At 41.4% G+C, this 238,565-nt stretch overlaps 1 protein-coding gene, 2 non-coding genes and 3 pseudogenes across 6 annotated transcripts; 4 read left to right on the top strand and 2 right to left on the bottom strand.

Moving 5' to 3' along the window:
* The first annotated feature begins 15,277 nt into the window (after window positions 1–15,277).
* On the top strand, window positions 15,278–41,068 carry LOC129535788 (protein FAM50A pseudogene; annotated as a pseudogene). Its single transcript, XR_016037542.1, has 2 exons — window positions 15,278–15,353; window positions 39,082–41,068. The product of XR_016037542.1 is annotated as a protein FAM50A pseudogene (transcript).
* A 316-nt stretch (window positions 41,069–41,384) lies between these two features.
* On the bottom strand, window positions 41,385–42,014 carry LOC129536618 (protein phosphatase 1 regulatory subunit 14B pseudogene; annotated as a pseudogene).
* Window positions 42,015–73,199: 31,185 nt separating this feature from the next.
* On the top strand, window positions 73,200–73,271 carry TRNAC-ACA (transfer RNA cysteine (anticodon ACA)). Its single transcript has one exon. It is a non-coding gene; the product is annotated as a tRNA-Cys (tRNA).
* Window positions 73,272–79,540: 6,269 nt separating this feature from the next.
* LGR5 (leucine rich repeat containing G protein-coupled receptor 5) lies at window positions 79,541–215,947 on the top strand. Of its 3 annotated transcripts, XM_055396308.2 has the most exons (18): window positions 79,541–79,752; window positions 137,919–137,990; window positions 158,163–158,234; window positions 167,745–167,816; window positions 184,062–184,277; window positions 186,012–186,083; window positions 189,131–189,199; window positions 193,007–193,078; window positions 196,462–196,533; window positions 196,682–196,750; window positions 196,892–196,963; window positions 200,364–200,429; window positions 201,607–201,678; window positions 209,178–209,249; window positions 210,166–210,291; window positions 211,333–211,478; window positions 213,142–213,225; window positions 214,458–215,947. In XM_055396308.2, exons 1-18 carry the CDS (start codon window positions 79,541–79,543, stop codon window positions 215,543–215,545), a joined length of 2,724 nt encoding a protein of 907 aa, XP_055252283.2. In that variant the 3' UTR covers window positions 215,546–215,947. The 3 variants fall into 3 exon arrangements, with proteins under 3 accessions (XP_055252283.2, XP_088692791.1, XP_088692792.1); XM_088836665.1 differs by lacking the exon at window positions 193,007–193,078; XM_088836666.1 differs by lacking the exon at window positions 184,062–184,277.
* LOC129537291 (U6 spliceosomal RNA) lies at window positions 167,442–167,548 on the top strand. Its single transcript, XR_008681965.1, has one exon. It is a non-coding gene; the product is annotated as a U6 spliceosomal RNA (small nuclear RNA).
* Window positions 208,193–208,994, bottom strand: LOC129537034 (adenosine 5'-monophosphoramidase HINT1 pseudogene; annotated as a pseudogene).
* Window positions 215,948–238,565: the final 22,618 nt, after the last annotated feature.

Raw genomic sequence — 238,565 nt, forward strand, 5'->3', positions numbered from 1 at the left:
ATGAGGTAACAATCCCATTTCAAAGATAAAAAGTTGATTCATACCCAGAAAGATTAAATGACTAATTTCTCCAATAATATATAACCATTCCACTGTAGAATCAAGACTCACAATCTAGTCATGCTCTATTTTATCATTCTCTCTAAAAAATACTAAAAGAGACAATAAATTAAAATGCTGAGAGTTAACAGTGTCGTATCAGGTTTTTAAATATGTGATTGTCTTGCCCATCTTCTCTCATGAGTTCGTCTCTAGAAATAGTCAGTTAGTTCAGTCACTCAGTCATGTCTGATTCTTTGAGATCCCATGGACTGCTGCACACCAGGCTTCCCTGTCCATCACCAACTCCCAGAGCTTGCTCAAACTCATGTCCATCGAGTCGGTGATGCCATTCAACCATCTCATCCTCTGTCATCCCCCTTCTCCTCCTGCCTTCAATCTTTCCCGAAATCAGGGTCTTTCCAATGAGTCAGTTCTTTTCATCAGGTGGCCGAAGTATTGGAGCTTCAGCTTTAGCATCAGTCCTTCAAGTGAATATTCAGGACTGATTTCCTTTAAGACTGACTGACTTGATCTCCTTGCAGTCCAAGGGACTTTCAAGAGTCTCTCCAATACCACAGTTCAAAAGCATCAATTCTTCAATGCTCAGCTTATCTTATTTTTTTAATTAATTTATTTAATTTATTTTAATTGGAGGCTAATTACATTATTGTATTGGTTTTGCCATACATTGACATGAATCTGCCCCGAGTGTACATGTGTTCCCCATCTTGAACCCCCCTCCCACCTCCCTCCCTATCCCATCTCTCTGGTTCATCCCAGTACACCAGCCCCGAGCATCCTGTAACATGCATCGAACTTGGACTGGCGATTCGTTTCACATATGATAATATACAAGTTTCAATGCCATTCTCCAAAATCAATCCACCCTCACCCTCTCCCAGAGTCCCAAAGACTGTTCTATACACCTATATCTCTTTTGCTGTCTCGTATACAGGTTTATCGTTATCATGTTTCTAAATTCCATATATATGCGTTAGTATACTGTATTGGTGTTTTTCTTTCTGGCTTACTTCACTCTGTATAATAGGCTCCAGTTTCATCTACCTCATTAGAACTGATTCAAATATATTCTTTTTAATGGCTGAGTAAAAACTCCATTGTGTAAATGTACCAAAGCTTTCTTATCCATTCGTCTGCAGATGGACATCGAGGTTGCTTCCATGTCCTGGTTATTATAAACAGTGCTGCGATGAACATTGGAGTACATGTGTCTCTTTCAATTCTGGTTTCCTTGGTGTGTATGCCCAGGAGTGTGATTGCTGGATCATATGACAGTTCTATTTCCAGTTTTTTAAGGAAGCTCCACACTGTTCTCCATAGTGGTTGTACTAGTTTGCATTCCCACCAACAGTGTAAGAGGGTTCCCTTTCTCTACACCCTCTCCAGCATTTCTTGCATGTAGATGTTTGGATAGCAGCCATTCTGACTGGTGTGAAATGGTACCTCATTGTGGTTTTGATTTGCATTTCTCTGATTATGAGTGATGTGGAGCATCTTTTCATGTGTTTGTTAGCCATCTGTATGTCTTCTTTAGAGAAATGTCTGTTTAGTTCTTTGGCCCATTTTTTGATTGGGTCATTTATTTTTCTGGAATTGAGCTGCAGGAGCTGCTTGTATATTTTTGAGATTAATCCTCTGTCAGTTGCTTCATTTGCTATTATTTTCTCCCATTCTGAAGGCTGTCTTTTCACCTTACTTATAGTTTCCTTTAGCTGTGCAGAAGCTTTTGATTTTAATTAGGTCCCATTTGTTTATTTTTGCTTTTATTTCCAATATTCTGGGAGGTGGGTCTTGGAGGATCCTGCTGTGATTTCTGTCGGAGAGTGTTTTGCCTATGTTCTCCTCCTGGAGTTTTATAGTTTCTGGTCTTACATTTAGATCTTTAATCCATTTTGAGTTTATTTTGGTGTATGGTGTTAGGGAGTGTTCTAGTTTCATTCTTTTGCAAGTGGCTGACCAGTTTTCCCAGCACTACTTGTTGAAGAGATTGTCTTTTCTCCATTGAATATTCTGGCCTCCCTTGTCAAAGACAAGGTGTCCATAGGTGCGTGGATTTCTCTCTGGGCTTTCTATTTTGTTCCACTGATCTATATTTCTGTCTTTATGCCAGTACCATACTGTCTTGATGACTGTGGCTTTGTAGTAGAGCCTGAAGTCCAGCAGGTTGATTCCCCCAGTTCCACTCTTCTTTCTCAAGATTGCTTTGGCTATTCAAGGTTTTTTGTATTTCCATACAAATTGTGAAATTATTTGTTCTAGCTCTGTGAAAAACACCGTTCCGTAGCTTGATAGGGATTGCATTGAATGTATAAATTACTTTGGGTAATATATTCATTTTCACAATATTTATTCTTCCAATCCATGAACACAGTATATTTCTCCATCTATTAGTGTCCTCTCTGATTTCTTTCACCAGTGTTTTATAGTTTTCTATTATATAGGTCTTTTGTTTCTTTAGGTTGATATATTCCTAAGTATTTTATTCTTTCCATTGCAATGGTGAATGGAATTGTTTCCTTAATTTCTCTATTTTCTCATTATTAGTGTATAGGAATGCAAGGGATTTCTGTGTATTGATTTCATATCCTGAAACTTTACTATATTCATTGATTAGCTCTAGTAATTTTCTGGTAGTCTTTAGGGTTTTCTGTGTAGAGGATCATGTCATCTGCAAACAGTGAGAGTTTTACTTCTTCTTTTCCAATTTGGATTCCTTTTATGTCTTTTTCTGCTCTGATTGCTGTGGCCAAAACTTCCAGAACTATGTTGAATAGTAGTGGTGAGAGTGGGCACCCTTGTCTTGTTCCTGACTTTAGGGGAAATGCTTTCAGTTTTTCACCACTGAGGATAATGTTTGCTGTGGGTTTGTCATATATAGCTTTTATTATGTTGAGGAACGTTCCTTCTATTCCCGCCTTCTGGAGGGTTTTGATCATAAATGGATGTTGAATTTTGTCAAAGGTTTTTCTGCATCTATTGAGATAATCATATGGTTTTTATCTTTCATTTTGTTAATGTGGTATATTACATTGATTGATTTGCAGATATGGAAGAATCCTTGCATCCCTGGGATAAAGCCCACTTGGTCATGATGGAATGTGTTGTTGGATTCTGATTGCTAGAATTTTGTTAAGGATTTTTGCATCTATGTTCATCAGTGATATTGGCCTGTAGTTCTCTTTTTTTGTGGCATCTTTGTCAGGTTTTGGTATTAGGGTGATGGTGGCCTCATAGAATGAGTTTGGGAGTCTACCTTCCTCTGCAATTTTCTGGAAGAGTTTGAGTAGGATAGGTGTTAGCTCTTCTCTAAATTTTTGGTAGAATTCAGCTGTGAAGCCATCTGGACCTGGGCTTTTGTTTGCTGGAAGATTTCTGATTACAGTTTCAATTTCCGTGCTTGTGATGGGTCTGTTAAGATTTTCTATTTCTTCCTGGTTCAGTTTTGGAAAGTCGTACTTTTCTAAGAATTTTGTCCATTTCTTCCACGTTGTCCATTTTATTGGCATATGATTGCTGATAGTAGTCTCTTATGATCCTTTGTATTTCTGTGTTGTCTGTTGTGATCTCTCCCTTTTCATTTCTAATTTTATTGATTTGGTTTTTCTCCCTTTGTTTCCTGATGAGTCTGGCTAGTGGTTTGTCAATTTTATTTACCTTCTCAAAGAACCAGCTTTTGGCTTTGTCAATTTTTGCTATGGTCTCTTGTTTCTTTTGCATTTATTTCTGCCCCAATTTTTAAGATTTCTTTCCTTCTACTAACCCTGGGGTTCTTCATTTCTTCCTTTTCTAGTTGCTTTAGGTGTAGAGTTAGGTTATTTAGTTGGCTTTTTTCTTGTTTCTTGAGGTATGCCTGTATTACTATGAACCTTCCCCTTAGCACTGCTTTTACAGTGTCCCACAGGTTCTGGGTTGTTGTGTTTTCATTTTCATTCATTTCTATGCATACTTTGATTTCTTTTTTGATTGCTTCTATGATTCGTTCGTTATTCAGCAGCGTGTTGTTCAGCCTCCATATGTTGGCATTTTTAATAGTTTTTCTCCTGTAATTGAGATCTAATCTTACTGCATTGTGGTCAGAAAAGATGCTTGGAATGATTTCAATTTTTTGAATTTACCAAAGCTAGATTTATGGCCCAGGATGTGATCTCTCCTGGAGAAGGTTCCGTGTGCGCTTGAGAAGAAGGTGAAATTCATTGTTTTGGGGTGAAATGTCCTATAGAGATCTATTAGGTCTAACTGGTCTATTGTATCATTTAACGTTTGTGTTTCCTTGTTAATTTTCTGTTTAGTTGATCTATCCATAGGTGTGAATGGGGTATTAAAGTCTCCCACTATTATTGTGTTATTGTTGATTTCCCCTTTCATACTTGTTAGCATTTGTCTTACGTATTGCGGTGCTCCTATGTTGGGTGCATATATATTTATAATTGTTATATCTTCTTCTTGGATTGATCCTTTGATCATTATGTAGTGTCCTTCTTTGTCTCTTTTCACAGCCTTTGTCCTAAAGTCTATTTTATCTGATATGAGTATTGTTACTCCTGCTTTCTTTTGGTCTCTATTTGCATGGAATATCTTTTTCCAGCCCTTCACTTTCAGTCTGTATGTGTCCCTCGTTTTGAGGTGGGTCTCTTGTAGACAACATATATAGGGGTCTTGTTTTTGTGTCCATTCAGCCAGTCTTTGCCTTTTGGTTGGGGCATTCAACCCATTTACATTTTAGATAATTATTGATAAATATGATCCTGTGGCCATTTACTTTATTGTTTTGGGTTCAAGTTTATACACTCATTCTGTCTTTCCTGTCTAAATAAGGTCCTTTAGCGTTTGTTGGAGAGCTGGTTTGGTGATGCTGAATTCTCTCAGCTTTTGATTGTCTGTAAAGCTTTTGATTTCTCCTTTATATTTCAATGAGATCCTTGCTGGGTACAGTAATCTGGGCTGTAGGTTATTTTCTTTCATCACTTTAAGTATGCCCTGCCATTCCCTCCTGGCCTGAAGAGTTTCTGTTGAAAGATCAGCTGTTATCCTTATGGGGATCCCCTTGTGTGTTATTTGTTGCTTTTCCCTTACTGCTTTTAATATTTGTTCTTTGTGTTTGATCTTTGTTAATTTGATTAATATGTGTCTTGGGGTATTTCGCCTTGGGTTTATCCTGTTTGGGACTCTCTGGGATTCTTGGATTTGGGTGATTATTTCCTTCCCCATTTTAGGGAAATTTTCAACTATTATCTCTTCAAGTATTTTCTCATGGTCTTTCTTCTTGTCTTCTTCTTCTGGGACTCCTATGATTCAGATGTTGGGGCATTTAAATTTGTCCCAGAGGTCTCTGAGATTGTCCTCATTTCTTTTAATTCGTTTTTCTTTTTTCCTCTCTGCTTCATTTATTTCTACCATGCTATCTTCTAACTCACTTATTCTATCTTCTGCCTCCATTATTCTACTGTTGGTTCCCTCCAGTGTTTTTTATCTCATCTATTGCATTATTCATTGTATATTGACTCTTTTTTAGTTCTTCTAGATCCTTGTTAAACCTTTCTTGCCTCTTCTCAATCCTTGTCTCCAGGTTATTTATCTGTAACTCCAATTTGTTTTCAAGATTTTGGATCAATTTCACTATTATTCAGAATTCTTTATCAGGTAGGTTCCCTATCTCTTCCTCTTTTGTTTGGGTTGGTGGGCATTTATCCTGTTCCTTTATTTGCTGGGTATTTCTCTGCCTCTTCCTCTTGCTTATATTGCTGTGTTTGGGGTGGCCTTTCCATCTTCTGGCAGTTTGTGGCGTTCTCTTTATTGTGGAGTTTCCTCGCTATGGGTGAGGTTGGACGGGTGGCTTGTCAAGGTTCCCTGGTTAGGGAAGTTTGTGTCAGTGTTTTGGTGGGTGGATCTGGATTTCTTCTCTCTGGAGTGCAATGAGGTGTTCAGGAATGAGTTATGAGATGTCAGTGGGTTTGGAGTGACTTTGGGCAGGCTGTATATTGAAGCTCAGGGCTATGTTCCTGTGTTGCTGGAGAATTTGCGTGGTATGTCTTGCTCTGGAACTTGTTGACCCTTGGGTGGTGCTTGGTTTCAGTGTAGGTATGGAGGCGTTTGATGAGCTCCTATCGATTAATGTTCCCTGGAGTCAGGAGTTCTCTGGTGTTCTCAGGATTTGGGCTTCAGTCTCTCGCCTCTGGTTTTCAGTCTTATTCTTGGAGTAGCCTCTAGGTTTCTCTGTCATTTCCAAGGTGATTCCCTCTGTTTTAGCTTCTGTTTGCTGGTCTCTTCAGTGTCTAATTTCCACCCTGACACTAGGGGGTGATGGTAGATACTTTTTAAGGCTCACTTGTTCAGTCCTGTTCTGGGAAGGGAGGAAAACTGCAGACAAATATCTCTGGTGCCTTTTTGGAATGCTCACAGTGTCTCAGCCACACTGGGTTTGCGCCCACTCATGGCGTGTGTGCTGTCCAGTCTACACTGCACAGGCTCAAGGTTGCTCTGGCAGGAACTGTCTGAGGCTGGTGCTGGGTTGCATGCACATCCCAGGTCTAAGCCACTCAGCTTCAGGTACTCGGGTACTCCACAAAGGCGCAGACTTGGTTGGGCCTGCGTTTTGTGCCCTTCCCTGGTCTGAGCAGCTCAGGTGACCAGGTGTTTGGCGAGCACAGTCACTGTGGCTTATCGCCTCCCCAGTCCCTCCTGCTCGGTTTTCTGGGTGTACAACCGGCGCACCTTCTCAGGCGGATGTTGACCAGCCAGAAACCCAAATAGTCTTGGTTAGCAACAAAGCCTGCCTGCAGTTTGGTATCACATGCCTCTCTGGGGCCATGATTGCCCACTTCCAGCTCTGGCTGCCCTCCCCTGCCTGTCTCAGTGGGGGATGGGCCATCCACAGCCGGCTAGCTCTGCTCAGTCCTTTTTTCTGTGTGCGGGGCTGGCGGAGTCTTAGATTAGGGCCTTTTCGCAGGGTAATTATCCCACAGTCTGCTTTTCTATCTCCAGTTAGCTGTCTAAGATTGCCCTCGCGGCATTCAGGCCCAGTCCTCACTCTAAGCAGTTCAGCCGGTTCCTCCCTGACCAGCCCCCGCTTGCTAATGGCGGATGCGGGTGTCTGCGCTGCTTCTCCACTGCAAGTTACCGTTGGGCACGTAAGCTGTGAGTTTTAATTATTTATTTATTTTTATCCTGGTTATATTGCCCTCTGAGGTTCCAAGGCTCTCCACAGACTCGCCTGTGAGAGTGTTTCCTGGTGTTCAGGAATTTCTCTCTTTTTTATGCCTCCCTTCCTGGGATGGAGCTCTGTCCCTACCTCTTTTGTCTCTCTTTTATGGTTTTTCCTACCTCCTTTTGAAGACAATGGGCTGCTTTTTTGGGTGCCTGATGTCCTCTGCAGGCATTCAGAAGTTGTTTTGCGGAATTTACTCAGTGTTCAAATGTTCTTTTGATGAATTTGTAGGGGAGAAAGTGGTCTCGCCATCCTATTCCTCCGCCACCTTGTTCCCTTCTCCTCAGCTTATCATAAAATGTTCTCACGTTTTAGGATTTGTATGTGGACAAGACAATATATTTTAATTTTTTTTATTTTACTAAGACAATATATTTTAATTTTTTTTATTTTACTAAGACAATATATTTTAAATTTTTTTATTTTACTATCTTGATCTCATTTCAGATATTTTTGCTTTTGATTAAAAAATCACAATTTTCTTCAGTCATGTTAGTTTAGGGGAAAAAAAGTAACAGAGAAAGCTAAGAACTGAAACATCTATTCCTTTCTCACTAGTAAGTGTATGGCAGTAAGCACCACAGAGCAAGTCTTGTCATTAGTGAATTTCTAGCCTATTGAATAAAAAGATGCATATGACATGGTGCCTGATTTCAAAGAAATTAGAGTAGATTAGAGACAGACAGATATACAAGCAACAAAGAGCAACACAGGCTTGTAGTTACTTATAAAGATGTCCATATAAGTTTAAAAGAGGAATTAATTATTTCTACCTTGGGGGATATGAAGTAACGTGGTCAGTAAGTGCTTTGTAAAGTTGACCTTGGGCTGAAAATGCCTCAAAAAAAATCCAAGTTATGAAAAAAAAAAAAAAAAACTAAAACTAGATTTGAAGACTTGACCAATTCAAATGACTATTCTATATATTAAGAAGATAGCAAAAGCTATTTCACAGAAAATGTGCATGCATACACAGTCACTTTAGTCATGTCCTACTCTTTGTGACCCCATGGACTGTAGCCCGCCAGGTTCCTCTGTCCATGGGATTCTCCAGGCAAGTATACTGGAGTGGGTTGCCAGGCCCTACTCCAGGGGATCTTCCCACCCAAGGATCAAACCCACGTCTCCTGCATTGCAGGCAGATTCCTTATCACCAGGTAAGTCCCTGCATAGAAGACAGTTTCCCTCAAATCAACATTTAATCATTCTATCTAATGTCCACAATTTTATAAACATATATACTTATGAACTGAAAAGTATGTGATCGGCTCTATGTTAAGTGTTATGGAAGGTACAAAAATTTACGAAACATACTGCCAACCTGTGAAGGGACAGGGAATATTGTTATAGAATCAATATATGAACACGTTTGAAGCAAGGTTCAATGCTGTAAAGAGCAATATTGCATAGGAACCTGGAATGTTAGGTCCATGAATCTAGGCAAATTGGAAGTGGTCAAACAGGAGATGACAAGAGTGAACATTGATGTTCTAGGAATCAGCAAACTAAGATGGACTGGAATGAGTGAATTTAACTCAGATGACCATTATATCTACTACTGTGGGCAGGAATCCCTTAGAAGAAATGGAGTAGCCATCATAGTCAACAAAAGAGTCCAAAATGCAATACTTGGATGCAATCTCAAAAACGACAGAATGATCTCTGTTGGTTTCCAAGGCAAACCATTCAATATCACAGTAATCCAAGTCTATGCCCCAATCAGTAACACTGAAGAAGTGGAAGTTGAACAGTTCTATGAAGACCTACAAGACCTTCTAAAACTAATACCCAAAAAAGATATTCTTTTCATTATGAGGGACTGGAATGCAAAAGTAGGAAGTCAAGAAACACCTGGAGTAACAGGCAAATTTGGCCTTGGAGTACAGAATGAAGCAGGGCAAAGGCTAATAGAGTTCTGCCAAGAGAACACACTGGTCATAGCAACACCCTCTTCCAACAACACAAGAGAAGACTCTACACATGGACATCACCAGATGGTCAACACCAAAATCAGATTGATTATATTCTTTGCAGCCGAAGAGGCAGAAGCTCTATTCAGTCAGCAAAAACAAGACTGGGAGCTGACTGTGGCTCAGATCATGAACTCCTTATTGCCCAGTTCAGACTGAAATTGAAGAAAGTGGAGAAAACCACTAGACCATTCAGGTATGATCTATATCAAATCCCTTATGAGTACACAGTGGAAGTGAGAAATAGATTTAAGGGACTAGATCTGATAAGAGAGAGTGCCTGATGAACTATGGATGGAGGTTCGTGACACTGTACAGGAGACAGGAATCAAGACCATCCCCAAGAAAAAGAAATGCAAAAAAGCAAAATGGCTGTCTGAGGAGGCCTTCCAAATATCTGTGAAAAGAAGGGAAGTGAAAAGCAAGGAGAAAAGGAAAGATATACCCATTTGAATGCAGAGTTCCAAAGAATAGCAAGGAGAGATAAGAAAGCCTTCCTCAGCAATCAATGCAAAGAAATAGAGGAAAACAATAGAATGGGAAAGACTAGAGAGCTCTTCAAGAAAATTAGAGATACCAAGGGTACATTTTATGCAAAGATGGGCACAATAAAGGACAGAAATGGTGTGGACTAAAGAGAAGAAGAAGATATTAAGAAAAGGTGGCAAGAATACACAGAAGAACTGTACAAAAAAGATCTTCACGACCCAGATAATCACGATGGTGTGATCACTCACCTAGAGCCAGACATTCTGGAATGTGAAGTCAAGTGGGCCTTAGGAAGCATCACTACGATCAAAGCTAAGGGAAGTGATGGAATTCCAGTTGAGCTATTTCAAATCCTGAGAGATGATGCTGTGAAAGTGCTGCACTCAAGATGCCAGAAAATTTGGAAAACTCAGCAGTGGCTACAGGACTGGAAAAGGTCAGTCTTCATTCCAATCCCAAAGAAAGGCAATGCCAAAGAATGCTCAAACTACCACACAATTGCACTCATCTCACACACTAGCAAAGTAATGCTTGAAATTCTCCAAGCCAGGCTTCAGCAATACATGACCCATGAACTTCCAGATGGTCAAGCTGGATTTAGAAAAGGCAGAGGAACCAGATATCAAATTGCTAACATCTGCTGGATCATTGAAAAAGCAAGAGAATTCCAGAAAAACATCTATTTCTGCTTTATTGACTCTGCCAAAGCCTTTGACTGTGTGGATCACAATAAACTGGAAAATTTAGTAAGAGATGGGAATACCAGACCACCTGACCTGCCTCTTGAGAAATCTGTATGCAGGTTAGGAAGCAACAGTTAGACTTGGACATGGAAAGTTCAGTTCAGTTCAGTCGCTCAGTCGTGTCCGGCTCTTTGTGACCCCATGAATCACAGCACGCCAGGCCTCCCTGTCCATCACCAACTCCCGGAGTTCACTCACTCATGTCCATCGAGTTGGTGATGCCATCCAGCCATCTCATTCTCTGTCGTCCCCGTCTCCTCCCACCCCCAATCCCTCCCAGCATCAGAGTCTTTTCCAGTAAGTCAATTCATCACATGAGGTGGCCAAAGTATTGGAGTTTCAGCTTTAGCATCAGTCCTTCCAATGAACACCCAGGATTGATCTCCTTTAGAATGAACTGGTTGGATCTCCTTGCAGTCAAAGGGACTCCCAAGAGTCTTCTCCAGCACCACAGTTCAAAAGCATCAATTCTTTGGCAATGAGGTTTCTTCACAGTCCAACTCTCACATCCATACATGACCACTGGAAAAACCATAGCCTTGACTAGATGGACCTTTGCTGGCAAAGTAATGTCTCTGCTTTTTAATATGCTGTCTAGGTTGGTCATAGCTTTCAAGGAGTAAGCGTCTTTTAATTTCATGGCTGCAATCAGCATCCACAGTGATTTTGGAGCCCCAAAAAATAAAGTCTGACACTGTTTTCACTGTTTCCCCATTTATTTCCCATGAAGTGATTGGACCAGATGCCATGATCTTTGGTTCCAAATAGGAAAAGGAGTACATCAAGGCTGTATATTGTCACCCTACTTATTTAACTTATATGCAGAGTACATCATGAGAAATGCTGGGCTGGAGGAAGCACAAGCTAGAATCAAGATTGCCAGGAGAAATATCAATAACCTCAGTTATGCAGATGACACCACCCTTATGGCAGAAAGTGAAGAAGAACTAAAGAGCCTCTTGATGAAAGTCAAAGAGGAGAGTGAAAAAGTTGGCTTAAAGTTCAACATTCAGAAAACTAAAATCATGGCATCTGGTCCCATCACTTCACATCAAATAGATGGGGAAACAGTGGCCTACTTTATTTTGAGGGGCTCCAAAATCACTGCAGATGGTGACTGCAGCTGTGAAATTAAAAAACGCTTGCTCCTTGGAAAGAAAGTTATGGCCAACCTAGGCAGCATATTAAAAAGCAGAGACATTACTTTGTCAACAAAGTTCCGTCTAGTCAAGGCTATGGTTTTTCCAGGGGTCATGTATGGATGTGAGAGTTGGACTACAAAGAAAGCTGATCGCCAAAGAACTGATGCTTTTGAACTGTGGTGCTGGAGAAGACTCTTGAGAGTCCCTTGGACTGCACGGAGGTCCAACCAGTCCATCCTAAAGGAGATCAGTACTGGATGTTCATTGGAAGGACTGATGCTAAAGCTGTAACTCCAATACTTTGGCCAACTCATGCCTAGAGTTGACTCATTGGAAAAGACCCTGATGCTGGGAAAGATTGAGGGCAGGAGGAAAAGGTGACGACAGAGGATGAGATGGTTGGATGGCATCACCAATTCAATGGACATGGGTTTGGGTGGACTCCGGGAGTTGGTGATGGCCAGGGAGGCCTGTCGCACTGCAGTTCATGGGGTCACAAAGAGTCGGACACCTTGAGCTACTGAACTGAACTGATATGAACACGTAGGAATTGGTGTATTAGAGAAATTTTAGCACATTTAATACACACAAAAGTCAGCAACATTATAACATACAATTCTGATGCCCTAACCTCATAAAAGTCTGTCTTGAGTTCATGTAAGAGTACATTGTTCACGTTCGTGGTTTGAAATTAACTTCCCTCCATTTGATGATTGTACAATATCGCTGCTTTGGCATATGTTTTGTGTGGCTCAGCAGACTGCAGGAGCCTTAAACTGACATTAGGCCCTCCCTCCAGCCCATGCCTGAGACAATAGCCCATAGAGTCACAAGTAGATGTGAGTTCCTGATATGCTCCCCAATCACTATGTGACAAGCAGTCTCACCACCTTATGTGAAATCATTTCAGCACGTGAGCAAATGACACTCTTTGGGGAGCTTATTAATTCATTTAACAAACATTCATGGAACACTATCATGTTCTAGGACACACAATACTTAGGGGACAAAGACAAGCTAAGATATCCAGGATCGCTAGAGTGAGAAGCTGAATTCTGTAATTAAACTGAGATTCTATGAAGTAACAAAAACAATATGTTAAAACAATCTGTTGCAAATTTTTAGATTTGAGGCCCCAAACCATGGAAGTACCTAGACTACCCAACATGGCAGAGCAAAACCTGTAGGACACAGAGGGGTAAGAGACTAAGTTAGCCCTAGGAAAGAAAAAGATAGTCTTCACAATTGTCCCAGATGCAGATTTAACAAGATGCTATGATCAAAACGCTGGTTCAAAGGGAGCAAGGTGGAAAACTGGCTGAGTGACTGTGCTCTTTGTGGAACTAGAGGAGTTCTACAAATGATAGCATTTTAAGAGAACGTAAGTTTTAACAGAGTATGTGAGTTTGAAATAGCTATGCATATCCATGTGAAAATATATCTGGATGTAAGGGAAGTTATCCATGCACAAGAAATTAAATGCAGTCTAAATTCCAGTCTTACTCTATTTTTCTTTTTTCTTTTTTGAAGTAAATAAAAACATTTATTATGAATTATTCATTCTTTCACTGTTCCCAGGCTCCCAATCATCTCTATCCAATGGGTGTTTCTATGGAGAGACAGGTCCTTGGGGTTTCTTACTTTGATAGTGACGCTGAAATCACCCAATTCAATGACTTTAATATATTTACAGAGCTGTACAACCATCATCACAACTAATTTTAGAATATTATCATCTCACCCCAAATACCTCATGCCCATTTACAGTCTCTCTGTAATACTATCCCCAGACAGACCCTGGTAAACACTGGTCTATTTTTGGTCTCTACACATCTGTCTTTTCAAGACATTTACTATAAATGGAAACATACAATATGCATTCTTTTCTGTTTGATTTCTTTCATTAGGCATAGTGTTTTTGAGGTTTATCTGTGTTATATATTGCTGCTGCTGCTGCTGCTGCTAAGTCGCTCCAGTCGTGTCCGACTCTGTGCGACCCCACAGACGGCAGCCCGCCAGGCTCCGCCGTCCCCGGGATTCTCCAGGCAAGAGTACTATATATTGCTACTTCATTCTTTTTTATTGCTGAATAATATTCTACTCCATAGATATGCTACTTCTGTTCATTCACCAGTTGGAAGACATTTGAGTTGTTTTACTTATAGGCTTTAGGCAATATTGCTACTGTGAACATTAATATACAAATTTAAAAAGAATGTTTTAACTACTGGCAAGATACTTTAGGACTGATATTGCAATGGCATATGGTAAACATATATTTACCTTCATGAGAAACTGCCAATCTAAATAAAAATAAAAGTAAACAAGTGGGACCTAGTCAAAACTAAAGGTTTTTTGCACAGCAAAGGAAATTATTAACAAAGTGAAAAGACATCCCTCAGAATGGGAGAAAATAACAGCCAATGAAACAACTGACAAAGGATTAATTTCCAAAATATACAAGCAGCTCATTCAACTCAGTGCCAGAAAACAATGCAACCAAAAAACAGGAAAAAGACCTAAACAGACATTTCTCCAAAGAAGACACACAGATGGATAAGAAACAGGTAAAAAGATACTCAACATCGCTCACCATCAGAGAAATGCAAATCAAAACCACAATTATGTATCACCCACACAGGTCAGAATGGCCATCATCAAAAAGTCTGCAAACAATAAATGCTGGAGAGGGTGTGGAGAAAAGGGAGCACTCTTGTACTACTAGTGGGAATGCAAATTGATACAGCCACTATGGAAAATGATATCAAGATGTCTTTAAAAACTAGGAATAAAACCACCACAAGACCCAGCAATCCCACGCTTAGGCATATACCCTGAGGAAAAGAAAGTGAAGTGAAGTCGCTCAGTCGTGTTCGACTCTTTGCGACCCCATGGACGGAGGAGCGTGGCAGGCTACAGTCCATGGGATTTTCCAGGCAAGAATATTGGAGGGGTTGCCATTTCCTTCTGCAGGGGATCTTCCCGACCCAGGGATCAAACCCAGGTCTCCCATATTGCAGGCATACTCTTTACCGTCTGAGCCACTAGGGAATTCCGACCCTGGGAAATTAGAAGTTTCCCAAAGGTCCCCACTGATGGTGCTGCTGCTGCTAAGTCACTTCAGTCGTGTCCGACTCTGTGTGACCCCATAGACGGAAGCCCACCAGGCTCCCCCGTCCCTGGGATTCTCCAGGCAAGAACACTGGATTGGGTCGCCATTTCCTTCTCCAGTCCGCACTGACGGTACTTCTTACGAAATCCAAAATCTTCTGGAAGTGGTTCTGTACTGTGTGAACTGACTGTACCTGTGTTGGCTCAGGAGGACTGGGCCTGGCGTGGGGTCGTAGCGGTGGAGAGCAGGGCCTGGCCGGGATGCAGGACTCCAGGCAGAAGCCTGAGAAAGGAGTGCGCCAGCTGGGCTGAGGTTTTGGAGTAAACGGAAGCAAGCGTCAGGCCTCTGAGTCCCAGAAGCTCAAAGAAACGGAGAGCATGCTGGAGGATCCCGGGTGTGGGCAGCCTCTTCCCCGTGGGGCTGCTTTTTGGCGTGCTTTCTCCCTAAACCAGGCTCGGCGCTCGTCCGCTGACTGAGTCAGTGGCGCTCGGCGACGTAGCGGCTTCGCGCCCAGGTTCACGCGCTGAATTCTGGCCCTTCTGCGCCTCCGTACCTCTGCGGTCCGAGCGAGAACTCTTTCAGCTGCGAAGACCAGACCGCCTTCGCCTGCGCAGAGTTTAAAGAGAGCAGGTAGGGGCCGTCGGCGATAATGGAAATGGAGGCAGCGGTGGAGGAAGCTTTCAGGCGCTGAGCTCAGGGGTAAAGGGTCACTTGTTCGGTCGTGTCGCACTCCTTGCCACCCCATGGACTACAGCACGCCAGGCTTCCTTGTCCTTTACCTTCTCCTGGGACTTGCTCAAACTCATGTCCATTGAGTCGGTGATGCCATCCAACCGTCTCATCCTCTGCCCTCCCCTTCTCCTCCTGCCTTCAATATTTCCCAGCATTGGGGTCTTTTCCAATGAGTTGGCTCGTCGCATAAGATGGCCAAAAGTATTAGAGCGTCAGCTTCAGCATCAGGAGGGTCACTTAAGAACGAGGGAATCCAGGCATCAGACCTGGGTTGCCAGTCCTGCTGGTAAAGCTAACGGCAGAGGAGACCTCCTTCTTAGGGCTACTGGCCGCCTCACCCTGCATGAATTTAAACTGCTACTGCTACTCTCCTCTTTCACCTAGCCTCATTAGTTAGTCGCAATGCCAGGGTCTCAGAAACAGAGAAGTCCTCCCCTGCAAACGCCGTCTCAGGTAGACCCGGGGTTAGCCGACGGAAGCCTTACTCTGTTTTTCAAGTTGCTCTCTTAAATTAGTGTGCTTGCGTGCTTAGTCGCTTCAGTTGTGTCCAACTCTCTACCACCCTATGGACCATGGCATGCCAGGCTCCTCTGTCCATGGGATTCTCCAAGCAAGAATACTGGAGGGGGTTGCCATTTCCCTCACCTAAATAAGTGTGCAGGGGAAGAAAAGAAAGAAAAGGGAAAAAGAAAAGCCCAACAAAGGTAGATAACATCATTGTGACTTTATAGTATTAGATTTGGCAAGATTTAGTCCTCTTTTTCGGGCTTCCCTGGTGGCTCAGGTTAAAGCGTCTGTCTGCAATGTGGGAGACCTGGGTTCGATTCCTGGGTCTGGAAGATCCCCTGGAGAAGGAAATGGCAACCCACTCCAGTATTCTTGCCTGGAGAATCCCATGGACAGAGGATCCTGGTGGGCTACAGTCCACGGGGTCGCAAAGAGTCGGACACGACTGAGCGACCTCACTTTCACTTTTTTCTTTCAGTCCTTTTTCAGAGGCTCTTGCATTTTGCAAATCAAGTCTATTTTTTAATAACAAAATCATCTGGCCTAGTCTTCATTCAAACTTTGACACTTCATCTGATATCTTGAAATAAGAAACTATATAGTGTTTTAGGGAGGGACCACCTAATTCGTTAAAACCAAACAAAAAAAAGGTGCCAATTTAAGGCAAACCTGTATTCATTTTAGGTTTGGTGTGAAAACTGTTAAGTGCACTGGTTCCGCTCTATTTTGTCTCCTGAACTTTACACTCTGATCACTGTGCATTGTTTTCAGTTTTTCAAACCTATAAATACCAGGATCAAAATTCAAGGTGGGAAAGGAAGTAGCCTATATTAATGACATTTTTTAATGAGTGTAATTTAAACTTTTCTTAACTTAGGCCTCACATTTGTACTGGTTTATTTTGTAATCATTCATAACAGCAATACAGAGTCATGTAATACTTAACAGTGTGGGATACTGTTCTAACTCTCAACATATATTAACTCCTGGAAACTTGACAACAACCCATGAGGAAAGGACTCTAATAATCACCATGTTAAAGATGAAGAAACTGAGGCACAGAAAGGCTAAGCAATTTACAAAGGGTTCCACAACTGGCAAGGGCAGAGGGAGAATGTAAACCCAGGTCATCTGGGACTTCCCTGGTGGTCCAGTGGCTAAGACTGTGCTCCCAATGCAGGGGGCCCAGACCCTGCATACCACAACTAAGATCCCGCACCGCCAAATAAATAAATAACAAAAACCTAGGCGGTCTAGCTTTGGAACCTGGTCTCACATCTCTTCTGCTCTATTGTTAGTCCACTTTTTATTGTCTTTCATTATTTGAAGATTTGTTCTGAGACCCCTGGGGCATAAGATACTAGACTGCTTCTTCACACCGTATGTTCATTCAAACTGTCCTTGCCAACTAAGCCAGATGCCAGCCAGTAGTCACCGTGATCCCTTTGCTTTTCCAATCGTCTCATTACAAAAGAGTGACTGCTGAGAGTTAATAGATCTCCTCCACTGGGAAGGCAGTAGCGATGGAAGAGCAGGGAAGACTCCACCTCACAGCTGCCTTCCTTCCTTCCACCCTGAAGCCTGTCAGAGAAGGTAAGAAGAAGGGTGATGAAGTCTGCGCAGTTACTGTGCTGGCAGCTTTGTGCTGAGAGGGAATAGCTATCACCTTTCACAGAGTGTAAATAACCTACCTGAGATAAAGGAGTCAGCTCAGTTTAACTTCACAGCCCAGACATGGTCCTTCCACACTGTGAAGTGCAAGCTCAGAGAGAGAAGACAAGTGCCCTTTGATACCTGTTCATTTCACTGCATCTTAACGGTTCTTCTGTAGAAACAGCATACTGAATGATTTTCAGCATTGGTTTCTGGTTGGTATTACTACTAAGTGCTTACTGTTCTTTATTGCAATTCATAACGTGCAAAACACTGAAGATGGCTTTATGAAGTAATCTCTAGGGAGCATCAAGCATAAAAACTAGGGTAGTGATATAGCAATAATAATCATGTGTCTTATTAACTGACTAAATTGACTTGGAATTTTTTAAAATTCTCTCTCAATGCGAATCTATGTACTTGACTGACAGATATTTTCATTTAAAATAATCACTTAAAATTTGAAATACCTATGCTTACTTTCTCCTAATTAAAATGTAATGGAAAAGAGTTGAAAACCTTTCCTTAAAAAAACAAGTAAATAAAAAGCATTAGTTTTTTAATTTAGCAAAAGGCCTACATAGGGTTGTTGCGAAAATAAATGAAATAATATGTTTAAAGGTGTTTAGTATGATGCCTTATGGGTCATAAATGACCAATAAGTGGTAGAGATTTTTATTAGGAAAGCACTATAAAATTAAAATATTTAAAACTTCAAAGCTCTACTGACCACCAAACTTATGACTTCATAAAATGTTTTCATAATATTTTAACCAATTTAAATTACAACTTTTAACTACTTTATGTAAATAACACACTAACCACACTTTTCCATTTATTTTTATACACAAATCCATGAAGTATTTTTCAAATATTCCTATTGCACATGTCTATAAAATAAGTGCTTTTTATTCAACATTGGTACACAAAACTGATAGCAGAGAATTCCAACTGGTCTTCTTCAGAATATATCCTCTCCTCCTTCATTTTTAAAAAAGTTTGCAGATTCCAAAAGAAATCTCTTTCTATCACTTTTTCCTGTTCTCCAAGGCTATTAATAACCAGAGAATGTTTGTTTTAAAAGTAAGGTTCTGGACACATTTGTAAGCAAACTTATTCTTGTAATGCAATCATTAGAATCACAAGAATTACAATGACCACACACATGCATCAAAACCATTGTGGTTTGTGGGCTGTCAAAAACACTTCTAAAGAGAAGAAAAGGAAATGAGATTCTGTTGCATTTGTGACCTCTAGAGGCCAACATGAATGTGATATATTTTATTCATTCAACAGGCCCTCAAAGTACAATCTTCAAGAGTTTAAGATTTATAGGCTTTAGAAAATAGAGCAAATTCAAGAGAGAGGTTCCATTTTAGGTTGATATGTTGCCTTGAACTAACAACCACAAACCACAAATTGAAGTTTTAAATGATAATTGGAAAAGTCCTCAGACTTGGAGAACCTTCATGGAAAATGAAAACCTTGCCTCCACTTCATGGTGGAGCTGCCCAGACTAATTGCTTATTGTGAGTAATCATTACACTGAGGATGAACATGGTGAAACGCACCCATTAGACCTTGGAGGAAAAACTGGATTCTAGTATTTGCTAGTTACATATCCTGGAAAAATCATTAACCTCTGAACCTCAATGTCATTATCTGTAAGTTCAGTATTCATAATAAAACCTACCTTCAGTGATGTTTATAGATTAAATGAGATAACATATATTCAAAGTATATCTTGAAAACTGCCAAATATGAAATCTGTAACACAGATTTCATTGTCATTTATTACTATTTGCTCAGATGTTTCCTTTTGTCTCTAAATGATAATACTTTTTTACCACAGTGATAAAACCAAAACAAAATATTAGTCTGATAAAGATTTCTTTATATTCAAAAAATTTTTGACGTACAACTTGCTATACTTTCTCACTATATTGTGTTATTTGCACAAAAAGTCCTAATAACTCTGAATAGAATAAAGCATGGAGCAGCAGTAAGTTACCTGCCCTATTATTTCCCTTTGTCCTAAATAATAATGGTACAACCTGTGATGTTGAGAAGTGGTATCTACCCACTTCCCCACACACACTGCCAGTGTGTTCAGGAACTTTCAAGGGCCAAATCTTCCAAGTTAGTCCCTTTTACAGTTGGAGTGAAGTCTGAATTGTTACATTTTGGCATGTTCATGTAGACCACCTATCATATAGGAAAGGTTGGATAGATGATAGCAAAAGCTAGTGGAGGTGATGGAATTCCAATTGAGCTATTTCAAATCCTGAAAGATGATGCTGTGAAAGTGCTGCACTCAATATGCCAGCAGATTTGGAAAACTCAGCAATGGCTACAGGACTGGAAAAGGTCAGCCTTCATTCCAATCCCAAAGAAAGGCAATGCCAAAGAATGCTCAAACTACCGCACAATTGCACTCATCTCACACGCTAGTAAAGTCATGCTCAAAATTCTCCAAGCCAGGCTTCAGCAATATGTGAACTGTGAACTTCCAGATGTTCAAGCAGGTTTTAGAAAAGGCAGAAGCACCAGAGATCAAATTGCCAACATCCGCTGGATCATGGAAAAAGCAAGAGAGTTCCAGAAAAACATCTATTTCTGCTTCATTGACTATGCCAAAGCCTTTGACTGTGTGGATCACAATAAACTGTGGAAAATTCTGAAAGAGATGGGAATACCAGACCACCTGACCTGCCTCTTGAGAAACCTGTATGCAGGTCAGGAAGCAACAGTTAGAACTGGACATGGAACAACAGACTGGTTCCAAATAGGAAAAGGAGTACGTCAAGGTTGTGTATTGTCACCCTGCTTATTTAACTTATATGCAGAGTACATCATGAGGAACGCTGGGCTGGAAGAAGCACAAGCTGGAATCAAGATTGCCGGGAGAAATATCAATAACCTCAGATATGCAGATGACACCACCCTTATGGCAGAAAGTGAAGAGGAACTAAACAGCCTCTTGATGAAAGTGAAAGAGGAGAGTGAAAAGGTTGGCTTGAAGCTCAACATTCAGAAAACAAAAATCATGGCATCTGGTCCCATCACTTCATGGGAAATAGATGGGGAAACAGTGGAAACAGTGTCAGACTTTATATTGGGGGGCTCCAAAATCACTGCAGATGGTGATTGCAGCCAGGAAATTAAAAGACGCTTACTCCTTGGAAGGAAAGTTATGACCAACCTAGATAGCATATTAAAAAGCAGAGACATTACTTTGCCAACAAAGGTTCGTCTAGTCAAGGCTATGGTTTTTCCCGTGGTCATGTATGGATGTGAGAGTTGGACTGTGAGGAAAGCTGATCACCGAAGAATTGATGCTTTTGAACTGTGGTGTTGGAGAAGACTCTTGGGAGTCCCTTGGGCTGCAAGGAGATCCAACCAGTCCATTCTAAAGGAGATCAATCCTGGGTGTTCATTGGAAGGACTGATGCTAAAGCTGAAACTCCAATACTTTGGCCACCTCATGCGACGAGTTGACTCACTGGGAAAGACTCAGATGCTGGGAGGGATTGGGGGTGGGAGGAGAAGGGGACAACAGAGAATGAGATGGCTGGATGGCATCACCGACTCAATGGACATGAGTTTGAGTGAACTCCAGGAGTTGGTGATGGACAGGGAGGCCTGGCGTGCTGTGATTCATGGGGTCACAAAGAGTTGGACACAACTGAGCAACTGAACTGAACTGAAATGTTGCTGTAAAGTTCCCTGGTTCCGTATTTATTCCCATAAAGCATAAGTCTAGTCACTGATCCTTTACTACAAACCTCCCATCCCACAGAACAGAAACTCATTTGACTATTACAATCACGGCATCTCTAATCTCAGTACCACTCCCAAACCCTCATTTATTAGCTCTCTCTCATGCCTTGCAGCTTTCTGTTAAACCTCCACTATCTACGTCAAACCTCAGATCTCTGCTAAAACCTGTCCTCCGTTGTTCTTAACAACTAATTTAACTTACAGATACCTTAAGATAGGAACTCCTAAACTTCCTACCATCTACTTACCGGTGAATTTTTACTCACAACCATTTTTCCATTCTTCCCTCCTATTTCAGTGAGTTAGCTAGTTTTCTGCCTGAACTGAGCTGAATCTTCACACCATACCCTAGATCTATCTATGTTCAGTCACAATTATGTTCAACCACAAGGGAAATACACAAAATGCATTTCTCTTCTGTAAAAGCTAAGACCTTACATAAGCAAATCGGACTAATTTAACAGCTCTCCAATTGTTGCAGGAAGGGGAACCCCTCTTCCAGGGCCTGAAACTGGGCTCTTGTCTAACACTCGGAAATGAATTGTCCGAGGAGACACATGTGCTGACAAAGCAAGAGATTTTATTGGGAAAGGGCACCCGGGTGGAGAACAGTAGGGTAAGGGAACCCAGGAGAACTGTTCTGCTGCGTGGCTCACAGTCTTGGGTTTTATGGTGATGGGGTTAGTTTCCAGGTTGTCTCTGGCAATCATTCTGACTCAGAGTCCTTCCTGGTGGTGCACGCCTTGTTCAGACAAGATGGATGCCAGAGAGAAGGATTCTGGGAGGTGGTCAGACATGTGGTGTCTCCTTTTGACCTTTCACAAACTCTTCTGGTTGGTGGAGGCTTATTAGTTCCCTGTTCCTTACCAGGACCTCCTGTCATAAAACAGCTTATGCAAATGGTTACTGTGGTGCCTGGCCAGGGTGGGTGGTTTCAATCAGTGTGCAATCATCAGAAATATGGCTCCTTTTGACATATGTGTCCATTCTCAAAATACAGCTTCCACGTCATGGTCCAAGATAACTACTGAACTCCAGCCAATGTGCATGCATTCCAGCCAATACACAAAGCATCAACTTCTCTCTCATTGGCCAGAACGTAACCACAAGGCCCACATAGCTACAAAAGAATCCAAGAAATGTATTCTTAATATGAACAATTACATGAACACAGCTAAAAATCAAGGGAAGCAGACAGTGGAAGAATGGATATTGAGGGAGAAGAAACAGTGTCAACCACAGTCCTCTCCTGTCTTCTCATATTCATTATGTTCACATTTTCTCTCTCCTATAACTTCTAATTTTCCCTCTAGTGAATCTTTCCTTTAACCCTTCAAACATATTCCTAAACCTTGTGTCTCTCTCTATTGCTTTATTTTCCTCCTCATCTCTACCAAGATTTTTGAAGACTTTACTCATTGTCTTCACTTGCAGCATTCACTTCTCAGCCCTGTGCTGTGCCCCCCAAACATATGTTGAAATCCTAACCCCTAGTACCTGTAAATGAGGCCTCACTTGGAAATAGGGATTTTGCAGATGAAGTTAAGAGGAGGTCATACTGGATTAGGGTGGGTCCTAAATACCCTGGTGCCTCAGGCAGTAAGGAATCTGCCAGTAATGCAGGTGACCTGGGTTCGATCCCTGGATTGGGAGGATCCCCTGGAGGAGGGCACAGCAACCCACTCCAATATTCTTGCCTGGAGAATCCCTGTGGACAGAAGAGCCTGGTGGGCTATAGTCCATGGGGTCACAAAGAGTCAGACACGACTAAGCATCAGTTCAGTTCAGTCACTCAGTCGTGTCTGACTCTCCGCGACCCCATGAATCACAGCACGCCAGGCCTCCCTGTCCATCACCAACTCTCGGAGTACACTCAAACTCATGTCCACAGAGTCGGTGATGCCATCCAGCCATCTCATTCTCAGTCGTCCCCTTCTCCTCCCGCCCCCAACCTTTCCCAGCATCAGAGTCTTTTCCAGTGAGTCAACTCGTCGCATGAGGTGGCCAAAGTATTGGAGTTTCAGCTTTAGCATCAGTCCTTCCAATGAACACCCAGGATCGATCTCCCTTAGAATGGACTGGTTGGATCTCCTTGCAGTACAAGGGACGACTAAGCGTAGCACAGCATAAATCCAGTAACTGTTATAAGAAGGCCATATGGAAACATAGCAACACTGAAGAATACCTAAAAAACACTAAGTGAGGATAGAAGAAGGGGTGTAGCAACAAGCCAGCGAGCACCAAGGATTGCTGGCCACCACCCATGGCTAGGAAGAAGGGAGGAGAGATCCTCCCCAGCAGTCTACAGGGCCCTGCTCTCACTCTGATTTCAGACCTGTAACGTCTAGACTTCTGATTTATTTTTTACAGTGAGACAATAAAGTTCTGTTATTTTAAGCCATTGAATTTGGGGCACTTTGTTATGGCAGCCCTAGCAAATTAACACAGCTCCCAGCCACTGCACCAAAACAACCTTTGACTGTGTCATAATTGGCTCTTTGTAATCCAGAGGGCAATTTTTAAGACTTTAAAATTCTATCTCTATATAGCGTTTGTATATACAAAATATATATATATATATATATATATATCTGCCATTGAAATCCTACTGGTTTCTTCATAGCTTTCAGGCTCTTCTACCTTTAGAAACTTTCCTTTCTGAATCTTCTTTTTTTCATACCCTAAGTATTCCCATTACCTACTTCCAACTTAATGTTAACTGAGCCAAGATATCCTTAACTCCCCTGATCCTGCTCCCAAATTCCTAGTGAAATGAGTAGAACAGTATGCTTAGTTGTTCAGTCATGTCTGACTCTTTGCGATCCCATGAACTCCTCAGTTCATGGGGATTCTCCAGGCAAGAAGACTGGACTGAGTTGCCAGGCCCTTCTCCAGGGAATTTTCCCAACCCAGGGATCGAAATGAGGTCTTCTGCATTGTGGGCAGATTCTTTATTGTCTGAGCCATCAGAGAAGCTCCCACATTTAAAAAAATCTATTTTTCAGCAAATATTTAGTTTCTATCACATTCCAAACACTTACCAGTATGGAAGGTACAGAGACAGATAGACAAGGTAGACTGGCCTCACTAGCTTTTATCCTTGCAGGGCTGGATAACAAACAACCAAAGAAATACATAAAGTAATTACAAGTGTCATACACAGCATAAAGGAAACAAATAGGACGATGAGATAGAGCAGGAGTCTATTGACGGTTTTCTGTTGACGGTTATATAGTAAATATTTTAGGGTTTGCAGGCCATGTGGCCCCTATTGCAATGACTCAAATATGCTATCTCATCACAAAAGAAGCTACAGGCAATATACACATGTATAGCTATGTCTGTGTTCCAATAAACTTTTATTTACAAAAACAAGCAATGTGCTAGAGTTAACCTGTGAACTGTAGTTTGCCAAACTTTAAGAGAGAGAGAAAAATTGGGATAGATCATTTTTGATAAAAGGGTCAACAATGGCCTCTCTGAAGAAGTGGCATTCATTTTGAACCTGAAAGGGAGAAGGAGCCACACCTCCTTGAGTCTGCTGACCAGCCTCTGGATTAGCAAGGACAACAAACAAGTGTTTCATTCTTTTGTTAGCATCTGAAAGATCTGAATGATAATCCATATAATCTACAAACTTCGTAACTTCAAATGATAGGGAAACATCAACTCCTGCATCTCCAGTGTAGGAATTTGCAAAGAAGAGAAAGATCACTCAACTTAAGACATTATTTAGTAGTTTTAAAGAGGGCTAGGGATCTGAAGCACTAGATAAATATTTTTCTTTAAACAGACCTTCTGAAATAAATGAGAGACAGCATTACAAATGTCTTACCTGTATTCCAAGCAAGAGTTGAAAATACAGTATATCTATAAAAGAGGAATAATCTAAAGTATGTAAATATAGTTTCATTCAAAATCATTATCACCACAAAGGTATCAAATTTCATAGGAAGTTAATATAGAAAATTGAATCTGTGATTTTGTTCTTTAAGATGCAAAAACAGCAGATATAGAGAGCAAGTCCACAAGATACAATTTGCTTGTAATAGGAATTCTGTGTAGAAATAGAACATATAAAGATACAATAAACATCCTTAGAAATTATGGAACAAGTTTTTCTCAGGAGGTTTGTTTCAATAGTCCAAATGGATTAATAAACACCAGGTCAAATTCATGTAGAAAGAAACAAATCTAGACCTTTACTGATAAAATCGATGAATTTGAGGTCTTTAGGAAAAAGGAAACTATACATACCCAGACCAGATAGGGCATGGGAGGTAGGGAAAAAAGAGAAAATGCACAAAGAAAAAAATGTTTAGAAACAGACGTCGCTACAACACTGCAAGCTTTCGATGCTTCTAAAGATAAAGGCTGTGATCCATGGATTCTGAATTCACTCAAATTGTCATTCACATCTAAGGGCAAAAAGGTTTTATAAAGATTCAGTAAGTATATCACTTCTGTGAAATACTTACAATATGAAGCATTCCAACCAACTGAGACTTGAATCAAAGTATTTTAAGGATGAAAAAAGCAAAACAAATAACTCAATGAACAACTATGATGTTTTGAAAGACGGTTGCAACATTACTTCCCTTCCCACAAACTCTTCAGTAATGTGGCCTTGAGGCTGTTCTCAGGTGATGAGGTAGAATCTATTTCTGCACAATCATGTATCTGAGTTAGACCTGTGATTATTGTGGCCAATAGAAACTACAAACTTGACATTATGCTAGTTCCACGCAAAGCCCTTAACTGATATGGCCACTTCTACTTCTTTCCTCTTGGAGCCCTGAGCTCCCTGTAGGAAGGATCAGGAGTTTCACCAGAGAGAGGGGCTACATGGAGGCGCATGCATCACCTCAGACACCGAGCCCCACTGAGCCTTCACACGACTTCAACCTCCAGCCTCTGGCTGCAAACACATAAGGGGCCCCAGTGAGAACCACCCAGATGAGCCACATCAACCTGGGAAACCATGGGATGGTAACAAATAGGTGACGTTTAAGACACTAACTTTCAAAGTGGTTGGTCACAGAGCATTAGATCCCGAAACAAGGAGTGAAACACAATGTATTACCTAACTGCTGTTAATATTGTCATAAAATGTTCAAATATATTTTTAAAAGTTTTGAAAGATATGATACAAGATGCTAAAAAATTAGTAATACTATTCTGAATCTAAAAATCCCACGTTCTCTTGATTAAAAACTCAAAAGTGGGAGGAGATGAGAGATGGAATTAAAAGTGTAATGCATTCTTCAACTTACATGGAGGATGAAAATAGTTACTTTTTCAGTCTTTACATTAATAGATAAATTAATAATTTATTTTAAAAAGGAGAAAAGTTTTATTGTGTTTCTGATTAAAACTCAGTAAATACTAGTTATAAAAGATTTACTTGATACAGAAAGGTATAAAGAAAAAAAATACTAACAATTTCATTTTCCAGGGATACTAGCAATATCCATTTGGTTCATAATCTTAATTTGTATTATGTATATTAAGAGTCTGTTTAACACGATGTTAAAGGACATATTTAAACATGATTCCACAAATACTCCATCTCTATTTAAAGAAATTTTCAACTAGCTAGCGTCTTTCTAAAGCATTCATTAGTAAGCACTTCCTGAGTGCTTATATAATCACTTATGTAATCACTCTTCACCTTATATAATCAGAGGGATGGCAAATTGTGTCATTAATACTATACTTAAGAGTTTAGCAAACTCTCAAACTATGACGAATTACATTTGGTATGGTTTAATTGCAGCACCACAGTTCAAAAGCATCGATTCTTTGGCACTCAGCTTTTAAACTGTGGTATTGGAGAAGACTTTTGAGAGTCCCTTGGACTGCAAGGAGATCCAACCAGTCCATCCTAAAGGAGATCAGTCCTGAATATTCATTGGAAGGACTGATGCTGAAGCTGAAACTGCAATACTTTGGCCACCTGATGCGAAGAACTGACCCTTTTGAAAGGACCCTGATGCTGGCACAGATTGAAAGTGGGAGGAGAAGGGGTCGACATAGGATGAGATGGTTGGATGGCATCACCGACTCAATGGACATGAGTCTGAGTAAACTCCAGGAGTTGGTGATGGACAGGGAGGCCTGGCGTGCTGCAGTCCATGGGGTCGCAAAGAGTCAGACACAGTTGAGCGACTGAACTGAACTGAACTGAATTGCAGCACAAGTCTTGAGCTTTTTTATTGAGTATAATACTACTTTGAAATAAATAGATCATTTTATGCCAAAAAAACCAATCTTGTTTGATAGTGATGTAGAAAGATACCTATGCTCATTAACGTTGCCATTTCCTTCTCCAGGGGATCGTCCCAACCCAGGCACTTAACCCTGCACTGCAAGCAAATTCTTGACCATCTGAGTTACCAGGAAAGCCCCATTCTAATTGGGCATCATTTTAAATTTAAGAAATACACTAAAATGACTATTTCCCTGTATTTGATACAGAATTCCAATCCAATTAGATGTTCTAAGAGTAAAAGAAGTCAGTATTCAGTAAGTTTAGAAAATTCTATCACAAACAGTACTGAAAAGATTACTCTCATTCATGTCTCCTTGTTCCTCTGTGCAAGACTGCCTCTGAGGGATATATCCAGCCACAGAATTGTTATGGCAGTGAGTTTGTACACATGCAGTGTTCCTAAATCCTTATGTCCCTTAATCTTTAGAATGGCTGCACCAGGCTATACCTCACCCAGCAGTGATGAAGGGTTATTGCTTCCTACAGCCTTGGCAGTACTTGACATTATCTAACCCTTTAATCATTGCCATTCTCATGGGTAAAGTTTTAATGTGCAGTTATCCAAGTTGATTTCTTTTCATATGCTTTATAGATATTTTAGCTTTCCCCTTCTGTGAATTGTCACTTTATATTATGTTTTAATCCTTTATTGATTGTTCATCCCAAACCTCTTCTTCTATTCTACTGATAGTGTCTTACATGAAACAGGAAATCATTAATTTTCGTGTCGTCTATTATTATAACAATTTTTTATGGTCTGTGCTTTTTTTTCACCTCATTTAAGGAATTCTTCCCTGCTGTTTTAATGAAGACGTTCTCCAACATCATTTTATAATAGTTTTATAGTTTTGCCTTTTGCCTTTAGATCTTTATTTCAACGAGAGATTATTTTTGCATTATGCCATAGAATGAGTTTGGGGGCTATTTTTCTCCAAATATTTTGTCAGTTTTCAAAATTCTGTTTACCATTTCCTCAGTGATCTACCAACAATTCAACAAGTCCCCATACACACATGGATTTGTCTTAGATTGTCTCCTATTCCTTGTCTATTTGGCATTTCTAAAACCAGTATCTGGAGGACGAAACAGCAACCAACTCCAGTATTCTTGCCTGGAGAATCCCATGGACAGAAGAGCCTAGCAGGCTACAGTCCATGGGATCGCAAAGAGTCAGACACGACTGAAGCAACTGAACACACACACACACACACACACACACAGAATCAGTATCACGCTGAATTACTATAGCTTGTTATTACTGTTGCTAAGTTGTGTCTGACTCTTTGAGAGCCCATGAAGCTTAATAACATATATTAACATCTGGCAAGATATTCCCCACATTGTTCTTCTTTCTAAGAATCGGTTTAGCTATGTGTAGATTTGCATGTACCCAAATCACTGCTGGGGCTTGCACGGTGGCTCAGCGCTAAAGAAATGCCTGCAATGTAGGAGATGCAGGAGATGAGGGTTCCTTCCCTAGGTCAGGAAGATCCCCTGGAAGAGGAAATGCCAACCCACTCCAGTATTCTTGCCTGGAAAATCCCATTGACAGAGGAGCCTGGTAGGCTATAGGCCATGGGGTCACAAAGAATCGGACACGACTGAGCAACTGAACATCACTGCTGATGGGTTTTTTTTAATTTTTATGTGTTTCTTGTTTTCATCTTTGTTTTACTGAGGTACAACTGACAAGCAACATTATCTAAGTTTTTTCCTACTCAGATCTACTTTTGTGTCCTTTAAAGTTTTAAAATATTATCCATAATAACTTGCATTTTCAGTCAGTTCCTAGACATTTTGTTTATTTCCTTTTGACTGTTGTAAATATCATATTATGGCCTACTACATTTTCTAACTGACTGTTGGTGTAAACAGATTCTATTGGCTTTTACTTACTGATTTGTGCTCAAGCAACCATGCCAAACTCTCTTTATAGCATTAATAGCTTGTCTGTTGATTCTCTTGGGTTTTCTATGTAAATAATCAATTCATCTACACACACCGACAGTTTAGTTTCTTCCCTTATCATCTTATCCCTTATTTCTCTTACTTCTCAGCTTCATTTCCCAAGACATAACAGAAAGGGTCATAGCAGGCATCCTTGTTTGTTACTAACCTTAAAGGGAAGGCTTCTAAGATTTCTCTGTTAAGTATGATGCTTGAACATTCTTACCAGATCTGCCACTTAGGCAATACAGTGTCTAATGGTATGTTTATTACTAAAGAAATCAGAAACTTTATTTTGGGAGATAGAATTTCTTGCCAATATAACAGTAAGCTCCAAACTCAACTAAAAGTTTGAGCACATTATCCAACTTAAAATAGTTTTAATTGTGCTTTTACCTCCAGGGTTTTCTCATTTCTCTTTGCCAAACTGTGATCAGGGGATAGAGAAACAATGTCAGCAGTCATCTGCAAAAAGGCTGAAATACTTTATGGTTTGAACTATAGACACAAGTTCTGCATCACTGTACATACAGTGTGTAACTAGTGGAACTATTTAATAGTATTAAATAGTGCAATTATTTAATAGTATATACAATGTACTATTATATATTATTAAGTTTTAATATTCACATTTTTGAGGAAGATCAGTATTTGAATACTATATGAACTAACTATGTGATTTTAAGCAAGTTTCTTAATCTCTCACTAAATTCACTTTCTCCTTCTGTAAAATGTATATTATATACAAGCCTGCTCGTAGGGTTGTTGTAATGAGATTAATAAATTTATCTCATAAAATGTTTGTGAAAATTGTATGTTTTTGTGATGACAGCATTTACAATGACACTTGACCTAATGCTATTATTATCTCACATACATTTTATTTGAATCTCATAAAAACTCTATGATGCCAGCAGAATCTGTATGAATGTATATTTTTTACTTATATTACAGATGAGAAAAGTCAAATTCATACACAGGACTAATATTCAGTAGGCATACAATGGCATATTCTTATCAGGTATTTAAATGTTGAGACAATTCCATATAGATTTACTGCCTAAGCACTCCAAGTACTACAAATCACCTCCCACCCCGATTCTCCACCTTCTCCCCAGGATCCATGGGCTTCTCCATTGATCTAGCAGTTAGTAAGTTATATGTGTCTAGCATAAGGGCTCAGAAAAGGCTGGTGATCATGAGTTCCAGATTATTGAAAATTTTTTAATATCATCTTTGTTTATCCTCTATGATTCAAACTCAGCTCTTCACAAAACCAAGTTCTAATTTACATAACAGACTATATAAGGAGGAAAAAATGGACCATAATTTCAATGTATAATCTTCTCATAAGTAAAAAAATAAGAGAATCCAGGAGAAGAAAGAGAATGTTAATTAGTTCAGTTCAGTTGCTCAGTCATGTCCAACTCCTTGCGACCCCATGGACTGCAGCATGCCAGGCTTCCCTGTCCATCACCAACTCTCAGAGCCTGTTCAGACTCATGTCCATTGAGTCGGTGATGCCATCAAACCATCTCATCCTCTGTCGTCCCCTTCTCCTCCTGCCTTCAGTCTTTCCCAGCATCAGGGTCTTTTCAAATGAGACAGTTCTTCGCATCAGGTGGCCAAAGTACTGGTGTTCCAGCTTCAGCATCAGTCCTTCCAATGAATATTAAGTACTGATTTCCTTTAGGATTGACTGGTTGGATCTCGCTGCTGTCCAAGGGACTCTTAAGAGTCTTCTCCAACATCACAGTTCAAAAGCATCAATTCTTTAGCACTCAGGTTTCTTTATGGTCCAACTCTCACATCCATACATGACTACTGGAAAAACCATAGCTTTGACTAGACAGACTAGAGAATGTCAAAAGTGCCTTTCTACTGATGGAATTAAATTAACCAAATCATGTTTTAAAGTTCGATTTAGTAAGGACTGAACATTAATAGAAATATGTATATGCCATATTATTATATTATCTCCCACTTGAAATTATAAACCCTTATAAATCAAACTGAAAGTGTAAGTGAAAGTCACTCAGTCATTTCCAACTCTTTGAGACCCCCTATACAGTCCATGGAATTCTCCAGGCCAGAATACTGGAGTAGGTAGCCATTCCCTTATCCAGGGGATCTTCCCAACCCAGGGATCGAACCCAGGTCTCCCACAATTGCAGGCAGATTCTTTACCAGCTGAGGCAGAAGGGAAGCCCAAGAATACTGGAGTGGGTAGCCTATCCCTTCTCCAGAGGATCTTCCCAACCCAGGAATCGAACCAGGGTCTCCTGCATTGCAGGCAGATTCTTTACCAACTGAGCTACCAGGGAAGCTTTATAGAAATCAAGGATCATATCATATTTCCTTATATTTTCTCATGAGACATAGCACACTCAACTATGTTTTACTATAAAATATGCTATATCTTTGCTGCTGCTGCTGCTGCTAAATCGCTTCAGATATAAGCTATATCTTTAGCTTATATCAAATGTCAAATATAAAAAAAATGAACAGGTGAATTAATTAATAAATAAACTAGCAAAAGAAGCTAATTAATGATGATGAGATTTCTGGGCCAGCCCGATTTAATTCCCCAGTTAAATTCAATAAGTATCTATTGATCAACTACTGTAAGTCAGACACTTAAACCAAACCAACAAGGAATTGTACCTAAGGTCACAACACCACACAATCAGATATCTGAAATGCTGCTGACAGCTCTTCCATTAAAATAGGCTACATTATCATCATTAACAAGTCATCAGTCAATCTGCTGAGAGTCATTTTCTATATCATTTCCTGTTTGAAGGCATGAGGGTCACATCAGTTCAGTTCAGTTCAGTTCAGTCGCTCAGTCGTGTCCGACTCTCCGCGACCCCATGAATCACAGCACGCCAGGCCTCCCTGTCCATCACCAACTCCCGGAGCTCACTCAAACTCATGTCCACAGAGTCGGTGATGCCATCCAGCCATCTCATTCTCCGTCGTCCCCTTCTTCTCCTGCCCCCAACCTTTCCCAGCATCAGAGTCTTTTCCAGTGAGTCAACTCGTCGCATGAGGTGGCCAAAGTATTGCAGTTTCAGCTTCAGCATCAGTCCCTCCAATGAACACCCAGGATCGATCTCCCTTAGAATGGACTGGTTGATCTCCTTGCAGTACAAGGGACTCTCAAGAGTCTTCTCCAGCACCACAGTTCAAAAGCATCAATTCTTCGGCGATCAGCTTTCTTCACAGTCCAACTCTCACATCCATACATGACCATGGGAAAAACCATAACCTTGACTAGACGGACCTTTGTTGGCAAAGTAATATCTCTGCTTTTTAATATATTATCAAGATTGGTCATAACTTTCCTTCCAAGGAGTAAGCGTCTTTAATTTCCTGGCTGCAATCAGCATCCGCAGTGATTTTGGAGCCCAAAAAAATAAAGTCTGACACTGTTTCCACTGTTTTTCCATCTATTTCCCATGAAGTGATGGGACCAGATGCCATGATCTTTGTTTTCTGAATGTTGAGCTTCAAGCCAACCTTTTCACTCTCCTCTTTCACTTTCATCAAGAGGCTTTTGAGTTCCTCTTCACTTTCTGCCATAAGGGTAGTGTCATCTGCATATCTGAGGTTATTGATATTTCTCCCAGCAATCTTGATTCCAGCTTGTGCTTCTTCCAGCCCAGCGTTCCTCATGATGTACTCTGCATATAAGTTAAATAAGCAAGGTGACAATATACAGCCTTGACGCACTCCTTTTCCTATTTGGAACCAGTCTGTTGTTCCATGTACAGTTCTGACTGTTGCTTCCTGACCTGCATACAGGTTTCTCAAGAGGCAGGTCAGGTGGTCTTGGATTCCCATCTCTTTCAGGATTTTCCACAGTTTATTGTGATCCACACAGTCAAAGGCTTTGGCATAGTCAATGAAGCAGAAATAGATGGTTTTCTGAAACTCTCTTGCTTTCTCCATAATCCAGCGGATGTTGGCAATTTGATCTCTGGTGCCTCTGCCTTTTCTAAAACCTGCTTGAACATCTGGGAGTTCACAGTTCACATATTGCTGAAGCCTGGCTTGGAGAATTTTGAGCATGACTTTACTAGCATGTGAGATGAGTGCAATTTTCGGTAGTTTGAGCATTCTTTGGCATTCCCTTTCTTTAGGAGGGTCACATAGCACCATTGTATTAAACAGCTTTGGGAAATCTGAAAAATGTTTAAGATAGAAAGTACGACTTGGTGTATAGCTTCCCACTTACAGTTTTATCTATCAGACTAGCATACCTGGTATTCTCATTGTTAGCATCAGAAGTTCCATAAACATATCATAAGTAATATAAGGTTCTGTGTTTGCAGTTTGCTTACAGTCACATCAGAAAGAAATTTCATGGTAGCTGCCTAGTTCCAGGAGTCATTTATTCTCATTAGAAAACTGAAGCGAGCCATGATATGAACAGAGTTGACAATCACTACTTGAGAGAAACTCAGAACAATTGGGATGTCATTTGGCTAACTCAGTGGATATTGGGGTGGAAATTAGCCTAGACTTAGCTTATCCAGGTGCATCATTTAATTTTATTCCAGCTAAATCTTAATTTGTAGTGAGATTTAAAGAAAAACTGCCTACTCCCTCAGAAAGTTGAGGGATATGTAAACACACAGCTTGTTCATTCATGTGTGGAACTGCAAGACTTTTTTAAAACGTCTATTTGGTGCTGTAAGGGTATGAGATATTTTTCTTGGGTCTCTAGTTCTATAATCTGTTTCCTGAGAATCTTACCACAGTCAATTTTTTCATGAGAGAAGCTCAGTTTCAGGGACTAACAAAGTCCAAGCATCAAACTGAAGTCCAATGTAAGCAGTCATCATAAAAGAATATTGATTAATAGATCCTTACTCATTTTAAAATTACTAGCAATACAATTCGGTAATCACTTTTGTGATAGCCACCAGTTCCTTAGTTGTATTTCTGGAAAAACAGTGCAGTTGTTCATAAACTTTTTAATAAACATTAAAATTACTTTTATGCTGCTACTGCTGCTAAGTCACTTCAGTCGTGTCCGACTCTGTGTGACCCCATAGACGGAAGCCCACCAGGCTCCCCCGTCCCTGGGATTCTCCAGGCAAGAACACTGGAGTGGGTTGCCATTTCCTTCTCCAATGTGTGAAAGTGAAAAGTGAAAGTGAAGTCGCTCAGTCGTGTCCAACCCTTAGCGACCCCACGGACTGCAGCCCACCAGGCTCCTCCATCCATTGGATTTTCTAGGCAAGAGTACTGGAGTGGCTTGCCATTGCCTTCTCCGACTTTTATGCTAAATTAAATGCAAAATAAATATTGAGCGTTGTCACAGTGGCTCACAGGACTCCAACATCGCTTTCGGTGCAGCAATGCTATTTTTCCTCTTGGTCACAGACTCCTCCTTCACCGTCAGCTTGGCTGACTCCTTCTCAGCGTCCTGATCTCTCAACACTTAACAGGAGCAGTGCAGCATTCCACTTTCTTTCATCTTTATACACATCAATCACTTCAACTTTCAGGGCTTTAAAGACCATCAAAAGGCCAGGGATGCCGAAATTTACTAGTTCTAAGCTCCAGACTCATACAACCAAATGTTTTCTCATCACCTCCATCAGACCCAGTGCCTGACAGTCTAAACTGCCTGCCTCCCAACCCACTCCCCTCAGAGTCTTCCTTATCTTGTGAACAGCAACTTCTAGGTGCTCAGGCCAGAAGCCTTGCAGTCATTCTCATTCTCCTCTTCCCTCACACCCAACATCTAATCCATCAGAGATGTTTCTTGGCTTCACTTTCAAATACAACCAGTGGAGAAATACTTGGCAGTGAAAAGGGGCATGCACACGCGTGTGCACAAACATGCACACACATAGCACAAGGGCACAGGGATGGATTTCACAAACATTAATCCAAAGTCAGACACAGAAGAACACAGTGCGGTTCATTCATGTGAAATTCAAGAACTGGCCGGCCTCAGCCATGGTGACAGAGATCAGAGTAATCACTACCTCTGGAAGGCTACTCAATGAGTCGACTGAAAAGGCACAAAAGAAGGTTAGAGAAGTTGAAATGTTCTATAGTGTGATCTAGGCGGTAGTTACAAGGATGCATATACATGCTAAAAGCGACAACACTGTTCACTTAAAATTTATAAATTTTATTTATAACCATCACAATATTGTGAAGTAATTATCCTCCAATTAAAATAAACTAAATAATTTTTCAATACATTGACCATTTAAAAAATTTATAAATTTTATTGTATATTAATCATACCTCAGGTAAGTATTCGTATGTGTGTAATATGTATTACACCTTCTAGTGCCTTAGAAGGGTTAAAAAGTTGAAAAAAGTTTGAAAAAATTAAATATGCAGTTCACAGATCCTCCCCAGCCAGCTCAACAAAAGCTGGAAATAAAAATGGGATTATCTAGCAAAGACCTGTGGAAGAATCTCCTGCCTCATGGAATAAATTCCAAGACATACATGAGAAGACCCACAAGATTCTTAAGAATTTTATACAAACAGAACCAATTTGGACAAGCAGAACCAGTTCAAACAGAGACCGGACAAAAAAGGAAGTTTTCCACAAGCAGAAAACAGACTGAGAAAACGATTCAGTTCCAGGTGCATGCTACCCTTCATGAAAAAATAAAGACAACTTCAAAGGTGGAGCCACAAACCTAGAAGGCAGAACCAGATACCACATGGATCGTTCTGAGGTCTTCAAACACAATGTCACCCATGCTCCTGGATTCAAAATTGCTTGGGGCTGGTGATTCTTTTTTCAACTTTTCTCAGAGTGACAAGCTCTGTAACTTCTGCAGTGTCTGCCTCCCAACAGTATTTTGGCACCAGCTCATTGTTACTTGAGTTTCACAATTTCATACATAGAGAGAAATTGTGCCTCAGAATGGATTACAGATGAACATCTCACAGATTTGGTTAGATTATGAGATCTGGGACTTTAATGAAGTTAGATGAGATTACATTACTTGGACTTCACTTGCCACTGTAATACATTGAGATGCTGGGGAATGTTGGGATTGGGTGAATGCATTTTGAATGTAGGTTAGATGTTATTCTTCAGGGAGCAGTGGGTAGACTGTGGTAATGCCGCCCCCAAAGATGTCCACGTCCTAATCCCTAAAACCTATGACTATGTTAAAAGTGTGTTACATGTAATGACAAAGGGAACTTGCCAATGTGATTAAGTTAAAAGACTTTCAGATAGAGAGGTTATCTTGGATTATCCAGATGTAGCCAATGTAAATATGAGAGGCCTTATAAGTGAAAGAAATAGATGAGAAAGATTTAAAGATGAAGGAAGGAGCCAAGGAATACAGACAGCCTCCAGTAACTAGAAAAGGCAAGGAAATAGATTATCCCCCAGAGTCCCCAAAGAGAGGGTGAAGTCGCTCAGTCATGTAGGACTCTGTGACCCCATGGCCTATACAGCCCATGGAATTCTCCAGACCAGAATATTGGAGTGGGTAGCCTTTCCCTTCTCCAGGGGATCGTCCCAATCCAGGGATTGAACCCAGTTCTCCCACATTGCAGGAAGATTCTTTACCAGCTGGGCCATAAGAGAAGCCCAAGAATTGGAATGGGTAGCCTATCCCTTCTCCAGGGGATCTTTCCGGCCCAGGAATGGAACTGGGGTCTGCTGCATTGCAGGCAGATTCTTTACCAGCTGAGCAACCTGGGAATCCAAAATGAATGCATTTTAGTCCTGTTGACACCTTGATTTTAGCCCAGTGGGACTTCTTACAGAACTGTAAGACAATCAGTTCCTATTGTTTTAAGCTAGTAAGTTTGTGCTCATTTCTTACAGCACCAGAGAAGGCAATGGCAACCCACTCCAGTACTCTTGCCTGGAAAATCCCAGGGACCGCGGAACCTGATGGGCTGCCATCCATGGGGTCGCATCGAGTCGGACACGACTGAAGCAACTTAGCAGTAGCAGCAGCTTACAACACCAGTAGAAAACCAATATACCCACCTAGAGTTTATTTTCAATCTGACAGCCAGAGGGACCCTACCAAAACAGAAATCAGATCATACCACTTTCTCATACAGAACAAAAAGCCAAAGACCATACGATCCATCCCTCCCCCACTCACAGGACAAAGTCTCCTCTCTCCCTTTCCTCACTACACACTCACAGTGTTCTCACGGCTCCTTCTCCCCTCCAGGCCTATTGGAGCACATTTGTTTAAAATGTCTTTCCCCCAGATTTTCCCTGTCTTTCTTTGTCAACTCTTCAGGTCTTTGCTCAAGTGTCACCTGCTAAGTAACACTTTTCCTTGCTATCTTATTTAGAACTAGACCTTCCCCCCGCCCCAGCCAGCAGCACTGTCTACTCTCTTTTCTTCCATTTATCATTCCAATCACCTCCAAATATACTATAGTTTACTCATTTTGCTCATTGTCTCTCTTCTTCCACAAGATTAAAGTTCCCTGGGAACCAAATACCACCCTGCATACAGAACTCAACAAATGATTGTGACATACCTGAAGTCACTATATTATCTTTAGCGTTTATGACATGGAAATTTTACAGGAACTTTCGGAGCTCCTTGTGGGCAAAAGACAAGTCTTGTACTGCTTATGGAAATATCTTTTCCCTCAGTTTAAGACTAGGTACTAAATGTGTACTTGCAGCAATTTTTATGTTTTTACTTGTGATAAAATACATATAACATGAAATCACCATCTTGGCCATTTCTGAGTGTGCAGTTCCATGGCACTGGCACACCCACATCATTGTACAACTTTCACCAGTGTCCAGGCTCACAGTTTTTTATCTCCATCAGCTGAATAAACACTAACTCCTCTGTTCACCCCAGCAGTTCATGGTAATCATCCTTTTACTGTTTACCTCTATGGATTTAACTACTCTAGATGCCTCATATAAGTGGAGTCATACAGTCTGTCCGTCCATAACTAGCTTATTTCACTTAGTATAATGTCCTCAAGTTTCAGCTGTGGTGCACACGTATCAGAATTTCCCTCCTTTTTAAGACTGAATGATGTTCCACCTCATGTGTCGTATTTTGTTTCTCCTTTTGCCCATCGGGCTCTCTTAGGTTGCTGCCACTTTTTGGCTACTGTGAATAATTCTGCTGTGAACACGGGTGTAGGGACGTCTGTTACAGTCCCTGCTTTCATTGGTTTCAGGTGTACACCCAGAAGTGGAATTCTAGATAATGCAGAAATGTTTAATTTTTTGAGGCACTGCATACTGTTTTCTACAGCAACTGTACCATTTTATATTCCCACTCCTAAAGCATAAAGGTTCTAATTTTTCCACAGCCTTGTCAACACTTATTTCTGTATGGTCGGGGCTTTTTTAAATAACAGTCATGTGTGTAAAATGGCATTTCATTGGAGTTTTGATTTGCATTTCCCTACTGATTAGTTGAACATCTTTTCATGTATTTATTGGCCATTTGTATATCCTTCTTGCAGAAATGTCTACATAAGTCTTTTGGAGTCCCTCGTCGCCGCCGCTGCCGCCATGGCTCAGTACAAGGGTGCCGCCAGTGAGGCAGGCCGCGCCATGCACCTCATGAAGAAGCGGGAAAAGCAGCGCGAGCAGATGGAGCAGATGAAGCAGAGGATTGCTGAGGAGAACATAATGAAGTCCAACATTGACAAGAAGTTCTCAGCGCACTACGACGCCGTGGAGGCAGAGCTCAAGTCCAGCACTGTGGGTCTTGTGACCCTGAACGACATGAAGGCTAAGCAGGAGGCACTGGTGAAGGAGCGGGAGAAGCAACTCGCCAAGAAGGAGCAGTCGAAGGAGCTCCAGTTGAAGCTGGAGAAGCTGCGAGAAAAGGAACGCAAGAAGGAGGCCAAGCGGAAGATCTCCAGCTTGTCCTTCACCCTGGAGGAAGAAGAGGAGGCAGGCGAGGAGGAGGAGGAGGTGGCCGTGGACGAGGAGGAGCTGGAAAGGGAAGAGATCACCACAAAGAAGAGAAAAATGGGGAAGAACCCAGATGTGGACACAAGCTTCTTGCCTGACCGAGACCGGGAGGAGGAGGAAAATCGGCTCCGGGAGGAGCTACGGCAGGAGTGGGAAGCCAAGCAGGAGAAGATTAAGAGTGAGGAGATTGAGATCACCTTCAGTTACTGGGATGGCTCTGGGCACCGGCGCACAGTCAAGATGAAGAAGGGCAACACGATGCAGCAATTCCTGCAGAAGGCACTCGAGATCCTACGCAAAGACTTCAGTGAACTCAGATCGGCAGGGGTGGAGCAGCTCATGTACATCAAGGAGGACTTAATCATACCCCACCACCACAGCTTCTATGACTTCATCGTCACCAAGGCTCGAGGGAAAAGTGGGCCCCTCTTCAATTTTGATGTTCACGATGATGTGCGGCTGCTCAGTGACGCCACCGTGGAGAAGGATGAGTCGCATGCAGGCAAGGTGGTGCTGCGGAGCTGGTATGAGAAAAATAAGCATATCTTCCCCGCCAGCCGCTGGGAGCCCTACGACCCCGAGAAGAAGTGGGACAAGTACACGATCCGATGACTTGGTGGCAGTATGGCCCCTGCTCCCTGCCGTCCTCTCCTCTTGTCCCCAGGACTCCGGGCACCCGGCTCCCCACTCCTGAGATGGGATCGGACCTGCTCAGCCCCTGCCCTGGCGCTGTTGGTTCCTGCCTGTTTCCTTCATGACCCTTGGAGCACCCAATGTGTGTTTTGTCTAAAAACTTTTTTTGATCAAGCTAAAATTCACATACAATGAAATTCACCATTGTGACCATGTGAAAGTACACACACGGGGGTATTGCGTACATTCATGGTGTTGGAATCACCCCTAAAGGAGACCCCACGTCCATTAGCAGCCTGCCCCTCACACCCCTTAGTCTCTTTCCTGTCTGTTTCGATTTGCTTATTCTGGAAGTTTCGATAAACAGAATCATGCAGTAAAAAAAAAAAAAAAATCTTTTGATCACTTTTTAATTGGGTTGTTCTATTGTTGAAGTGTAGAAAGATCTTCACAAATTCAAGATATTAACTTCTTATCACATATATGTTTTGCAAATATTTCTCCCATTCAATGGGTTGCCTTTTCACTCTGTTGATAATTTCTTTGGATGCACAAAAGTTTTTAATTTTGATGAAGTCCAACTTATTACTTTTTATTTTGTCTCCCGTGGCTTTGATGTTACATCCAAGAAATCATTGCCAAACCCAAAGTCATGCAAATCCAATGGCATTTGCCTTGTGCCTTCCTCTAAGTGATTAAAGTTTTAGCTCTTAAATTTAGGTCTTTGATCCATTTCAAGTTATTTTTATATATGGCGTAAGGTAAGGGTTCAACTTCATTATTTCCCATGTGAATATCCATTTTTCCCCAACATATTTTTGTTGAAAAGACTGTCCTTTTACCTTTGGATAGTCTCAGCATGCTATTTATGTCATCTTAATTAATCCACTTTACAATCAATTCTGCTGTAAGTATTGAATAATAAAACTACAGACTGGTATAATAAATTTGTTTTTACTTTTGAATGGATACAAGCAGCAACTTGCATGAACAGAGTGGAAAGTCACTCTACGATGCTGCTTCGTGGACTAACTTCTATAATTATTTGACTTTAAAAAGTGTAGCACATTTTATTACGTACCACTTGTACCTAATTAATACAGAAAACTTTTTTTTTTGCACCAAAGGCGTATCCTAGCTTTATTAAAGGGCCCGCGCCGCAGTCAATATAAAAACACAAAAAGTCCCATCAGTTTAGTAATAATAAAAAAAAACCCAAAAATGGAAAACTGAGGGGGCAGGGAAGAGGCTCCTGGGCCAGGGGCACGGGGAGCCCTGCTTGTGGCACCAGGCCTGGCCGCAGGACCCCCTGGTATTGCTGTTGCTACGAGGTTGTGGGGCAGCGATTGTCCTGTAGAGCCACCGTTTAGCTGGGTCGAGGACCTTACTTCTTCTGGGGTGTGCTCAGCTTCTGCATGCCCCGGATCTTGTCCAGCAGGCCAGAGATGAAGACCTCAGTGGGTTTGTAACAGTCAACCAGCAGCTCCTTGACCCTGGCAGCCTGGGTATCATCGCTCTCCATGTCCAGGAGTTCATCCACGTCGATTTCCAGCTCTGGGATCTCCTCTTCCTGGCAGTCGTAGAGGCGAGTGAGCTGCTCCAGGATCCACTCTTCCAGGTTGAGGCGCTTCCGTAACTCCTTGCGGTCGTACTTGACCGTGACCTTCCCTTGGCGCCTCACTGGGCCCTCGTCGTTCCAGCCGCCCGGGCCCTCGCCTGCAGCCCCAGGGGGGCTCTGAAAGTAGACGCGGAGCCCTGGGCCGCCACTCCCCGGTCCGGGGGCCGGGGCCGCCAACGCCGCGCCCCACGCCGGGCCGCTGTCCCCCATGGCGGCCGCCGGGGCCACGTGCGCGCGTCGGGCCCCTCCCTGCACCGCCGCCTCCCGGACGCCCGCCGGCTGGCTCCGGGCCGCTGGCTCGGGTTAGCTCGTGAGCTCCGCTCCGCGCGGCTCCGCTGCGAGGGCGGCGGCGGAGGTGCCCGGGGGCAGCTGCAGCATGCGGAGCCCCGGGCCTGGCCTGGCCGCGCCCCGCCCCCTCCCCACCGATCCGCCCGCCCTTTGTCCCCCGCGGCCACCCAATACAGAAAACTTTTAAAGATTATAATAACATAGAACTTAAAGAAATGTCCTTAAATTTAATACAGGAGAAATAAATCTACTTAACATAAGGAGAATAAAAAAGTCAGTTGTCTGAATTCCTGGAGGAGTTAGACTTTTACTTCCTCAAGGTCAGCCTAAGAGTTATCCTGATTTTGTGTTTTCCTTCTTAAATTTCTCTTGTTCTACCACTTACCCCATACTTAACCCTTCCTATCCTCAGAGATCTCATTAAACTTACCAATCATAATTCAATGCATTCTAGTCACTAAGTTATCTAAAGAGAAGTAGAGGGCCTTATTGTGCTCATAAAAGTAAAGCTACAATGATAAGCCTAAATCATTGTTATTTGTAATTTTTCTTTCTGCTCAATATTTATATATGATTTGGTCAAAAATACAGATAAAAGTAATGGTGATAATATAAATAGTAGTATAAGTGTTCACAGAAACTTCACCAAGTTATTTGGCTGTAGTGCCTCATGTCTGTCACCCAGTCATTTTTGATCCTTTGTGACCCCATGGACTGTAGCCCACCAGGCTTCTCTGTCCGTGGAATTCTCCAGGCAAGAATACTGGAGTGAGTAGCCATTCTCTTCTCCAGGGGATCTTCATGATCCAGGGATCAAACTTGCATCTCTGGCATTGCAGACAGACTCTTTATCATCTGAGCCACGAGGGAAGCCTCAGTAGTATAAGCAAAGGAAGCTCACCTTCACTGAATGCTCATAATGTGCTAAGAACTTAATACTAAATGTCATTTAATCCTCAAATTAACCATATGAGATAGGTAAAATTATCAACCCATTCTAGAGTTGAGAAGACTGAGTTTTAGAGAGAATTTCATGCCCACATACCTTATGGACTAAATAGAAGAGACAGTCTTCAAGTCCAAAGCATGTGCCCTTACCAATTACATCAATATTTCACAAACTTTAATCAGTCAGGGATAACTTTCACATGTTTAAAATATCTATGCATTCTGTATTTCTACATTATTATTTACTTATATTTTCATTTAAAAATCAACTCTTTTTTAAAAAAAAAAAAAAAGTACCTTTAAAGATTTTAAAAAGAACAGGAAAAAATTCTTTAATGCTACATAAATGCCTGCAAAGACTTAGTATGAGAACTCCCCCTTTTAAATGAGAGATTCAAAGTGTTAGGTGTTATAAGTGTAATTAATGCTAAACTAAGTCTTTCTTTTGAACTAATCAGAAGAATCAAAAGAAAATTCAAAAAAAAATGATTTACTGTCTTAAAGTTCTTTAAAGCTTACCATCATATCAAACAGAAGGAGGAGTCCTGCACGAGAACCTTCTGCTGGAACCTGCCGCTCACCTCGAGAGACAATTCATTACACTTGGTTGTATCTAGATATGCTGTGATATCTATCAACAACAAGTTCACTTGGTTACAAAACAACTACATAAGTGAGGTCTTTGCAACAGGAAGCTTCTCCAAACCCCGGTGTCTGCTAGAAACAACAACAGTTCAGGGAAGAGTCTGATGGAGGGAAGAGACAAGCTGACTTCCAAAGTTACGTAATAGGGGTGGTAAACTAGTCTAATACAAGACCCAAGCCTTTTCTTTTAAAACAAATGGAATTAAGAATTAAGGTAGAGAATTCCCTGGTGGTTCACTGAAGAATCCGCCATGCGATGCAGGGGACAGGGCGTGATCTTTGGACAGGGAACTAAGTTCCCACACGCCACAGGGCAACTAAGTCCACGTGCTGTAACAAAAGACAGAAGGAAGACCCCACATGCCCCCTGCCACAGCCTAAATAAATAACTACTGCTTTTAAAAAGCATTAAGGTATAATAAGGTCCCAATTAACACCAGAATTTAGAAGAAAAATTTGTGAACTCTATCATAATAGGTTCCTGCAGATTTCATAAATTATAAATATATTTTAAAATCTATACTTTTATCTTCATAAAAGTTCCAGTTAATAATTTTGTAGATGCCATATCTTCAAGCACCCTAGGTACAAAGCTATGCTACAATTTTAACAAGAGGAAGGTCTGATTCATTTAAAAACCTGAGTCAGTCCTGGCATTAATAGTTGAGAATTTCTCTCCTGCAGGCCGACCCAGCGGCAGGTTTGGAAAAGCATGACTGTTCTCCATCCTGACTTCAGGGATCCTCACACCAGCACTCACTGAAGTACGTGTGTGCCAAGACGCTTCAGGAGTGTCCAACTCTCTGTGACCCTGTGGACTGTAGCCCACCAGGCGCCTCTGTCCAGGCAAGCATACTGGAGTGGGTTGCCATGCCCTCCTTCGGGGGATCTTCCTGATCCAGACAGGAATCAAACCCATGTCTCCTGCAGCTCTTGCATTGCAGGCAGATTCTTTACCTCTGAGCCACAGGGGAAGCCCCACCCACTGAGGTCTGGAAGACAACGCCCACATGGTGGTGGCCCTGAGATGAAGACAGGACTCATGACACAGAACTGAAGCAGTGGCCAGTTGTAAAGGGAGCCTCTTTTCTGAGTCCACAAAACATGGAGCTCCCTGACCACTTAACCTCAGTGAAAGCAGTTGCTGTCTTAAGGATGCACACAGTCTGCAGAGTGTCCTCTAGCGTCCAAAAGCTGTCATTGCATGTCAAACAGAGATCCTTCAGTCACCACCAGATCAGCAGTCCCTGCCCACAGCCCGATACTTGGTAGTCCACGTGGTGACTAGTCTTCAAGTTTCCACATGGTTTTCCACTCAGTCTTGATATCAGTAAACAAGTCAATCAAAGGAATTGAAAGCATCCCGATTTAGTGACCAAAAGGAGGCAACAGAGCAACCAAGAGTATGATCTGGAGACTGACAGCCTGGGAGGGTAAACCTTGCAGGTAAAACTTGCTCACTCTGCAGTCATGCACGAATGAAATCATCTTCCTGCTTCTCAGTGGACACATCTACAAAGTAGGGATAGCAACTTTATCACCTCATGGAATAATAATCCTGCATCAGTGCTAAGTCGCTTCAGTTGCGTCTGACTCTTTGCTACCCTATGGACGACAGCCCACCAGGCTCCTCTGACCATGGGATTCTCCAAGCAAGAATACTGGAGTGGGTTGCCGTGCCCTCCTCCAGGGGATATTCCCTGGAGATCAAACCTGCATCTCTTATGTCTCCTACATGGACAGATGACTTCTTTACCTTTAGCACCACTGGGAAACCCATAATAATCCTGCTACTGCTAAGTCACTTCAGTTGTGTCCGACTCTGTGTGACTCCATAGACGGAAGCCCACCAGGCTCCCCCGTCCCTGGGATTCTCCAGGCAAGAACACTGGAGTGGGTTGCCATTTCCTTCTCCAATGTTTGAAAGTGAAAAGTGAAAGTGAAGTCGCTCAGTCGTGTCCGACCCTTAGCGACCCCACGGACTGCAGCCTACCAGGCTCCTCCATCCATGGGATTTTCCAGGCAAGAGTACTGGAGTGGCTTGCCATTGCCTTCTCCTAGGAAGCAATAAATGTTATTAATCAAACCTGAGCCACTCTACCTCAGAATGTTTTTCTTATATTATTTTTTCCATTCTTAAAGCCACTTTCAGCATGTGCTTGCCACTATTATTTGCAGCCATTATCCTTCTGATAACACTGTTATAAAGCAGTGTTTCAATTATAATCCACAGTCTTCCAATGGGCTAGATTTTAGCGTGCTACAGACTGTTCAGTTACATAAATCATCCAACTCACTAGTTATACAAAGGAGAAAATCAAGGCCCAAAGAGATTAAGTGTCTTATCCCAGGTCACACAGCTGGCAGAGCTGGGACTGTCTAAAACTCAATGTGCCTGGCTTCCAGTCCAGTGCCCTTTTTATCACATAATTCATCTCATTCTTATTCTCCATCCATAAAAGTCAGCACAGATCACAGTCCAAATCAGAGGGAGCAGAGATACCAACTATTTCTGAAACACATCTTCCAGATGTGACAGCAACTAACCACTTTTTAAAGGCAGGTAGTGTTAGCCACAAGGTTACAAAGAAAAGACATTGGAAGAACTACTATGGAAGCAAAACGACAGTCAGCTCATGGACAGCTATACAGTCCATGGAATTCTCCAGGCCAGAATACTGGAGTGGGTAGCCTTTCCCTTCTCCTGGGGATCTTCCCAACCCAGAGATCAAACCCAAGTCTCCCGCATTGCAGGCAGATTCTTTACCAACTGTGCCACAGGGAAGCCCAAGAATACTGAAGTGGGTAGCTTATCCCTTCTTCAGCGGATCTTCCCAACCCAGGAATCAAATTGGGGTCTGCTGCTTTGCAGGCGGATTCTTAACCAACTGATCTATCAGGGAAGCCCCAGCTCAATAATGTCTGAAATTCATTGATCAGACCTTGATACACAGAAAAATATAAACAAACAGAGGAACCATTTTAATGTGCTTTACTTATTAACCAACCCATGATGCTTCTTCTGCTTCCCTGTCCTCAGTCCAGCCCTGGGGTTTAACGCCATGGCCCTACTAACACTAGTTCTTTCATTAGAACCAGGCTATCGTCCTGCCTTCCCTCCAGTTTACATCCTGCTCTCTCTCCTTCTTGAGTCCGGAGAGTGAGGAATAGAAAGATGACATTTAGTATTGCTCTGGAACTATCTTTACATAGATCTTCAGATGGAAAATTCATTGTCATTCAGGTCTCAACTGGATGTCACCTCCCCTCAGATGAATCTTTTCTCATGATAACCTAAAGCAGCCCATTATCATCTTATCACATTATCCAATGTTATTTTATTCTAGTACTAGTTACTACCTTCTGGGATCTTTTTCATTAATTTTTGTATTTACTTCTTCCCCAGAATGCATACTGTTAGATACGTTGACTGTCGGCATGTAAAGGATGTAAAGCAGTACCTGAGAATAAGTACTCAGTTCATGTTAGCTGAGCATTGCCTATGTTTACATTGTTAATTCCAAAGCCAAGATTAAAATTCAGATGTCTATCCACCAATTCTTTTCACTGCATTATGATTTCTAAATGACTTTATCTTGGAATATAATAAATTTGAAAATGTGCTACTTACTTTATCCATATTGATCTCTACCTACCTCTTCCTTTAAATTGAAATTATATTCATCTTTTAAGGCCGGTTTTATTTTCACCATGGTGCTTTTTTTAAATCACACAATCAAATTCACTCAATCCTTTCTCAGTAATACTTTAACGTCTTCATTACATTTCACTTCTGAAACTTATCTTGTTTTTTATCTGGTTCTACTGATAAAGGACAGAAATGGTATGGACCTAACAGAAGCAGAAGATATTAAGAAGAGGTGGCAAGAATACACAGAAGAACTGTACAAAAAAGATCTTCACGACCAAGATAGTCACGATAATGTGATCACTGACCTAGAGCCAGACATCTTGGAATGTGAAGTCAAGTGGGCCTTAGAAAGCATCACTACTAACAAAGTTAGTGGAGGTGATGGAATTCCAGTTGAGCTATTTCAAGTCTTGAAAGATGATGCTGTGAAAGTGCTGCACTCAATATGCCAGCAGATTTGGAAAACTCAGCAGTGGCCACAGGACTGGAAGAGGTCAGTCTTCATTCCAATCCCAAAGAAAGGCAATGCCAAAGAATGCTCAACTACTGCACAGTTGCACTCATCTCACACGCTAGTAAAGTCATGCTTAAAATTCTCTAAGCCAGGCTTCAGCAGTATGTAAACCGTGAACTCCCAGATGTTCAAGCAGGTTTTAGAAAAGGCAGAGGCACCAGAGATCAAATTGCCAACATCCACTGGATCATGGAGAAAGCAAGAGAGTTTCAGAAAAACATCTATTTCTGCTTCATTGACTATGCCAAAGCCTTTGACTGTGTAGATCACGATAAACTGTGGAACATTCTGAAAGAGATGGGAATCCCAGACCACCTGACCTGCCTCTTGAGAAACCTGTATGCAGGTCAGGAAGCAACAGTTAGAACTGTACATGGAACAACAGACTGGTTCCAAATAGGAAAAAGTGTATGTCAAGGTTGTATATTGTCACCTTGCTTATTTAACTTATATGCAGAGTGCATCATGAGGAACACTGGGCTGGAAGAAGCACAAGCTGGAATCAAGATTGCTGGGAGAAATATCAATAACCTCAGATATGCAGATGACACTACCCTTATGGCAGAAAGTGAAGAGGAACTCAAAAGCCTCTTGATGAAAGTGAAAGAGGAGAGTGAAAAGGTTGGCTTGAAGCTCAACATTCAGAAAACAAAGATCATGGCATCTGGTCCCATCACTTCATGGGAAATAGATGGAAAAACAGTGGAAACAGTGTCAGACTTTATTTTTGGGGGCTCCAAAATCACTGCAGATGCTGATTGCAGCCATGAAATTAAAAGATGCTTGCTCCTTGGAAGGAAAGTTATGACCAACCTTGATAGTATATTAAAAAGCAGAGACATTACTTTACCAACCAAGGTCCGTCTAGTCAAGGCAATGGTTTTTCCCGTGGTCGTGTATGGATGTGAGAGTTGGACTGTGAAGAAAGCTGATCGCCGAAGGATCAATGCTTTTGAACTGTGGTGTTGGAGAAGACTCTTGAGAGTCAGTCCCTTATACTGCAAGAAGATCCAACCAGTCCATTCTAAAGGAGATCAATCCTGGATGTTCATTGGAGGGACTGATGCTAAAGCTGAAACTGCAATACTTTGGCCACCTCATGAGACGAGTTGACTCACTGGAAAAGACTCTGATGCTGGGAAAGGTTGGGGGCGGGAGGAGAAGGGGACGACAGAGAATGAGATGGCTGGATGGCATCACCGACTCTGTGGACATGAGTTTGAGTGTACTCCGGGAGTTGGTGATGGACAGGGAGGCCTGGCGTGCTGTGATTCATGGGGTCGCGGAGAGTCGGACACGACTGAGCGACTGAACTGAACTGAACTGACTCTTAGCTTCTTTTTTTATCTAGACTATAAATTGTCTGAAGACAGTGATGCTGTCTAAGTTTTTTCCATTTCTCCCTATGCCTATCAGACTGCTTTGAATATAGAAAGTGAAAGTCACTCAGTCTTGTCTGACTCCTTGCAACCCCATGGACTACACAGTCCATTGTATTCTCCAGGCTAGAATACTGAAGTGGGTGGCCTTTCCCTTCTCCAGGGGAACTTCCCAACCCAGGGATCAAACTGGGGTCTCCAGAATCTTGCAGACAGATTCTTTACCAACTAAGCTATCAGGGAAGGTATTCAATAAATTCTTGCTAAATTAAATTATTTTTTCTCCATACAAAGATCTTGTTGATTTCCATAGATGTAGAGTGGTCATAAAACCATAAAAATCAAGGAGGCAGAACAACCTGTTTATTGACCCTAAATAAACACTAAAAAAAAAAAAAAAACCCTGATATTTCCAGGGAATATATTGGAACAACTAAGGTCCAAGGCAATATTCCATACATTCTAGAGTGATTTTCATGGAGGAATAAACTGTATCTCACTGACTCAGAACCTATAAACATTTTTCAAGTAATATCTACACAGGACGTTGAATTCCGAACAACTTTTGAAAACCACTAATCATTCACATTCTTCTCCAAATGTCACACAGTGTAAAACTGATGGATCTTTTGTGACCTGATGACATTTGTCTCCATTTCTGAAGGTATTATAATGGAAATGCAGTCTTATATCATCCTGCTACAGTTGGTATAAACCCACTAGATACTTCTTCAAAATATTTTGGGAATACACAGTGATGCAAACCAATGTCTGCCTGTCCCAGCAGGAGATAGTAAAAGACTTTACAAAGACCAGATGGGATTTAACAGCTTTAGTAAAACACAAAATGCTCCAAGAATGCTAAGTCACTTCACCAACAACTCAAAATAAATATATTTGATTTCCATTATATTTTTCTTTCTTAAGAAATTCTAAAATTTTCCAATAAAGGTTTTATCATAATCCTTTGACATTTAATTCCTCTTAAAATTAAATTAAAATTACTTACCCTTCATTTGCCCTTTGTATACTTTGTATACAGATTATTATTTGTGGACATAGCAACAACTTTCTAATTTTACCACAAGTCTAGAACATATGGAGTTCAAAATAAGCATATTCTTGATTTTAACATTGAAATGCTTCCTTAACCAGAAATCCAACAGTCTAATGTGGCTTTTTATTTGTGTTATATCCAACCTTGTAACTATGCAGGAGTTGATATTTTGGCAAATATTTTTAAAAACAGTAATTGCCATTCACTTAATAAAATATGACCTAGAAAGACAATACTACCTAATTTTATTTTAAAAGATGACTTGCGTGGATTTTTCAAGGAATATAAGATTGTGATCATAAAATGGAGTCAATTTTCTATTCACGGCAAGCAGAAGCACAGATAACCCTCCCCACTCCAAAAACACTCACTCATGCAATTGGATTTTATTGTGTGTTTTACTCAAATAACAAACACCCAGGTTGAGGGTAAGAAGAGACAGGATGTCTACAAATGTTCTCTACTATTGTTTTACTTAGATTAACATGAGAAAATGAATTGCTCTGCCCAACCACCTCTTAGAAATGGTTGCAGTCTGGAAGAAAGCTGAATGTCAACCTGAGATGAAAGTTTAGCTGTATATAATATACTGAGTACATAAACCGCAAATAAACCATAAGACAACTCAAGAAAAAAATGTATTCAGGTTGCCCAGCCCATGGACCATGCCTCATCCAAGAGCAGAGATGCTGCTTTCCACCCTCTGAACCACCCCACTCATCTCAGATAAGGAGACAATTCAAAGCAACAAGAGGCTACAACAGAAATCAGAGCAGCAGGAGTCAAACACCTGTCAGCTTACTTGATGACGGTTCCCAAACCAAAGAGGTCAAAGTCATGAATTTGCTCAAACAGGGGGTCAAGAAAGGGTCTCTGTTCACAGAGAGTGTCTTTAATCGCAAAGAGAATGAATGTCAGCAAAAAACAAATCTAATTATGTCACTCTCCTACTTAAAACTCTTCACTGGCTACCTCTGACCTCAGGAGAAAGTTCAAACTCCCTAGAATGCCATCCAAAACCTCCAGGACTTGGGTGAACTTATTTCTCTGGCTAGTCTCTCAACCTTCCCCCTTGACCTGTCAAGGTTGCTCAGCAACAGGCAATTCCTCACGAACACGCTAATCTTCCAACCTAGCACACCCTTCCCTCACCTCCTGACACTTCCATCCACAACCCAGGGCTCCACTTAGAGGGCAGCTCCTCCAGGAGTCCTGCATCCCTGAGTCTTTGGAGAGCAGAAAACCCTCCCACCAGCTGCTCCCAGTGCTCTGGTCCACATCCCATGGAGCTCACTGTATTCAAACTGTAGGGCAGTCTGTCTGTCTGCTGCCCTGCATTATTTAATCCTGAAAACTAATGAGGTAGGCCTTATGGTGCCATTTTACAGATAAAGAAATCAAGACCCAGAGATAACTTACTCAAGGTCACTTAGCTCATGAGGGGAGAAGAACTAAAACCCTATGTGAATTGTTACTTGCCCAATCATGTGTGACTCTTTGCAACCCCATGGGCGGTAGCCCACCAGGCTCCTCTGTCCATGGAATTCTCCAGGCAAGAATACTGGAGTGGGTTGCCATTCTCTTCTCCAGGGGGTCTTCCCAACCCAGGGATCAAACCCAGGTGTCTTGCATTGCGGGCAGATTCTTTAACATCTGGGCCACCAGGGAGCCCAGAACACTGTACCTTTCCTTAACTATCATACTATCCATTCATCCAGGATAGTTCATCCAAACATTATGAACTGTTATTATATTAACTGAGATCATAGAGAAAATGCTTGGACCTGTGACATGCGTATTTTCTCAATAAATATTAGCACATCATCATTATTATTAGCTTTAGCATTAGCATTATTACTGCTTGGTCAAAGTTCATCTCTTTCAAGGCAAAACTCCAGAAACCCTGCCAAACTCAGAATCTTTCTAAACAATGGAATCAATCATTAAGTGGCAGTTTTCTCAAACTACTTCCCCTCCTTTCATTCCTTGCTGCTGCTGCTGCTAAGTCGCTTCAGTCGTGTATGACTCTGTGCGATCCCGTAGACAGCAGCCCACCAGGTTCCCCCGTCCCTGGGATTCTCCAGGCAAGAACACTGGAGTGGGTTGCCATTTCCTTCTCCAATGCGTGAAAGGGGAAAGGGAAAGTGAAGTTGCTCAGTTGTGGCCGACTCTTCACGACCCCATGGACTGCAGCCTACTAGACTCCTCCGTCCATGGGATTTTCCAGGCAAGAGTACTGGAGTGGGTCGCCAGTGCCTTCTCCTTTCTTTCCTTAGAAATCTTCAAAACCAACCTGTAAAAAAAACACAAAATGAGGTTGCTCTAAATGAAATCTCCTTCCACTTCCTTCCACCAGCAATCATTCCTTGGTTATCGAGGGCTATGTTAAAAAGTCTTAAACAGTATGAGTTTCACATCTTTGGTGTCATTATTCTATTGCTGTTTTAGTGTGATAACATCTTGATCCTTTCGGCTTGACCTAAGCCCATTATATGTGAGGCCAAGGTAGAGTGCATTTTTACAAAATTCTTTATTTCTTTAGGGATGTGAAACTGAACCTTGTCCCAATGGCAGCAGCATCTATTTAAAGACAATCTGATTTTGTAGGAACTTAGATGGAAAACAATGAAAACAGGAACTGTCTGCTATTAAATATGTTTCCTGTAACCCAAGCTTGGTAAATTGAGTCTCTTGGTTTTGCTGCTGTTCCACCTCTGGGAGTCCTGTTTAAATCAACAGGGTTTTGTGAGTACAGATCAATGGCAGGATTTTCAGTTTCACAGAAAAACAAAACTTTCCAGGAGAAAGAATTGGCCAATACACAGCAAGCACAGTGTCTTAATTGCAAATGTTCTTTAGAGCTCTGAAAAACTGCGTTAGTTCACTGACTCTCGGATTCATTTCTCTGCATTGAGAACTAAGTGCACAATTTAACATACTTGGCATTTTCTTTTTGAGGGTGATCCAAACTTTGAAATGTCTCTTGCATTACAGGTCCAAAGAGCCCTTGTGAAAAATAAAATAAAACCTTTGGTTATCATCCTATTCACAGTAGACTGGAGTTGCAGTTTGTAGCTTTCAATTTCCTGAGAGTAAATGTAACATATTTAGCCATAAAAAATTCCAGTTAATAAATGATCATACAACTTTTTCTATGAGCGCCCATATATTCGAGACTTAGTTTCTCGATTTAGAATTCAGAGTTTTATTTTAGATTTATGGGTAAAAGAGTGAAGAGCAAAACCTTGGCCACATTCGCTGAAGACTAGACATTAGACATCAGCTCCAGTGAGAGCTCCTGGGTGTAGCAAGGGTTAAGTCTTTTATGGTGCAGGCAGGAGAACTGGACAGGAGGAAAGCAAGCAAAGAACTGAGGAAGTAATAGAACGGTAGTTTAAGAAGAGGGCGGAACACAGGAAAAACACTGAGGCACCCTCTTCCTCTATTAGTGTCTATGTAAAGATACCGCATTCCGTATCTAATCTCATCCCCATTCTGCAACTTCTAGAGATGAAGTGGGAACTCCTCAGCCATCAAGGAGTGAACCCTAAAGCACTAGGCTTTCTCCACCTCTTCTGTCTTCACAGTCTCCAAGAATCTGATAGAACAACAAGATCTGGGAGATGATCTTGGGCTGTTCACGGATCTCTAGGCTCCTGGAAACCTCAGAAGGGACCACAGGGTTCCATTCAGTGCTGCCTCCCTGTCCCTCCCAGCACGGAGAAGATGCATCACCTTCTCCATCCTACTCTCTTACTTCCAGGTACAAAATGCTCAAGGCTCTCATAACATAGGCCTATATCCTCACAGTTCAGTTCAGTTCAGTTCAGTCGCTCAGTCGTGTCCGACTCTCCGTGACCCCATGAATCACAGCACGCCAGGCCTCCCTGTCCATCAGCAACTCCCAGAGTTCACTCAAACTCATGTCCACAGAGTCGGTGATGCCATCCAGCCATCTCATTCTCTGTCGTCCCCTTCTCCTCCCGCCCCCAACCTTTCCCAGCATCAGAGTCTTTTCCAGTGAGTCAACTCATCGCATGAGGTGGCCAAAGTATTGCAGCTTCAGCTTTAGCATCAGTCCCTCCAATGAGCATCTAGGATTGATCTCCTCTAGAATGGACTGGTTGGATCTCCTTGCAGTATAAGGGACTCTCAAGAGTCTTCTCCAACACCACAGTTTAAAAGCATCGATTCTTCGGCGATCAGCTTTCTTCACAGTCCAACTCTCACATCCATACATGACCACGGGAAAAACCATTGCCTTGACTAGACGGACCTTGGTTGGCAAACTAATGTCTCTGCTTTTTAATATATTATCAAGATTGGTCATAAATTTCCTTCCAAGGAGCAAGCGTCTTTTAATTTCATGGCTGCAATCAGCATCTGCAGTGATTTTGGAGCCCAAAAAAATAAAGTCTGACACTGTTTCCACTGTTTTTCCATCTATTTCCCATGAAGTGATGGGACCAGATGCCATGATCTTTGTTTTCTGAATGTTGAGCTTCAAGCCAACCTTTTCACTCTCCTCTTTCACTTTCATCAAGAGGCTTTTGAGTTCCTCTTCACTTTCTGCCATAAGGGTAGTGTCATCTGCATATCTGAGGTTATTGATATTTCTCCCAGCAATCTTGATTCCAGCTTGTGCTTCTTCCAGCCCAGCGTTCCTCATGATGTACTCTGCATATAAGTTAAATAAGCAAGGTGACAATATACAACCTTGACGTACACCTTTTCCTATTTGGAACCAGTCTGCTGTTCACAGTTAAGCTCAAAAACCTTTACATACATGGAAACCATGCATTTTTCTCTGAGTATTATTTTCGTCTCTATTATGCCAAGAACTTGAAATTCATACTGTCTTTCTCTAAATTTCATGAATATAACTCTTTTAAAGTACAGAGAAAAACAATAGATTGACCATTTTAATGGTGCAAGCATGGTGATTTACATGCATCTTTCCAGGTTTTCTGAGAGGAATGGGAATAACCATTTTAAAGTAAAAAAGAATCTCGAAATGCCTAAAGGAAGCTACATAATTAATCTTTCATATCTAAGGTGTTGACAGTTAACATGGACTGCTATGGCTTTCAGTGCCTCACGACACAACTACCTTGAAAATTTATGCAAATTTGGGGTATATACACATTTTAGTATTTTATGTAGACAGGACTCATTGCTTTTATAAAATTTTAAATATGGTAGATGGCCCCCAAAAACAAGTTTTAGAGGAGTTACATTAATAAGAAGTGCAAATTTTTATTTCATACTATATTTCAGTCCTTCAATGCCACAAAATATTTGCCGTGGTTGAGCACTGTGCCTCTGACGATAAAGACACAGACTGAAGATTCTGCTGATGTAGATACCGACACAATAACAGCCATCTTGATTGTTTATCCTAGTCTCTTCCTGCTTTCTAAAGGAGCCCCTGTTTAATGAAGTGCCCATTCCAGGAGCAATCTCTACACCTACAGACCTACTTGTAGTTCCAGTACCAGTTACAAGGAATACTTAGACTCAACGATTGCCAGTATTTACTGAGAGATCCTGATGTATGTACTGGGCACCCTACGAAGAATTTTCTTCTCACTTGGTCTCCATAACAATCCCACCAGATTTCTATTGTTAGTATCCCCATTTCATATGTGAGAATTAGAAACGTATTAGTAAATCATTGCCCAAGGTTATGCAATGAGAAAGTGGTAAGACCGAAATCTAAACCCTGGAGACTTCCCTGGTGACTCAGTGGTAAAGAACCTGCCCACCAATGCAGGGACACGAATTCGATCCCTGTTCTGTGAGGATACCACACACAGCGGGGCGACCAAGCCCACGTGCCGCAACTACGGAAGCCTGTGTGACCCATGACCTGTTCTCTGCAGAGAAAGGAGCCACCGCAGTGAGAAGCGCACACCCCGCAACCGGAGAGGAGCCCTCACTAGCTGAAACTAGAGCAACGCCGTGCAGCAGCGAAGACCCAGCACAACCATAAATAAATAAAATTATATTTCAAAATAAATCTAAATCCAGATGATCTGACTCGAGAGTCAACACTCTAAACCACGGTGATATGCTTCTCCAGAAGTTTTACAGTAATTTCATTGAGGAAGCGAGCAGTCAAGATGGTACTTGGGTTTCTCATCTTGGCGTAATATTTCTGAACTGAACGAGAACTTTGACATTATCTCACTCATTTTTACAGGGGGAAAATCTAGAGACCCTTCACAGCACTAACGGAGAAGAAGAAAGAGATGGAGCAATATATTATCATATGTGAAATGAATCACCGGTCCAGGTTCGACGCATTATACAGGATGCTTGGGGCTCGTGCATGGGGATGACCCAGAGGGAGGATATGGGGAAGAGGGAGGTGGGAGGGGGGTTCAAGAAAGGGAACACATGTACACCCGGGGCAGGTTTGTGTCAATGTATGGCAAAACCAACCAATATATTAATGTAAAGTAATTTGCCTCAAATAAAAATTAAAAAAATAAACTGTATTCAAAGAAAAATTAAAAAAACAGAAAAATGTTGAACCATATAGACAGCTTATCTGAAAAATAGAAATTAACTAGAACTGTTCATGTCAAACCAGGCTACTTGACTGATAAGTTTCTCATATGAGTCAGTAAATTCTTAAGTCTTATGCTGGCATTTCTTTAATTTCTATTTATTTATTCAATTTGATTGTTGTCTGGCAGGGCTTTTTTTTTTTAATAAATTGCTTCTAAAGTTATCTTGTAATGATTAAATTGTTTCTGTGTTTTCCACTGTGAAAAAAAAAAAAGCAAATGGGGACAATGTAAAAGCACATAAGTACAATAGAAAAGTGTGTAATTGATAAAGGGCATTTGTCAAACTTTTCAAATCTATGGAAAAGCACCTGTATGTGAGAAAGTAAAACAGTGCACCCATTTTGGAAAACAATTTGACAGTTCCCCAAAATGTTAAACAGATATGACCCAGGATTCTATTCTTAAGTATATAGCCAAGAGAATTGAAAGTACATGTCCACATAAAGACGTGTACACTAATTCCTAATGTTCCCATCAGCACTGTTCATATGCCCAAAAGCAGAAATAACAATCCAAATGTCCATCAATTAATGAAGAGGTAAATGAAGTGTGGTATGTCTATAAAATGGAATACTATTTTCCAATAAAAAGCAGTGAAATATTGGTATGTGCCACAATGTGGGTGAACCTCAAAAACACTATGCTAAGTGAAATAAAGCAGTCACCAAAGACTACATATTGTATGATCCATCCATTTGAAAAAAAAATGCCCAAAATTGTTGACAGAGACAGAAGGATCAGTTAGTGATTGCCAGGTGCTAAAGGCAAGGGAGAGTTGAGTGAGGAATAAGGAATAATAACTAGTGGGCAGAAGTCTTGTTTGGAGGGTGATGAAAATGTTCTATAGTTAGACTGTGGTGATGGGCGTGCAGCTCTGTAAATTACTAAAAACTACTGAACTGTACGTTTTAAGCAAGAGAACTTTATGGCATATAAATCTCAACATTTGTGCCTCCTACCTTCAGCGGCACTGCCTGCACTCTCTTCCTCTGGTGTGTTAGTCGCTCAGTCGTGTCCGACTCTCTGCGATCCCGTGCACTGCAGCCCGCAAGGATCCTCTGACCATGGGGTTCTCCAGGCAAGGATACTGGAGTGGGCAGCCTATCCCTTCTCCAGGGGATCTTCTCGACCCAGGGACTGAACCGGGGTCTCCTGCATTGCAGGCAGACGCTTCACCGTCTGAGCTACTAGGGACTCCTCCCTCTGTTTTCTGCTAAAAACATCACTCACTACCAGCAGGGGGAGCTCAAACGATAGATTTACCCAGTCTCTGCTCTCATTCACAAGTCGCTGTGAGAACAGATTTTCAAATTTAGAGAAGATAAAAGATAGTTGAGGTTGATCCCTATGTATCCCCACCAAAAGGTGTGAAAAGTTGAACATTCACCTGTTTAAAGCAATCCCACATCGATCCTTTTACACATCAGCTTTTCAATTACAGAGTTTTCTTCATAACCCAAGAATATCTAGATTATAATAGGAGAGAATGTGATGTTTGATCCAATACATCTGTTTTCTTCCCCTGTAATTTGCTTTCGAGGCAGTCAATGAAATCCAACAGAAGAACAAAGAGTCAGCATCATATCCGTAAAGTCTCTTCACCATCACACATCACCCAGATGCACATCTTGTCTTTGTTCCAGACCTGGAATCCAGTCATCTGTAACATTACCACAGTGCTTAGAGTTTTAGTGCAAATTAGACACCAGCTATTTTTGTTGTATTCTAGGCTACAAAAACAGCTTTTGAGAGGGCATTTATTTATTCAAGAAATCTTATTGAGTATCTATTATTAGCCAGGCAGTGGTGGGGGAAAAGCAGGTACAGAAACTATCCTCATGGCTTATGTTCAGGTGGGGGTAAAGGTAATATTAAACAAACATATAAGTAATATTTTGCCAACAAAGGTCTGTAGAGTCAAAGCTATGGTTTTTCCAGTAGTCGGTGAGAGCTGGACCATAAAAAAGGCTGAGTGCAAAAGAATTGGTGCTTTTGAACTGTGGTGCTGGATAAGACTCTTAAGAGTTCCTTAGACTGCAAGGAGATCAAACCAGTCAATCCAAAAGGAAATCAACCCTGAATATTCATTGGAAGGACTGATGATAAAGCTAAAGTTCCAGTACTTTGTCCACCTAATGCGAACAGCCAACTCATTGGAAAAGACCCTGATGCTGGGAAAGAGTGAAGGCAGGAGGAGAAGGGAACCACATAGGATGAGATGGTTGGATGGCATCACCAACTCAATGAGCAGGAGTTTGAGCAAGCTCCAGAAGATGGTGAAGGATAGGGAAGCCTGGCGTGCTGCAGTCAATGGAGTCGCAAAGAGCTGGACACCACTGAGCAACTGAACAACAAAAGTAATATTTAATCCAAAATTATAATAAGTATTTTGAAGAAAAAGCACAAGATAATTAGAAAAATGATACCAGGAGTGTCTAATTTAGATTGGGTGGTCAGAGGTCTCTGAGGAGCTAGTACTTCTACTGATGATGAAAGAATGTTCTAGACAGAGGAAATAGTATCATGTTCATCTTGAGTCAGGAAAAGACTCAGAGGAGTTTCAAAAAGGCCTGAACTGGAGCCTAAAGAGCAAAGGGAACATGGTGCTAGAAGAGGTTAGAGAGGAGGGCAGGGGCCAGGCCATGTAAGAGGCTGTGGGCTATAGGAAGGAGGTTGTATTTTACTTTAAATATAACGGGAGCCATTGAAGAATCGTAACCACACAAGTGGGTTGTCAGAGTTGTATTTTTATTAGACTATTCTGGTCATAGAGTGGAAACTTGATTAAAGAGTCTCAAAAGTAAAAGCAGGTGATGCATGCTAGTTGAAAGAAACCACCCATTTTGTTGCGAATGGAATGTGACATTCAGGGCTGGTGGGAAGTTGTTAGAGGCATTCTAGAAAAACAATGGCAGACCCTCAGGCCCATTTCATGGCAAGTTCCAGAACCCATGGCATAATCTCTGTACCCTAGTTCTCTGCCAACACCAATCCTAGCCACACCTTCAATGAGAATCAGCAACTATAAAAAGCACACCCAAGCAAACAGCAATGCTGCTTTTCCCTCTCTGAAATGATGCAGAGCCAATCTTAAGAAAGGAGAAGAATCGATGTACTCACGTTTCCCAGAGAAAACACATCAAATTTAAACATGTATACGTACTTCCTAAAATCGCGAGCCCTTGTTGCACCAGCTGTTAGAATTACAATGGTGCATCAAATGAGGGTAATCAATTTTACACAGATGAAGAAAGATATAATATTTCAAGCCAAGCTTTGGAATTAACTAAATTTACATGCATGTTGTAGTGGAAAGAGCATGGAGTGTAGTTTCAGAGGACATGGGGTCAATCCTTACTCCACCACTTACAAGCTGTTTCTTTGAGCAATTCACTCAACTTCCCCAAACCTCTGGCTCCCTGAGTATAAAATGTAGATAATAATGATATCCATCTCACAGAGAGGTCATAACAGGAAATGAGCAAATTCAAGGCTCAGTTACTTTCCATATCATTACTTTAAGAGTATATAAACTACTAGGTATATAATAAGCTACAAGGAAATATTGTACAGCACAGGGAATATAGTAAATATTTGATAATAGCTATAGGTTGAACATGACCTTTAGAATGTGAATTACTATACTATATAACTGTAACTTATATAATATTGTATATAGCTATCCTTCAATTTAAAAAAAAAAGTGTATTTCCAAAAATTTAATCAAGTTCCTCAAAATAAAACTTTTGCAGAAAAAAGGGCATTATTCTAGAAAATTACATTCTGTTCAACAACATTTTTGAGTTTATTTTATTTTTAATTTTTATGGGAGTATAGTTGATTTACAATATTGTCTGTTTCATATGTACAGTAAAGTGAATCGGTTATACATATATTCATTCTTTTATAGATTCTTTTCCCATATAGGCTTTCAACAGTATTTTAACATGATTGACCATATCAATCAAATTCAATAAACAGAGATGGTTTGGGTAATTCTCTGCATCAAGAAAAAAATCAAACAATTATCAAAGCAACTGGTTATAAATTTTCAGTATTGCAGAAGTGCTAGATATTGGAAAAATAAAGACATAAAATAAATGGAATAAACAAAATGAAAAAAATAGTTTGTAAAGAATGAGGCTATTAATTTTTGAAAGAAATAGATACAACTTAGAAGCAAAATCTATTGCAGCCATGAAATTAAAAGACGCTTACTCCCTGGAAGGAAAGTTATGACCAACCTTGATAGTATATTAAAAAGCAGAAACATTACTTTGCCAACAAAGGTCCATCAAGTCAAGGCTATGGTTTTTCCCGTGGTCATGTATGGATGTGAGAGTTGGACTGTGAAGAAAGCTGATCGCCAAAGGATCGATGCTTTTGAACTGTGGTGTTGGAGAAGACTCTTGAGAGTCCCTTGGACTGCAAGGAGATCCAACCAGTCCATTCTAAAGGAGATCAATCCTGGGTGTTCATTGGAAGGACTGATGCTAAAGCTGAAACTCCAATACTTTGGCCACCTCATGAGATGAGTTGACTCACTGGAAAAGACTGATGCTGAGAAAGGTTGGGGGCGGGAGGAGAAGGGGACGACGGAGAATGAGATGGCTGGATGGCATCACCGATTCTGTGGACATGAGTTTGAGTGAACTCCGGGAGTTGGTGATGGACAGGGAGGCCTGGCGTGCTGTGATTCATGGGGTCGCAGAGAGTCGGACATGACTGAATGACTGAACTGAACTGAACTGAAGTGAGAAGCAAAATCGTTGGTCAGTTTAAGGGCATTATGAAAATACTTCTAATACCTGAGCTCTATCATTTACTTGTTACATGACTTTTAGGAACGTCCCTTAAACTTGGCAAACTTGAATTTCCTCACTCATGGAATGGAGATAATAGCATCTAATTCATAGATTTATTGTGAAAGTCAGATAAAATCATTCCTCCAAAGCACTTTGGCACAGTACCTGGCACAAGAAGGTGCTGAATAAATGTTAGTTGCTATTTTTTGTCTCCATATCTGAAAGCCTGTTTTAGGTCTTTTGCACAAAAAATAGTTTTGAGTGTTTTATCTCAGATATTCTTGCATAGATAACTTCTTTTTCTGTTTCAAATAGGATAAATGAATGCAGCCCAAGTAGACTATTCCTATTTACTTCATCAAAACTGCTCTTGCTAAGATTTACAAATGATCTGAGCAATGCCAAACCCAACAGACAAATTCTCCCTCTTCATCTTAAATCTATAAGGAGCATATTCACTGTTGATCACTCATTCCCACTTGAAATATCTTCTTCCTGTGACCTCCAGAACACTGTTTTCTCCTGATTTTCCTCTTCCCATGCTGGCCATTCTTTTTCCTAACCTTTGCTGGTAATGCTTCAGTACCCCAACCTCTATAGTAGAGCTTTTATAAGGTTGTTTCAGAGTATGTCAAGCTCACTCTTTGGATCTCTTACCTGTTCTATCTGCACTCACTCCCTTAATGATCTATCTCAAAACATCTTGTGGCTTTTAATGCCTCCGACGGTCTGACAAGTATCAGCTTTAAATGTCCAGTCTAGAATTCTTCTCTGAATGCCAGACATATATATTCAACTACAAACTCAATGTTTCATTTAGACATGCAATATACTCTCAAAAAGAACATGTCCAATTCCAACCTTCTTTTCTTTCCCACAGCGTTCCCCACCTCAATTAATGGCAACTTCAATCCTTCCAATTGCTCAGGTCAAAAACCTTGAATTCACAAACCCCACATCTAATCTATCAGCAGATCCTGTCAGCTCTGTTTTCAGAACACCTCCAGCATCCAGCCCCTAATCCAGCACTTGTCCTCACTTCCCAAACCATCACTCAGATTACAGCAGCCTTGCTTCTGCCTCAGGCCACTTGAGCCACGCTGGGCTTCTCTCTGTCCCTCAGACCTGGCGGGCCTGCCTCTGCTCACTCAGAGGCCTTGCATATGCTGTTTCTTCTTCCCAGAAAGGTCCTTCTTCCCAGAAAGTACCGATGCCTGCATGACTCACTCTGCTACCTCCTTCAGGTCTTCTCCAGATGACCCCTCTCTGTAAGCCCTCCGCTGGCCATTCTACTTAAAACTGCGATTCACCTTCCCTTCCCTTACGCTCCCTGCTTCTTTCGTCCTGCCTTATTTTTGAAAATTACCACCTGACATTCTATGTATCTTTTTGCTTTTCCCTGGTGGCTCAGCTGGTAAAGAATCCGCCTGCCAATGCAGGAGAAGTAAGAGAAACAGGTTTGACCCCTGGGTCAGGAAAATCCCCTAGAGAAGAAAATGGCAACCCACTCCAGTATTCTTGCCTGGAAAATTCCAGGGACAGAGGAGCCTGGAGGGCTATAGTCACAAAAAGTCAGACACAACTGAGCATGCATGCACAGTCTATATATATTGATTCTCTATATGTCGATTTGCTCACTGCCTGCTTCTCCAGAATGTAAACTCACTCTGGGATGTAAGTTGCAAGAATCTGTGTCTATTTTGTTTGTTTGGTGTGCCTCCAGAACCAAGAACACCATCTTGCCATAGCAAGCACTCAATAACTATTCATTGAATACATGAAAATAATGAAGGGATGGTTTTCCAAGGCCAAGGATAGAATGTGCAAATTAGCCTCTTAAATATAATTGAAGTCTTCAGGCTTTTGGTATTTAAGTTGATCAATTTTAAATTTTAAAAGCTTGTTTATGAAACAAAATCTATGATGTAGCACATAAAGTAGTTGGCCCCTTAATATCCTCTGTTTGTGTATACTCTATATGAAGTTATATATGTACCCATGTATATATACACACATATATGTATATTCATACACAGATAAATATAATCCACCAGGCAAACACATTCCTTTCACAGCATCTTACTAAGTTTAGTTTACACAACGTACCAGTACTTAAATCTTGGTAATATGCTGCTCTTTTTCTTTTAACAATTTCCGTCCTTGTTTCTCTTTGCCATAACAACATAATATGTGTTTTGCCAAACAGCACTTTTGGGGAATTATAGTTAATGTACACAAGAATTTAAATTAGAAGTCAGAGAGCAGTTCCCCTTTTTCCTAAGAGTTTTTAATAAAATGAAAACAATCCAGTCTTCATCTTAGAATCTAGAACCTAAGTGAATCAACCAAGAGAAGAAGAAATCACAGGACATGTGAAATTCCTTCACAATTTTTTTGTTAATCACACTATAGGGGCTTCAGCGTCTGATTTTGATTTTTACTACCCTCTAGAATGTCAAGAAATCCTGATTCTTATAAAAAGTCATCTTAGAGCAATAGCCAGTCAATTGACAAAAGGACTGATGGTCTACCAGTCAGAGACAGTAACTAAATATTATTACTACAATAAATGTTTTCCTTTACTATTCTAAATTTACCACTTAAAGAACTACTCTTTTTAATATTTTTCCACCACAGACTTTTTATAACTTTTTTAAAATTTCCTTTGCTTTACCCACATTATGTAAAATAAACAAAAACTTTACATTTTAAATGACTTTTAGTGAAAAAAGTTGCCTATCTTGATAGTTTCTAAGGAAAGACAAGTTAATTTTAAAAATCATATTATATTTTCCATTTATATGTCAGAATAAGCTAGGTACTTTTTTTTTTTCTTTTCAAAATGATCTCTTCTCTTAGTTTTTCTCCATTTCCAAAGTCCATGATATTCACTTTTTCTTTCTTTGTAACTAAGACACCTCTTCCTCTGAAAAAGATTTGCCAGATTTTTGCCACATGTTCTGTTCTGGGCTATGAACGCAAGCTCAGTGGGAAGGTTGAAAAGCATTTGGAAATAAAATGAAAAGCGCATTTGGAAATAAAATGAAAAGCACATTCTCACAGGTTTGAGTTTCACGGAAAAGCACAACCTCTTCTGACGTTTCTTATGTAGACAAATAAAGAGCACCAGCCAACATTAAATGTCAGCATTAATGTCGATCAACAATTGACTGTCCCCGGGGACTTGGCAATGAAGCAGCCACTCAAGACGTTTTTTAACACTGTAGAAAACATTGATCTTGCTTCTAAGAGACTTCAACTGAAGTCTTCGTCAGTAAATATCTGAGGAAGTCCAGCTACTTAGCATAGCCACCTGTCTCCATGACACACCCAGTTTTACAACATTCAAAGCATCCGCAAAATTGAGGTGCTAAAGCCCTTACTAATATGACCCCCTCCTCCACTGTTTTTGTTTGCCACTAGAGTGAATGAACCTTCAGCCAACAAGTCACCGCAATTATACAGCTTTACAAGCAAAGGAAAATAAAGAGAGAAAAAATGCCTAAAGGAAAAAGGTGAATGAAAGTAAAACTGTCCTCTTAAATGAGAAGGATAATAATGTTATCAGTGTTTGGAATAGTGTTTACTTCATCTGTCTATGAAAAGAGAGATTACTAAATAAATTAATAGCATAAAAATCATTCCGGACAAGGTTGCTCATTTTTGCTTGTCATTTTAACTTATTCTCTCATTGGTAAATCCTGTTTCCCAAAAAGATCATTCATGGCTCTCAGGTCAGTTTGTAAACAAAATTTTATTTGTGGTGTGTCTGTTTTTAATCAATGTCTGTCATTCCCACTAGACCATACGCTCCAAGAGGTCAGGGATCGTTTCCACGTTACTCACCATTCTCATCTCAGCACCAAATACAGTGCCAGACCCAGTAACTTCTCAGTAAATGTTTATTCAATAAATAAGTAAATATCCCTTTTATAGCACGCTTGGTGCCTGGCACAGCTTAAATCTGTAATAGTAGTCAATAAATTCTTATTGAATTAGATTAAGAGGATAGCCTTAAGGAAAGTGGTTTTGGAATTGCAAATTTACTCATAAAACCACTGAAATAATAATTATAAGTCATTTGTAACCTTCCTTCAGGCATGTGCTTAATTCAATGCAATTTTGTTAAACCCAATTCCAGTTGTAGCTTTCTTTTTTGTCCATACTCTAAATTAGCAAACGTAGTTCTTTTCAACAAAAAGCGTATGAGTCGGACTTTTCTCTCCTGCAAATGAGTTACTCCCCGAGCTATTCAAAATTTTTGGACAGTGAGGTTATGTCAGATTCCCATTGATAAGTGATTAGTCTTAGTGTTGAAAACGAAGACTAAGTAAATGGAGACACAGACCACGATTAACCAGCCAGGTAGCAATCGCTCAGCAGCCATATTTCTCCTGAATAGTCTTTCTGGCTAAGCCACTGAACCAAACAATGCTTCTGATCACAGAGATGCAGCCTCGGTGTTTCCCTGGCATCTGCTCCATACCCACAATGATGTCAACAGAGGTGCCTACTGTTCGACTCTGTGCCTACCCAGTCTGCTGGTAGCAGCCTCTCTGGGCTTTCTTTCAATGCCCCTTTTCTTTTTTTCTAAGACTGTTTATTTATGGAGGCCCTGGGTCTCCGTTGCTGTGTGCAGGCTTTCTCCAGTTACAGCACGTGGCGGCTTTGGTCCAGTTGCGGGGCGCAGGAGGCTCACGGACACGGCGTCTCTCCACCTGCTGGGTGCGGGCGGCTCACTGAGACGGCTTCGCTCCAGGTGTTGCGCGCGGGCTTCTAACTGAGACGGCTTCTCTCCAGCGGCAGGGCGCAGGCGTCTCACTGAGATGGCTTCTCCTGTTGCAAAGCACAGGCTCTGGGACCTGCAGGCTTCACTAGTTGTGGCGCTTAGTTGCTCCACAACACATGGAATCTTCCCAGGCCAGGGCTGAAGGAGAGCTTAACTACAAAAGCTCGGGGTCAGCTTGCTAGACGTCAATCCCAGATCGAACATGCGCCAGCTGTGTGATCTTGAGACCCAGCCTCCCCATCTACACAGGCATATCTCCTTTTATTACACTTTGCAGATATTGCTTTTTTTTTTTTTTTTACAACTGAAGGTTTGTGGCAACTCTATGTCAAGCCAGTCGATCAGCACTGTTTCTCCTACAGCATTTGTTCACTTCATGTCTCTGTGTCACATTTTGGTAATTCTTGCAATATTTCAAACTTTTTCATTATTGTTATGTTTGTTATGATGATCTTTAATTAGAGATCTTTGATGTTACTATTGTAGTTGTTTTGGGTGTATCAACCATGCCCATTTGAGAAGGTGAACGTGATTGTTAAACAGCATAGGATTTAGAATATTACATAAATTTAGTTGGCAAAGCAACAACAGGATCTGAGAGGATTTATCCCGGTTTTTGAAAGAGTTTTACTTGTGGGTAAATGCTATAAGCAAACAATACATGCTACAGAGAAATTGTTCATGAAAGGAGAAGACAATTGACACTTCAAACTTCACTGTTGTCTTATTTTAAGAAATTTCCACTGCCATGCCAACCTTCAACAAAACCATCCTTATCAGTCAGAAGCCATCAACACTGAGACAAGATCCTCCACCAGCAAAAAGATTATGAATCACTGAAGATTCAGATGATGGTTACCATCTTTAAGCAATAAAGTATTTTTTAATTAAGGTATGTACATCAGCTTTTTAGCCATAATGTTATTGCACACTTCCTAGACTACAGTATGGTATAAACATCATTTTTATATACTGGGAAACCAAAAAATTTGTGTGACTTGTTTTATTGCAATCATCTGTAACTTAACCCACATCTCCAAGTAATATGGGATATCTCCAAAGTGGAGAAGCAAACAGCATCTATCTCACAGGGTTGTTTTGAGGATTAAATGAGATAAAGCTTATAAAATGCTTAGAACATTGCCTGATGGATAGTCAGTAAATTTAAGATATTTATCTACCATTACTTCCTCCACAATTTCACTAATTACCATATCCTTATGGCAGAAAGTGAAGAGGAACTAAAAAGCCTCTTGATGAAAGTGAAAGAAGAGAGTGAAAAAGTTGGCTTGAAGCTCAACATTCAGAAAACAAAGATCGTGGCATCTGGTCCCATCACTTCATGGGAAATAGATGGAAAAACAGTGAAAACAGTGTCAGACTTTATTTTTTTGGGCTCCAAAATCACTGAGGATGCTGACTGCAGCCACAAAATTAAAAGACACTTACTCCTTGGAAGGAAAGTTATGATCAACCTAGATAGCATATTAAAAAGCAGAGACATTACTTTGCCAACAAAGATCCGTCTAGTCAAGGCTATGGTTTTTCCAGTGGTCATGTATGGATGTGAGAGTTGGACTGTGAAGAAAGCTGAGAGCAGAAGAATTGATGCTTTTGAACTGTGGTGTTGGAGAACTCTTGAGAGTCCCTTGGACTGCAAGGAGATCCAACCAGTCCAGTCTAAAGGAGATCAGTCCTGGGTGTTCATTGGAAGGACTGATGCTAAAGCTGAAACTCCAGTACTTTGGCTACCTCATGCGACGAGTTGACTCACTGGAAAAAGACTCTGATGCTGGGAGGGATTGGGGGTGGGAGGAGACGGGGACGACAGAGAATTAGATGGCTGGATGGCATCACCAACTCGATGGACATGAGTTTGAGTGAACTCTGGGAGTTGGTGATGGACAGGGAGGCCTGGGGTGCTGTGATTCATGGGGTCGCAGAGAGTCAGACACGACTGAGTGACTGAACTGAACTGAACTGAACTGAACCATACCGATATGCATCACCTCTCAATATCAGTATCAGCTGTGACCATCCCATCACCTAGAATTCTCAGATATAAGGACCAGCCCTTCCCTCTCTGAAGTACCAATCTGAATACCCAGTTAAGTCCTGGGCCACCCAAACTCAAAAAACACAAATCTGGACTCTTCTTTCCTAAATCTGCTCATTTTTCTACAGCACCACCTTTCTCCCAACCAATCAGCTTGGATACTTGGTCTGTTGTATTCTTCTAGCTGGAATACCCAGCATGTAATAGAGCCCAGTAAGTATACATTGAATTGGTAGTCTTTCTGCCACCTTCTCCCTTCAATTGGCCCCAGGCCCTGAAGCCAAAGTTAGCTTCCTAAGGCATAATTCCTTTCCTACCCATCCATCTTTACAAAGCATCTGAACTTCAGTCTTCTTCTAACTTTCAGTTTTATAGCTTTGCACAAAGAACTTTCTAAAGCGCAAAACTAAAACAAATTGAATTAATCACAATTTCCTAAATAGGTGCTAAGATTTTGTGCCCCATCCCTTTGTTTATACTGTTCCCTGCTGTAGAATGTCTTTCTCCAATGTCAAATTTCTACCTTTCCTCTAAGATCCACCTCAGATGCAGTCTGCTCCATAAAGCCTTCCCTGATTCCATGAATAGCAGGACATGTCCTTTCTGCCTCCAAACTGCTATCACCTCTGAACTCCCAACAGACTTCCCATACACTGCATTCTATTATGGTCCTTTGTCTAAATCTTGAATTCTCCTTGCCAAATTGAGAGGTCAAAAGTGTATATTGAACAGGGTCATACTTAGGGAAGTTTTTCAAGTTATTCGAGTATCAATTTCCTCACCTGTGGGATGGAGAGAATTAACTATCATGAAGACAAAAAAAGCTAGTGTTAACAAATAGTATTAATGGAGGATAATATTTTCCCATTATAAGTGGAAAACTACCACAATTTGGTAAAAAGTATATATGAAGTTAGAACACTGAAATGAAATAGATAAAATGTTAACAACTCGTGTCTTCAAGTGACATGTTTTAATTTTGTTCTATAATTGTTTATTTTCAATATTTCTACAACTATTTTGTATTCCTCTTGTAACTGACCAGCAGAGAAACATTTATAGAATGTCTTGTTCTTGCTCAGTTGCTTCAGTTGTGTCTGACTTTGCAACCTTATGGACTGTAGCCCACCAAGCTCCTCTGTCCACAGGATTTTCCCTGCAAGAATACTGGAGTCTGTTGCCATTCTCTCCTCCAGGGATTGAACCCTGACCCAGGGATTGAACTCGTGTCTCCTGTGTCTCCTGCATTGCAGGCAGATTCTCTACCACTGAGCCACCAGAGAAGCCCATAGAATGCTTTAGGATAATACATGATACAAAAAGGATCAAGAAAAATGACAGTTTACAAAAGGAAATTTTAAAAAATTACCTAGATAACATCATTCACAGAAGGGGGAAAAGGCATCTACGTCTTCAAAATGCATCGAATTTCAGCCATAACGTGACTGGGAAAGGTTCACGTAGAACAGAGAACCTTTGAAATCACTTGCCAAAAATATTTGCTATCACAATTGATTAGGATATTATCACAGCTCCTAAGTCTGGGGTTTTTGAGCCTTGCATCTGATCTATCAATGAAAGACAGCAACACAAACACAGAGGCCGTTGCATTAAGCCTGTGATCAAGAATGAATCTATGCCTGGCTCAAATCAAAGACTCTACATCAAGAAAGATTTGAATCTGCGAAAGTTCATGTTATAGTCAACACCCTTCTGAAATTTTTTCTCAACTGCAAACCTGATATGCCCCCAAAATAATTTACTCTCTTCTTTTCAAAACCTGATCCTCTTCCAGGGCTTAAAAGTGTAGTTTTGGAGTCCAATAAGCCATAGATACAATGTCAACTTTGTCACTTACTTGCAAAGAGATTTTGGAAAGCTATTTAATTTCTCTGAACCTCACTTTCCTTATTTGTTTAAAAGAGGATCCTTATATTTACCTTATTAGTTGTTGAGAGGAATAAATTTTACGAGATGCATCTAAGTAACTTAGCACAGCACTTGGCACAAATAAGGACTCAAAAACGGTAAAAATATTTTTTGTTTTTTACCTAGTCTCCGAGGCTAAAGGCAACAAAGACATTACAAGCATTCCATTCCGTCTAGGTACCACAGACACTAAGTTCTGCTGATTCTGCCCCTGAAATATCTCAGGAATCTGACAGCTACTACTTTGCCACATCCAGAGCTCCATGCTGATCGTGGCGTTTTTCACCTCTTGCTCAAATCTGCAAATACTCAAATCAGTTGTAGCTTCCGACTCCTGCTCCCACAGTGCTCTGTGCTGACTTTAAAGTTCCTCTCTTTCCAAGATAAAATGTGACAGCATCGTTCCCCTGCTTAAAGATGCCCTGGTCCCCTGTTGTACCCAGGATTAAGCCCAAGCATAATAAGATGGCACATCACACCTTTTCCACAATCTCTCTGTCTTAGTGTGACTCTCCAGCCTCTCCTTCCAGATTCCCAAGCCTACACATCTTCACCCTAAACTGCTGCTAAGTCGCTTCAGCCGTGTCCGACTCTGTGCGACCCCATAGACGGCAGCCCACCAGGCTCCCCTGTCCCTGGGATTCTCCAGGCAAGAACACTGGAGTGGTTTGCCATTTCCTTTTCCAATGCATGAAAGTGAAAAGGGAAAGTGACGTTGCTCAGTCGTGTCTGACCCTCAGCAACCCCATGGACTGCAGCCTACCAGGCTCCTCCATCCATGGGATTTTCCAGGCAAGAGTACTGGAGTGGGGTGTCAGTGCCTTCTCCCTCACCCTAAACTAGAACCAGGCTCATCACCATCTAAGAATTACCTTTTGTCCTCATCAAACTCCCAGGGACAGCCTTTCACTCTTCTTCCCTAACAAACTCCTGGTGAACCTTCAAGAGCTTGCTTCAAACATCACCTTTTCTATGAAGCCTTTTTGTGAGGCAGAGTTAGCTCCTCCCTCCTTATTACCCTAACAACATTTTTTTTATCCCTGTTATTATTCTGCATTTTACTTCTCTGTTTTCCATGTCTGTCTTCTCAACTCAGCAGTGAATTACTTAAAAGCAGGCACCATATGCATTTATCCCCATGTTTCCAGTGCTTGGCATCTAAAGAACGTGCAGTAGATGTCTGCAGATAAATATATTCTAGTTAAGACTAATAATTTTCCAGTAGTCATGTAACAGTGTGAGAGTTGCACCATAAGGAAGGCTGAGTGCTGAAGAACTGATGCTTTTGATCGTGGTGTTGGAGAAGACTCTTGAGGGTTCCTTGGACAGCAAGGAGATCCAACCAGTCCATCCTAAAGAAAATTAACCCTGAATATTCATTGGAAGGACTGATGCTGAAGCTCCAATACTTTGGCCACCTGATGAGAAGGGCCAACTCATTGGAAAAGACCCTGATGCTGGGAAAGATTGAAAGCAAGAGGAGAAGGGGATGGCAGAGGTTGAGATGGTTAGATAGCACCACCAACTCAATGGACATGAGTCTGGGCAAACCATGGGAGATAGTGAAGGACAGGGAAGCCAGGTGTGCTGCAGTCCATGGGGCTGCAAAGAGTTGGGCACTACTTAGCAACTGAACAACAGCTACAATTAAAACTGGGAATTGAGGAGTTATTAAAACTAGAACCTGAGGCCTAATAAATGTAACTCAGACTGTTTGACTAGCAAATGTCCCTAACCAAGGTAATCGCAAAATGTTATGAAACTCTCTACTTTCCTGTGAAACCACAGTAAATGTTCAAAGTACCATGTCATTAGCAAAAGAAAAAAGTGACAAGTCTATTTGCCTATTTCAGTCCTCTTAGCTCCATAGAGTTTAACAAATTTTCTCAAGGAAAACTTCAAGAAAAGAATGGAAAGCTCCTTATTATTACCATATATTAAGTGTTTACTGCATGGAAGGCCCTGTAATACATTAGGTCTCATTTGCTAGCAAGCTCTGCAGACATGGTACAACTGTCCTCATCTTGCAGATGAAGAAACTAGGCCTCACAGGTGAAGTTGCTCCAAATCCCACAACTTGTAAATGACAGAGCAGAGATCTGAACCCTGGACTGTGAGAACTCAAAACCTGTGCTGTGCTGCTCTGTCATGTTGCCCTTCTCATTGGTGACCTAGCCAATGACCTTCACACCATTTCATCTGCTCCCAGAAATCCTGATGCGAAGTTAGAGAAGATGGGAGGAGGAAACTACAGAAAGAATGTGAACAAAGGAAAGTGAGGGATGGTACTGAAAGGACAGGGATCACCTCTTAGAAAATGTATTTAGTATATTAATATATTTTTAAAGCTGCAAGGAGATTTTTTTCTGCCAAGTACAATCTAAAATCTATGCAAATGGAGAAAAGTCAATGAAACTTACAATCAAAATCTTAGTCCTTGTTAAAGAAAAATTAAAATAAATAGGCTCTTTTATTAATCCACAAACCTAGCAACACTCAACAAAAAGTTTCTGTAAATTTTAATTGCAGCAATCCGGGCAGTGTTTTATTATGACTCATTGACTTGAGCCACAACGTCTGTGTGATATATTTTGCCCTGCTTTATGAGACTGTAACTGCGGTGAAATGCTACTCTGTGTACTCAATTAAAATGCACTAGACTTATCAAAATAAAGTATTTGGGGAAATAGCGTGCTCTGTATTTGTTTGCTTTCCTTTATAAATACTGCATGTCCATGAAATAAAACCCATAAATTTGTTCTTCTAAGTGACTTCCCTGGTGGCTCAGGCGGTAAAGCATCTGCCTACAATGCAGGAGATCCAGGTTCAATCCCTGGGTTGGGAAGATCTCCTGGAGAAGGAAATGGCAACCCACTCCAGTATTCTTGCCTGGAAAATCCCACTGATGCAGGAGCCTGGTGGGCTACAGTCCATGGGGACAAAGAGTCGGACACGACTGAGCGACTTCACTTTCAAGTGAGCTGAACAATTCCTTCTTCTTACTTTTACTATTACTATTTATTCAACACCTCTGGTTTTTCTTTCCCGAAATGTGTTTCCCAATCGTTATTAATTCTCTAGTGTTTGAGAGAGAGAGCTCCTAATATATAGAATGGTCTCTACTAGCTACTCTACAGATAGATGTGTACCCAGAGGAAGAGACAGGAAGCTGTGCCCTGTACTCTGCAAAGGGGGGACGTATCCAGCAACAAGTGCTCACTCACCTGAGCTGATCACTTCACTTTGCTTTTTACTTGCAATGGAACTTCCTACCTTTGCCTCATCCAATGCTCCTTTTTTTCTGTCTTTCTAAATGATTTCATAAAAATCATTTATGAGATGACTATTGCAAAGTTTATTGATGATCTATTTATAGGTGTATAATCCCTTTGCCAAAAATCTCAAGGTCACAGATGCTGTAAATGCAGAATATGGGGTGATTTTAAAGTTGAGACTAATAGCCCATACATTGTCTAAAATATTTAGAACAATGGCCCCATGTACTATATAAAAACCCACTTGAGTCTGAGGAAGCAGCCTGTAATCAACCACATCAACATTCTGCAACAAACTGAGCAAATAATAACATGAAATGGGGAGAAAAAATATAAACAAATTCATGTCCGTTCCATTCACACTGTGCTACCAAATTTGTTTCGGAAAACCTTTCCGTTTTCAGAGCTCATTGGTTTTCAGAATTACAGTTGAGAGACCAGAGATCTGAATATACTCTAGCAAAAGGCTTTGGGAGAGGCATCTCTGCCAGTGGAAACCTGCCAGGCTCTCAGCATTTGGGAGCAAGGTGCGGGCTCTGTCTGAGCATGTGGACATGACAGATGGTTAAAATTCTAACAGTGTAGTTCTAAAGAAATCATGAAGAGTCATCACAATGGGTACAGGAAGAGTCTGTCTGTATACTAAGGGGACATTCGGCAGAATCTGACAAGCATAGGAATAAACAAGAAAATCATTTAATTGTGTTTTATTATTTTTTCCTCATTAATCTTATTCTTAGTTTGAAAAGAAAACCTCCTCCTGGTTTACATTGAGTTTGGACACATGTTCCCAGAAAGTAGGTGGCCCACCAGCAGACTATGTTCACTGTCACACTCGAAATAAAACAAGGAAATCAAAATGAGCTACAGAATTATAATATCATGTACCACTGTCCTTTCTTTTAGCATGTTGTGAACATGTGGATATATTTAAAGGTTTCCTTTATGTTGGATAATATCAAAGACAGATCCGATTGATATTATATAATAGGCTGCTTCAAAGTAATGAATTAGCTGAATGAATGCTTTCTTGCTAAATAAAGAATTCTGAAAGAAAATAGATCTTTATTCTTAAATCCCCCTCCTTTCTCAATAATTAGACTTTGTTGGTAAAAGGAAGTGAAGAAATTCAGCATAAGCCTGATTATATCATGAATGTAAAATGAGCAGGACAAATAATGGGCTCTATACCCTTTCAAGCAAGTTAAATAAGTCCATAATAGCCCACCAGTTGTGTAAACACAATTTCACTATACTTGTAAAAGAAATATTGACTTACCTGTTAACTTAAATTATCCTGGCATGCTTCAACTAAGCTTATTAGTAATTCATGTGGTGTACACGAATGTTTTTAGTTGTGGACTTTTATCAAAGATTAAAGAATTAGGAAATCATCCGTTTAGCAAGCCCAGAAACACGTACCAGACTGTACTTTACCAGAACTGACTTTAGGAACTTAGTCTAAGAAGTACAAAGGGATTACAGTCCTGGCTTGAGATAGTCCCATTACACACCAACTCATTAACAGTCAGATACCCTCCAAAATCATGAATAATACAAACATCTCACCCAGAAAAAACAACAAATGGACCTACTTTACCCTACTGACATTATTACATGTAAGGGGTGGAGTTATTTTCCTCTGATGTATCACCAGTATGTATGGTTGTTAAGAGAAACTAGAAATATGTATATATATTAAGGAGGAAAAGTTGGATATATACTTGTCCCTGCTGCTAAGCTACTGCTGCTAAGTCACTTCAGTCATGTCCAACTCTGTGCAACCCCATAGACAGCAGCCCACCAGGCTCCCCCGTCCCTGGGATTCTCCAGGCAAGAACATTGGAGTGGGTTGCCATTTCCTTCTCCAAAGCATGAAAGTGAAAAGTGAAAGTGAAGTCGCTCAGTCGTGTCTGACTCTTCGCGATCCCACAGACTGCAGCCCACCAGGCTCCTCTGTCCATGGGTTTCTCTAGGCAAGAGGACTGGAGTGGGGTACCATCGCTGTCTCCGATACTTGTCCCTACTGTTCACATAAAAACACACCATTCTCTGCTCCAACTGGTTTTAAAAGACAGTTCTAAAAGACTATAGTTGTTTTCTTTACCAAAATATGTGAATTTTTTTCTCAATAAAACAATAACAAGTCTAAGATTCTATGCAGCGTAAGTCTCTGTATGTTTAGAATTTCCAAGGGATTTGGGAAAGGGTACAGGGGCTTCCCCGGTGGCGCTAGTAGTAAAGAATCTACCTGCCACTGCAGGAGATGTAAGAGACTCGAGTTTGAGTTTGATCCCTGGGTAGGGAAGACTCCCCTGGAGAAGGGCATGGCAACCCATTCTAGTATTCCTGTCCAATACTAGAAACTACTACTCGGAGGCCTTACTGGAACTTTCTATGTTCTTTGTAGTACACAGAAATCTGCTTTGCTGTATTTTCATTTTATTAGCTAAGGTAAAGTAATTAACATGTGTATTCAGACAACAAAATTACTATTAGAAGAACTATTCTTATTTTCAACTCATATGTTTTACGATCTGCAAGACCTTGAATTTCATCAGGTCACACTCAAGTATTCATGCTCCCTGGACTTTTACGTTTTTACTAAGCATCTCTGATTGCAAGTGATCACAGAAAAATCCTTACTCATTTCCTTAACCAACAAGACAAAACAAAATTGACTGGTTCATCCAGTTGGGAGGTGATGGTGTAGTAACAGCTTTAAAATCAGACATTTAAAAGAGGACCTTAGGATTTTGCTTCTCTCCTCGCTAAAGCTGATGTTCACTTTGTGGTAGGCTCTCTCCACAAGGCAGAATGATGGCTCCCTTGAGCTCCAGCCTTCCTTGTCCTGAACTCATGAAGCCAGAAAAGAGCCTCTCAACCCAAGGTTCATGACAAGCCCTCAGATGGATTCAGATTGCTCTGCTGGGGTCATATACTTACCCCAGGGGCAGAAAACTGGGACACATGATCGACAGTTCTACCAGAGTCACCTAAGGTTTGGGAATTGTTTCCCAAAGGACAAGTTTGGCATGCATTAACCAAAAAGAAAGAGGAGAAACGTTGGGCATGTGGGAAAAAAGAAAAAAGTGTTCATTACACCTGGCTTCATCCAGCATAGCTGTCTTTCCCCCTTGTAACTGAGTCAGAAATCCCTTTGCTTTACATAAATTTGTTAACAAGCTTCAATCCCTGAACAGAAGAGGAAAGGCACAAACACAGGTGGGAAATTTACTCTGCTCTAGGCCAAGTTTCAGGCATTTCCATGTTTAGAACTATGTAGGGGAATAACAATCCTTCTTTACAGAGACTTATACAGGCTCATTCTGTGCTTCCGGTCATACACCTGAAACTGTCAGAATCTAGATTCAAATCTAGTTCTACCCGATTCATTCGATGACCAAAGTGCTGTACTCTTTTTGGAACCCTAAAGTCATAGAAACTATTGACAAAAGCCCTTAGTAAGATGGTGGACACGATCATATTTGGATGCCTCTGTTGATAAATCAGTCAGTCAGTAAAAATCGGTTAAGTTTTCACTAAACGTGCCTCCATTGTAGGAGTCCGCCACAGAAAGACAAGTGGCCTAGGCCCTGTCTCCAAAGCTATCACAATAAAGCCGGGAAAGCAAAACACATATGCATTCAAGAAAATTTTAGGGCTCAGTTGTGTGATATTTAGAACATACACTTTCAATGAGATTCCTAGAATTTCTGTGCAGCCTGTGATCTTCCTTAGACTGCAAGCTCCATGAAAGAGAGGTAACTGGGCCACTGTTGTATCACGACTGTAGCCGTTCTACAAAGATTTGCTGCTTGATGACTAATATAGACTATGGTTACAGAAGGCTTTACAGAAAGAGTAAGTCTTGAATTGCTTTCTTACAAAATAAGTAATCTGGGGCTAAGATTTTCTAAAGGGAAAGAAAATGAGTAATTAGTAGGCGTTCTATAAATGTGGAAGGAATGGCTCAGAGAAGCAAGGATAAAAAAATTAGCAAAAGCAGACTGGATAAAGAAGATCTATCACAGCATTGTTAATCAGCTGTACTCCAATATAAAATTAAAAATTAAAAAAAAAATAAGCACAGGTACGGTAGTGGACATGGTGTGCAAAGAAAAAAGTGAAGGACCAGGAAAGAAGTAGGCCCTGCACTGATATCCAGAAACCAGGGTTCACTCCCAGTTCTCAGCAGCCACTGTCAAATGTTCCCAAATCTCTGGGCTGCAATACCTTTATTTGCAAAATGAAGAGGATGGGGTATATATAAAGCTTAGCTACTCTCTCCTTCCGTCCAATCCAGGGACTCAAGAACTTGCTAATGATGGGATTCATGCTAGAAAAGAGCATGTTCGGAATACTGACTTAGGTCCAGGAATCTATATATTTTTTTAAAGTTCCACAGGACATCAGCCAGGTTTGCGGACCACTTCTTAAACAAAGAAGAGTAAATACACACAACGACAAAAATCTTTCCAGCTGTAAAATTCAGAAGTTTATATGGGAAACTCAGCAGGATGGACTAAGTGGAAGAAGGCTGAGAGGCCTTAAAAGCCATAAGCGTTCTCCCCTTTCATGAAACCAGCAGGCATTGTGCCCAGAGTGAAAACTGTGCATTTTTGTGAGTTGAAGTGGCAGGCTTGGGCCGTGACTGTTTTCAGCCACTCGCTGGGTCTGCAGCCGTCGACGGGCTCAGAGCTGAGGCCTTCTCCCGGGAAAGCCCTGCGTCCTTGTCCGCCTTTCTCCTGCGAGTTCACTGCAGGTCGCTTTTGAAGAGTATGAGAGCTCGCAATTTGCACTGACAATGGTTCTCACGTCTGGGTGGGACCGCACTTATTTAGAAAACCCTGGGACACTTTTAGGATGAAAAGGCAGCCGAACAAAAGCAAACATCTGTCCCGCATTGCTTCACTAAAGGTGACTTCCAGAGGATCCTAAATCACTTTTTTTTTTAAAGTCACTTGGACATCTAACCCCATGGGTTAGACAACATTGGAGTGCTTGCTCACGAGCTGTATTTATTTAGCGATTAGCCCAGCGTTTCGATTTTAGGGCAAAAAGCGAGCCAGATCGGGCGGCTTGAGGTAAGGATCAAAAAGGTCACCCATCTTTTGCCTGGGCACGCTTGCCTCCTTACCCCGTCAGTGTGACTCGTTTTCTGGATTGGATTTATTTTTTTTCCTTTTCCCCCTGAGGTACTCCATGCAGCCCCTCCACTCTGGGAAGTGGGCTTTGGGGAAGCGTGCAGCATCCTTCGGCCCCTGCGTGTCCGTCTGTGCCCGTCTGCAGCAGGTCCCTTTCGGCTCTCGGCTCCCGGCGGCGCGGACGCGGAGAGAATGGAGGCAGCCGGGGGCGCGGGAGAGCGGGTCCCGGGCCCCTCACGCGGCGCGAGCGCCGGGATCCGCGCGGGGGAGGCAGAGCCGCAGCGCGGAGGACTCGCCCGCACCTCGCGCCGCCGAGCCGGGAGGCTGGGAGGGGGCCGAGCGGGGCCGCGGGCCGGGCGGGGCCGCCGGGCGGCCGGCGGCGCTGACGTCACCGCGCGCGGCTCGGGCCGGAGCGCTTAAAGCAGGGGCGTGCGAGCGGAGATGCTGCTCCGCGCCGAGCAGGCCGCCGGCGGCAGCAGCGCTCACGGGCCCTGCAGCGGCTGCAGCCAGGGCAGCTCCCGCACCCCGCGCGACGGCAGGGACCTGGCCGCGCCCCACGGCGCTTCTCCTCGGCAGCCCCGCGCTGCCCGCGCCCGCGGAGCCGCAGAAGCCCGCCGAGCTGCGCCTGGCGCGCCGCGGTCTGCAGCCCGGCCGACCCTGCCCGCTCGCCGCCGCCCCGCTGCCCGGGCACCATGGACACCTCCTCGGTCGGCGTTCTCCTGTCCTTGCCGGTCCTGCTGCAGCTGGCGGCCGCGGGCGGCTCGCCCAGGCCCGGCGCGCTGCTGCGCGGGTGTCCCGCGCACTGTCAGTGCGAGCCGGACGGCAGGATGCTGCTCAGGGTGGACTGCTCCGACCTGGGGCTTTCGGAGCTGCCCTCCAACCTCAGTGTCTTCACCTCCTACCTGTAAGTGCGCCCCGGCTCTGCTTCGGGAAGCGGGCAGAGGGAGGGAGGCAGGCGGGCCCTCCACCCGTCTTGGGGGCGCTTCGGCTCCCGCGTGCTCTGGAGGGGGCGGACGAGGTTGCCAGGGGCGCCTTGGTCAGGCGTGTTTGGGCCCCTGGGAAACGCACGTGTTTGGGGTAGCGCGCCGACACTTTCTGGGCCCCGCGGAGAAACGGCGGCTCCAAGTGCAGCCCCGGGGAAAGCGCTGGTGCAGCTTTGCGGTCCAGCTCTAGGCAGGTCGCCGCGCGAATTCCTCCCAGTGCAGGCATTTGTCTGCAATGTGGACGTCTGTGCCCCAGAACCTGGAACCCAAGGGCAGGCTGCCCAATTGGTCCCTGACCCAACCTCCGCCTCCTTGTCCCGTCACGTTCCGCGAAGAGATGGGCTGGAAAAAGTTTCCCCAAAGGAGAACTCCAACTTTTCCAGCTCCAAAGGAACTTACTCTTCATCCCTTGCGCGGTCGCGTGATGTAACCTTTTTCTGTTCTGTTCTTTCTACCCCCCCCCCGCGCCTTTTTTTTTAATGAAGTGATTAAATTGTGGCAACCACAAACCCCGATTAGAGCTGCCAGAACGTTATCTTTACCTTTGGCTGCCCGAGCCGCCCTTTGAAGTGCCCGCGGCCACTGTGTAATCTTTAACCATCTCCTCCTCCCGCGGAGGAAAGGGAAGTGGGTTTAAGGCGGCGGAGCGGATCAACAGCGGCGCCCACACCCAAGTGGAGACTTGAAGGTCTCTGTCATCCCTCAGGGATCCTACCACCCCGTCTCCGCGCCCCCCACCCCCATCACAGCCTCCAAAGCCCCAGTTGCGGAGCCGTGGCAGCGGCGCTCGTTTCTTAATTTTGTCTCCGGAAAATCCAGGCCTGGAGGGTAACAGGTGGCTGGGTGGATGAGGTGACCTAAGGGGACCCCGATTCTTGGGAACCGAGGCGACAAGTGTCCATCTCCCTATCTGAGGCTCGCTTCCTTCGGGCAGAGAGATCAGGGGTCGGGACCACTCTGGAAAAGAGGCACTCGTGACCGCAAGGTTACACGTCTGGGTTTTAACTCCAGGCACGCCGGTGAACCCCACCCCAAACCCTGGCAGTCCCAGTTTCGGCTTCTCTGATGTACCTTGGCAGGAGCAAACTGGAATGTTTGTGAACTCGGTCTTTCCTCTGTTTAGTTGTTTTCTGGAGGGAAGAAACATGAAGAGGCTTGCACAACGCTTTACACTAGATAGTGATTCTTTTTCTAGAGACAGAGTGAGGAAGAAAAAAATTCTTTTTTGCTTGCTTTGATTTTGTGTTGAAAGGGAGGGATTATCCTGCTAGATTTTAGTGTTAGTAGATGGCAGTTCCCCTCCTCACCTCCCATAAAACTATTTTGGCTGCTTTCCTTATCTGAAAAGATTATAGAATTAATCTATTTCCCCACAAGGTTTCCCTTCAGTGGCACTTATTGCATGATGCAGTGATGTTTTTACAGCAATGGAAATCCACTCCCCTAAGTGATCATTCTCTTAAGAACTCACATTTCCTCCTCCTAAACAGCTCTCTGTACTACCAAGCTGTTTGTACTACTTACCTCCAGTCTCTGGATTTAACTGCTAAGTTTAGTGTTTCAAGAATCACGTATTCTTCTGCATGGTGCATTTCTGCTGCTACTGCTAAGTCACTTCAGTCGTGTCCGACTCTGTGTGACCCCATAGACGGCAGCCCACCAGGCTCCCCCGTCCCTGGGATTCTCCAGGCAAGAACACTGGAGTGGGTTGCCATTTCCTTCTCCAATGTGTGAAAGTGAAAAGTGAAAGTGAAGTCGCTCAGTCATGTCTGACTCGTAGCGACCCCATGGACTGCAGCCTACCAGGATCCTCCGTCCATGGGATTTTCTAGGCAAGAGTACTGTAGTGGCTTGCCATTCCCTCTCATTTCTGCTAGTGGTTGGCAATTGCATTCAAGAGCCTAGAACTGCTCTTGCCCGTCACCCTGAAGAAATTGGTTATGTACAAGGGAGGTGTGCAGTCCCCCAAAACTCTTAACTATTTAAATCATACAGTTGTTAGAAAACTCCTTAAGCATACAGAAAATAAATGTCAGGGCTTCTTTTTTCCCTCTCACTCATTTGTTAGGCTTCTGTTACTAAAAGTTGGCATAAAATACTGCTTCCAGTCATTTCCCACATACCTCGAATGCATTTAACTGCTTCCTACGTGTGCTGTGGAGATCTGAGTGCCACTGTTTCCTATCTGGCTATCATTATAGATAATCCCTCAGAGTTAAGATACCATTAGGAAGTTAATTGCCAGCTTTTTCTTGTACTGTTTGATGACAGCCTATATCTGGCCTAAAGTGAAATTTCTCAGTGTTCTATATAATATTAAAACCCAACATGTCTGTGAAAAGTGTCACAGTGAATGTCATATACTTGTATATAATGGTTAACTTTTCAGGGAATGTGAGGGCTGAATGTAGAAATCAACCCTGAAGGAAATAACCAGACTGATGTTGGCCATTATGAGCAATTTTAAAATCTGGTCTCCGTATCTAAGACAAAATGCCAGAGGCCTTAGTGGCTTGAGGGGTTTGGGGATTTGGGGGCTTTGTTTGGACAGCCTCAGGAACTCTGCTGGCATGAAGGGCAGCCGGTGCCCTCTTTTGGTTACACCTGGAATTAAGTGACCATTGCTCCTTCGCTTGTGCACTCACACCCTGAAAGAGAAATCTTTATTTATTCATATCCGAATAAATCAGCTTGTGTTTTACTGGTTATATTATTTTAAGCGATAACTTCTTTTTGCTCTTGAAAAGGAACTTGAAGTTATAGCCCGGCTCCACGGGAGGCCCAGTGGTAATGAAGCTTTGATGAGAAAGTTTCTGTGTGCAAAGACTAATGTGAGTGAGAGGCCATACTACTATCTCTTATTGTTTGTACTAAGTTATCACCATTTCTTTGAGTCAAAATGTTATCTCTTAATCTTCCTCCCCACCCCAGAAGAGAACAAGCATTCCATTTTCTTCAAACAGCTTGATGATGGCAAGTTGCAGCTGTACACATTTGGCAAATAGATTTGCCACAATCTGATAACCGGTTGATCCAACCCGTAGGTAAGGAAAGTTTCCTAAACCTCTTTCTAGGAGGTTAAAGTTATTTTTGTACAGTTTTATAATCTTTCTTCCCTAGAAAAGCTAAACGTTAAACCAGTCCAAACATTAATATTAACTCTCTTTTCTTACTGAACTGCATTCTCCTGTGGATCTGTAATTGGACCAGTGAACATGCGCGGTAGAAGCACTGGAAATTTTCAACCTTAACCTCTCTCTTATTCTCTCTTCCACTAATTATGTCCAGCAGAAAATAAGGAACACACCAAGATTAAGACATAAAAACAGACAATAACTGTTTCCAGTGTTTAATACATCTCAACCTACCAGTAGTGATCTGTCAGAAATGAAGTAGTTCTAGCATCTAATCTTATAGATAAGTTGTTATAATGCATCAAATTGGACATTTTTGCTAATAGGGTCTTAGAAGTAAGCTCCGTGTACTACTTCAATGTATCTTTCATCCAGTTAGTGTAGTATCCAAATAGAAAACTAAATCCTAATGAACTTCCTAATATAGAAAATATACTTTTCTTTATTCATCTAGAACAGTCATTTTATTTTTAAATGAAAACTGAGTTTTTTCCTGCAATTGCTTAAAAACATGAACATTTCAGCCACAGGCAAATTCATGTCACATGAAACAAAGTTATCAGGAGAAAGAATTTTTTTTTAAATTTTATCAACTTGGTTACTTTTCTATATGTAACTTTCTAACAAAATTTAATTTTACACACAATTGGTAAAACTAGTTTTAATTAAAAACAATCAAAAACCTCGGTTATAACTAATTAGTGACGGCCCTGGTGTCATACATGTATTCAAAGCATTTAAGATACACTTTCAAATTTAAAGAACCTTTTCAGAATCTTCGTGAAAATTGTTTAATATGTTTCTACTTCCCTTCAAGCAAAGAAAACTATTTTAAATGAAGGAAATTTTAATACTTTAGAGATGGTTGCAAAAGCCTTAATTGTTACAACAGTCTTAAAATTTAGGTCAGTTGCAAACTATAGTGTGCTCTACAACCTAGTTGCAAAATTCGTTTAAAATATAATGATATCAGTGACTTTTCTGCATTTTAATATTCTTTCTTTTTCTCCAGGATGACTGGGTTTTCCTAGTAGTGTTTTTTTTATGGGGGATAATTATTGAAACTAATTGACTGAGTGAGTGATTTTTTTTTTTTGAGATAGTATTTCTAATTCAAGCAATCTTAATTTTATAGATTTCCAAAAAATATTTTACTGACTGTGTTCAACACATACATGACAAAGTTTCTGTGACAATAATGAATTTTTACATATAATTAGCATTATCTTCTATCAGATCTTCAATCTTTTCTCTCTTTAATGTTTTCTTCAAAGTAAAGGTGGAGTTCTGATCAGCAACAAAAGTGGCAATCACAAATGAGTTATTAATAGAAGACTGGAATCAAAAACTAACCTTTGTAATTAAATAAAAGCATATTTTAATAATGAAACCGTTCCTACTTGGATGTGCTTGAAAAAGCTCGAAACACAAAACTAGTCTGAAATTTCTCAAAGTCAAGTTTAGAACTGAACTGTTTGATAGTTTTTAATTTCCAAAGCATGTACTGTCAAAGGTATAGACATAATATCCAAGTAAACAATTAACTGTCATAAAATTAAAGACATTGCAGAATACTTAAGTTTTACAACTGGCAACTAATATCTATTTACTTTAATAAAACATTTTTATATTTCTTCTATTGAATTTATACATGGAAATAATTTTGGCTATAAATTTAAGTATGTTTCCCATTAAACCAAATCATATACCATAAGTTAGAAATGAAAAACAGTAGTGAGCACTGCATTGAGCAATTTTGTGAAGTAATTCTTTTAGTTTTATTCACTTATTTATATAAATTTAGAAGAATGCTAAATGGGACATTTCCTTGTGAACACCCCACAAATGGATATTGCTGGTAAATTGAATTCTTCATGAGAAGGCAAATTCCTCCCTGTGAGACTCAACGTCCTCACTCCTGTTGCAATGTCTCCCTGTATACAGCCTCATTTTGTAGTAGAAAGATGAATCAGCCTGGCATTAGAGTCACCGCTGATAGATTACTTACCAAAAATAACAAGCTGGTAATTTAGTCCCATTGCTCTTTTTTATGTATCTTAGAATTTCATTTGTTAAATTACCCATGAATTCCAACCTACTACAACTCTTTGATTCCCAGATTCTATCAGCTTCAATCCACAGTTTTATTCAGTCATCATAGATACCAACTACATGTTCAGTTTCACCCATGGAATTCCTTAGCTATGGGAAAAGGAGACACTGCATAGGCTATAAGGTGGAGTGTTTCATAAATGTCTTCATAATGCAAAATTATTCAGTTTCTCCATAGATGACATAGTAGGAAGCAGGTTCATTCTTGAAATCTCTGGCATTTTTTCCCCCTTCTTCAAATTAATTTTGTTTTTTTGGCACTGACTCCAGTGGAAATGCCTTATTTAAAAGTAGTAGGCAGAAGAATGGTAATCATTGATTTCAAACACATGGAATAATGTTATCTAGTAGCAACACTAAAAGATGGCTCACAGGCATTCGAATTGGAAGGTTAAATTAATTAAAAAATCATTAATTTTAATTGAGATCTATAATGTTAGTGTCAGGTGTCCTCTGATTCACTATTTGCATCAGATCGTGATATGATAGCCATAGTAAGTCTAGCTAGCACCCATTAACTGCACACTGGGTTAACTAAATATTTTTAAGATGCTTTGAAAGCAGGAGTCCTTTCTCATATCCTCATTCTCAATATTTAAGATGAATTTACACATCATTTATTTGATAAGATGGATTGACACATTATTTGATTCACAATGGAGAATTATTTCAAGGTTTTATCTATTCAATATTTAAATCTCAATATTTAATATGGGTCAGGGAAGCTGGAATTTACTTTGAACGTATGCAAAAGAACCATCCATTGTCCATGAAACCATCTTCCTTAAAATCAGGATTAATTCTCCAGGAGGTAATGATGGGCTCTCTTTCCTTCAGGATTTATCTTCCTCCCTAGACTGTGAGCTCCTCCAGGCTAGGAATTTTTCACTTTATTTCCCAAGTGCTCAGACCAGTACCTGGCAATTAAGGGATGTTCAGTAAATACTTGTAATGTTGAATTGAATAGAAGTGGCTGAACCAGGTGTTGAAATCCTAATGGCTAAAAGGGCTCAGAGAAAGATGACAATTACTTGTCTGCAAGTAACAAAACAACACAAATCTGCTGGTATCCCACAATTACAGCTCAGCCCCGTTGGAAATATAGTTAAATTGCGCTTGTCTTAAATGATGCTATGAGTTGTTTAACAGACCAGAATTTACATGTCTAAATTACTTTATTATTGTAATAGCAATAATTATAACAGCTGACATTTCTATTATTCTTTCTGAGTGCCCGGCATTATGGGGCTACTTTATTCAATCCCATGCCCCACAGCAACCTTTTGACACAGGTACTATTCTCATACCTGTCTTGAGTGGCCTGTTAGCTTATTGCAAGAATATCTCCAAGGCTCAAAATGTTTTAGGGTCTCTATCTTTAGGACTAGTTTATCAGAAAACAAGGAAACCAGCCTTCTAATGTTTAGTTATGCCTAATTGTAATTAGTGCTGAAATAATTCAGCACATTTTTCTTCTTAGGAACATAACTTATGAAGCCCTCATATGAGAAATATTTCTTCAAGGAATCCTAGGAAATGTAGTCTTTGGTTTTTCATAAGATGAAAATAATAGCTTAGAGCCAATATATTAAGTTTAGTAGCTACCTTTTCCTATATCCACAGAAACTATGTCTCTGGTCTCCAAGTCAAAGATAAATTATGGTGGTGCCCAATTATAAAGAGTGATCAACTGACTAATAATTTCCAAGTTGAAAATGAAACTCTTTTTTTCTGTGACCAGATCTATGCATCAAATAAAGTAGCTAACTTCTTTGAAACTATTTCTCAATTCCGAGAGATGTGAGAGAGGTGTATCCATATAGCTGATTCACTTTGCTGTACGGTAGGAACTAACACAATATTGCAAAGCAACTGTACTCCAATAAAAATTAATTTTATAAAAAGAGACATGAACTTTCTTAATAGGTCAATTTTATCTAAGTTTGTGTTTACCTTCAAAAGTGGTGAGATAAGATGAATTGACACATCATTTATTTGATTCAGAATAGAGAATTATTTCAAGGTTTTACCTACTTATCGATCACTGTGTAAGTTCTGCATGGTTTAACAATTAAGCCAGTGAGACAGACTTCTGTGTAAATTAGAAATCTGGATAAGACAGAGAAAAGTCCCTTCCTTCAAACAAAGAAGAACTGAACTATCCATTTAGTTTCTTCAGTCCTTCAATTCATTTGCTGCTATAAACCTATGTGTTAATCATTTATTATATTACAAAGTCGACATGAAAAACCAATAGTTGACCAATTATTTATAAAGCATATTCAGCATAAAGAACTCCTCCTCAAGTAAGAACTGATGTTTCAAAAATTTAGGTTACTTTGGGATACAATCTCTAAAAACTCTTACAACAGTGTGCTTGACTTCAGTTTTCTATGAACAATAATAATTTTAAAATTATAGCAGATACTAACTACTGTATATAAATAGGTAAGCAACAAGGTCCTACTGAATAGCATATTCAGTATCTTGTAATAAACCATAATGGAAAAGAATATGAAAAAGAATGTATATGTAAATTTATTCAGCAATCCGTAATTGTCAAGTGTCTCACTTTTAACATATGCACATTTTTCCATGTTCATTTTGCCCTTCTTTGCCACAGGACTTTGACTTCACCTTCTAACAGAGACTGTGATGGTCCAGGAGAAAGAAAGCCATCTCACATGCATGTCACACACACACAGCAACTCCAGTAAGAAACCGTTTCCTTTGTGCCACTTGCTCGGTGGCATGGGTGGAAATGACACACATTGACATGGCACGGCAGTGGAGGGCCAGCCGTTTTCAGGGGAGAGACGAGGAGCTGCCTGTGAAGGCACCTTCAGTTCGCTTCAGAAGCTGAAATGCAGAAGACAATTGTCCTGGCAACGGGAGCCTGGCTCCAGCTGAGAACGCGTGCACCGAGCTGGCCTTGCTCATCAGCCCGCCAGCTGAGATTAAGCTTTCCTCAAGGGTCCCTTGTTAGTCCAGCCTCCTCCCCAGTGTTGCTCATCTTTCACCACTGGAAGCCAAGTGTTTCAGACTGTTACTCTGTTTCGCAGCCAAATTCCTTTATTTTCTCCTCCAGCTCCTCTTCTGCCCTCTCGCTGTCTGCCTCTCTCGCGCGCACACATCCACAGCAAATGATGACTAACCTTACATGCATGCTTTCCTTTCCAAAGTCCACATTAAGAAGAGAACCTAAGAATTTTTGTTTCACTAAAAGAAAAACTAGTAAACATTCTTGTGCTCCTTTTTTTTTTTTGAAACCTTGATTAAGTAGAACAGGGACCTCTACAAAAGATGTCTCTGCAAAAATAACCTTCCTTTGATCAAAAAAGCCACAAAAGTGTACTTCCCAGGAAAGTACAAAACCACACATGATCTCAAGTGGAAAAAATATAAAGAATTTGCTGAATTTTTAGCCTTAGCACATAACAAAGATATTATTTTAAAGTTCGTTGGTTAATGTGGGCTGTGTTAGAACTTTCATTGTGTTGTGTTTGGGTTTACCCAATGTTATTTTAATGAGTTTATTGGTTTGACACACAAAACACCACATGGCACTTAAAGGTTTTAGGTTATAAATTTTCTTGTGAGGCACTTACTTGAAGGAACTCTGTTACATAATCCATTGGTCTTTAAATCTATCAGCATAAAAATAACCTTTCACTTTTTACATACCTAAAAGATTATTTAGCTATAAAAGCTAAATAAAAATTTCCATGGAAGGAGCTACATTCCTTAATCATCTGTTATGTGTCTAAATTAAGGTTTTCACAATAAGCATTTATTTCTCTGTGAGTGTTGAATGACTCTACAGGATGAGTTTGGAGTCTTCTAGTAAAGACTGAAAGAAGAAATCTCCCTCTTTATTTTCTCTTATTTCCTGTCCTGAAGGGACCCTTAGACCTGCCTGCATTTGGCCATAGATGTACTCTATAATTAGTGGTGTTAACTGCCCAATAGAGTAAAACCTAGGGAAAAAAAGGTGGAAAGAATAAGTGGGGAAATGGGCCACTGGAAGAAACAACCCAGACAGAACAGAGAGAGGCAGCAAGCCCTGAACAGACATTCAGTCTGAGATGGTACCCTTCCCTTGGGTTTCTCTTGGGTTTCTGCATAGGGATGCAGAAACAGCATCAGAGGAGGACTGAAGGACACATCTCCCTTAACGCAGACACTCTCCCCGCCAGGACTGCAATCTACAAGAGGAAGGGAAGTTTAGAAAGAAGAATCTCGGGGATTAAAATTATCAACCCTAAGCGCACCAAAATTGGGGTCTTTGATTTTAAATTGAGGAAGCCACATGACTGTCGCTTTGGTGGGAGACCTGAACTCGCTGAAGCCCCCATGCCCCAGCAGCTGTTGTTCTCTGGGGCTCTGTGCAGTGGAGTCCAGGAGGAAGTTCAAGATCTTTTTTTCATTGAGTCTTCAAGCTCAAGTAACAAAAGGAAATCCCAGTTAAACCAGATTCTCCCAGGGTGTAAGCCAATCTCATTTGAAGATCTCAGAAGTTTTAGCAACATGATTAACTGACAGTGAAGATCCACCTTCCACCCTGAAGCTGCCGGCCTTGAGCATAAAGTCCACTGCCCCAGGGTCTTGTAACAGTGAGAAGTGTCAGATGGATACAGTCTGCTCCCGAATAACTATTACATAGTAATTTGAAGCCCCCTTTGCCTTAGCAGTAGGAACTCCTCAGAACACAGTTAACTGTATAAAGGGAAAAGAAAGGCTGATTTTGGGGAGATTTATGTTAAATACAGTAAAATTAATTCAGAGGTTGAGCAAATAGCTAACTACATCTAGAGTAAGTTCTACTGTAAAGAACTAAAAGGATTAATCTTTTATCCACAAATTACCAGAATTACTAAGCTGTATACATTACATAGTGCAAAATTGAAATTTAATCATGATTGCTAGAGCATTACTCTAATTGCCCAAATAAACAGAATTAAAATCACTTGGATGGATTGCAGAGGTTTTTGAGGAGTCAAAAGTTATATCTAACTATAGGCTTTAGAATAGAAAACACCTTAGAGTTGCCCTAATCCAACACCTTCATTTTCACAGATGATGAAATTCATGTTTATAAGAGGTATACTGCTGCTGCTGCTAAGTCACTTCAGTCGTGTCCGACTCTGTGTGACCCCACAGACGGAAGCCCACCAGGCTCCCCCGTCCCTGGGATTCTCCAGGCAAGAACACTGGAGTGGGTTGCCATTTCCTTCTCCATACAACATGCCCCAAATCACATAGCTGGTGAAGACGGGATTGGAACCCGTCTCCCAGAAACTTCAGTTGAATAATTCTTTTACTCTTGTTTTTGCTCCAACCCTAGATGCCCAGGTGAATTCTAAGTACTCCATTAGTTCTCTAGATGTTGCCAGGTATCCTGTTGTTTATGCATGATATATGTTCGTTTCTAGGTGTGTTCTTGAATCTTAACCCAGTAAGATTTTGTTCCATTGCAGACACAGATAAAGTTGCCTCTCTCGCATCTAAAAATCTGTATGGCAGAGAGTAACAATCAGGTTTAGTTTGAGGAATAAACAATGTCCCGGTTTTCAGCTCATGGTCAGTAAACATGTCTTTATTGTCGTTTAAACTTTACTTGGGATTTTAATTTGACCAAATTCAGGTTGCCTTCGTATCTGTTGTGCCTGTCCCCTTTCTCCTCTAGCCCTGAAATTCAGGTTCTCCTGATTCTTGGGGTGGATAACTGTTGCCGTCGCCTGTCTTGGTTTGCACAGAGCCCCACGACACGCACGCACTCCCTGCCACCCCATGAGTTTGTCCAGGAGGCAAGTCTGTTCAGGTCCCCCCTCCATTCGGTCCTTTAGTGGTTTCCCGTGGCTTTCACAGCACACTTTCACGCCTTAGCTTAACCCACAGAATCGCCGCGTCGCGCCCCGCCCCGACAGACGCTGTGGCCAGCCCTCCCCGCCCCGCCCCAGTCCCCGCGTCCGCGGGTCTCCAGGCATATCCAGCTACATCCTGTCGTTTCCGTTTCAGGCCTCCAGCTGCTCAGGTGTGTCTGTCTCTCCCTCTTCATCTTCGCAGCTTCTGTGAGTCTCCCCATATTCAGTTCGAGCATCACCTCCTCCAGAGAGTTCTCCGCGGCCGCCAGTCTCCGGTGCCTCGGCATCAGGCTGAGCCCAGCCGTCCCAGCACGCATCTCTCGTGATTACCGTGCTCGCTCTGCTCTCACTACTGGACTTCGTATACCCCTTGATTCTCTTACAACAAAGAAGAAAGGAGTCTCCCTGGATTAGAACACAGAATCTCTATGTACCAACCATGGTTTTCATTTTCTGTATTTTATGATGCTTTGTTATCTTGGGCCCTTGCATACCCAGGAGAGACAGAAGGGCTATCTAATCCTGGAGATAGCAGCAGCAACTCCCCTGTAAGTGTGCCTTTCATGTGCAAGCCAAGCAACACAAGCCCACACCCTACCACCTTCTTTATCAGGCTCTTGCAGGGATTTTACCCTCTAGGTCAATATTTCCTGCCCTAATCCCCCCTGGGCCAGGTACCAGATACCTGTAACTGGGCAACAGCTACACTTTGAGCCTGATGATATTATTCAAACTAGCCGATTTCAAATCTGCTTATCCTGCTCGTTCTTCCCATAGGAACCACAATAAAGGCTCTGCTGCTGCTAAGTCACTTCAGTCGTGTCCGACTCTGTGTGACCCCATAGACGGAAGCCCACCAGGCTCCCCCGTCCCTGGGATTCTCCAGGCAAGAACACTGGAGTGGGTTGCCATTTCCTTCTCCAATGTGTGGAAGTGGAAAGTGAAAAGTGAAAGTGAAGTCGCTCAGTCGTGTCCGACCCTTAGCGACCCCACGGACTGCAGCCTACCAGGCTCCTCCATCCATGGGATTTTCTAGGCAATAGTACTGGAGTGGCTTGCCATTGCCTTCTCCGAATAAAGGCTCTAGCCCCTGCTTTCTTCCCTCTCCTTCTATCACCCATGTGGTCCTGCGTGACCCAATATGTCCGCCTGCTCTTGGCAATGTGCATGCTAAGTTGCTTCAGTCTGTCTGACTCTTTGTGACTGCAGCCCGCCAGGCTCCTCTGTCCATGGGGTTCTCCAGGCAAGAATTGGAGTGGGTTGCCATGTCCTCCTCCAGGGTATCTTCCCCACCCAGGGATCGAACACACATCTCCTGTGTCTCCTAGACTGCAGGCGGATTCTTTGCCCCTGAGCCTCGGGGGGAAGCCTGGCAACCGTGAATGACAGGCTGTCTTTTGCTAAGCAGTCATCTTGAGTTCTAAGGGTGACACCATACCTGAATAACATAAAAACCTACATCTCCAAACCCCTTTGCCCCTGCACGCCTGTGCCTGGTCAGATTCAGAAGCAGCTGGGGCTGGGGCGCACTTGAGGGAGAGTCAGCCCAGTTTTCTCTCTGTACGGGACCCGCCCTGTTCCCTTAAACACAGCATAAGTCTTGTCTGTCATCCATACCTAAGATATAAGGTGCCGCCAAATGTGTAACAGGCAGATGAGCTGATAGAATCTCCGGTATAATCTTATAATGTGGTGACCAAGAAATCCTTCCCTCTAAACTTGGCAGACTGCATTGTTTGTAAATTCCGAAGACAGAAAAAAAAAAATATATATATATATATGTATCAGAACGTGCTCTTTAGGGGAGACTTCCCTGGTGACCCAGTGGCTGGGACTCCAAGCCCCCAGTGCAGAGAACCTGGGTTCGGTCCCCAGTCAGGATCCCACGTGTCGCAGTGAAGATGGAGGACCCCAAGTGCTGCAGCTAAGACCTGGCGCAGCTGAATAACTAAAATATTTATGCAGTGCTTTTCAACACTCTGACCGCCAGTGTTTTCATATGAGTCTCATAAAAGCTACGAATACCCCCATTTTAGAAATGAGAATGTCTTTTGACAAAGCTCAGAGCCTCATCTTGAATAACCTGGAATTAGGCCCAGTGATCCCCAGCAGAGAGGAGAGATGGGCGATGGGTGGGAGGTTACTGGGCCAGAGAGTCTTTAACTCTGCTGGATGAGCCCATGTCTCCATCTCTCCAGATGCTTGGCACCCCTCTGCAGAAGGAGAAAGCAGCTTTCTCCAGATCTTAGTTTTCTCATCTGCAAAATGACAACAATAATGGCATTTGCCTCACTGGATCGTTGTGACAGCTGGTAAGCTCATGCATGTGAGAATTCTCCATAATGCCTCACGTGTGGCGCAGGCACAAAACATTAAGTGCTGCTGGTTTTGTTGGTCATGGTGGTGCAGCTGGTGTAACACCAAACCCACGTTTTTCAAATATGCAGTGTCTCCTCTTATTGTTATCCACCCCCCAAAAATAGCTGTCCATGGGCCTAAAATGTTACAAGTGTAACTGCAGTTTTCATTAAACAATATTTTTTAATGTTAAAGAGAAGAACAAAGGTGCCTACTAGGTATAAGAGTAGGGGAAGCTTGAAATGAGTAAGACATCACCCTCTACCTGTTCAGGTAAAAAGATTTCTATGTATGTATGTATTTATGTATTTGGCTATGCCAAGTCTTAGTTGCAGTATTCGGGATCTTCACTTGGCAGCATGTGAGATCTAGTTCCCCGACCATGGATTGAACCCGGCCCCTGCATTGGGAGCTTTGAGTCTTAGCCACTGGACCACCAGAAAAGTCCCCAAGTAAAAAGATACTAACTTTCAGCTCCGATTTTTAGTATCAGATAGATAAAAGATTCCGTGTATTGCACGGCGTTCCGTGTTTTCACAGGTGTGTAAGTGTTGTAGACCCTGCACGAGCCTCCAGGTGGGCCGCTGAGTGCAGGCTTCATCACAGACTGTGAGCACATGGCCCAGTGTGAGGGGTGCCCTCCTCCAACGTGATGTCATGGATGGCTCACAATTTGTGGTCCTGGGTTTGAGCTGCTTTTATCCTCTTTTCCTTCTTGTCACCCATCCTCACAATTTTCCCTGAGTGTGTGGGGAAAATTGAGTTTGATAGCTTCTTGGACATTGAGAAGCTCACATCCCAGAAGTGGTCTTGCTGTGGCAGAAAGGGAGAGATGATGGATGCAGGGGACTTGAGGACAGGGGGAGCCCAGCCTTTCCTCAGAGCCAAAGATGCACTCAGGGAAAAAACAAATTGTCAACACAACGGATGTGGAGTTGTTTAATATTAACAACTGAAAAAATAATTCTACTCTAAGGAGATAAAAGCTGATTTAAGGAATATGCTTATGTCTACCTGAAATTATCCTCAAAGGAGTTGAATTTTCATGAGGAATTTCAGTAGCTGTCTTTAGTGAAGAAGCAGCTGGTTCAGTGCAATTAATTCCAGGAAGGATCTTTGCAGTCAGTGATGACAATGAGCCTAAAATTATTTCCTGGGGAATCTTGGATACCAGTGACGTGAATCTGGGAGTGGGGGAGGGACTCAAGGTTAAATAGGGGGTCAGAGCACCACCAAGATTGTATTTAAGCAGGAGGCCTCTGGAATTAGGCCCAGTGATCCCCAGCAGAGAGGAGAGATGGGCGATGGGTGGGAGGTTACTGGGCCAGAGAATCTTTAACTCTGCTGGATGAGCCCATGTCTCCATCTCTCCAGATGCTTAGCACCCCTCTGCAGAAGGAGAAAGCTGCTTTACCCCGACCAGTGAAATCAAGAGAGCAGCTCTGAAAAGAAAAAGGGAAATCTCCCCTGTAGGAATACTTTTCTCTCTTAAAATATGTGAAAAGTCGATTCTGGAATTCTCAAGTGTCTACTGAATCACTAAAGTAAGAAACTGATGTATTTTGCAGCCCCAAAGCTAAAACGAGAGGAAATTTCAGACAGACATTATGTGTTATCCAGCAGCACAGATTGAAGAAGTGGGATCCATCAGCCCAGCTTCATTAAGCAGTTCAAATAATCACTAAACCAAGGGGGATTAGAAGGCAGCAAAAGTCGAACAATTTCAAATGAAATGTCAGAAGGGTCTATCTCTTAGGTAAAGCAAAGTTCTTTAGGTGGAGGGGGAATAAAAAGAAAGTGACAGTCCAGAGGAAACTGTGGCAAATAAGAAAAGAGTTTTTAAAGTGGTGAGGTTCCCAAATGGTTCAGTGGTAAAGAATCTGCCTGCCAATGCAGGAGCCGCAAGAGACACAGGTTTGATCCTGGGTCAGGAAGATACCCTGGAGAAGGAAATGGCAACCCACTCCAGTATTCTCGCCAGGAAAATCTCATGCACAAAGCAGCCTGGCGGGCTACAGTCCATGGGATCACAAAGAGTCGGACATGACTGAAGTCCCAAACATGCACACGCAAGAGAGACTCAAAGGTGAGGTGAACGGCAGGATCAGAAGGAGAGTGAAACCAGAGGATGAGCTGCCCAATGTTGCAGAGACCCTGGCTACTGTCTCTGCTGTGAGGTCGACTCAGCCAAAGGGAGCGTTCAGGCCTTCAAGGGGCTACACACACACACATACACGGGCACACCTCTACGTGTGTACAGCGGACACTCATTTTGAAAACAACCTCCAAATCTCAAAATACATGTGTCTACTCTATCTGGAAGACAACTGACACACTGCTAGGAGCTGGGAAATCATTAACATCACAGTGCAGCAAAACCTAAGAAAGCCAACCATAATTGGAAGAAACACATGTACTCCAGTGTTCACTGCAGCACTATTTAAAATAGCTAGGGCATGGAAGCAACCTAGATATCCATCAACACATGAACGGATAAAGAGGCTATGGTACATATATACAGCGGAATATTACTCAGCCATAAAAAGGAACTCATTTGAGTCAGGGCTAATGAGGTTCATTTCAGTTTAGTTCAGTCGCTCAGTCGTATCTGACTCTGCGACCCCATGAATCACAGCACGCCAGGCCTCCCTGTCCATCACCAACTCCCGGAGTTCACTCAAACTCATGTCCATCGAGTCGGTGATGCCATCCAGCCATCTCATTCTCTGTCGTCCCCGTCTCCTCCCACCCCCAATCCCTCCTAGCATCAGACTCTTTTCCAGTGAGTCAACTCGTCGCATGAGGTGGCCAAAGTATGCTAATGAGGTAGATGAACTTAAATCCTATTATACAGAGGGAAGTAAGTCAGAAAGAAGAAAACAAATATCACATATTAATGCATACAGATGGAATCTCGAAAGGTGGTACTGATGAACCTATTTGTAGGGCAGCGGTGAAGACACAAACAGGGAACAGACTCATGGACATGGGGTGGGAAGGGCAGGAAGGAGAGGGTAGGACGAATGCAGAGAGTAGCGCAGACACAGGCACACTGACATGTGTGAAATGGAGAGCCGACGGGCATCTGCTGTGTGACTCAGGGAGCTCAACCAGGCTCTGGAACAACCTAGAGGGGTTGGATGGCTTGGGAGCTGGGAGGGAGGCTCTAGAGGGAGGGGACATAAGTATACCTATGGCTCACCCATGATGATGTATGGCAGAAACCAACACGATATTATAATTATCCTTCAATTAAAGATAAGGGAAAAAACCTGAAACATGCAGAGGAGCAGTACTCTAGATTAGAAGTCTAGATCCATGGTTCTCAAGCTTGTCAGCAGCTCAGCTTCACATGAGACCTCATGGAAACTCCAGGCCCAGATAATACACCAAGCTAAACTAAATCAGAATCTCTGAGGGAAGAAGCTAGGCATCAGAATGATTTTTCACTCCCCAAGGCAAATGGAAGGTTTCTATACACCCACAGTCAAAGCCATTTTGTGCAGCAGATCTGGGCTTACCTCATAGCTCAGTCCATAAAGAATCTACCTGCAATGCAGGAGACAAGGGTTCGATTCCTGGGTTGGGAAGATCCCCCAGTGAAGGAAATGGCAACCCACTCCAGTAATCTTGCCTGGAGAATCCCATGGACAGGGGAGCCTGTACAGTTCAGTCCATGTACAATCATGAGGTCAGTCACAAGAGTTGGACACGACTGCGTCACTTTCACTCACTCAAGGCAAATGCAATGGGTAGTCAATTTTGAGGACCCCTGGTCTAGGTCTAGCTGGCCCACTCATGAGCCATCGAATCTTCATAAGAGGCAGAAGCTCCTTGCCTCAGTTTTCACATCTGTAAAGCAAGAGAAATGCGCACATGCTCAGAGCTTGCTCCCAGTTCGAACATTCTATGAATCCATCAGCTTGACATGTGAGGGTATTGTCCTAGGGCAAGTGTACCAGTCTTGTAGAAAATGGGAGGTTTCTACACACCCACAGTCAAGCTCATTTTGTGCAGCAAATCTGGGAACATTGTTTACTGTCCCGCAGTGAGTGTTACTTAAAATGACTTTATTTGTTTTACAGTTTAGAGGGCCTCTGTAGGTAGCCTCAGGAGCCTATTCATTTCATTAACATTAAATCAACAAGCAGACCTTCTTTCTGCCTCTCTCAAGCAGGATTAATGGATTTTGGCATGATTTGTGCATCTAGCAGCAAAACCTCGTGCTGAGAGAGCTAGCAGGCTTGACTAATTCCCAGCGGTGCTAACTTCATAAACTTACTTTAAGCTTTTAACTTTGACTGAAGATTAAAGGTAATGGCTTCACGCTGTTACATATGAATGCATGATATTCAGGATGCGTAGAAAAACTACAAAATGAGAAACTATTTGCTGCACTAACATTATATGTGTTTGCGTGTGTACGTGTGTGGCTGCGTGGCTTAGCTGCTTATGAGAATACTCAATTCTGTGATGCAAAAAGAGACCTTCTAAAACACTGAGATTCACTGAATAAGAAATCATCACACCAAACAGGGTATTGATAGATGCATAGGTAAAGTGTGAGCATGAGAGCCTATAATTAGAATATCATAAATGCACGAATAGAAGGCCCAGTGTTGTGAGAAGCTATAACATGATGGACTGTTGACTATGAACAATTTTCTAAGAAGCAAGATGATTCTACTCTCTGAGACCAGTTATCACCTATAAAGAATCCTCCATACAACCACACTTATCCTTTTTTTTCTTCCAGACAGTCTTAACTTCAAAATTCAGAGAGGTTTCCATGAAGAAAAGAGAGAAAAGGGAAAAATACAATATTTCCAACCCATCTGACAAGACTACATAAAAAGCTTTTGATCAATGGGTCTTAAGTACACTTTACTGGTGTGACAAACAACATTTTTATCCCTTTATTAGATTTATTTTCTTCTGAAAACTGCAGTGACCAGGGTATGGTTTGTGAAAGAAAGCTGGCAGGGTTGTGTTCTTTGATTCCTAATTAACACCTTCAGTCTCAAAGGAGAACCAGCAGAAATACCATAAAGTGTTGCAGCTGCATCGTGATTCCGCTTGGTTGGTTTGCTAAAAGTCGGCTGGGCATCGGCAGCTGCAATAAAGAGAAAGCTCAATGGATGTTTTGTATTGTGCCCACTGAAGTGAAAGAAGGCAACCATTTTAATTTTCAAATGGGCAGCTGCAGAGGGAGGTTTAAATGGAGCTAAATACAAGATTTACTGTTAATTTATAGTAAATAAACAAAGAAAATAAAATCCAACTTTCAAGTTTTTATGATCATATAGGAATTTTAGTGAGAAATTACGAAGGATGATAATTTTGGTGCTTTTTAGCTACTGACTGGAGGAATTTGGCAACAAGGAATCACATTCATTATGAAAAATCAAAATAGGTTTTTGGAAAGAGCCAAACTTTTAGAAATTGACATCTCCACTTTGAGAGGTAAAAGTTTCCCTTTCCTGTCTTTTGTCATGTAACTCCTTCGTCCTACTTCATGGAAACCCTAAAATTCATTCAGATCAGAATTGAGTAAGATTCCCTATGCACACACCCCCACCTCACTTTTCTTTAAGAGCGTGGAGTTGAATTTTGGCTTGAGTAGGAAGGGGAATAAAGGAGGCATTTAACTCTGGTCAGATAAATCTCACTCACATTCAAAAATGCAATTAAGGAAATATGTAAATCTAGATGTTTCATCAAATGCTAGCTAAGGGGTGACTAGTTCTTTTCAAACACAATGACTGAACTAAAGAACTTTGGTGTCTGTGTAAGAACCATTGTCCAAGCTGCAGTCCCTGTTGGTAACAGAGCCCGGCCTGGCCGTGGGAAATACCTACATATTTGACACAGGCCCTATTTCTGAGAGAAAGGGGATGGAAGAGAAAGTATGGCGATTTTACTGTTGCATTCTAATCAGCCATGATCTGCCTAATTTGCTTTGATCAGGAAGATAAACTAATTTTTCTATGGGCTGGATAAAAGTAATTAGCAAGCCAAAGCTTTCATGTTGTTTCAAAAGAGCTAAAGTAAAGAGGATCAGAAATTGTAATGGTGGGAGCTAAATACATCTTTTCGGTTCATCTGAGAGCATTGTTAGTTCAAAATAGAATACTGACACAGAAGAGGAACTCTGGCTAAAGATAGTTTCATGGACTGCACAACCATTGTAAATCCTGGGGCCACAGTGCTATGTAACTAAACAGAATCACAAAGGGTGATTTATAATTGGTATCTGTCATATAGCCCTGTCCTTTTGTGAAGAGACCTTTACCTTCATGTGAAAAGGTAGGATTATTGCCTCGTCCTGAAAACACTGTTGATTTTTTCCAAAAGCTCTGTATTTAAGTTGTTTAAAAGGTTGGAGTAGTTGGATGTGTTTATTTGAACTGTAAAGCTCTGCTCCTCTAAAGCATGCAGACAGAACCTACTTGAGATCCTACAATCCTGGATATACTAGAGCGAGATCTAAGATCAAACTGAAAAAGCTACTCGGGAACCTGACTCCCCAGATGCTTAAATTTCACAGGCTGGTTCACTGGTTTTTGTGCCAGTTACCAGCTTCAGTAATGCCGTGTCCTCCTCTCCTGTTTTTTCTAAACACCCAAACACGTGTAGTTATTAGATGAGAAGGAAAGATTTTGGAATATAGGATTTAGTTTCATTTAAAAAATCCACTATTTAGTGTTACTTTTTCTCTTGTTGATGTGACCTGTGCGTTACTTCCTCCTCCAAGCTGTTGTACTAGATACGGTATCTGTAACCTTACCGTAAACTTAATTGCTTTTTTGGTTACTAATCTCCTTTGCTAGGGTTCTTAGATACCACAGTATGCATTTCATGTCAGGCTCATTGTGTCTTATAAAATAAGTAGATCTTTTCCAAAGGATCTCTAGGTGAGGTTGGAGCTCACTAAGCTTAAAAGTTATATAGAAACGATTGTCACAGAACAATTCCAAAGGAAACTAAAAAACAAGAGCACTATTCTAAATTACCCAAAATCATTTTATTTACTTTCTCATGTCTTCCCCTTTGTTTGGACAGCTACAGTCAGCAAACATTTTAACTCTATCACTGTCATAAAAGTTCTTAATAATAGCATTGTTTAAAAATGCAAACAAGTCTGTTTTTACTTTGTGTCTAAATATCACAAGATCTAGAAAAGAGGGTGATTGTTAGGACTAAGAAGTCAATCTATGGTGTGGTGGAGATCTTAACAGTGTCAGTCTCATGTTCCCTCCTTGGGGCTTCTCAGGTGGTGCTAGTGGTAAGAACCAGCCCCCAGGTCAGGAAGATCCCCCGGAGGAGGGCACAGCAACGCACTCCAGTGCTCCTGCCTGGAGAATATCATGGACAGAGGAGCCTGGTGGGCTATGGTCCATTGGGTTGCAAAGAGCTGGACTCACTTAAGCAATTTAGCATGCACACATGCTCCTCCGTATTCATTCATTCACTCACAAAATAATGTTTATCAATTGCTTATTCTGTGCTAAAATGAGTATCACAGTGCCCAAGATGAACACAATCTCTGCCTTTACAAAGGAGACAGACATTAGGAAAATACTTATTTAAATGTATATTATTAAGATTATGAAAGTGCTCTGGTGGAGTGCATGAAATGAAGACCTTCTAGAACTAACATTCTAGAAATGAAGCACAGACTGGAGTCAAGATTGCCAGAAGAAATGTCAATAACCTTGGATATGCAGATGATACCACCCTAATGACAGAAAATGAAGAGGAACTTAGCCTCTTGATGAAGATGTGAAAATGCTGGCTTAAAACTCAACATTCAGAAAATGAAGGTCATGGCATCTGGTCCATGGCAAATAGATGGGAAACAATGGAAACAGTAACAGACTTTATTTTCTTGGGCCCCAAAATCAATGCAGATGGTGACTGCGGCCATGAAATTAAAGGGCGCTTGCTCCTTAGAAAGAAAGCTATGATAAAACTAGGCAGCGTATTAAAAAGCAGAGACATCATTTTGCTGACAAAGGTCCATATGGTCAAAGCTATGGTTTTTCCAGTAGTCATATATAATTGTGAGTGTTAGACCATAAAAAAGGTTGAGCACTGAAGAACTTGTGCCTTACAACTGTGGTGTTGAAGAAGACTGTTGAGAGTCCCTTGGACAGCGTGGAGATCAAACCAGTTTGTCCTAAAGTACATCAACCCTGAATGTTCATTGGAAGGACTGATGCTGAAGCTGACGCTCTAATACTTTGGCCACCTGATGCGAAGAGCCAACTCGCTGAAAAAATCCCTGATGCTGAGAAAGATTGAGGGCAGGAGGAGAAGGGGACAACACAGGATGAGATGGTTGGACGGCATCATCGATGCAATGGACATGAGTTTGAGCAAACTCCAGGAGATAGTGAAGAACAGGGAAGCCTGGTATGCTGTATTCCTGGGGTCATAGTCGGACATGACTGAGCGACCAAACAACAACAAATGAGAGAATCCATCAAATGTCCATTTTAGTGCAAATATCAGCCAGGGTTAACTTCATGTACAGCACGGAATGCTTGACTTGCAAATTAATTCCCAACCATGTTCAGTGCACAGGCATTGGAGGTCCACAAACCTGTGGAAAAGTAGAAGTGGAATCAGATCGGGGAGCTGGGAGGGGCTCTTTCTCCATATCAGCTTCTTTTCCCAGGAGTCATCCGGCTCCACATCTTCCTCCTCCCTTACATAGTGGCTTCCATGCCAATCTTCCTTAGGCTCCACTTCCATTTCCAGTTGTTAAAGAGGGATGATTTTCTTCCTCCACGTTTTTTCCCACTCTCCAAAATAAGAATAAATGAATGAATGGTTTCTCAATGGTGCTCCCAACTCTGCTGTGTCTTGAAACTTAGCCCCACCCTCTTCTGAGGCCGTTGTTGGCTCTGCTGAAAGCAGGATGATGACAGATCTGCCCCCAGAAACTGCTCCTTATCAGTTCTCATTTGGGGGCCATAATCACAACTCATACACCTTTTGTGGCCCCGAGCACTGCAGCTGCAATCCACAGTTTAGCTTTATCTAGACCTTCAGACTTCTGGTGACCTATGAGTCCCCCTCGCTCCACCTCCCCCTCCTTCAGGTCTCAGAAGGGACATGTCCTGCCTCTCTTCCAAAGCTACCCCCATCTTGAATTTCCCTCTTATCTCCTGGGACCCATGCATGGGTTGTTAATCGAGCAGGCATTTATTGAGAGTGTGCCACGCAAGGTGCTTTGGAAGAACACAAAGATAAAGACAATATCAGGTCATTTTCTTCTGGAAGTTTTAATCAAAAAGGTTGGTTTTCTTCCATACTATATTAAATTTGGTAACCAGGCACGTTACCTGATAAAAGGATTTCCACTTAAAGGTAGTTATTATGAGGGTATCCTCTATTTCTCCCTATTCAGTCTATTTATCATCATGTTCCCCACCGCCTAGCAAAGCACCCGGCACCTATACGTGTTTTATAATATATATTTTCTATTGGGGGAATGAGGGGTTCCTCCCTTTGTTCTGCTATTTCCTCAAACTGTTCTCGCTTCTTTCTGCTTCCTCTTACTGCCAGAATTCTTGAATGAGGAGGCTGTATTCACTGCCACCATTTCATTACCACCCACTCACTCTTTCATTCCTTTTGAAATCAGCCTGCCACCCCCCACTGTTCAACTGAGATCACCTTCTGAGACACCACTACAGACCTCCTCCTGCCAAATCCAGCTGATCTTTTCTCAGCCTTCAACTTTCCTGTCTGCTCTGCTGGAGTGGACTCTGTCAGCCATCCCCCAGCAGGGTAAGTTCTCCAGAGTTCCAGCCTCCAAATGCATGCATTTTGGAATCTGCCAGGCCTGGGCTTGGCCACAGTCCGAAGCTCAGTTTCCTTATCTGTGAAATGGGGCTAATAAAGCCTATTATCTCTGTCTGGCCCCCACACAGACAGCTCCCTAATTGTTCTCCGCACTTTCCTCTCATCTCACATGCTGCTGCTGCTGCTGCTGAGTCGCTCCCGTCGTGTCCGATTCTGTGCGACTCCATAGACGGCAGCCCCCCAGGCTCCCCTGTCCCCGGGATTCTCCAGGCAAGAACACTGGAGTGGGTTGCCATTGCCTTCTCCCATCTCACACATGAGCTACTGCCAAATTTGTCCTCCTAAACTTGCCTGTTCAGAAAGCTCCAGCAACATCCAGAGACTGGAAAGCTCCTATTCCATTGCCTTCCACACGACGTCTCCACAGGCAGCTTGGTCAGGGCCACTTGTGCTCCAACAGCAGGAACCTGCAGGAACGCTTCAGGACCAAGCAGAGGGAGATGCCCCCTGGACTCAGACTGGCCTCCTTCTGGCCCTCATTTAATATCTTTTTATCTCCAGTGTCTTCATTAGCAAATTGAAATATTAGATTAATGTAAAGCTCCTCTTAGTTCTAAATTCCCTGATTTTACCTTTAATAAGTGTGGCTTTATTTTTCCATACTTTCCCATGGTTTCTTGTTCTTCAGGCAGGTTGGACCGGACCCCATTTTTTGCTACTTGTTCCTTGTTTTCCTGCCTCCATACCTCTGCTTTCACCAGTCTTTCTGGCTGGATTGGCTGTTTTTTCATTCATCTCCACTATGAAAACCCTTCCTTCAGGCCCTTCTCAAGTGCCATCTCCAATTCCATGGCCGGGAATAATTGTCCCACGTGACGGATGCCAGTCATTCTCTTTTATGATGCATTTTTAATGCATTCAGGCTTCCCTCATAGCTCAGCTGGTAAAGAATCTGCCTGCAATGCGGGAGACACAGTTCAGTTCAATTCCTGGGTCAGAAAGATCCCCTGGAGAAGGGATAGGCTACCCGCTCCAGTATTCATGGGCTTCCCCAGTGCCTCAGACGGTAAAGAATCTGCCTTCAACGCAAGAGACCTAGGTTCAATTCCTGGGTTGGGAAGATCCCCTGGAGGAGGGCATGGCAACCCACTCCAGTATTCTTGCCTGGAGAATTCCATGGACAGAGGAGCCTGGAAGGCCACAGTCTTGCAAAGGTCACAGGTTGCAAAGAGTCAGACATGACTGAAGCGACTAAGCACAACACAGCACATGACCGCATTCATGTTAAGTCCTGCTTGGACCACAGCAGTTTTCTCTCCACACTTTCCCCTGCCCCATTGTCTCACCTTTGCGCTTTGGCCAATTCTGTCTTCCTCTTGCCAGTTTTGTCTGTGCCACTCCTTACGCACCATTGCCTTAACATTGTCCAGTGCCTCAAACCCAGCATCTTTATCCAAGACTTCAAAACACTTCACTAAAATGTCCCAGACAACTTTAAACCTCTCATCTGTCAATGACTCTTCAGGGCAAACTTAAGCCAGTATAGCTGAGATTGTATGTGGAGGCCAGTGTGCTGTAACAGGCTTGAATTTTTAATCTTCAATGTCATGGACTAGGATAATGCATTTACAAATTAGTATAAAATGAGCAAAGAAGCAAAACTGTGCTTAAAAAGACAGCAACTGTGGTGATATTAAAAATCTGGCCACAGAGTTATGGCAGTAGCACACTTAATGAAGCCACTGAGCAATAGAGAGGATAATATTCCATAAAAATTTGAATGCGTTTATACTCTAGTTCGATAGTTCATACCTGGGGCAAAAATCAGAATCACGCATGGATTTTTTTTTTTAAGTCCACATTTCTGGTGTCACCCCCAGAGACTGTGGTTTGGTAGATCTGACAAATGAACCTGGGCATCTTTTTTGAGCGGTACCATATGCGATCAGGATCTCAGGACCACACAGCTCCAGGAATTGTGCAGTGCATGGCTGCAGAGCACTTGGCAACAACCTGGCATAGTTCTGACTTCATATTCTCTTAGCCTTAGTCAAAAGCTTTACCCAGACTGTAGCGTCAAAAACATTTAAGTGAAAGTGTTAGTTGACCCCGTGGACTGTAGCCCACCAAGCTTCTCTGTCCATGGGATTCTCCAGGCAAGAATACTGGAGTGGGTTGCCATTCCCTTCTCCAGGGGATCTTCCTGACCCAGGGATTGAACCCAGGTCTCCCTCATTGCAGGCAGATTCTTTACTGTCTGATCCACCAGGGAAACCCCAAAACATTTAGGTTAGGGATAAATTAGTAGTTTGGGATTAACAGACACACACTACTATTTACAAAATAGATAAATAACAAGGATCTACTGTATACCACAGGGAGCCGTATTCAATATCTTACAATAGCCTATAATGAATGGAAAAGGATCTGAAAAGAATCCATATATATATATATACACATACATACTACATTGTAAATCAACTATACTTCAGCTAAAAAAATAGAGAAAAAAACTAAGGATCTTAGTTTTGTCTCTTAAATATGTGACTTTGAGCAAATTACTTTATGTCTCAAAACCTCAGTTTCTATATCTGTATACAATGATAATAATCACTCTAGAAGAAAACAAAATAGATGGAGTCAACAAAGTACTAAGGATAGCACCTAACTTATGGAGAGCAGTCAATAAATGTCAATTATGATGATGGCAACAATGATTTTTAAGTCTCTCTCTTCAAATCTCTAATTCAAAACTCTTTCACATAGTACTGAAAGAAACATTAACACAAGTTAATTGATTAGTCAACTTGAAAGGATTACTGTGTTGAATTTCTTATTATTTCTCTGTTCAGTTCAGTTCAGTTCAGTCGCTCAGTCATGTCCGACTCTTTGCGACCCCATGAACCACAGCACGCCAGGCCTCCCTGTCCATCACCAACTCCCGGAGTTCACTCAAACTCATGTCCATCAAGTCGGTGACACCATCCAGCCATCTCATTCTCTGTCATCCCCGTCTATGGATTATACTTTGTGTATGTAATACATATGTATGTGTGCGTGCGTGTGTGTGTATGTGTAATCTCCAATACAATGTGACCATATGAAGGTTTTTTACCTCATCTGGCTTTTAAGCCAAAAGTGTTTGGATGCCTTTGTTGCCATAGGTAAAAGCAAAGCACTGTGTCAGAGGTGACTTGATGGCCCTTTGAAGTGTGAATCTTTGGCTAAAATGATAAAGACACCTCTGCCAGAATATATTATTATATAGTGAGTTTAAATATTAGTTTAAAAAAGATTATCTATATCATGGTTTTATATTTTACTTTGCTTCACAGTTACAATTGTAATTAAATATTATTTGCATTATGTCTGGTTTCATGACAAATATATCTCAATGTCAGATTCTATAAAGACAGGAACTATGTAATATCCTGTGAGCCTAACACAGTGCCTGCCACAAAGGAAGTGTCAATGGGACTTGTTGACTGAGAGGAAGAAACGAAGATGAGAGAAATGGAGGAGTGAATCTATATATTCCTGCACAGAGTGGTTATTACAGAACCAGAAGCAATGTACGGAATAAACTTTGAACTGCAAGTGAAGTAGTCAAAAAAACTAAGATCACTTCAGCTCACCAAAGTTTACAGTCTAGCTCGGGGCATCTGACATATTCAGAAATATGAACCATCCAGTATACTTAATAAATGAGTTAGGAAGATGACTATCCAGAGGGGTTAACATAAATAGAGGAGAGGGAGGGCTCCAGACTGATGCAGAAGATGGAATGAAAGAGATGAAAAAATGAACAACCAAATTAAGCAACATCAGAATTATATCCCATAAGTTACAATCATAGCCCTCAAGTAGACAAACGAGAAACCACCCTAAGACCACATTAAAGTGAATTTCAACAGGCCAGACAGCGTGAGGATATGTCCATTGTTTAAGTACATTCAATATCATAATTGTTTTGATTTATTCTAGTAGTGATATTTAATTTTAAGTTCTCTGAGCATTAAAAATTGGCATACCGTTTTTATGTTCAGAACAGGAGTGTAAGTCAGAAAAGAAAAGACTCGCTGGCAAGCAGGCTCAGAGCTGGAGATGTGAGAACAGAAAGTTTCCTGCAGCATGCCCTCAGGACCATGCCTGTAGAGAAAGAGAAGTGATGGAGGCAGGACTGGGCAGAGGAGGAAGCGGAACTCAGATGAGGCTGTAAGCAAGCCCTTAGCCAAGCCTCCAGGAGCTCTGACGCTGGGGTAGGAGGCCCTTCTGCAGTGTGGCTTCATACCTCACACCAACCAGTTATTAGATGTAGGTTTCTTCCTTCCCACACTTCCTCACCCCTAGACTGTGACCTTGGCCAAAGAGGATCGCTTAAATTTCTCAGCAGGTGACTCAGCGGGAGCTCTAGCTGCCTGGAGGAGCAATTCAGTCCGGAAGGGGGGCATCTGAGCTGCACACCTTAATATCCCCTACAACTGGTCAAAAAGGAGTTTGTCTAAAAGAGGGAAAGAATAGGTCAGGCTGCCATATTTCTTAGCAAAGTAAACAGAGTTGACTTACCACAATGAGGCAGTGCTCCTCTGAGAATGGCCAGCCCTCAGTAGGATCTTGGAAATTATTTTAGACCTTAATTGTCCTTCTCTTCCTTCTTTATTTTCTTTCTCTTCTCTTGCATAGACTCCTTTAACTTTCAGCCAGTTCCTTTCCCGTCTCAATCACATATATATATCACTTATATGTATGCTTCCCTCATAGCTCAGCTGGTAAAAATCCACCTGCAATGCAAGAGACACCGGTTCAGTCCCTGGGTTGGGAAGATCTCCTGGAGAAGTGAAGGGCTACCCACTCCAGTATTCTGGCCTGGAGAATTCCATGGACTAAGTCCCTGGGGTTGCAAAGAGTCGGACACGACTGAGCAACTTTCGCTTTCTATATATGCGGGGTCTCCAGTTCTTTACGAGCTGAGCTACTCAGGAAGCCCATGTGTGTGTGTGTGTGTGTGTGTGCACACTTCTACTGTCCCAAAGAATGTTTATGCTCTTTGGCTTTTCTCTGTCTTTTAAACAAACTCTGTCTCCCCGTCTCCTAGGATTCCTCAGACAGAGTATTTGTGTTGTGTGTTAGTCACTCAGTCATGTCTGACTCTGCGGCCCAGTGGTCTGTAGACCGCCAGGCTCTTCTGTCCATGGAATTCTCCAGGCAAGAATGCTGGAGTGGGTAACCTGTCCTTTCTCCAAGGGAACTTCCTGACCCAGGAATCAAGCCACACTCTCCTGCATTGCAGGGGGATTGTTTACCAGCCGAGCTAGCCGTGAAGCCTATATATATGCATTTCTAAGGTCCCAAATAACGCTTATACTCTTTGGTTTTTCTCTTTTAAACAAAACTCTGTCTCCTACAATTCCTCAGACAGTTACAAAAGACCCTCAAAATACTACCAGACGAGCCTAGCTTCATCTCCCAACCAGCTGCATAAACTTCCTCTCTTCCTACATTTATATTCTCCTGGTCCACTGGGTAAGCCTCCTGCCGGTTAACACTCAGCAAAAGTATGTTTCTCAGTTCCTCAATTAGAAATTTACCTCAGAACCCCCTTTTCAGGTAATATAAACTGATTAACTGAAAATGAGAAAACAAGCAATCTCTGTAATCCACAGTATAAAGTGAAAGTGAAGTTGCTCAGTTGTGTCCGACTCTTTGCGACCTCATGAACCACAGCACACCAGGCCTCCCTATCCATCACCAACTCCCGGAGTCCACCCAAACCCGTGTGCATCAAGTCAGTGATGCCATCCAACCATCTCATCCTCTGTAATCCCCTTCTTCTCCTGCCCTCAATCTTTCCCAGCTTCAGGGTCTTTTCAAATGAGTCAGCTCTTCCCATCAGGTGGTCAAAGTATTGGAGTTTCAGCTTCAATATCAGTCCTACCAATGAACACCCAGGACCGATCTCCTTTAGGATGGACTGAGTGGATCTCCTTACAGACCAAGGGACTCTGAAGAATCTTCTCCAACACCACAGTTCAAAAGCATCAATTCTTCGGCACTCAGCTTTCTTTATAGTCCAACTCTCACATCCATACATGACCATGGGAAAAACCATAGCCTTGACTAGACGGACCTTGGTTGGCAAAGTAATGTCTCTGCTTTTTAATATGCTGTCTAGGTTGGTCATAACTTTCCTTCCAAGGAGTAAGCGTCTTTTAATTTCATGGCTGCAGTCACCATCTGCAGTGATTTTGGAGCCCCCAAAAATAAAGTCCGCCACTGTTTCCAATGTTTCCCTAACTATTTGCCATGAAGTGGTGGGACTAGATACCATGATCTTAGTTTTCTGAATGTTCACTTTTTAGCCAACTTTTTCACTCTCCTCTTTCACTTTCATCAAGAGGCCCTTTAGTTCTTCTTCACTTTCTGCCATAAGGGTGGTGTCATCTGCATATCTGACGTTATTGATATTTCCCCTGGCAACCTTGATTCCAGCTTGTGCTTCTTCCAGCCCAGCATTTCTCATGATGTACTCTGCATGTAAGTTAAATAAGCAGGGTGACAATATACAACCTTGACGTACTCCTTTTCCTATTTGGAACCAGTCTGTTGTTCCATGTCCAGTTCTAACTGTTGCTTCCTCACCTGCATACAGGTTTCTCAAGAGGCAGGTCAGGTGGTCTGGAATTCCCATCTCTTGAAGAATTTTTCACAGTTTGTTATGATCCACACAGTCAAAGGCTTTGGCAAAGTCAATAAAGCAGTAATAGATGTTTTTCTAGAACTCTCTTGCTTTTTCCATGATCCAGCGGATGTTGGCAATTTGATCTCTGGTTCCTCTGCCTTTTCTAAAACCAGCTTGAACATCTGGAAGTTCATGGTTCACGTATTGTTGAAGCCTGGCTTGGAGAATTTTGAGCATGACTTTGCTAGCTGTGCTGCTGCTGCTGCTAAGTCGCTTCAGTCGTGTCCGACTCTGTGCGACCCCATAGACGGCAGCTGACCAGGCTCCGCCGTCCCTGGGATTCTCCAGGCAAGAACACTGGAGTGGGTTGCCATTTCCTTCTCCTTGCTAGCTGTGAGGTGAGTGCAATTGTGCCGGTAGTTGCCCTTCAGGGCGCTGCGCCTTTAGCTGTCACCGAGGCAGTTAGCTGGCGGCTGGGGAGGCGGGTGTGCGCACTGAGGGCGCCTTCATGCTTAGCCTTCCAGCCTCCACTTCGCCGGGCTCTGTTTCCTGCTGTGACCTCACCGCCGCCTCTCTGGTTTTCTTTGTGTCAGTGTCGCTTTCTGTCGGATCGCTGTCAGCGGTCCGGGAAGTGGGCTGACGAGGCCAGACAATGCTGCCTCTAGCCCTCGGTGCCCGGGGCGGGGCAGGGCCACGGAGCGCGCCAGGGCCACGGAGCGCGCCAGGCGGCGGCCAGCACGCGGCTCACCCGGGCCGCCGGGGTCCCTGAGCGAGACCGGAGGCCTGTGCGGCCGCCCTCAGACCTCACCGCGGTGAGCAACGAAGGGCGAGCGAGTGCAGCGCGGGGCCGCTTCTCATCCACACTGTGGCTCGGCCATACTTTAAACCTGTATGCAGATTTTCACCCTGTTACGGACTATAATCTTTTTGGAAATGTGTAACTCTTCATGCTGAATACAATGGCAAGATGCAGAGAAGAATGAATGTGGAAAAACAATGATAAGCCTATTCATGAAAGTCTGGTTGATAACGGGTATGTGTCTGTGACATTTCAGAAGTCTAAAACAATCTATGATTAACATAAAAACGAAAAAAAAAATCTAAACCTCTTTCAAAACCTTTAATTGTGTATAGGGACAGTGTTGCCTTAAACTTTCACTGCTAGGGCGCCATGCGCAGCCCTGTATTAATAAGAAGGTAACTGAGAAAGAGACTCTGTGTGCATGATTGCCCAGTAAGCATTTGTCTAATTCTCACTGACGAAAGCAATATAGGTGCTCCCTGACACAGGAATGCGTTAGCAGAAGGCTTGCTGTCTTCTTTTTCTGGGCCACATGTTGTAGCAATTCAGCAAAGATATAGGGGGAAAAGGCAGGAAAGAGAAAACACATCCACACACCTAAAAACCAGAGGCTACCAAAGAGATCCTCCTATAATGGGAGGATTTCCTTTAAATCCTTTCCAAAAGCATATGGCTGACTTTGAAGGCTTAAATGGCATTTGTCAACCATCAGTAAATCTTTAAAATTGTTTCTGCAAATAGGCCAACTCAGTTTCGGTTTTTCGCATTAATCTTTAGGTAGCAGCACTGAAAACTTTTTCAGAGCCTACATAATGCCTTGATTAAAAGGCTCATTCTAGACAGGAGGCTTCAGCATTCACCTTGGGTACATAGTCATTTCTCCAGGGTATTCATGCACTGTTATTTCAACTCTGCAATTGTGCCTCAAACAAGACACTTTTTGCCACAAAGCTTTGAGTACAGACATTCTTTAGTGAATACTGAAATCATGCCTTTCTATTTGTCACAGCTTGTTATTTTGTATCTGGTGCAATCAGTTCAAATAGAAGCCTTAGACTGACAACTTGACAACGATTACTATTTAAAACAGGCAATCCTTTTTCCGTGGGCACCGGTGGTCTTGCTCCAACTGAGTGTACCTGTCTTGGGTACTGCCTCACTTACCAGTTCATCATTTACAGCACAGCTCCTGGTGAGCAAACAAAATGAATGAAGGCTAAAGCATGAACAATATTTGATTATCATCTTTAAAAATGAGTAACACCTAGTGAAAAATAATCTGCTTATCACACATTACTATTACATAATATTCCTTGGTTTATATAATATTTTTTAAAGTATTTATCTCAATTTTAAAGAAATACAGTGAGAATTAATAAGAAGTCAGATAAGGCTCTGTGAGATCTTTGGATGCAGTGGTGCTATACACATTTGAACAAAATACTTCTTCGGATTTTTATGAGGTTAAAGTGCACCCGGGGCTTCCCAGGTGGTGCTAGTGTTAAAGAACCCTTCTGCCATTGCAGAAGATGAAAGAGATGCAGATTCAATCCCTGGGTTGGGAAGATCTCCTAGAGGAGTGTTGGCAACCCACTCCTGTATTCTTGCCCGGGAAATCTCATGGACAGAGGAGCCTGGCAGGCTAGAGTCCACAGGGTTGCAAAGAGTCGGATACAACTGAAGCAACTTAGCATCCAAAGTACACCTAATTAGGGGTTTTACTTGAGGTTCATCTCTAGAACTTACAGTATTGTCATGAAAATGACGTGAACAGAATAGTTTATAGGCACAAGTATTCAGAAGTATGGCAACTAAAATTCACGTGCACGTCATTTTCACGTAACCTGCCAAATTGGTGTCAATTATTCTATTTTGTCAGGTCCAGGGGAAAATATCAGCTTTGATTTCTATCATCATTCCAAATATTTTTTGATGTTACTTATTATACTGACATCGCTTGCAGATAACACTCTACTTAGGAAACAGCACCATTAGCTGTCAAACAAACAAAACTACTTTGATTACCGTAGGAAATATCATGATAATCAGAGACACAATTGAGATGACAACCAGCCACTCCTAATGCAGATGTTAAGATTGACGGCTAATGGGAAATGTACAGTTTCTTTTGTACTGAGTCCCCTGGTATTTATTGTGCCACCACTTCTTCAGGCAAATTCACTCCTAAGGCACTGCCACACCAGTGAAATCTTGAACTATCCTCTCTCAAATATAGTTACCTTCACCACCTTTTACAGTAATTTTTTTGTTAACTAAAACGTCAGCCTTCTAAAAACAACTGAAGATTGACATCACAGCTGATATCATTAAGACAAAATTCATATCTGAAAATTCTTCTTGGAATCCTGGGGAAAGCATAGGCTTTGGAATCAGACAGACCTATTTTCAATTTCTCCCTCCACTATTTATGCAAGGAGATCCAACCAGTCCATCCTAAAGGAGACTAGTCCTGGGTGTTCATTGGAAGGACTGATGCTAAAGCTGAAACTCCAATACTTTGGCCACCTCATGCGAAGAGTTGACTCATTAGAAAAGACCCTGATGCTGGGAGGGATTGGGGGCAGGAGGAGAAGGGGACGTCAGAGGATGAGATGGCTGGATGGCATCACCGACTTGATGGACATGAGTTTGGGTGAACTCCGGGAGTTGGTGATAGACAGGAAGGCCTGGCGTGCTGCAAATCCTGGGGTCGCAAAGAGTCGGACACAACTGAGCGACTGAACTGAACTGAACTATTTATTAGGCTATGACTTCAGAAAATTCTTTAACTATTTGATTCATTTACTTATGGAATAGAAATAGCAAAGCTCCCTGGTTAATATCAGGAGTAAATAAGATAACATAGGGGCAGTCTGGCACATCATAAATGGTGACTATTTTTGTTTTAAAAAAAAATCTAGTCTACGTTATTTTTCTTTATGCTTTCCTCATCCTCCAAGTATTCAGACCCTTCCTCAAATAACTATTTTGGTAACTTGTTATCGCTCAAGATTCACTGCAATGTTAAAATTAGTTATATTCTCTGTATTTCCAAGAAGGAAATATTGCCAGCTTCACTAAATAATAGCTCCCCAAAGAACCTTAGTTACAGCTTAAATTTGGAAAATCTGAAAATGACAACCAGACCTTAGATAACCAAGAAAGCTTTTAACTTTTCAATTCCTTATAATTTCCCAGATCTTCCTTAGATACAACCCAAAAAGGCCAGGGCAGACAGAGGAAACTGTTAATCACATGTAGAATCTACTTCTTTTTTTTTTTTTTGGCAGGTAACCCAAATGTAAAAATAGTATCATCATGAAGAATCATAGATGCAGAACATCCTTTGTATTACTTCATTTTTATCCCCAAAACCAAACGAATGATTTAAAAGCTTAATCTGCTGCATTTACTTTCCATTTCTTCATTGTCCTCCCTTTTAAAGGTATCAACACAAAATGATTTTTTTCTGCATGATACCCTCAATTCCACACCACCTAAGATTTTACCAAGCAAGAAGAATTACTGCAAGCTTAGTAAGAACACCTACAATTTAAAAAACTCCATTTAATAAAAAAAAAAAACATTGCTAGAATGAAATGAAAGAATGTTAAGCCCTTTCAGAGTTGATGATACAGAAGTAACATAAATTCGTAATCCTCTTTGCTCCTTCAATTCTGTCCCCTTGATTCATAAAGGATTATACCAGTATATTTTGTCTTCATTAAAAAATACAAACAAAAAATGGTTCTGTTCAACTGATAATCCTCATAGCAGTCTGTCTAGGTGCTGTAATTCACAACTTCCTACTTCTACGTAAAGGCACAGGCATCACTCGAGTACACCAGCTGTCTAGTTGGTGGCAGCCTGCCGGTCTTCCCAGGTGCAGTGTGGGATAAAAATCATCCCATTCTATTGAGTGCTAAGAGTGTGCCAGACATTGTGCCATGGGAAGGAGCCCAGAGCAGGTGCAGTTACTGCCTTTTGAGAGTTCATAGTTGAAGACCAACAAAATGTCTTTGCTGCTGACATTTCACTGAATTATTCTTATTTAGATTTTTTCTGAGTGGTTAGGAAGTTGCCATTTGATAACCCCTATACTGTGGATTACTTCCCTGGTGGCTCAGAAGGTAAAGCGTCTGCCTGCAATGCGGGAGACCCGGGTTCAATCCCTGGGTTGGGAAGATCCCCTGGAGAAGGAAATGGCAACCCACTCCAGTATTCTTGCCTGGAAAATCCCATGGACAGAGGAGCCTGGTGGGCTACAGTCTTTGTTTTCTACAGCTGTAACTCTGTTTCCATTTTGTAGACAAGTTCATTTGTACCCTTTTTTAAGATTCCATATATAAGTGATATCATATGATATTTATCTTTCTCTGTCTGACTTACTTCACTCAGTATGACAATCTCTCAGTTCAGTTCAGTCGCTCAGTCGTGTCCAACTCTCCGCGACCCCATCAGGTCCTTCCATATTGCTGCAGTGACATTATTTCATTCTTTTTTATGGCTGAGGGTAACTTGCTTGTAAGGAGCAGAGTTGAAGGCATCTGACCCCCAGGTCACCAGGCTCTCCCATGTACAAGTGTGCCCACATATATATGCATCACAAGTAGGGTAATTGTCTACAGACAGAACTGCCTGAATGGATATAACGGGTTCCACAATGCTTTCCTTATTTAAACACATCTCCCACATCAAACTGCCACAACAAGCTTTCCTGTCATGTCTGAGATTTTACAATAAGAAATATTCTTTTGAAATGGAAATAGGCAGAGCTTTTGTCTCAAGAATGCTGCTAAACAAATATAACCTGAGAAAGGTAGGCCTGGGGGGTCTGTACCACACAGGCGAGACGCTTGTCTCTCAACAGCGGCATTATGACACTATTAAGAATACTGGCTAAACCAGAGCTTATAACATCTGATTTCAATCATCGTAGTCAGTAGCAAAAAATGTGTTACACATGGCATATGCATACCGCAGCATGAATTGATTGTATGAAGCACATCCTATGATCAAAAAGGATGATGCAAAACTAATCTAAGTGGATAGCAGAATTCAGTTGGAACATCTGAGCGCAAACTTTATGACTTCAGGTCAAATTCCCTCTCTTGTTGAGTATTCAGTGAATCCATTAGTCAAGACTTCAGATGAAATATACTATATTATAAATAATTCATACATGAGCATAATCACATTTTAGTTTTCTCACTGAATCTCTGCTTTCAAAGAGATTAACAATCTAGGCAGAAAGATTTTAACAGTGTCCATGTCTTAATGCGTTCCCACACTTTTCATGGCCCTGGCATATAAAACGTTCTCAATAAATGTTGGTTGAGTCAATAAATAAATGCATGAGTGAATGAATTATGACTTAGGGAGAAATTACACTAAAGTGTTTATAAATTAACATTTATTCAATACTTTTTAAAATGTTCATTATCAATTTGTTGATTGATATATGAATGAACTTTGAATGAATTAATGTGACAAGCTGAGTTTTTAGAAAGAGACTGAGAAGTCAGTAAGCTTTCCTCTAATTTACACTGTTTTTTAAGAAACATTTAAAATTCATTTTAAGCTGTTTTTAAGATTTGCTTTAAAAAGAAGAGTAAATCGGGGATGATATTGGAAGTCACCCTTGATTTTCAAAGTATAATTACTCAGTTTTTCAAATTACTTGTGTTATTGTGTGAAACAAAGTAATTATAAAATAGTCATGTGACTCCAGACCCTGAAGTGATGCACTTTGTGTTCATCTCCAAGTCAGTGTCATACCAACCTGATGAATAAGGCCCAACTTCAGCCACTTATAACAGAGTCAAGAAATGTAATGTGACTCTTGAGTGTCAAATATTACTCTACAAATCCCATACACTAAAGCCTCTATTAAAAAGAAGCCTTTGACTCTCTTTCATATCCTATGTGTTGTTTTTACATATAAACTTGATAAGCTTGATTATTTAGCTTCTGAATGCATGTTAAATATAAATTGAAATTACATAAAAGCTAAAGACCAAGATGCCTTTTGCTTTTCATTGGTAACTGCAAGACTTATCAACTGATAGTCCAATCAATATAAGCAAGTAGACTCCCATATTAGACCCCCAGGGACTTCCCTGGCAGTCCAGTGGTTAAGACTTTTCCTTCCAATGCAGGTTCAAACCCTGGTTCAGTTCAGTTCAGTTCAATCGCTCAGTCGTGTCCAACTCTTTGCGACCCCATGAATCACAGCACGCCAGGCCTCCCTGTCCATCACCAACTCCCGGAGTTCACTCAAACTCATGTCCATCGAGTCGGTGATGCCATCCAGCCGTCTCATTCTCTGTCATCCCCTTCTCCTCCCGCCCCCAATCCCTCCCAGCATCAGAGTCTTTTCCAGTGAGTCAACTTGTCACATGAGGTGGCCAAAGTATTGGAGTTTCAGTTTTAGCATCAGTCCTTCCAATGAACACCCAGGATTGATCTCTAGAATAGACTGGTTGGATCTCCTTGCAGTCCAAGGGACTCTCAAGAGTTCTCCAGCACCACAGTTCAAAAGCATCAATTCTTCGGCGATCAGCTTTCTTCACAGTCCAACTCTCACATCCATACATCCATACTGGAAAAACCATAGCCTTGACTAGACGGACCTTGGTTGGCAAAGTAATGTCTCTGCTTTTTAATATGCTATCTAGGTAGGTCATAACTTTCCTTCCAAGGAGTAAGCATCTTTTAATTTCCTGGCTGCAATCAGCATCCGCAGTGATTTTGGAGCCCAAAAAAATAAAGTCTGACACTTTTTCCACTGTTTCCCCATCTATTTCCCATGAAGTGATGGGACCAGATGCCATGATCTTCGTTTTCTGAATGTTGAGCTTCAAGCCAACCTTTTCACTCACCTCTTTCACTTTCATCGAGAGGCTTTTGAGTTCCTCCTCACTTTCTGCCATAAGGGTGGTGTCATCTGCATATCTGAGGTTATTGATATTTCTCCCAGCAATCTTGATTCCAGTTTGTGCTTCTTCCAGCCCAGCGTTCCTCATGATGTACTCTGCATATAAGTTAAATAAGCAGGGTGACAATATACAGCCTTGACGTACTCCTTTTCCTATTTGGAACCAGTTTGTTGTTCCATGTACAGTTCTGACTGTTGCTTCCTGACCTGCATACAGGTTTCTCAAGAGGCAGGTCAGGTGGTCTGGTATTCCCATCTCTTTCAGAATGTTCCACAGTTTATTGTGATCCACACAGTCAAAAGCTTTGGCATAGTCAATGAAGCAGAAATAAATGTTTTTCTGGAACTCTCTTGCTTTCTCCATGATCCAGCGGATGTTGGCAATTTGATCTCTGGTTCCTCTGCCTTTTCTAAAACCAGCTTGAACATCTGGAAGTTCACGGTTCACATATTGCTGAAGCCTGGCTTGGAGAATTTTGAACATGACTTTACTAGCGTATGAGATGAGTGCAGTTGTGCAGTAGTTTGAGCATTCTTTGGCATTGCCTTTCTTTGGGATTGGAATGAAGACTGACCTTTTCAAGTCCTGTGGCCACTGCTGAGTTTTCCAAATTTGCTGGCATATTGAGTGCAGCACTTTCACAGCATCATCTTTCAGGATTTGAAATAGCTCAATTGGATTTCCATCACCTCCACTAGCTTTGTTCATAGTGATGCTTTCTAAGGCCCACTTGACTTCACATTCCAAGATGTCTGGCTCCAGGTGAGTGATTACACCATCGTGATTATCTTGGTCGTGAAGATCTTTTTTGTACAGTTCTTCTATGTATTCTTGCCACCTCTTCTTAATATCTTCTGCTTCTGTTAGGTCCATACCATTTCTGTCCTTTATCGAGCCCATCTTTGCATGAAATGTTCCCTTGATATCTCTAATTTTCTTGAAGAGATCTCTTGTTTTTCCTATTCTGTTGTTTTCCTCTATTTCTTTGCATAGATCACTGAGGAAGGCTTTCTTATCTCTCCTTGCTATTCTTTGGAACTCTGCTTCAGATGCTTATATCTTTCCTTTTCTCCTTTGCTTTTCAATTCTCTTCTTTTCACAGCTATTGGGGAGCTAAATTCCCACATGCCTCAGGGCCAAAAAGCAAAAACATAGAACATAAACAATATTGTAACAAATTCAATAAAGACTTCAAAATGCAACCCCCACCCACATACACAAACTTTAAAAAAACTGTTAATCCCACAAATAAAGCAAATCTATCTTCTATCACTTGGCGTACAGACAAGGAATCATACAGACATCACTCAATAGTCAAAAGATATTCCAGCACAAGGACTGCCATTATGATGGCAACCATAAATATCAAGAAAAAATTTAATTCTTCTTAAGAATGCTTTATAGAATTTTTAAAAGTTTAAGATTTATATCTGAAATTTCAACATTTTTAAAAGTTAGGCAATTTAAAGGATGAGATTCAATTTATGTGGGAAACCCATATCTAAATAGAGTATATATTCTAAAATGGATCCAAACTGGGGAGAAATTGCTCATTTTTCATTTAAGGATTGGAAATGAGTGGTTTACTTCCAAGATCTTTTAAAACAGTGGATTAATAAAAATACTACAAAGCAACATATGTTAATGCACTCTAGATTATATCCTTGCCTATGTTCAGATCCACATGACAATGTGTGGAAAAATCAATTTACTTAACTTTAAACTTTCAGGTTTCCTTTTAGATGATGTTAAAACTAGAAACAATGTGGCAACTGAGCATCTAAAGAATGAGGCTGATAAAAAGTGAATTATATAATGCTTGACTTTGGAAAAGGAGGAAAATACATCATAGCATAGAGTTACTTTAAAGCTTCAATGTTGGCCAAGGGAGATTAAATTGCCTTTGGGGTGTACAGATGCAGAAGATTCCGTTGGTGTGATTTTCAAAGCAAAGACAGATGATATTAGGAAATAAAGCATGAGGGCTTCTGCTTTAATCTGTCCACATTAATGTTTTAATCTATGACTAATTGGAATTGCACGTAAGTTCAGGAAGATTCTTACAGCCTGTCTAAAGCTAGGAGACATGTAAGGCTTTTAAAAATACATCTAGGAAGATTGCTTGACCACAAAAGCAAGAACGTGCAAAGAATTGTTCTAATGAAGCTTGTCAGTGTGTCTAATTTGAAATTAATATGGAATATGCACCAAAAAATAGCACAAAAATGTGCGCTATCAAGAAATAGTGAAAATAAACTAAAATATACTACACGATCTCCAAAAACAAAACATCACTCCGTTTTAAAGTCTTCAAATAAAGGAAAAAGAAATACCACCCAAGAGAATTACTAAATCCAAAGATGATGTCATTTCTCTGCTTAAAATCCTGCAGTGGCTCTCAGAGCCTCCAGGATACTCTGAGCCTCTCAACATGACATATGAGGCCAGCTTGGTCTGGTCCTGGCCCTTGAAGCTTTATAGGTCTTGTGTTGGGTCGTGTTGCAATGCAAGCACTCCACTCAACTATGCCAGCCTATTTGTAGTTTCTGGAGAGCAGCCTGCTGTCTCATGCCCAGATGCTTTTGTGCATGCTGACCTCCCCTAGAAAGTTCTTCACCCCTCCCTTCATCTCAGCCAACACATCTCCCTAAGACTCAGTTTAAACATTGGATGCCTCTGAGAATTATGATAATAAAAATATGATTAACTGTTTAATGTAAGTAACAAGAAAGTTCTTAGAGAGTTGGTGAAAGAAGAGATTAATTCCCAACCAGCTAAAGTCTGGGAGGGATTTTATGGGGAGGTTTATGTTAGAGTCATAGGCCTATGAAGCTTTTAACATTTTAATTTTATTAAAAAAACAAAAGCTTTTATTCTGTATATCTCACATCCTCCTTGGTCATTTTACTCCTACCTTGGGACCTTGAGAGTTAGTTTGGAAGTGCTAATAGGATAGAAAACTCACCAATATGTCAATGATTAAAACATAAGATCGCTCTATGTAGGAAGACTGTTCTCTTTGAGTAGATGGTCAGGGGCTCACTTATGAATGAGAGAAGAATAGGACACTGCCAGCCACCCAGACCAGATACTACACAATGGAGAAACACAAGCCCACCTAGTGGAACTCCAGCCACTCCCTCTAAACGCCCACCTGACCTTACTATCTTTCTTTTGACACTAAAAGAAAAGCTACTGAAATCTCATCTTCCTCAAGAAGCCCTCCCAACTAATTGAAAATGTGCTGACAGCTTTATGGAAATGTAGAAATGAAAGACTTGTTTTTTGGAGGCATACAGACTTGTAAGTAAGATCGCTCTGGTTGAGTTACTTAACTAGCACCCAAGTTGTCTCTACTCTGGGATTCAAGCATAACTGAGGAAGAGCTTATTTACAGGGAGGACCCAAGACCCTTGAAGGATGAACATAAAAGGAATTGTGCCCACCTGGAAAAGTTTGAGTCAAGAGCAGTGGCACTGTCAGTGGTGGTGGCATGGGCCAGTGATGCCAATAGAGCCCTAGATACTTCTTAGTCTCAGGTGGAATATACCTGGGTTGAGCATCTGGGGCACAGTTGAGAGATCATTGATAGCGTTTCCACATATCACCATGGCAAGCCAGGGCAGAAGAAGGGGTAAACAGTAGATACCACACTATGGTCAAAAGAACTAGCTCCTGGCATGCAGATGAGTCATCCCAGCCAACGCTGGAACTTCTAGAATGATTTGGGAAGAAAATCTGTAGGGGACCAAAGTTCTTCTGTGTGACCAGGAGAAAAGTCATGAAAATAATATATCATGACTATTTTTAAAATCAGGCTGTTACGGATTGTAAGAGTGAAATATTATACCTGAAACAAGTAATATTTGAATAATTGGCATGTGGCTTCAGCTTAAGGGAAAAAAATATCAAAAACACAAAGCAGATTAAATCCATGTTTATTTCAAGTGGCAGAAGAGTAATTGAAAAAGCATAAACCTACAAAAATGAAGAGAACAGGAGAGAGAATCACAATGGGAAGGACGTGTTAACAAATGTGTGACGTGAATCAGCAGAGACATGGCATGGGCTAAGTCAAGAAGCAAGTCAATTCTTGTGTAAAATCCTAGAAAAGGTTTTTGGTTTTTGGTGTTTTGGCTGCGCTGGCTCTTCATGGCTGTGAGCCAGAGCTGCTCTCGGCTTGCGGCGCAGGGGCTTTTGAAAGTGGTGCTTCTCTGGTTGCAGAGCACAGGCTCTCGCGCGCGGCTTCCGCAGGTGCCGCTCAGTAGGTGGACTCAGTAGGGGCAGCTCGCCCATAGTCGCTCCACGGCATGGGGCATCTTCCCCGGCGAGGGAGGGAACCTGTGTCCCCTGCATGGGCAGGTGGGTTTTTAACCACCGGACCAGCAGGCAAGTCCCTGGAAGAGGGTTCTTTTTAAGGTCAAGGGTTATTGAAAATAGGGAGGTTCACTGAAATTTTTAATAATGAGCTGTTCAGCATCTTACTCAGTCAGACAACTGCAACATCATCATGCAAACTCCCGCCACAAGGAGTAACTCTGGTAGAAGACTGAAAAGCTGCACTTTCAAGAGAGTGACTCTTGAGAAACTCGAGACTCTGAGGTGCAAATGGTTGCTTCTGAGAAGTGGGACTCAGAAAGGGCCATAGGGGCCCGAGGGCTTAGGTTTTGTGTTTGTATTTGCTTTTTTCTTTATAAGGCTTGTAGTTGTTTTATGTGTGTGTGTGTGTGTGTGTGTGTGTGTATACAGGCACAAACATATATGTGTGTGTAATCATTTTGATTTAAAATAATATTTAAATGTAATTATAATTTAAAGTAAAATAAGAATAAAACGTTTCATATTCATGAGCACACATTTAAAAGTACACACTATTGTATTAATTCATAAAATCCTTCTCGTGTTACTGATCACTGATTCCACAAGTGGTGCTGGGGACTTTTCTTTTTACTAACGGCCTGCTGTCATGACGATGAACTGCCAAGGACCCGTAAGTAAGCCTGCCATGCAGTCACGCAGGCTGTGGATGCCCCAACTCCAGGGCAACTGACGCTGGCAGTGAGACTGCTGCTGCTGCTGCTAAGTCACTTCAGCCATGTACGACTTTGTGACCCCATTGACGGAAGCCCACCAGGCTCCCCGTCCCTGGCATTCTCCAGGCAAGAACACTGGAGTGGGCTGCCATTTCCTTCTCCAATGTGTGAAAGTGAAAAGTGAGAGTGAAGTCGCTCAGTCGTGTCTGACCCTCATTGGCCCCACGGACTGCAGCCCCCCACGCTGCTCCGGCGTTGGCAAGTCTCCGTGAGCGTCAGCGCCCCACTTCCGTCTCACTCGCAGTCAGGGCTGTGAACGCGCTCCCTCGCGGTGGGGACACTTTCTTACCCGTGTTGCTGTTCCAGCTTCATCACCAGTATGCGCTCATTGTGTTCCCGTATCTGACTCAGCTCCCTTCACAAGATGTGTTGTAAAGATACAAGCATGGATTTTACCTTTGTAAGATTTCCCCATTCTCTTCCATTTTTTCAGTTCATAATTGTACATTTGATAGGGCTTACGCTAACATTTTGAATTTCTGATTGTATATGTAGTCAGACTTGATCTAAAAGACTCTGTTACACTTATTTTTACATTTTCTCAAGCTTTGCAACTTATTAACCAATAACAATGAATGATTACAACTTTGGTTGTTTTTAAAAGTTCATCAGTGACTTATTGGCTCTTGAGAAGCTTAGAAGCATATCAACGAATGTTCTGTAGCAGTTGTTAAGGAAAGGCAGACAATTGCCTTTACGACAGCAATACTTTAGAAAGTAAATGGATAAGCCAAGTTATTTGTAGGTAAAATTAGGTCTTATGTATTTCTCAGATTAATTCAGTCCTTGGTCTTTTCCCTGTTGAATGAATGTCTGAGTTTTAAGTCTCTCTTCTCTAATTGTTGACTTTGCTCCCTCTACTGGAATCTTGCTTAAACTGAATGGAAAAAGTTTATCTGAAATTGAATAGTTTCTCTTTAGAGTTGGTGTATCAGCCTCGGATTGAAATGAAGACTAGGAAATTATTCCCAAAGCATAACTGAAAAGTGCCACTGTCCCATGGAGAAATTTTTATCTCTCATCTTTCAAATGCCAGCCAGTGTTTAGGATTATTTTGGTTTAAAGAAAAGGAATGTTTAAATCAAACTCTTGGGTAATTTAATTCAGTTCAAACCTTGCAGCATGCTCTCTTTTTGGAGAATTACATTTCTGTGTTTACTACTTTGTCATGAGTTTTAAATGCTTTAAAGCATTGTGAAAATGACAGGAGTTGATTAAGTATACACAACTGAAGTGACTAAGCAGCAGCAGCAGCAGGTACTTCAAAGGATCTCAGAATACATTTTATAAACATTGCATTCTCATTCTCCATATAGCTGAGGTAAGAACAGTAAAGATTGTTTCATTTAATGGGAGAAAGCCTTCAATTTAGAGAGAAGGGGATGTGTCTATGTAGGCTCACATGCTATTCAATAGCAAAATAGTAGAATATATGCCAAATTCAGACTTAAATTGAAGAAAGTAGGGAAAACCATTAGACCATTAGGTATGACCTAAATCAGATCCCTTACGATTATACAGTGGAAGTGGGAAATCGATTTAAGGGACTAGATCTTATAGACAAAGTGCCTAATGAACTATGGACGGAGGTTTGTGACATTGTACAGGAGATAGGGATCAAGACCATCCCCCAGAAAAACAAATGCAAAAAGCTGGAGATTTAGCAGCCCCCTGGCCACATGGCATTCAAGAAAGGAGGACAGGAAAATAAGTGAAGGCATGACCACCAGCTATTCTTCAGTGAAAAGAATTGTGGTGGGAGGTGGCCAGCGGGGCCAGTGGTTCTGAAGGGAGGGGAGTAGAATGAGGCGAGAAAAAGAGCAAGCAGAGACAGGAAAGGACTGATTCTAGATTGGAGGTCAAGAAGGCTTATCTGAAGTGACGCTTCAGATTGAAGAGGAGCAGCCTTTGGAAGGGAGGGTGAGGCGCAGATGAGTGTCATGGGCCTGAACACATGGAAAAGACCTGCATAGGGGGAGTACTTGGGGTCTAGGAGGAGCCACCCCATGACAGGCATAAGCTAAGTGGGTGAATGAGGTGAGTCAGGATGAGCATGGATGGGGAGGCAGGGGCCAGACCGCCCGGGGCCTTTCAGCCAGGCTAAGGGGTTTGGATTTAACTATGAGCAAACTGGAATGCACCAGGGAAACTTCAGGCTGTCCCAGGAATTCTCTATTTCTGGTGTGGAGCGTCTATAGCAGGGCTGGGAGTAGAAGCAGGAAGAGGAGGAGCACTTAGGAAGGAACAATGGGGAGAATGGCGCTGGGCTGGCGCGGCTGGGAGCGGGTGCTGGCCGCTTCCCCTGCACAGGGCCCTGCGCCCAGCACGTGCCGTGCACTTCCTTCGGTCTTCATGACTCCCGCAAAGCCTGGGCACAGGAAACCACAGGACAAGCTTCCTCCAGATCCTTTCCCTTGGACAGAAAGGTCACTGAAGGTCATATCTTGTGTCAATCTAGAGGGCAAAACTTCAGGACATCTTGGGAGAATAAAAGGCAATCTGGTGTGACTGGAATATAGGCTGTTTGAAGGATTTAGAGGGACTCTGCAACCCATGGACCGTAGCCCGCCAGCCTACTCTGTCCATGGAATTTTCCAGGCAAAAATACTGTAGTGGGTTGCCGTTTCCTCCTCCAGGGGATCTTCCTAACCCAGGATCAAACCCGAGTCTCCTGCATGTCTTGCATTGGCAGGCAGATTCTCTACCCCTCTGCCACCTGGGAAGCCCCTACACAGCACACAAACCTAATCCAGTGGGTCAGTACTGAACCATGGAGACTGAAGCTGGGACAGCCAAGAACGGAAGCTAGAACTTGGGTTCTAGTGCCCAGTGTAGCTGCACAGGGCTGATCCCACATGCTTTGAAGTCAGGCGGACCAGGTTCAGACCCCAGCTCTGCCACTTACTGCCAGTGTTAGCTTGGGAAAGCTAAAGATAAGAAAATACAATGCGAAAAGATAGTTTGAGAAAAAGAGAGAAAACAAGGAGTCAATACGTTGAGTTTCAGGTGACCGACCAATTAACCACATGGAGAAGTTCGAATATAAACCTGTTAGAGACAAACATCTGTAGTGCAGGTACAAGTTCAAGACTGGAATTGTTCACAGAGAATAGAGAGAGGTAGAAGAGATAGAACTTTAGTTTATTCCTAGATTCTTAAACTTGTCTGTTGATTTTGTACCATCCTTTAGAACATATAAAGCTCTTCACTAGTTTAAGGGGAAATTTTGGTTCCAAATTGGTTGAAAGCTTTTGGAAAATCTAGAACTATGACATTAAATGAACAGAGATCAATGATATTTATAATGATGATAATGATGATGTAATTTTAGCTCTTAAATCTGCTTTTTCATATCATTGCCAGCCTCATAGAGTCTGCTTCCCCCAGGCAATTTGCTACTATGGATTTTAAAACCAAACCGAACCAACAAACAAAAACTAAGATTGTCCAAATAAAGAATATTTTCTTTCTGATTGGTCCCTTTTTCTTTGAGAAAAGTATATAAACATTCAGTGGCTTTGTAGGCTTCTGATTCTGATTGTTAAAAAGGTTTGATTTGCTGTTGTTAATTTTTTCTATGTTCATTTGTTTTTATTTTGTTCTGTGTTTGTTTAGTTCTCTATTTGGAGGCAAGTTATGAGTTCATGAGGTTTTTAGGTAAGTGATCCACCCAAAAAACTGTATCTCTTCTCTTCTTACTGACAGAGCTCTGAGGCTCTATCTTTTCAAAGCTTCTATTAAGAATTAATACTAATAAAGCAAAGGGACCAGTAGAACAGCTTACTGTCTCTAAACAGTAACTTTAAAGAGATTTTTTTCAAGATAATCATAAATACCAATAAGCTAACATTTCTCAACATCTGGACAGGTAAGAGTTTTCATTTGTAAAAACATAAAAGGGATTCTATGTTATAAAATAATGATAGCAAATATGTAGTGCTTGTAACATGTCAGATATTGTTCTAAGTACTTTACACATATTAGCTCAACGATTTCTCACAGAAATTCCATAAAGCAGATATTTTATTAGGTCCATTTCACAGATTAGGTAACTGAGGCACAGAGATATTAAATAACTTGCTCAGGGTTACTAAGTTCAAAAACAGCAAAGCCAGGACTAAGACAGAATAGCTCCAAAATAGATGCTCCTAAGTATTACACCATCAGCTGTCTCAGAGAACGACTTTGAGGCCTCAGAGAATAATACTATTAGAAGAGGAGTGAGGAGATGATTAGCTTTTTTCCTTACACATCAATGCATAATCTCTCTTGTTACAACAAGTGAGTTTTAATTTTAGTTTGAATGTCATCAAAAAAGTTATTTTTCTGGTACCTCACGAAAAAAGAGTATCTTAATGGTCAGGAGTCACAGGAAAAGATACTCAACTCTCTTAAACATGAAGGAAATGATAATTAAAACCACAATGAAATACCATCGTATATACATTTAGCCAAAATGACTAAGATTTAAAGCAAAATAATACCAATTTTGGCAATAACAAATGGAAACAATTGGATATGAAACAACTGGAATTCTCATACACTACTGGAGGAGTATGAATCAAGATAGCCAATTTAGGAAACAGTTTGGCAGGATTTATTAAAGCTGAGCATTCATATACACCGAGACCCAGATAGTCCACTCCTAGATATGTACAAGTGCATATCTGTTCAACTAAAGGCACATTTAAGAATTTTTATAGCAACATCATTCATAATAGCCACAAGCTGAAAAGAGCCCAAGTGTTTGTCAATAGTTCAGCAGATAAATTGTAGTGTAACCATAAAATGAGATACTATATTGCACTGAGAAGGAATTAACTATTGCTACATGCAACACATGAATAAATTTCATAAGTGAGTAAAAGATGCTAGGAAAAAACACAAAGCTATCTTCTGTAATACTTTGTGAAAAGAAGCCAATCTGAAAAGGCTACATACCCATGATTCTAACTCTGGCATTCTGGAAAATGCAAACCTTATGAAGGCAGTCAGAAGGTCTGTAGTTGTTGGGGGATGAAGGGACGGCTAGACAGAGCACACAGGATTTTTAGGTCAGAGAAACACTCTGCCTGATACTAAAGGGTGGCTGCGTGTCAGACCCACAGACTGTAAAGCACTGAGAGTGAGCCCTAATGTCAGCTGCAGACTTCGGGTGACTATGGCGTAGCACAGGTCCATCAGTTGTAACAAATGTGCCACTTTGGTGGGGGACGTTGATGTTGGGGGAGGCTATGCATCTGTCGGCAGAAGGGACAGATATAGGGAATCTCTATACTTTCAATTTTGCTGTGAGCCTAAAAATGCTGTAAAGCAAAAAGTCTTTAAAAAAATACTATGTACTGTGTGATTCTATTTGTAGAAACATAAAAATCAAGAAAACTAATATAAAGTGTTAGAAGTTAGCAGATTGGTTGCTTCTGGGGGGAGTAGTGGGTGGAAGGAAACGTGAGCCTCTGAGGCGGCGGCAGTGTGTTCTTGATTTGTGCTGGTTTACAAGGGAGCCCCCATTGTGCAAACTCAGTGGGCTGGACAATTGGGGGTTATTCCTTTCCTCATACATGTTAGAATTCAGCAAAAAGCATTTTTCAAAGGTACATTGTTCTAAAGTTAAAGACAATAATATGGAAAAGTATCTGGACATAACATTATTCATGCCATCATAAAATGTGACTCAAGCCTGCACCTTTCTCTTTGAAGTTCATAGGAGGGCTTATCTCTAGAAACCTATTTAAAAAGTGATCAATTTAAAAGTGCCAAAATGGTTCCAGCCTGGATCCCTTAGTTCACAAAGGTGTCTGGCATAAAGCTAAATGTTATTGGTCTCCCAAAACAAATTTAATATGATTGTCATTAGAAGAAATAGGAATGGTGTGGTTCTGCTAAAGAAGAAAATATTTGTCTTCAAGTATGGCAGAGATTAAAGAACCATGTGTTGTAGTTTTCTTCTTTGTTTAATAGTCACACTACAAGGAATGACCTCTCTGTTCACTGGTTCATGTATCAGGTCTCAAACAAAGACAGTATGGCTGGATTTTAAGATGGTGGACTAGGTACCTCCTGTAGTCATGCATCCCACAATGAATCCATAGAAATGATAAGAAAGATATTTTTCAGGAGAAAAGCAAAAGTTGAAGGAAGAAGAAGAGGGGAAGAGGAAGGAGGAGGAAAACCTATGGGGAGGGGGTGGGCAGAAGGAGAGAAAGAGGAGGAGAAGAGAGACATCAGCATAAAGGTGCTTGAGTGTGAGAGAAGAAGGGGACCGTGGGTGGGTGAGCGTCTCTGAGGAATCCCTAGGACAGAAAACAGAGAGGATCAACTGAAAAGGGAAACCACAACCCTAATTATGAGCAAAAATCATTGTGGAAGATGGGCACAACACAAAGTGGCTTTTGTTTCCAAAAGTGTTTTATACCAGAAGGATTACATAGCTCACACTTGGGAGATCTGCAGCCCTTTGATGAGAAACTTGATTTTAATAGATGGGGAAGATCATCTGCTCACTCACAGGACAGATGCAATAGAAGAGGGTTCAATTCAACATTCACTGAGTGCTCTCGACATGGAAAGACTGGGCTAGACACTGGAAGGACTGTGATGAGAATAACGGCCACTCACCATGAGGAGCACAGCCCACTACAGAAGGTCAACACACAATCATAGCATTTCCCATGGTGTCATTAAATGTGTGAGGGTGATACAGGACGCCAGGGAGCAGGGCACTTACACTAATCTCAAAGTTGAGGTAGATCTCCCGGGGGAGATGACATCTACTCAACCCGAGTCCTGAAGGATAAATTATAATCAACATGTCCAAGTCACAAAGGGTAGATGCGCTACAAACGTGGCGATCATTCGGAAGGCGAGAGGGAAATTGGAAAGCTTTAAGAAGGGCGGCTAATTCTGCATTCTTGGAGAGCTCACTCTAGTTATCATTTGGAGGGTGGGTCTCGAGGGATAAGAAATAGGAATCTTCTAGAAGCAGGCTCCCATGGAGTTAGGAGACAGTTTCAGATGACTGGGTCTGAGATACTGAGGACAGAGTTGGAAGAGAGAAAAAGCAATAGGCAGAGAGGATTAAGAAAATGGCAAGGCTTGAATAGTATCTAATATTTGGACTTTTTGACAGGAATATGGTGGTGGTATTAACTAGAAACTGGCCCCACAGGGAGAAAATGAGTTTGGAATAGAAAATAGTTATTTCCATTTTAGACATGGTGCATTCCATTGCTAAATGGAATATCCAGAAGGAAATTAGATATATGATTCTGAAGGAGAGAGATGAAGAGGAAGAATATGGCTTTGGAGGGTTGTGGGCATCTAAGTAATACTTAAACTCATGAGAGTAAGTTCAGTTCAGTTCAGTTCAGTCACTCAAGGTGTCCGACTCTTTGCAACCCAACGGACTGCAGCACACCAGGCCTCCCTGTCCATCACCAACTCCCAGAGTTCACCCAAACTCATGTCCATCGAGTTGGTGATGCCATCCAACCATCTCATCCTCTGTCGTCCCCTTCTCCTCCTGCCCCCAATCCCTCCCAGCATCAGGATCTTTTCCAATGAGTCAGTTTTTCGCATGAGGTGGCCAGAGTATTGGAGTTTCAGCTTCAGCATCAGTCCTTCCAATGAATATTCAGGACTGATACCAGTAAATACCAGTCAGCAAGAAGAAAGGGTAGGGACTGCAGAACACTAGGCCCAGGGTAGAGCTCCAGGGAACCCTGCCACTTAAGGGGTAAATAGAAGACAATGCCACAGACAATCTATGAAGAAAGATGCTGGGAAAGTATGGACAGAATCCTGAGAGAACAATGCCTTGGAAGCTGTAGAGTATAGAGCTTCCAGAAAGAGAGTCTGGTGCAGGGGAGAGGTCCAAGCGGTCACGTGCGCGTTAGATGTGACAACATGGAGGTCGCTGTTTCTATGGTGTGAGCAGTTTCACTGGAGTGCAAGGGTGGAAGCCTGAGTGTGGTGAGCTGGAAAGGGAATAGGAGGCAGAGGCTACAATTAGAGAAAGAAACAGCCCTAAAGGAATGAGCAAGATTGTGTAGCAGGTAGAGGAAGACAGGATAGCCAAAGATCTGGATTTGCTTGTTTGTTTCAGTCAAAGTCTTGACTATGTTTATACATTGGAAGGGAAGAGTGAGAAGCTGAAATTCAGGAAATAGAAGAAACTGTTCATGACATAATATGCTGTAGCATCCTGAGTGTGGAGGGTGGCATCCATGAGCAAGAGAAAGGTGTGGGTATCATAAGCAGGGGACAAAAGAGAACAAAAGTTGTCCGATTTCATGTTGGGTCTCAAGAGTCCCAGTTATTTCCACGAAGTCAGAGGGACAGTGCCCATGATGGGAGTAGTTGTTGATTAAGAGGTTTGAGGCCAGCAGGGAAGGTTGGCAGCCATCCCCACAGGAGTAAATTGAGCCATAGCAAATAGCAGGACTGTGCAGCAGTGTTGAGAGCCCACAAAGACCATGAATTTATAGTAACTCATCTGCACGTTGGTGAGTTTTCCTTTGCCAGTAGCACTCAGTGCTCTGAGACAGCAGCAGAGAGGATGAATTCTGGTGTTCTCCAGAGCTGGGGCTTTGCCAGGAGTGGGAAACGAAAGACAGCTGAGCGTGATGGTGAGATAGTGATCCAGGAGATCATGATCTTAGGCTAAGACAAGGCTCTGATCTTGGAAGTATCAAAGGACTAGAGGTTGAAATAGAGAACAACTAAGCTGGAAAGAGAAGAGGTTATGTCTGAAACACAGGTGTCTGTTAAGACAAGAGTAGTTATTTGGAAATAGGATAATGCATTTGAAGGAAAGAGAATCACATGTGTAAAGACAGAGGCAAAGAGGAACAGAGAGAATTTCAGTGTAACTGGAACACTGACATAAAGTAGCATGAGATCAAGGTAGAAACGCGCTTTAAGAAAGTTGGGACACTGGCTCCTCTAAGAAGCGTGGATCAGTCCAAGTTCTCAGACAGGGCTGTCTAATCTGGCTATGGTTGTGCAGGTCATGCCCAGCACAGGGACTGTCCAAGTGGGGCTGAACTCCAAGCCAAGCTCTCTTTGCCAAGTCACTCAGCCTGCTCTGTGGCTGATTCAGCAGGAGGAAAATGATCTTTTCTTTAATTTACCACCCTCCCCTCCTGGGGGGAAACACTTCTCCAAATCATCCCAGGGGGTGCCTTTCTCATTGGCTAGCAGCGGCTGAATGGACTGACATGATCAGATGGACTTTTCAGGGTGACCTCTCTGGCCCTGGTGTAGATAACCTAGAATAAGGAGACACAGTACACAAGAGAACAGAACAGTTATCACCAGAACAGGAACCTGACCAAAGATAGAGCCAAGAAAGAAGTAAGGCTAGATCCAGAAGCAAGTTTTGTAGCAGAATTAACATTGAGTACCTTGAACCTTCGATGTCTTACCTCAGATATGCAGATGATACCATTTTAATGGCAGAGAGTGAAGAAGAACTAAAGAGCCCCTTGATGAAGGTGAAAGAGGAAAGTGAAAAAACTGGCTTAAAACAACATTCAGAAAACCAAGATCACGGTATCTGGTCCCAACACTTCATGGCAAAAAGATGGGGAAAAAAGTGAAAACAGTGACAGATTTTCTTTTCTTGGGCTCCAAAATCACTGTGGACGGTGACTGCAGCCATGAAATTAAAAGACATTTGCTCCTTGGAAGAAAAAATGTGATAAAGCTAGACAGTGTATTAAAAAACAGAGACATCATTTTACCAAGAAAGTTCCATAGAGTCAAAGCTATGGTTTTTCCAGTAGTCATATATGGATGTGAGAGTTGGACCATGAAGAAGACTGAGTGTTGAAGAATTGATGCTTTTGAACTGTGGTGTTGGCAAAGACTCTTGAGAGTCCCTTAGACTGTGAGGAGATCAAGCCAGTCAATCCTAAAGGAAATCAACCCTGAATATTCATTGGAAGGACTGAAGCTGAAGCTCCAATACTTTGGTCACCTGATGCAAAGAGCCAACTCACTGGAAAAGACCCTGATGCTGGGTGAGGGCAAGTGAAGGGGAAGACAGAGGATAAGACGGCTGGATGGCATTACTGACTCAGTGGAAATGAGTTTGAGCAAACTCAGGGATAGAGTGAAGGACAGGGAAGCCTGGCGTGCTGCAGTTCATGGGGTCACAGAGAGTTGGACACAGCCTGGCTACTGAACAACAAACTTAGAGACAGCAAAACAGGGGAAAGACTCGCATTTATTCTTCACTGTGTTCCCAGACCTGACCACAGTGAATGCTCAGTTATGTGCGCATGCTTAGTCACTCAGTCGTGTCCGACTCTTTTCAACCCCAGGGGCTGTAGCCCATCAGGTTGCTCTGTCCATGGAATTTTCAAGGCAAGAATACTGGAGTGGATTGCCATTTCCTACTCCAGGGGGTCTTCTTGACCCACGGATCAAATCTGTCTCTTGCATCTCCTACATCAGCAGGCAAATTCTTTACCACTTTGCTACCTGGGAAGCCCCAATGCTCAGTTAATATTTTGTCAAATGAAAAAATAATAAAGTTGCAAGCAACAAGCACATTTTCAAGAGAAAGATACTATCTGCTTAGGTGGAACTCTCTACCCAGAGGAAACAGTACCTTCAGTAAGCCTACTAAATTCTGAGTAAGTTGTAGAAGTGAGAGCACCCATCTAGAAATTTAGAAAGAGTTACTCCTAAGCAATGTTCGCAACCTTGACTGAATATTCAGATAACCTGAGAAGCTTTTTAAAATCCCAATGCCCATACTGGACCTGCTGACTCAGAAACTCAGGGGATGGGATCCAGGCATCCATATTTTTTAAAGCTCCTGTGATGACTCCGATATATAGTCAGCTACTCTCATGGAACTCTCCAAATCCTGTTCTAGATTTCTAGATATGGTCATTAACACAGCATAGACAAGACCTGGGTCAGAGACAGGGCAGAATAGTTAAACATATTTGACCATCTTGTGGCAATGAATCCTCCATTTCTGATGAAATCTTTTTACCTAGTGATCAGTTCTTCAAAATTCATTCCAGTGTCTTGGCAAAAGATGAAAAAAAGTAAAGAAATGCATTACATTGCTTCACTGTTTTTAGGAAACTAAACTGTGAGCCAAATGTGCTATAAAATAGGGGCTTTTTTAATGATAGTTTAAAGAGAAGACAGATATAAACACAGAAAAGGACACAGGTATAAACTTTTTTTAAGAACTCTTTCATTCTGCTATGGTTGTATGTATTTCATGTGAGTCAGAAAAACTAGATACTATAGAAAAATAAAAGGAAGAGTTTGAAAATAATTTAAGAGTAAGAGAGAGGATATTTCTGTATACAGTGGAAAGTTTGTAGGAAGAAAGGAAAAGCAAAAATCCTAGGGCAAGTATCGATCTAATCTTCAGCCCAGGGGCTTTCCCACTGAGCTCTGCACTGTGACTTGGAGGCCTGTCACCTCTGTGAACTTCATTTTCTTCCCTTACAAACAGGTGCCCGTGCGCTGGTAAGCGCCAGCTGTCTCTAGCAGCCAAACATTCTCATTCTATTATGTTTTACTCTTAACTTGAACAGGCTAAAAGTCATTTAAGCCTTGCCCTTCTTGACATGAAGGAAAGCACAGCATTGCTCACCAAAACAAGAGGTCTAAGAACCTAACCCAGAACAGGGTTATTTTTCACCAATCCGCAACAGATAAGGATTTGAGAGTAAAGGTTTAGAAATGTTCACAGTAAATGAATAATCTCTGTCAAGTCACATAACAAACTATTGAGGCTTATATTTTGTGTATCTTTGTGTTCTTATTTGATTTCTCTGGTAATTTTACAACATTTTCTAAAGATGCAAGTCCACAGTAAAGTAGAACTTTTTTAAGCTGGTCTTTTACTGTGGACAGCTTGGGAAGCACAGTTAGACCAGTATTACATTCAAGCACCAAGGCAAAAGGTGCGCGCAGAGAAGATGAGTGCTGACAAGTTCATTTTCACCCTGGCTGCTTTGAATGTATATTGTGAAGACCTATTTCATTTTACTCTGAATCGTTATTATTCAGTTGTTTTTTCTACTATAGGTTTATCTGCATTGTTAGCGGCTCTTTAAAAGAAAACAACCTGTATTAGAAAGCACATGGTAAAGAGTTGTTTTAGCAATACAGTGATTGCTCAGTATGCTCAGAGGATTGGTCCTAGCAGCCCCTGCAGATTACCAAAATCTGAGGATGCTCGAGTCTCGGGTTTGTTCCAATGCAAACCGTCGGCCCTCCGAATTTGTCCCTGCGAAACCCACAGATATGGAGCGCCGACTGTTATGAGCTTCTTTTCTGAACCACAATGTCAGGTAACAGGGAGAAGTGATTAGCTCCTGTTGGGAGGGGGTACTCGCCTTTCCAAGAAGCAAATTAAAGCACCCTCCCTCCTGACTGGAAACAGCTATCCTTGGATATGAAACCATTAATGTAGGGACGTGAGTGTGTGCTCACTCGTGTCTGTCTCTTTTACGACTTCATGGACCGCAGCCCGCCGGGCTCCTCTTGTCAGTGGAATTTTCCAGGCAAGAAAACTGGAGTGGGTTTCAATTTCCTCTTCCAGGGTATCTTCCCGACTGAGGGACCGAAACCGCATCTCCGGCGTTGGCAGGGGTATTCTTTACCACCGAGACAGCTGGGAAGCAATGTAGGGCACCCTGGTTTGAATCCGAGAAAGCCTGTCGGGGAGGATCATTTCTAAGCGTGCAGCTAGCGCACAGGGAAGGCAGGGTGCAAACCCAGGACACTGTACTCTGACTACGCCGGCACTCTGCCGCCCGCCTTAAAAAATGCTCCGGGAGGAGCCCTGAGAATGAACTCGATACAAGCTTCACTTTCAGGCGCCTGAAATAGGGTAACAAATAGTGAAATAATATAGAGTGCTGATGAATCTCCTTAATGTGTAAATGTTGTTGTTCTAGTTAGAGCTTTCTGCACACGGACAAGCTCGACGTTTGTCCCTAACTGATCTGCACATCACACAAGGAAATAGGAAAGGAAAGGAATGTCACTGCCATCCCCACTAGCTTCTGGAGACTGGTTGGATCTAAGTTACTAATAAACATGCTCGGAAAGCAAATCACCCAATCCTTTTAGGAAATAAGTGGGATGTCAGTTAAAAGTAAGTGAATATCCCTGAGAACTAGCAAGTCTTTGCAGAGATTATAGAGTCATTGTAAGGAGTTCGGAAACTGTATTGGTTAGGTTAATACATGCCTGTTCAGTGAACTCAACAACCTTCCTGCTTCAGAGAAATATCTGCACTGGGAACTAAAATTGCTAATCAGTTATTTGCCTCTCTTATCTAAACAATGTCAGGAAAAATATTCATAAAATATGAATATAGGGGCAACATAAATTTTTAGTCTACATTTTTAGCATTGTTCAGTTTTGCTTGAGAAAATAGCATCTTACTCAGCTACTTCATTGTTATTAACATATTAAAATTAATAATTCTGGGGGTTTTGACATATTCTGAAACATTTAGCAAAATATTTAACATTCCCCATACATGCTCATGATTTTTTAAAAGCACAGAGTGAATGATCCTTTAATTCTTGGCATCCCTGATTAAAAGTTAATATTTGATAAAGGCATCAAGCTATCAATACTGAAACCTGCTGGTTAGGTGCAAAGGGTGTGTCTCTTCAGTAACAAAAATAATTCAGATTTTTTTAAAAGCTTCTGGGTGAAATCGGCATAGGTGGTGAAAAGATACAAATTTCCAGCTATGAGAGAAATAAGTCGTGGGGATAAAATGTACAGCATAGTGGCTGCGGTTATAATACTTGTACAACAAATATACTTGTATATTTGAAAGTTGCTAAGAGAATAAATCTGAAAAATTCTCACCGCAAGAAAAAAATTTTAACTGTGGTGATGAATGTCCACTAACTTATTGTGGTAATCATTTCACAATATATGCATATATCATGATGTTGTATACTAAAATGAATACAATGTTATATGTCAATTAAACAAATTTTTAAATAATAAAAAGAAGCTCTTTATTTTATCTCAGGATAAACTTTATGTCTGTAGAACTGCTCTGAGACAATAACAGCATTAGTTCTGAGCCTTCAGGTTTGAATGAGTCATTTTTAAAAAATTCAATTTATTTATTTATTTTTAATTGGAGGATAATCACTCTACCGTATTGTGATGGTTTTTGCCACTCTTCAGTGTGAATCGGCCATAGGTATACACGTGTCTCCTCCATCCTGAACGCCCCCCGTCTCTCTCCCCACCCTATCCCCAGGTTGTCACAGAGCACCAGCTTTGGGTGCCTTGCATCCTACATCAAACTCCCACTGGCTATCGATTTTATATATGGTAATGTATATGTTTCAGTGAGGCTCTGTCAGATCATCCCACCGTCACCTTCTCCCACTGAGTCCAAAATCTGTTCCTTAGAGCGAGTCATTGTTTAAGTCCACCTTCAGCTGACTGTTTTGTGGTCTTAGCTGGACTTGAGTAGACTCTGTCTAGCAGCTGATCTTTTGGCCTCTGAGATGCAGATGGCATATGCCAGCGATGCTGTAGGATTATGTGAAAGACAGTAAAGAAATAGAAAAGTAAAAATGGAATAAAATCTAATTACACGGAGTTTCACTTAAAACAAAAATTGATTGAGTTCCACCCAAAGTGGCTTCTTGTTTCCTGTGCCAGGAACTACTGTGCAGTCCCAGCAGGAAGTGTGCTTCAGAGCAGGATCGCATTACACCCTTGTTTTATGGTTCATTTCACTTATTTAATGCAATCCGAGAACCTGCAAAAGCAACACGTTCGAAGGAGGGAATAGGCTTTTTGTCTTGTTTTGTTTTAAGTTTCTTTGAATCAAAACATTTGTTTTTAAAAGGTGCTTATAGCCCCAGAGAAACAGGACTTTCAACGTTGCATGGTGAAGACATTTTTCTTTGTCACAAAATTTAAAGCAGGACTGGACATTGACTTACATCTAGGGTTGAGTTATGTCTGTTCCCTCTTCTGTGCTCCTCGGGTCATTTTAAATGTGAAGAATTACAACCATGCCCATGAATGGTCTAAATCGTGTTGAATTCCATATAAGCTCCTCCTAGGGTCTCTGATTTGAGGGCCCATGAAGTTGAGGGGATGTGGGAGGAAAGGAATATATTTAAGATGCAAAAGAGCAATTCATTTGTCAAGCAGAAGAATGAGTTCCTTTGGCTGTCTTGCTTGAAAATGTGTGAATTGAACAGCTGGATTTCCTTGTGGTGGCAAACGCCGCTCCTCACTTGCTGCCTCTTTTCCCCTCAGGGACCTCAGTATGAACAACATCAGTCAGCTGCCCCCGAGTCCTCTCCACAGTCTTCGCTTCCTGGAGGAGCTGTAAGTATCACCAGAGTCGTGGTGTGTCTAGTCAGTGCTGGACACGTTCTCATATTTGTCTCTCATATTTACTCTGGGAACCAGATAAAACAAAGCAAGAAAGCTGTCAGCACCAACGATTTTGGCCCATGAGGAAACACTTAGTTGGGAGGGGAAAAGAAAGAATCACTTAGGATTCTGGAAATCAACTTATAAAAGAGTTTACCATAAGGCTACAACTTTCTAAGGTGAGACTGAGCCAAACAAATTAAAATTTTAAAACAAAGGCTGTTTAAAAGAGCTGGATGGCTCTTTGGAAATAGTTAAGCAGCAGGATATTAAAGTTTGAATACTGGTTCATGTTTATTAAAATAGCAAGTGAAGCTATAATCAAAACCAAAAACTGCCTCTTGGTTCAGCTTATGACAGGGAGAATTGAGTCCTCAACTCATAGCACCAAAACTTCTTGTTCTAATCACTTTTAATTACTATTTTTCTACTTTTAAATTTAGCTTCCCTGAAGGCTTGAACAGAAAAACATGAAATTCACAGAGGACTTAAAAGTGGTCTTTCCCAAACTCACTGTAAAAAAAAAAAACAAACATTCTTTTTAAAAAAAAGAAAAAGAAGAGAGCTAAAATTAGCTAATGATACACAGAGGAATCTTGATTAAATCTGGTAATCACTTTCCAGAAGATGAAAAAGAACTCTGTAAACCAAAATCTGCATTTAAAAATTCTTTTGATCCTCTTACCCTTTTGAGGGGCAGGAACTAGGGGGGATGTACCATTGTAGTCTTCATGAAGAAAGTTTGGCACCATCAGCTAAATAAATCCTCTGACTATTGATTAAAGGAATTGTTTAGGCAGTGACCTCTTTTGAAAATACTTCCTTTATAATTCCTAGTCAGGGTCCAATTTGAGGAGTAATTTAAACTGTTGATGCACCACACCATCCACCTTGGGAGGTTGAAGAACCATCCATCACAACTAGATTACAGTACATAGATCATATTTTTCCAAGAGGATAGTATTCTCAGATTTCTCCCCTTTAGAGCTGGATCTATATTTATTTTTGATGGCATTACGTTTTTCACAAATGCTATTGTTTTACTATGGGAATCAGCTGAATGTGCCCTGATTGTTATCAAGGGGTATGGTGGGGAAACTTAGATTATTAGATTATACAGCAAGTTTTTATTATTCAGAAAATGAATTTTCACTTTGGCTTGTCTGCAGCTGCTAAGTCACTTCAGTCGTGTCCGACTCTGTGTGACCCCATAGATGGAAGCCCACCAGGCTCCCCTATCCCTGGGATTCTCCAGGAAAGAACACTGGAGTGGGTTGCCATTTCCTTCTCCAATGTGTGAAAGTGAAAAGTGAAAGTGAAGTCGCTCAGTTGTGTCCGACCCTTAGCGACCCCACGGACTGCAGCCTACCAGGCTCCTCCATCCATGGGACTTTCCAGGCAAGAGTACTGGAGTGGCTTGCCATTGGCTTGTCTAGGCTCTTCTTTTTCCTCTTCTACTTTCTCTCTGGCCATTTCTGTTACTAAAAAATTAACCCTCATCAGGACTGGGACCATATGTGTCCTACTCTTTGTTTGCTGGTGTGTAACAAATAATCAGTACATTTTTGATGAATGAATGAACTCAAGAGAAAGCAAAACGTGTAAAAGGAGCTACTTGTTCACCACCTTAGAAAAAAGTAACAGATTTAGTTGACATTAGCCAATATTTTTAGATTTTTTAAGTAACTTTCAAACATCAGCGTTTTTTTCTTATTTACATTCTTTTCATCTGCTCTCCGTCACCGTAATTTACAGGCAATAGTCTTGTTTATCCCCATATTTCTAAAACATGCATTCCCAGTGCTTTTCTCTTTAATTTCTTTGTAATATGCAATGGCAAAAGGCTTCCATTCTCCCTCAACACACACCTCAACTTTAGACCACAAGCCAAATCAGTAAACAGTCCACTTCCCTGAGGATTTAATAGAGCTCTTCCCCTGATGACCCAACTCATTCAGAGTAACTGCTCTTTTTTCACTCATGCTGCATACTCAGTTGCTTCTGTCGTGTCCGACTCTTTGCAAACCTACGGACTTAGCCCGCCAGGCTCCTCTGTCCATGGGATTCTCCAGGCAAGATACTGGAGTGGGTTGCCGTGTCCTCCTCCAGGGGATCTTTCTGACTTGGGGATCCAATCCACGTCTCCTACATTGCAGGCAGATTCTTTACTGCTGAGCCACCAGGGAAGCCCCTTTCTTAATGTGGTAAATGTTTTTTCTCATCTAAGACCAGTTCTTCAAAAGATAGTCGAGAAAAAAATGGGGGGGTATGGTAAAAGGGAGAAGGAACTACAATTTGAAGAGGCTGTTTTTCGGAATTGTCTTTTTTTTATGTCTCTGGAAACTCCATCAAGTATGTTGATTATGGAATCATAGAATTTCAGAAGTAGAGGAGCTCCTTCAAAGACTATTCATTCCATTTTCTCCTGTTCTGAAATTCCCTTTGCGGAGCTGGCCAACTTGCTGGATTTAAAAGCAAGATCAGTTTCCCATATATAATTCCATGTTCCAGTTAAATGATGTTTTGAAGATATCATTATTGATTTAGTAGCAAAAGGGGATAATATTTACGGAACCTGGAAAAATGATTAACTCTGCTTGGTTTATTCATTTCTTCCCAAGGCTAAATTGAGGGTGCTGTGGGTTCACACACACACACACACACACACACACGTGGAGCACAGCATTTTGATTATGCTTTTGTTATGTGCTGATTATTTCTATTAGACTTGGCTGTGGTTAAGTCTATATTCTCTTGTGGAGTGTAAAATCTTTTATATAATAACATAATGACAACAATAGTAGCTTGCTCTGTGACAGGCACTGACCAAAATATTTACACATGTCATCCCACTGAGCCCTTTTAACAACGCTGTAAAAGTAGATATCATTATTGTTCTCAGTTCAAGATTTTTTTAAAAAGAACAGAGAAAACAGGAATTTACCCAAGATAATGGAGTATGTAAGTATCAGAACCAAGATTCAAACTCACTTTCAAAGCCATACTAGGAAAGCAGAAGGAGGCTTTGGAATTGTGTGTGATTCATCTGTGCATTTCTTTTCCCTGATAGTACTTAGTACAATGGTTTAAACAGCTGAACACTTTAAACTGTTGTTAAACTGAGTTTCATAATGATAGATGTGTTCATCTGTTTGTGTCTGGTACATGTGAGGGAATGAAAAAGAAAGAATGAGACAGAAAGCAAGTAAGATCTGTCTCCCCAGCAGGGAGAGATTGGATATTCAGGTTATTCATTCAATATCCTCAAATACTGGCCTTGTAAAAAGTATTTCAGGAGCAGAATTTCACCAATTTCACATTACTCAACAGGAACAAAACGTTAATTATTGTTTTTACATATGCATAAATATATTTAAGCAGCACGTTTTATATAGTATTCTGCTTGAACCAGTAAATTACCATCCCCACAGCTAGACATACACATTTAGGTATCCGTCATTGTGGCTATGTGTGTGTGTGTCTTTTGTTGTGACAAACTGTTGAAATGTTAACTGTTCTGAAAGTATTCTTTCATTCTGTTTACTCAGTTCATCTCTATGCTTTATTCTTTACCTATTCATTCAAACACTGCTACTGATATTCTAAATTAATAATTGAGAATATTATATTAATAATAGAATGAAAGTGTTAGTCACTCAGTTGTATCTGATTCTTTGTGACTCTATGGACTGTCACCCACCAGGCTCCTCTGTCCATGGGATTTTCAGGCAAGAATACTGGAGTGGATTGCTATTTCCTTATCCAGGATCTTCCCAACCCAGGGATCAAACCCAGGTCTCCTGCATTGCAGGGAGATTCTTTACCATCTGAGCCATCAGGAAAATCCCAATAATATAATAAATAAAATGATAACATATGAATAAAATTCCCACCACAAAACTCAAATTATTTTTTTTCTGGTAATTAATTTATTTTTTATTGGAGGCAAATTATTTTACAATATTATATTGGTTGATTTTGCCATACATTGACATGAATTCGCCCCGGGTTTACATAAGTTCCCCCTCCTGAACCCCCCCTCCTACCTCCCTCCTCCCTTTATCCTCCCTCTGGGTCATCCCCTCATGCCAGCCCCGAGCATCCTATAACATGCATCGACCCTGAACTAGTGATTCGTTTCACATATGACAACATACGTGTTTCAATGCCATTCTCCCAAATCATCCCACCCTCACCCTCTCCCACAGAGTCCCAAAGACTGTCAAATTATTTTTAAAAATCACTACTGATAGCCAAGTTACCACCCTTGCCCTTAGCTCTAACCACCTAATTATTGTCTCCCTGATATAATCCATCTAACTATGTTATAAACTGTGTAGACAGTCATGATTTATCTCTCATCTACCACTGGTGCCATATTTTAAAATCCTCTAAGAATCAATAAAACCCCAGAGGTATCACTAACATATTTTTAAAGTATTGTAACTCTGGAGAAAGTGACTATGTGGAGCAATTATTTAAGAGGAATTAAAGTCATCACGACTAATGGTCTCCTTCTCTTCCTCCTGACATTCTAGAACACTTACTACCTGTGTCACAGGCTCATGTGTTGGTACATTCAAGTCTTGTTTATTATTCATTATTTATGTTATATGAATCTGCAAGGTTCACTAGACATGCAAGGCCAAACGCCCTGCTATTGCAACATGATAGCACAAAGAAGAGAGAGAGCCTTTTTCTTTAAAAAAAAATCTGTGTGTGGCTAGCCTATGCTTTGTTGAGAGGAGAAGACAGCGCCTAGAGGCAGAAGCAAGCCTGGACTCCTGTCCGGACTTTGCCCCTTACTAACTGACAACCCACCTGACCTCCTGGACCTCGGGAGAGGACAGTGAGAGCAGCCTTTGCCTGTATTTTGAGATTCTGAGAACCAAATGATACGATGATGAAGGAACTTTGGTAAACTATAAATTACATATTGAGTTATGTTCCTGAAATGAAAACACTTTTAAGAAAATTCTCCCTTCCTTCTTTCCTATTTCATGAGCTTGTTTTTGCAGTAATCCCAGGGATTCAGGATTTGTGAAGGAAACGCTTTCTAACTATGAGGTTTAATGGATGTAGGCAATCAAAACAGATAGTTTTTTTTGTCAAATTTGAACATCCTGAGCAATAATTGCATTTCTCTCCAATGTCTCTCTCCCAGTCCTATTTCTTCAGTTATACTAAGGACTTCAGGTTAATGTTTGCTCTTTGGACAAATAATAGATCCTGCATTTGGTCCATCAGAGTGTGGTTCAGATTTTAGAAACTAACAGATTGCGCCTAATGCTGACAGGTACACGTTCCTTTAAACTTGGATCGGTAGCTTGATTAAACCAGAAGGAGAAATGAATTGTTACCATTTTAAACAGTCTAAGTTAAAGGCTTTTGTTTCCAAGTGCTATTTAAAAATCTTCAGATTTCAATGCTATTGGAATCAAATACTCAATTTAGGAAAGAAACCTGAGATACTCTAGGGATGTTTGTTTTTAAGTTACTATTGTTCCCTGGAACTGTTTGCTCATATTCTGGTTGGCCTTGAAGAATCTCCATATAAACAGTAGATATCCATTATTTCAGATGGAATTAGTAATGAGAAATGCCACCAAGCTTCCTCAAAGCACAATCCATGCTTGTTATTTCTACCTGTTATCATCACGTTGCTGAAAACAGTGAGAGCTGTCCTGCCTGCCTTTTGAGATATTTGTCTGAGGATCAAATGAATGGTTGATGAGATAATTTGGGTAAACACTAATTCACCAACACCGCCTTGCCCATAAATAATCTTCCTGAACCTTAGCCTTAATCACAGTGTTCCATCGCTCCTCTTCATAGAAACCGATTACAAATGCTGCCTTTTTACCTTTATCTTTAACAGTTATATTAAAAATTTTCAAGATTTAAAATATAATGAAATAAAAAGCAAGTGCTGCTTCTTTGAATCCCAGTTTTTGTCTAGCATTATTTTATTCTCTTCCAAATGTCTATTTATATGGATGGGTATAGACATTTAGATGTGTCCGTGTGTAAACATATATGTGTGTGTATGTATATAGACCATTGTTATGGCAATTAGGACACTGTTCCCTTCCCATATTAGGGAAGTTTTCACCTATAATCTCTTCAAATATTTTTTTTCAGACTCCTTCTGTTCTTCTGGGACCCCTATAATTTGAAGATTAGTGCTTCTAATGTTGTCCCAGAGGCTTCTGAGACTGTCCTCAATTCTTTCCATTCTTTTGTTTTTATTCTACTTCTTGGCAGTTATTTTCACCATTCTATCTTCCAGCTCACTCATTTGATCTTCTGCCTCAGTTATTCTGCTATTATTGATTCCTTCTAGTGTATTTTTAACTTCAATTATTGTATTGTTCATCATTGTGTGTTCTTTAGTTCTAGGGCACTGTTCTTAAAGTGCCCTACCTCTCTGCTTCCTTTTCTTTTTTTCCTTAGCCTTCTTTTCTCCTTCACCCACAATGCCTGTGAAATGTAGACATTCCCTAGATTTCTGCACTTATTTTTGTTGCCTCCTTTTCCAGTTTTCTTCATTCATTCAACATGTATTTATTGAGCCAATGGGAACCTAAGAATGAATATGATTTGCTACATTTCATGTAGTCAACAAGTCCTCACCGAGGGGAGCTTACAATCTAGAGGGGGAGATAGATGATAAGCAAGGAAGCAAGCACACGTGACACTTGCTAATTGTGATGGGAGAGATAAAGAACATAAACATGGCTAATTACGTAGAGGGTAAATAACAAGGGATGACCAAAAAGGAAAGTGTCTCAAAGAAAGTGACATCTGAACTGAGATCAGGAGGGTTCAGGTGAGTCAGTGGTCTGAGGACCTGTGATAGAGTGTTTCTAGTAGGAGAATAACGTGAACAGAGGCCCTGAGGTAGGAAAGACTGTGACGTGTTCGTGGACCTGAAAGATCAGTGTGGCCAGAACAGAATGAGATGGAGGGGAGTTGACAGGGGATGAGGTTGAAGAGGAAGATGGAGGCCAGATCATGCAGGACCAATCAGGCTGTGTATAGAATTCAAATAAGAGTAATGGGAAGCCTGTGGAGGATTGTATGCAGATAGGGTTTAAGATTCGGAGAAGGCAATGGCAAGCCACTCCAGTACTCTTGCCTAGAAAATCCCATGGATGGAAGAGCCTGGTAGGCTGCAGTCCATGGGGTCGCTAAGGGTCGGACACGACTGAGCGACTTCACTTTCACTTTTCACTTTCACACATTGGAGAAGGAAATGGCAACCCACTCCAGTGTTCTTGCCTGGAGAATCCCAGGGATGGGGGAGCCTGGTGGGCTTCCGTCTATGGGGTCACACAGAGTCGGACACGACTGAAGTGACTTGGCAGCAGGGTTTAAGATTAATAACAATTTCTCTGATTTCTGTATGCAAAATTCATTGAGGAATTACAGAAACAGAGAAACCTGATAGAAGGCTGCAAACTCATTTGGAGATAGCTGCAGTTGTCTGAGAAAGAAACCCAAGATTTGGACTACCTCCATTGTATAGATGATGCCCAAATCCATGTTTCTAGTTCAGATCTCTTTTGTCTTTGAGTGGCTTTCAAAGTGTGGTCCCTACACCAGCCGCACTGACACCACATGTGAGCTTGTGAGAAATGCAAACCCCAACCTATGTGCCCCACCCCACCCTAGAGAACCAGAAACTCTGAACTCAGGCCCTTGCCTGTAACAGGTTCACTAGGTGATTCTGAAGCATGGTGAAGTTTAAGGACTGCTACTCTGGCCAGTGGTGCATCAGAATTGCCTACAGTGCTGGTGAGAACACACATTGCTGGGCCCCACCTTCAGCAGGCAGAAGATAAAAGGGGAAGATGTCAAGAATTTGCATTTACAACGAATTCCCAGGTGATACCGATACTGTGAATCTAGGGACCACGCTTCGAGAATCCTCCACTTCCCAAGTGACACCTCCACCTACCCCACTAATACCTTAAAACTCAGCAAGTGTAGAAGCAGATTCATTCACGCGCACTCACACATCACCCTCCGCAACCAGCTGTTTTCTGCCTTTCCCTCTCGCCATCAGCATTCTTCTTGTCCAAAGCTGTGGCCGGCGTGTCTGTCGCTGCTTTGCCCCATCCTGCTTCCTCACCTCCCGGGTCAGTCAGTTGCCAAGTCCTAAAGCTCATGTTTCCACGCTGTCTTTCTCATTTGTTCATTCTGCTTCACCGCCACCTACTTTAGGTTCTCACTGTCTCCCCTGGATTACTGTTCAAATTTGTTAACTAATCACCCTTCCTGGCTCTCCCAACAATTAACAAGTGAATCATGTCTCCCAGGATGGAGACCATGAAAGTCTCTAGGTGATCTTATCAATCTAAAACTGTGAGGACTATTTCAGAGTTTCTCACCTTGCATAGATGTTAGAAACACCCAGAGCACTTTTAAAACTACTAATTATCAGGTCATATTCCCAGAGATTAATGGGTCTCAATGAAGACACTGACATCGTTTTTTTTAAGCTGTCTTGGGAGCTAAGACCCACTGGGATCTGCTGAAGCTTTACAAAAGAGGAAGAGTCAGGCACTCATCACTGATTCGATGTAGGGACCGAAAGGAGGTTTGAAGGTGAGAAGTAACTCTGAGTAAGGTTATAACATTAGGTGCTAGGAGACTGCTGAGGCGCTGTCAGTTGAATGGGGAATTCAAGGGGAACAGCTGATATTTTGGAGGCGAGAGGTTGCCTGGGTCTGGGTATATAAGTGCAAGGTACTAACAGAGCATCCACATGGAAATGTAACTAACGAAGCTGGAGTGTGAGTCTGGAGCATGCTGAGTCTGTTCCAAAGATGACTGGAGAGTTGTTGATGAAGAAGTGATCCTGGAAGGTGCTGGGGCAGATGAGGACTTGAGAGAGAGGGTGGAGGCTTTGTTTCCTAGTGCGGGTCTCCACCCATATTAAAATAACCCGGGCTGCTTCTGAAAATGCAGCTTTCTGACTCATATTCCTCCAGAAACTCTGATTCACTAAACCTGAGTTAGGTCCTGGGGATCTGAATATTGGATGACTCCTAACGCAAAGAGTCAGACACGACTGAGCGACTGAACTGAACTGAACTGAACTGAAGGCAATGGCAAAGTTTGGGTGCCACTTTTGTTGTTGTTCAGTCATTAAGTGGTGTCCAACTCTTTGCAATCCCCTGTAATGCAGCAGGAAAAAAGACAAGGTGCAAGGACAGAAACTTGAAGAACTTGTATGTTCAGAGGATGAGCATTAAAAGAGCGGCTAACACAGAGAAAGACAAATATAATATTGCATCATTTATATGTGTAATATTAAAAAAGTGATACAGATGAACTTATATGCAAAACAGAAATAGGCTCAGAGACATAGAAGGCAAACTTATGGTCACCAAAAGGGAAGAAGGGGAGAAAGGGATAAAAATCAGGAGTCTGGGACTATAACAGATACATACTACCATATATGAAAATAGATAAACAATAAGGTCTTACTGTTCACTTTCACACATTGGAGAAGGAAATGGCAACCCACTCCAGTGTTCTTGCCTGGAGAATCCCAGGGACGGGGGAGCCTGGTGGGCTTCCGTCTATGGGGTCACACAGAGTCGGACACGACTGAAGTGACTCAGCAGCAGCAGCAGCAGCAGCAGCAGCAGCAGCAAGGTCTTACTGTATAGCACAGGGAACTATACTCCATATTTTGTAATAATCTAGAAGGGAAAAAAAATCTGAAAAGACTACATATATATACATATGCACACGTGCTAAGTTGCTTCAGTCGTGTCTGACTCTTTGTGACCCTATGGACCATAGCCCGCAAGGTTCCTCTGTCCATAGGATTCTTCAGGCAAGACTACTAGAGTGGATTGCCATGTCCTTCTCCAGGGGACCTTCGAGACCCAGGGACCAAACCCAGGTCTCTTATACCGCCTGCATCGGCAGGCAGGTTCTTTACCCCTAGTGCCATCTGGGAAGCCTAAATATATATATTGGAGAAGGAAATGGCAACCCACTCCAATATTCTTGCCTGGAGAATCCCATGGACAGAGAAGCCTGGTGGGCTATAGTCCATGGGGTTGCAAGAGTCGGACACAACTTAACGACTAAACCACCACAAATATATATATATATATATATATATATATGTAATATAAATATACATACACACTAGTATAACTGAATCACTTTGCTGGACACCTGAAATTAACACAACACTGTCGATCAACTCTACTTCAATTCAAAAGAAAGAGGGGTTTGCAAGAAGAGAGGGAAACAACCAGTGATAGTCATGAGAGCAGCAAGAGTGCAGACTGGGGTCCAGAGGGCAATGGGAGAACTTTGAATGAGAAACGGTGAGCGTCAGTTTTCTATAGCCAGTGCCTCAATTGATACACCCGTTCCCGTCCTTGTGTTTCTGTTAGACTGGTTGCTCCTGGTCAACCCAAGCGCCAGACCAATATACTTTTAACCAAAGTCATGTTTACAACCTCAGATGTCAGAGTCAAAATGCAATGGTTGAGCCAAGTTATGTGAACTTTTCTGTGTAAGAATGAGCAAGTAACCTCTCATAGCCTCAGCTGCCTTATAAACAGGGAATAATCTTATCACCTGTTTACTGTGATTTTTAATCATTAGCACGATGTATGTAACATACTTTACATTGTGCCTGGAACTCTAAATAGTTTCACAAAAGGTCTGCACTATTTGTGTGCCCTAAAGGACTGTATGTGGCATATGCAAGTGCTCAAATACACCGCTGAGTCCAAATGTGATGCGTGATGAAGAAGGAATATTCTTCAGCTATTTCTGATCTGGTAATGTAATGGCTAGCCAGCCATCTTGCAATAGTTATGCCAGACCCGAAGCAACTCTAGCACTGTAGCCAACTGTCTTTGGAAACAAGATCAAATGATCAATCCATCAGTAAATTATTGATTCAGCTCCCTGCTCTGGACAGGCAATAAAATTCTTAACCGTAAGAGTCAAGTCAGGTAGACTACATAAATGAATCTTTATAGACACTGTTGTACAGAATATAGCCTACAGGAAAGTTGGCTGAGGTAATTAAGGAATACTTCACAAAGAGTTGAAAATTGAACTTTGTTGCACAGAGGAGCCTGGCAGGCTACAGTTCATGGGGTCACAAAGAGTCGGAGCACACACACACACATACTCTGGTTGGGGGCTTGCCAGATGGTGGTAGTGGTAAAGTATCTGCCTGCCAATGCAGGAGACACAAAAGATGCAGTTTCAATCCCTGGATTGGGAAGATACCCTGGAGAAGGAAATGGCAATCCACCCCAGTATTTTTGCCTTGGGAATTCCATGGACAGAGGAGCCTGGTAGGCTACAGTCCATGGGGTCGCAAAGAGTTGGACGCAACTGAGCACACACCATGCTCTGGCTAAAGAAACTATAGGGCCATATAACTATAAATGGATATCCCTGTTGTCCTGAAGAGTTCATGTATCAGACCAGTGGCCTCAGCCCTTAAACCTTGAAATCTGATTTTTTTAATCTCATATAATAATGAAAATTGGAGCTTCCCAGGTGGTGCAGTAGCAAAGAATCTGCCTGCCATGCACAAGACACAGGAGACACAGGATCGATCCCTGGGCCTGGAAGATCCCCTGGAGGAAAAAATGGAAACCCACCTCAGCATTCTTACCTGGAAAAGCACAGAGGAGCCTGGTGGGCTACAGTCCATAGGGTCACAAAGAGTCGGACACAACTGAGCACACACGCAATAGTGAAAACAAAATGGACAGTTCATAAATACATAGTTAACGAAGGGATGATTTGTGCCTGGATTTGACCAATTAGATATGCTTGCTGGGAGGGATTGGGGGCGGGAGGAGACGGGGACGACAGAGAATGAGATGGCTGGATGGCATCACCGACTCGATGGACATAGTTTGAGTGAGCTCAGGAAGTTGGTGATGGACAGGGAGGCCTGGCGTGCTGTGATTCATGGGGTCGCAAAGAGTCGGACACAACTGAGCGACTGAACTGAACTGAAATTATTCGGGGAGAGAAGGTTTTTTAAGTGGCAATTTCTTGAGGCATATTAAGATACTTTTTTCTCCAATGGGAAGAAAAACAGTTAGTAGATTGTCATAATCCTTGTATTCAAGTTTGCTGAGTTCAGTTCAGTTCAGTTCAGTCACTCAGTCATGTCCGACTCTTTGCGACCCCATGAATCACAGCACGCCAGGCCTCCCTGTCCATCACCAACTCCCAGAGTTCACTCAAACTCATGTCCATCGAGTCGGTGATGCCATCCAGCCATTTCATTTTCTGTCGTCCCCGTCTCCTCCCACCCCCAATCCTTCCTAGCATCAGACTCTTTTCCAGTGAGTCAACTCATCACATGAGGTGGCCAAAGTATTGCAGTTGCAGCTTTAGCATCAGTCCTTCCAGTGAACACCCAGGACTGATCTCCTTTAGAATGGACTGGTTGGATCTCCTTGCAGTCCAAGGGACTCCCAAGGGTCTTCTCTAGCACCACAGTTCAAAAGCATCAATTCTTCGGCGATCAGCTTTCTTCACAGTCCAACTCTCACATCCATACATGGCCACGGGAAAAACCATAGCCTTGACTAGATGGACGGGGGCGGGGCACACCAGCCGGTGGCTCTTCGGCTTCTCGGCTCTCCCTCCAGGGTGGCAGAGAAAGGGCTGGGACCGGCAAACCGACAGAGGGGTAGTGAGAGCACAGACTCTGGAATTCCAGATGGCACACCCTTTAATCCTTGCAAACCTCACTTTCCCTGTCTGTAGAATGGGGTAGCAGCGGCATCGCTACAGTGTGATGTGAGGATTGCCCTCTTAGAACAGACTTTAGGAAGCGTCTGATAAACAGGCAGCAGCCTGCTGTAGAGAAGGGAAACCCTGCTCTGCCAGATCCTAAGAGCCCAGCATCGCCTGGGCTGCTCCAGCCCTCAGTGGCTGCCCAGGTGTGGAGGGCCCAGGTTGGACGCCTGCAGGCCTCCCCTCACCAGTAACCCTTGCTTGATTCCCCAGGATGTCTTCCTCATCTGCTTTTCCCTTGTCAGCCCAGCCTCCTATGAGGCCACGGGAAAAACCATAGCCTTGACTAGATGGACCTTGGTTGGCAAAGTAATGTCTCTGCTTTTTAATGTGCTCTCTAGGTTGGTCATAACTTTCCTTCCAAGGAGTAAGTGTCTTAATTTCCTGGCTGCAAGTAGCATCTGCAGTGATTTTGGAGCCCCAAAAAATAAAGTCTGACACTGTTTCCACTCTTTCCCCATCTATTTCCCATGAAGTGATGGGACCAGATGCCATGATCTTCGTTTTCTGAATGTTGAGCTTCAAGCCAACCTTTTCACTCTCCTCTTTCACATTCATCAAGAGGCTTTTGAGTTCCTCTTCACTTTCTGCCATAAGGGTGGTGTCATCTGCATATCTGAGGTTACTGATATTTCTCCCGGCAATCTTGATTCCAGCTTGTGCTTCTTCCAGCCCAACGTTCCTCATGATGTACTCTGCATATAAGTTAAATAAGCAGGGTGACAATATACAACCTTGACGTACTCCTTTTCCTATTTGGAACCAGTCTGTTGTTCCATGTCCAGTTCTGACTGTTGCTTCCTGACCTGCATACAGGTTTCTCAAGAGGCAGGTCAGGTGGTCTGGGATTCCCATCTCTTTCAGATGTTCCACAGTTTATTGTGATCCACACAGTCAAAGGCTTTGGCATAGTCAATGAAGCAGAAATAGATGTTTTTCTGAAACTCTCTTGCTTTCTCCATGATCCAGCGGATGTTGGCAATTTGATCTCTGGTTCCTCTGCCTTTTCTAAAACCTGCTTGAACATCTGTAAGTTCACAGTTCACATATTGCTGAAGCCTGGCTTGGAGAATTTTGAGCATGACTTTACTAGCGTGTGAGATGAGTGCAATTGTGTGGTAGTTTGAGCATTCTTTGGCATTGCCTTTCTTTGGGATTGGAATGAAAACTGACCTTTTCCAGTCCTGTAGCCACTGCTGAGTTTTCCAAATTTGCTGGCATATTGAGTGCAGCACTTTCACAGCATCATCTTTCAGGATTTGAAAGAGCTCCATTGGAATTCCATCACCTCCACTAGCTTTGTTCGTCGTGATGCTCTCTAAGGCCCACTTGACTTCACATTCCAAGATGTCTGGCTCCAGGTGAGTGATCACGCCATCGTGATTATCTTCGTTGTGAAGATCTTTTTTGTACAGTTCTTCTGTGTATTCTTGCCACCTCTTCTTAATATCTTCTGCTTCTGTTAGGTCCATACCATTTCTGTCCTTTATCTAGCCCATCTTTGCATGAAACGTTCCCTTGATATCTCTTAATTTTCTCGAAAAGATCTCTTGTTTTTCCTATTCTATTGTTTTCCTCTATTTCTTTGCACTGATCGCTGAGGAAGGCTTTCTTATCTCTCTTTGCTTTTCCTTGAAACTCTGCATTCAGTTACTTATATCTTTCCTTTTCTCCTTTGATTTTTGCTTTTCTTCTTATCACAGCTATTTGTAAGGCCTCCTCAGACAGCCATTTTGCTTTTTTGCATTTCTTTTCCATGGGGATGGTCTTGGTCCCTGTCTCCTGTACAATGTCACAAACCTCCGTCCAGAGTTCATCAGGCATTCTATCTATCAGATCTAGACCCTTAAATCTATTTCTTACTTCCACTGTATATTCATAAAGGATTTGGTGTAGGTCATATCTGAATGGTCTAGTGGTTTTCCCTACTTTCTTCAATTTAGGTCTGAATTTGTCAATAAGGAGTTCATGATCTGAGCCACAGTCAGCTCCTGTCTTGTTTTTGCTAACTGTATAGAGCTTCTCCATCTTTGGCTGCAAAGAATATAATCAATCTGATTTCGGTGTTGACCATCTGGTGATGTCCATGTGTAGAGTCTTCTCTTGTGTTGTTGGAAGAGGGTGTTTGCTATGACCAGTGCGTTCTCTTGGCAAAACTCTATTAGGCTTTGCCCTGCTTCATTTCATGCTCCAAGGCCAAATTTGCCTGTTACTCCAGGTGTTTCTTGACTTCCTACTTTTGCATTCCAGTCCCCTATAATGAAAAGGACATCTTTTTTGGGTGTTAGTTCTAAAAGGTCTTGTAGGTCTTCATAGAACCGTTCAACTTCAGCTTCTTCAGCATTACTGGTTGGGGCATAGATTTGGATTACTGTAATATTGAACGGTTTGCCCTGGAAACGAACAGAAATCATTCTGTCGTTTTTAAGACTGCATCCAAGTACTGCATTTCAGACTCTTTTGTTGACCATGATGGCTACTCCATTTCTTCTAAAACTAGTTGATCTGATCATATGGACCACAGCCCTGTCTAACTCAATGAAACTAAGCCATGCTGTGTGGGGCCACCCAAGACGGACGGGTCATGGCGGAGAGGTCTGACAGAATGTGGTCCACTGGAGAAGGGAATGGCAAACCACTTCAGTATACTTGCCTTGAGAACCCCATGAACAGTATCAAAAGGCAAAATGATAGGATACTGAATGAGGAATTCCCCAGGTCTGTAGGTGCCCAGTATGCTACTGGAGATCAGTGGAGAAATAACTCTAGAAGGAATGAAGGGATGGAGCCAAAGCAAAAACAATGCACAGTTGTGGATGTGACTGGTGAGAGAAGCAAGATCCAATGCTGTAAGAGCAATATTGCATAGGAACCTGGAATGTTAGGTCCATGAATCAAGGCAAATTGGAAGTGGTCAAACAGGAGATGGCAAGAGTGAACATAGACATTCTAGGAATCAGTGAACTAAAATGGGCTGGAATGGGTGAATTTAACCCAGATGACCAGTATATCTACTACTGTAGTTTGCTGAGTAGGCTTCAGCAAATGTTACCACAGATGAATTCCAGAGGGTTAAATTCTAGGTATCTGGGCCCTTCCAACTAGCACAGGCATCTTATAAAAGAAAACTTAGTGTGGTGGACTTAGCTGCAGTGATGATGCATTTCTGCCAGCAGAGGCAAGATTGTGAGATTCCATTGGGCTGGGTTTCATCCTATTCGCGTCTAACTCTTCAGTGACCCAGACTCTTGGCTCCTATACACAGGAACCCAAAGTCATTAACTTTGTTTTAGGATATTTCTTTTCAAGTGGGAATATTTTGACACCTCAGAAATTTTATGTGTGATAGCTGAACTATAATTATTTGGTGAATTATAACTCAGAAGAGTGAAAGAAATTAAGAATTAAGAACAGAGCCACTGAAACTCATATTGGAAATCACAAAGAAGGAAAATAGTACCAGAAAACTGGAAATAGGCAGATCTTAAGAATGGAGAAGTGGGATGGGGAGGAATTATTACCATTAAGCCTGATGTTGCTGCTGCTGCTGCTGCTGCTAAGTCACTTCAGTTGTGCGCTTCAGACTCTGTGCGACCCCATAGATGGCAGCCCACCAGGCTCCCCCGTCCCTGGAGGCAAGAACACTGGAGTGGGTTGCCATTTCCTTCTCCAATGCGTGAAAGTGAAAAGTGAAAGTGAAGTCACTCAGTCGTGTCCGACTCTTCATAATCCCATGGACTGCAGCCCACCAGGCTCCTCCGCTCATGGAATTTTCCAGGCAAGAGTACTGGAGTGGGGTGCCTTCGCCTTTTCTGAAGCCTGATGTTCGCCCTCACCAAATTTCTGAAACACATTAATTTAGCATGTATAGAATGTATGCCTTCTAGATCTCATGTACTTTTTAAAAGTTGGAAAATGAAGCAGTAATTCCTAAAAGCCAAAATGAAATTGCTAAGTAGTCTGAAATGTCTTCTTTTAAATCATAAGGATTGTCATACTCACTTAGCTCTGAAATCACTACCCAGCCAAGGGGCCCTGCGTTGGACTGTGTTCCCTGAACAGTCATTTTCCCGAGAGTCCCAATCAGAGAGTGGGCTCGGGCAGCCCTCCCCTCTCGGTGCCCCCTCCAGTCTGTACACACACCTCTTCCCTCCAGACCAGCGTCCAGAGCGAAGAAATCACAGCCATGTCTGACTGCATTGCTCTCGTCCCACCACTTTACAAAATGAAGCTACCGAAAACAAACTGAGATTCCTTCAGAGACTCAAATTACTAAATAGGGTCAAAGAAACATACATTCTCAAAACTAGTTTAGTTGGTTGTTACAGCACCCAAACATCTGATTCAAAACATCTGCTTTAAATAAACATTTGAAGAGGAATGTGTCTACTGTAATGTATTGATTTTTTCCCCTTTTTATGGCAGTTAAGTCAGTGAAACTAACAGTTACAGGATAATGTGAATCTTCTTAATGGACAAGTATCTTTAAGGACAAAAGCATTTTTGTATCATATAAAATGATATAAAGGTTCTTTCCTATTAAGTTGTATCCTATTATAGAAGCAGAGATGAAAGATATTTCTATGAAATAATTTTAGAAACAGAGGGAAAAATTAAACCTTCCAACCAAATGGTATGTGGGTCTCTATGATTGGAACATAGTTGCCCAAAAATGTGTCAGTTCAAATCTTAACAGAAAAGATTTGGTGCAGTTCTCACTATTTGTATATTCATTGATATAAAAAAGATCCCCTATGGTTTGTATGTATTTCATTTTTAAATTACTAAACCCATCCCATAGGGTAAAGAAATGAGAGGAAGAACGCAATGACTTCTTAAGTTGTGGGTTTGACAATGAGATATGTCTCCTACCAGCACAGCAAATAGCTAATAGCCTATCATAAATTCCTTTGTTTTAAGACAGACTCCCCTGATAACAGAGGTCAATGGTTCCACAGATTAGTTCAGAATACAGTCTGAGGTTCTGAAAGTCCTTGCCCAGAAAAGAAAAACAATTCATGTGAAGTGAGCTATATTTCAGGAAATGTAACAGAAATGTATTTACCCTAACAATAATTTAAACTAATGAAATAAGTAAATAGAACAATTTTACTTTCTCCTTTTCATTTCCAAAATCAAATGACTCAGAAACCATCAAGCTACAAACTTGATCACAGAGCAGCAGTAAGAGTTGATTAGCCCCCAGTTTTAGGCTCTGTTCTAGAATTCAAAAAATGTACTATTCAAGTCATGACCATGGACAGGATAGTTAAGGACATTTTGGCTGAAATAACAGTTCCTGGCTAGTTTTAGTTTGATCAGTTAAGCCACCTGTGAGCGTCAACCAATCTGAGTCAGTTAATTCAATAAGCACTCTTTTATAGCACATGAATGCATGCTAAATAGCTTCAGTCATGTCCAACTCTACACAACGCTATGGACTATAGCTTGCCAGGCTCCTCAATCCACAGGTTTCTCCAGGCAAGAATACTGGAATGGGTTGCCTTCCTCCTAGGGATCTTCCTGACCCAGGAATCAAACCCAAGTCTCAAGTCTCTTGCATTGACTGGAGGGTTCTTTACTGCAAGCACCACCTGGGGAGCTGTCATACACAAACCATGTCCTTCAGTATTACCTATAGAACTTTGGATAATTAATCAAATGCATGCGTGTTGTATAGAATATAACTATAAACATGAAATGTTGGCCACCTACATTTCACCTCGATACTAACAGTTCGTCAGGTGAGATTTTTCCTAATTTTCTCCACCATATCCCCCACCCCCCCACCTCCACACCACCCCCACATGGCTGCATCACACCAGCTGCTCCTGTGTGAACTGCTCTGTTCGCCTCCTATGTTTCTACCTTTGTCCCCAAAGTCTATTCCCCCTTCGAAAGGGTCCCATCAGAAGGACCCTTTTAAAACACAAAGCTGATCAAGTCTGTTCCCTGATCAGAGTCCCTACTGTGGCCTCCAGGGCCCTGCATGGTGGGGCCCTGGACTGCCCTCCAGCCTCACCTGCTGTCTCCCTTCCCTTAGTCGTTCCACTCCAGTCACACCGGCCTTTTGGCAGGTTCCGGACCACGCCAGGCACACTCCCTCCTCGGTGCTCTGTACTCCTGTTCCGTTCACATAGGTCCCTGATGGCTCAGCCCTCCACTGAAATGCCCTCTCAGCAGAGAGGTCTGCCCAGCCATTGACTGTCTGACCTTTAATGAGGGCCCGTCTCCCTGACAACCACTGCCCATGGTTCCCTCTCTACTCCCTTGTCTAGCTTTTGTATTAAAAAAAGTTTAAGGTGACTTTTTTGCAATTTTTATTTTTTTTGGGGTATGGTTGATTTACAAAGTTGTGTTAGTTCCAGGTTACAACACAGTGGTCCAGTTATGCATATACATATATCTATTCTTCTTCAGATTCTTTTCCCATATAGGTTATTACAGAATAGTGATAGAGTTCCCTGTGGCATACAGTAGATTCTTGTGGATTATTTATTTTATATGTAGTAGTATATTAATTTATCCCTCCCTCCACCTTTACCTTTTGGTAACCATGTTTGTTTTCTATGTCTGTGAGTCTGTTTGTGTTTTGAATAGTATGGAAATTCCTTAAAAAACTAAAAATAGAACTACCATATGATCCTGCAATTCCACTTCTGAGCATATATCCCAAGAAAACCATAATTCAAAAAGATACATGCATCCCTATGTTCACAGCAGCAGTATTTACAACAGCCAAGACATAGAAGCAACCTGACTGTCCACTGACAGATAGGGAGGTTTATACATAGCTTATACATGGGCTTCCCTTGTGGCTCAGTTGGTAAAGAATCTGCCTGCCGTGCAGGAGACATGGGTTCGATCCCTGGGTTGGGAAGATCCCCTGGAGAAAGAAATGGCAACCCACTCCAGTATCCTTGCCTAGAAAATCTCATGGACAGAGGACCTTGGTGGGCTGCAGTCCATGGGGTCACAAAGAGTCGGGCACGACTAAGCGACTAACACTTGTACATAGTATAGCTTATACAGAGTATAGTATATCATATACATAGTATAAGCTATTAGGTGATTTATTATAAAATAGGTGATTTATTGTAAAATAGGTAATTTATTATATTTCTTCTTTTGCCTGCTTTCTGATGAGAGATTTACAGAAATTTTTTGCAAAACATGACAAAACAAGGTTCTCTAGAGTTGCTTTTGGCGTTTATGATCTGAACATAATCGTATTGCATTTTTAACAGCTAAATGAATTCCATAAGAAGAGACCCATACTTACTCTCTATCCTTTCTGCTTGAAACCCACAGACGTCTTGCTGGAAACGCTCTGACATACATTCCCAAGGGAGCATTTGCTGGCCTTTACAGTCTTAAAGTTCTGTAAGTAAACTGAGTATTGTTTGTTATAGTTCTGACTTTAGTGTCAAGTGGATGCTAATTAATTTGTAAAGACTGAGTTCCTCTAATATACCATTTAGAGCCATGGGATAATTTATCTAAATTCTAGTCTGTCTTCACTGGTATCATAGAACCATGTTGTATCTGGCTGGGTTCATGTGTGAAAAAATCTCATCTCTCCTTTTCTTACTTTAATATCAAAAATGTGTTTGCCCCTAAATAACCAGCTTATCAACTCCAACTTGTGAAAGAGTATTTCCCTTTCTTTTTTGTGCTATGAAGTTGGGGAGAATTTCTTGAGTCATTCTGATTCAAGTAAATAAATTACTATTATGCTGACATAATGAGATTACAGCCTCAAACCATTTGCAGAATTTGTTTCCTTATAATCACTGAATAAAGATCAGCTAAAAAATCAAGTTTATGTTCCACTTGTGAATAGATTTAGAAAAATCTAGTGCATAGTAGTAATGTATAGTAAATGCATAGTAAAAATGAGTAGCTTTTTAATTGAAAAGTGTTAATTTATTGAGACTTGTAAGAAATGGGCTTTCTTACTGTCTAATGTCCAACTTCCTAATTTTCTATCAGAAAACTCTTTATTAGTGGTACCTTCTTCTTCAAGTACCCATTGTTTAATTTTTCAGTTTATTCTGTGTAGGAAAAAAGGGTTCATTTTAGAGGAAATAGATAACACAAGTTGAAAGCTCTACCAAAAAAGTTTTATTTCAGAGAAAATAACCTGATTTTATTTCCTTTCATTTAGATAAATGTTATGAAGGCTAAAGAAGCATTTGATATATTTCTGCTTAATGGAAACTGCATTTCACTGACCTGAGGGATACACAGGCTATTTTAAAAAGCAATTTTGTTTACATTTAATATTTTGTTAAAAGTTAAATTTAAAAGCAGAACTGTTATTTAGTCTTGATCTACTTAGTTGATTGGGTTTGGTCTCCCTACCCTTGAATTATTTTCACTATTATGTAGGAAGATTTTTAAGTTGTCATACAGCCAAATCCTAATGTTAATTCATCATAAGGTAAAATTTAGGGCTGTAGCACTGATTCTAATGTGCCTACATTTCCATGAATCCACCAAAATATTTGGAACCATTCCAAATGCATTAGATACATCAAGTTTAGATAAAACAACTAAGATGTTTTTCCTATATTGAGCTACTACCACTAAGAATTTTGATGATTTGTTAAATTATATTGGAATCAATTATTTTAATCACTTAACAGAATATATATTGGATACCCTGAACTAGAGTGTGTGTGTGTGTGTGTACATGCTCGCACACGTATCACTCAAAGTGTCATTGAACAAATTATTGCTGGAAATACAAAGATCAGTAAGTATGGTCATGCCCTCAAAGAGCTTACAATCTCGTGGTAGATTGTGGGATTGAGATAGTGTGACCAAGACAGACAAACAGATCGCGCTGGTTCTATGGAACTGTGAGGAAAGGACTCTGTCTAGTTTGATGGTTCAGATTCGACTTCCTCGAAGAGATGTTTCTCCAAAGAGATGACCTGGGACCCAGACCTTGAAGCACAACTATGGACTAACCAACCGCATTAGGTGGCCGATTGAGGGGGGTAATATGCACAGAGACACAGAAGCAGGAGGAACCGAGAACAGACAGCCCTAGGCAAGTGTCCCTTGAGCATTCAGGACAAAGTGGAAAGGGAAGGAAGAAGAGAAAGTGTCCTGGTCACAGGGATCGTGTATGTCACATCAGAAAAGCTTGGACAGTTTTATGTTCTGAGCAAGATGAGAAGTCAAAAAAGAGATGTAAGCAAAGGATTGACACTTCAGACTTTGCACTACAGCTGGATCACTGTCAATGTGAGGGTGATTCAAAAGGAGCAAGACCCGTACCAGAAATTGTATTCACTCTTCCCTTTATTTTACTAACTCAAAGACAACAAACAAATTCAGTTGTTAAATATTTGGAAAGGATTGGATTGGCCAAAAAGTTCATTTGGATTTTCCCATACAATGTAATGAAGAAACCCAAACAAACATTTTGGCCAACCCAATATTTAGTGTTAGAGAATGGTTCTCAACCATGGTCATCACACCTGCCGCAGAAGGTTTTGGAAATTTGGGGAGGCATCTTTAGTTTTCCAGACGACTCGCTTGTAGTCAGTTGTCCTGTGATATGCCACTCAGCCCAGCGTAAAGAATCCCTCTGCACTCCTTTTGACTTCTGACTGTCCCTCCACACCAGACATCAATCAGTAACACTTCCATGGGCTTCTGGCTGGCTCAGTGGTAAAGAATCTGCCTGCCAGCGGAGGAGATATGGGTTCAATCCCTGGTCTGGGAGGATCCCACGTGCGCAGAGCAGCTAATCCTGTGTGCCAGAACTCCTGAGTCTGTGCTCTACTGAGCCCACATGCTGCGACTGGAGAGCAGCCCCCACTCCACAGCTAGAGAAAGGTCCTCTAGGCAGAAATAAATTAAATAAATAATAGCGACAGAAAAAAAACTGTCATATGTAATAATACTGAAAAGTTTTACAAAAAGTTCTGCATAAGTGTAATAATCTGTGCTTGAAAAAGTAAATGAAATAAATATAGTCTCTCAGAAATCGTTGAATAATTAACACAGTTTGTACATCCTGTGATTTCTACCCACATATGTGTTTGAAAATGATATTAGTGCAATAGAATTACCTCAGAAATCACAAAACAAATTAAAGATATATAACTGTGAAGTTGTAAAACATCTTCTTAAAAATATCATTAAATGTGCAGAGAAATGTGAAACATGGGGTTCTCACTGAATTTCACTAACAAAGTTTGCTTTATAAATATTTCACATTATGGCCTTTTAAAATGCTGGGAGCACAAGCATGCAAAGTGTATGCTTGATGACTATGTGATGACTTATGTTTGGGTGGCCTGGTGCATTTGTAATCTTACTCTTCCACCATCCAGGAGCGTCTCCCACCCAGCTTCTATGAAGGCAGTATCATGACTGTTTCTGTTTTCCAGTTTAGCCTCAATTCCCTGTTGTCTGTGGTGGGATTTGCCCTCTAGGGCCTCTTAAAGTACTAAAAAACAGATGCTCACCTCAGCATGTGATGGAACTTTGAGATAGGGTGGATGTTCTCTGTGGTGTTTCAGTCCTATCTTGTAAGTAAGAGAGGAGTATTTTGATATCACTCTTGTCAATAAGAAGCATTCATTTGTGAGAATCTCCATGCTCATTTGTGAGAATGTAATATGTCTTGGCATGTTATCTTTATTTTAATAAAAGTTATTTCCTTCTTTCCCATAAAATATAAAGTAAGCATATTCTGTTATGTCTTAACTGTAGATTTTAGTCTAGTATCCATTTAGACCTCTCCTCTAATTTCCCTGTTCTTATACGGAATAACTTCTGATCATATATTTTTCTCATATCCAACCATCTTCATTAAAAATAGAGGCAAGCATCTGACTCTTTCGTAGAAAGACCTTCTAGGATAGTCATATCTGAGCATCACATATATCCCCTTATTATACATATATCCCCTTATTATAAACTACTTTTATTTCTCCTTTATAATACAGTTAAAGCAGTATATTATGTTGATATTTTTCCTTTAAAATGATGTGTGTAGATAGCTTTATTTTTATGAACTTTATCTTAACATAACAGATGAAGCATTACAAAATATTTGGTTTTAAAGGGAAAATTGGGTCCAATAAGGTTGCGAACCACAGTGCAAGAGGTAAAATGCTGAACAAAGCAGGCCTGGTCCTACCATTATGGAGCGACCTCACTTTCACCATTATGGAAACTGACTCAAATGTTTTATAAAGTCCAAAAGTCACTGGAGGAAAGAAATAATTTATTATATTGTAGCATGGTGAGAAAGGTAATACACAAGTAATATTCATCTGGGGCCCTGACCAATATAAGGAAGGTAAAAAGAAGGGCAGCTGATCAAAGGAGAAGAAAGATAGTAGTAATCCAGTCCTAGAAGATGGGAAATGAAGACCCCAACAACCCTCCTTGGTGAGAGCTGTTTTATATCAGAAATCTTGTTATTGTGAGTTCTGGAAGATCATTAAAATTTAAGATGACTATCCCTGTAAATATAGGCCTTCATAAAAATTAATTACTGGTTTAGTATTGCAAAATACCCAGTCACGTGGAATTCTGAACCAGGCTCCCCTCAACAAAGGTTCATTCTCTTGTGTAAACCATTCAGTCAAGCAATGGCTTGTCCTCCTTTGCCACCAGCACCAGAACCAAAGCCACATGGAGGAAATGGATAAAACTAGCCATAGGAGTGTCATGATTAACCAGAGTTCTCTCATTCCAAGAAAAGAGCCTAGAAACTCAGTTCAGTTCAGTCGCTCAGTCGTGTCCGACTCTCCGCGACCCCATGAATCACAGCACGCCAGGCCTCCCTGTCCATCACCAACTCCCGGAGTTCACTCAAACTCATGTCAAACTACTCAATATCTAAACACAGAGCAAGTAGGCAGAGAGAATACCTAAGGATCAAGCCAGTGTCACAAAGTCCCCTTTCAACACATAATTTCATCTCCCTACTTCACTGTACCTGTACCTGATCTTATTTAGTGCTGTTGGCAAAAAAAAAAGATAAACAATTTATTGTTAAAGTAGCTTGGGGATGCTATGATGTAATTGTGAAATTTTAGAACTCCTAGGGGAAAGAAATTAAGAAAATATGAAGTCATCCTTTGTCTCTAGAGAAAGTGTTTCATTTTCTTTTCTTACCCATATGTGAATGATAAAATTGAAGTTGTAAGTACCTAAACCCTTACTCAATTCATGGTAAATTCTGCTTATATTGACTGCACTGAATAAAGGATTATTTATAAAAGAAATCAGCAGCTGTGTTGTGAAGGCACTCTGTTTTAATTGCACTCCATAGTGCTATAAACCCTTTGTTTTGTCTCCCACTGGAATATCTTAAACAAAAACAGAATTTTCTAATTAGCTCACTGGAGACTTGTAAGTCTGTAATGGAGATAATTTATTTTTGTTTTGTCATTTGAAAGTAATTAAACAAAAGTTCTTTATTTAGGGAGAGATCAGGACTTAAGTGATTTTTTTTTAATTGTATTTTTGGTGTTTTACTGATAGACATGGTAGAAAATTAAATTGCAGGGAGGTAGCTCGGGGTAGCTTTAAAAGTCATCATTAGTAAAGTTTAAGTTCCATTTTCTGAAGTCAAATATATAAAACTACCAAGAAAGTTTGCAACTATTCAGTTAAGAAAAGCCGTTTAAATCTCTTATCCTCTACTCCAATTTTCCAATATTTTAGAAAAACAACATTATGAAAGTTTCAGTATTTGGTTAGCAAAGCATAGGAGGACAATTCAATACATACTTTGAGCCAGAACATTTTACCTACAAAGCTTAGACATCATTTAATTCCATTATCTGTATCTTATCTTTTAAATTTAGCACACAATTAATGAGACATTTAGAAAACATTTTTGTCAAGTTAAAATTATATCATATGTTAAAACTGCTCGGAAAGGTATAAAATAACATAGAAATGTAAACTTTTAATATTTAGGTAAATTATGCAAAATGCAGCATCTGAGCTACAATTTTCCCAATTCTCTAACCAGTAATTAAAGTGAGGTTTAAAATTCTCTAAATCTTGACCTTGTTCTTAAAGAACCAATACATTTTGAGACTTCTGATTTATGAAATGTTAATTGAATCCAAGATTAAAATAATGAAATTACTTGTTTAAAACTGCTGGATTACAAGTGACAGAATTATATTTCTTAGAGAACTGAATCTCAGTCCCAGTGAGAAAAGCATAAATTTTATGATCTCCAAATAGCTCAGATGGTAAAGAATCCACCTGCAATGCAGGAGACCTGGGTTCGATCCCTGGGTTGGGAAGATCCCCTGGAGGAGGGCATGGCAACCCACTCCAGTATTCTTGCCTGGAGAATCCCATGGACAGAGGAGCCTGGCGGGCTACAGTCCATGGGGTCTCAAAGAGTCTGACATGACTGAGTGACTAAGCACAGCAAATATTTTTCACCTCTTATTCAATATGAGCTTACATTTGCATATATGAAAATGTGAGTGTTAGTTGCTCAGTTGTGTCTGACTCTGCGATCTCATGGACTATAGCCCACCAAGTTCCTCTGTCCATGGAATTTTCCAGGTAAGGTTACTGGAGTGGGTTGCCATTCCCTTCTCCAGGGGGTCTTCCTGGACCAGGGATTGAACCCAGGTCTCCTGCATTGTAGGCAGATTCTTTACCATGCAAAACACCAGGGAAGCCCTAGCATATATGAAAGTATAATAAATGCCTTCATATTGTAACCTTCAAACACCTTATCAATCAGATGATATCATTTTATTCCCATTGTACAGATCAAAACAAAACAAAACACCAAGAGTCAAGAAGGTTAAATGGTTTGTTTGCCAAGACTCACAACTTAGACCACATCTCCACGCTCAAGACATCCTCAAGTTCAGGTGAACATATTCTTAGAAATACTTAGCAGAGTATAGGGTGGTTCTTTGTGTGTGGTGCCTTGCCTCACAGCACCAGCATCATCTGGGAGCTTGTTGGAAATGAAAATTCCCTGGCCTCTACCCAAACCTACTGAACCAGGAACTTTGAGGGTGGGGCCCAGGAAACTGTTCTAACAAGTCTTCAGTGAATTCTGATGACCCCTAAATTTGAGAACCACAGGCATAGAAGTTTTTCTATTGGTTAATTTTATTTTCTCATTAATTAAAATGTCACATCCAGTACAGCCTCACTGTATCATTAGTTTGGAGAAGAGGTTTAACAATTCACACAAAAAGGGCCAACCTTTATTGAATGCTTACCAGGCAGCAGGTATTGTTCTATGTATTTTCACTCCTTAGATCATCACACTAAGCCCTGGGGGGTGGGTATTATTACTGATCACTGAGATGTGGAGAGATTGAATGATTTCCCTGAGGCCATGGGGCTACTGGCAGGGAAGAGGTAGTCAGATCCAAAAACCCAGGCTCTTAATCATACTGTATAAGGCATTCAACCTGAGAATGTGTACATTTATTCCTCAAGAGAATGCTGCAAGAGGCAGTGGAAAGTATATCAGGCTTTGGAGTCAGAGTGCCTGCAAAATTAGTGTTATAAACATTTATGATGAGGTAGCAGATTATGACATCTAATGAAAATATTTTTCCATACTGTTTTGCACTAGCAATGATATATTTCACTTCGTTGTTGCCAGGTGTTTCCATTCTGTAGTCCCCATGTTCTGAAAAGAACTATTGCAATAGTTCAGAAGTGCAATAGCATACAAAAGCGTTTCAGTTCAGTTCAGTTCAGTCGCTCAGTCGTGTCCGACTCTTTGCGACCCCATGAATCACAGCACGCCAGGCCTCCCTGTCCATCACCAACTCCCGGAGTTCACTCAAACTCATGTCCATCGAGCCGGTGATGCCATCCAGCCATCTCATTCTTTGTCGTCCCCATCTCCTCCCGCCCCCAATCCCTCCCAGCATCAGAGTCTTTTCCAGTGAGTCAACTCGTTGCATGAGGTGGCCAAAGTATTGCAGTTTCAGCTTTAGCATCAGTCCTTCCAGTGAACACCCAGGATTGATCTCCTTTAGAATGGACTGGTTGGATCTCCTTGCAGTCCAAGGGACTCTCAAGAGTCTTCTCCAGCACCACAGTTCAAAAGCATCAATTCTTCGGCGATCAGCTTTCTTCACAGTCCAACTGTCACATCCATACATGACCACTGGAAAAACCATAGCCTTGACTAGATGGACCTTGGTTGGCAAAGTAATGTCTCTGCTTTTTAATATGCTCTCTAGGTTGGTCATAACTTTCCTTCCCAGGAGTAAGCATCTTTTAATTTCCTGGCTGCAAGTAGCATCTGCAGTGATTTTGGAGCCCCCAAAAATAAAGTCTGACACTGCTTCCACTGTTTCCCCATCTATTTCTCATGAAGTGATGGGACCAGATACCATGATTTTTGTTTTCTGAATGTTGAGCTTCAAGCCAACCTTTTCACTCTCCTCTTTCACTTTCATCAAGAGGCTTTTGAGTTCCTCTTTCTGCCATAAGGGTGGTGTCATCTGCATATCTGAGATTACTGATATTTCTCCCAGCAATCTTGATTCCAGCTTGTGCTTCTTCCAGCCCAGCGTTCCTCATGATGTACTCTGCATATAAGTTAAATAAGCAGGGTGACAATATACAACCTTGACGTACTCCTTTTCCTATTTGGAACCAGTCTGTTGTTCCATGTCCAGTTCTAACTGTTGCTTCCTGACCTGCATACAGGTTTGTCAAGAGGCAGGTCAGGTGGTCTGGTATTCCCATCTCTTTCAGAATTTTCCACAGTTTATTGTGATCCATACAGTCATTTAATTTATATCAAAATATGACATGTAAGAAGGGGGAATATCTTTAATAGTCTCCTACTGTTATCCTTCCCTAGTAGCTCAGCTGGTAAAGAATCTACCTGCAGTGCAGGAGAACCAGTTTGATTCCTGGGTGGGGACATTCCCCTAGAGAAGAGATAAGTTACCCACTCCAGTATTCTTGGGCTTCCCTGGTGACTCAGATGGTAAAGAATCGGCCTGCAATGAGGGAGACCTAAGTTCAGTCCCTGGGTTGGGAAGATCCCCTGGAGGAAGGCATGGCAACCCATTCCATTACTCTTGCCTGGAGAATCCCCACGGACAGAGGAGCCTGGCAGGCTACAGACCATGGGGTCACAAACAGTCAGACATGACTGAGCGACAAAGCACGCTATTATCCTTACTTCTATCTTGTCTAATCTATTTGTCACCGTGGTAATCCATTAGAAACATGAATAAGATCACATCATTTCCGCTCACGTAAACCCTTCAAAGAGAGTTTCTCACCGCCTTAAAATAAGCCCAACGAGTCCTTCCTGAGACAGCCTTAGCTTGGACCCGGTCTCTCGTGCTCACTTATCCCTCCTGGTCACACTGGTCCTTGCTGCTCCTTTAAGAAGTCAAGCAAGCTCTGGCCTCAGGGCCTTTGCACTTGCTCTTCTCGCTTCCTCAGTAACTTCCCAGATGTTCAAATGTTTTGCTCCCTGACATCATTCTGGTATCTCCTGAAAAATCACCTCCTCAGAGAGATCGTCTCTTGCCATTCAAATTAAACTCTCACCCCCTTGTTGCCATTTACGCCAAATGTACAGTGCTCACTTTGGCAGCACATATACTCAAATTGGCCCAGTACAGAGAAGATTAGCGTGGCCTGTGCACAAGGATGATACCCAAATCCATGTTTTGTTCTCTGTGTGTGGTACCTGTCACTTGCCTCAAGTTATACACTCGTTTGTTAATTTTTAATTATCTGTCTCTCCGCATAGGACTTTAAGCTCCCCACAGGCCAAGGTTTTGTCTGATGCTCTGTTCTTTCCCTGACACTGTTATGGCAGATGTTGTTGATTATTGATAACTGTCATTAATGTTTTTCTCCGTTTGTTTTGATGTGCAGTATGCTGCAGAACAATCACCTAAGGCAGGTGCCCACAGAGGCGCTGCAGAACCTGCGAAGCCTTCAGTCCCTGTAAGTACAGTTGAAATTCCAGCATGTTCTCTGGACCAGTTTGGGAATGAGCACTGAAATGTCCGATTGACCATTTTAGTAAATTCCTTGGCTAGGGGCTGTGCTTAAATAAGCTGCAAGTGAGTGTTTCCATTAGAGCAACAATGAAGTGTTCTTTGCACCTTCATTAAACAATATATATGGAAAACACCCATATTGGAGTTTGGGGTTTCAGGGCAAGACTTAATCAGAAGACCTGAAATGAAAAACCTCTTGTATATGTTGGTATCAGGGCTACCCAGGTGGCTCAGTGGTAAAGAATCCACCTCCAATGCAGGAGACACAGGAGACGCGGGTTTGATCCCTAGGTCAGGAAGATCTCCTGCAGGAGGAAATGTCAACCCACTCCAGTATTCTTGCCTGGAAAACCCCATGGACAGAGGAGCCTGGCGGTCTCAGTCAGTAGGATGGCAAAGAGTCAGACACGACTGAGTGACTGAATACACACACATATGTTGGTATCGCAGGACAAAATTATCCAGGACTACACCCCCTCTATACAATATTTTAGTTTCTAAATTCAAATCAGAAATGATACTTTCTCCTTTTATTTAGAAAACTGAGAGTCAAAATCTAGACCTCTTGGCATCATCGGTTTATTCTGTGTTTAGATTATCAGAGCTGCCCTGTAATGCAATTTTGCTGAGTCAAATAAAGGCTTAATTTTTTTAAGTTTATTTTTAATTGATTGCTTTACAACATTGGTTTGATTTCTGTCACACATCAACATGAATTAACCATAGGTGTACTTTTGTCCCCTCACTCTTGAATCTTCCTCCTTAATTTTTTAAGTTCTGTATGTGCATCAGGGGACCTCAATTCAGGAAGCTAAGATCTAGTGGTATGTCTTAAGGTCATACTGGGCAGGTCTACAAACCAGAGCATCCTCACCACCCCACACAGGGAGACAGAATAATTCAGAGAGTCCCACAGAAAACCGCACACACCCCAGATTCACACACCACACACAAGCACACTAACCCACACCACAGCAGTGCTGGTGGTCCTTGCTCTGAATCCACAACTTTTCCATCAGGAATTTCCACCCTCCTCTGATTTAAAGCCTCTGAATGAACAAAGATTGGTTATTCTTCACAGATAGAACTTTCTTACCAGCTAGATGTTTTGGAGCTTGAGTTATAAGCAGTTGTTTACAGTGACTGTTTGACAACACTTACCATGAGTACTTGATCAGTCAATCTCCAGCTCATCAGAATGTATGTGGTTACAACATATTGCCTGATTTCCAGTATCCACATGTGTAATATATGCTTTCATCTTACTGACACTGAAGGTCCTCATGTCAAACAGAATACTGATTTCTGGTCTAGAAGGATGAGGGAAATAAATGTATAAAAAAAGACAAATAAACATTGCAGACTTGAGTTGAATATCATGGTAAAGAATCCATCGGCTAATAATTACACAAAGTTTGCTTAACGCCTTTTACCAAGGTGACCCAAGAGAAGGAGGAACATGAGATGACGCTCTGTTCCTTTGATCTCTTTTTTTAATGAAAGTGAATCTGTGCTGGAGACCATTTTAAGCTTTTGATTCCAGTCGAACAAAGTGACTTCCTAGGTTTTCCCCAGCCTAGAGATAAACAAGCCCACAAGAGCCGCTTTGTGGCCGGGACAGGTCGGCTGCGTCTGCAGGAGCTCTGCAGTGACATCACTGTGTCTCGCCCTCTTTTGTTGCCCGAGCCTCTTCCTGAAGGAAAGAAGCAGCCGGAGCAGCAGAGCGCGGGAGCTGGGTTGTCTGTGTCAGGGCACAGGGTCTAGTGGTGAATTGAAAAGCGAGATCATAGTAGAGGCCAACAGGAACTTTAAACAGCTGTGAGGCAGGCAGAAGATGGAAGGATAAGGGTTTGTAACCAAAAGCCACCATCAGCTGAAAGAAGACCACAAATAGAACACACCGAAGTGAACTCTTTGAGAAAGTGAGAACCATGAATCTTTTGTTCACTCGAACTGCGCGGTGCCTCTCTGATCATGGTGTTCAGATTTAGTTTCTTACCATCTAGCCATTTACTGTTCACCAGGTGTCTCTTGCACTTGGTGTCCAGTTCACGAAAACAATGGCGCTTGAAACCTTGTAAGAATGTATTCCCTGTGAAAAAGCCGAGGGCTGACTTTCTAGTGGGATGCAGGCACATCCAAACTGAGGCGTGGAAATGGATGGTTGGTCCCAGAGAATGCTGGATTATATCATGGGTTATGTGATGTTTGTCCCGGGTCCCTTTGCCCAGCACACAACAGACCATGGAGGTGTTGGGTGTTGGCAGGTGTGCCGCTATGACACTTGTCTCACAGTTTTTGTAATACTTAATACAAGCATTAAGACTGGACAGAAGAGCATTAAAACTTGAACCACCAGACACACAACCACAATACTGAACCAACCAAAGGCGTCCGTTACCCAGTTTGGAGATTTGGGCTACTGTGAGCTGTTTTAAAGTTTTACTATTATCCCAGATGCAAGATGTCCTTCTGTTGTTGTTGTTTTTTAAATTTATTTATTTTTTAATTGAAGGATAATTGCTTTACAGAATTTTGTTGGTGTTTTAATAATACTTCTCCTGCTTCTTTCAAGCAGGAAAAAATAAAGACGATTTGTATCAAATGGTCGTTACAAACATGCATTTCTTCCCATTGGCCATTCACCTACCATGCGTACCTCAGCCTCCAAGCCACATTCACAGCGACACAGGTAACAAAGGAGGTGACACCCATCTCATCCATGACACCTGGCAGGCTTCTATTCAGCTACCTCTCTAGTTTTTCTTAGACTACCATCAACCCTTAGACCTCCACTTACACTTTTTAAAAACTATTTATTGATTTGGCCCCATGAGATCTTCACTGTGGCAGTCGAGCTCTTTGTTGCAGCATGTGGGATCTAGTTCCCTGACCAGAGACTGAACCCAGCGCCTCTGCATTGGATCATGGAGTCTTAGCCACTGGACCACCAGGGAAGTCCTACTCATCCTTTTTCTAATTGATCCTTTTTTCTCTCTCTTGAATTCACTCTATTTTTTTCCACTTTATTGTTTTCCTTGTTTTTCATTCACTCTCGAAGAAGCACTCTGCACTTCCCAGGGGCTGGGAATGCATCACCCCTGTGCATTCCTGGCTTTGGAACTTCTGAAGTGAATTGTTGATTTTAGTTGCAGTGAAGAATTATCTGGAGAGTCTGAGAGCCTAGGCTGCACCCTAGACCAATTAAAATCAGAACCTCTGTAGGAGACCCAAACATCAGTGATTTCTAACCGGTTTAATGATAAGTGGTTCTTAAGTGAGTATTGGGAAAAATGAGTGTCCTGAGATGATTTACAAATATCCTTCTGAACTCTTTTCAAACCTGAAATAATAACAAAGCCCATATTTTGCATTCCAGTAAAGAACCTGTCTGCCAATTCAGGTAGACATAAGAGACATGGGTTCGGTCCCTGGGTCGGGAAGATCCCCTGGAGAAGGGTATGGCAACCCACTCCAGTATTCTTGCCTGGAGAATCTCATGGACAGAGGAGTCTGGCGAGCTGCAGTCCATAGGTTTCCACAGAATCGGACATGACTGAAGCGACTTAGCACTCACACACACACAGTTACACACACAGCGCACAGGAACTAATATGGGGCTTTCCAGGTGGCGCTAGCGGTAAAGAACCTGCTGGCCAGTGCAGGAGACTCGGGTTCAGTCTTTGGGTCACGAAGATTCCCCTGGAGAAGGGCATGGCAACCCACTCCAGTACTCTTGCCTGGAGAATCCCATGGACAGAGGAGCCTGGAGGGCTACAATCCATTGGGTCACAAGGAGTCAGACACTACTGAAGCAACTTAGCATGCATGCCCTCATGAACTAATGTGAAATGAAAGTCAAGAGCCTTTTATTCACAAAGTTGGCTTGTTTGTGCTTAGGTGAAATAGCTCACATCTGCCTATTTAGTCCTACTTGCAGTCTGGGGTGGATGAAGTGAGGAGGCTACATGCGTATTGTCCTGCTATCAAACATGCCCGTAGAACAGCAGCATCAGCACCTCCCATGTAGACCTGGCTTCATTGAACAAACTTAAGAAACTTGATACACGTGGAAACTGGTAACCTACTGCAAGGAAGAAGCAAATTGTACTCATGTTTCAAGGGATGTGGTTTTCACTGGTTCTAAGTAAACAACAAATAGTTTGCCTTGTTCACAATGAGAACACATAGGTACATTTGTGTTCTCTGAGCTCTCCTGACACTTACAAACTGTTCCGCTAAAGAGTAAAAGGGTAAGTCCGTGTGCCCGAGCCCAGCAGGCCGGAGCCCACCTCTGTACAGTATGTGCCTTGCACACTAGGTTTCTGACACGGCAGCGACTACCCAGACACCAGGTGGACTGTTTTGTAATGTAATCACATATAACTTAATTTCCTTTCTGTTTTTTGGAAAGGAATAGGAAATGTAATCAGAATTCACAGTGAACTGGATTTCACCAAGAAACGTTTGGCATTACAGTTACTGGAGGACTAGGATCAGATTACAATGATTTGATGGAATCTCAAAACTTAACCCTCCCACATTCTCACATATATTGTTAAGAAATAGATCATTGAAAAAATATAAAATCATTGCTTCATTGGCTGACAGTCATTAATGATATTCAAGCATCTCCCTGTCATTAGTGGAAGTTCAGGGTGATCAAAGAGAATGACATATTCATGTCTGTCTGGCTAATATTAAATAGTATTAAGTACTATACTATTTAATATTTGTTGATTTTCATGCCAACTCTGCAATAGCGAAACTAATTGTGGAAAATGCACAATCATAAAAATCATGAGCTGTTAAATAGAAAATGAAAGGAGAATTAGGCATGTCTTTAGTATTGTCTCCAATGGCAAGCCACTCCAGTACTCTTGCCTAGAAAATCCCACGGATGGAGGAGCCTGGTAGGCTGCAGTCTGTGGGGTCGCTAAGGTTCGGACACGACTGAGCGACTTCACTTTCACTTTTCACTTTCACACATTGGAGAAGGAAATGGCAACCCACTCCAGTGTTCTTGCCTGGAGAATCCCAGGGACGGGGGAGCCTGGTGGGCTTCCGTCTATGGGGTCACACAGAGTCGGACACGACTGAAGTGACTTAGCAGCAGCAGCAGCAGCTACTGTCCAATTAGCTGATAATCATCTTTAGAGTACAGACATTATTTTTAGACTGGAGAAGAGTATCTCACTCTTGCTGGACTATGAGCTGCCTGAGCATCTCACTGTGACAGCGGCTTCAGGGCTATAGACACCCTCCTCCTCGAACCCTGTGAAACGTCACTAACTTCCACTTGACTCTTCAGGGTAGGGTTTTGATACTAATAATCCAAAAAGAGAGTCAGCAGGAAGAGGAGGAGGTGAGGAAGAAGAGACAGGGCTCACAGTGCTGAGCAGAAAGGAAGGCGAGCCTAGAAGCAGCAGCAGATCCCCCACTGTCAACAGCCAGGAGCCTCTTGGGTTTCAGCCTGAGGATAAAGGAAGTACCAGAAGGCAGGGGGGTGTAAACAGATGAAAAGAAAGCAAAGGGAGGTAACCAAGGGGATAAGATTAAAAGATCAAAAGGGTTTAAAAAAAAAAAAAGCAATGGTTTTAGTGTTAGTGACAGTATTCCTTCCACTAAAATAGTGTCCAGAAAGAAAAATTTTAAGCTTACATAATTAAAATCCACCATGGTCTTGGTTTCATTTTTCACAACAAGGCCAATGCATCAGGTCTATCTTGGGATGGAGGAGCGCTGAGACTCTCTCAAGACTAAGACTTTTGTCTGTTGAGCTATCTGGAGTTCGTTTCACACACCACCTGCACACCAGCTCCCAGTAACTTGTTCTGAGGAGATAGGGTTTTGCCTTGTCCCCCTCCTCCCGCTTAAACAGTGGGAGAGGGGACTGCCCTGGTGGTGCAGTGATTAAGACCTCACGCTTTCAAGCAAGGGTGCAGGTTCAAGCCCTGGTTGGGGGAACTAGGATCCCACATGCCACGAGGTCAAGAAAAACAAACATTGGAGAAAATTATTTTCAAAGCAAAGCCCTTTTTCCACAGAAAGAGAGAGCTCAAATTGGAGCCTCAGAATCAGGTGAAAAACTAAAGCAAAATGTGAGCACTTTAAGCAAGACCCGAGGTGTGAAATACTATGGTAACTGCTATTACAGATTATCTACCAGTTCTATAAGTCACAGATTTGACAATCATATCAGATAGGTAAATAGCTAAAAGAGGACATAGATGTTATGGAATGAGAAGTAGAATCAGCTCTTTCATCTCATGGTGTCACATAAAGCTTTGAAAAGTAGGTTGGACTAGTGAGAAGCTAAAAGGACGCCGACTCTGGGAAGGCACACTGTGAATGGGCCTAAGTGTCCCCTTTTCTGGAATAATGGGGGCTGGATGAATTGTGAAAAGGCACATAAAGAAGCAGTAAAGTTTAGGAACAAGACAAGGATAGAATCAGAAATACTCAAAAGCTGTTCATATTTATTCAAATTCTTACCTGCATCATCTCACTTCACCCTAAAATCAACCTCATTAGATGGGATCTGAGGTCACCCCTTCCTTAGTGATGAGGGAGGAGAAAGCTCAAAGGTGTTACTAAACCTCCTGAAGGTCATTTGTCTTCTAACGGAGTCAGGCTAGAGGGGAGTCTGGGGTAAGATCTCTGGCCTTTCTACCTCCAGAGTCTTCCCTGCAGAGAACGGGCACACGACAAAATGTGCTAACAGGAGGGAAAGAAGCCTGATGGGAACACATAGTCACTCTAGGCGTGTGGCTGTGGAGGTTCAGGACAGAAATCCATAAATTGATGACGGGAAGAGAACAATATTGATTCATGTGTGGGCCAGTCAAAGATTTTTCAGTATTTTTCTGTGCATTTGGTTATCCGTTCCCTCATTACCCAGGAAGTAGAACTTGTCTCCACTTTTCTGATGAAGGAAACCATAGGTGAGAAAGGGAAACTTGTCCTTACTGCAAAGGGAAAAGTTGATTAGACAAAGACAAGAGGGAAGAACTTTTCAGCAAAGGGAACAGCGTCTGCAAAACTTTGTAGTGAGGGTGTGGGGAGAGGGGAACTGGTCCATTGAGAATCAGAGACAAGATTAGCATGGCTGAAGCTGAAAGAGCAAGGCAGAAGTGCAACAAGAGCCTGGTGAGGCAGGTGGGGTCCAGACCTCTTGAAAGCACATTGGGACATGTCATGGATTTTAGACTTTATTATAAAAGCAATGAGAATCCACTGGAAGATTCTGAGCCAGAAAGGGCATGATTGGATCTGTGTTAATGAAATAGTCTAAGAGAGAAAGGAGAAGTTTGTCAGGATGGGGGCAGTAAAGATGGAGAAAGGGAAATTGATTTGAGAAAATTTTAGGTAACATTACCAGTATTTGGTGATGATTGACTATGAGGAATGAAGGAGAAAGAGGTGTGGAAGATGTTTCCTAACCTTCTGATTTCTATAATCACATGCTTAATGAAGTTTATCATTGAGATAAGAAATGCTAGTAGAGGACATTTGAGGAGATGAGTTTTGTCTTGAACATTTTCAAGACCAGGTGTCTTATCTGTAGAGGAACAACTCAGTAGAGATATCACATAGGCAGTTTGAAATCCAGACCTGGATCTCAAAGAAAAATGAAATTTAAGTTAGGTCCTTCTACCATGCATTTCCTGTTACCTAATACTTTATTGTAGTGATTTGATTGACTACTCTTTGGAAAATAGGCTCCATAAAGATTGCAACATGTCTGCCTGGTTTATTGCTAGATCTCCAGCACCACATACTGTACCTACAAAGGAAGTACCCACGAAATATTTGTTGAACTGAGCCAACACCTCAAACTCTAAGTAATGTTCTAAACAGCTGCTCAGGCTCAGCTGATTCCCCCACCTTGACTGTGGCCTGCACTCACTGGTCTCCCTGGCTCTCAACTTATATCTCCATACTCTGGTTTTCCTACTGCCCTTCCTGAGCTGTACATCCCACTGTTTCCTTGAAGGGTTTAGAAGTTTATCTACAAGATTTAGCTTTCCCGTTGTTTTAATCCCACTGCAAGAACTCCCCACTTCAAGAGAAGGGTTCAGAGAAGAGTAATAAAATTAAGTCTCAGTTTAGGGAGATTTGGATAGGCAGGAGTAAGAAGTTGTCCCTGAAGACAAGGCTCAGAAGCACTGTGGGGGGCTTCCCTGGTGGCTTAGTGGTGAAGAATCCACCTGCCAATGCAGGAGACATGAGTTCAGTCCCTGGTCCGGGAGAATCCCACATACTGCAGACCAATTAAGCCAATGCTCCACAGCTGCTGAGCCTGCGCTCTCAAGCCCAGAACTGCAACCACCGAAACTGCAACTTTCGGTGCTGAAACGACCGAAGCCCACGTGCCCTGGAGCCTGTGCTCCACAATGGGAGAAGGCACCGCAACCAGAGAGTAGCCCGCACAGCAAGGAAGAGCCAGCACAGCCAAAAATAAATAAGGACGGAGCTGAGGAAGGGACTTGAATGGGACACAGAAATAAAAGAAAAGTTTGGCTAGATAAGGTGGATACGCTCTGAATATCAGAACAAGAAATTGGGATTTGAAAGGAATGACAACGTGGAAGAGCTATGGGTTCCCAAAGGGCATGACATAGAGCCCCGTTTTAGGGAGACTCATCTGGCAGCAGCCTTCAGGATTAATCAAAGAGATAAAAGATCAAAGGCAAAAGGACCAGCTAGAGGCTGTTGCATAATGCAGGTGTGAAGAGATAAGACACTTTACTAGGCAGTGGAAGTGGACAGTCTTGGAAAGGAAGGTAAATGGAGAAACCTTGGAGAATGATTGTCTGGAAAGCAATGAGAGATGTAAAGATGACCCCCAGATTTCAAACTCTGCTGATAGCTGGGAGACTAAAGGTGCCCCTGACAAAAAGGAGGTCTTTGTTTCCTATGGAGAAAAATGAAACGGAAGAAGTTAATACTCATGGTGCTTTCGTTCTGGGTCATCTTCCTGTTAAAACATTCACAGCAGTGGGAACCTCTGAGAACCTGAGCAGCTTCATGTAAATTGACTTTAAAATATGTTTCTCATTGGAATCTTGTACTTCCCAATGATACCAGAGAGACAGAAGTTTGATTCTGTTAGACACTTCATCCGGTGTGAGATCACTTGTCTCATTCACTTTAGAGACAAGTCAGCTGACTAGTCTCTAAATTATTATACCTCCATAAACCTGTACACCTTCTCTCTCCCCAAATTGCAGAGATGGAAAAAACCTTTTTACCTTTTCAGAAGTAAATCTAAAGCAATAATTTTTCTTCCTGGTTTACATTAAGTTTATCAGTAAATAAGATGAAGGATAGAAAAATAGAAACAGAAATTCCCATGTAAGCAATCATGGTATTCATATGGATTCATATGCTTAGTATCTTCCTAGGTTATAGATGGTAAATTTCATTAGAAAGTTGAATTCCACATTGTCATCACTTCATAAATATTAAAAAAACAATAACAAAAAGTGACTCATTTGATTATGAAGAATTCATATAAATCAATACAATCTATAAGAGTTCACGTGGTTAAAATTCTATCTTGATAGGATTATTATCAAAATGATCTGGCAAATTCAATTCCAATGACTGACTGGTTCCAATGCAATAAAATTTCTAAGCAGTAAAATTTCACCATAACAAAGACTTGAGGGACTTAGTCAAATTAAAGTAGGATAATCATTGAAACTGCTCTCATTTCTTAAAATGTTATGAATGAAATAAATCACTGTGCTAGTTTGACTCCCAGGAATTGTTCAAAGTGGTCTGCTCACAAAATGTACAGGAGAGTTGATCATTTCTTTAAAAGAAGAGAAATGCTCATCCGACCATAAAACAGCAGTGTCAAACACTGTGCTTCGTAGTTCCGCTCACTGGAAGAGTCCCCATAAGCTGCATCAAACCCGCAGCTGTGACATTCTTCACACCTTCGCCTTTTTTTCCCTCGAGTCATCCATGTTAATAATTGACAATATTACAGTCATCTCAGATGAGAATTAGCCAAGATCAATGGCTTATCTTTTGACTAACGCTTTCTTCCTTGTAGTTAATGGCTTATCAAAGATATTCTCAGACAAAGATATAAGTTTGTGTTATATACCAGACAAGGCAACATATACAAGATACATGTAAAGGTCTATTTTCTAGAGAAACAGTAGCTGGAGTGACCTCATCAATTCACTAATCCCTACCATAATGCTATCTATAAAGCAAAAATTCCTTTCAAGAGTGTGGAACAGGTTAACATAATGTTCCTTTTAAAAGAGAAAAATTGTAAAATTAAGCATTTTTGCATGGAAACAATAGGGAAAAACTTCAGAGAGAAGGTAAGAAAATAACTTTTTTTTTTTTGCTTTTTCCTGACATTAAAAATTGATTTTTTTTTTTTTTTGCCCATTACCTTTCAGTTCTTCCTCATATAGGATACATTGATATTACAGAACTGTATTCACAATGAACATGCAGATCTGTTTTAGCTTTCATTTATATAATACTGGCTAACGTTCACCCCTGCACAGTTCCATCTGCCCAGCTGCCCGGAACACTGAGCCACCATGGTTTCCTTGTCTTCCTTTCTGGTCACATCTACCAAGTCACCCTGTTTGGTCAGGTTACTTATTTAATTAACGTCCTTCATCCCAGGCCTTCCTCCACCTTTCCACACTTCTTTCTAGCAAGCATCCTTTCTCACCCCGATGACTACAACCACCTTGGTCACTTCCTGTCCCCCAGCTCCTCCTGCACTCAGCTTCCAGCTGACCTTCCCACAGCACACTCATTATTAGGGTGTCTAGTCTTCTGCAGGCAGCATGACACACCCGCCCCAGAGGAACATTTTTACACAAATTTTAAAAAAATGCTTGGGCAGGGGGGTGGTAAAATATTTCTCACAGGGAAGTAACCCAGAAACTTCCTGGGACTCAAGTTATCCCGACTCCAAATGCTTACCTTGGATATTCAAAGTTATCAAAGCCCATCAGGCTGAAGTGAATGGTCCTGAGCAGGTGCCAGTGACAAGAAGACATGACCCAGGGCCCTGAGAAATATCCCCTTGGCCCAGCAGTTAGTCCAAGAAAAACCCTTTAGGCACTTGTGGAGGCCCCCGCCCTCCAGTCCCCGCCAAGAGAAGAAGTTGTTTCAACATACACCCAAAAGTCATAACAAATCCATTTCTCATCAGTTGTGGTCCTCTAAGTAACAATGCAAAGGCTCATACTTAATAAAAATTGTGTTCTTCCATCAGATGATATCTTCTTTTTCCTCAGCCACTTTAACTTTGAGGCCTTTTGGACCTTTCCTCAGTTGAGTTCAGTTCGGTTCAGTTGCTCAATCGTGTCCGACTCTTTGCGACCCCATGAATCACAGCACGCCAGGCCTCCCTGTCCATCACCAACTCCCGGAGTTCACTCAAACTCATGTCCATCGAGCCGGTGATGCCATCCAGCCATCTCATTCTCTGTCATCACCTTCTCCTCCTGCCCCCAATCCCTCCCAGCATCAGAGTCTTTTCCAGTGAGTCAACTCTTCACATGAGGTGGCCAAAGTATTGGAGTTTCAGCTTCAGCATCAGTCCTTCCAATGAACACCCAGGACTAGAGTAACACAAAAGATTTGTGCATCTCCTTTTCTCTGTGAGGGAAGCCTTCCTATAACACCAGTCAAAACACGCACTTTAAGGATGTACAGTGAGTGGAAAATCAATTGTCCTCCCAGTTCACATGACGAAAAAAAAAAGTCAATCTACTGTAGAGATATTTAACGCTATAAATGATAAAGGCCTTCAGAAAAAAATAAACTTTGGGAGAGTGGGAAATGACGCCACTTCCTAAATGCGAAACTTTTTTTCACATAAAAATCTTATCATTTGTAAAGTGATTTCCCACTTACAAAATCCTTCCACATACATTTTTCTCATTTAACTCCCATAATAATTTTGTGACCTGTTGTGATACTGCTTTACAGATATGGAAATTGACCCTCAGAGAAATTAATCAGGATGCTCCCTGATCTCGGAATTGATAAGTGACAATCTTGAGTTAAATCTGTGTCTTATTGCTCCTAATTCAGTGCACTTTCCAGTTTCCCATATATTCATTCTGTAGGTGGCTCCATGCGGCTTTAGAAGTAGAGTAAAATGTTATTTTATTTATCATTTTCTGTTAGTTATAAGGAACAAATGGTGCATACAATGCGTGTCATTTCCCATATATTCATTACTTTTCTTTTTTGTTTATTTTGTTTATTTTTAAATGGAAGGATAATCGCTTTACAGAATTTGCTCTTTTCTGTCAAACCTCAACATGAATCAGCCATGGGTATATATATTCCCCTCCCCTTTGAACCTCTCTTCCCTCTCCCACCCCATCCCACCCCTCTAGGCTGATACAGAGCCCCTGTTTGAGTTTCCTGAGCCATACAGCAAATTCTCAATGGCCGTCTATTTTACATATGGTGATGTGAGTTTCCATGTTACTCTCTCCATACATCTCATACTGCATTTCAAGATCATAATTAAGAGATTAGTTTGTCGGAAAGAAGGTGGGGCCATGTTAAAGTGTTTTATTTTGCTACACCTAACTGCTTGCAGGCTTTATGCTCCTTCTGCCACACATCAATGGATATTTCAATGCCAAGGTCATTGCTAGAAACTTTCTCTGACAACGTGCCATCTACCATATGTCATCACTTCTCCTTTGCCTTCAGAGTGAAGACGCACTATTCAGTAATGTAACAGGAACAAAACTATTTGCCCTTTGTAATACTGACACACACACACTAACACTCACACACACGTAATGATCATACTGGACGCCGGAAAGGAAGGGTGACTTCTTTTAAGTCTGTTTGCAGGCACCACTTCATTGTTTCTGTTACAAAGGATGAAAGAGTAGTCTGCATGGCTCTGAACTGAAATTTACTGACAGGTGGCACTCATGAAACCAATGTTTGACTAAGGGAAAATGTGAGTTTATTCTTTTTTTCTGACTGGTTTCTATGTCAAAACACAAAAACACCAACTGTTAACCCACTTCAAGCAATGGGAATGTAAAATCATTAAGGGGCTTTATAGTTTACAAAGTCTTGTTGTATTATTTTCTTTAATCATTAGATAGAGCAGTTACCCCCAATTTATAGATGTGAAAGCTGAGGTCTGTTGACTTGGTCATGGTCATATAGCTGTTATTTGACTTAGACTCAAAATTTCTCATCCCAAATCTCTTCACTTTTTCACAGATTCTGAGATGACTGAACACACACACACACACACACACACACACATTCCTTGTGACTTGCAGGAAATAGGAATGATGACAAAGGCTTAAAAAGTGGAGTTATATACATAGTTATTTTTGCTGTTCCTGGAATTTCTACATGTGTTTTCATGTACCGAGTAGTGGTGTTTTCCTTAAACTCTAGCACTTCAATATTGCATTTTTCAAGCATGTGAATGGACAGTGTCCAGCTGCCCCTAAAGACCAGGTTGACATAATATGAGCTGTTTGTTTACTCACTGAACAGGCACAACTTGCACCCTGCCAGCTGCTTTGTCCACAGTCTTAACCTTGTTCTATAAGAGCCACCTGTACAAGTGGCTGAATAATGAATCCCACACTCCGATTTGTCTTGAGATCGTCTGTTGAGATTAAATCGGATACTGCCTCTGAGCATGAATAATATACCACTCTCTGAAATAGATTTGGACCACTGCAGCCAGGTAGACATGGATTTCAAAACACTACAATGAGAAGGAGCATATTTATGGGGAGCTTCTTAGATGAAGAAACTGCTGAGACAGAGAAACATTTAGTGCTGCACTCAGGATGCCAAGTAACGGGTCTGGGTGTGTTAGAATTTGGAATGTGAGCTATTGCCCAGTCCTACTTATTTCGTTTCAGATAGTACATTGCTCTAAGATTATGGTGTGAAAACCAGATTACATCCTTTTTACTGGGGGGAGAAATGATTCGTAAAAGACATCTATCCAGAGAAATGGACTTTTTAACTTTGGGAACTGATGCCAGAATCACTTGAGATCCTGCAGAAACTTTGGTAGTAACTTAAATATCAAAAAAGACAAGCCCATGACTCAATGCAGAGAGAGCCTTTTCTGTACATGCTCCCTCTTTGCGCTGAACCTGAAGGTCAGTCCTTTTCAGGACCTAGAAGCCACTTTAGTTTCACCACATAAGCCACTGGCAATCATCTGACAATATGTCAACAAAAACTCGGAAATTCATAGTATTTAAATAATGCCTTAGTGCTTTAATCAGTGCAGTCATTAAGGAGAGTTTACATATGTGCTTTACTCCTAGTCAAACAAAAACAAGCACCTCCTCATGCCCTGATGAAAGTGAAACTTATTTAAACATCTGCCGATCATGTTGTTGCTGGACTGAAGGAAAGGGACCATGTTGGGTTTGCCTGAACGTTTCCTGTTCTGTTTGTAGACTGAACCTTGAGATATCTGGAAGTGCGAGTCTGCTGCCTAGAGTGATAGATATTCTCCTGGAAATTTGATTGTGAGTGGACTGTGGCATCGGACTTGTTTGTTCCAAGTGACCTTATCTCAGCATCAAAACTTGACCTAGAGGGGTGGGTGGGGGGGAGGGAAGCTCAAGAAGGAGGTACTATGTGTATAATTATGGCTGATCTGCATTGTTGTAGGGCAGAAACCAACACAACACTGGAGAGCAATTTTCCTCCAATTAAAAAATTTAATTTAATTTAAAAGCTTGGCTTGGGGCCTGGAGGGCATGCCTCCCCATTCAGCTGGGAGAAGCAGGAGCCAGAGCAGGAGTGGAGTGACATATGTGACCGGAAGTAGGGAAGCCACTTTTCATGGAGAGGCGCTCCCTACCACAGAGAATGCTGCTTCTAAGCCATTTAAATTTGCTCTGCAGGGAATTATTTCATGATCCTGGAGTGCTTCCTGCATCTGTTTAGTCTTAAATGCCTTCTAAAACATTTTTCAAAATCCACTCGTGATGTTCTAATCCTTCCTAATACATGCACTGCTTAAAATGCAACTCTTCTTTTTTAAATCCTAGCTTTGAAAATGCAAATAAATGTGTGAGTCTGAAGAGCAGATTGGAAAAAAAAAAAAGAGTGAGGGCTGGTGGATACATAACTGAATGTCGAGGGTCCTATGGTTCACGCACCTTACAGAAAACTTCAATCTGTGTCTGTCTGGTCACTTCAATAAGAAAAGTTAAGGCATTGCTGTTACAGCCACTTCTAGGCTGGATTAGGGTAAAATAAATGTATTGCACTCCCTCTACTGGCTCTGAAGCTGCAGCAGCTTATTAACTAGACCTATTTTTAGACGTATTTCCCCATTTTAAAAAAAGTGATTTGTAAAAAAAGCAAGCAAAAACTAGGAAAGCTATTAGTTTTACTCTTCATTTAAAATGTCAAGGAAAGCAAACATCTGCTCAGTGCCCTTGGTTAGGATGAGCAAGAAAGCCTGCTTGTTTCAGACTTCGCAGCAGAGTACTAAGGGCCGAGGGGCGCCTCCCCTTCCCTGGAGCTTATTTCTAACTGCGTGGGTGCTAAGTCACTTGAGTGTATGCAACTCTTTGCGACCCCATGGACTGTATCATGCCGGATTCCTCTGTCCATGGGATTCTCCAGGCAAGAATACTGCAGTGGGTTGCCACGCGCTCCTCCAGGGACTCTCCCTGACCTAGCCTTGTAAAAATTACTCAGTCCTTTTCAAATGCTGAAATAATCTTTTCCCACAGTTCAATGAACCAAAATAAGTATGTTTTGTGTGTTCAAAACAGTCCAGGAAGGCAACAGCATTTGTCTGACTTGGTTGATGTGAGAAGGAGCAGAGGGGCTGTGTTTCTCCTGGGGTCAGAAAAGAAAGCTAAAAGATCATCAGCTGAAACACTGCAGCCCGGGGGAGGCCACCTCCTTGCCGGAAAGCATGGTCCACCCAAGCCTAGAAGAGAGGCACAGCCCTGTGGGATCTCACAGCAGCGGTCCTGCTCACACCCAGAGCAGAGGCTACCAGGAGGCAGATGCCCCAGATGTCGGGGCTCCTGCGGCCCCAGCCCCGTCTCACTCTTGTTGACCATTGACCGGCATGTCGAGGTTCTCCTGCAGAGCCTGTCTTCTGCCTACACTCTGCTCTCTGCTTTCCACTCTTTCTTGCTTTCTTCCCCAGGCGTCTGGATGCCAACCGCATCAGCTCCGTGCCCCCCAGCTGCTTCAGCGGCCTGCATTCCCTGAGGCACCTGTGGCTGGATGACAACGCGCTGACGGAGATCCCGGTCCAGGCTTTCAGAAGCTTATCAGCACTGCAGGCCATGACCTTGGCCCTGAACAAAATACATCACATACCAGACTATGCCTTTGGAAACCTCTCCAGCTTGGTGGTTCTGTAAGTTTTATTGATTTTTACCCCCGCTCTCGAACAGTTTCTAAATTCACTAAGACCTTGTAATTCTTCTCTGTGGGACCTAGACCTTAAAATGATAGCCCTTCTGACTTTGAAGAGGGACATTTCAAGGGAGGAAAACCCCCCAAAATGACTCGTAAGTGTTCTAATCGTGTAAAAGAATTAAACAACATTTATCGAGCACCTGGTAAGTGCTAAGCACTGCTAGGCATTCAGAAATAACAAAATATGACCTCTGTCTCAGGGAAAACTTTGTATATTACACAGGTAATCACCACACTGTATAGTTAGTCCCATGACCAAAGTTGATAAAAATCCCTTATTTCTGATACTAATGTGTAATGCAGGTCAAGTTGAAATATGCCCTTCTCATTATTTAATAAGTACCTCTTGAACCCCTTCCAAGGTAACAGAAGCAAGGGACAAACCCTTGACAACAGTTATGCATTCGTAAGGCTTTTTCCCTTTGAGGGCTAGATTTCATTATTTTAAGTAAACTAAAATGATTCTCAAGTAATAGTTGGAAAAATGAATGGTTCAAGAGGGCAGCAATATGCCCCACGTGTATAATACAGTAGTCAGTCAATGCTGCCAGAGGACAACAGGAGCTACTCGACAGTCTCGAAGATTAGCTTGCTTCGAGGAAAGCATCTTCTGCTCTGTTTCTGCCTTTGCTCCATTCCTGCCCCCAGCCCACCGCGGGCTTCAGTCATTCCACTTTTCTTGAGGATGGGTCCGTCTCTTGCCCTGCGGTATGTACTCCTTTGAGGGCTGGGTAGCATCGCATCCAGCTTTTTAGGTTCGCCTCATGTGTTGCCTGTAAAAGAGCCTCAATAAGTGCCACATAGATCTCACATGATGCCAGCATGTATTTATTAGAATAGCAACCTTTGTCTGAGAGGATCGGACACGTGGGGTGGCACTGACAAATTTCTATGCTGAAGTTCATGTGCAGAGACGATGCCTCTGTTCCACCAGAAGCTGGGTAGGTGCTTTAATTTTTCCCTCCACTAGAGGGAACTTGCAGAGATTCAGCTCTCCTCTTTCCCCCAGACCTCCTTCAGCCATTTCCCAAAAGTCCCTCTGGGACTTGGTCCAGTTTTCAGTTGTGCACACAGCTGCTCTCACTGGCCCTGACCTAACCGCCTTACTGAGCCAAAGATGATCATCAGACACATTTATACTACGACAAGATAACTAATCTCCTTGGGCAGTCAAAAAATCCGATCCCCATTCTCTGTGGCTGAAATTGTTGTTTCCTATTAACCTGTGGCTCTACCCTCGCAATGCAGCCACGGTAAGCCATTAGCTTTTGGTAGAAAATTTGCCGCGTACACCTCGGACCTCCTCCTCTCCATCCTCCATTTGTCGATGTTGGTCAGAATCTCTATTTAACATTCTGTATCCCAAAGCCATACTGAGCAACCTGAATTTACTTTTACCAGCCTTGTTGCTAATCCCACAATTATTATTCACTCCATTATATCTCAAACCCAAAAGGTAAAACTGTGACTGTTAAATTCTGTGGTATAGAGTCATCTCTGGTAAGAGTGAATGGGGCATAAAGTCTTTAAAGCCAGCATAAACAAAGCATTTCTTACATGTAATTAGTGCATTCTTTAGAGTAAGTGTTTTTGGGTTTCAGCAATCAGAACGTTTTGCCTAACTTTCCATGTGCAACGTGCCTTCCTGACTGTCTGTAATGTTCTCCTGCAGACATCTGCATAACAATAGAATCCACTCCCTGGGAAAGAAATGCTTTGATGGGCTCCACAGCCTAGAGACTTTGTGAGTTGACCTTTTATTTGTTGCCCTTTTCTCAGTGTTTTCATGACTATTTGGAAGGAATCAAAATAGTCAAATTGCTATTTGGTTTGGTTAATTGCCTGAGCTTTAAACAGATATTTACAGTGGCTTTATCTTACGCCCCTGTACACACTCTACAGAGCCAAACAATAAAACTGAGATTTTATTTTAATCTAACAAGAGTGATAAATTAGCTGGAATCATTAGAAGCTAAATGAGATGTCCTCTACTGAGCAGGGACTGTTTGCTCAGGAATGTGTACTCTCTGTCAGGGATCAGTTCAGTATTGTCACTCAGGCTCACCATTCATGAGTTAGGCCCTCCCCACTGAATGAGAGGAGCAAGTGCCAGACTCTGCCCAATCAGAGAGGAACAGGCATCTCATCAGCAGACGGTGGAGGTTCCTGCAGGAGCAACTCAAGTCTAAAACGTAATAACAGCTACCCTTTATTGAGTGTATCTCTAACCAAATATTGTACCGAGCACTCAGCACACATGATTTCAAGTCAGCCCTACAACCATCCTATGAGAACAGGTACTATGACCCCTTTTTAGGCTGCAGGACTTCCCTAAGGGTCCAGTGGTTAAGACTCCACACTTCCATTGTGGGGTCTCAGGTTCAATCCCTGGTCAGAGAAGTTCCTCATTCTGAGTGGTACAGGCAAAAAAGAGAAAGAGAGAGAGAGGCAAAACAACAAGGTAACCATTTTTAGGGTCCAGTAAAGTTATTTATCAACATGACATAGTCAGTAGCAAAACTGAGGCTTGCTTCCTTCTCTAATTTGACTCCAAAATCCATGTTTGGGGCTTCCCAGGTGGCTCAGTGATAAAGAAACTGCCCGCCAAGGCAGGAGACGAGAGTTCGACCCCTGGGTCAGGAAGATCCCCTGGAGAAAGAAATGGCAACCCACTCCAGTATTCTTGCCTGGGAAATCCTATGGGCAGAGGAGATTGGTGGACTACAGTCTGTAGGGTCACAAAGAGTCAGACATGATTGAAGCGACTTAGCATGCACACAAAATAAGCCGCAGAGAATCTCTGAATCTACAACACCAGCTCTGACCCAGACAGCAGAAGGCTGTGACCAAAGAACGCCTCTCCTGTGGCCTTGGAGCCCGCTGTTCATTTGCACATGGAACTTAGCGATATGTACCTGGTCAGCGCAGCGTCTAACCAGACCTGCGTTCACTCATTTCTTGAGGGATCTAACGGCTGTCCTTCCGGGGTTACTAAGTCACTGTGTTTCCTCTGAGAAGGGAGGAACCATCCTCATGTGGAGATGCCAAAGGTAAATGTGTCCAGGCAGGACTTTGAAGTCAGCTTAATGGCAGAAGCAGGCTGTTCCCATCAGCTGCTTGGAAAAATTAAAAATTCTCCCTTAATTACACAAGGGCTGGACTGGGGATCTTAGCAATGGAAAGCAGCTTCCAGTCCTTTTCAACTCAATAGGAACAGAAAACAAGATGGGCTTTGATAGGTTATTTCCATAAATAGTCTTTCTTTTTTTTCCCCCGTGTTTGACATGAGGACCCAGGATTGCAAATTCAGGCAATTCATCCATTCAGGGCAAATTCATACAAGTCTCAGTGTCCCCTCTTCCCTCACTTTGCCTCGGGCTCCAGAGGATAGGTAAAATAACCAATTTATTCCCAACATCTTCCTTTCCCTCACTAGAAATCTAAGTAATTTATAAGGATCCAATCCTCATTTAATCAAAACAGAGCATCTGGAGAGACTTACAAACAGGAAGAAAATTTATGTCCACAAAAGACACAAGTTTCCTGCCTGCTGTATAGCTTAAGGATGGTTTGTGCCAGACAAGTAGGAATCTTGATTCATGTTTAACTCGGTCAAATTATCTCTCTCTTAAAATTAAATAGCAATTCTTCCCCACAGAGGAAGATCTAACCACATCTGATTGCCTGACCAAAAGGTTTTTCTTCATCATCTGGGAAATCTGCCTTTCCCAGAGATCAGGAGGCAATTACTTTTTCATATGGAGATATAGATCAGAGGTGGAGTAAGTCTATAAAGCACTTGTGAGTAATGGAATTGAAAACCCATTTGTGTCATAATAGAGAGACGAATGACTTGAGACTGATTGTCTGGTCATTCCCTGTCCGTGCATGAAGGATGATAGAGCTTTGCCTCACAGACCAGGAAAACGAATCCTTATTTGTGACCATGTGGATATTCTAGACCTGATGTCCTTCTTCAGAGCACCCTGTACCACATCAGCGTCTGCAGAAGCAGGCCGTCACCCTGGACTTCAGGCTGGGAGAAAGGCCGGAACTGCACCTGAGTCAGGAATAAAGCCTCCTTCCTAGAGGTCCTCTCAGGAGAGCCTCTGAAAAGCAAGGGGCCAAAGTCAGAGGGTGGAGGCAGGGCCAGGAAAGCAGAGGCAGTTGAGGAGGGCACACACTCGTTGGCAGCTTGGTGAGCCAGGTTCAGGTGAAGAACAGCATCGGCCAGCCACAAACACTTGGCCACGTGGTCTAGACACTTGGACATTCACAATGCTGTACGTGTCCTTTAAAAAAAAGTGTTTATTCTCTATTAGGGTATAGCCAATTAACAAAGAATGTTGTGATAGTTTCTGGTGAACAGAGAAGGGACTCAGCCGCACATGTACATGTATCTATTCTCCCCCAAGCTCTCCCCTCCCATCCAGGCTGCCACACGACATTCAGCAGAGTTCCACGTGCTAGCCACAGTAGGTCCTTGTTGGTCACCCATTTTAAATATAGCGGTGTGTACATGTCCATCCCAAACTTCCTTCATTTTTTTAATGCCCAGTGCCATTGAGCCTTGACTCTTTGAAATTTCTCACAAGCAGTCTAATGCAGTCAGTCATGCAGATACTTAGGGAATGATGGTGCTCAACAAGCCAACAAAGTCTCTCTTCTTAAAAAGAAGGAATTGCTCTCAGTGATGCTGGCCCATTGGAAGATCGTGTTAACGTTCCTTATAAATGTCATGTACATGAACTTTTATATGAAAACCTGAACATGCTATTTACTTATTTTCAGAGATTTAAATTATAATAATCTTGATGAATTCCCCACTGCAGTCAGAACACTCTCCAACCTTAAAGAACTGTAAGTACTAGTGCATGGGGATGACCCACAGGGAGGATAAGGGGAGGAGGGAGGTGGGAGGGGGGTTCGGGAAGGGGAACTCATGTACACCTAGGGCGGATTCATGTCAATGTATGGCAAAACCAACCAATATAATATTGTAAAATAATTAGCCTCCAATAAAATAAATAAATAAAAGAAAAAGAACTGTAAGTAGGACAAATTTAGTGGGAGAACTATTCTTTGTGAATTTATTTCAACAAGTGGTGCTGGGAAAACTGGTCAGCCACTTGTAAAAGAATGAAACTAGAACACTTCCTAATACCATACACCAAAATAAACTCAAAATGGATTAGAGAGCTAAATGTAAGACCAGATACTATAAAACTCCTAGAGAAGAACGTAGGCAAAACACTCTCTGACATAAATCATAGCAGGATCCTCCAAGATCCACCTCCCAGAATATTGGAAATAAAAGCAAAAATAAACAAATGGGACCTAATTAAAATCAATAGCTTCTGCACAGCAAAGGAAACTCTAAGCAAGGTGAAAAGACAACCTTCAGAATGGGAGAAAATAATAGCAAATGAAGCAACTGATAAAGGATTATCACTTTGTATATATATCCAAAATATACAAGTAGCTCCTGCAGCTCAATTCCAGAAAACTAAGTGACCCAATCAAAAAATGGGCCAAAGAACTAAACAGACATTTCTCCAAAGAAGACAGAAAGATGGCTAACAAACACATGAAAAAATGCTCAACATCCCTCATAATCAGAGAAATGCAAATCAAAACCACAATGAGATACCATTTCACGCCAGTCAGAATGGCTGCTATCCAAAAGTCTACATGCAATAAATGCTGGAGAGGGTGTGGAGAAAAGGGAACCCTCTTACACTGTTGGTGGGAATGCAAACTAGTACAACCACTATGGAGAACAGTGTGGAGATTCCTCAAAAAACTGGAAATAGAACTGCCATATGATCCAGCAATCGCACTCCTGGGCATACACACAGAGGAAACCAGAATTGAAAGAGACACATGTACTCCAATGTTCATTGCAGCACTGTTTATAATAGCCAGGACATGGACGCAACCTACATGTCCATCTGCAGATGAATGGATAAGAAAGCTTTGGTACATATACACAATGGAGTATTTTTCAGCCATCAAAAAGAATGCATTTGAATCAGTTTTAATGAGGTGGATGAAATTGGAGCCAATTATACAGAGTGAAGTAAGCCAGAAAGAAAAACATCAATACAGTGTACTAACGCATATATATGGAATGTAGAAAGATGGTAACCTGAACCCTGTATACGAGACTGCAAAAGAGACATAGGCATATAGAACAGTCTCTGGGGCTCTGTGGGAGAGGGTGAAGGTGGGATGATTGGGGAGAACGGCATTGTAGCATGTATATTATCATAAGTGACCAGTCCAGGTTCGACGCATGATACAGGATGCTTGGGGCTGGTGCACGGGGATGACATGGAGGGAGGATATGGGGAAGAGGGAGGTGGGAGGGGGGTTCAAGAAAGGGAACACATGTACACCCGGGGCGGATTCATGTCAATGTATGGCAAAACCAATCAATATATTAATGTAAGGTAATTTGCCCCCAATAAAATAAATTTTAAAAAAAGTACATCGGGGTATGAAGACATGGGTCCAAGTAGGACAAAGCAATGATGGTTGTGTTTCCCAGCAAAGTGAAGATGTAGAAGATCAGAAGGACCACGAAGAGGACTGGCTCAAGTTGAAGCCTGTCAGAGAAGCCCAGTAAGATAAATCCAGCGAAAGAGCTTTCATTTCTCTGTTCCATCCTTTGTTAGCATATCACTTCTGTCAAATCAAGCATTTAGCAATTTATTAAAGGTATCTTCCAAAAAAACGCAGAGATGAAGAGGAAAATCTATCATGTTCAAAGACATCGTCATGTGATTTTATATGCAACTATTTGAATAAATGATGTATTCATTGAAACTTAGATATATTAAATCAATTAGTTCTTCACTATTCACAAAAAAAAAAAATCTTCTGTGGGATCAGAAAGACATGGATTTGAATTCTGGGTCTTGAGCTGGTTACTGTCTGCGCCTCAGTATCCTCATGTGTAAAGTAATTTAGTTACAGTTTATGAATATAAACTGCTATGATGTGCTGAAGGTGGTAAGAACATAGCATGTAAGAGGTAAATATTGGTGATTGTTATTATTCTGTTTTCCCAGAACAATGACAAAGAAATAAACAGTTGGCAAATTTTCAAAAAAAAATAAAATAAAATAAAATGTGTTTGACTACTGTATATAATATGACTAAGAAGAATTCGAAAGGTCATATAAATAATGGTTAATTACATCTAAAATGTATTTTAATTTGATTCTATCACCAAAAATAGCAGATAATCTTTTAAAATTTATGATGGATTTCTCTAATATGTGTTTATTAGGAAAAAAATATGTATTTCTCTAAGCCATTCTCTTTTCCTAAGTCATATTTTTCCAACATTTATGTATGCTCTATAGGTATGTAGAGAACTATATTGGAATTCACTAATTTGCTGAGCATATCCAGCAACAAACTTCTCTAGGTTGCATGAGTCTAGGACTAGATGAATACAGTGTTCAGGCTTAGTACAATGTTAGATGCCTTCCTATACATTATTCCATATTCCTTTAATGCTTCATAAATATTATTTAATTTTTAAAGAACCCCACAATTTTACTATGATAAAGCTAACTTTCAGCTATTCAGTTCAGTTCAGTTCAGTCGCTCAGTCATGTCCGACTCTTTGCGACCCCATGAATCACAGCACACCAGGCCTCCCTGTCCATCACCAACTCCCGGGGTTCACTCAAACTCATGTCCATCAAGTCGGTGATGCCATCCAGCCATCTCATTCTCTGTCATCCCCATCTCCTCCCATCCCCAATCCCTCCTAGCATCAGACTCTTTTCTTATTAGGTTGCATATATTATCTTTTTATATTTGTAATTTAATTACTTTTCTTTATACCTAAACACATGAATAATCTTTGTAATGTTCTAACACTTGAAAGAAAAATAAACACAGAGCCTCTTCTCTTGGCAGACAGAAATAAGACACATAGCTAAAACAGGTAGACAGCAGGGCTTGTTTATAAGAAAAGCCTCTGTGGGGTTCTGCTGCAGGATGCCCATGTGGGGCTTACCCAAGAAGTCATCACTGTCTGGCTCAGGCAGCCCCCAAACTACCACTCACCTCCTTCAGCCACAGACCCACATAGACCAAGACCCCTGACTCTGCCCCTCTGCCAGTCAGATGACATCGCACCAGTAGATGAGAATCAATTTGTTATTACAGATTCACTGAGCTGGGGCACCTTTCTTCAGCTCAGGAAATTTTGTCCTCATAAGGCGATTACCTAAATCTCCACTTAACTGCAGCTTAAGTCAATTTTCTCTTCTCCTGGCTGCAAATGGGGTCAGGAAGAGTGATCATAATCCTTTCTCCAAAGATGGTTTCCTCTGTCTCAAGTCGTTAGACCATGATGCTCTGTTGGATAGTAATGGGTGGATTTTCTTTTTATAACATTAGGTTATGTTTCCATGAAGCATGGTTATTATTTTCAGATTCTTTATTCCTCATTCAAGATGACAGCTTGTGATTTTCTTTTTCTCCTAGAGAGTGAGGGTGTGAAAGTTTCAAAATGCATGGAGGAATTTAACCTTATCCTCTGGTTACTAAAAATGATGATTATTGCCACAGGTTTGGGGAAGGGACTATGAAATGATTTTACCCCACAGGTCATTTTCTATAAACTGTCTTTTCCTCTCTTTCTAGAGGATTTCATAGCAACAATATCAAGTCGATACCAGAGAAGGCCTTTGTAGGCAACCCTTCTCTTATTACAATGTAAGTGGTCAAGGTTCTTTTCGATTTTTCTATCCTGCAATATAGCATGTGTTGCACTTTTAAGCATAATACAATGAATGTTCTATATTTGCCCAAGTTTTGTCTCAGTCACTGTAAAAATCCATACATACAAGTATATATGGAGATATTTTGCTAGATTTTAGCTGAATGCTGAAGTTATATTAAAGATTCTTTTTGTAGGACCTAAAATGTGCATTGCCTTATGTTTGGTATCTTCAAATGCCTCGTTTCACTTCACAATCATCTTATGAAATGCTTTTTTGCTTATCTCTATTGTCTAAGTAATAAAACTGATTTTTAAAATGTCAGTGTCAAGGTTACCTAGTAATTCAGAACCTGAACCCAAGTATACTAGAAAAATAGATTATTATATTAAAATGTTCTCACCAAAAAAGATACGTATGTGATAAATAACTACATGGGGGTGATTCATTCACAATGTATGTGTGTATGTGTGCTCAGTTGTGTCTGACTCTTTGGGACCCTTGGACTGAAGCCCACCAGGCTCCTCTACCCATGGAATTTTCCAGGCAAGAATACTGGAGTGGGTTGCCATTTCCTACTCCAGGGGATCTTCCTGATCCAAGGATTGAACCTGCATCTCCTGCATTGGCAGGCAGATTCTTTGCCACTGTGCCACCGGGAAGCCCTCACCATATATACGTACAACCAGTCACCACCATGTAAATTTTAAATATACAATTTTATGTTTCAGTTAGGGCTTCTCAGGTGGCTCAGCGGTTTAAAAAAAAAAAAAATCCACCTGCCAGTGCAAGAGATACAGGAGACTTGGGTTCGATCTGTGGGTCAGGAACATCCCCTGGAAAAGGAAATGGCAACCCACTCCAGCATTCTTGCCTGAAAAATCCCATGGACAGAGGAGCCTGGTGGGCTACAGTCCATGGGGTCGCAAAGAGTAAAACACAACTGAGCATGCATAATAATACATGCGTGTGTCAATTATACCTCAATAAGCAATATTTAAATAAAAAGCTTTACTTTCGGAGAAGGCAATGGCACCCCACTCCAGTACTATTGCCTAGAAAATCCCATGGATGGAGGAGCCTGGTAGGCTGCAGTCCGTGGGGTCGCTAAGGGTCGGACACGACTGAGCGACTTCACTTTCACACATTGGAGAAGGAACTGGCAACCCACTCCAGTGTTCTTGCCTGGAGAATCCCAGGGATGGGGGAGCCTGGTGGGCTTCCGTCTATGGGGTCACACAGAGTCGGACACGACTGAAGTGACTTAGCAGCAGCAAGCTAAAATATGAATACATATTTATATATGTTATTACATATAATAGAGGTCCCTTACTGCAAGAAGGAGGGGGAGATGAGGGAACTACTGTTTTATACTAAGTCTCTATGTGCATTCATGTTTAAGTCCAAACACTGAGTTACTTTTATACAAACTAGGGTGTAATTCTAGAAAGGTGCCTATATTCTAGAAATGTGTATGTGAGGATTTACATGCCATAATGGACACGACTGAGCGACTGAACTGAACTGAACTGAATGGCATAAGATAGAGTTACAGCTTCAAAGTATGATTAATTTTGTGTTTCATATTTAGAACAAACAGAAAATTAATCATGTGTAGGTATATATAGGAAGGTGAAAATATATAAGTATTAGTCTGGCTCTTAATTAAAAGACAACTAGCAGGTTTGGGGCATAGTATTGTCCTGAGGTCATGGGGGAGAGGTCTGAAATATGGAGGAGGGGGAGTAAGGGTAACTTCTGAACAGGACTTTAGGGGCCTTCTTGGCAGATATCCATCGTCCTGTGCCAACTTGACAGAGAGGCTTTCTGGAACCGGGTAGCTTTTGTCACAAATGAGCTGGAATCCCAATTAGCCCTGTCAACTGAGAAAAAAACATACTATTCATCATTTCTGAAATGTTCTGACAGTCTGTTGGCAAACTAAGGGGGTTAAAGTTTATTGCCAATAAACATTAGTTCTCATTAGAGAGTATTTACGTCCTGGAAGTTGGCAGATTGTATTGCCTTTCTTTGCCCCTTCTGTTTCTTGAAGCCACAGGACTGGTTTTTTTAATCACTCTTTTGATATGGTAATGACCCATGAAGAGGACTAACAGTCCCCGATATTGATTAGCACTCCTATCCACTACATGATGGCCGTGAATGTTTTCTCCAGGAAACACTTTTCTCCTTGCTTCTGCCTCTATCTCTAGCCCTTGCCACGGCCACTCCCGCCCACACTCCCCACCCTGACTCAGTTTCTTTGTTTTTCTTGTTGCATTGGCTACCCAGGCTAATTTCTACCTCTGTAGACCCCATCCTGTCCTTAACTTCTTTCCATCCCCTCTGCCACTTCATTTCCCCCCTCTAAATCCTCTTGATTTTGACCAGTCTAAGACTCACCTCCCTGCCTCCACCACTAGCAGAGTGATCCCACTGGAAGAACAGCATCCGTGTTGTCATTCTCTCGCTATGAAACACAGTTGGGGTTGTCCATTTAACTTAGACACCTACTCCTTTCGCTGATATTCTCAGCTTTCCGCATGGCTCAAGCCAACCCTCCTGATCATCCCCCCAAGTTCAATTCGCAATTACCAGGCAGTTCAAATATCACTACATCGAAAACATCCATAAAACAAAATATTTTTTCAGTTCTAATAATGTGTTACCTTTTAGAGCAATAATTAAATTTTAAAAATCTAATGTTACAAAACCCAGAGTAGCAAATTTCCTCTCAAATATATTTGAAGAATCCTTTGTGTATGCTGTAAGATTTGACCAGAGGATATTGACCCTCATGTAAATATAGAGAATTTCATCTTCCTTTAGCTAATGATATAACTGCAAGCACCTTGAATAACATTTTGCCACTCAATGGATATTCTAGATATTGGAGGAGGAGGAAGAGTCTCAAGTGTAACTACAGTCAGTTCAGGCTTCCCAAGTGACTCGTGGTAGGGATTTCACCTGCAATGCAAGAGACCTGCCTTCATTCCCTGGGTCAGGAAGATCCCCTTGGAGGAAGGCATGGCAACCCACTCAATATTTTGCCTAGAGAATCCCATGACAGTGGTGACTGGTGGGCTATAGTCCATGGGGTGGCAAAAGAGTCAGACACGACTTAGTGACTAAAACACAGCCACTTCACTTGCTTTTCTCCCTAGTAGCTAACATTCATATCTGCCTTGTCAGAAATTTTCAATAGTATGAATTTCCTACCAAAAGCCTCATAATGTGAATGAAATAGTTTTGAAGTTTACCTGAAGTCAAATAATCAAAATTACATAAATAATGTAATTTTATTTGTTGAAATTTGGAAGGAATATTCATTTGTCATTCAAGTTTTATAATAAGACATTGGTGTTTGGATTGTTTCAGACATTTCTATGACAACCCCATCCAGCTTGTTGGGAGATCTGCTTTTCAACATTTACCTGAACTAAGAACACTGTAAGTGTTTATTTCTCTTATCGATTATTTTCCCTTTGCAAGGTTGCTGTGAAGACCAAATGAACATTTCAAGTGTTTTGAAATGGCCATAAAAACGACCCCTTCCTAGAATTTTCTCCCAGTAATACTCATGTACTCCTCCTTCTAGGACTTTGAATGGTGCCTCACAAATAACTGAATTTCCTGATTTAACTGGAACTGCGAGCCTGGAGAGTCTGTAAGTACTTGAGTAGGCTCTTGACTTTGCCCAGAGTCTGCACTGCCCTTCAATCCTGACCAGTCTTAACATGAATGAATCAAAATATGTCCCTGTATGATGTCTGAATACAAGAATGATGTCTGGTTTGTGTTTCAACAGGACTTTAACTGGAGCACAGATCTCGTCTCTTCCTCAAACTGTCTGTGATCAGTTACCTAATCTCCAAGTGCTGTGCGTATCAGTAAGGCAATAATAGTATGTAAACAGGGCTGAAATGACAGGCATTATTTCAGTAATCCTTTACAAGAGGATAAAGTTCTTTCCTTGAAGGTCTTCAGGTCAGGCCTCCTTTGCCTGCCTTGGTCCAGGGAAGTGGCTCTTGGATATGACCCTGGTAATAATGGCAGTTGAATGTTCCAGGCGGCTCAGTGGTTAAAAAAAAAAAACCAATGCAGGAGACACAGGTTTGAACCCCGTGTCAGGAAGATCCCCTGGAGAAGGAAATGGCAACCCTCTCCAGTATTCTTGCCTGGGAAATCCCATGGACAGAGGAGTCTGGCGGGCTACAGTCCATGGGGTCGCAAAGTGTCAGATACAATTTAGCAACTAAACAACAACAGCAATAACAGCAGTGGACCCCTGGTTTCCAAGTCCCAAACAGTCTCCCATTAGAGTTTCAACTGGCACACATTTCCTTTCAGAAAACGGATATGAACAAGCCAATGTAACTTCATTCCCACCTCCCTCTAAATCCTCTGCAAAGCAGGAAACAAAAAAATCATGGATCAGAAACCCAATATGGATGCCAAAATAAAATTACCATAACCAACCAAACACTCTTCCAGTATAGTTGTGGGTGCCATGTTCTAATGTTTCATCTAACGGTAAACAACTTGCGTGTGTTATTTCTGTTGCCTTGGGACTTTTGTTCTCTGCCCTTTCCACATTTTATAAAATGTAGTTTATAGGAATTGGGAGAGTCTGGTTTTGACCTTCCATTTTTCAGCCTCCTCCAGCTCTGCGGGGATGTCATGAAAGCACCCTGGGTCCCTCGCAGGGCTCTGTTCTCAGAAAGGAGACTTCTGTGGCAGCTGTGATTCTAGCACAAGCTTCGTCCAGTAGCAAATGACAAGCAGCTCTACAATGTTAGGTGGAAGAATGGGAACATTCTTCAGGGACTGAATAACTGGGAGAAAGCGTCTAGACACCAGTAGGTGGAAATCTCAGCAGCCATCTTGGAATTCTGCCCGCCATACCTAAGACAGGCTAGACACATGCTCGGTTTTGAGGAAGCGGGCTGAGTAACAGGACCAGGATTTCACCCTTTATAACTGATAAGTAGGGAGGCAGTATTTAAACTGCATCTGTCTCCATAATGTCACACAGCATGGTGAAGGACCTGAGTCTAGAGCTGCCTACACTGAGGCTGACTGGCAAGCTGGTTAAGAACAAAGGCTCTGGGGTCTATTTTTCTGGTTCAAATCTGGCCTCTCTGCGATCACAGTATCTTGAGCAAGTTATTTATTCCTTTCAGGGCTCCATTTCCCCAGTCTATAAAAGACGGGGGTAGCTTCTTCCTTCAGGGGATCATCAGAGGGTTCAGTAAGTTACTGCAAGTCAAACACTTATACCAGCACCTGGGGCATGGTCACGATGCCCATATGTTAGCACTTCCCCAACTTGCCCAACTGTTAGCACTTACCATCATTTTTCTCACTTCCTTTACAACATTATTCTTTCCTTAAGTGGAAACCTTGAAAGGCCTGAAGGGATGCAATTGTATGAATGGCAGTATCTTGCTATTTTCTTTTTTGTTTTTTGGGTTATTTTGTTTTTTGTTTGTTTGCTTGCTTGCTCTTTTCATTTTTTCTTTTTTTGGCCATGTGGCATGTGGGATTTCCTGGCCAAGGACAGAACTCAAGCCCCCTTTATTGGAAGTGTTGAGTCTTAACCACTGAACAACCAAGGAAGTCCCTATCTTAATATTTTCAAAACATGTCAATCTATAGTATAAATTTGTTCTTTATAACAACCCATATCTTCTCATTTAAGGAGAGAATTGAAAAAGACATTAATGCTGCATTCAGCACATCAACCAAGTAGAATTAAAGTTGAGAGCACAACCATAGGTCTTGACCTTAACTCCAGTCTGCTTTATGTTCTGGAAGTATAGGTCTGAGTGCTCCCTTCCTGTGGCTGGATCATCCACTGAGTATTTGCTAAATGAGACAATGTCACTGTACATGAGTGATTTTGCCTCCAAGTTACTTCTCTCCCATGGGAATGACTTGACTATGCATGGCTTTCCCCACTGACTAGCTGGTGATCTTAGTCAAGACATTTTGCTTTGTATGGGGATCAACACAATGTTTCCCTCATAAGGTGACCACTAGGATTAAACAAAGTAATTCAGGTTAAGCTGTAAACATGGTGCTATATATAAGAAGTGCTTGATCAGTGTCAGCCATGAAAATCATTTGGTGGAAGGTAGGTAGGAGGTGACACTGTGTCTTTATGTAGAAGAAGCTTTCATATACCTCTACTGAGAGTTGCACACGAAGGATTGGTCCCCTTGCAGTCTGTGGAGATGAGCAAACCAAATTATTATCAGCGTTTATGTGTGTCCACCTTATCACATTCACTAATTTTCAAAAATACACACGATATTGTTAATCAAGTGTTATTTGTGTATAGATGCAGGGTATTTTTTTCACTGGTTTGGTTTGGTCTTTTAAATCTCACATGTAAACTACAAATTTGTGTTTCCACACAACTTTATCTGAATTATTCATGTGTAGTAAGTTGAACTGTACTTCTATTTAAATTCCATGTATTCAATAAATATAAGATAATCAATTACAAGAATAAAATAATTTAAAATACTCTTAGAAAACAGTATGGATTTTTTAAGTTGTAGAGTGGTAATCTGGTTTTAAGATTTAGAATCAGGCATGAAAATAAGTTAGCTGAATAGCAGATAACTTAAAACATGAGACAAGATTTTTAAAATATCTATCTGTTACTTTATCTACTAGCTTTCTTTTTTTAAGCTTTCTGCAAATTACCATGGCTTGTTTTAGATTAGCTATATTATACTATAAATATGTCCAGATGTTTTTGTTATTCTGCAATTTGTTGAGTTTTGGCTGAAGACTCTTAGATTTTCCCCCCACCTTGTAATGATTGATTTCAAAGTTAGTGCTGTGTTTTGAATTGTTGATGTGATTTTTTTTCCCCCGTTGATTAGAAAAGAGCCAACAGTGATTCTCTTAGCTGTAGAGATATAGCAGCTCTTAGAAACAGAGGCACAATTATTTAACTTAATTTGTACTCGTTTCTGTAAGATAATAGCTAGAACATTGTAGATCATCACTAACAAAATATAAATAAATTCATTAAGTAAATTATTTAAATCAATTAAAGAAGTATAACAGTTACATTTCAGTTGACATCTGAATCTATTGCTTAATTCAATAATGCCTATGACTACCTGCTCCGTGCCAGGGCTGGGGAAACATTCAGAGTCTGCCTTTGGGAGTTGGATCATCGTGAAGGGAAAGGGAGAGAAAAGCATATTTCCTGACAACTAATATGTAACAGATTTTTCCCTTTTGTACCTTCTGTTTTTCAGAGACCTTTCTTACAACCTGCTAGAAGATTTACCCAGTTTTTCAGTCTGCCAAAAGCTTCAGAAAATGTATGTCTGTAAGAGTCTCTAAGTCACCAAGTGAAAACCAAGAGCCAAAACTCACATTTCCAGGGGTCATTGGTTTGCTTACCCTGTGGTTCACTGGGGAGACACGTGAAGCTTTCCCTTCTTACACACATGACTGTATAGGATGGCTGTAAAGTTGGGAAACATAGATAATATTATTTTACCATACATTACACTATAAGTAAAGCATTTATTATAGTTTTTTCTCCCTAACCTGGTATAGTAATGAAATGGGTTTGTTTAAGCTCTGGATTTTTTCTAAACTTATACCTTCAATGAGTGGCATTAATATCTTTTTTTTCCTGAACACAAGTGAAACTCATATGTATGGCATTAATTTTGAAAACTGGGGAACTTGAGTTTATTAGGATGTTTGCTTCATGATAATCACCTTCAGAGGAGATTCCATATTTGTCTTATTTCAGGTGCTACTGATGCTACTTCTGCATAAAATATTTTAGAATTCCTCTCTTAAAATTGCCTCCTGCATTAGAAATCCACCTTTTTGAGTCATGCTTTGGTTTTGATCAAAACAATATTAACCATCTATCCTTTGCCACTTAATTTTTCTCTGAATGCAATTAAGGACAATTGAGGGGAAAAATCCATCTTTGGAAGATAAACATTTGACATTCCTGAAGACCCTCAAAGAATATAAGAAAGGCTCAGAAGGCAGAATCTGGAGAGGCATCCTCAAAGTGTTTAAATGATGCTGCATTTGGAATGTAGCTCTAGGCTCAGCAGTAAAGAATCCACCTGCAATACAGGACACTCCGGTTTGATCCCTGGGTCTGCAAGATCCCCTGGAGTAGGACATGGCAACCCACTCCGGTATTCTTGCCTGGAGAATTCCATGGACAAAGGAGCCTGGTGGGATACAGTCCATAGAGTCTCACAGAGTCAGACACGACTGAAGCAACTGAGCATGCTCACCCAAAGGAATAATAAGTATTTGTTTGACAGAGAGGCAATACTTATTTAAGTGTATAAATTGTCCTGTTCTTTTTAAAACAAAAAGAAATTTTTTTCAGTGGTCACTTGGCAGTCGTAGTTCACGTGTTCCTTGATTGAGGGAAGGTAATCCCTTGTAAACTTTCTCTGAAGACTTATCTTTGAAACCGATGACTCTGAAGTCGATCTCTGGAACCTGTCATTTCAGAGACCTGAGACATAATGAAATCTGTGAAATTCAAGCTGACACTTTCCAGCAGTTGTTCAGCCTCCGATCTCTGTGAGTACCGCCTCCCAGTACTTTCCCCATCGTAGAGCAGTTTTTATCTCTTTGGGGTCTTCCTCTAACAGTTTCTTTTCAATGTATGCACGTACCGTTGGGCCTTTGTGTGTGTATCTGCAATAAGAAGGCAAATATTTTGCTCATGATCATTTCCAGGAACAAGTTCAAAAGTAGTAAGTTTGCAGTCTGCTCTTTGCCAGTCAGCAGACATGAGACTTAGATAAAGAGGAAGGAGGCCAAGCTATTAAATAGCCTGCAAAATGTGATTCTAGTCTCATCCAGGAATTGGCAGAGATCGTTTGGCATGCAAAAACGGGCTGACCACACAGTTCTTCCTGCCTGTTTTTCTTTCCTGGTCAAACAGTTTTTCAGTGCAAGTCTCTCTGAGTGCCTAAGAATCACCTGGAGGTGACTGTGACAAAATTCATTGTCCAGGCTCTCACCTGCCTCATGAGTTAGACCCTCTGGAGTAGGGCCTGGGAATCTACATTTTAACAAGTACACAAAGGTTTGAGCACAACTGTCCTAGAAAATGCTTCTGTTGCTCAGATTACTAAGATTTATAAATATTAAATTCCATTCTATGATTGAAAAGACCACACATTAACTATAGGTTTTATTAAAAAAAAATTAGTAATAGATTTTTTATGTGTGTGATACAGTTAAAAAAAGTTTAAACTTTTCCATCCTGAAACTGGATTTCAATGTCATTTTGATGAATGAGAGTAGTACGTAATGCTTAAACTGCAGGACATAAACCTTTTCTTTCCTAAAGTTTTTCTTAACATTTAAGAGACCATCTAGGTGATCACTTACCTAGAGCCAGACATCCTGGAATGTGAAGTCAAGTGGGCCTTAGAAAGCATCACTACAAACAAAGCTAGTGGAGGTAACTGAATTTCAGTTCAGCTATTTTCAAATCCTAAAAGATGATGCTGTGAAAGTGCTGCACTCAATATGCCAGCAAATTTGGAAAACTCAGCAGTGGCCACAGGACTGGGAAAGGTCAGTCTTCATTCCAATCCCAAAGAAAGGCAATGCCAAAGAATGCTCAAACTTCTGCACAATTGCACTCATCTCACATACTAGTAAAGTAATGCTCAAAATTCTCCAAGCCAGGCTTCAACAGTACGTGAACTGTGAAATTCCAGATGTTCAAGCTGAATTTAGAAAAGGCAGAGGAATCAGACATCAAATTGCCATCATCTGTTGGATCATTGAAAAGCAAGAGAGTTCCAGAAAAAACATCTATTTCTGCTTTATTGACTATGCCAAAGCCTTTGACTATGTGGATCACAACAAACTGTGGACAATTCTTCAAGAGATGGGATTACCAAACCACCTTACCTGCCTCCTGAGAAATCTGTATGCAGGTCAAGAAGCAACAGTTAGAACTGGACATAGAACAACAGACTGGTTCCAAATCGGGAATGGAGTATATCAAGGCTGTGTATTGTCACCCTGCTTATTTATATGCAGAGTACATCATGAGAAACGCTGGGCTGGATGAAGCACAAGATAAAATCAAGATTGCTGGAAGAAATATCAATAACCTCAGATATGCAGAGTCATCTGCAACCACCCTATGGCAGAAAGCAAAGAAGAACTAAAGAGCCTCTTGATGAAAGTGAAAGAGGAGAGTGAAAAAGTTGGCTTAAAACTCAATGTTCAAAAACTAAGATCATGGCATCCGGTCCCATCACTTCATGGGAAATAGATGGGGAAACAATGGAAACAGTGAGAGATTTTATTTGGGGGGGCTCCAAAATCACTGCAGATGGTGACTGCAGCCATGAGATTAAAAGATGTTTGCTCCTTGGAAGAAAAGCTATGACCAACCTAGACAGTACATTGAAAAGCAGAAACATTACTTTGCCAACAAAGGTCTGTCTAGTCAAACCTATTGTTTTTCCAGTAGTCATGTATGATTGTGAGAGCTGGACTATAGAGCTGAGCGCCGAAGAATTGATGATTTTGAACTATGGTGTTGGAGAAGACTCTTGAGAGTTCCTTGGACTGCAAGGAGATCCAACCAGTCCATCCTAAAGGAAATCAGTCCTGAATATTCCTTGGAAGGACTGATGCTGAAGCTGAAACTCCAATACTTTGGCCAGCTGATGTGAAGAACTGACTCATTGGAAAAAACCCTGATGTTGGGAAAGATTGAAGGCAGGAGGAGAAGGGGAAGACAGAGGATGAGAAATGGTTGGATGGCATCACCGACTATGAACATGAGTTTGAGTAAACTCCAGGAGTTGGTGATGGACAGGGAAGCCTGGCGTGCTGCAGTTCATGGGATCGCAGACTGAGCGACTGAACTGAACTGAACTGAACTGAAGCGACCATACCCCCATAAAATAATACCATTCCTCAAAACATTTTAAATTCACCTTTAAGAATCACTTTCTCCCCAGAATTTAATTTGAAAACCATATTTCTCAGAATTTAATTGTGTTGCCCTTTCCTTACTTTTGGTCTAAAATCATCTAATGAATTTCTTTTACTTTTTAAAATAAATGTCAAACAAAAAAATGCATTACCTACTTTTATTACCCACCTTATTCACCAGGTTGGCGTTCTGGCTGTTTCCAAAAGTTAGTTTTTTTAAAAAAGAACTTTTTTTTAGTTGATATTTTGAATAATTGGGGAAGGAAATGGCAACCCACTCCAGTATTCTTGCCTGGAAAATCCCATGGACAGAGAAGCCTGGCGGGCTACAGTCCACGGCATCAAAAAAGAGTCAGATAAGACTTAGTGACTAAATAACAAAGAAATATTTGATAACACTGTATTATATATTGAAATTTGCTAAGAAGGTAGAACTTAAATATTCTTCACCAAAGACCCATGGATTCACTCTCCTGAGTCACCGTCCTCACCCTCCTAACCAGCCTCTCCACCATCAGTCTCTACCCGTTCATTTCATTCTCCAAAGAAAATCTTTCTTAGGCAGAAATTGATTCAGGTTACTTCCCTGCCTCAACAATCTTCTCTTATTCCCCTACTGTCTTTAATACCAAGACCAAACTTCCCAGCACCACGCTTCAGAACCTGATCCCAACCCCTGGAACACCTTCACCTCTCACCCATCAGCTCCCAGGACCTGACACATGGGCCACTGTTTCTCCTGGTCTGTCACCCATTCCGTTCCTCCCCACCCTCAATGTGCCCCTGTCTATCCCATAAGAACGAACTCTCCTGTCTTTGAACCTGCTCCTCTCTGATGTGCTTTGCACATTCTCTGCTACAGGACTCAGCACTCCGCACTGCCATCAGGTAGACCCCTGACCTGAAAATGACAAGGACTTTTTCATTTTCTTATCCCCAGGGTCTAGTGCAGTGGTTTCTCCCATTATTTATAAGAGCTTATAGAAAAATCCAAGCAAACATTTTGGCCAACCCAATAGTTTAAGGATTCCAAACAAGTTCAGTGCCAAATATCGGGGACTCTGGAGCCAGTTTGCTTAGATTTGAATCTCAGCTGCTGAGTACTCTGACTTGGAGCAAGTCACTTATTACTCTGTGTTTTATTTCTCACCAATAAAATGGGGCTGATGATAATACTCACTTTATCGAGTTGTGTTGATGGTTATGAATTTATGTGTAAAGCTGGTGACCATACCTGGAACATAGTAAATATGCAGCAGCGTTGCTGTTGCTGTCATCATTATTAGAACAAGCACATATGCTTTTAGGCTTATATAAGTGAGAGTTCTTACAGGAATCAGAGTCAGTTCCCACAGAATCAAATACCCTGATGGCCCAAACGGAGGGACACCGACACAGGTATTGGCAAGCAAGGGCCGGGTGTGTGGAAAGCAGCAGCAGGGCGGAGACGGGGCCTGAAGAGACAGGGAGAAATAAAGGGTGTTTCCAAAACCCAGGAAGCCCTGAGGCACAGACAAGGGATGCCGTGGTTGAGAAAGTGCACAGCTGTGCCAAGATTCCAAAACCGAGGAGCAGACCGCAAGCCCCCAACTGCTCTCCTCCGGGGACTTCCACTGGGAATCCAACAGAGAACCTCAGGGAGCCTTGAAGGTGCGACCTGAGAGATCAGGGCAGGAGAGGAGAACTGGCTCCCCTGAGCCTGTTGGGAGGATTCCAGTGCACAGGTTCATGACTAGGGATGGAATTACTGTCCTCTGAGCATGTAAGTGCTACACTCAATGTGCCAGCAAGTTTGGAAAACTCACCAGTGGCCACAGGACTGGAAAAGGACAGTTTATATTCCAATCCCAAAGAAAGACAATGCCAAAGAATGTTCAAACTACCGCACAATTGCACTCATCTCACACACTAGCAAAGTAATGCTCAAAATTCTCCAAGCCAGGCTTCAGTGTATAAACTGTCAACTTCCAGATGTTCAAGCTGAATTTAGAAAAGGCAGAGTAACCAGAGATCAAATTGCCAACATCTGTTGGATCATCGAAAAAGCAAGAATGTTCCAGAAAAATATCTACTTCTGCTTCATTGACTGTGAATCACAGAAAACTGTAGAAAATTCTGAAAGAGATGGGAATACCAGACCACCTGACCTGTCTCCTGAGAAACCTGTATGCAGGTCAAGAAGCAACAGTTAGAACTGAACATGGAACAACAGACTGGTTCCAAATAGGAAAAGGAGTGCATCAAGGCTGTATATTGTCACCATGCTTACTTAACTTATATGCAGAGTACATCATGAGCAACGCTGGGCTGGAAGAAGCACAAGCTGGAATCAAGATTGCCGGGAGAAATATCAATAACCTCAGATATGCAGATGACACCATCTTTATGGCAGAAAGTGAAGAAGAACTAAAGAGCCTCTTGATGAAAGTGAATGAGGAGAGTGGAAAAGTTGGCTTTTAACTCAACGTTCAAAACCTAAGATCATTGCATCCGGTCCCATCACTTCATGGGAAATAGATGGGGAAACAATGGAAACAGTGAGAGACTTTATTTTGGGGGGCTCCAAAATCACTGCAGATGGTGACTTCAGCCATGAGATTAAAAGATGTTTGCTCCTTGGAAGAAAAGCTATTACCAACCTAGACAGCATATTAAAAAGCAGAGACATTACTTTGCCAACAAAGATCCATCTAGTCAAGGCTATGGTTTTTCCAGTAGTCATGTATAGATGTAGGAGTTGGACTGTGAAGAAAGCTGAGCACTGAAAAATTGATGCTTTTGAACTATGGTGCTGGAGAAGACTCTTGAGTCCCTTGGTCTGCAAGGAGATCTGACCTGTCCATCCTAGATGAAATCAGTCCTGAATATTCATTGGAAGGACTGACGCTAAAGCTGAAGCTCTGGTACTTTGGCCATCTGATGTGAAGAACTGACTCATTGGAAAAGACTCTGATGCTGGGAAAGGTTGAACCAGGAGGAGAAGGGGACGACAGAGGATGAGATGGTTGGATGGCATCACCGACTCGATGGGCATCAGTTTGAGCAAGCTCCAAGAGTTGGTGATGGACACCAGGGAGGCCTGGTGTGCTGCAGTCCATGGGGTTGCAAAGAGTCAGACACGACTGAGTGACTGGACTGAACTGAATGAGGTGGATTAACCTAGAGCCTGTTACACAGAATGAAGTAAGTCAGAAAGAAAAGCGAATATTGCATATTGACTCACATATATGGAATCTAAAAAGAAAGGTCTGATGTACCTATCTACATGGCAGCAGTGGAGATGCAGACATGGAGAACAGACTTATGGACACAGCGTGGGAAGGAGACGGGGGAGAATTTGAAAGAGTAACATTGAAACATGTACATCACCATATGTAAAATAGGTAGTCAGTGGGAATTTACTGTATGATCTGTATGATGTAGGGAGTGTAAAGCAGGGCTCTGTGACACCCTCGAGGTGTGGGGTAGGTGGGAGGTGGGAGGAGGGTTCAAGAGGAAGGGAATATATGCTTACCTGTGGCTAATTCATGTTAATGTATGGCAGAAGCTAACGCAATATTGTACACCAGTTATCCTCCAATTAAAAAAAAAGCTTTCCAGTTTCCCCCAGCTTGTGGGAGACTTTCAAATAAGAATGTAAATGTTCTGTGAATACCATTTATCCTAGGTAAGTTAGGGGCCTAACACCATGAATAAATTACTTTGCATTAGAGAAAAGTTGACAGTGGTCATTTTCAGTTTCCTCAAATGTCTGCGCTTTGGCTCCCCTTTTGAGTCATAAATGTTAAAAATACAAATTTTAAGTCCCTTGCTCTTTTTTTTAAATGTGGACATTCTTATTCTTGTAAATTACCTACATGTTGTTACACATAGGTGTGGAGGACGGGGGCCAGTGAATTTCTCAATAAATTATAGACTTTGTTATCAAATAATTTTACTTCTAACATATACTAGCCCTTTTTTCCTTCATTTCCCAGTTAAGAATTTAAATGTCCATTCTCTTTACTGAGAATGTTTTTGAAAGTATCTCTGTGTTTCTCTTAAGGTCTGACATGCATGGACAATACACACAAATTCTTTTTGGGTTTCATTACATATCTGGGGACTTTTAATTTATTTTTTTTTCAGGCCATGCAACAATGTCTTTTATTATGTATGGATTTTTTAAATTATTTTTGCAATATCTCCATACACAGGCAAAAAAAAAAGATTGTTTAGCATATTGGAACTTGCAAACCTGATCACTGCATAGAGAAGGCAAAATTATCCCTATAGCACACTTAACCAGGAGGCCAGTTCATCTGCTGACCTCCAAGAACTTGGAGATGAACATGATAGACAGACTGGCCCCCATCTGAACCTTCATTAACCACCATTCGATAGCCCTTCTTCAGGCCCATATCAGCAGCACATTTCTTGCCAACAATCATCAAATGCCCAAAAAGACCTTCATCATCATCTTCTGCTGCAGAAACCTGGGATATATGTTTCTTGGGTATCACCAGAAAATGTGTTGGTGCTTGAGGGGAAATGTCATGGAAAGCAAGCCACTGGTCATCCTCATAAATGATTTTGGCTGGGATTTCCTTGCGAATGATCTTCCTGAAGATCGTGTCACCACCAGGTCGGGTGACCTGAGCCTTGGTGATCTCATCTGCCATCTCTGCCCCCCTCCCATGCGGCCAGCGGGGGAGAAGGTTGGGAGGAGGCTGGGGACATTTTGTAACTTAAAATTTACTTGTCCATCAGAAGAAGAGCTTCAGAAGTTCCTGTCTCTCCCAACTCCCCAACCTCCACTCATCTTAGAAATGCCTTAATAAAATTTTACAACCATGTTAAAGTCAACTTTTTAGCAAGAAAAGAATAAAAAACTAAAATATCCACCTGAGTGATTTTCTTGGATTGATTTAATAAACAAGGTTGCTTTAAAATTCTCTCTTTAATCATTTTATACTATCCATACCTGCATCTGAAGGATGATTTGATAAAGTTAATTGTCCGTGTCCTGAATGGAAGTGAAATTTTGTTAGAAGAATGAATATATATGGTAAAACTTCACAAGGTCTTCTTTTATATAATCTTCTCACTTGCCTTTTTTTTTTTAATAGGAATTTAGCTTGGAACAAAATTGCCATTATTCACCCCAGTGCATTTTCCACCTTGCCATCTCTAAGAAAGCTGTGAGTATTTCATGACTTGTTTATGGCATGTCTTTTGATAATTGGGCACTATCTGATTAATCAAAAATGAACGCTGGTTTTGCTGGAAAAGCCTGGGCACAGAATGCTGAGTCCTCAATGTCCTCCCCACTAGAGTTGGATCAAACCAGAAAGGAGCAACCCTGCCCCCTACCCCTCCAAGGCCATGTGGATCCTTATAATTGAAGATCTGGGTGACAGCTGGTTCTGGTTATTGAGGTGAAATTTTCCATTTTTGCAAGCTATCAGGTGGAATGGAATAAGACATCAGTTCATTTCTAAAGGGCTTTCATTTTACAGTTTGCCATATTGACTAACAGAAAATCTTCTGTCCATTTTCATCCTCCCTTTCCACACCTTGCTTCTTCCTCTCCTCCACTCCCCTGTCTCAGAGAGAAAGAAGTAATTGTGTCAGACAGAAGTTAAAGAGAAGAGGAAGAAAATAAAACCCAAACAATGTTTTCAAATTAGATGTAGCACCTTCCACTGGATTTTAGATGTCTCCCCCAACCCCCCAGCAAAATTGAGGCATGGCAACCCACTCCAGTATCCTTGCCTGGAGAATCCCATGGACAGGGCAGCCTGGCTGGCTACAGTCCATAGCATTGCAGAAGTGTCGGACATGACTTAGCACACAGCACATCGCATCTGGCAAAATCAAGCTGAACGTAGAAATTACAATTTGGATATGGTTAAAACATTTTTCTTTCTGCAATTCTGACTGCAGATAGAAAAGTTGTCAGGAGCTAAAACCAAAATGTTTCCTTTTACCATTAAGAGAAAGGACCCTGCTTAGAGGTTTTTATGGAGCAGTTTAATAATCTTGAGGTTGCTTTTTTAATGTAATCGTTTTGTGCTAACACAGACTAAAAGCTAATTGTTGTTTGATGTTTTGCAGGGACCTCTCGTCCAACCGCCTGTCGTCTATTCCTGTAACTGGCTTACATGGTTTAACTCACTTAAAATTAACAGGAAATCATGCTTTACAGAGCTTGATATCATCTGAAAACTTTCCAGAACTCAAGTGAGTTTGTCATTAAAGCTAATAAGATACATTTGTGGTCATGTGAAATAATAGACATGTTATAGTGGTTTTCAAAATTTATGGGACTCTTTTGAATTGCATTTCAGGCCTTCATGTCCCCCACCCCTGGGGCATTGTTAGGACAAACCCTGGAGTAGGAGAATGTGTCTTCCTGACCACATTTCCTTTGTTTCTCAAAGATGCCTCCCGGAACATAGAGTTCATAGAAAGAGTTTGAAAACCATTGATCCATGAGATAGAAACTAGAACATGTAATTAAATAACATTATAACATAATTGTACTCCTGTTGACATTTAAAAATTCACCTTGCTTATGTATATGTTTTCATTAAATGTATTAAATTAATATTTGTTTGAAGAAGTAATGCTCTTTAAAACCTGTCACACTTATTATCAATAAAGAAGTCCCTTGAAAAATTTTATATTCTTTACCACTGAGCTACCGAGGGAATATTTATAATATATAGAGAGAATATACATGTATATCCTCAGTATATATTAAACCACAGTACTTTTCATATAATTTTAAAACCCCAAAACAGAGTTTAGAAAATAAAAGAAAGGAAAAAAGTCTATAAATACCTCTAAAAACATTTTGCTATTTCCTTCCAGATTTGTTTTCCAATGTATTTTTAATTGTTAGACCACAGTACATATACAAACTTATATCACATTTTTGTCACTTAACACTATATGATACTATAAATACTACTTAACAGTGCTACAATTTCCCCAGCAATCCTTTTTTTTTAATGTTTTTATTATGGAAATTTTCAAGCACAAAAGTAGAGAAAATAATATATCCATTGAACCTCAGTAACTATCAACATTTCATGACAATAATTTCTAACTCCATTGTTATAATGAATAGCACTGTAACCAACATCTTTATGCACATAGTTAATAATTTAGATTATTTATTAAGGCTAAAACCCACAGGCAGAAGTATTAAGTGAAAGAAGAGCACTATATTTAACAATCTGTTTAAGTGTGTTTTTGTTTGGTTTTGTTCATTCAAAGGGTTATAGAAATGCCTTACGCATATCAGTGCTGTGCATTTGGAGTATGTGAGAATGTCTATAAAATTTCTAATCAGTGGAATAAAGGTGACAACAGCAGTGCAGAAGACCCTCATAAAAAAGATGCTGGACTATTTCAAGTTCAAGGTAAGATCAGCTATTTCACTGACGAAACTGTGTTAGAAAAGGGCCTGAAAAATCATCAAATATATCATCTGAACTCCAGACAAGCCTCTATATAATCACCCCAGCAAGCTGAGACTCAATCCTACTTTTTAAAGAGTCTCAAAGAAAGAGAAAACTCCTTTAGGACTCAGTCTGAAATGGCATCTTTTCTGTAAGTGAATTCTTCATGCTTATCATTAGATCCCTTTCAGCATACAGTGTCCTCTGGGGTAAATATTAACACTGATTATCAGCACTTTCATAAACTTTTAAGAGGGTCTCATCCCTATGGATACCTTTTTCAAACATGCTTCTGAGCTTTTTACTCCATAAGATAAATATTTTTATTCTTAAACCTGAGTAGAATGGAAGATATAGACTTTTTAGGTGCCTCCATATTTCAGCAGAAGAGCTTAAGAATTCAACTTCTTACCCAATTAATCCTAAAACATTCTCACCTCCTACCCCCCACAATGCTATCTGTCAGGAAAGTGAAATGAGATAATGTCTGTAAAGCACTTGGCTTTCCTTGAAGTAAGACCTGACTTAAATAGACAACAATGCACCTCAAACCACACCTGTGGTAACAAGCGGGTGCTTTCCTTTTCTTGCCAACCTTGCAAGTTTGCACAGAGTCTAAACAGACTGGCTTTTCTTCCTCTGGGTGTTAATGATTTGTTGATTCCCAAGCAAGTATGCTTTGTTCTGTCTGCACATTTCCTTGACTTGGCTTCCTGCGCATGTATCTGATTAAGGAGCAGGTATTCCAGCCCTTGACTTTGTTTCAGGCTATAGTGTGTGTTTTGCTCTTGTTCTTGCTTTCATTTTTACTTTTCCTGCCTCGTTCACCCTAATTTCTAGTATATTTATTCACCAACCCCTCCTCCCCCTCAAAAAAAAAAAAATTAGAATGTCTAAAATGTGCCAGTCACCGTGCTAGGTCCTAGAGGCCCACAATGAACAAGACAGAGGAGGTTCTTCATGGAGTTTATTTTCAGAGACTGTGATTCCCAATCCTGGGCTGTCTATTGGAATCACACAAAAGTCTTTTAAAAACACTGATGCCCGAACCCCACACCAGACCAATTAAATCAGTGTCTTGGGGAAAGCGTGTTAGATTTAAAAAATTCCTGTTTCACGAGTAGCTAACCCAAGCACCGAGCAGTTACGTGATTTGTCCTCTGTTTATCTGAATACCCCAGAAAGATGGACACTTACTAATTCTCCCTCTTGTGTTCAGAGAACACGCCACCTAAGCATTAGAACACTGGATAAAGTGGTTCTCCACGGAGTGGAGAGACCCACACTCTCTGATTTAGGTCAGAGCGATTTGGGGCCGTAGTGAGCTGCAGGAAATAAGGACAGGATGCGAGTGTGCCAGCGTCATGACAAGGAACCAGGGTTGGTCACCGTCCCTCGTCCCCAGCTCTGCCAGGATAGTTGCCAAACAGCAGCCTGGCTGGAACATCCCAAAGCAACTACATCATAGACTTGAGAGAAAGCCCAGGGAGAAGTGGGATGTTTGCCCTTCAGTTTCCTCTGTGACATTTCATGTCTCCAGGGCAATCCAGGCCTCTCCTCCCTGGGAGTTGGTCCCTCTAAAGAGAGACAGAACTAATCATTCCAGAATTTCTCATTCCTGCAGATGAGCGTGATCTTGAAGATTTCCTACTTGACTTTGAGGAAGACCTGAGAGCCCTTCATCCGGTGCGGTGCTCACCATCCCCAGGTGAGAAAGGCGTCCCAACTGCCTCAGGAGCAGTACCCACCCTTAACTCTGCAGCCGTCAGTGACATTCAGCTACACTTCAAGGCAAAATCTGTGCATCTTAGCAGCTCATCCATACCCCACCTCATGCAGACATTCAAAATACAAATGTTCACTCCCTGGAGCTGGTCTCCAGTCATAAACAGGATTTTTATAGGAGACTTTTGATTCAGATTAATGGAAATTAAAGAACCAATCATGTAGTTAGAGGTATATGTAATTTTTAAAATAATATTAGCTCTTTAGTCTGAACTGGTATGAAAGTCTTGCTTCATGTAATCACTGATTTTTGACTGATTTCTTATGTTGTCTCTAAAGAGAACCTATTTGGTTAAAGCAAATAATAGTTTTAGAGATAAGTAAAAATATCTATGTATGTTAATTACTTCATTGTTAGTCCCTTTCTCTGCAATAGGATAGTCCAGTGCGGGGGAGGGGGAAGACAGTAGGGGAGGGCTGATATTTTACTTTCAACAGTTTGATGGTTCCTTGCTCCTAAATAGCAGATGTCAATCTAAACCTAAGATGACATTCTCATGAAATGCATACGACTCATGCATCACAGTGTTTCCTCTTCTAGCATCACAGTGTTTCCCTAGGAGTCTGCTTCCTTGTTTACAGAACGTTTTTGAAACATTCTGGAAAGATATATGAATAATAAAAAGTCCAGGAGATCTGGCTTGTTACCTGGCCCCACACTGCTATATTTGGGGAGCCAGAATCCAGTGATGTAAAAACTCTCTGGCTCCACTTCTCTGGGTATAGGTTGAAAACCTGGGCACCTGGTATACCCATCTTTACATTAAATAGTGGTTTAATAAAGGGGATTCCCTAGCGGCTGAGAAGGCAAAGAATCTGCCTGCAATGCAGGAGACCCTGGTTCGATCCCTGGGTCGGGAAGATCCCCTGGAAGAGAATGGCTGCCCACTCCAGTATTCTTGCCTGAAGAATTCCCCAGACAGAGGAGCCTGGTCGGCTACAGTCCATGGGGTCAGACTAAACTCAGTGACTAACAGTTTCACTCTTTTTTTTTTAACTTAATAAAGTGGAGTGTGTCACAAGAGAACAGTGTGTTCCCAGGGCTGTTACTGGCCTGTATCTCTTGGTGTCCCAATAAGAGAAACCAAAAGGGGAATGTGGCAAAAGTTGTGAACCCTCACTTGACACCCATCTTTTTCTTCTTTGGACTTCTAGGCCCTTTCAAACTCTGTGAATATCTGTTCGGTAGCTGGCTGATCCGAATTGGAGTGTGGACCATAGCGGTTTTGGCACTGACGTGTAACGCCTTGGTGACCTCCACAGTGTTCAGAGCCGCAGTGTACATATCCTCCATAAAGCTGTTAATCGGGTTAATAGCCGCGGTCAACATGCTCATGGGGGTGTCCAGTGCAGTCCTGGCTGGTGTGGACGCCTTCACTTTCGGCAGCTTTGCGCAACACGGTGCCTGGTGGGAGCAGGCGGTCGGCTGCCAGGTCGTCGGCTTTTTGTCCATTTTTGCTTCGGAATCTTCAGTTTTCCTGCTCACCCTGGCAGCCCTGGAGCGTGGGTGGTCGGTGAAATGCTCAGCGAAATTCGAAACGCAAACTGCTTTCCGCAGCCTGAGAGCGCCCCTGGTGCTCTGCGCGCTGCTGGCGGGCACCGTGGCCGCCGTGCCCCTGCTTGGGGGCAGCGCGTACCGCGCCTCCCCGCTCTGCCTGCCGCTGCCCTTCGGGGAGCCGCGTGCCACCGGCTACATGGTGGCCCTCGTCTTGCTAAATTCGCTCTGCTTCCTCGTGATGACCGTCGCCTACACCAGGCTCTACTGTCACTTGGACAAGGGAGACCTGGAGAGCATGTGGGACTGCTCCATGGTGAAACACGTGGCGCTGCTGCTCTTCACCAACTGCATCCTGCACTGTCCCGTGGCCTTCCTGTCCTTCTCCTCTTTACTGAACCTCACCTTCATCAGCCCGGACGTCATTAAGTTCATCCTCCTGGTGATCGGCCCCCTTCCCGCCTGCCTCAATCCCCTTCTCTACATCCTCTTCAATCCCCATTTTAAGGAGGATCTGGGGAGCCTGGGAAAGCAAACCCACTTCTGGACACGGTCAAAACACACAAGCCTGATGTCTATTAACTCCGACGATGTGGAGAAACAGTCCTGCGACTCAACCCAAGCCTTGGTGACCTTCACCAGTGCCAGCATAGCCTATGACCTGCCTTCCGGTTCCGTGTCACCACCAGCTTACCCGATGACCGAAAGCTGTCATCTTTCATCTGTGGCATTTGTCCCGTGTCTCTAATTAATATGAGAGAAAAAGTTGTCAAAAATTGAAAACCCAAAAATATGAGGTTGAATACATCAGAGCAGGAACCAAAAAGAACTGAGTTGAAATTCCATTTTTTTAAAAAAAATCTCTGTGTCAAAAAGCTGGTAATTGTTGATACTGGAGAGTGAAAAATGAGAATAAATGCTGCTTATATAATTTGTTCAGCTATGGTAGATAGTCGTACTTTTCTGGTAAGCCTGCTACTGCTGCTACTGCTAAGTCACTTCAGTCGTGTCCGACTCTGTGTGGCCCCATAGACGGCAGCCCACCAGGCTCCCCTGTCCCTGGGATTCTCCAGGCAAGAACACTGGAGTGGGTTGCCATTTCCTTCTCCAATGTGTGAAAGTGAAAAGTGAAAGTGAAGTCGCTCAGTCATGTCTGACTCTTAGCGACCCCATGGACTGCAGCCTACCAGGCTCCTCCGTCCATGGGATTTTCTAGGCAAGAGTACTGGAGTGGCTTGCCATTGCCTTCTACTGGTAAGCCTAAAATATGTGTATATTTAAAAAGCAGATTGAAATATCCAAAATATTCTCCATGATTTCAATTGAATTCTTTTTCAACTCACTTGCTTACAAAAGAGGTTTTAAACTAGAAAATCCCTTAAAATATGCTTGGCGATATCAGGAGAATAAGAATTTTAAATAGCCTATATTACTAAGTAATGGTTGTGAAAAATATGATTTCATCTTAATGACCATGTGGAGATGTTTTAGCACTGCTTCACTTTTCCCAGAAAGGATCCTTCCAGGTCACCAATCCCCCTGTGAATGGATAACATAAGATAATATTCATTCATTCATGTTCACATCATTTTTAGAGATGCTAGATTTTATGAATCAGCACTAGATGATTCTACCCTCAGTGGAATAAAATTGCTTACAAATATTTTGAAAGGAAAATGAACTTAAATTCTTAAATTACCATGAAAGCAATCAGGTACACACAAGGTTTGATTTCTCTAATTCATTTTAACTCCTTGGTGCCCAGAGATGAGAGAAAAGTCCACTGCCAGCAATGGATATATTTAGAAAAGATGGAAAGCAACCTGGGATTTTTTTTTACCTTGGTTGAGTGCACATTTTTCACAGGAGGTTTTATCACTTGATTCAGACTGATGTGTATCATCAGGTAATAATCAAATGCAGACACAACATAAATTAAATCCACTGACATAGCTTCTCACATTTATCTCTAGTAGCTTTGGCAACAGTGTCTGAAACCAGTTTTGACTCACCAGAAACTTGGTAACATATTCTCCTGTTTATTTAGCTTGGTTTTAGCTATGTTGTCTTTGGGTCAACCCACTTGATGTCAAAAACATGACTTCTCTGCTTATTCCATGTTTAATATGTGTTAGGTATTATAAGAGGCAAAATTATTAAATACTAAAGGTCAAAGGATTAATTCATGACTTCTGTTATACAACAATAGGTTCAATAAATCCAAACCAAAAGACTATTAGGTAGATTTATTTTTATATAAGCATGTTATTTTGATCAGATGTTTTAACTTGGAATTGAAAAAAAAATACATTTATGAGATGTTTTATAAGATGTGTAAATATAGAACTGTATTTATTACTACAATAAAGATTCAGTAACACTAAGAACCATAATAAACCATGTACAGTGGCATATTCTTTCATATATATTGTGTTTCTCTGCCCATTTTTCTTTAAATTCATTAACTGTATGTAATATATGTAAATGTATACAGTCCTTGTAAATAGGTTTCAAACTTGCTTTTCTATTGGGCACAAGATTAATTTGTAATAAAATGTGTGATTATAAGACAAAATATTTTCAAGTGTTTTATTGAGTCCATACATGGACTCCTAAATACATGATCTCCTAAATGTTTTTGACTTTTGATGTGTAAGAGTACAATTGCTATCCGAGTATTTGAAATATTTTGGACTTGTTTTAAGAAGTAAATCTTTCACAAGAACAAGTCAAAATATCTTTACCAGCTCTTGGATTGCTTAACTATGATCAATAAGCTATTTTGTCACGACAAATGACTTGGTGAATTTCATTGTCCCCAGTGATAGTTTGGACTTACAGCCAGAATCTACTTCTTTTGCAATGTAAAAACAAAAAAACAAAAACACAATTAGAAAGAAATGTATAAAAAATAAATCAATCCTAAAATCATTCAACATGAACATGGCTTTTCTATACATTCTTCCTTTAAAGAAAACATATTTTATGACCATGTCAAAGCCAAAAGAAAACATGATTCTCAGGGCACAAAGAAATACACTATTCCCCTTTTGTTCCTATCCCACATAACATAAGAAATGAAATTTTTTTTCTCAACACCTAGTGCCAGACCTTCCCAGCTTCAATGGTAAGTCCTGCTCTGCTTATACAAGTTGCAAAATGAAACCATCAAGTAGTAGGTGGAGCCTCAGCAGTATTGCTAAGATGAGTCCATATCAATAAATTATGTGTGAAAGTGTTTAAAAAAAGAAAATGAGCCCGTATCGACTGAGCCTCTCCAGCGTACCTGGAGTTTCTCACCCATCTGTCAGACAAGGGTGATGGATGCTTCAACCTAACCTTGTGGCCTACACTTAATTTCTCTTCAACTGAGACAAGTAGTGTAGTAGTGTTAGTCACTCAGTCATGTTCAACTCTTTGCAACTCTATGGACTTTAGCCTGCCAGGCTCCTCTGTCCATGCAATTCTCCAGGCAAGAAGACTGGGGTCGGTTGCCATTCCTTTCTCCAGGGGATCTTCCCAACCCAGGGATGGAACCAGGGTCTCCTGTATTGCATGCAGATTCTTTACCGTCTGAGCCACCAGGGAAGCCCAACTGAAACAAGGGCCATAACATAATCTCACTCCTCCTAGTCCAGGCAGCAGATACAGAAGTCTAGAGCAATGGATCACAGTCTATCTTCTCAATATACGTGCTTTTGGAGGGCCCAGGGTTAGAAGCATCCTGGCAGTCCACCCCTTTCTCTTTCACTCAGAAAACACAAGTCAGTGGTGTGGTTTTTTAAAAGGGGAAAACACCCTACTCTGATTTATTTCTTCAAAAATCCACGAGCTCTATTACTTTATTAGCAAAACCTAGTTATAATACACCTCACACCAAACACTGCTCTGTTAAGTGTCTAAAAAATTCTGTCCACTATAATCCAGTAAATCAGAATGACTGGAATCACATCCACAAATAAATAAGTCTACTTCCCTGATGGTGCAGACGGTAAAGAAGTTGCATACAATACAGGAGACGTGGGTTTGGACCCTTGGTCAGGAAGATCCCATGGAGAAGGAAATGGCAACCCACTCCAGTATTGTTGCCTGGAGAATTCCATGGACAGAGGAGTCTGGTGGGCTACAGTCCATGGGGTCGCAAAAGAGTTGGACATGACTGATCAACTAACACTACAGTGAGGAGAAAAGATATAATAAACTGTTGACAGACTGAATAACAATAAAACAAAAGAACGTAGATTGGTGGACTAGCCTAGAGTAAACGGTCAACATTTTTATGTTTTCAAAATGGATTCATTCATTCAACAAGTATCATGTGCTTACTATGTGCAGTGTTCTAGGCACAGAAGTAATAAAACATGGCCTAGAGTTTGTATTTCAGTGGAGGAGAGATAGAAAATAAGCAAATATAAACAAGGAAATATATGACAGGCATATGAATGAAAGGAATGAAGCTAAATAGCATGACTAGAGTGGCAAGTTGCTCTAGATCTCTTCAGAAAGGCACATTTTAACTAAGATCTCGGGACTTCCCTGGGGACCCAGCTTTTAAGACTGTACGCTTCCCACTGCAGGAGATAAGGTTTCAATAGCTGGTCTGGGACCACATGCAGTGCAGTGCAGTAAAAAAAAAAAAAATTAAGCTAAGATCTTAGAAATTACTTTTGCTTTAGTGTTCAACCACTTATGTCAATAAAGCTTATTCAGTTCCTCTATTCTTATATCACTTTTTACAAACCATTTTGAATGACATTTTAATATAAAAATGTATTAGGTGGCTGTTATTGCACATAATTTTTTCTCACAGCTGTTACTGGAGAAAATCATTCTTACATAAAATAGGAAACATCTTTTTGTTTTGGCCAAAGGAGAAAAGGCCAGGTAGTAAAAGGTAATAAAATTAGTTACACCTTGTTCACTTAGAACCAGAAAATCTCTAACATCTGAAAAAATATAATGTCTTTTTGTTGTTGTTTCATCACATTTAGCTCAGGGGCCCACTGACCAACAAGAGAGTAAGTCCCAGATAAATAAAGGGGCTCCTTGTGATGATGCAAGCCCCTTTATTGCTCTTCAGCGTTTGGAAATCTTATTTTACAGTTTGACTATGTAGATGCATTATCAGCACCTAAGGGTTCCCTTTTGTCCACATCCTCACCTACATTTATTTCTTGCTTATTGTAAAGATATGAGGTGAGGGACTTACTTGGTGGTCCAGTGGCTTAGACTCTGAGCTCCCAAACTGGGGCCTGGTCTGATCCCTGGTCAGGGAACTAGATCTTACATGCCACAACTAAGAACTGGCACAGCCAAATAAATAAATAATTATTATTTTTTAAGTTGTGAGGTCATTTCTTATTGTGGTTTTAATTTGTATCTCCCTGATGACTGGTGATGCTGAGCATCTCCTTATGTGCCTGTTGGCCATCTGTATGCCTTCTTTGTAAACTGTCTATTCAGATCCTCTGCCCATTTTTAAAAATCAGATTTCTTAGGCTTTTTTGTTGTTGTTGTTTTGCTATTAGTAGTATATTTTGGATATTAACACCTTAGTGGATATGTAACTTGCAAATATTTTCTCCCATTCAGTAGGTTGTCTTTTCATTTTGTTGATAATTTCCTTTGCTGTCCAGAAGCATCTTAGCTATCATCCCGACTGTTTATTTTTGCTTTTATTGCCTTTGCTTTTGGAGTCAGGCCCAAAAGTTCATCGCCAAGATTGATGTCAAGGAGTTCAGCACCTGTGTTTTCTTCTAGGAATTTATGGTTTTAGGTTGTATATTCAAGTGCTTAATTCACTTTGAGTTAATTTTTGTATGATAGTGTAAGATAGTCTAGTTTCCTTTTTCTAAATTTATTTTTAAGTGAAAGATAATTGCTTTACCGTATTGTGTTGGTTTCTGCCAAATGTTTGCACGTGGATGTCCCAACACCACTTACTGAAGAGATGGCTCTTTCCCTAGTGTTCAGTCTTGGCTCCTTTATCATAAATTAGCTGTTTATATATGCATGGTTTTATTTCTAGGCTCTGTGTTCATTTTATCTATGTGTCTATTTCTATGCTAATATCACACTGTTTTGATTACAATAGCTATGTAATACAGTTTGAAACCAGGGAGTATGATGCTTCCCGCTTTGTTCTTTCTCAAGATTGCTTTGGTTATTTTGGGGTGTTTTGTTGTTTCCTATAAATTTTAGAATTATATTCTATTTAAGTGAAAAGCGCTATTGAAACTCTGATATGGTATGGTAATATGTACATTTTAACAATATTGATTTTTCCAACTTGTAAGCATGGACTATCTTTCCATTATCTGTGTGATCTTCAATTCCTTTCATCAGCGTCTCAGTGTTCAGTACACAGGTCTTTCATCTCCCTGGTTAAATTTATTTCTAGGTATTTTATTATTTTTGATATCACTGTAAGTAGGCTTGTTATTAGTTTTTCTTTGTGATAGTTCATTGTAAAGTGTATAGAAATGCAACAGATTTTGTATATTGATTTTGTACTCTGCAACTTTACCGAAATCAATTATTAGTTCTATCAGGTTTTTTTGTTTGGTTGGTTGATTTTTTTGGCAAAGTCTTTGGAATTTTCTATATATGAAACCATGTCCTCCACAAATAATGACTTCTTCCTTTACAATTTGGATTTCTTTTCTTTCTTTCTGTTGTCTAATTGCTCTCGCTAGGATTTCTACTGCTATGTTAAAGTGGTGGATGCAGATGTCTTTGTTCCTAATCTTAGAGGAAAGCTTTCAGGCTTTCACTGCTGAGTGAGATGTATATATATATATAAGATACAATATAATTGTTTACCTACAATCTGAGACTACATTTTTAACTCCCTTTTTGCTCTCAAATAGGAATTAGGACAAAGAGAATGGCTGGGTTCTAGGTCACACTGTCCTATGCTTGAGTGCCAGTGCCACCATTTATCAGCTGGGTTGGCATATTATTAATTCTGGGTGGGTGTATTTTTAATGCAGCAGAGTCATATCACTGAGTTCCTCTAAACAAACATTTGCTCATCTAGAAAATGAATAAAATAATGGCATCCATCCCATAACTTACCTTGAGAAATTATCAGTGTGTAGTTGAGGAGTTTTAATGTGCAAAGTGCTTAATACTTCATAAGTGCTCAATAAGTGTTTAACTATTCTTTGGGAAAGCCCAATAAATAGAATCTCCTTTCCCAGCCTTCATTCTGAATTTGTTGAAAAACCAGGATGAACAGTAAGGCAGCTGGAAGTCAAACATCCCCCTTAGTATTGAAAAGCTGATAAGAGACAACAGAACGTTCGTCTGCAGGCAAGATTCCTAATATTTAACCAGAGAATTAAGCAAACTCATCCACTGAGTCACAGAGAACATTGAACCACCATGGACCACCGCATGCACAGGAGTATGTTTTTGTGAAATACAGCACAGAAGAGCAGAACTAGATGTAAGTGTCTTAAGGGGACTAACAGAGGGAAGAAAAAGACTGCGTTCTCCTCCTACAGTCTAATAAGCTGTGTCACCTCACCCTCCCTGCAGGACAAGCCAGCGACAGAGCGCAGCACTGCCAGGACTGCCCTCAGGGAGGGCGCGTCAGGAGGGGACAGAGCCCCTCAGGCTGCCCTCAGGGAGGGCGCGTCAGGAGGGGACAGAGCCCCCCAACCTCAGCGCGCCGCACTCCGTTAACTTCACCTGCTGGGCTGACCCAGCGGGGCTGTGGGCACTTGGAAGGGTCGCTGTCCCTTTAGAGGCGGCCCTCACCTGTGTATTTGGGCAATTTTAGTCCCACCTTCACAAAGTTACTCCCCTAAAGCATCAACACCTCCGAGAGGTATCTTTCTGGATTCACTTGGGGAAAGAGATCTGATCTCCAAAATGATCTCTGATGCCATATTCTCCAAAGACCCAGTCTTTTCTCAGCTTTCAAATGCCCCAGACTTGATTAAGACCAGTGTGGAGCGAGTAAAACCATACACTCATCTGTGGATACAAACCTCTGTCAACCTTAGTAATCTGCCAAAGTCAAAATACTACATAGCTAAAGGCTCTACCTCATATTGGATTTCAAATGTTCCAATAAATAGCATCCTTTCTCTCGGCCTGAGTTCTAAAGAAGTGACAAGAAAAAAATAAGGTAGATACGGATCAATCTGTCACATTTTCTAATAATAAACTCAATAGTGCAAAATGTAGCTTAAATATCTTGGCAAATGAGTTTTCCAAAGTTAGCTATATTTTCTTTCCCAGACAAGGGCTACACTGATGACCACAGTCTTCCCACATGAAGGCCAGGCTTTCTACAGTTACCCTGTAGAACTGTTGGTTTCTGTGGACAGCCTAGGTCCAAATTTTAAAAAAGAGATGAAGAGGGGCTGGTCAAGCAGCCCAGATGTCTCTCCCAAACTCATCAGCAGTCTCTATCACCCTTACTCCCCTGGGAGAAGTGAGTGAGTGGGCAGAGGCCAGAACAGCAACAGTAATGGAGCTCTCTCTGCTGAGAAGAAACTATGAAGACTGATGAATATGTTTGTATTGCTAATAGCTATTACTTTGCTGTTAAATACATTAGTGGTTGCATGTCTGGAAAAGCCAGCTCATAATAATAACCTTTATTGGAGGCTTGATCATGCCTGGCAGTGTTAGGTGCTTTTCTGCACAATACTTGATTTAATTAGGAGACAAGTTTATGAGGTCGATCCTGTTATCATCTCTGTTTTGTTGATGAGGGAGCTGTAGCATAAGATTTGATTAAACAAAGGTTTGACCACTTGCCTGATAAATAGTGAAGCTGGGTCTCAGGGACATTTCTTTGTAATTTTCAAAGTGTGGTCCCCAGGAACTTGTGTGTGTGTGCTCAATCACTCAGTCATGTCCGACTCTTTGCAACCCTTTGGACTATAGCCTGCCATGTTCTTCTGTCCATGGGAATTTTCAGACAAGTATACTGGAGTAGGTAACCATTTCCTTCTCCAGGGGATCTTCCCATCCCAGGGATCAAACCTGCATCTCTGGTGTTCCTACATTGCCAGTGGATTCTTTACCGCCTGAGTCAGATCTTTCAGATCTACTGAATCAGAAACTGGGGTGTAGTCAAGCAGTGTGTTTTAACTGGCCTTGCAGGTGACTCTAATGCAAGCTCAAGTTTAGAATGACTGTATTTTACTGTCCATGGGACCTAGGTCTTAAGGGAGAATTGAGCTGTCACTCCTAGAGCAAAGGACACCAGGAAACAACAGATAAAGTAGCTATCCTGAGTGTAAAGAAAAGGGGAGTTGTGGAGGAGAAAATTTATTTCAAATTAAAGAAAAAAGAATCAAAATGTTGGCTAACATATTGACAAGGAGAAATATCTATTAAACTCTCTAAACATCTCCATCCTTTGTTTCCATTTGTCTACAAAGAATTTGTGTAGCACACATTTAGATTAATTCAATTATTCAGTAAACATGCACTGAGTGGTTACTTTGAAGACGAATATAATATAGTGATTAAGCATTGAGATTCTGAGGCCAGGTGGTCTGTGTTCAAATCCCCACCCTAACACTTACATCTGGCCTTGAGCAGGTTTCCTTACTTCTTCAGAGTGCTCATCTATAAAATAGGGCTAATAAAACACCCTCAGTATACTGCCAACAAATTTCATTTTCCAATTAAATGTAAAAATCAAGAGTAAAGGAGCATGGAGGTATACAAATTACAGGAAAGGTTTTATTTTTGTTGGAGGGATTTGCAGTTCATGTATAACTGACACGTATCTGACTAGCTCCTCAGATTTTAAATCTTCATTGCACAGTAGAAAAAAAATCTTACTTGACGTTTTGTTCAAAACTTGCTGACCACCAAGAGGTTTATTGGAAACAATGACAGAAAACTGGTCTACAAGAACTAAAAAAAAAACAACCCTTATACTTTCTACCCAAGTCTTTTGTCTTAACAACAGCAGATTCGGCCCTCTGGGATATAGAGGAGTCTTTGATCAAAAGTAGACTAAATGTCATTGTTTCTGATTAACATAACTTTATTTTCAAATGGAAAAATGAGAATTTTTGATATGCTGCTTTGTTGCAATAATTAGAAAAAGATTGTGTAGTTGATTTTGCCAGCTACAATCTCTGGAATATTCAGAGGTTTTCCTCTGAATACGTTTGTAATGAGGAAGAAATCTTAAAAAAAATTTTTTCAGCCACACTGCATGGCATGTCGGAGAAGGCAATGGCAACCCACTCCAGCACTCTTGCCTGGAAAATCCCATGGACGGAGGAGCCTGGTGGGCTGCAGTCCATGGAGCTGCACAGAGTCGGACACGACTGAAGTGACTTAGCAGCAGCAGCATGGCATGTAGGATTTTAGGTCCCTGGATGAACCCATGCCCCCTGTAGTGAAACCGACTCTTAACCACTGGATCACAAGGGAAGTCCCTAAATATTTTTTATGTATGAACTGGAGGTATCTGGCCCAGTCAAAATTCCACGTAGATGGACAACAGTAACACTTCTATACACTTTTTTTTCAATTTTAACAGTTTATATAGACAACGGGATGTAAAATGGGTTGGGCTCATCATATGCCTGGTTCAGAGCGAGAGGTTGCATAAAGATGCACAGAGCTGAAGCGCATGGTGTCACATTAAGCAGAAGGATGACAACTCATTTCAAAGGGAAGTGGTACCAAAGTGACAGAAGCTTTTTTCACTATCTGAAGGTCTGTTTATAAGAAGAGTTGCAAAAGTTTCCCCAACATTTGGTTGCTTTCATCATTCTTTGTGGCCAACCTTTGATGTAGGAAGGTTAGGAGACTGGCAAGTATGGCCTGTTTAAAGGAGTCAGTTGACTATTTTCAAGTAAAACACCCTTCCCTATTTTTTTTTTTTTTCTATTGAAGGATAGTTGCTTTACAGAATTTGTCAAACCTCAACATGAATCAGTCGTAGGTTTACATATATCCCCTCCCTGTTGAACCTCCCTCCCATCTCCCTCCCCACCCCACCCCTCTAGGTTGATACAGAGCCCCTGTTTGAGCAAATTCCCATTGGCTATCCATTTTACATATGGTAATGTGAGTTTCCATGTTACTCTCTCCATGCATCTCACCCTCTCCTCCCCTCTCCCCAAGCCTATAAGTCTACTCTCTATGTCTGCTTCTCCATTGCTGCTCTGTAAGTAAGTTTGTCAGCACCATTCTTCTAGATTCCGTATATGTGTTAGAATACAGTATTTATCTTTCTTTTTCTGACTCACTTCACTCTGTATAATAGGTTCTAGGTTCATCCACCTCATCAGAACTGACTCAAATGCATTCTTTTTTATAGCTGAGTAATAGTCCATTGTGTATATGTACCACAACTTCTTTATCCAGTCATCTGTCAATCAGCATCTAGGTTGCTTCCATGTTCTAGCTATTGTAAATAGTGCTGCAATGAACAACAGAATACATGGGTCTTTTTCAATTTTGGTTTCCTCAGGGTATATGCCTAGAGTGGGATTGCTGGGTCATATGTTGGTTTTATTCCTAGTTTTTTAAGGAATCTCTATACCTTCTTCCATACTGGCTGTATCAATTTACTTTCCCACCAACAGTGCAAGAGTGTTCCCTTTTCTCCACACCCTCTCCAGCATTTATTGTCTGTAGACTTTCTGATGAGGCCATTCTGACCTGTGTGAGGTGATATCTCATTGTAGTTTTGATTTGCATTTCTCTAATAATGAGTGATGTTGAGCATCTTTTCATGTGTTAGCCATCTGTATGTCTTCTCTGGAGAAATGTCTGTTTAGGTCTTTTTCCCACTTTTTGATTGGGTTGTTTGCTTTTCTAGTGTTGAGTTGTATGAACTACTTGTATATTTTGAAAATTAATCCTTTGACAGCTGTTTCATTTGCTATTATTTTCTCCCATTCTGAGAGTTGTCTTTTCACCTTGCTTATAGTTTCCTTTGCTGTGCAAAAACTTTTAAGTTTAATCAGGTCCCACTTCTTTACTTTTGTTTTTATTTTCATTATTCTAGGAGGTGGGTCATAGAGGATCTTGCTTTGATTTATGTCATTGAGTGTTCTGCTTATGTTTTCCTCTAAGAGTTTTATAGTTTCTGGTCTTACATCTAGGTCTTTAATCCATTTTGAGTTTATCTTTGTGTATGGTGTTTGGAAGTGTTCTAATTTCATTCTTTTAAATGTAGCTGTCCAGTTTTCCCAGCACCATTTATTGAAGAGGCTGTCTTTGCCCCATTGTATGTTCTTGCCTCCTTTGTCAAAAATAAGGTTACTGTAGGTACATGGGTTTATTTCTGGGCTTTCTATCTTGTTCCATTGGTCTATATTTCTGTTTTTGTGCCAGATACTGTCTTAATGACTGTAGCTTTGTAGTATAATCTAAAGTCAGGAAGGTTAATTCCTCCAGCTCCATTCTTCTTTCTCAAGACTACTTTGGCTATTCAGGGTCTTTTGTGTTTCCATGTGAATTGTGAAATTTTTTTGTTCTAGTTCTGTGAAAAATGCCATTGGTTATTTGATAGGGATCACGTTGAATCTGTAGATTGCATTTCGTAGTATAGTCATTTTCACAATATTGATTCTTCCTACCCAGGAACATGGTAAATCTTTCCATCTGTTTATGTCATCTTTGATTTCTTTCATTAGTGTCTTCTAATTTTCTGTGTACAGTTCTTTTGTCTCCTTAGCTAAGTTTATTCCTAGATATTTATTTCTTTTTGTTGCAATGGTGAATGTGATTGATTCCTTAATTTCTCTTTCCGATTTTTCATTGTTGGTATATAGAAATGCAAGCGATTTTTTTGTGTATTGATTTTGTATCCTTCAACTTCACTAAATTCACTGATTAGCTCTAGTAATTTTCTGATACTATCATTAGGGTTTTCTATGTACAGTATCATGTCATCTGCAAACAGTGAGAGCTTTACTTCTTTTCTGATCTGGATTCCTTTTCTTTTTCTTCTCTGATTGCTGCAGCTAGGACTTCTAAAACTATGTTGAATAATAGCAGTGAAAGTGGACACCCTTATTCCTGATGTCTTGTTCCTGATCTTAGGGGGGATGTTTTCAGATTTTCACCATTGAGAATAATGTTTGCTGTAGGCTTATCATATATGGCCTTTACTTTGTTGAGGTAGGTTCCTTCTGTGCCCATTTTCTGAAGAGTTTTAATCATAAATGGGTGCTGGATTTTGTCAAAGACTTTTTCTGCATCTATTGAGATGGTCATATGGTTTTTACCTTTCAATTTGTTAATATGGTGTATCACATCGATTGATTTCCATATATTGAAGAATCCTGGCATCCCCGGAATAAACGCAACTTGATCATGGTGTATGAGCTTTTTGATGTGTTGCTGAAATCTGCTATTATTTTGTTGAGGGTTTTTGCATCTGTGTCGTCAGTGATGTTGGCCTGTAGTTCTCTTTTTTGTGTCTCTTTGTCTGGTTTTGGTGTCAGGGTGATGGTGGCCTCGTAGAATGAGTGTGGAAGTGCTCCTTCCTCTGCACTTTTTTGAAAGAGTTTTAGAAGGACAGGGTTTAGCTCGTCTCTAAATGTTTGACAGCATCCTCCTGTGAAGCCATCTGGTCCCAGGCTTTTGTTTTTGGGGAGATTTTTTATCACAGCTTCAATTTCAGTGCTTGTAATCGTGTTGTTCGTAATTTCTATTTCTTCCTGGTTCAGTCTTGGAAGATTGAACTTTTCTAAGAATCTGTCCATTTCTTCCAGGTTATCCATTTTATTGCCACATAGTTGTTCATAATAGTCTCTTATAATCCTTTGTATATCTTCATTGTCTGTTGTAACCTTTCCTTTTTCATTTTTAATTTTGTTGATTTGGTTCTTCTGTTTTTCTTGATAAATTTGTCTAAAGACCTTCCCTACTTTTGATGTTACTATGAATTAAAGAATGGCTGAGAGTGTTCTGCATCCAATTTTTTGGAATGTAAAGGCAATTCGGACACGACTGAGTGACTGAACTGAACTGACCTGAACTGAAAGGCAATTCAACTGAATGGGCTTTCCAGGGGGTGCTAGTGGTAAAGAACCCACCTGCCAATGCAGGAAACATAAGAGACCTGGGTCAGGAAAATCTCCTGGAGGAGGGCATGACAACCCATTCTAGTTTCCTTGCCTGGAGTATCCCATGGGCAGAAGATCCTGGTGGGCCACAGTCCACAGGGTCACAAAGAGTTGGTCAGGCCTGGGCAACTACACACGCACATGCATGAGATCTATAAGTCATTGGTTGTTTCAGTTCCCTTCTTGCCACAGAGACCAAAGACACTCCCAGCTCTACAAGATACACCAGAGTAGCCAGGCTCTAAGATGGTCTATCAGTGATCTTCACCTGCTGATATTCACACCCCTGTGTCATATTGCATCAAGGTTGGTCTGTGTGACCAACACATGGCAGAAGTGATGGTATGTCATTTCCATTGTTAGGTTATAAAAGACTGCAACTTCCATCTTTAGTGCCCCCTCTCTGTCTCCTTCCCCCTCTCATTCACTCTGGTAAAGCCAGTTGCCACTCCATGAAGCCACTCTATGGCTTCATTTTCTCTAGCAGTCTATGGTGAGAAACCATGACCTGCAAACAACTATGTGAGCAAGCTCGAAGGTAGATCCTTTAGTCCATTTTAAGCCTCAGATGACTGACTGCATCCCTAGTCAATAGCTTGATACTGGGACTTCCCTGGTAGTCCAGTGGTTAAGAATCCACCTTAAAATGCAGGGGACTTGGGTTCCATCCCTACTCTGGGAGCTAAGATCCCACATGCTATGAGGGCAACTAAGCTCATGTGCCACAAACTACAGAGCCCATATGCTCTGCAGCTCATGAGCGCCACAATTAGAGAAGTTCACGTGCCACAGTGAAAGATCTCACATGCCTCAACTAAGATCCTAAGTAGCCAAAAAATGAAAATATATTTTTAAAATTATATTGATAAGACATTTTGAAAACACCTAGTTAAGCCACCCCTGGATTCCTGACCCACAGAAACTGTGATAGAACAGCTTGTGGCTTTAGGTTGCTTAGTTTTGGGGTAATGTGTTATACAACAATACATAACTAACCCAATTCTCCTGTGAATAAACAAGGAGTTAGCACTTAAATTTCACAACCATGTAAAGATTGGAGAGCCAGAATCCTTAGCATCAGTTTCAGTGTAAAGAACACTGATGAGGACATAGATCAATGGTTAGTGCTACCTCTCTGAAACCCGGTAGGCGTAGACCTCATCACGAGACAGGGCCTGAAGAGAACTATGTGGCATGCAGCACTGTATTCCCAGAGTTTAGATGGACGCTCCAGTGACTCGGGACCACATTCTCACACTCCTTTGCATTTCAAACAAAGAGATCCATGCATTTTTCTCTAGCCTTAAGACTAGTGCTTCCCAAATTTTAATGTGCATAAAATAATTCAGGGATCTGATTAAAACGCAGATTCCAGTTCAGTAGGTCTGGAGTGGGGCCTGAGATTCTGAGGGTCTAAGAAGCTTCCAGATGTTCCTAATGTGGTAGATCTAGAATCACTGAAGAGAAAGGCCTAGATCACCATAATCGCTTTAGTACCTTCCCCACAGTAGGGAATTTCCAGCTTTTTAAAAAGCCATAGTTTCATCTCTTTGTAAGTGCTATTCCCATCCATTAGCACCATTTTGTTTCCAAACCTTCATTGGAATTTTATTTTCCCAAATAAACATAGGTCTGAACTAGCTTGATATATATATATATCATAACTAACTTACTTGATGACTCCACTCTCTCTGTCCCGACTTGTTCTTCGGGTTTTATTTACTCTTGGGCATTTTATCAAGTAATGAGAACCCACCACAGCAACCACAGGCCTTCTCTTGTTATACTGAAATGCTGCCCCAGCCCACATTTCTGTGGCTTCTTCCCTCGAACTGCTTCTTTAATCTCACGTCTGCTGTAGGAGGCTAATGCTATTGAGTATTTAGTGTTTCACGCACTGGTCTAAGCCCTTAAACTATATGACCATATTAGCCTGAGAACTCCAAGCAAGATAAATAAATGGTAGTTTTAATCTCCTCTTACGAAAGAAATGTTGACTTAGAGTGAACTTTCCCAAAGTTATGTAACCAGACCTTGAAGTCAAATTAGAGGCATTACTGCTATCTTTGTCTCTGAATTTTGTCTTTTTCCAGCCACCGCACCCCGCCTCCCTGCCCACATACCTACATATGCACTCTCTGTCCTTTCTCCCATACCTCTCAAGCTCAACATGAAGTTACTACTTAAGTCTATTAGGTAGCTCTGAGGACCTACTCCATTTTCAGTCTTTAGTCTTAATCAGTGTTGCAATTTATGTTCTTCAGGCACAGATCCATAAATGTTTAACTGAATGTGGTTAACCTATTGCGCTGTTAGAAGACAACTCTACTGAATCTCAGAAGCTCCAATGAAAGAAAAAAAGTGTATGGGGCAGGTGGAGGTAGTTTATGAGAATAAAAAATTTTACATACCTGAAACATCCAGGGATTTCTGACACAGTGGATCGCACAAGCACCAGGATGTATCTCTTTCCTCCTCTGAGCTCCGGTTTTCTCCTGGGCCCCACTCCCAGCGGGCCTTCACAGCACCGCAGTGAGTTGGTTCCAGGCTTACATTCTCCTAGTTCAGTGACAACAGCAGGAAAGAGCCCCCTTCTCAATAATTCCCTCAAAGGCCCCAGGACTGCTTCTGGGTGAACCAACTAAAGTCACTTTAAAGGTTCTAGGTTTCCGATTAAGGGCATCACTCAGAAGTCAACTTCCTGGGTTTGTCATTTACTACCTTTGTGTCTCAGTAGTTACTTAACCTCTTGTGACTCAGTTTATCATCTATAAAATGGGAATTTTAACAATATCGCATAGGGCTGATGTAAGAATTTAATAAATCTCAAGTACTGAGAACAGTGTCTGATACAGACTAGACCTGGGAAATGTGCTTTCTGTTTTCCTATTTCCAGCTAAAGATTTATAGAGTAGGATAATAAAACTGGAAGGGCTTTTAGTGGTTCACCATTAAAGAGTTTGAGAGATCAGCACTAGGTTAAAGCCACAAACCTTATCGTAGTCTACTCTATTTGATTGTGGTGTGGCAGAGATGGTTAGCTGCCCCCAAATATGTATTCTGTCCTTCATCCTTGAATTTTTGCTGTCCACACAGACACCTAAACAAAGACTACATACCCCAGCCTCCCTCACAGGGGCCTAATGTCTGAAGAATGGAACAAAAGCAGATATGGTTATATTCAGCTTCTAGGAAGTACTCTTGAGAGAGGCGGTTTGGGGGGAAGGAGAGAGTGGGATGAATAAAGCAGCATCGACATAAACACACTACCATGTGTAGAGCAGACAGCTCGTGAGATGCTGGTATAGAACACCGTGGGCCCAGCCTGGTGCTTTGTGATGACCTAGAGGGGTTGGGGTCGGGGAGGCTCCGGAGGGCGGCAGGAAATGCATCATTATATCTGAATTACATTGTTGTATGGCAGAAAAACATTGTAAAGCAACTTTCCTCCAATTAACACATAAATTTTTTTAAAAACAGAGGAAATTTGTCTTTCTCCTTGTTCTTTCCTGCTAATTGGAATGTGAACAGAAAACCTGGGACTGGAAAAGCCATCTTGAATCAACAGGACCACCAAACTGTGTGCAATTCAGAAAAAGGCCCCTTCTCCCTACAGAACTAGGTGTCCAATGGGGTCCTTGTGCAAGAATTAGAAAAAGGCCTTTCTTCCTCCAGACCGACTCAACCAGTGCCCTAGGATGCTTGATAAGCTAGGTGATCATTGGCTTAATTTCAGCCCCTATTTCAGTCTTTCCACCACGTACAGGAACCAGCAAAACCACATGTGGCAACTCTCTTGGGAAAGGAGATCACAGAGGACAGAGTAACAAGACATGCAGTGCCACACTGGTCAGCCCCAAACCATCCAGCAGGGTCTTTACTTAAGAAACTTCTATCTTAAGCCACTGCTATTTTCTTTCTTCTACTTTTTAAAATTTATAGTCAATTTTTAACTTTTTTTAAAGTTATGTAACTTTTTTTATAGTTGATATACAATGTTGTGTTAGTTTTAGGTGTATAGCAATGATTCAATTAAATACGTACACATATACATTCTTTTTAAGATTCTAAGTTACTACAAAATATTAAGTATAGTTCTCGAAGTTATACAGTAGGTCCTTGTTATCTAAGCCGATGGTATTTTCATTTGCCAGTTCCAACACAGGCATCTCGTTTGCAACACACAGGAAGTCCCGGGTTTTACTCTTGGCGGTTTGTACTCAGACTCTCCTTTCTGTGCCCCTCACCAGATCACACTGCTTTTACTCACTGCTGCATTAATCAATCACCAAAAGCGAATGTTACCAATTACCTCCTGTCTGTGCTCCGTGCTTTTTATCTCTTTCCACCACTGAGACCTGAGTTCCCGCCAGATTTGGCCTTATTACAGTAAAAAGTAAAATCATAGTTAAAAAGAAAACAAGGTAATTCTCTTAAAAGCATGTTTCTGGAGGGTTGTCTTCAGGTTGGGAATCATGCAAACTTTATGCAAGTTCTCTTGCCTGATTAGGTCATTTTACTACTTCTGCCAGGAAGCATAAATTGGTCAATATTGCCACACCCTTCATAAGCAATTCCAATAAAAGTGTGGAAAGTGTTTGGATTACTGACTACTCTTTGCACTTAAAAACTAGCAGTGATTGCTCCGGTCTAGACCCATCAAGTGAACAAGTACTAAGTTAAGGAGTGGTCTTTATCCTCCATTACAGCAAAGAACAAACCCACCCAATGTGCTGAGAATCCTCAGAACTGAAAATATCCCTCAGACTTATTTCTCATGGCTTCTGTTATTTTAGGCCATAATGAGCCACTGAATTTAGATGGCAGTGATCTCTTGTGCTTTTCAATTAAAGTCAACGATTAACTCAATGTTAGGGTCATGCACTCCAACTGATGGTAATAAAATTATGTCCAAAAAAAGCAAACTCTTATAGCATCCCTTTGCCCTCAAAATTTTGGAAAATATTTTTTTAAGATAATTTCTACTATATGGTCTCTCAACACCCCTGAGGTAAGTACGCATATTTCCATATGTTGTAGGAACAAAAAATGAGCAGTGAAATGGCCTGTCATGACTTTGCATAGCAACTTAGTGGTGGAGCTAAATCTAATACCCAGATTTTTTAGAAATGTGCTTTTTTCATTACATTGGTTCACACTTCTCTATTTCCTAAACTATCTTTCTGTAGCTCCATTTCAATCAGCATGAAGAGCCAAATACATCCACAGGCAATCTCCTAATTTGGGCTGTAAATTGTGCCAAGCTGAGTGTTTGTTTTGGCCTTGGCTGTAGATGTCCTGATTACCTCCATTAAGGCAGACAGCTCACCAACTCTTCTATCACCCTTCCTAATTGGTTCAGCTCCCTTAGGCTGTTGGCTATCATTCCATTTCATAAGGCTTACATGACTAGGTAAGAACATTTGCAAGATTTAATTTGCTTGGTAGACCAAACAATATTGTAAACCCACCTTTGATTTTAGCTGAAATGATAATCAATCTTGAAGCTTTCAAATTACCAAGTAAAGGGCAAATGCAGTGTATTCTCTTTTAGAACAGCTGTGCAAATAGCCTTCATGTTTGGAGTTAGGTTTTTACTTTATTGAAGATGCCCTTTAACAGTCATATTTGTCTCTATCTTTGGGTGGGCTCCAAAATTTACTAAAGAGCCTTACATAGAAGCAATATACTTATTATTCTACATGATATTTGTGATACAATTGACTCATATTAACATTCTATTCACTGTCTCCTGCAGTTTTATCTTTAAACTGGAGGAAAGCACTGAGCCCCACCAGGACACACTGTAGTCACATCACTTAAGACCAGTCGAATTGGCCTCAAATATTTCAGATCTTCTGCTTTCTAGTTGAAACCAAGAAGCACCTATTCCTTTTAAGATCAAGCAAAATTTTTTGCTCCCCAACTATATTAATTTTCTCCTGGCATTACTGAGTTCCTATCAACTGAATTATTTCTGGTATTGGGTTAAAATATGTCATTTGGAAAAATCAGTTTAAAGCACTGAAGGCTGGGCCATCTCCGGGTAGTTTTTCTATACAAATGATTCATAACAGAGTCACAAAATATATCTTATATCCTTGAGTAGGAATGAAACAGGGCTCTACAAGTTGTAATACTAATAAATGTTCAATGTAGCATTTTTTTTTCATGCATTACCCAAAGTTACGGAAAAAAAAGAAAAAAACCAGCAGAAGCAGCTGCAATGCCAGTCTAACTTTCTCTGTCAAGGCTGTTTAAATTGAGCCTGATATGGCTGACTCCCACTCAAGTCTTGGTCATCGGGATTTAGAAGCACAGTATGTCTCAAGAAGTCTCTCTTCTAGATCTACATGGCTGCTATGGAGTTGCACGTCTTATCTGCATCGTGTCTAACAAATTGTCAGCTGTGTGTGAATCAGCACAAAACCAGAGAGGTTTTTTAGGAAAACCTAAAGGAGATCAGTCCTGGGTGTTCATTGGAAGGACTGATGCTAAAGTTGAAGCTCCAATACTTTGGCCACCTCACGTGAAGAGTGGACTCACTGGAAAAGACTCTGATGCTGGGAGGGATTGGGGGCAGGAGAAGGGGACAACAGAGAATGAGATGGCTGGATGGCATCACCGACTCAATGGAGGTGGGTTTGAGTGCACTGCAGGAGTTGGTGATGGACAGGGAGGCCTGGCGTGCTGTGATTCATGGGGTCACAGAGTTGGACACGACTGAGCGGCTGAACTGAACTGAAAGCTGTGATTCATGGGGTCCCAAAGAGTCGGACACAACTGAGCAACTGAACTGAACTGAAAGCTGTGATTCATGGGGTCACAAAGAGTCGGACACGACTGAGCAACTGGACTGAACTGAACGCTGTTTTAAATACAGCTTTCTAAACACTGCAAACTGTCTTACAATACTCAGGTATATAGTAGTACATCCTTTTTGAAAATAGTATTACTGGCCTCAACTTTTCCTCCTGTTTTGTGACTTAGCCAATAACCCACTTCCATCTGGGAACACTTTCCCAATCTCCTTCCCCAAATTTGGAGGCTTTTTGGAAATGCTTTCTTGACATATACTCTTCTGCTCTGTTAAGACTCATGGAACTTTTTATTTCTCCTTGTATTGCAAGTGTCTAGCACAGTGCTCAAATCGATTCTGGAATGAAAAAATGCCTGACTCTTCACGTGGGTAGTCTGAAAACATGCTGTTGTGTCCCTCTTATGAAGATCACTAAAGGAAAGTGGAGACAAATTCAATAGCCACCATACCATCTACGAAAGACAGACACTGTTTTCTATTATCTACCTCAAATATGTCAGAAAAAAAAAAAATGAAAACCTCTTTTCAGTTATTGCACGTATCTCAAGCACGCAGTGCTCAAGAAGTATCACATGACCGTGCTACCGAGGAAGGCCACATGACTGCTGGTAGAGTTTGGGGATGAAACACAGGACGGGGCCACACATCCTCAGCGGGGCAAGCACACATCTGAAGGATAGCTCAGAAAGCGAAGAGGGGTTTTTTGGTGGTATATGGAATATAGTCCTAAAATTTGTTTAATTTTAAAAAGTCCTCCCTTTTCAGCTCAGCAATATCACCTGCATTAAAAAGTACCACAGCATGGAAAGACAGAGACTCAATTGTTAAACTGTGAAGGACAAAAAAGAATACAAAAAATGTCCCTTAGAAGCCTACCTTCTCTTGAAAAGCCCTTGTTCCAAAATTACTGTTAATTTGTACTAAGGGGCAATGACATATGGGCAGGCAATATTCTCAAACTGCAAGGTCACTTAAGTTGTATTTCCCCATTCTTCCCTCGCACTAATGTTAACAGAGATATGAAAGCAAGTGACTTAAGGCAATTATGACTCGTCTGTGAGTGTACAACAGCTTCAAGCGAGGGTACTGGCCCCTGCTTTGTATTACAGACACGTGCTCCTGCTTTTTCAACAACCTTGAAAAATAAATATTTGAACCACAATCTTCAATAAAGCCCCTCTGTATTTGTTGTCAGTCTTAATCACCTTCTGCTTGTCTGCTTAGTGCCTTTAGCTCTTAGATGTTGCACCTGGAGATTCTTGCCTGCTTTATGATGTAGGTTTATATGCTCTTTAATTGAAAGCAAACCGCCTTAGATAATCCAGTGACAACAATGTTACAAGGTCCACTTTCCGTTAAAAGGTAAATAGAAATATTAGGTTGTTCTCTAAAATAAAGAAAAACACATAAAAATACACCGCAATCTGCCACACCACTTCCTTTATCAGAGATAAAACCCCATAGCCTAAAAAAATCCCTCTTTTGTGTTTTTCCCCCATGACAGGAGTGGGAGAGTGTAAGGAACTGCAGTTCTCAATGACTAATCTCTTCACCCGGTATAACATTCTTTACCCAAGAAAAGATTTCAGTCATACAGTGTGTTAAATATTATATTCATGTTACTACAATAACTCTATCAACTTTAACCCTAAGTTTTGTTTACTATTCTAATTATTACTTGTTGAAAACACTTCATCAAACAACGAATATGGAAGGATGACAGGAACACACACACTTGGAAGCAATGCTTACTATTTTTGGGGGAAGGTTAAAGTGAGTTTATAAAACAGCAGAGAAAAAACATGGTATTATCTTTAAGGCAGTATACTTTCTATAAAATAGCTTCATGATTTTAAGTAGCCATATGACAAGTGATTAAAAATTAAACAGCTGCTTAACATATGCTAAGACCTCATGCTAAGTCACAGCCTGCATGACTGTGTACATGTGAACTGGGACCTCTGGAGTTGGTACAATGGAAGTCTGCATGGCTGGATATTACAGTTGCATGCACCAATGCAAAGCATTCTTTTATAAGGAAACAAAAAAAAGACGCAAAAATCATTGCCAATGGAATTGTTAATACAACAAATGATAGGTTTTGAACCAAAGTTCAAAATGTAGCACTGTCTCTAAAAACACTGAGATAGTCAATTAATACCAAAAATATTACACTATGGGGGAAAAAAACCAGTATTTTTCCAAGCACCTAACAGTGCTTTTCAAATAATCAGGCAGGAAAAACTTTCAAGGTTAAACAGTTAAGTGCATACATTGGAGGAACACCCCTCCGAGATACTAACTTCCACTCAAGTTTCTTTGGTTTTACATAAAAACCATATAGCCTCTTTTTGGTTTAATGAAACATACTGGCCAAATGGGTTCTGTTCCTGACCTCACCAAACAGCACTTACAAGTGAAATCTGCACTGTCTGGTTGGCACATTAGTAGAGCCTCAAACATGGCTTTAACTAAGCATTATAAAAATGTACAGATGTATAAATTTCCCTAGTATTTCATAGGGCTCTGCCTTCAATAATTAGATTGGACTTGCAGCTGTAAGACCACATTTGTGGCAATGTGTGTGTGTCATTAACAATTTTCATCAAGTGCAAACAATCCACTAAGGACTGATAACAAAGCAAAAAGTCTCCTTTGCATGGAGTCATATTGATATTCAACATAAGATAGCAGTCATTAAGTAGGTCATTCACACTACAGTTGGAAAAACTTTCTAAATACTATGGGCTTAAGAACAAGGAATCTAACAGCAGTGCAAGCCTATACGTTCATTGTCCTCAAAACAGAAAAGGACCCACTCTTTTCAAGAATTTGAAAAGACACTGGAATGTTTTTATGGGAAAACATGTTCAGGA

Source organism: Moschus berezovskii, chromosome 6 (genome assembly GCF_049115385.1).
Source record: "Moschus berezovskii isolate FMDL1 chromosome 6, NW_MosBer_1.0, whole genome shotgun sequence".
NCBI lineage: Eukaryota > Metazoa > Chordata > Mammalia > Artiodactyla > Moschidae > Moschus > Moschus berezovskii.

Coding starts and splice junctions, on each gene's coding strand:
- LGR5 (XM_055396308.2), top strand. CDS start 79,541: ATGGACACCTCCTCGGTCGGCGTTCTCCTGTCCTTGCCGGTCCTGCTG. Junction 167,817..184,061: donor CTGCGAAGCCTTCAGTCCCT/GTAAGTACAGTT, acceptor TTTCTTCCCCAG/GCGTCTGGATGCCAACCGCA. Junction 186,084..189,130: donor CTCCACAGCCTAGAGACTTT/GTGAGTTGACCT, acceptor ACTTATTTTCAG/AGATTTAAATTATAATAATC.